We start from the raw sequence: 223,527 nt of genomic DNA, 5'->3' as shown, positions 1-223,527 counted from the left end.
AACGACTTTTCGAATTTTGTTGCATCAATTTCGAATTCCGTTGAACCAATTTCTAATGTGAATGACTTTTCGAATTTGGTGGAAATGTTTTCGAATTGAATATGAATTACTGAAACGAATCTTGAAAACGAATCGAACGAATTTACCGAATCCAACTACACAAAATTTGTTAGATTTCTAATCGAAACAAAATGAATTTTTTCCTTTTGCACGTGTCTAGTTGGATCATGCATTAATGTGCATTGTGTTAAGGCAAGACGATCTTAAATGCGCTGCCAACAGTCAATAAAGGATCATAAAATGGACATGCAGCATATATTTCAGTGCACCACAACGCACAAAAGTGTGGGACTGTGCATTGTGGTGGGCTGCAGCGCATGTGTGTCAGGACTGTTACATTAGTCTGTTGGGGTGTCCTTGAAGACGTGTGGCACCGCAGCAAGCTAAAGCACATAACGTGCATTGCAATAACGCATGCACTAATTCAATGCACCCTATCACAAAGGTTTGTTTCAGCCCTTATGGTTTGTGTACGTCCTTTTGCTGACTGTTGCTATATGACATGTTTGGTTGGGTTTTTTTTTTTGTAATTGCTTTTCGGCAACAATGTAAATGAAATGATTTCCCTTTTTAATTAATTTGCTTTTAGCCTGGTTTCACACTTGTGCGGTGCGGCATACCGCATGTGATTCGTACAGGAACCACACCGCATTCCTGTGCATATCACATGCGAATTCTGTGCAGTGCGATTTGAGCCATACATTTGCAGGACCCTTTTTTTGTCTGCACGAGAATCAGATTGCATGGGTATTCACACCTATGCGATTCGATTCTGCACATCACACCGCATTTTACGTACCGCTTTGGGGGTATGGCTAACTTAACATACACATCTGCAGCGGTTTGCATGAATGGGGTGCGATTGTGATGCGGTGCAGAATTCGCACAGAAACCGCTGCGAATTCCATACCACATCAGTGTGAACCCAGGCTAAGCGTCAAATAAAAGGAGATCTATGCTAACTCTGGAGTAGCATCTTACTGTATGAGCTGGAAGTGATACAATAGGATATTATTTATGGCTGAAAAGTCTTTTAAAAGTGTAGATTTTTGTAGTGAAAAGATGTAAATAAATTTTAGTTAAAAAAAAGTGTTGTCTTCTGTTTATTTCTATGATTCAGCTTAACACAACTAGGTTTGGTCAATCAGGCCAACTGAAGAATTTTTACCATATAACCAGTTATTCATCTTTCACTGTGATTTTAATCCCAGACTCACTGAAGTGACCAGCCTGAGGTTATACATCGAGATGAAGAAAATCCTCCTTCATAAGCTGCACCCATTTATCTGCAGCCTTCACTTCTATACATCAGTTCAAAGTGCATAGATCAAAGGATTTTTCTCAGCAGTAGAAGGAAGTGGGCAGAGATCTGACATCACACACACTGTACAGCTATAGCATAGAAGTCACTGAAACCTGGATACTCCCCCTCTACATAGAATCATGGGGAAATATACACAACTGTTGTCAGCTGCTATGTGCTGGGCTGGGGGCAGGCGAGCCCCCCTCGGGTTGCTGTGGATTTGGCGTGGACTATTATCAGTGACATATGCAGATAGCAGAGGGAAGAGACTGCAGAGAGAAATTATTCTTGGTGCTTTAGGATGAGGCTAGTACACACTATAGAAGGATATGCTTTGTTCATGTTTCATGTTAGAAGTTTACAGCCATTTTAAAGTGTACAGTATGGAAACCTGAACAATGAACAGTTCAATGTGGTCAGATGTAGGGGAGGTGAGGTGTCGACAGTGTCTGTCGCAGAGAGTAAAGAGCAACCTGGCCGGTTTGGTCCCAAGAGGTAAGCTCCTATCCAGAATGCGAGTCCCTAACCTTTCCCTCCTTGTCAGGAATCTTCCCCTACTGCTAGTTGCTTTCCCTAACCAGCAAGGTCTCTCTCTGTACACCAGCCACATGCACCAAACACGCTAAAAACTGGGGGCAGAGACTTAATTAGACCCTGCTGACCCATGATGGCCGCCGAGGGTCACCTGGATGCAGCACAGCCAACCAAAACACTGAATCCAGTGACCCAGGTAACCATAGAGAAACAATGTTTCCCTCGGACTTCCTCTCTCCAGACTTTAGTGCCACTCGCTTGAGCGTTATCTGCAGTGGAGAAAACAAACTGCACCTACCTACAAATATACTATTGAACAACTTTTATTATACCTGTTAGAGAACTGCAAAAATGGTTGATTCTGCCAGAAGTCCAGTGTGCTTCTAATTTCATGTGTACACTGGTACAAACTGCCCAGATCACCTGTCTTAACTACAGAACACACCCCATGTTATGGGAGAGGAGGGGAGAGTGAGGTGATACATTGTTCAAATCAGGAACCAACATCCTAGCAAGACAGCTCCACTTACCTATAAACAGAGTACAGTAAATGAGAGGTGTAACAATAGGAAGTTTGGTACTGGCAGGATCACGAGGTGAAAATTAGAAAACAAGCCTGAAAAAAAGATAACACATGCAGCCATCATATCTAAGGACTGGTAAGCTGCAATACATAACAGGGTTTAGATATGCTTTAAGATCATTGATCTCAGTCCCTGCATTTGATGCTCTAAGGTTTGTCTTTTTACCTTTAAAGCGGAGCGCCACCCAAAAGGGGAAGTTCCACTTTAAGGCTTCATACCCCACTCCCTGTTAAGGATTGGCATCTTTGGGGAACAGGGAGGGAGGGGGGTACCTGAATTTGACAGGTACCCGCTCCCACTTCCACTGCGATTGCCTAGGAGATCGGAAGTGGAAGTTGTCCTCCCTCCCCGTAGTCTTCTGGGACATGTGACAGGTCCCAGAAGACTACAGGACCATTCACAAAGCGCAGCGCTTCTCGCACATGCGCAGTGGGCACCCGGCTGTGAAACCGCGAGCTGTAACAGCCGGGTGCCCAAATTGAATGGTCGGTGAACCCGGCTGCTGTGAACACACCGCTTGATTGAGGGGTGGGTGAGTTAAAAGTCAGCAGCTACAGTTTTTGTAGTTGTTGACTTTTATTTTTTTAAAATTTTGACTGGACCTCTGTTTTAAGTCTAATATAGTAACATTTTGTTGTTCACAAATCTAGTCGGTTAGAAATCTAGTTGGTATATCCCCTGTATATTCACCAACCAGTGAAATGATCCCTTAGTCACTTGTACTTCAAGTGTTAGTAAACCCACAGCAGTAACGGGGACACAGGTAGCAATAAAAACCTCATAGGAGTTCCAATGCTTCTCCACTCTATACAAAACTAAAAAAGCATTGCCTTTAGTTATAATTTAACGTGTTACCAAACCCACAACAGTAAAATCAGTCTGTATATGCAGTAAAGCATGCTTGTTATACTCACTGTGGAACCTAAGGGGTTAATCCTCTGCATTGCGTAAAAATTATGTTTGATTCTGTCTTCTCTGATCATCCCCTTCTTCCACAGTCCCCATTTCATCTCCTGATAGAACACAGCCTTGAGGCAAGCTGCACATGCTCAGTTTAGTGTGTATTGCTAGAGAGCTTTTTTCTTTTTCTTGGGTGGGTGCCTGTGATCAGCACAGTGCCATTCAGCACTGTCCAGACAGAGGGTCAGGGGTCCCGCAGCCTCATAGGACAGTGATAGGAGAATGAAAACTTTTCCTACAAGCTGTAACCAGTGCTCTGATGGACACTGATAGAAGTCAGAAGACTGCTTTAACTGCTGATGAGAAAAGGGATTTAGCAGTTTATATTTACTAAAATAATTGCATTTCCATGTTTTGTAGGGTCCTGGGTTTAGTAACACTTTAAAAACTGAGAACCAGGTAAAGGGCAAGGCATACATGATGGGGCACCAAGGAATAATTGTATGCATACCAGGTAATATAAGTAGCCGATGTGCTCTATAAAGCTAGGAAGAAAAGGGAATGAACATTGTATATACCAGTGGACAAAAGGTATAGGTCACACCTGCATGCTTCCTTTGTTTATTCTTACTTCTTTCAGAAATCTGTCATATGCATTCTGTTATAGAATATATTTGATCAAGAAGCTAAACTAGCAATTAGAATGGAACTAAAAAGGAAATAAGCCTCTATACGTATAATATGATTACATAGACTATAAAAAAAACATCACACGGGTGGTCCATGTTCCAGCAGCAGAACTCGAATAGGAAGGACGCTGAGGGGTCCTGCTAGTTTTGTTTTCAGCATCAGAAGCCTGGTCCTGGTATATTGAGGCAAGAGGCTACCAGTACTGATGACCAGTATGAGTGTTTAGCTAGGACTGTCAGATCGACCTGCTCTGTTGTATACAGGGAGTGCTGGAATAAGGAATATTCAGTTCAAGGCTGCCTATACGGAAGCAGGGACCAGAAAGTTAAAGTGGAGTTCCAGCTGAAAAAAAAAAAAGTCAGTAGCTACAAAAACTGTAGCTGCTGACTTTTAAAATACAGCGACTTACCTGTCCCTCGGTCCAGCAGTGTCCTCACCACCGCTGGTTTCACTGGCCGTCTTCTCTCCCTGGCACCAGCATCTTTAGTGTGGGCATCCGGCTGTGACAGCTTGCGGCTTCACAGCCAGGTGCCCACTGCGCATGCGCGAGAAGTGCTGCACTTTGTGAATGGCCCCGTAGTCTTCTGGAACCTGTCACGTGTCCCAGGAGACTACGGGGAGAGAGGGGGGAACAACTTCTGCTTCCGATTGCAGCAGAAGTGGGAGCAGGTACCTGTTAAATTCGAGTACCCGCTTACCCCCGCTCCCCAAAGGTGCCAATCCCCAATGGGGAGTGGGGGACAGGGCATTAAAACGGAACTTCCCCTTTTAGGTGTAGCTCCGCTTTAAGGTGTTGGGACCTTTGCTGCGTTTCCTAAGTACTACTGCTCCCACTGTCCACATTTCATTGGTGAAATGGCAGGAATACAGACCTGGGTGGTCCACTGACTTAAGATTTTCGTTTGAAAATTTTCATTTCAAGAATAATTGTTTCATTTTCTAATCGTTAGTGGGGTCAAATCGATGTTCGTTTTCGACAGCAGTAACAGGAACATTTGAAGGGGCAGGAGTGAAAGCTTTTCTCGATCAAACTAATTTTTGGCGAGTGTATGTGGTTATCATTCAGAAATGACATTCATGTTAAAATCGAATGTTAAAAGCAAAAGACAATTTTTGAACAACATTCGTCCATTCATTGAACGTTTAAAGAATTTTCGTATGACTTTTCTTACAAATATTCTCGTTCAAAAATCTACACGTGTATGGCCAGCTTTAGATTGCTCCAAAACCTACTCATTGGAAGTAATAAAACTTCACAGTCGCATGTAATGCATGTGGCCAACAATAGGATCTAGGTATTGCTTGGATTTTTCTGACAACGACAATTAAAATGTACGCCTACAAAATACAGTGACTACAAAGGGGTCACACTAGGAAATAAAGGGTCGCACGGACAACCAGTGCTATTGGACAAAAACATCACTAACCACCAATATTTAGGGGGAACACACCATTGACAACCAACATTTAAAGGGACATCAACCCTGTTATTGTACACATAGGAAGCTGGGGTGCAACTGGAGCAACTCACTGCTTACAGAGGAGCTGCCGGGAACCAGTCACAGCTCTGGAGGAAGGCTTATAGGTAACAACAGGGGTAGTTAATCCGGGGAATATCCAATTCCCTCCTCAGAAGAATTTTTTTCCTCTACTGGAGCAAATTGGATAATGATTAATTGTTTTTTTTGCTTTCCTCTGGATCAGCTGCGGGTATAGGATTCTGTATATGGAGATTTTCTATTTGTTTGTTCTTTTTTTCTATTGGTTGAACTTGATGGACTTGTTTTAACTCTTTTCAATCTAACTTACTATATGACTATGCTGGAGAAAGTAGTAAGGTAAGTATTATAATCTTAAAGGTCTAATGATTGAAAAGTCACATTGATCTATATAGAGTGAAAAAACATAACAGTGGACCCGATATTACTACGGCAGTGATCTTTGGTAGGTAAAGAGAAAAAGAAGAAAAAAAAGGAAAGCAGAAACAGTTGTTCCTCCAGAGCCTTTGTGGTCCAGCCATTAACCGCTTCCTGATCGCCCTATAGCAGAACTACTACAGGGAGGCGCAAAATCATGTATATATACCTGATTTTGCATTTCTAGGTAGAGGGCGTGTGCACCGCCCTACCCATGTTGCCGTTGGCGGCTACAAATGTCAATTACCGGGTCCCGGATGGAGATTGCACCTGGCGATTGCCAAGTATCACTGATGGGAGAGACGTGTAAGCAACACAGGTCTCTCTCCTGCCAGGAAGAACATGCTGCTTTGTATTTCTCTGCACAGCAGAAAAATACACAGCGATATGTTTTACTAGTACAACACACACAGCACATGATGTAAAACAGCACACAGTTAACTCTTTGATCTCCCCAGATGTTAACCCCTTCCTGCCCAGTGTCATTAGTACAGTGTCAGTGCTTTTTATTAGCACTGATCGCTGTATTAGTGTCATTGGGATGTCAGTGGCAGTTAGTCAGTCCCCCCCACAAATGTCAGAATGCCCGCTGCAGTCCCACAATAAGTCGCTGATCGCCGCCATTACTAGTATTAAAAAGAAATTCCAGTATTTATATCGCCATTTGTAGACGCTATAACCTTCACGTAAACCAATTAATTTACATGTATTGGGATTGTTTTTTAGCAAAGACATAGCAGAATACATTTTGGCCTAAATTTATAATGAAATTTGATTTTTTTTACATTTTTTTACTGGATATGTTTTATAGCAAAAAGTAAAAAATATATTTGTCTGTCTTTTTTTGTTTATAGCGCAAAAAATGAAAAATGCACAGGTGATCCAATGTATTTCCAATGTATTATTACGTTTTTTTCTTACAATCCTAGAGTTCAGCTGTGAAGAAAGCATTATACATTTCCAGGATTGACTGGCTTCAGTGTACCATAAAATAAGGAAAAAAAAACCCTGCGCTTAAAATAGATAATCCCTACCCTAAACTGCTCACACCCTCCTTTAACCACAAAGTAAAAGATAAACTGAAAACAATGGTGTAGCGCTAAATAAACACTAAAACAAATGCATCAATGAAAAATAATGACATATAAAGACATATAGGTGAACTGTCACAATCTATACAAGTGACCCCCCAGAGACATAAATATCCCCAATCAGGGGGACTAAATGAATGTGAGGCAAGTGATTCCCTATTGGGGAACACAACTAATACATAAGTGCAAGTGGCCAACACACATAAATGGTAATTCCAGATGAAAGTCCACTGAATCCAGGTACACAGTGACAGAACTTCTGGTGCACAGTGACGTCGTTTCCAGCACGGTTGCCATATTGGGACACCAGGAACCATGCTATCACACCCATAATATGGGTAAAAGCTGAATATGTTCGTATTACATGTGAGTGGGCAATTTTAATTCGTTTTTCTTTGAATAAAATACTGGTTTACACTATGGAGGATCTCTTCTGTCTTTGCTATGATCCTGTGGTATGAACGGCTGCATTAGAGTACCAGGAGATTGGACAGAGCTTAGGAGGAGTATTGGGTCGGCTGGAATACCCAGGAGGGTCCTCCAAATTGAGAGAAAGTCTCACCAGAATTAGTGTCCCCATTCAAAGATTTCCCCTCTTCCTGTTCTGGTGACAACCCAACATTTGGAATTTTCTTCCACTTTCAGTGATAACAGTAAACAGGATAAATAGAGAGGGTGAATCTCCCTAATGCGGCCACAGGCTCCAATGAATATCTGTTAGGGGGTCTAATCCAACTCTATTCAACACATAAAAGTGAATTTCCCTTTAGTTGTACTTCGCTATAAGTGAGAAGCAGGCAGGCATCTAGTATTGTAGCCAGGTATAGCGCCCCCTATCTCTCTCAGTGCAGGAATCACATGTCCCGTATAGGTAGGGAGTGACGTCACTCGCCGTGCCCTCTGTCACCGTCCACCTTCCCAGCTCACTCATGACAGCCGGAACATGTGACTAGGACGGCTCGGCCCCGCCCTCTCCTCCAAGTTGACAGTTGACGCTGTGCGGGCACGCCTCTTCCTGTTATGGGCGGAGCCCGGGAGAGTCGCTGGAGACATCGCCATTGTAGGCGGGCACCGCTGGGTGACGGGACCGGGAAGGAACCGCAGGCCGCCGCCACCGCCTCACCGGATACTTCTCTCGGGACCGGCTCTGAGGCAGCGTGACCATGGCTATGGACAACAACAAGTTCAACCAGCTGTCCCTTACTCAGCTCAATGAGCTGCTGGAGGATGACGCCAAGCTCGGGCAGATGGCCCAGGAGATGGACGAGGTGGGTGGATGAGGGGAGGGAGGGGGCGGCTGAGGGCACCAATGAGGGGGGATCCAGGGAATGTGGAGCTCTGTATTCTCCATCCTTTCCATTGTATCAGGTGAAGATACAATCACTGGGGGCAATTTATAATATATATGGGGGACACACACCTTGTGATAGGCTGTTCTTGCTGCCCACATTGGGGAGATTCACCCTCTACACAGGTGACAGAGGAAATTGTCCTGAATGTTAGTGTTGTCACCAAAACAGGAAGTGAGGGGAAATCGTCCAATAGAGACACGTGAAGTAAGGGGAAATCGTCCAATGGGGACACGGGAAGGGAGGGGAAATCGTCCAATGGGGACACTGGGAAGGGAGGGGAGATCGTCCAATGGGGACACTGGGAAGGGAGGGGAGATCGTCCAATGGGGACACTGGGAAGGGAGGGGAGATCGTCCAATGGGGACACTGGGAAGGGAGGGGAGATCGTCCAATGGGGACACTGGGAAGGGAGGGGAGATCGTCCAATGGGGACACTGGGAAGGGAGGGGAAATCGTCCAATGGGGACACTGGGAAGGGAGGGGAAATCGTCCAATGGGGACACTGGGAAGGGAGGGGAAATCGTCCAATGGGGAAACGGGAAGGGAGGGGAAATCGTCCAATGGGGACACTGGGAAGGGAGGGGAGATCGTCCAATGGGGACACTGGGAAGGGAGGGGAGATCGTCCAATGGGGACACTGGGAAGGGAGGGGAGATCGTCCAATGGGGACACTGGGAAGGGAGGGGAGATCGTCCAATGGGGACACTGGGAAGGGAGGGGAGATCGTCCAATGGGGACACTGGGAAGGCAGGGGAGATCGTCCAATGGGGACACTGGGAAGGCAGGGGAGATCGTCCAATGGGGACACTGGGAAGCGAGGGGAGATCGTCCAGTGGGGACACCTGTGTGAGGGATTTTGTTTCCAGGGATAGTCCAGACCCACGTGAGCGACACCACCAGGTGTCACCTGTACTGGGCCAATCACAGGTGCCCGAGGCATTCCCCGCCACATACATATTCACGCTCCATGTATACATGTGGCTGTGGGGCGGGGAATGCCTCGAGCGCCTGTGATTGGCCGAGTACAGTAACGGCATCCTGGCGGTCTCGCTCACGTGGGTCTGGACTAGGATCTGAACACACACAAACTTGGGCCTACTTGATTATATGTACAGCTGTCATTGGCTCCCCTCTGAAAAGTAATCGGTGGCAGCTCAGAGGCAATATATTACTACCCATTGCCCAACCATTAAAAGTTTGCCGCACAGCCCCCAAATGCAGTTTCAGTGCGCCCCCACTCCCTTAATGAGCCCCGATTGGTGTTGGTTGTCTGCCAAGCACGGCCTGTTGTCTATGTTTGGCAATGCTGTAGCAGTGTATGCTAGTATGGCTGCTGCCAGGTTAACTTGTGGCTTGGTGATTGTGGGATGATAAAACTGCAGCCCACTACCTGTATTTACCGCCCATGTAAACAAAGCCTAAAGGTGGTCATACACTTATCAATTTGTAATGGATCTAAATAAGCATGAACAGGTGATTCATTGTCAGTAAAAATATCAAGCCATGCAGCACATAGGGTATACATTATTATTATTACTACACAGGGTTTATATAGCACTTTTACGCAGCACTTTACATCATAAGGGCAGAGCGTACAATTATAATACAGGAGGATTCAGAGGGCCCTGATCATCAGAGCTTACAATCTAAGACAATCACAAACCGTTCAGAAAGGATCTGTTGAAAACTATAATTGATCTGTTATGATTGTTTGACACTTATACAGATAGGAATCGATCAGGAACAATTGATAATATCACACAACTTGCCAGCATCAGAATCAATTGAATGGAGAGTGGTCTGTTATTCATCTCACTCATTTTAGTTGCATCCAATTGATCATGTCCATACGTGTGTGGTCCTCTTAAAGACCAAGTTCACCTTTTCACTAACCCCCGATTCACATATGTGCACGAGAACTCATTCATTTGAATGGACTCCCGTGGGACACGCAGGAAAAAAGTCCCTGCACTTCTTCTGAAAACACAGCCCGAACGGGAACTTCAGATGCCAGTATGGTTGTGTGTTCCAGTGCGGGCGGTGTGCCGCTAGAATTAATGGCACTCGCCCGCGGGTCTGCATTTCGCACCACGTTCACATATGTGAACCCAGCCATAAAGTCACACTGGGGTTTTACTAAAGCTGGTTCACTCAGAATCTCGTGCACTCCTATATAGAAGCCAATCAGCTTGCAGGTTTTATTGCTAAAGCCTAGCTGAACAAGAGGAGGTTAGAAGCTGATTGGCTGCCATGCACAGGTGCAGCAGATTCTGAGTGAGCCAGCTTTAGTAAATCAACCCCACTATGCTGTCTATGGGCCCCAGTGTGGGGTAAAGTGTTGAGCAGTTTTGAAACTGTCTTCTTAGTTTTAAAGGATAATTTCACCTTTTTGACAAAAATAATAAATGCAGGTAAAAAATGTGCATTTATTATTTTTGCCTGCAGGAGCATGGAAAGCATTGCACCACTGATCAGTCAATCACTGATGCCATGCAGGTCTCCTGCAGACCTGTCAGAATATCTGCTTGCCTATGGTCAGGCAGATATTCTGACAGGAAGCTTCAATGAACTACCACAGCACTGTGGTAGTCCATTGAAAACTACAAGCCAACAGCCGCAAAGGCTACCAGGACTTGTAGGTACTCATTCATTCACAGTAGTCCATGAATGAATGATGCGGCTGTGTGGGCGGAACCCTGCACTGCCCCACTGTTTTCAAAATTGACAGTACGGGGATACTTCTCCCTGTATTATCTGTCAGAGGGAGGGGGGACGGCTGCAGCTACGGGAACATGTTACCTAAGAACAGGTGGAACATGTAACATCTTCCCAAAGGTGAACTTATCCTTTAAGGCAGGGATGTCAAACTGGCGGCCCTCCAGCTGTTGGAAAACTACAAGTCCCATCATGCCTCTGCCTTTCAGAGTCATGCTTGTAACTATCAATTTTGCAATGCCTCATGGGACTTGTAGTTTGGCAACAGCTGGAGGGCCGCCAGTTTGACACCCGTGCTTTAAGGCCTTACCAGTAGGCCATGGCCGACATCCACAAAGACGCCCAATAAAGTGATCAGTCGTGTCCTGCCTAAGTTCAGGGACGCTTCAGATGTTGGCTCCCAGCATCACAGGAGTGAGCACGTCATGGCGTTCCAAACCTGCACATGCATAGTGTGCTCAGCCGCTACTATAGGGTAGGGAGATTGCGCTGTGCATGCACAGGTTTGGAACACCGAAGAGTGTTTGCTTTGGCAAATTTTCTCTAACTTCCTGTTGTGTCTTTGGTGCAAAAAGTGAAGGAAAATCTCCCAGGTAGTACACACAGCAAAAAAAAAAAATATAACCTGGCGGGTTTTAACCCTTTCTTACACTCAAACAAAATTTTGGCTATATAGAATGTTTACAATTCCTCTAATCCATGTAAATTGTTGTGTCCACAGTTCACAATTGTATTGTACGTTTTGTTCATACAGGGTGTGGACATGTTTTGGATGCATTGGTCACGAAAAATGACATGTTCAAAATGACTGTTGAAATGAATAGAATAGGACATTCTAAGTATTGCGTCCTCCCTCTTGGATACATTTAGTGAAATGAGGCAACACGTGGATTTCACAACATTAAATGTTAAAGCAAAAAAAATCACTGCACTTTAATGTTTTTCTATTTGAGTTTTCTTAACGCTGCCATTAGAGCCTGCTGTTCCTCTCTATTACCTGGTTGATCCTGCCTATGCCCCTCCTCCTGATAGTACACTGACCACGGCAGCTGATCCATGCTAGCGTGGTCAGTTTACATCCTCTGTCATCCCGCACTTAGATACAGGCACAGTGTAGAATTGTGTAGTGTGCCTATATTTTCCGTGGTCAGTGTAAACCTCGTCGCTCTCTGAACTTGACAGACAACTTCCCACCCACCACTACTCCTCTCCTCTTTGTGAATCTGCCTCCCTGACATGTCAGATGTGCATGCCTCGCCCATACGTGCCCACCAGCAGGTCACATGATCCTGAGTGATTCACAGACCTGTTGGTGTATAGAAGGTGGCAAACACATCACAAAGAGGAGAGGAGGAGTGGCAAAAGGGGAAGCCGCTGTCTGCGCTGGATACGCGCCTACTAGCAGGTCCATGAATCGCTTGGGAATCAACAGTGATCACGTGACCTGCTCATTCGAAGCAAAGTTTTATTTATTTATTTTTTTTTTAGATAATCTAAGCATGGATTCACGAAACAGTTATATTTTACATTTTAAGAAATGCTGCTATTATCACTTATGTTTACAACCACTTTAAAGGGTTAGTTCACCTTTACCAAAAAAAACTGTCTATGCAGATAAAGGACGTCTGTAGATAAAAGCAAACTGGGCAGCTCTGACTAAAGTTGAATAATGCCCTTGCTATAGATGGTGGCCATTTACATACCTCCTGAAGCCTGACTGGAATACTCCCAGGACGTTGCCAAGTGAGGCCTAGTCATTACTGCCACCTCCACCATCACAGGAGTGCGCTCTCAGATGCTGAGCTCAGAGCTACTACATCATGGGAGAGAGAGATCATATGTGGGGGGGCTGAATCGGAGAAGAAGCTCTCTCCTGTGATGGTGGAGGTGGCAGTAATGACTAGGCCTCACTTAGCAACGTCCTGGGGAGTATTCCAGTCAGGCTTTATGAGGTATGTAAATGGCCTTCACCCAGTTCTTTGGTGAAGGTGAAGTAACCCTTTAATATTCGTATTCAGTACAGTGATGTTGATAACTCCGTATGTGATAGTGTTATATTATTTATTTATTACAGATACTTATATAGCGCCATCAATTTACACAGCACTTTACATATGTATTGTACATTCACATCAGTCCCTGACCCTCAAGGGGTGTACAATCTAAGGTCCCTAACTCACATTCATACATACACATACTAGGGCCAATTTAGACAGGATCCAATTAACCTACCAGCATGTCTTTGGAGTGTGGGAGGAAACCGGAGTACCCGGAGGAAACCCACGCAGGCACAGGGAGAACATGCAAACTCCAGGCAGGTGGTGCCGAGGCTGGGATTCGAACCAACAACCTTAGTATATAAACTGTTTATTGTTTTATTTGAGAGGGTGAGAGCATTTTGTGTTTTTGTGCTTTAGCCCTGGTTCACACTGATGTGGTATGGAATTCGCAGTGTTTTCTGTGTGAATTGTGCACCACATCACAATCGCACTCTGTTCATGCGAACCGCTGCGGTTGTGTGTTAAGTTAACACCCTGAAAGCGATCCGCAAAACGCGGTGCAATGTGCAGAATCGTATTGTATAGGTGTGAATACCTATGCAATCCGATTCTAGTGCGGACCCATAAAAGGGTCCTGCACCTTTTTGGTGTGGGTGCGATTAGAGCTGTACAAAATGTATGGCTCCAATCGCACCGCACACAAATCGCATGTGATTTGCACAGGAATGCGGTGCGGATCCTATGTGAAATTCCACACCGCAAATATGTGAACCCAGGCCACGTTCAGACCTGTGTTTTGGCATGCCAGGGTGTAGATTTGAGAAAATCAGCGGGATTCTGGCGATTAGCTGCGGGAGGCAGCCCCATTGGAAGCAATGGAGGGCTGTGTGCTCCTGCAGCTAATTGCAGCCACTCACATGTAATCACTATGAGGCGATTACCTGCAGGTGACCGGCCCTAGATGCACAGTCATCAATCAACACATGACCTAGATTATAACCCTTTCCATGGGCCTGTGTACAGAATCAAACGTTGGGCCCCCTTCCCAGGAAAAGAAAATCCAAAGTGACCCCAGTGCACGGTTTCTGAAAACTTACCCAAGTGTCCAGGGTTCCCTGTAACAAGGGTGGGCAGTTTAATTCAGGAGCCAGCTCCATTGACAAGACATAGCTGTACTTAGGGAGCATTGGCTGCCTCGCTCCTGAGATTTGTCCGGTCCTATAGATTACTCATTCTGCCACATAGTACACTCCAGCAGGCTGTAAATAAGCACTCCTATCTCTTAGATTGTAAGCTCTAAGGAGCAGGGCCCTCTGATCCCTCTTATATGAAATTGTATTGTAATTGTGCTCCCTGCCCTCATGTTGTAAAGCACTGCGTAAACTGTTGGCACTATATAAATCCTGTATAATAATAATCACGGGAGGGATTGGGCAGCATAGGACAGTAGTACTTCCGCCTGGCAGTACTTGGGTCGTTGGTTTGAATCCCAACCACGGCACCACCTGCCTGGAGTTTGCATGTTCTCCCTGTGGCTGCGTGGGTTTCCTCCGTGTACTCCGGTTTCCTCCCACACTCCAAAGACATGCTGGTAGGTGAATTGGCTCCTGTCTAAATTGTCCCTAGTATGTGTATGTATGAATGTAAGTTAGGGACCTTAGATTGTACGCCCCTTGAGGGTTAGGGACTGATGTGAATGTACTATATATATGTAAAGCGCAGAGTAAATTTACGGCCCTATATAAGTACCTGAAATAAAATAAAATAATAGTAGGATAGTGAGGTATGGGTCTCTGCCTTGTGCATTGGGTACAGGAGTCTGCTTTGTGAGGATGATGTACCCTGCTTTGTGCCCAATGACAGGTGCTGGTGCAGCTTTCTGAATCAAATCCCCATTGCGTGCACAGTGGGCCCCTCCCCCTTGGGGCACGTGTGTGCTGCATGAACTGTACACATTAGGAATATACCAGTGCCCCCCCATCCAAAACTAAAACAAAAATTTTTTAAAATTAGAATATATATTGTGGCCGGTTCACTCTGGAAAGCACGCATTGCATTGTTTTTCAAATGAATGGACTGCAAAACACAATAGAATAGGGAAACAGTACTGCAATACCATGGTGGTTGCAAACACACTACATTTGCAAGGTGCTTTTGGGGTGCCATTAACAATTCATTGGCACCCACATGCCTTTTGCAAGAGCAACGCATTCACCCAGAGTACGGGAAACATGTATGTAATGCCCCTTTCCTACACTGCATTATGTGTGAATGGGCCCTTATGCTACTGGTTTTTTTTTTTTGCATATAGATGCAGACCACGTTGTCAGGGAAAGTGACAGATTGAGACAGGCTGTAACTACTCAGGGTGCTTACAGTAGTTCCATTCTATTTAGCTGGTTTACATTTTTATTAACTGTTGCTGCAACCCTGGTAGAGTTAGTTGTCCCAACCCCTGTTAACTGCCACTTTCATGAACTGTTATCTCTGCATGCAGATATGGAAAAAATATTAAAAGATAAGCGATACTCAAAGAAGGAAGTAATATAATACTGATTACTATCATTACAACTGTTAACCACTTCCACTGGGGGATGTCTGTTAAGATGGAAGGCTAGACATGAGAAGTTCAGACTGTAAAGCAGGGTATACATGCAATGTGGATGCAGGATCGTCCTGTTGTGCTTTTATATTCTGACAGCGCCCCCCCCAATCCTCATTAGAATACACTGATCAGTGGAGCAGCCATTGGCTGCATGCACTGATTGAATGTTGGTTTTCCAGCAGGACCATTTGACAGAAGCCGGATGTTAGACTGACAAGGGGGTACACACAGCCTGAATTTCAGTATGTGTATTCACAGCTTAACTGGCTGGATTGGATGATTATCATCTTGCTCTTTGATTGTGAGCTGCAGCAATATATCTAATGAAAGTTCATCTCTGCTGAGTGCTTGTTCCTAATTTGTTGATATGAGAACGGGAGGGGGCTGGGGGAATTATCGTTGAATCAAGCTGTTTAGTCTGTTGGCTTCAATGTCGGTGACCACTCTGGATCAGTGTCATATCACAGACAAGCTTTATTCTCTCCTGCAGACTCAACAGATTTTGGTACATTTGTTGTTTTTTTGTTGAGAAACATGGACAGCGCTTTTTTGGCAATACTTCTCTTTTGGGTCCCAGGGATGCACTTCCTTTGCTGTCCTGTGACCCATATTCTGCCGACAGTGGGCTAAAGTTGGCTCTCTGCTGACATCACACAGCCGGTCCAGACTCTTGGAGTATCCTTATAATATTGTTGGGATCCACCCAGCTGCCTTATTGACAGTTGGTTCCAGCTCCCACTGAGATTCGATGCCAGCTGCATCCACCCCCTCTCCATCCCGGTGAGCTGACAATCTGGTATTCGTTCCAAGAAGACTAAGAACTGAGCGATCCGTGGTCATTTGATCGCTCAGTTCTTGGTCTTAGAGCCAGTGGGGTACACCTGCAGTATCACAATGATGCCGTAGCATAGATTTGTTTTTGTTTTTTTTGTTTTGTTTTTTTTTTCAAATATACCTCAAACTTCTCTTAAAACCAGTTTTACCCCATTCCTGTGTTTTTTATTGTGCGTTTTTGTTGCATGTTGATGTGCATTTTAATTTTGTTTTCATGACTTGTGCTTTTTTTTTTTTTTGGCTAATGTCATTCAAATAAAGTATAGGTTGATAAGGGGTGGAGACTTGCTTGTTCCATGTGTTTATCGTGCACTGCCATTGAAATCTTTGGGGAAAGCATTGCACATTGATGCACCAAAAATGCAGCTGTACCCCCTTTTTCTTTTTTTTTTTTTCTCTTCCAAAGCACGTCAGAGCATAGGCGTGAATGGGCTTCACAGGAAAGAATGGCTGCCCTCTTTTCACGCAATGATGCACATTGTGCAACTTGTGTTAAATCACACAAGTGTGGATGGGACCTTATGGTTCTTTTTTTTTTTTTAATTTTTTTTAATTTTTTGCATTTGGAGGGGGTACTTATGTTATGGTGGACCATGCCATGGGTTACTTAAGGAACATTGGCTTTAATTAGTTTGAGAAACATTTTCTTAGATCACATTTCCTCTGGCTCCCAGTCCTTAGAGACTGAAATCTATTGATCTCAGCCAGATAGACTCTACAAGTAGACTTGTTAGTAAGATAAGAGGATCAGCAAGGCACAGAAGAAGACTATACAGGTCTTATGATGCGCCCATCTCTGACTTGAGTGTACCTGTCTTACTGCCTGTCGAGTGCTCTTTGGATATGTTTCATTCATTTATTATAGATGATCTGACTGGAGATGTGTAATGAACTGTCTGTATTGCCCCCAGAGGCCAATCGAGTTCTCAATTCTGTGTTTCTAGGGTAGCTTAGAAAATACAAGTGAGAATCCATTTAGTTGCTATGAGGCACACAGACGTTTCTTTGCTAAATTTACTATAATGAAGCCCAGTGGCAGTTGTAGTAATTCATTGCTGACTGTTGAGAATACAGAAAGTACTTAGAGTAACATTCAAGGTAGATGTAATTCCTCATTGTCAAAGATACATCTAGCTCTTCATTGATGAATGTTGACAGGCTCATGAAGAAATAAAATGCAATTCTAAAATGTTTTGGGCTGGGGATGTTACCCAAGTGGGTAATATTTTATTAGGGTGAAATCCATTCCATTTTATGCTGATATTTGTTGAGGTTAGCTTGTGTTAGAAACCAAATCCAATAAATCGTTTTGTTCAGTGCTGTGAAAGTATTTGCCCTTCCGTGATATATATGAATCTATTTGAAGGCTTTGTCAAAGTGTTCCTCCGCAGATATTTAATGCAAAGCATACATTACAAATATTTTCTGTCTTGGTGTTTATCCTTTGTGGGAGTTCTTCATTTCTTAATGTGTTTGCATGATCACCTAGTGACATGTTTTTGTGCTGCCAAGTATTAGGTGTAAGTGATCCTTCTTCAGTTATGACGATAGACAGGTGAGGCAACCAGTTAACCTGACACGGGTTTCCGTTTCCAGAAAGATCACATGATCCGCCTGACTTGCTTTAAGGCTCCTGCCAGTGCAGACTTGGGCAACCTTCTGTAATTCTCCTTCCCATTACTGGAACAGGCTTGTTCCTGTTCTCCTGTGTTTTTAATGACCTTGTATTGCATTGCTTCCTCATTTTTGCTTTTTCATGGCACGCAATTACTGTTTTTTGTTCTGTAAAAATAAGTGTCGTTGTCCATAGATCCAATAGGATCAGACCACGTTATTTCCAATCTTTCTCACGGGGGGTGATGTGCCTGTTTTCTATAGTAAAGAACCATCAGGTTGCTGCTGTACAATGAAAGTGGATGTGACGCAGGACAGGTTACCTTCTTTTGAGGCTCATGATTCATTAGATCGTACAGAGGGTTAGAGAGAGGCATATAGAGAACTAGTCACCCTAAAGCAGTGGTTCTCAACCTGTGGGTCGCGACCCCTTTGGGGGTCGAACAACCCTTTCACAGGGGTCCCCTAAGACCATCAGAAAACACATATTTCCAATGTGTAAAGAGCAGCTACTGTGTAGAAAGCAGCTACTGTGTAGAAAGCAGCTACTCTGTTAAAAGCAGCTACTCTGTTAAAAGCAGCTACTGTGTTGAAAGCAGCAGTATTGGAGGTAAAACGACACTCATGAATTATAATTACTGGGTAAATCATTTTATGGTTGGGGGTCACCACAACATGAGGAACTGTATTAAAGGGTCACGGCATTAGGAAGGTTGAGAACCACTGCCCTAAAGCATACACATGGGTCAAAATTTGGCTGGTTCAACAGGGTCCGGCTCAGTTTTGATCTGTGTGTAGCCTTTCCTGTAAGGCAGAAGACATTTTTTTAGATCAATGTTTCTCAACCTTTTTTCAGTCAAGGCGCCCTTTAAAATTATGGATAGTCTTCTAAATTATAAAATGGGGTGCCTCAAGACCATCATTTTAAAATGGCACCCCATTCTACAATGTGAAAAACTATTCTAATCGTTTTATATAACGCAGCAACATTATTATTATAATACAGGATTTATATAGCGCCAACAGTTTGCTCAGCACTTTACAATATAACGGGAGACAATACAGCAACAATACAGTTCAATACAAGAGGGTTAGGAGGTCCTGATCCTTGGAGCTTACAATCTAACATCCACACATGTAGGACATCCAACATTGGAGGTGATTTATTCTTCCAAAGCAAATGCATTTTTGCACACTGGTACTGACTATTATTCCATTGTTTCTCTTCTCCCTCAGTTTTTCTCCATCACTGAGCTGATGTGACCCCAGCACTGATGGAGAGGGGCAGGGGAGGGTCAAACTAGGATGCTGTGCAGGCAGCTGACATCCTCCTTATCAACTGATGATGTAATTGGTTGTCAGGATGCCGGCGGCTAGAAGGTCTTAATGGTGCACAATGGAAACCTGTGGCTTTGTGTAACTAAAAGGCAGGCTTCTTCCACTTTCTGGCTTTTTTTGACATTTTGTCAAAGCACCCCTGAAGAAACCTCAAGGCACCTAAGGGTGCGTGGGCACCCTGGTTGAGAAAGGCTGCTTTCGATCAGCTTCTGTAGAATGGGACTGCTGGAAAATCTTGTTTGAGCAGCGGCTTGTAGCCAGTCGGCTGCAGTGGTGATCAGTGTATTCTGACAGCAGAAAGTCCCTGCTGTCCTAATACAATGTCCTGGTAGGGAGGGGGGGGATTCTTGCATCCGTGTGTACCCAGTTTAAAGTTGAACTACACTGCATCTGAATACGAAAAACCAGAAATGCTATATAATTCATTTTTAATATTCAAAACAAACTTTCACCCATCCATGTCTCCATGCTTTATTTTGCTGAGAAATCATTTTGAAAAACGCCTCCTGACTTTTCTGGCAGTGGCCATCTTGAGTAAGGGCAGATGATTTATGTAGTAGTTGATTCCTGGAATCCATCTGTCCTTGTCTCGGGCATTGTCTGACCTTTGAACCCTCCTGAAGACTCCTGGGATGTATGACATCATTTGCCTCTGCATGTAAACCAGGAAGTAACTGAAGGAATGCAAAAATAAGAGGTTAAAACAAGCAAGTATGAGCTACTTTCCTATCTATATACTAATGCTAGCAGCAGAAGGATTAGAAATAGTCCATGTTGATAGAGAGAGTGAGGTTCCGCTTTAAGATTGCCATTGCCCCTTCCCCTGGTTCTGTTAGTTGTGTTAAAACTACAACTTCTGTCATCTCCTCCACCTTTTCTTTTTGCTTTTGTTCTACTGCCTGTGTAATTCTACAAGTCAAATGGTTGACCATTTGTATTTCCCTGTTGTCTCTAGAACTTTCTCTGTGTACCATAGTGTCTCTGTCTGTCTTCACCTACAACACCCAGCCTTTTCCTGTGGTCCCAATATGCCACTTTGGGCTTGTTCTCACATTTGGCAGGCATTGTTGCCCTTCTGACAAGCAATCTGCAGTGAGTCACTTTTCAGAGGGCAGGTGGAGGGGAGGCAATATGTCACAACCTCACCCACTGTTTTGACCCTTAAAAAGCCGAGCCACCATGCTATAACTGCATGCATTGCATGCAGGTAAATAGGTCATGATCGGCGGTGGTACCCCTTGTGAATGCGAGATACCATTTAATATTTGCAGCTGCATGTAAACAGCTCTGAGAAGCTGCATGCCTTTCATTAGGTGGGCATTGCTGCATGCTTTTAGTCCGGTCTTCCCTTGCGAATGAGTCCTGTAGTTAGGCCCCTTTCACATTAGGGATGCACTGAAATTTTGGTGGCTGAAAACACCCCTTTTCGGCCGTTGGCCGAAATGAAAATAAGCACAGATACATGTGCTGAAAAAACCCCGGCCCTCGCCACCGCCCGCCACTACCACTCTGTAGTTCTCAGCCTTACCTAAGAAACCATCGATCCCAGCACTGGGCATAGAGATGAGTGAAGGAAAGATGGCCGCCACTCATCTCTATGCCCTTGGAGGACCGGAGCAATGTCACTTCCTGTTCCGGCAATTTTTTTTTTTTGTTATGTAAAGCACTAGATCAATGCTTTTTTTCATCCAGTGATTTACATTGTAGAGCAGAGATTTGGGGTCTTATTGACCCCATATCTCTCCATAAAGAGGACCTGTCACTAATTGTATCACAAGGGATGCATGCATTTCTTGTGATAAGAATAAAAGTGATTAAAATGTTTTTAAATGGACAGTATAAAAAAAAAAAAAAACCCCCGTGCTCGCATGTAGTGGTGAACTCATACTTAGGCCATGCTCACATATGTAAACGGCGTTTAAACCACACACGTGAGGTATTGCCACGAACGTCGGAGCAAGAGCAATAATTCTCGCACTAGACCTCCTCTGTAACTTTACACTGCTAACCTGTAGAAATGTTTAAAGCATCACCCATGGAGATTTTTAAGTACCGCAGTTTCACGCCATTCCACGAGCATGCGCAATTTTAAAGCGTGACATGTTGGATATCTATTTGCTGTAACATCCTCTTTCATATTTTACAAAAAATTGGGGTGTATATTTTTTTTTTATATCAGTTTATTTTTTTCCAAAAACTCATTTTTAAAAATTGCATTTTGGTTTCGTTTTTGGCCAAGTGCATTTTGAATTTTCGTTTTCGACACTAGAATTTTCATTTTGGTGCACCACTATTTCACATGTGCGGTTGGGTCCACCTGTCTGTTTTTCGGGTGCACCTGATTGAAACCTCCATTCCCCTCTATGGAGTGTCTGATGTAAACAGACTTGTTTACACCTATTTTTCTCCAATCCAATCTTCTAAAAACTAACACGAGGGGATCAGTCCCCCCCCCCCCCCCCCCTCGGTCTCATCGGATCAAAGGGCAGTCGGGTGTAAACGGATAGCCAATCTTGTTCCATCCAACTACCCATAGAGTAGAGCATTGTTTCCCTACTGTCTCTGTAGAATTACATGTCAATTGATTAGTGTTGGTGTGTCTCCTGTGTGTGTAAAACTTGAATCCTAGCTCCTCTTACTAGTGTGTCTCCTGCTTCTGTAGAATGGCATCCCTCGAATGTACACATACCCACTCCCCTCATTGGAGCCTACACTCTGTGGACTGGTGGCCATATCTGTCATCTCACTGTCTGCACTGATGCCATATTAACATTTAAAAACTTGTGTTTGGTGTTTTTTTCCCCCATTTTAAATCAGGATAAATGTTATATTAAAAAATTAATATTTAAAGCCACAAGGTTTTTTTTTTTTTTCTTTAGATGAGAAAAATGTTTATACACAAATCTCCTTTACAGGCCAGATGATTTAAAACTCCTGCTGTGCTTCTGGCCCACGCGGATGTGAGCACTGCAGGTCTCCGAGCCCAGCGCTGGCCGTGTCTCCACCTCTTTCTACTCCTGGTCTTTAGCAAAGTGGAGTTTGGGGGCTGTTTTCTGAATGGACAGGAGGAGAGGGAGGTAGTGACGTGACCGGTGCACTTACAGAAGGAGCTGTACTTTTCCTGCATGTAAAAGAGTTTTAGTGTAATACAGAAGACACTAGGAATAAAGAAGTTCAGGAAAAGGAATGTCCAACTGATTAAAACAGTTTTATTGTGTGTGTTGGACTTTAAAGAGTTTGTAAAGGCAAATTTTTTTTCCATTTAAAATAAAAACAATGGTATACCTACCTCCTCTGTCCAATGGTATTGCACAGAGCAGTCCTAAACCTGCTCTTTTGGAGTCCCCTCCTCCGCTCCTCCTTTCTGTAGGTGCCCTCATAGCAAGCCGTATGCTGAGGGGTGTTCGTCTCCAATCCATGCTGTGTGCGTCCATAGACACAAACAGTGCTGGTAAACCCTGACCCCTCCTACTCCTCAGTGTAGTTTGACTGACCGCCTATGCCTCCCGCTGCTGCCTTTGTCTCCTATGAAAGCAAGAAGAGAGGCTAGCAGCACAAAGTGGCTCTCCTGAGCTGGATCACGTACCTAGTACGTGATCCAGTTCCTTCGGGTAGGGAGCATGTACACCCACCGCCCTGGCTGTGTTGTGAATAGACACCGCTCAAACTGATCAGAGGGTCCCGGCCAATGACAGACGTCTGGGACCTGGTGATCAATGAAGAGGCTGACACGACAGAGCTCTGTGTTTGTAAACCATACAGAGCTCTGCCCTGTCAGCGGGGAAGTGCCTGTTTTTGTTTTACCTGTAAAGCAGGGAATAAAAACCAGCTCATCCCCTAGTAAAAGTACACACACAAAGCACTGTTAGGCATACACTGAACTCTTTGATCGCCCCAAGATGTTAACCCCTTCCCAACCAGTGTCAGTACAGTGTCCGTGTATTCTGGAAATTATTAGCACTGAACTCTGTATTGGTGTCACTGGATCCCACAAAGTGTCAGATTGACCACAGTATTATTACAGTCACGTTAAAAGTTGCTGATCGCCGCCATACTAGTATAAAAAAAAATTAAAAATTAAAGTATATATCCCATAGTTTGTAGGCGCTATAACTTTCGTGCAGACCAATCACTATACACATATTGGGATTTTGTTTAACCAAAAATATATAGCAGAATATATTTTGGCCTAAATTTATTAAGAAGTTTAAAAAAAAAAAAAAAGTTATTGGATTTTTTTTTTAAATAGCAGAAAGTAAACATTTTTATTTTTTTCTTTAAAATCAATGGTCTTTTTTCGTTTATAGCCCAGAAAATATAAACCCCAGTGATGATCAAATACCACCAAAAGAAAGCTGTATTTGTGTGAAAATAAATGATATGAATTTCATGTGGGTACAGTGTTGCATGATCGCGCAATTGCTAGTTAAATCAACGCAGTGTGCTATAGCAAAAAATGGCCTGTGCAGAAAGGAGGTAAAATGTTCTGGAGGGCAAGTGGTGAAAGGATTCCAGTTCAAGCTACATTTTCTAAAATGATTGCTTTTATTTGCGGTTTGTAAGAATGTCCAAGAGTGATCAGCCCACTTTTTAGGGTAGTTGATAAATGTTTTATGTCTTCAGGGTGTGGGAATCTTTATAGATTTATATGTGAATTAAAAGGTTTGTACATGTGAAGGAGGAAGTTGTAACATTTCTAAACTCCCTGGTTACTAAATATGAAGATGTCTCTGCTAGAGCGTAGAAAACCACCATGGCCTGTGCCCATCAAAGCTCGGCTACACTGTGCTTCCTCCTAGAAAGTGTTAAGCCCGGTAAACACATCCTGAGAGCTGACTGGTTCAGCAGGAATTGGCTGACTTTCAGGACATGTGTACTGCTGTCTGTTCATCTGTCTGGTCTAATGACCGGCTTCAGTCCAACAGTCTTGCTGGAAAACCATTTTGTGTATTCTGGCAGGAGGGGGGGAGGGGGAGTCCCACTGTAGAATACAATAGCTTAGCAGGAGAGATCCCTGCATCACACATTGTAGTGTTTATGTGGGAATGTCTTTATTTTCTTTTTCTTTTTTTTTTATTTTTGCATTCAACTCGCTGGTTGAACAAAAACAATACTGAACATGTATACTCAGCTTTAGACATTTCCAGTGTGGTGCGTTGTGTTATGACAGCTCTTTCAAATGGGCCGGCAATGCATCAATATTTACTAGCCTGTCTGTATTGCAGTACCATGCTTTGTGGTGCACTGCAGCATGTGTGTTGGGGTGCTTTTCAAATGATTGGCACACTAAAGCACATAGCCTATGTTAACATGTCCTGCAGTAACGCACTTACTGGTGAGAACCCAGCCCCATTGTATCAGAACGATTCCTGGATTCAGCACTTAAAGTGTTACTAAACCCACAACAGTAAAATCAGTCTGTATATGCAGTAAAGCATGCTTGTTATACTCACTGTGGAACCTAAGGGGTTAATCCTCTGCATTGTGTAAAAACACTGATCCTGACTTCTCTGATTCTACCCTTCTTCCAGTGTCCCCCTCTTATCTCCTGATAAGACCTATCATATCCTAGATTGTAAGCTCGAAAGAGCAGGGCCCTCGATCCCCTCATGTTTTGCATTGTATTGGTATTGTTCTGTCACATGTTCTGTCCCCCTTTGTAATGTACAGCGCTGAGCGAACTATTGGCGCTTTATAAATACTGTATAATAATAATATGGAGACACTCTACACATGCTCAGTTTGGTGTGTATTGCTAGAGGAGTGTTTTTTGTGTGTTTTTTTTTCTTGGGAGAGTGCATGTGATCAGCAGAGGGCCAATCCGCAGTGTCCAGACAGGGGTCAGGGGTTCTGCATCCTCCTAGGGCAAAAGGAAAACTCAGTCTACAAGCTTTAAGATGTGCTTGGCTGGACACTGATAGTCACAAGACTGCTGTAACTGCTGATGAGAAAAGGTATTTAGCAGTTTATATTTACTAAAATAATTGCATTTCAATGTTTTGTGTACTGTGGGAGACCAGATATAGTGAATGCAGGGTCCTGGGTTTAGTAACACTTTAACTGCTTCTGCGCTGACCTGTAGCAGAAATACTGCTACAGGGTGGCACGGGTGCACAAGATCATGTGTGTATATATACATGATTTTGCAGTTTGGGGTAGGGGGCATGCGACGCCATTCGCAGCCTCGGCTGTCGACCACCAGGTAGGGATGTGCAATTTGTATCACCTTATGCCTGGGACATGCAGTACTGGGCAGGTAGGGGTTTTTTTTGCCTTTGGCCCTGCTGCGGCCCTGCGTGCGCACCCGGCCAACCCAGAAATGTAAAATCGTGTGTGTATATACATGATTTTGCGCACCTGTGCCGCCCTGTAGCAGTATTTATGCTATAGGGCAGTTGGGAAGCGGTTAATCAAATAAAACAAATGCAGCCATCACATCCAAGGACGATAAGCTTCTATGTATTACATTTTTGTTCCAGGATTTAGTTATCTTTAACTACTAAATTCTATCAATGAGAGATGATATCACTCCATAGCAATCCCTCTGCTCTCCTGTCATTTTCTTTTATGCATTTGATTGTAAGCTCGAAAGAGCAGGGCCCTCGAACCCCTCGTGTATTGTATTGTTACTGTCTTGTCTCATGTCCTGTCCCCCTTGCTACTGTACAGCGCTGAGCATACCCTTTGGCGCTATATAAATACTGTATAATAATAATAATATGAAGTACAGAGACTTATTTAATAGGGCAAAGAACATCTTCAACCAAAAATGTATTTTTCATGTTTTGGCCGGAATTGATCTTTAGGCCCTATGCACACTGGGCTTTTAGTGAATGTCTGGAACTCAAGAAGTCTGTTTTGGACATTTGTTCCTGAATTCATACAGCATTAGATGTTTGTAATGTTTGCTATCTAATCCAGAGACCGCAGCTGTCAGCCTCTCATAGAGTGTGACAGGCCTCCGGCAGTGGTGCTTGGATGGTGTACCTGTGCCTGTAGATAAAAGCCCCGGGCTAAACACCCAGTGTGCATGGGGCCTTAAGCTCCAGAAGATTTAGCCTCCTTCATAACCAGGCCATTTTTTACTATTCGGCATTGTGCTACTTTAATTTGTAATTGCATGATCATGCAACACTGTACCCAAATAAAAATTTGTAACTTTTTTCACACAAATAGAGATTTCTTTTGGTGTTATTTGATCACCACTGGGTTTTTCAATTTCACCATATAAATGAATAAAGCCTGAACATTTTTGAAAAAAACAATATTTTCTACTTTCTGTTTTATAAAACGTATAAAACAAAAATCAAATTTCTTCATAAATTTAGGCCAGAATGTATTCTGGTACATCGTCTTTGGTAATAACGGTTTGTGTGACAGTTCAAAATATGATGTGTGTGTATGTGTATATATGTATGTATGTGTGTGTATAAATATATGTGTGTGTGTGTATGTGTGTATATGTGTATGTGTGTATATGTGTATATATGTATATATGTATATATATATATATATATATATATATATATATATATATATATATATATTAAAATTTTATATATTTAATTAGATCAGTCCTGCTGTACTGATGGCCGATCTCCTTTTAAAAAGCCCTTACAATGCCAAATGGCTTCTTTTTGGACAGTAGACAGTCTGGGGCATTTAGTGAGAGGCATGGCACACAACGCCAAGTACTAGTTAATTAATGCACAGGCGTGTCAGTTATCCTTTAGCTGCTGCCCGCCCGCATATGTACAGAGCAGTTGGCAACTGGTTAAGGAACTCTTGAGTGACAGCATTTTCATCACAATAAATTCCAGGATGGGTGTTATCTGTATTTGGAAAGATTGCGCTCATTAATGATCCACACATCATTGCATCAAGTATTTTCTTTATTTTTTAAACAAATGTTCGCTTACACACTACTGCTCAACATAAGGCCATACACAGGCCTTGACAAATCCCAGGCGCCAGGTCGCCATGGCGACTAGAAATTAAATCCTGGCACCTGGGTTCTATGTTAACTGTCTGCTGTCAGGCACCGGGATGTTGCTTCACTGATTTCAAATCCCTGGACCAGTGAAGCAGTGTCCTGGTGCCTGACAGTGGGGGATTGTGGGACACTGGTACATTGTAATCGGGGGGGGGGGGGTTTGTCCAGTGGTCCAGTGTACGGTCACGGTGAACTATCTTTTCTTTCCTTCCTTTTTTCTTCCTTCCTTTTTATTATATTCCTTCACAAAAACTGCCCAGAGCCAACTGGAATCTCTTCACCGGCCTCACCCTTCAATGGGATACATGGTCCATGGCACCTCATACTTGTAAATCTCCCTTTTCCTGTTCAGGAACATGGCAGATAGTGCACAAGCTGGACACTGTAACACAAAAACGAGCCATCCTAGGGATGCCACCGCATATGCGCAAGAGATGCAGATGGCTACAGTTTGTATGGCTTCAAGGCTTGACCAATCATCAGCAAGGGGGCCGGCCACCAACCACAAATATTCTGATTAGCTACAAAGCTTATGCCCCCACGCTCTCATTCGGTGTGCCGTCTAGGGTACAGATGGGTGGGCTACAGGTCTGTCTCATACCTTATTTTGGTAAAAAAAAGGAAAACAAAAAAGGTGGTAAAGGCAATGGAGTCTGGGCTGCTCAAACTAAAATGTCACTGCCTATTTTTTGTCCCAGTCTGGGCCTGGCACCAGGCATGACCAATTCCTGTTATCCGACGCCCCGGACATGCAGTTCTGGGCACCAGGCAGCTGATTTAAGAAACTGGCTCCTAACTTTTTTAGCTGGCTCCTAGAGTCAAAGCAGATTTGTCAAGCCCTGACCAAACATATGATGGTGGTCACCGCAGAAAATGGCAGCAATTTGCCACATTGTATGTCACCACATCACGTCGCATAGAGTTGAATATAAAGACTTGTGATATTAAAAAAAAAAGTCAACTGCGCGATTCATTGTAACAATGCATGGCACCACCCTACCCAGCTGGCCCCAGCCGATGTGAATGAGCTTTTATAGTAAAGTAGTGAATGTGACACACTGCACATTCACTGGTGGGTGCAAGTGTTCTAAATTTGTGATTGATTCACCTACAGTGAATATTTGTGTCACATTCACTTCCTTCTAAATATTCTCCTTCATTTGTAAGTTATACAATAGCATTTTGTGTACGCAAGTGTTCATCATTGTGGCATTCTGTAGCCGTTTCTCCACAGAGAATAGTGCATCTAGTTTATATTTTAGAAGGGTCAATGCTCGAGGAAACCTAGTAATGCTGAGAAGCACATTTTTGGAAGTAAAGCTCCTGATTTGTACCACAGCTTGTATGTGGTTTGTTTCTGAAGGACCAATGTAGTAGTTTAGGGGATTCAAACATGCTTGAGGTTGTCAGTTTTTATCCTTGGTCAGCTCACAAGTTAAACCAGAATACTTCCAAAAATGTTGTGGTCTTGAATTCCACTAAAATGACAAAAATGGAGGGGGCAAAAAGCAACGGATTGAAATATTGATTTTTTTTTTATTCTTGTTAAAAAAAAAAAAATATTGATGTGTTGATGTCAAACTTACAGACTTTCTATGTGTTCCAGAGGTACAAGGTAACCCCCTTCCCCATCTTCATACCTACGTTTAGCCTACTGATGGTTGTCCCCAACGTTTTGAGTGTGCTGCATCCGCTCAATGTAGGCATGAAACGTGTTGCACTAGCTACTTTTTTTTTTTTTTTTTTAGTTAAGCATCCAGGATTACTGTTTATTGTAATAATGGCATAATACAATAGCAAAGTAATAAACGCTACAAGGCAGCACAGTGAGTCAGCAGTATCTGAGAACATATAACAGGAGGCAAATCAGTGCAACCTTTCAAATGCCTGAGGCCCCATGTACACAGGACACTTCTGAACGACGGAAACTGACTGCTGGAAAACATAGGTTAAAAAAGGTCTGTTTAGCCGCGTTTGCAGAACGTGTTTATGCGCGTTTATGTTTCTTTACTTTTTTTTTTAAGATAAGCACAGGAGAACCTCCCAAATGCCCAGAAAAGTGGTAAATTATTAACTATTTCAGACTGTTTCAGAGAAATACAGAGAGTAGAAGCAGAAACAGAAGTATGTGTTGAGATTAGTTTAGGTGTAAGTTGCTCATTAACATTTCTTGGGAAAGGTGTCATTAAGGTGGCAGGGGGTCTTCATGAGGAATTTGAGGTGTGAATGGTCATTAAACATATCTTTTGTTTCCAAGGGTGAGAGAGGTCTGAGGTGTGAATTGGTCATTAGAATGTGTGACAAGCTTGGTAGGAACATCCTGTGTTTAGTGTTTTCTCCATCTGAGTACCTTGAAAATGCTTTGCATGCATTTTTCATGATGGAAAAAGTCTGTGGACAGCATCGGGAACTGGAAGAGTTAAAAAAAAATTGCAAACGCTTATAAACGTGATTTGCCGCTTTTGAAACACTGATAAAATCGACTGCTGAACTGAACGACTGTAAACGTATGACTGTAAATGAAGGTGTGTACATGGACACATAGGAAAACATTAGGGAGAGTTCAGGGGCTGCTGAAAAAAAACACTGAACGGCTCCTAAACGTGAGTTTATCAGCTGCAGTGTACATGAGCCCTAAGAAGGAGGGGGACTCCCAGAGAAGATGCCAGGTACACTGTCGAGGTCAATGCAACCAGTTAAAAAAAAAATAACAAGAAAACATGTTCATTGTGCCGTACACGGTTGCCAAACCTGATCATACTTCCCAGGACATCCCCTGCTGATGTATGTCAATTTGTACATGGATAACACTGCATTAATGAGAGCTTCCCACGAGGTCACTGAGGGGTGGGGGGCAGCTCCAATTATGAAGTATCTCCTTTTTTGCATAGTACAATAGGTAAGAAATGAGCAATTTAGTGTAGTGAGGCCTTTTGTTCATCATCCTGTATACCCAACAATGCAAGTTCAGGGGAGAGTGAGAGGGACAGCTGTAGACGGGTTGATGCAAGTAAACCCCTCTGTCCAGAACTCTAGGGCAGGCCCAGAACGTGTAATAAGTGCCTTCACATGCATGACAGCGGGGACAGTCAGCAGATCTTTGTGGGTAGATTCTGTGCAGTCTCCGAGGCGGGTAGTACACTGTATGCAAAAATTTGGCCTGAACCAATTTATTCCAATGTAGAGCTATCCTCAAAACATTCCTCTTAGGACTCCCTATCCAAAGTTGGAATATCCTCCCGCCATCTTCCCCACAGCCTATCCATTTTGGAAGAATCCACACTAAGGAGAGCCAAATAGAGGGAAGACAAAGGTTTTGAGAGGGAATCCTGCGAAAGAAAGTCTCTATTGGATCGGTCTCCAATCTAGGGGGAGTATGAAATTGTGCTTGTGCCACATGATGGCATCTAAAGTACATCCAACCAGGTAATCTGTATTTGGAGGAAAGATCCCTAAGAGGTAGAAGGGTACCTATAGGCATGTCTCTAAGTGTCCTAACACCATAGGGAGCCCACACCTGGGGGTCAGGCAACTGTCTGAAATGAGATAAAGATGGACTACCCCACAATGGCACTAGCTGCATTCTTTTTTTTCCCTACAGATTAAACTATTGATTATAAATACATTTCCAATGGCTCAAGGTTCAAATTCTTCCTTGTTTTGAGGCTTCAATTCAAGTCACACCATGCAAGTGTCGATCCAAAATGACACCGTTCAAGTGCTGCGTTTGCAGTGTGACTTGAGTTGGAGCCTGAGCATTGCAGTGTTTACACTGCCTGTCTCCTGAGAATGATGCTGGGGTGACTGAAACAGGAGAGGTTTGGGTGATGAAGTCAAATGCTGGATGTGAGGGGAAACCCGGATCAACTACTAAGCCGAGAATCAGGGTAATTCTACTATAAGTATACTGCAAATGCACCTTTTACCCTGTAGTCTGAGTTACTTCTGACCTGACCCCTGAACTCTGCAGTTACTCCTGATCCTTGAACTTTGTGCATTACTTTATCCTGACCCCTGCAATTTGAGTCTCTCTGATCCTGACCCCTGATCTCTGGGCCTTACTGTTTTGTCAGGATCCACTGAGCTGCCTGATTTACAGCTGGCCCCGCCTCTCATAGCGGAGAGACCTAGAGCCAGCTGTGCCTGCCCCTTTCTTGCCTGGCATTCCAGTGAGTGCTGTAGGAGCAGAGTGGTGACTGGCAGTCAGTGATCTCTACTCCAAGCAGACTGATCACATGACCGCTGATAGCTCAGTTCTCAGTCTTAGAGCTGACGTGGGACAGCTGCGGCATCAGGCGAAGGTGAATATATGTTTTTTTTTAATAATAAAGATGTGAAAAATATACAAATCACAAATAATTATTATTTGTGATTTGTAAATTTTTCACATCTTTATTATTATTTTGAGTTTTTTAATAATAGCAGCATCCAGTGAGTGTATTTCCTCTCTTTATTACATTGGCGCAATGATGTTGGTATAATAGAAGTGTTGTAATTATTGGAACATTTCTTTGGTAACTAACTTTTTAGTGATTATATGTGTTTTTTGTTTGTTTTTTTTAAACCCCAAACTTCTTCTGCAATCTATACTTTGTTCTCTTGACCCATTGTAGCACATGCTAAGGTTTTATTTACCCAGCTGAAGGTCCAGAGTTCTTTTAAAGTCTGGATCTTTCCCCATCCTGAACTAGCTGAGTGACGTCAGCCAACAGTGGATGTCAGCCCGCTGTCGGGTGAAAACAGGTCACAGGAGTGCAGAACGAACTACACTCCTGTGATCAACCGTAGAAGTACAGCCAATCAAGCATATTTGTATGTGCTGAGAACAGGGGCGGGCTGACAACTCATGGGGCCCCCGGGCAATAGGGGATCATGGGGCCCCTGTGTCCTTGCCCACACTCAAAGCACACCCAAAAAAGCCTATAAAAGGTACCAGGGGCATTTCATGGGGCCCCCTACTGACCCTGGGCCCTCGGGCAGTGCCCGAGTGCTCGAATGGTCAGTCCGCCCTGGCTGAGAATCATCCAGCACCGATGTCTACCAGTGTTCTGATCTCTATACTTGTAAACTCCTTATACAGCCCCAGAGGCTGTGCAAGCAGTATGAGGACAGTGGCTTGCAGTCATCCATCAGCATGGTCACATGACTGCACTGACCAGTTAATCTCTTCATTTGCCAGGACAAAAGAAAAATCTCATTGATCAGTGTGGTCACATGACTGCATTGATCAATACTCGACAGATGAGCTTATCAGTCTGCTGCTTTTACTTTCTTTGGCCAGTCACAGGTGGGGGAGGGACAAGATTATGTTTGCCAGAGCTGTGTAAATCTCAGTACTGGATGGACAGAAATGCAAATTGGTTGGCAGGTAACACAGTTCATTTGTGTACTTATCTGTTTGCTAGGAGTTCTGATTTAAATGATCACAGAGCTGCAAGTGTTTGCTAGTGTGCAGTATTGGGTGAGGGCTGTAGAGGTATACAGGAAGCCACACACTACAGGGTTTCCCCCTACAGTACAGAATCAAACCTTGATTTATGTCATATTGGAGCAGACACTATGGGGTTTATTTACTAAAGCTGAAGAGTGCAAAATCAGACTCCCTTCTGCATAGAAACCAATCAGCTTCTAACCTCAGCTTGTTCAATGAAGCTTTGGCAATGAAACCTGGAAGCTGATTGGTTTCTATGCAGAAGGGAGTCTGACTTCGCACTCTCCAGCTTTAGTAAATAAACCCCCTATGGTTTCAAACACTTTAATGAAACCGCTCTACCTAACGTCACCGGTTTAAATAATTGTTTTGGACTGGGAGGTGTGGAGATGAGGAGTTCCTATTCCGTCTTGTAACTTGACCTAATCCTCATCCAGCAGCGTCAGGGTTCTATATACTTGGAATAGTAGTACTCAGTGAGCAGCATACTATAGAGTGCTGTACAGTCCCTGCTCTATCATAGTACAATGGTCAGATTTAAATATTATGTGAACCCAAACAATGAAATTCTGACTCTCTTGATCTGTTAAATGTTATCAGGAAGTGTTAGGCCTCCTTCACATACAAAACCAAATGTCCCTAGAGGGCCTTGTTTACCTGCACAGGGATTTCATGCAGGCAGTCCTCTTGCTGTCAAGTCGGGCACAACGCCTGTACGGTTATAGATCCTGCTCCCAATCTGTCATCCATGTGGGTGGTCCTGAACACATCCAGGAGGCATTCAGGACTGTGAACGAGGCTTTAGGGCTACAAAACGTCTCCATATTGCAGAGAAGAGGATCGAGGTGTTCTGTAGTCTTAACACACTTTCTACTGTCCCACAGATACAGTACTGTGGGTGGATGTTGTCACCCAGGGACATGTGTGTGTTACTGGCAGAATCACCAGATAAAGAAATAAAGAAAACAAATTCAGCCACCTCATCTGAGGAATGCTTCACACACATGCTTGGGTGTTTGCGTGCATACATCGTCTGTATGGCAGCCTATTCATTTTAATGGAAGATCAGGTGGCGCCAGCTAAGTGCAGTATGTATGTAAGATGGTTTACTAAAAGTGGTTAAAAACACTCACAGAATAGCTAAAATATAAGACTTCTCAGACAGCAGGTCCTCTGCTCACTCCTTTAAGCAGGGTCTGCCGCTGTCATCCAGGCGAGGAGGTGGAGGAATGGGGCCGGGGCGCCCTGTGTACATCAGGAAGTGCATCGGGATCAGTGTGGAATGCATGGGCAGGAATGTCATCAGAAGGAGAAGAGGATCGGGACCCGTGTCAGGCAACCCGCTCGGAGCTGCTTGCTCCTTCTAGAGGCATAGGGGTGCATTACCACTATCATCCTTATATAGAGTGGACAAAAAGTGTGGGGGGGGAGCAGTAGGACTACAAGGACCAGCAGCTCTATACACAATTACAAATTAAAAAGGTATACTTAACCTCATACCTGGAGAATACTATCATGGCTGAAAAAAAAAGAAACAAATGTATACAAACAACATAAATAAGGAACCTAATTCAATCTGGACTTGGATTGAGAGAGGCTTGTGTTACAAACACACTGGGATACCGTCATTACCATGAGACACGTATGAATAAATGATCACATGTGCACACACGTGATCATTTATTCATACATGTCTCATGATCACTATTGTTGAGCACTTGCTGTGCATGTGAGTGTTTCATTACTTTACAGATGGAAGATCTAAAGGTTCAGAGATCAGGTTAGTGGTAGCAGCTCTGAATAAGTGATTACTGTGCTAATGGCGTCATCCCAGGTTATAGTGTATCATACAACTGCTTACACACGACTTCTTATCACCCTACTGTGAAAAGTAAAAATACAATTTTCAACTAAGGCTAAATAAAACAAGAAATCAGATTAGTTTGGGGCAAAAATCCCTTTGCTCCAGTTTTTACAGTATGTGGGAAGAAGATGAGGAGTTGTAGGCACGTGACTCATGTCACTGTATGTATGTGTCATAAAATATTTATGTAGATCTGGTATTTTGTACACACAGTTGTATACTGATGTGTTCTGACATTGAAAGCTGCTCTTCTATCAGTACTTGCTTTCAGGGTCATGGTTGAAATGTGAGGTGTTCTGGATAAGGGGATAAAAAGTGGAGGGGAATCTTCCCAATGGAATCAGACAAAATAAAAACTTAGACATAAACCTCCTCCCACTCCATTCTAAAGAAAACGTTTCGGTTGGAGTCGATCTTTAACTTATTCCTCACTGCCCTGTATGCTGCTACAGGATGGCAGAGCTGGGCAAAATCATGTGTGTATATAATATAATATAATATATATATATATATATATATATATATATATATATATATATATATATATATATATATACGCACGCACGATTTTATGTTTCCGGCTAGGGGGCGCGTCCGCACTGCCTACCCGCGCTGCCATTGGGTGTCAATCACCAGGTCCTGGCCAGAGATTCCCCGCCAGCACTTGCCGATCGCTGAGTATCACTGATGGGGGAGAGGTCTGTATGTAAACAATACAGATCTCTCCCCTGTCAGCTCCAGCATGCTGCTTTGTATTGCTCTGCATAGCACAGCAATACAAAACAGCATGCCTCCTTAGTAAAGCGCACACAGTTAATCCTTTGATCGCCTCAGATGTTAACCCCTTCCTGCCCAGTGTCATTAGTACTGTCAGTGCTTTTTATTAGCACTGCTCACTATAGATGTCAGTGACAGTCAGTCGTCCCCCCCCCCCCCCCCCCCACAGGGTCAGAATGCCCGCAGCAGTCCCACTATAGGTTGGCGACTGCTGCCATTACTAGTAACTTTCACGTAAGCTAACTAATTTACACATACTGCGATTTTTATTTATTTATTTATTTTTAAGCAAAGACATGTAGCAGAATACATTTTAGCCTAAACGTGATGAAATTTAGATTTTTTAAAATCTTTTATAACTGGATGTTTTATAGCAAAAAGTCAAAAATAAATGTATTTATATATATGTATTTATATATATATATATATATATATATATATATATATATATATATATATATATATATATATATATATATATATTAAAATCTGTGCTGACTTGTGTTTAAGGGGAAAAAAAAAATCACTTGCTCCCCTAATCATTGTAAATGGCGTGGAGGAAGGACTCCACACTGACAACTATTGTATTCATATATCTGCAATGCCTGTGGCTGCTTGCATGCCTGAACAGTGATTGCATCTGATTGGAGAATTATTCCACCTAGTTCAATTGATTTACATCTGTTTTTGTTGAGCTGGCTGATGAAGACTAGGCTACCCACGGCTCAAATGTTGGCCATTTCAGAAAGATTCCTAAATGCATTATATATAACTGGATAATAAAGTGTTACTAAACCCAGGACCCGACATTCACTATATCTGGTCTACCACAGTACACACAACATGGAAATTCAATTCGTTTAGTAAATATAAACTGCTAAATACCTTTTCTCATCAGCAGTTAGAGCAGTTTTGTGACTTCTATCAGTGTCCAGCTCAGCACTGGTTAAAGCTTGTAGGAGGAGCTTTCATTCTCCTGTGGTTGTCCTATTAGGCTGCCGGACCCCTCTCCCTCTGTGTGGACAATGCTGTTTGGCTCTGTGCTGTTTATGTGCACTCTCTCAAGAAAAAAAATTCTCAAGCAATACACACAAAACTGAGCATGTGCAACTTTCCCCCAAGGCTCTGTTCTATCAGCAGATGGACTGGGGATAGTAGAAGGGGAGGATCAGGGAAGACCAGATCAAACACGCTTTTTACACAATGCAGAGGATTAACCCTTCAGGTTCCACAGTGAGTATAACAAGCATGCTTTACTGCATTTACAGAATGATTTTACTGCTGTGGGTTTAGTAACACTTTAAGGCTCCATGTACACGAGCCTACCCGGACTGCCCACAGCAGGTAAAAACGCGGTTACCGTGGTTTTGCCGCGTTTTGCATTTTCAAAATGTTCCTATCCTGAACACGATTCTTCCGCGTTCATTAGAGAGAGGTTTAACCTCAGCTAAACGCAGCAGCTCCTAAGCTCTGCTAAAAGCCTACGTGTACATGGACGACACAGGTTTTTATGGAGTTGAGTTTAGGAGCTTTGGCCAAAAAAATGCCAAACGCTCCTAAATTTGAGTTTAGGAGCTGCTCGTGTACATGGCATCTAAAACCTTTTGATTGCATCTTGTGGCATTTACATGTTTGCTATTCATGTGCAGCAACAATATGCCAGGTTTGCCCACTTGTCAGCATATCATGTTCCTATTGATTTCTGCTTGACAGGTGTCTCATAGTTCAGCCAGTCTATTGCTTTTCCAATCTGGCTTGTTTAAAGTGATCCTGTACTGATCCACAGTATATTGGGGTAAACAGTTACAGTTGTTAGCAGTATTTACTAGGGATGCACCGAAACGATTCGGCCGAAAACACCCCTTTCAGCCGTCGGCCGATATGATAAAAAGCAGTGATGCAGGTGCCGAAAAAAACCCCTCCCCACCGCCCGCCTGCCACTGTCACTCGGTGGTTCTCGGCCTTACCTGAGAAACCATCGAATGATCCCAGCGCTAGACATAGAGATTAGGGAAGGAAAGATGGCCTTCTCTCATCTCTATACCCTTGGAGGAGCGGAGCGATGTCACGTCTGATTTTTGGTGCTATATATATATATATATATCTTTTTTTTTTTTTTTTGATCCAGTGCTTTACATTGCAGTGTAGAGATGTGGGGTCTTATTGACCCCATATCTCTCCATAAAGAGGACCTGTCACTAATTATTTCTATCACAAGGAATGCATGCATTTCTTGTGATAAGAAAAGTGATTATATTTTTTTTAAAGGGACAGTGCAATAAAAAAAAAAGTGTAACATGTTTGTTTTTGTTTTTTTTTTAATCAAAGTATATTTTTTTCAAAAAAATATATATTCATTTTTAAAAACTGCACATTTCAGTTTTCGGCCAAGTGCATTTTGAATTTTTGTTTTTCAGCAGCAGAATTTTCATTTCAGTGCACCACTAGTATTTACTTACCTTCCAGATCCTATAGCTATGCAGCCTCTACCAGCTCCTATATCACAGCAGTCAGGCCAGGCAGTCGGCCACCCAGGTACTTGGCACTGCATTGAGGGCACAGACTTGGTTTGCTAAATGTCATCTATCTTTTAAAAAAGGAAATGATTTTGATTACAAGTATGCACTTGATAAAATCCACACGTACCATCAGAATGTCACAGAAGTCCAATGGGATACACAGATTTATTTTAGTGTCCTGTTTGCAGCTGTTTTTGGGTGAATCTTTTCTACAATGCACCTGCACGGGAAATGGCTGTCATGTACAGGAAGCACATTGTACTATTGATTTTCAGATGGCCTTATCGTTTTGTTTATTATTATATAGCCCTAACAGTTTGCATGGCACTTTACAAATTGGAGGGAGACAGTACAGTTACAATACAATTAAATAGAGACATCGGAGGGCCCTGCTCATTATATTATTGTACACCACGAAGATGGATTTGGTGCCAATTACAGTACAGGATTTATCTAGCGTACACCGTTAAGGCAGCACTCTGTGATATGAAGGGAGACTGCTGCATTACAATACAATTCAAGCCCAGAGGGTTAGGAAGGCTTTATTTTTTGGCCAGACAGCCGAACTCAAACCGCCTCTTGTATTTCAGTAATAGGTAATGCTGCTTTTTCTTGCAGAATGTTGAAGCTGGTTGATAGAAACAATTGAGTACTGACGTGATACTTTTTTATGTGCACTAACATACAATTTTGAGGACAAGCTTTTGGGGTATGTCCCCTTCTTCAAGGACCAGGCAGTACTACTTCACAAAGTTTTAGCAGAATGTTAAAAGAGATGTTGAAAGGGGGAGAAACCCCCCCCCCCCAGAAAGAAACACAAATGTACGAAGCTGGTTGATGAGACTAGTAGACAAATGTGTTGTCTACAGCAACCAGTCTGGTGTCCTGTCTCATTGTCTAACCTGCAGACAAAAGAACCATGCCTTTGGAATGTCATTCCTATGGGAAATAGAGCCTCTTTTTTCCGGTCGGTATAATCTGACCCAACAATGAGGGGGAGAAACGCCAGGCTGCTGGCAAGATAACACTCCGTTCACAATAATTCATCTGGCAGTGTTACAAAGGAGCTCAGGGAGAATTTCTAGTAAGAAACTGGGAACTTATTATCAACTAATTTGATTATTCGCACCAAGTGTCCTGATTAGGAAGTCAAGCTACCTACTGCCTGGTGGTGGTAAATGCTCAGATTTTATTTTTACCTACAGGTAAGCTTATAATAAAGCTGATCTGTAATTAAAATGAATCTCCTAAATGCACACCGTTTAGGAGATATTCTAGTGAGCAGCAACCAGTGACGGCATCGGCGCATATGTTCTGAAGGAACTACGTACCTGTGCCGTTCCTTAAGAGCTGTGTGCTGCAGCCAGGACTCCCGCGCATGCACAGGAGTGGAGTCGTCATGGCTCGGCCAATCAAGCGGCTGCAGGCCGGGAACCCAAAAGGAAGACCAGGTGAAGATGGAAGCCTCTGTAGCAGTGGCAGCGTGGTGCCGCAAGAGGACTTTGTTTTAAGGCAAGTCCTTCATAATGTGCTAGTATACGATGCACATTATGCCTTTACCTTGCGGGGGAAAACATTTATTTTTTTAAATCCCCCCCAGAGTTTACTACAACTTTAAAATATATAGAAATATTCTTGGTTATATACTTGGTATTGCTAATACTTTCTATTTATTTGCATTGTGGCATTGGGCAGCACAGTGGTTAAATGGTTAGCACTTCCGCCTGGCAGTACTAGGGTCGTTGGTTCGTATCCCAGCCACGGCACCACCTGCCTGGATTTTGCATCTTCTCCCTGTGCCTGCGTGGGTTTCCTCCGGGTACTCCGGTTTCCTCCCACACTCCAAAGACATGCTGGTAGGTTAATTGGATCCTGTCTAAATTGGCCCTTGTATATGAATGTGAGTTAGGGATTGTACGCCCCTTGAGGGTTAGGGACTGATGTGAATGTACAATATATATGTAAAGCACTGTGTAAATTGACAGCGCTGTATAAGTACCTGAAATAATTCAATTAATTATTAATTATTATTCAAATAATACAATTCAAAATAAGTGCCCTTATTGTAGCACACATTAACGCATGCCACATTGTGTGAACATGTTATGCATTAATGACCTTCAGCCTACCCTCCCTCCATTTTTTTTCTCTATCTCCCCCCTCACTGGGTGGTGGTGTAGGCGCAGTTCAGATACCCACCCAGCCACTGTATCCAGCGTTGTCCCGCTGGCATCCTTCTGTCAACAGACACTGCTCAGTCCTTCCCTGCTATCTTGCTTGTAATGTCATCAAGAGGCCCGCCGGTTCTTCTGGGTTCAGCTGGCGAGATCTCCTGATGATGCTTTGCTTGGCCCGTCCCCCTGCTATTTGCTGAATGTAAGAGTAAAGGCCTCCTGGGATATGTGGTGTGCGTATCCTGGTAAACGCAGCGAGTACTTTGCAGGTCATTCGCCTAGGACAGGGATGAGCAACCTGTGGCTCTCCAGCTGTTGTGGAACTACATTTCCCATGAGGCATTGCAGAGACCAGAAGTTACAAGCATAACTCTACAGGTCCCATGAGACATTGCAAAACTGACAGTTACAGCTATGACTTGCAGAGGCATGATGGAATTTGTAGTCCTGCAACCTGCAACAGCTGGAGAGCCGCAGGTTGCCCACCCCTGGCCTAGAATGACATGCAGCAGAGCAAGGTCGGGATCCCTCCCCTACCAGGCAGAACTGTGCTGTGTGATATAGCTGTGTAAATCCCATGACTAGATGGACAAAAATACAAATCCTTTGGCAGGTTACAACTGCCTCTATATTCTGTGTGCAGAGCTCAAAATTTCCAGTCAGCTGCTTGCAGGTGGCAATAATATGGAGGCGAGTGTGTCCAGGGCTAACACCAGGATAGGAGGGGTAGTAAAATGCACCTTCCCCTGAGAATAATCCTTGCCTTGTTCTTCTAACATGAGGCTGGGGCTTGGTGCTCTTGAGGGTCCCTGATTGTGCACCGGTTGTGTGGCGGCTCCCTGCAAGACAGTGGTGTCACCACAGAGGGGCAATCCCCCACCTGCTAAATTAGGCTGTGGGGCAGACTACAGCAAGTGAAATTGACAGTCGGGGATGATCGATGTGGCAATACGGGCAATTACAAGCACTGATCTCCTTAGATCAGGGATGTGAAATCGTTGGCCCTCCAGGTGTTTCGAAACTACAAATCCCATCATGCCTCTGTCTTTGGGAGTCATGCTTGTAACTGTCAATCTTTCAATGACTCATGGGACTTGTAGTATGACACCCATGCCTTCGAGATCATGGTGGCTGCATTTGTTTCCTTTTTTTTTTTTTTTACACTTTCATGTTCTTGCTTTTCACCTGTCAATTCTGCCAGAATAACATTTCCTGTCCTAGGGTGACAACCATACTGTATCTGGAAGGAGAAGGGTTGTCACCCTAGGAATAAAGGGTGTTTGTACTATAAACACCTCCCCCTCTCCATAACCTAGGGGGAGGTATTTTGTAGTCAATGGAGGTAGCTGGGAACAATGCTGACAGTCTGCAGAGAATGGGACCAGTAGTATGAGTAGAGTTATCTACTTAAAAGATTTCTGGCTAGAAGAACAGAATGCTTTCAGTGGATTATTTAGCAGGCCATGAGGGAGCAAACACGAGACATTTATTGCTAGGGTGTACATACACTTTGTATATTGGAAAGAATTATTGGAACTACTACTATCAGCAATGATCAGCAATAGGTTGACTGCTATAGGTGAAGCATGGTTTGTATTTTTATTTGAAGACAAGAAAAGAAACCGACTGAAATAGTGGGTCAGTCAAGTGAATCCTGTAGTGGGTGATTCTGTAATGTAATGATGGGTTTGCTGAACTAGGATTTGGCTCATACAGAGTCATCCATTTCTGTCACTGTTCTCCAAACTTTCTAAACAAAGGCCCAGTTTACCGTCCTTCAGACTTTAGGAGGGCTGGTGTGGCCAGTGAGAGTAGAAAATGTTCCAGCATCGGTAGGAGTAAAAAAAATGACATAGTGCTTGTAGTCAGTGGAAGGAGGAATAGTGCCCCATCATTGGTATTACTGGGAGGAATTGTGTCCCATCATTGGTGTCAGTGGGATGAATAGTGCCCCATCATTGGTATTACTGGGAGGAATAGTGCCCCATCATTGGTATTACTGGGAGGAATTGTGTCCCATCATTGCTATTTCTGGGAGGAATAGTGTCCCATCATTGGTATTACTGGGAGGAATAGTGTCCCATCATTGGTATTACTGGGAGGAATAGTGTCCCATCATTGGTATTACTGGGAGGAATAGTGTCCCATCATTGGTATTACTGGGAGGAATAGGAATAGTTCCCCATCTCTTGTATTACTGGGAGGATAGTGCCCCATCTTTGGTATTAGTGGGAGGAATAGTGCCCCATCTTTGGTATTAGTGGGAGGAATAGTGCCCCATCTTTGGTATTAGTGGGAGGAATAGTGCCCCATCATTGGTATTACTGGGAGGAATAGTGCCCCATCTTTGGTATTACTGGGAGGAATAGTGCCCCATCTTTGGTATTACTGGGAGGAATAGTGCCCCATCTTTGGTATTACTGTGAGGAATAGTTCCCCATCTCTGGTATTACTGTGAGGAATAGTGCCCCATCTTTGGTATTACTGGGAGGAATAGTTCCCCATCTCTGGTATTACTGTGAGGAATAGTGCCCCATCTTTGGTATTACTGGGAGGAATAGTGCCCCATCTTTGGTATTACTGGGAGGAATAGTGCCCCATCTTTGGTATTACTGGGAGGAATAGTGCCCCATCTTTGGTATTACTGGGAGGAATAGTTCCCCATCTCTGGTATTACTGTGAGGAATAGTGCCCCATCTTTGGTATTACTGGGAGGAATAGTTCCCCATCTCTGGTATTACTGTGAGGAATAGTGCCCCATCTTTGGTATTACTGGGAGGAATAGTGCCCCATCTTTGGTATTACTGGGAGGAATAGTGCCCCATCTTTGGTATTACTGGGAGGAATAGTGCCCCATCTTTGGTATTACTGGGAGGAATAGTGCCCCATCTTTGGTATTACTGGGAGGAATAGTGCCCCATCTTTGGTATTACTGGGAGGAATAGTTCCCCATCTCTGGTATTACTGTGAGGAATAGTGCCCCATCTTTGTTAATAGTGGGAGGAATAGTGCCCCATCATTGGTATTACTGGGAGGAATTGTGTCCCATCATTGGTATTACTGGGAGGAATTGTGTCCCATCATTGGTATTACTGGGACGAATTGTGTCCCATCATTGGTATTACTGGGAGGAATAGTCCCCCATCATTGGTATTACTGGGAGGAATAGTTCCCCATCTTTGGTATTACTGGGAGGAATAGTGCCCCATCTTTGGTATTACTGGGAGGAATAGTGCCCCATCTTTGGTATTAGTGGAAGGAATAGTGCCCCATCTTTGGTATTAGTGGGAGGAATAGTGCCCCATCTTTGGTATTACTGGGAGGAATAGTGCCCCATCTTTGGTATTACTGGGAAGAATAGTGCCCCATCTTTGGTATTAGTGGGGGGAATAGTGTCCCATCATTGGTATTACTGGGAGGAATAGTTCCCCATCTCTGGTATTACTGGGAGGAATAGTTCCCCATCTCTGGTATTACTGGGAGGAATAGTGTCCCATCTTTGGTATTAGTGGGAGAAATAGTGCCCCATCTTTGGTATTACTGGGAAGAATAGTGCCCCATCATTGGTATTAGTGGGAGGAATAGTGCCCCATCTTTGGTATTAGTGGGAGGAATAGTGCCCCATCTTTGGTGTTAGTGGGAGGAATAGTGCCCCATCATTGGTATTACTGGGAGGAATAGTGCCCCATCATTAGTATTACTGGGAGGAATAGTTCCCCATCTTTGGTATTACTGGGAGAAATAGTTCCCCATCCTTGGTATTACTGGGAGGAATAGTGCCCCATCTTTGGTATTACTGGGAGGAATAGTTCCCCATCTTTGGGATTAGTGGGAGGAATATTGCCTCATCATTGGTGTCAGTGGGAGGAATAGTGCTCCATCATTGGTGTCAATGGGATGAAGGGTGCCCCATCTTTGGCATCAGAGGAAGGAATAGTGCCCCATCCTTTGTATTAGCTGGAGGATTAGTACCTAATTCTTTGTATCAGTGGGAGTAGTTTTGCTCCATCATTGGTGTCTGTAGAAGGAAAAATGCCCCATAGTTGGTGCCAGTGGAAGAAATGGTGCTTCTTGTTGATATCAGTGGGAGGAGTAGTTCCCTTAGGGCCGGATAGAATCAAGCACAGGGCCGCAGTTATGAGACCACTGATTTATATCATTGAACGATCCTGCTGTTCTGTGCCAGGAGTATTACCTGTCTGTTTCTGAGAGCCCTTTGACAATGAATTTTGTAGCTGCTATCGAACTCAGATCACCGTATGACATAATGTAACAAGAGTGGCTAGTAAAGCTGTGGATTTTGGTTTGTGTGTGTGTGAGGGGTTCCTCCTTAATAATGGTGTGTGTTCCCTGTTTTGTAGGCTCAGAGTCTTCAGCTGAGTAAAGAAATGACACTTGCTGGCAACCGGAGCTTGGCAGAAGCAAACCTGCTTTACCAGCCTAGGCTGGACAACCTAAAAGCCACTCTGACCCAGAAATACCAGGAGCTGCAGACTGTCATGGAATCCCATCAGCTAAAGAAGACAAAGCTGGGTAAGTTGTCATCATTGGAAAGACACACTGGTGCTGAAATTGAATTATTGCTCTTATCCTCTTCCAATTCCCCCAAATTACTTCTTTTTTGCTGCTGTGATCTGACTTCTATTAGAGGGTGGTTGCAATTGTTCTCCATGGTCACACTGTATGTAAGACACTCTCTTGCTCCCTCCCAAGATTGCCTAGGGACTATGGGATTTGTAGTGTGCATAGAGAAGTGCAGAGGACCACAGTGAACATGCACTGTTCATTCCAGACAAACAGAAGTGGGGGGGGGGGGGGGGGAAGAGGTTCTGGAGCTCACAGAGGACGTTATAAGAAGGCAGAAAAAGATTGCAGAGCCATTAGGTAGTGGGTGTGTATGGATTATTTTATACTTTTTTGATCAGGTTTTTTTGGGGGGAATTTGGTGGAATTTAATAACCACTGTTTGTTTTTGTATTTTTTTTACTATATAAAGGACAAAATGTGCCCAGGGGCAGGTTGTCGTTCATAAACGGCAGCCGCCATTTTGGACTGTGCGCGCTCCCTGGGAGCACGCAGCACCGCAATCTGGTGCGCGCTGTGTCCTTCGAACACAGTGGAACACCGATCATTGTACGGGACCTCTGTACGAGGTCCCAACTATTTTATCGCTGATTGGCCAATCAGTGATCACATGCAGAGTAGTAAGCAAGATGTCATTCTGACACCATTGCTTACTACGTGTGAAATCTGTGAATGATCACAGAGGTCACATGGTACAAGGCTATTCACAACAGCCTTGTACCATGTGACAAGCTGTGACCAATCACAGCTCACACAGTATTTCTCAGTGGCTGCAAGAATGCAGACAGAGAGAAAGAGAAATTATTGCTTTTACAGCCTGCTAAAAAAAATTCATATAGGTACAGTGTTGCATGACCGTGCAATTGTCATTCAAAGTGTGATAGCACTGAAAGCTGAAAATAGGCCTGGCAGGAAGAGGAAAGGGTCCGGACTGGAAGTGGTTAAATGTTTTTACCTTTTTCAAAAAACAAAACAAAAAAACCCTCAATCATCATTGGTGATCTTTGGCACTGTAACTATCCCCACCTCGTCCCAAAAAATCTGTGATTGGTGGACAGTGATTTTAAATCCTGGGGATAAACAATGCTTGAGCCTGTGCATTGCACCCACAGTACACTCATTGAGGTTGCAATGCTCTGAAGTCTTCTGTGTAAAAATATTTATTATATATGAATATATTTATTATTCTGTATGAAAAAGACAAACTCGCATACTCACCTAGGTGGATGCAGCATCGATCCAATGCTGCATCTGTCTCCCCGCTGGCTCTACACTGAGAACTGAGTGATCAAACACCGCTGATTGCTCAGTTCTTGGTTGTCAGTGAGTAGAGAAATGGTGACTCTTGGTCACCGCCTTCTGCCCTACCCCTCCAGCGTTCATTCGAGTGCGTGGTTGTGGGGGGGGAGGTAGGAGCAGCTGGCGTGCTGAGAGGCTCAGTCAGCTGCCAGTCCAGGCATCTGGGTGGATCCTGAAATTAGAGTCTGGATTTCCCCAGAGCCTGGACTGTCTGACATCATCCAGCAGTGGACTTTAGCCTGCTGTCAGCTGACAACGGGTCACAGGAATGCAGATTGAAGTGGATTGTTGTGATCCCCAGAAGAAGTTGGCCAAAATAACTTTACTTCTTTAAAGGCCAGTTCACACTACATGCGTTTTTACTGTGCTTTTTTCTGCATTCAAAACGCACAGAAAGTAGGTTATTTGGTTGTCAATGTCATAGTTCACATCAGTGCTTGCAGTTTCAGTGTGTTCCGGATGCAGAAAAAAAGTAGAACAGGCTGCATTTTTCCTGCACAGAACTATACTGGAACGCGGTAAAACACACATGTCCCTATTTAAATTGAAGAAAAAAGAGGGGAAGAAACACTGGAACGTGTCAAAAATACGTATGCAGAAACGCATCTTGCCTGCATTTCTATAGTGTGAACTGGCCCTTTCTCACAGTTTCTTTGCCCTATCGATCCCAACCACTAAGTAGGTCTGACATTGTCAGAGTACAATGTCCCAGTGGGGGATTCCTCCATTCCATTTGTGCGGATGGAAGAATCTTGGTTTCCTCCAGCTTACGGGAAGCAGAGAACTGCCATCAGGATTTTAAAACTGTTTCCCATTGGGGTAGATTTTATCATCCAGTACATGAAGTGACAGAACACAGGCAGCAATAAAACCTGTTCCATTTTCTTTCTAAGACCCTCTAAAAATTGTCTAGAGTTAAGCTTTAGGACCCACGTACAATGCGTTACATGAACACACACAGAAGGCAGAGCCTGCATACGTACTGATTGTACATCTATTGACCAGATTTATATGAAACTGATCACCTGTACATCGACAAAGAAGTGTATGTTGGAGAGAGTGGAGGATGATTGGACCCTCTTTCCATGTTTTGTATTTCAGTCTTTATTATATCTGGGACAACACTGCCTCTGTTTGTCCTGTTGACCATTGTTACTGTTAGAGTTGTCATGAGAACAAAAACCTTTTCTGTGACAACTCTAAGATGGGAATTCCTCTTACTTTTGGGAGATTCTCTCACATTCTGTTGCGTTCCCAGGGCAGGTAGTGGAGGAAATTCTCCCCAGCTGGATACAGGTATTTTGACAGGTTTAACCCTTCTCTACTCTGCCCAAAAACGAAAAAGAAAACTGATATAAATATACTTTAACCACTTGCCCGCCGTCCCTTAGCAGATGTACTGCTACAGGGTGTTTTCGCTGGGCAAAATCACGTAAATATACATTATTTTTCAGTTCCGGGTAGGGGGCGTGTGCTCCGCCCTACCCGTGTTGCTATTGGCTCCTGAGAATCTCAATCACTGGGTCCCGGGCCAGCGATTTTCGGCTGGGTAGCGGTGATTGTCGGCAAAGCTGAGAGGGGAGAGACCTATGTGTAAATAACAGATCTCTCTCTCCTGTCAGCATGGATGTGCTGCACAGCAGAGAGATAGAAAGCAGCTGATCTGCTTAGTAAAAAACAACACAGTACACAATAAAAACACTCCCTAACACACAGTTAACCCTTTGATTGCCCCAGATGTTAACCCCTTCCTGCCCAGTGTCATTAGTATAGTGTCAGTGCTTTTTATTAGCACTGATCCCTGTATTAGTTTCACTGGGGATATCAATGGCAGTCAGTTCCCCTCCCAGTGTTAGATTGCCCACTGCAGTCCCACTATAAGTCGCTGATTGCTGCCATTGCTAGTATAAAAAAGAAAAAAATTCCACCATATATACCGCCATTTGTAAACGCTATAACTTTCACGTAAACCAATTAATATACATATAAGCTGGCCATACATGTATAGATTTTCCTTCAAGAATTTTAGTTTCAAGAATATTCGTTTTGATTTTCAAATCGTTAATTGGGTCAAATCGATGTTTGTTTTTGACCACAGTTATGGGAAAATTCGAAGGGGCAGGAAGGAAAACGTTTCTCGATCAAACAAATTTTTGGCCAGTATATTATTTAAGGTACTTAGCGCCGTCAATTTACGCAGCGCTTTACATATATATTGTATGTTCACATCAGTCCCTAACCCTCAAGGGGCGTACAATCTAAGGTCCCTAACTCACATTCATACATACACATACTAGGGCCAATTTAGACAGGATCCAATTAACCTATCAGCATGTCTTGGAGTGTGGGAGGAAACCGGAGTACCTGGAGGAAACCCACGCAGGCACAGGGAGAACATGCAAACTCCAGGCAGGTGGTGCTGTGGCTGGGATTCAAACCAGTGACCCTAGTACTGCCAGGCGGAAGTGCTAACCATTTAGCCACTGTGTGTATATGTGGTTATCGTTCATTCATTGCATTCATTTTAAACTTGAATGTGAAAAGCAAAAGACAATTTTCAAACGACATTCGTCCATTCATGAAATGTTCAAAGAATTTTCATATGACGAATATTCTCATCTGAAAATTTACACGTAGACATGTAGCAGAATACATTTTGGCCTAAATTTATGACCACATTTTATTTTTAAAATTTTTCTATTGGATATGTTTTCTAGCAAAAAGTGGGGAAAAAAAATTTTTTTTCCAAATTGTCTGTTTTTTTTTGTTTATTGCGCAAAAAGTAAAAACCACAGAGGTGATCAAATACCGCTGAAAGAAAGCTCTATTTGAGGGAAAAAAAGAACGTACATTTCATTTATGTACAGCGTTGCATAACCGTGCAATTGTCAGTTAAAGTAATGCAGTGCCGAATTGCAAAAACTGGCCTGATCAGGAAGGGGGGGTAAATATTCTGGAGGGCAAGTGGTTACAAGGCTTTGGATTAAAAAGAACATTTGGTGTGAGATGACATTTGCTAAAGTCAGAGATGTGTGTTTGATGTTACAGATCAGCAATCTGTGAATGCTTCGTTGGAAACTTTACTGGCACTTCTGCAGACTGAAGGAGCCAAGATAGAGGAGGAGACCGAGGTAATGCTACACTGCCAGTCTGTGCCTTGCTGTGCTATGTATATGTATTTAAAGGAGGGTCATGGTGTTGGGATTGATTTTTGCTGAGGCTTTCCTGTTGTCTATAATCATTGTAAAGAGATCAAGTATTGGCTCAGTTATGATGGCCATGGCCCGTGTGCAGGTGTCCCTATTGGTACATTTCTCTCCTCTGGATTAGCATTTACAATGTTAATTCTTGCAGTTATAAGTGGCCATGTTTTTGCACCAGAGAGACATCCAGCCTTTTTCAGTCCAATACATGCAGCTCCTGTGGAAGACTATTCCATATATCACCGCTGTGACTGTAAAGCATCCTGACTGTATGAGGAGGTTACACCTCTATTTCCCAAGGCAAAGAGTGACCCCCCCCCCTTGTCTTTTTGTGTTAACCTCCCTGGCGGTATTCACGAGTGTAGCTCGGGGTAAAGTTTCAGTACCACAAGCGGTAACCCCGAGCTACACTCGGGAACACCCTGCAGCGCTCCTCCGGGATCCCTGCTTCACTTACCTTGTCCTTTGCTCCCGCGATGTCCCCCCTGCAGTGTCCCCGGCAATGTCCTCCGGCCAATGCCGGCATCTGTCTTCCGTTCCCTGCAATGTCAGGACATACGGGGGACGGAACAGGCGGGAAAAAGTGACATTCACTAAATACACTAAAATCACATAGTAAAACATTACTGTATCAAACCATTTCACATACATTTTGTCCCGAGTGCTTTGTCCTGTGCCCTGCCTGCATTTTTACTGTGCTTTCTGCCTGGAAACTTGAGAAATGTCCATGGCGTCCAAAAAGCGTCCCTTTAGGTTATAAGTGGTTTTAGACCGGCTAGAGAACAGCGATAGTAAATTAGAACCACTTGCAGAATTGAGTGATAATGATTCGTGGGGGAAATTCATCATCAGACACTGAAAACGATTCTGCGACTTTGCTCAGTGATATGCGAACTTGGCGCTCTATTTCAAATTTCAGTGTTTTTGGTTTGATTATATTATTGAATTAAATTTCTTATATTATTTTTTATGATTATTATATTATAATTTATGATTTTGTGTTTCAAATTTTAACATACCCGGGATGTTTACTAGACTCTTGTTCGGACAGATTTCAGTGAGTTATTCCTAAATACAGGCCTACAATAAATTACATATTTCCATGCAAAAAAAGCACCGTTTTGAGCACTGAAATACTGACATAATCAGACCGCTAGGGAGGTTAATGATAAAATGAACAACTTTCCTCTGCGTTTCCCAAAGAGCATTGTATTTAAACAATGTGAATGCATCACCCTCTAATTAGGATACATAAATTTCCATTTTCTCCATGCCCCTTTTATTTACTTGTTTGTTTTTTTTTGTGCTCCTTGCACTTTGACAACATTCTTTTTGTGAACTGGTGTCCAAAACTAAGCTGCACATTTTAGATGAGGTCTTACTAAGGCATGGATAGGGGCATAGAAGAAACCCAGACAAAAAAGCTGCACATTTTTGACCCACTTACCAACATGTCCCTATCTCTTGTTTAAAGGTCCTTTTTAACATGATCTTTCTGATCCACCTGGTCCAGTTTTTCAGGCGGACTTGATCAGAAGCAGTTTGCGGGTCTATGGGCAGGCTGATGGAAACAGACTTTTGTCTGTTTTCACCTGCCTATCTCTGAGTCTGTCCAGGTCTAGAAAATAAATTGGACTGTCCTTTTTATTTTGTCGGACCTAAATATGGCAACTAAAAGGTAGCTTGATATAGAGACACATCCGGCTTCCTATAGAGCCATGTCTGCTGTGTAAATGCGGGGACAAACTGAATGGGCACCGATCTTAAACTGACATCTGTCCTGTTCATCTCCAATTCAGCAGGCAATCAGCTCAATGATCCCATGCTGAACGGAGTAAACAAAGCCCATGTGATTGGGCCCTAGAAAATAATTTGATTTTGCAGTACCAAGGTACCATAATGGGCGCTCTCTGATTTGTGAATGGAAGTTAGAGGTGGGGTGGCGGGAGCACAGGTTCACTTTTAGTAATGTGATCATTTGTTATAAGCACATGTGTAAACCAGTTCTAACATTTCATTTTCTTCCTGTACAGAACATGGCGGAAAGTTTTCTTGATGGTGGCGTACAGCTGGATTCTTTCATTGATGAATATTTATCAAAACGCAGATTAGCACATTTAAGACGTGTAAAAATTGAGAAACTGCAAGAAATGGTGCTAAAAGGACAGAGACTCCCCCAGGTTTCTGTACTTCCACAGGCGAAGCCATCTGAGAGTATCCAGGCACCTCCAGTGTCCTACCCATCAGGTTTCAGTACCCCGCCAGCCGTCGTTCCAAGAAGAGCTGTCCCACCTCCCCCACCTGCTCAAGCTGTAATGTACCCAACTCCTTTTGCAGTGGCTGCACATCAGCCTGCCCCTGGGCTCCCGTATGCAGTGTCTCCAACTCCCCCAATCCCTCCAAGAGTTGGATATCCACCTATAGCCCAGATGCCACAGCCTGGTTACCCCAACCAATTCGCACCTCAGTATCCTCCGGCTCTCCCTCAAAGACCACCTCAGCGTCTCCCTCCTAACCCTGGCTTCATTTTATAGTAATCTTGTTTCTTTGCGCCTCGTTCAAACATTGGTGCTCCCAGTTTCCCCAGTTCTGTGAGCTGGCTATGTATGAAACATGCACATATTGGACCATGCAGCAATCCGCAGGACAATGGTTTCTTTTCAAAGACTGCGCTCTCATGCTTTTCCCCATTCGAAAGACAGACTTTCTCACTTTTGAATTAGTACTTTGTGGGGTTTGGTTTCAAAGTCTGATTTCATAGGTTTAGGTTGTGAAGCAGATGTGCAAACGGAGTGACACAATTGCTGCACCACTGTGTTGCTTTATTTTTTATCAATGCTGAAGTTATACATGTGAATGCTGCATTGGAATGAATAGTTCTGTTGTGCTGCAGCCATTGGTAATGTTAATCAGCTGGCAGTGCATGAGATTAGATGGCAACAAAAAAATGCACTGGTCCATTGCCAAACTCCTCAGGTTTCCAGCGACCTCCTGTCTCGAGGATCAAGCAGAGTGCTGAACAATGAGGATTGCACTGCATATCTTATACCTGTGATTCTCAGTGTCTCGTACCGTAATCACCCTAACGTTAGGACATTAACAGGATTATTCAGGGATTAGAATGTTACTAAAATCTGTTATGCGCAAATTAAATGCGAAGTGAGTGGATGCAATTTTTTTGTGTGACAGCAATGCATTTTTATAAACTTATGCACGTGGCTTTGATGTGCCTTAGACTAACCGCTTACTCCTGGACTATGAAGAAAAGACTGCATTTATTTTGTTTGAATTGCCCTTTGTTTAGCTTTGATTGCTAGTAAGGGTTTTTTCTGTTGTAAGTTCGCATCTTTTGCTATAATGAAACCTCCAGAAGTGTAAAATAGAATTGGTTCATTTAGCAATGTTCAAAATCTGCCATTTTATTTATGCAACTGTCATAAAGCTTGGCCTTTTCCTTAAATCTGGCCAATCTTAATTTATAGTTAATGTTGGCATTTTATGTATATTTTTTTTTCTTTCCGGTGGCAGCACACTAGGATTAAGTGCCACATTTAGATAGATAGTTTTAAGTAGGGTAAAGCCATATAGTAACAGACAAGACTTTTAAAATGGTTGTGGCAAAAGTGAGCTTTGCTACCAGATGATGTTTTTGTTTTACATTGCACTACCGATGCAGCATAGTCTTCTGTAAAACTGTGCCCACCATAGACTGTTTGTAAATCGGTTCAATTCCAGGTGTTTAAAATAAAAAAAAAAGCCTTTTATACCAGTTTCTATCATTGGGTTTCTTTACCTGCATTGTAGGTTTATATTGCACCAAATCATGTCCATTTCCATCATGTTTCTTTTTCAAAAGTTTGTACAATAGTATTCATGCTTGGAATAGTCCCTGGATAAGAAACCGAATGGGAACTGAATTAAACTAATGCTCGCTGAGCTCACAATTACGATGGGAAGACAGCTGTAATAACTTGGTCATCCAAAGTTTCTTAGAGGCCCCCAGAACCCTTGTCATAGCTAGAGACACAGCCTAGCTGGTTTTTCTTTTTATTTTTTTTATTTGGCATTATGCGTGGCACATCAGTTATACCACATATGCACTACCTACTCCTACTTTAAAACCAAAAAGGGTTGTGGTGTCCACTATAGAGGAGACTTCAAGAGCATGTTTTAGTACTAGAGACTCCAATTACTCCATGCAGACACTACTATAGGACATGTTTATAATGTAAAAAGATTCTGTAAAGGTCTACCTGTTGTCATAACTAATACTACAGTTGTTAATTTACCTTGATATTTTCAATAAATTACAAATTTTGGACTTGGATGTTATTTTTTTTGTTCATCTTAATTAGCTCGGAGGGATGGAAATCGCTTAGTGAGCGCAGGTACAATTATTGACTGTTCTGAGGATTCATAAAGTGATATTTGGGAAACATGCACTTTTCATTGTCCAGGGTCACAAAAACACCATCTGTGATCATTTCCAAGCATATTAGCTGATTGGTTGTTAGCATCAATCCAGCCCTACAGCTCATAAAAATGGAGCCTTTTTCAAATATTTGTGGATATTACAGCATATAATTTTGTGGGTTATATGCATGCTCAAGTGGGGTTATTTTCAGAAAGCAATGTTTCCCTTAACCACCTCCCATCCGGCCCATGTAAATAAACGGCCGGACGGTGGCAGTGCAGGGTCGGGTGGCCGTTTCTAAACAGCCTCCCCGCCCCCTGCTTGTGCGCGCTCCCTGGGAGCGTGCAGCACTGCGATCCGGTGCCTGCTGTGTCCTCCAGACACAGTGGAACACCGATCGTCGGATGGAACCTCTGTGCAAGGTCCCGATCATATGATCACTGATTGGCCAATCGGTGATCACATGCACAGTAGTAAGCAAGATGTCACTTGTGACATCATTGCTTACTACGTGTGAAATCTGTGAATGATCACAGAGGTCACATGGTACAAGGCTATTCACAACAGCCTTGTACCATGTGACAAGCTGTGACCAATCACAGCTCGCACAGTAGTTCTCAATGGCTGCAAGAATGCAGCCAGAGAGGAGAAATGATTTCTTTTACAGCCTTTATGGGTGTAAAAGTAATCGGTGTAAAAGAAAAAAAAAAAAAAAATAATTCATCACCCCCCACAAGTAGTACAGTGTCACTATGGTGACACTACTGCTAGGGTGATAGTATGTGGGGGAAAAAAAACATAAAAAATATAAAAAAGTAAAAATGATAATTTTTGGTTATAAACTAATTTTTGTTTTTTTTTATTTTGTTTTTACTAAAAAGAGAACAGAATACATTTCGGCCAAGATTTATAATGAAATATTTATTTGCAAAATTTTATAAGCAAAACGCTTTTTTTCAAAATTTTTGGACTTTTTCCTTCACATAGCAAAAAAGATATAAAGCTTTATTTTGGTGGTATTTATTCACCACTGGGATTTTTCTGTCTCAAAAAAATGCTAAAAAATTCATATGGGTGCAGTGTTGCATGACTGCGCAATTGTGTGATAGTGCTGAAAGCTGAAAATTGGCCTGGACCGGAAGGGGGTGAAAGTGTTCGGACAGGAAGTGGTTAAAAAACAGCCCTTTGTCCACTACGGTGGCACACTGAACATTTTCTGGTCATGATTTGTGGACACACAAGCTTTTATGTTTAGGCTGCATTCACACTTATTAACCCTATTCACCGCCAGGCCCTGCTCTCCATTTTCTCATCTCGGGTGACCAGACCGTTTTTGCAATTTTCCACTTAACTGTTTTTTCACTTCCTGCTTTCAGGGTTTGTAGACAGATGGTGGTACATCTGCAGTTGGAGAACACACAAGGCACTGCGTGAAGGCACAAAATCCTTCCTGCAGTGTCAAGACAGCAAGAATCAGAGAAGATGGAGAGAGGTGGACACGTGGTAGAGGGGGCAATCACATTTGTTATATATGGCTGTGATCAGTATCTTGTCAACTGCTGATCAGCTATTCATTGTTCAGCAGGCTCTGGGGGACCCTTGTGATGTACGTTCATGGTCACTGAGTCGACCATGAGCTAATAGGATGGAAGGCATACTTAGCTTTGTCCTTGCTTGGGAGGTATTCTATTGGTTATCAGCACAGGACTTGAAAGAACATCTCCCCAATTGGATCCTTTTTTTTTTTAGGAATGGTGATTGATGAGTATTTGTGTTGCTAATGTGTGTGTTTATGGCTTTGCTGAAGTTAGATATTAAATTCCTTCGAAGTACATCTGAAGGTTCTACTGCTTATTGTACTTCAGATCTGCTCATAATGCAAGTCTATACAGTATATGCTATACACCAATTTGCCATAACATTATGACCACTGACAGGAAAAGTGAATAAAAGTGATTATCTTATGACAATGCCATCAGAAAGTGGGTGGGATTTATTAGGCAACAAGTAAACTTGTTATCTCTAAAGTTGAAAGCAGAAAAAAAGTGCAAGTGTAAACATTTTGAGCGATTTATTTATTATTTATTTATTGAGTTTATATAGCGCCAAAGGGTTTGCTCAGCGCTGTACAATAGAGGGGGGGACACTACATGAAACAGTACAGTAACATCAAACAGCACACAAGGGGTAAGAGGGCCCTACTCTTTCGAGCTTACAATCTAGGAGATTGGATTTATGACAAGGACAAGCTTGTAATGACTAGATGACTGGACAGTGCATCTCCAAAACTAGAAGCAAAAAATACTCAAATACAAAACCCCCAGCGCTGTCCATCAGAGATCTCACAAAGGCTGAAAGCCCCCCCCCCCCCCAAACACACACCTGAGCAGCAACAGAGCCTCTTGTTGGATGTTCTTGGTCTGCAGCAGTCAGGACCTTCCGAAAGTTGTCCAAGAAAGGAAAACTGCCAACAGCATCATGGATGGCCAAGGCTTATTGATGCATGAAGGGAGCAAAGGCTGGCCTGTGTAATCTGATCCAACAGAATAACTACTGCAGGTTACATTTCTGAAACCGTTAATACTAGTTCTGATAGGTGTTGGAATGCACAGTACCTTGCAGTTTGTTGCATATGTGGCAGGATAGCCACAAACCAGTCACAGTGACCATGCCTACAATGGTCACATTAACATAAGAACTGGACCACGGGGGCAATGGAAGATGGTGAAGAAGGTCTTGTAAAGCTGACATATCTTGTTGTGAATTTATTGTGCTGCTTGAAATTGTATTTAAGCATAAACAATTTAGAGGTTGGATGAAATTAGTTTAAGTGTAAATAAGTGCTTGAATTAGTTAAACAGAATTGTGAACCAGTTAAACAGAAATGGTCCCATGAGAGAGCCCTTTGGCCTCTCAGTTGAGCTTGCCTGAGTAGGCTGTTGCCTGATGACCCAGCCTTCCAGTTTTGGGGCTGTGAGAACTGCGGTTGTCACTTTGAGAATATAATTGAGGTGATGAGAATTCTCCATTGACAAGTTCTTCCTCAATTTCAAGAACAGGTGGTTCCTCCTACATTGTGGGGTCATTTCCTGGGTCAGATCTCCTATGAAGGACACTGGTGGACTATGTAGAGGTAATTTCATGCTTTCACCATCTTGAAGGAACATGAGATCATGTTGTGATAGTTTGTTTACATCCTGACTTAGATGAAGCTTTGTGTTCCAGGTCTGTCTGGACAGAGGGAAATCCATGCACCAAGATACATTTCAGATCCTGTGTTGCAGGTAGAGATCCCTGGGCTATCTGCATGCAAAAAAAGTGCTTGAACCTTTAGGAGGGTGCAGGGACCATAGATCAAACCTTGAAGTTACCTCTGAATCAATGCCATTACACAACCAATGAGCTTTTCAATTGCCTATTTTCAGGTCAAGATCCCATTTAAGGAGTTTCACCACATTCCATATAGAAACTCTTAAGTCTGAACTCCTGATGAAGGTTGATACTTTGCCCCCTGCAATGGTTACTGGTCGTCGCTAAACTGTTGGGAATAAAGTTGATCATTTGCACACCCAAACTTCAAGTTGAGAGGGTCCTTATTCAGTGGTATTAACCCCCCACCAACATTTCCCCAAGCAGCTATGTTCAAGTTGGAAAGAACTACCATCAACTTGTGTATGTGAAGAAAACCAATTTTGAACTCAGCACCTTAATTTTATCTCAACATTACCTCTGAATTGGCCATTCTCTATATTCTTTCTAGGCAATTCTTGTTCTGGTGCAGGGATGTCTGCCCTGGCAAGTCTCCAACTCATACACCCCTCTTCTCCTTTTGACCTAGGGAGTAGGTGTGCTGACACTTAAAGCCTTCTCTGGTCTTCCCTTACCAAAACATTGGGGTCAGTTCACTAAAGGTTATTGCATGCAATAACACAGGACTCATTAACTCTAATTATCTCATGTGATAATTCGTGCAAATTCATCAAAGTAAAATATCAAATGTGAGTTAAATACTGCACATTTCTTAAAATAGTGATAAATACTGCAAAAAAAAAAAATCAGTCAATTCATTCAAAAACACATTTGTTATTTATCATCTGGTGTTTGCTGGTGGGATTTTAGAAATGTACAAAATAAAAGTTACAGGAACTCTGCACTGGCCAGAAAGTGAAAAGTATACAATGTATCAGTGTAAAAATGTTCTCTGAGCTCAGGAATGAAAATAAATTGTAACATTTCATCAGAGGGAGGTGTTAATGAAAGCACTGCAAATTTAGATTTTTTTGATAGTTTCACATAATTCTGGTGCAGTTAGCCTGTAAAAAAGAAAAATGTGAAAAAACACCAAAAATAACACAAAATGTAAGCGTTACATATCACAAAACAACGCAGTCGATAAATAATGCATTTTTTTTTTAGTGAATTAACTACTTTTTAAATAAATACCGCATGAGTTATTTTAACTCAAAAATTCATGAGGTATTTATCTGTTAGTGAATTGAGCCCATTGTTATCTGTTCCTCTGTGCTATCCCATACCTTGGAGAAGCATTCCTTCTCTGTGTTGCTCATGCTTAGGCTGCGAGTCCTTCCCATCTGTTCCATCTCCTGGTTGGAGCAGGTAGACCTGTTCCACGTTATGGCCTATTTTAGGGATTCTCCCTTTGCTGTGTCTATTCACCAGTGTGAGGATTTTGGTCTTCTCACATGAGCCTTAATTCCTGTTCCATTTCAACCTGGCCATATCTTCTTTACCAGTGTTCAGCCTCATCGGGTCCCAGCTTTGAGAGTTGGACCTGTTAATATTTGTGTGTTACCCACCCCAGCTAAACTGCTTTTGGATGTCAAAACAGCACAGATCCTTGCAGCAGCACTCTTGAGTTAGGTCTGTTGACCTTTGTTATTGTTGGGTCTGTCAGCAGTTTTTTGACTTATTATTGCCACCCTTCTCATTGCTTTGGGGTGTCTGAAAGTTTTTAAATATCCAGCCTGTGTCCTGTACGATTAAGAGAAGGGTAATTTTGACTCGCCTGTAAATTCCATATCTTGGAGTATAGTAAAGGACACCCTCTTTTGCTGCATTACTCTGTATTCCATGCAAAATAAAAAGAAAAAAAAACCTGAATGGGAGTAGGGTTATAGGGACATGCCTGGGAAAGAGAGGGGCTTTGTCCAGCAGAATTGTCAGTATCCAGTCACCTTAAGGTAACAGGTTATAACCCAGGGTCTATGAGTTTCAGCCCGTGTCCTGTACTGTGCATTAAGATATGGGCTTTACAGGCATATAAACAATCCTTTTTTGTACTTACTGTAAAAAAACTTTTCTTGGAGTCTATTGAGCGACACAGATTCTACCTCCTTTGATCATGTTTTTGATACTGCTTTGCTACAAAACTGATGAGACATCCTAGTTAAAGGAGGGGTGTACGCTGGGCTGGCTTTCCATTTTATTTTTGTTTAACTGCGTTCAATGCCAGTTTACATACATACAGATTGGATGCGGTTTGAACTGCATCTAATCTGCATGACATGTGAAATAACATTGCCTCCTATGGTGCCTGTTCACATATGTCCAGTGCACTGGCAGTGCGGATTCAGTACGGATTCAAAGAGTCCTGCCCTATTTCTGAGCAGTACGATCTGGATTACAGGCTATTGACTTCTTTGGGAACCATTTCTAAACTGGACATGTCATCAGTTGTGAACGGGATAAAAACCTGCCCTGAACCTGATGTAAACATGACATGAACTGCTGAACAACTACTACATCAATTAGCTGTGAAGCCTGAGCTTCGATCCACACCACACATGTGTGAATCAGCACTCAATCCTGTAGGTAGCAGTCTAACCTGACAGTATGTGACTTCCTCTGTCCCTCAGTGGACTCTATGAAAGAGATTTTACAGGGTATATGAAAGTCCTATTAGGGTATGGATTTGATAGGTTTTCTGGCCCTAATGTGTATTATTACTGCATACCTTCACAAGGCAAGGATTGTTCAGTGTTAAAGTATTGTTGTGACATGTATTTATACTGGCCAACAGTCCCTTGTGCGTAAATATTAACTACATTCCCACATTGTTCTGTTACTAAAAAAGTGTCACAGCCTCAGGAAAGGACTTGAATATTGTTTACATACCTTTAGCATTCTGATATAAATAAAGCAGACAGAGAGATGAGGTCATCACTGTGCTGCTTCTCCTTTTACTCTACAGTCACAGGCTACAACAGTTCCAGGACCATCTGGGCTCAGATGAAGTGGGGTGAATGATGCTGGCCATCAAAATGGAGGATATCTAGAGTATATAAAGGCAGGGAAGAAAAAAAAAAGAGGAAGTCTCTGGATTCAAAAAGAATACAGAATCAAAAGTTGGTTTTATTTTGTTTGTTTTTTTGGCTGGAGCCCTGCTGTAAGCATGTGAACTGCACCTTTTATGAACGGTACATTTTTTTGAAATGAAAAAGTACAAATCACCTCAAAGATTAACTATACTAAAAGATTGTGAGTTCCATCAGTTTAGCAAATAAGTGTAAAATAGAAATCATGATTTTGGATTTAACTAAAAGAGATATTTGAGCAAGCATTCTCTGCAGGTGAATATTCCAGGTCCATGTGTTTTAAATTAATGATTGATTCACCATCAGAGAATGTTTAGTGAACTGCGAATCACATTCACGGTTTTATACGCTCTGGCAAATTTAGTGAAAGTGATCAGTCGTTTATATTGGTAAAACCCATATGTCCACCATTCTTAATCCTAAAAGCAGAGAGCCCAGCTGATCAGCGTTTAGTTTTTAATCCTGACATAGCTTGTAGGTCACTGTTAAATAGTCATTTCAAATTTCATAATTCGGCACTTATAGGAATTATATTATATTTATGGCAAGCTTGCAAATATTTGTTTTTTTATGATTAATCATAATATTAAAATGTGTGGTTGGCCTTGAACAAGTGATAGTGTTGAATTATTCTGTTATAGCCGAGCCAAAGAAATGTCAGAGTATTTGGAATTAACTAGCTGGAAGCTGAGTATTTAGGACATTTCTGTAGATGGGCATAGCTGGTTAGAGGATCTCTGGTATAGGATATCATGGGAGTCAGAAGTGAACCAAAATAGAATTAGTATGAAATAATATATATTCTAATAGTATCTGTGTGTATTTAATTTGTTTTATAAGTTGCTAATATGTGTTACAGAAGTAGATTTTTGGTTATACAACATTGAGATATTATTATACAGGATTTATATAGCACCAACAGTTTGCTCAGCGCTTTACAATATAACAGGAGACAATACAGCAACAATACAAGAAGGAAAGGAGGGCCCTGCTCCTTGGAGCTTACAATCTAGGAGGGAGGAGCTAGTGGTACAAAAGGTAACTGTGGGGGATGGACTTGTTGGAAGAGTAGAAGATTCCATTATTAGCTGACGGCAGGATAGGCTTCCCTGAAGAGATAGGTTTTCAGAGATCGCCTAAAAGTGAGCAGAGTAGGCGATAGCCTTATAAATTGGGGTAGGGCATTCCAGAGGAGGGGGAAGCTCTGGAGACGAGCATGGGAGGAGGAGACAAGGGAGCTAGAGAGCAGGAGGTCTTGCGAGGAGCGGAGAGTACGGTTTGGGTGATATTTAGAGACAAGATCGTTGATGTAATTTTGGGCCGAGTTATAAATGGCTTTATATGTTATTGTTAATGTTTTGAATTTTATCCTTTGGGCAAGGGGAAGCCAGTGGAGGGATTAGCAGAGAGGGGTGGCTGATACAGAACGGTTAGTAAGGTGGATATGTCTGGCAGCAGCATTCATGACAGACTGAAGAGGGGATAGCCTGCAAGGTGGTAGGCCAATAAGGAGGGAGTTACAATAGCCAAGGCGAGAGATAACCAGGGAGTGAATAAGCTGCTTAGTGGTTTCCGAGGTTAGGAACGGGCGTATCTTGGAGATGTTGCGGTCGTGAAGTCTACAAGATTTAGACAGTGATTGGATTTGCGGGTGAAAGGACAGATGGGAGTCTAGGAGTACACCTATACAAAATAAATAGCACTTCATTCCTCTACCAAAATCCCAAAAGATTGCTTAACATTCCTTCCCCTGAAGTACAAACATAGTAATAATCATAAGCAAACTTATAATAAGTGACTACCCAAAAAAAAAATACAAAAGAATATATCCAAAAAATTATATATATCCAAAATATATATGAAGTCCCATACACCTAAAGTCCAAAATAAAGTTCACGTATCCAAAATCTTTACAAGTGATCTCTCAATTTGTCTTTATCCCCGGATCAGATTGGTGATATATTCCAGAAAATCTTCAAGTGCCTCAAAAGAAAAAACTCAACATAGTGTATTACCCTAAAAAATATATATATATTTTGTGCCACACGTGTAACATGCAAAATGTAAAACTAAAAGTGTCACAGCAATGTGTGGAGACACTTTCATCTGGAGTATGGATTATATGCTGATTTTATCTTTGATGGGGGTAATTATGCACTTCGTTTATTGTGTGCAGTGAAGTTATTAACTCAACTTATACCCTTGAATCACGATTGCTGTGACACTTTTAGTTTTACATTTTGCATGTTACACGTGTGGCACAAAATATATATATATTTTTTAGGGTAATACACTATGTTGAGTTTTTTCTTCTGAGGCACTTGAAGATTTTCTGGAATATATCACCAATCTGATCCAGGGATAAAGACAAATTGAGAGATCACTTGTAAAGATTTTGGATACGTGAACTTTATTTTGGACTTTAGGTGTATGGGACTTCATATATATTTTGGATATATATAATTTTTTGGATATATTCTTTTGTATTTTTTTTTGGGTAGTCACTTATTATAAGTTTGCTTATGATTATTACTAGGAGTACACCTAGTACCCTGGCATGAGGGGAGGGAATGATGATTGTGTTATTGATCTTGATTGAGAAGTCAGGGGAGGGGGCATGGGCTGAGGGGAATACTAAGAGCTCAGTTTTGGAAAGATTGAGTTTGAGGAAGTGGAGTGACATCCATGCCGATATGTCACTTAGTAGGTTAGTAATGCGAGAGGAGTCTGAAGGGGTGAGGGGTAGAAAGATAGATTTGTGTGTCATCAGCATACAGATGGTACTTAAAGCCATGGGAGTTTATCAAGTGACCAAGGGAGGAGGTGTAGATGGAGAAGAGAAGGGGTCCACGGACAGAACCTTGAGGGACCCCTACAGAAAGAGGGAGTGAAGAGGAGGAGGCAGCGTTATAGGTAACGCTGAAGGAGCACTGCGATAGGTAGGAGAACCAGGAGAGAGCAGAGTCTCTGAGGCCAAGAGAGTGGAGTTTTTTTTGAGGAGGAGGGGATGGTCAACCATATCAAAAGCCGCAGAGAGGTCAAGTAGTAAGAGTACAGAGTAGTGGCCATTGGTTTTAGCTGTTAGTAGATCATTAGTGAGTTTTAGTAGGGCAGTTTCAGTGGAGTGTAGTGAGAAAGCCAGACTGTAAAGGGTCAAGAAGGTTGTTGTCGGTGAGGTGGGAGCTCAGGCGATTGTAGACTAAGCGTTCTAGGAGTTTAGAGATAAATAGCAGCAGAGAGATGGGTCTTAAGTTGTCCAGGTTGGTGGGGTCCAGGGTGGGCTTTTTAAGTATGGGAGTGATGTGCGCATGCTTTAGAGGGGAAGGCACCAGTAGAGAGGGAAAGATTGAAGATGTGAGTGAGCATAGGATGGAAGAAGAGGGTGACCGTAGTAGTAGTAGGACAGGATCCAGGGGGCAGGTAGCGAGATGGGCTTCTGAGAAAACCTTAGTGACTTCTTTGGTAGTAGCAAGGTCAAAAGAGGAAAGTGTTGAGGGAGGTTTAGTATAAGGTATGCTAAGTGGGATGGATGTCTGTACAGTGGCGACGCCCCTATGAATTGCGTCAATCTTGCTTTTGAAATGATTTGCAATCTCGTGAGTGAGGTACTGGGTGGAGGTGGAGAAAGTAGAGAGTTAAAAGTAGAGAAGAGACGAAGAGGACTGGATGACAAGGTATTAATAAGAGGGACAAAGTAGGCTTGTTTGGCAGCATGGAGGAATTGTATGTTAAGAAAGCAGATTTATATAGGGTGAATGCTTGCTGGGATTTGGTTTTACGCCACAAATTGCTCCAGCGCACAACTATGTCATTTAAGATTTCTGGTGTCGTCAGTCTGCCAAGGTTGTAATGGTCGGGGCCTGATGCTTCATGTTGTTAGAAGAGCAAGTGAGTCTAATGTGGATGAAAGTGAACTGTTGTAGACAGCAGTGGCCAGGTCAGGGCAGGCAGGGGAGAGATTCTGTCATAGAGTTGGTCAGTTGCAGAGTGGAAAGGAGCAGGGTTCAAGTTGTGAAGGTTTCTGCGGGTAATTGGTTGCTGCTTGCAGGGATAGGTGTTTGAAGACGAGGACACTGTGAAGGTGATGAGATTGTGATCAGAGAGAGGAAAGGGGGCGTTTTTGAGGTTGTAAGGAGTGCAAAGATGGGAAAAAACAAGGTCTAATGTATTCCCATCAGAGTGAGTGGAGGACTGTATACATTGTGCTAATGCAAAAGATGGTTATGTTGAAGAGTTGGGATGTAGCCGGGTTGTTGACATTAATAGGGATGTTAAAATCTCCGAGAATGATAGTGGGTAGTTCAGAGGAGAGAAAATAGGGTAGCCAGGCGGAGAAATCATCAAGAAAGTGGGATAGTAGTCCAGGAGGCCGATAGATCACTGCAATCCTCAGAGAAATGGGAGAAAGCAGCCGGATGCAGTGAGTCTCGAAAGAAGAGAAGGATAGAGAGGGAGGGTTAGGGAGGACTTGAAAGGTGCTCAGTGGGGATAGAAGCAAACCAACCCCACCACCTTTCCGACCACTGGGTGAGTGGGTCCAGAGAAGGCCTCCATAGGAAAGTTCTGCGGGAGAAGCAGGTTTCTGTACTTGCTAGTGGGTTAAGGGAGCGGGAGACAAAAAGGTCATGGACAGAGGTGAGTTTATTACAGAGCGGGCATTCCAGAGTGCACATGAAAAAGGGAGGGTGGTTTTTTGGGAGCACGGGGACCGATATTAAATTGAGGGGATTGTGGCTATTCCCAGAAGAAAGAGGATGCCTGATGTGGGGGTGAAATATTGGAGGACCAGGGTTTTGGGAGATATCCCCAGTGGTTAGGAGAAGTAGAAGGGTGAGGAAAGTAACAAGGAAGCGGGATGTACACGAGTGTACATGCCTTCCAGTCCTGGTGTTTGGGTCAGCAGGAGGTGATGAGAGCAGTAGTAGGGAGATTGTAGCAGTGAGGGTGAGATGTACAAGTTTTGGGGTGGAGCAGATGGGTAAAGAAGTGAGATTTTGGGAACGCAGGAAAGTAATATGAAAAGGAGGAGAAGAGGAGACATATTAAAAAGTACACGGAGTGGGACTTAGACTTGTAAGAGATGTTTTCCAGGGTGTTTGCTTGCAGTCTGTCCAGCATGCAGTGAAGTTTCTTGTTGTATCTTCCTGCTGCTGAGTTATCCTGCTTTATTTAAACTGCTGTGTTTAACTGTGTCTTAGCACTCCATCAAAGCAGCACTCGTGCAAAAGCAGCACCCCATCTGTGACTGTCCCCCAATGAGCTGATATAAATTTATAGGGAGATGGTCAAATGAGCATTCTTCTCCAACCCAATTAGGAACCGATAAGGATCACATGAATAGGGGGGATGTTTCTCAAACACAGACCAGACACAGGCCACAGTCATAAAAAAAAGTGCAACTCGAGGTGAGAAATAATCAACAGACAAAAATATATATACACTATTTGTTCTGAAATTAACAGGAGTCTATGCGTTGTTGTAGTTTAGAGTGGAGAGGAGATAGACTCCTGCTTTCTCTGGGTAAATGCTGCTAATTTTTATTATGTTGTAAAGATAGATTCTTTAGTTATACTGTCCTTCAAACAAAGAAACTGGTCACATGAGTAGGCTGATGCAACATTGTCAACTTATGAAGCCACATTTTAGATCAAGAATAGTGTTACATATGGGCTTGTCAATCAAAAGACCATATATTTAGTATCCCCTCCCTTCAATAAAATTGTTCTACTAAGCAGAATTGTTTGCCATACAAGATTCTGAGTTATGAGAATTATGACATCTACATGTAACATAAAAAGACATCATAAGAGATGCGAAGGACACACAACACATACAGATACACGTCAGTCCATTCACACACATACTGACGCCGGGACACTCACAAGCAAGGCATGGAGACACAATGGTTATTGACATACTGACAAGCTGACAAACAGATGCCTTCTCTTAGAGACCTAAGATCACATCACTTCCTTCTTCTTGCTCATACTCATGCTGCATTGAACAGACAAGAAGCACATGGCAGGACAGTCACGACTCTAAACTGCATCTTTATAACTACTGTGTTCATATTTAATTTTACCTACACTGAACTGCTATCCATGATACGTTTTACATTATTATACGTTATTTTAAGCCATTGTGTGATACAATAAAATCACACTATTTTTATTTTGCCAACTCTTTAAATATCTGAAATTGCGTAAAGACACTAAAAATTATTATATGTGTCCCAGAAAATTCTAAAGTCACCATGGTAATCTGGTGATATGGGAGCCCCTCTTTTTTTACCTGGTTGGTAAAGCAGCAGAGGTATTCCCAAACATGTCCACAACAGGCTCCTTGCTATCTCTGTTGCTAAATGTTCAGAATACAAAAATACACATTTATAATTGCCAAAAGATTAGCAATTTTGTTAATTTTCACCTTAAAGCTGAACTATACTCGCCTAAACTCCAGCGATGCAGAGTCCCAGATTTTCCTGGGTGGCCAGCTTCCGGGTCTCAATTGTCAGCCACTGTCTGTACAAATTTGGCAAGGCCAAATCTGACTGAACTGTGATCTGAGCATGTCGAAGATAAAGCACGTTTCTTCTGCATTCAAATTACTGCCTGTTTATGCTTTTTTCTTTTTTTGAACCAAAATTTCCACTTTTAGATGTCTATACCTTTGCAGTTAGGAACATCCAAGTTTAACTCCTGATTTACCATTAGCACATCCAGAGTCTCCTCCCTGCAGAGTTCTACATGACTGGTGCAAATCTGTAATTCAAGAGTAGGATAAACCACTAACATACAATTCTACCACTCACCAGGTTCTTTTGCTCATTTCTAGTCTTCACAACATAAGGGCGTGGGATCAACATCCAGTCTGCTCCCCTTTGTGTGTTCAAAATAACTGAAGCAACACATGTACTTTCACACAAAGCACAAGAGGTACTTTATATGCAACAAAAATAAGAACCACTTAAGGATATTTACATAATTTTATTGCTTTAACATTTACAAAGATACAAAACCCAAGATATATGCAACATAGAAGAACAAAGCTGATGTATGAAAACTAACATGATAAACCTATGTCCTGGTAGGCAATTAAAAAGGCAATACTTCAAAAGACCAAAATGAACCACTAAAATACATTCTGCTCCCCGTCTGTATACCTAAAAAAAGTAAAAAGAACTTGTCTGGTGAGACTGATAGCCACGAAGATGTGCTCTTGTGTGATTCTCTATGTAGCATAAAAAGTTATATAAAAAGATCACATGCATTGAAATCTTAGAGAATGAAATCACTGTCTCTCGGATTGAATAAAAGTAGAAACAAGCGAACCCAGTTCAGAATAGAAAACATCTAGGTAAATAAATAAAATGTGAGTATTACACTCTCCCGTTTTCAAAGCTGCAAAAAGAGAAGATTACAAACAACAAAAAGGCAAAACAAAACATATAGATCAAACATCTCATATTAGAAATATGTTATCCTCACAATTACAGCCATCAGAAGTGATTGCAATGCATTCTAGAAGCAGTGGAAGACTAAGAACTGGAAACTGTTATATGGTGGTGGAGTTGCCAACTCCTGATAGTATTTGCATTGCTCTCTTCATCTCCTACCACCACTCATAATGCAAATTAAAAACAAATTAAAAGTATGATTTTTTTTCTTTTTATATACAATCGATTTTAAACATCTGCACATAATAGTAGTCTTTATTTTTTTAACTTTACAGCTCACATTAGGATTCTCTGTCGATTCACAACAGAGGTTGTTGTTTAATAGGTTTTGGCGTGTATCCCATCCTATTGCCAGATATTGGAACTTTCGGTTTGTCAAATGGCTGGGCCAAGCTTGATACATTAAATGGAAAAATGATGGCTTACACTGCTGTCCTAAAGCTGGCCAAGCACCAGCTATAATTTCCTAAATTTGATCTGCTAGATAAGCAAAACCTAACAATTATGAGGACTCAGGGCAACCCTACCGGATATAAAACTGAAAAGACTGTTTAGGAAAGCCTTGTGTTACCCAGATATTGGTTAAAAATGCTGCTCTAACAAATCAGAACCAAGGAAGCTCTAGGTGACATATGGCCAGCTTATAAAAGAGAACCACTCACAGCTAGACTTAAATAAAAATCTGACTATTCAGTTTTTAGCTATAATAACAGCATATAAATATTCATGAATGATTTATATTTACCTCCTTATTTAAGCTTTACTTACTTTAACTCTGATAATTCTGCTTGAGAGCCTGAGGTGAGAGGTCATGTGAAGTTTGGCTGTTGCTTTTCTATCAGCCTCGTGACCTGACACACAGGATGTTGGAGCTTCCAAACAACAAAAGGATATCAGATAGCTGACGGGCAGGAACTGACAACCTTTAAGGCCTTGTTCACATCATACATGCAGAAAAACTGATGGAAACTGATGCACAGATTTCACTTGCAGAGACATCAGTTTTCATCCGTGCTAAAATTAGTTTAATATACATTGCAGATTCCTGTGCAGAAAAAAATCTGCATGTGTCACTAGTGTTGTTGTGTGAACAGGGCACACAGAACAATTGGATTTTGTTATGCCCTTGCAGAATGGGTGCAGAAAAACAAATTTATCTGCACCATGGTGTGACTGAGCCCTGACCCCCTGATGTAAGCTAAAAAGTGGGACAAAATAGGATCATGTAAATAAGGGGGCAAGTATAATTCTTGCACGATAATTATTTAGGGCTGAATCGAAATTCTCTCTTAAGCCCTCTTGACTGGCTCTCTTTAAGAACTAAAACACTACAATAAAATAAACCTAAATAAAACATCTGCTCTTTTTTCTAATATAAATAAGTAGCTGAGTGGGGAAAAAGCAAACTTGACCACCCAGAGCGACTATCTGTATAGAACACAGATGTAATGGCTAGAAAGTGCCAGCAGTACAGTATTTCCTGCACATTCTAGGGATCATGTGATGATGTTCACACTGCATGGTGACAGAAAATGCACATCCGGTCTTCACACAGTACCCAGTAACAGGCTAGAAGTTTATGAGATTTGCTTGATAGACACCATCATCTTTATCAATCTAGAAAATTAAAAAAAAATTGCAAAAATCAAGATCACAGCTGATATATTTGTTTCATCACAGCCAAACAATTTAGCAGCTTAAAGCACAATAGAATGTTCTTGCTGCCTAATCCAGCTATGGGCCCTGAGTGAGTTACTACATGGATTTCATAAAACTAACATAGAACCTACTCCAAGCTTTGTAACCAGTAAAATCTAACTTGCAACTTAGGTCCCAGAAACCTTCTATAATTAGTTACAGGTGTCTGCAGTTATTGCAGGTTTCTGTGACTCGTGTTGCAAGTACTCATCATAATTTATTACATATATTATAATTGATATTTTTTGCTTATCTATTTGCTTCTTTTTTGGAATAAAAATAAATAATTGAACTTTCCAAAACATACTGAAGTCAATCTGCTCTACAAGACACTGCAATAGAGTTAGAATAAAAACAATTATCCGTTACTGCTTTATACAGTGAAAATATCTGCCAGAAATTGAATGATGTGAATGTAATCATGAAAGGGAGTTTCTGATGCAGAGGCAACATAGTGGCAGTGAGTGTAACTTCAGAAATACAGCCTACTATTGTGGCAAACCATACCTTGTAATCTCCCTTGGGCGGAATGTTTGGTTTCTGTGGCAGCTGAGGCTTCTTCAGAATTCCAGGTTTCTGTGTTGGTTTTACAGCTTCATCTGTTTCATCGTACACTCCTGCCAGGGCATAGTGTTTCTTCCTCAACTCCCCAAGTCGTATCCTTTCATTCTGAAGCATGTTTTCAAACTCAAGGACTTTAACCTGGGGTAATAATAAAAGAAAAAACAAGACAGTATTTTAAACACCAAAATCTGTCCTTATATCATTCACAGCTGAAAGGGTCCCCACACAGGCCAATTAAAGTACTGTACTTTGTAGCACCACTTGCAGTGACCCCAACAACCTAGATGGTTAAGCTGACCATACAGTGATGAAACCATAGGTGCATAGGTTAGTATGGAAAGGAACATCAGGCAAAATGAGTATCTGAAGCACGCTTCCTTCCTTGTTACAGGAAATAGCAGAAAAAAAAGTAAAATCTCTCAGGAAATATTACCATTTACACTACATTGTGTAGAAAATATTCTATCCTGAAGCATATGGATGTTTTCAATTTTATTTTCCCAATTTCAGGTTATGCAGATAAAATTTGAGAAAGGTCTGGCCAGTCTTTCACAGAAGTGATAAAGAGATAGACTAGTTTTACCTGAGTTTCCATCTCTTCTTTCTTTAGTTTAATTAGAGACATTCCAGAGAAGTCCATGGTATCTGCAGGAAACATGTTATTACTCAGCTTTTAATTGCTGGGAGCACTACATTAGGTCATATTCCAGTAAACAAACCTTTATCTTCAATCTGTTCTTGGCCTGACTTTGTGGAGGCAACTACTTTGGCTGCCATCTCATTCACGTGGCGGGAGCACTGCTGCAGTTTAGGCAAGTTCTTGCTGTTTCTGTCTGCCTTCACCTATATTCATACAATACATACACAAATGTAAAAGCAACTACAAAAAACGTAAGCTGAATCATTCCAGATAAAACAGGGTGATTTAAATCACAAATACTAAAACCAGCTTGTAAGTTATGACTGCAATACTAGAGAATTTTCACTTACCCGTAAAGTCTATATCTTGGAGTACAGTACAAGACACAGACCTGATATTCAAAGACCCTGGATGATAGGCTGGTACCTTCGGGTTGTTGGACACTGGAAAGCATTTGAGGACACCCCCCCTAAGCATACCCCTACAACCCTACTCCACTCCATGAGTCCTCCATTTTTATTTTTTTCTAACAAGTAATGCAGAGTAACACAAACACAGACAGGTGGCTGGCTTGTGTCCTGTACTATACTCCAAGATATGAAATTAAAAGGCAAGTCAAAATTGCTTTTATCTTACTTGTACAGTACAGGACACAAACTTGATATTCATAGTACCTTAAGGTGAATGGACACTGACAAAGCTTTAATAATATGCCTTCTGGGTATTCCCCTACAACCCTGCGCCATTCTGAAAGTTCCCAGTTTTTAAGCAAGCAATGCAGAGTAACACAGGAACAGAAGGGAGGGTGGCCAGTGTCCTATACTGTAGTCCAAGTTATGGAATTTACAGGTAAGTAGAAACAGAGGAATTTTGACTTACCAGGTATTAATAACGGAATCAGAGACCCCTCTGTCTTAAATCTCTATCTCACACCTGGGCTTTAACAGTCCTGCTGCTAAAACCAGAGACTGATAAGCAGAATGAAATGAAAGGTCCAGAGACAGCACATCTGGCCTGCTGGCATGAGGGTCCTCTGCTACAAGTCTGAGAATGTCTGTGTTCCAGGATCTTCTGGGCCACTTTCAGAGGAAGAAGGTCATTCTCCTTGCACCAATCTATTTTTTGAGCAGAGGTGGTATAGATTAGTCTGAGATTAGTCTAAACTAAGACCAGGGAACTATCAAGGCATCTCAACCTAATGCTAGATGATCCTTGATTCTGGCCACAAATAGAGGTAGTTTGGATGTAGACTTCCTAACCTTCAGATTAAAAAAAAAAAAAAAAAATCTCACATTTCTGACATAATAGATTGAAGATATCTGGGTGAAGGAACCAATTCTCTTTATCCAGGCAGTGGCTGTAGTTCGTTTTCCAGTTGTCCACTTTTGGGATGTGCACCACAGATATCACAGTACAGTGAGTTTCTGTCCATGAGATTATGTGGCTGACTTCCTTCAAGGTTAAATAACCTCTGGTGTCCCCTTGATGGCTGATGTATACCACAGCCACACTCATTGGATGTCCATGTAGAATCCAGTGTTGCAGAGCCATTTGTATTGCTCTGAGCTACAGGATGTTGATAGGAAGCTTGGCTTACAACAGTGAGCATGTTCCTGGACTGCAAGGAACTGGAACACTCCTCCCTAGCCTGAACGACTAGCATCTGTACTTATTAAAGCAGTAGTTAACAGAGCAAAAAAATATAAAAAAATAAAAACTGGTTCCCCTGCAGTTTAATGACAGAATCGTGACACTTGTGCATTCCATTCAGAACACAGTGTGCATGCGCTGGTGATGTCAATGGCTGCAATACATGTGAAGATCTCCTAAACGATGCACATTTAGGAGATATTCACTGTACCTACAGGTAAGTCTTATTGGCACACCTGTAGGTACAAGTTAAAAAGCAGAGAGTTTACTACCGCTTTAGGAAGATGAGGAAGAAAACACTTCTGGACAGGAGCATGGGTAGGTCTAGAAAATGAGTATACTTGTTCCAGGTAAACAAGATGTTGTGATGGAGAGGTCTTGAATGAAATTGTGTAAGTGGTACAGCCTTGAAGGAGGCAATGATCAGGCCTAGAACTCTCATGGACAATCCAATTGTAGGATGTTTCTTTGCTCTCAATCTTGGGCGTGGGCTTTGAGAGAAAGAATTTTCATTTCTAGAAAGAAAACGTTTGCTTGGTAAGTTTCCAGGGCCAAACCCAAGTATTCCATGCAAAGAGAAAACTGGAGAGAAAAATTTTGTAAACTGATCACTCAAAACAAAGGCCTGAGCAGCTGAATTGTCCTGTGGACATCTGCAGGCGGCTGTAGGGGAGATAAATCAGGGGTTCATCTAGATAACCTGTGACCAGAAAGTTATGAGAACAAGAAGAGGTGCTAGGACCTTTGTGAATACTTAAGGGCAGTCTGAAAAACTGGAAATGGCTGTCTACAACTGCAAAGCAAAGAAAGCACTGATTAGGTGAATAAATGGGAATATACAGATAAGCGTCTATGTCCAAGGATGCTAGGCATTCCCAATGTCTCATTAAGGTGAATACTGACCTAGCACATTTCATGTGAAATTTTTGAATTTGAAGGAACTTTAGGTTCAGAATACGAACAACATGCCCATTGGGGTTTAGTACCATGAACATGTTTGGATAGAATCCTTTGAACCTGTCTTGTGGGGATACTGGCACAACTATTCCCTGACCAAAACACCAATTCAGGGCATTATGCAATTCTGTTGCGGTTGATTTGTGTGAAGAAAGCAGTAAGGAGGTAGAGTCTTGAACTAACTTTTACCCTTTTTAAACCACTGATTGAACTCACAAGTTTGGGAAGTCTGTAACCCATAGAGAGGCCAACAAAAAGACTTCACCCCCCCCTCCCCACTATTAGGAGTGAGGGTGCCCCTTCATTAGGAAAAGGGCTTTGTGGGCCAAGTCTTACGCCAAAAGGATAGGCTGAACTTATGTTCGGAAGCTGAAGCCTGAACACAGTGGTTAGTGCACTGTGTTTTGAGGAGGTAGAGGCTCCTGAGGAGGAGGTTTTGAAATCTATTACTGTGAAAGTAAAAACTTCCCTCCTGTGACATCTGATGAATCAGTCAAGTGCCTAACCAAAAAAGAGGTTTGCCCTTTTTGCGGGCAGCTTCAGCTAACTAGGCTTTGACCACAAAATTCTGTACATGTGAATGGAGTTTAGAGCCATTTTAGAAATTTATCTCACAGCATGTCCTAGACCTAGGGCATCCTCACAAAAGAGCAGAGCAGAAGGTAATTGCTCCATTAAAGTGCCATCCTGGAATACAGGATCATTTTAGTTGTTTACTGCCCTTGCCTTAGCTGCAGTTTGACATACTGAAATTGCAGCAATAGCTGGTTGCAGGACTGGGCTTGCCAGTGTAAAAAGAGCCTTTAGAAATGTCAAACGTTCTATCTGTCGTATCTTTGAATGTAGAAGCATTTTCAATTGACACAATGAGATGTTTATGACTGAAAGGGCAGGGTCAACTACAGGAACAGACCAAAAATCTTTGCTGAACTCTATCCAGGGGAAAAAGTTCGCTAAAAAGTGGAGGAATGAAAATTTTCTGCCGTGATCCAATCATCATAGTTTGACAATTCTATTCGTGCATGAATGGGGAATGTCTTAACAGGCTTTGCAGGTCTCTTTGTACCCAAATGGGCAATAGATGGCTCAGAGCATTCTGCAGATCTGATTGTCCTTGAGTAGATTTTTGTTGGTTTGAAAGAAGAAAATGGTGAGGGGTTAGACTTTGAAACCACTCATTGAACCCACAGGTCTGAGACTGTCTGGAACCCAGAGAATGGCAAACTCTACCAGACAACCCCCCAGACTTAGGAGTGAGGGTGCACCTTTATTAGGAAGAGGACTTTGAGGTAGACATGGTGGAATTTGTATTCAAAGTCTGGCGCCAAAAGGAAGGCCTGAATTTTGGCATAGAAGTTGAAACCTGGGCACAGCACTGAGGTGTTCATTTTGAAAAGGTAGTAGCCCCCAAGGAGGGGGATTTTAGAACCCTCTGTTGTGAAAGGATCTTTCCTTCTGTGACATCTTTGAAGGAGGACATCTCATTGGCGAGGCACCTGACAAAGCCAACAAGGGGCATATGTGCAAGACGTCTTTTACAGGCAGCTTTAGCGGTATAGACTTTAAACCGCAAGATTCTGGCAATAGGAACAGAAATCAGAACCATTCCGGAGATTTGTGTAATGTTCTATGGCATAAACACAAAAGAGCAAAGCAGGGGGTAATGTTTGTGAGTGCTTTGCCAAAATAATGTTAGACAGGGGTGGGCAGCCTGCAGCTCTCCAGCTGTTGTGGAACTACATTTCCCATGATGCATTGCAAAGACCGGAAGTTACAAGCATGACTCTACAAGTCCCATGAGACATTGAAAAACTGACAGTTACAGCTATGACTTGCAGAGGCATGATGGAACTTGTAATCCTGCAACAGCTGGACAGTCGCAGGTTGCCCACCCCTGCCCAGTCCAATTTGCTGTGACTTGAAGAGCAAAAACTGCAGCAAAAGCTGGTGCCAAACTTTTGGTCAGCAGAATCTTTGAATAAGGAACATCTTCAATGGGTACAGCAGGATGTTTAAGACTGAAACGGCAAAATCGATTACCAGAACAATCCATTTTTTTGTAAACTTTTTCCACTGGTTGAGCTCAGCAATGATTCTAAGAAAGGTGAAACTTTTTTCAGGACTGACTCAATCATTATAAATTGTCCATTCTATCTGTTCGTGAATGAATAATGTCTTTTTAGACTTTGCAGGTCTCTTACTAGAGGAGAATCAAAAGCGAAAATGCCGAAGGTTTTGCACATAACAGAAGTGAGGAAATCAACATTGGCAGGCATGCTGCGCGAAGCTGACACATTAGGTGTATAGGAGCCTGAGTTTGAAAAATCTTCCACAGCTCCCTCTAATACTACCTAAGTGGAAAATGGTTCAAGTATGTCAGTGAAGGAGTATGCAGCAACATTGGTGTCGACCGTTCTGTAGCAAAGTTCTTGTAGCAAAGTCCCTTACAAAAAGCTTTAGGCAGAAGAGGCAGTAAACTTTGCAGCCTGTGGTGTGATGTTAACACCTAGTGATCAACCCGAGACTAAGCTCCTAATCATGGAATTTTAGCACCAAGTTTAACACTGTGTTGGTGGATTAGTTTCAACAGCATTCCCCGTTTCCCGTTAGTTTTAACGTATAAATGAATACTATTCAGGATACACAAAGCATACAGCAAGTAGCAGAGATATATGTGAATTTTACGGTATCCCTTAAATAATTCAATACAATAAGGCTATAAATAGCATAAAGATACACTTTCCCCCAAAAAGTGTAAAAAACTGAATATAAATATGCTAATACCAATATTCCCAAAAGTATATATCACACAAATGTATTAAAAAAAAAAAAAAAAAAAAGTCCAAAAATAGATAAGAAATAAGATTAAAATAAATATAATATAAAAAGGTCACTCTGTGCCAACTTCAATCCTCAATCTTCATATTCAGCCTTTCAATGGCTCACAAAGAAACCTCAACATAAAAAGAAAAATCACATAGTGCATTATCTTAAATAAAATATAAATGGAACAGATGTGATAAACGCAAACAACCCTGCGTGATCACAAATAGTGAAAAAAGTGAAAGTGTCAAAACAGTGGCAGTGAATCAATGGAGTGAAAAATATACATCCAAAAACAGCCTGTGAAACACTGTGTCCACATCTATGGTGTAAGGAGTGAGTACCCTTACCAAAAATATGTAAATAATATGCCTTTACACCTCCTGGCCAGGGTATTATCACAAATTCTGCTTCAACCAAAGGATCATCACAGCCTCATGGATCAGATCAAGATGTCATCCAGAGATGGCACCTTTCAAGTATAACCATCAATCTCCACCAATCCACCGATGCCCACCATATATAGAATAAATCATAGTGTAAACCCGCATAAACAATTTAAATACTTTATTGAATATGCTTACATCATGATTCCTCTTTAATCCCTTGCCTACAGGGCACTTATACCCCCTTCCTGCCCAGGCCAATTTCCAGCTCTCAGCGCTGTCACACTCTGAATGACAATTGCGCGGTCATGCAACACTGTACCCATATGAAATTGTTATTTTTTTTGTGACAGATAGAGCTTTATTTTGGTGGTATTTAATCACCTCTGGGTTTTTTATTTTTTCTTAAACCAAAAACCACTGAAAATTTTGAAAAAAAAAAAGTTTTTTCTTAGTTTTCGTTATAAAATTTTGTAAATAAGTGATTTTTCTCCTTCACTGATGTACGCTAATGAGGCTGTAGTGATGGGCACTGATAAGATGTACTGATGGACACTGATAGGTGGCACTGATGAGGAGGCACTGGTAGGTGGCACTGATGGGCATTGACAGGCAGCACTGATAGGCGGCACTGACTGGCACTGTTAGGTGGCACTGACTGGCACTGATAAGTGGCACTGACTGGCAGCACTGATAGGTGGCACTGATAGGCATTGATAGGTGGCACTGACTGGCACTGATGGGCGACACTGAAGGGCAGCTCAGATGGGCACTGATTTGTGGCATTGATGTGCACTGGTATGCACGGATATGTGGCACTGATGGGCACTGGCACGTGGCACTGTTCAGCTGGCACTGATGGACTCTGACAGGTGGCACTTCTGTGCCCTGATGATCAGTGTACATGTCCCCTCCGCGGAAAGCTGATTACCGGCTCTCCTCTCCTCACGAGCTGTCAGCATGACAGCTCGAGAGGAGAGAAATGCCGATAACCGGCATTTCCCTGTTTACATGTGATTGGACACAGCTGATCACATGACTGAGCCGAGATCTTCGGCTCTTTCCGTGATCGATGATCCCGTGTCCGGGGGACACAGAGCACCGCCGATCGCCACACTGCGCGCTCCCTGAGCCGCGCATGCGCGGTGAGAATGGCAGGACGTCATATGACGTCCTATCAGAACGAGAGAACCACCTTGCGCCCGTCATTGGACTATATGGCGGGCGGGAGGTGGTTAAAATAGCCTTTATCAAAATATCTAAACCTCTCAGAGTTCCCTGGTTCCTCCATGTGAACTTCTATAAGGTTTTTCCAGATTCTAAAATGGCCGCCGGATCACTTCCGGTTCCTCTATGTGTCTGACATCACTTCCCTTGACATGTTTCCTCACCTGACAATCATAAGGATTAGGCTCAATATGAAGATTGAGGATTGAAGTTGGCACAGAGTAACTTTTTATATTATATTTATTTTAATCTTATTTCTTATCTATTTTTGGACTTTTTTTTTTTAATACATTTGTGTGATATATACTTTTGGGAATACAAGTAGCAGAGATAGTACATCTCTTACTTGCTCTGAGGCTACAGCAACAGTTCAAAAAACAGGGTGACCTTGTCTTACTTGATCATGCCACTTGTTCCTATATAGGTGGGCAGAGTCTGAGTTCCATAGGGATGGACGGCAGCCCTGGAACTGTGCCAGGGCAAACGCCAAGGCTGGATGCAGGAGAAACATTACAGGCCAGGTGGGATCCAGGTATAGCTCCCAAGGTTTTACCGAAGTAAAGAGAAGAGGTCCATCACCTTAAGAAACTAGCAAAAATCAGAGGACTCATGGGGAGGGGCAGGGTGATAGGGGGATGCCCTGGGGATGAGTCCTCTAAAGCTTTGCTAGTGTCTATTCACTTGAAGATAGCAGTCCATAACCCAAAGTCTACGAATATAAAGCAAATGTCCTGTACTGTACGACTGACATAATGGGATTTTTGTACTTATTATAAAATCCATTTCTTGAAGTTCATTGAGGGACACAGATATTCAGATAATCTGGTTATATTGCTTCCTACAGGAGGATTGCAAGCCTCCTATAGTATAACTCCTCCTACCCAGCATGCATCAATTTTTTGGTAAAGCAGTACTAAAGTCATGAACAAAAACCAGAGGGGCAGGTCCTGTGTCCCCCAATCGACTCCATGAATATGGCTTTTAGGGTAAGTGCAAAAATTATATTTTATTTTATAAACTGAGACATAGGAATTCAGATACCATTATCCAAAAGCAGTCCTACTAAGGGGTAGGCAACAGAGCAAAAAATAAATAACAAAAAACACTTACAGGCCTTACTAGAAGGATTAGGGACCACCTAGAGCCCAGGTCTGGGTAACAAAGACCAGCCGATTCAATATGGAAAGGCTTGGGATCTAACAACCCTAACACCTTAAGGTTAAGGGGATAAAACTTTGTGAGTAAAAGGTCATCTAGAGAGGCAACCAGCCTCGCTAAACATGGTACACCAGAGAAGGTATTAGTACAACCCAATAGCCCACAAGGGTGTAAAGAGATCCCTGAAACCACAAGAGAACTCAAAGGGTTCAATCCCATGAAGTCAACATGACAGAAGGAAAATGGTGCAAGGAAGCCACAAATATAGGCAAGAATGAGAATAAGACCTCAGCCCCAGACTGGTGAGGTGGGGACCACCATTATATACAGAGGAAAAAAAAATGGAAAAAACACCCTCTCTGACCTGGAAATCTTGCTACAGTTAACTTTTAACCAGTATACTCAGGTTTCGAAAATGCCACAGTACAGAGCCAGGCGGGATAAAAAGCCGACTAATGGCTGCTACATGGAGATAAGAATTAATGTAGCGAGAAATCTTGATTACAGTCAATGAAAGAAGAGTAAGTGAACTAGGAAATGCTGACAAAAACACTGGACAGACCTTTCTCAGCACAGCTAGAGTAAATATGTAGATACTCTAATGACATTAACAAAAAAAATGAGGCATGCTGGGTAGAGAAGGGGATTATACTCAGTAGGACTGCTTTTGAACAACCCAACAGTATCTGAATTCCTGTGTTTCAATGTATAAGAGAAAATGGGAGTTTTGCATTTACCCTAAAATCCTTATTCTTGGGAGTCCATTGAGGGGCACATGTTCTGCCCCTCTGTGAGTTTTGTTGATGCCTTTAGTATTGCTTTACAAAAAAACGGAAACATGCTGGGTAGAGGTGGTGTTATACTGTGGGCTGGCTTACAATTTTTCTATTTGCCATTGTTCAATCCTCATGTAGGCAGCAGCACAACCCGATGGTATCTGAATCCCTGTTTCCCTCAGTGGACAAGAAAGAAAAGATGGCAATAAGATGATGCAGTGTGTCTGCTGATTTCAGAATCAGTAGGCTAAATATTACCTTGGATGCAGCCACCAGCTGTGCTGTACTGGCAGCAATTTCGTGGGATCCAACAATAAGTTCTTCATATTTGCCTTTGTGAAGAACAACATTGTCTGCGGATTCCCTAAAATGACAAATATATATTAGATAGTGAATTGTCACTTAACCCTGTGTATCCCCCATAGCATTCAAACACAGAAATGAAGTGTTAATAATGTCACAGAATATTACACTAGCTGGGTAGCTCCCCATCCCACAGCCTTTGATGCAGATATTAATCCTTCCGTCCAGCGCGAGTTCTTCGCATAAAACTCTTGTGTTGTTGCTGCTCCCTGGTTAGTGGATATGAAAATGACAGTAAGCACTGGGAACCAAAGTCAGTGATCTTTCAATTTTTTCACAATTCTGTGCACATATAGTAATTCATCAATACTAAACAAAATCTAAAACATATATAGAATTAGTTTCAAAACAACAATGCCCTCTACAAATCACAGTTTTAGATAGTAGACATAATGTAATCCCTCACACCGCAACTACAATGTAATATGTATGCACTCCATGGCTTTATTCTAGTTACACACTGTATGCATTAGATATATTTATTCATCACTATTTTGAAAATTACTTTAGGTGAAAATTAAGATGGCAGAATGTTATAATAATGCATAAAGCCAGACAGCCCACTGACCAAGTGGTTAACACTCTTGCCTTGCAACACTGGGTCTGAATGTTAGGTAGGAAAGTACACTATATTGCCAAAAGAATTGGGACGCCTGCCTTTACACGCACATAAACTTTAATGGCATCTCAGTCTTCGTCTGTAGGGTTCAATATGGAGTTGGCCCACCCTTTGCAGCTATAACAGCTTCAACTCTTCTGGGAAGGCTGTCCACAAGGTTTAGGAGGGTGTCTATGGGAATGTTTGACTATTCTTCCAGAAGCACATTTGTGAGGTCAGGCATTGATGTCGGACGAGAAGGCCTAGCTCACAGTCTCTGCTCTAATTCATCACAAAGGTGTTCTATCAGGGTGAGGTCAGGACTCTGTGCAGGCCAGTCAAGTTTATGGACCTTGCTTTGTGCACTGGTGCGCAGTCATGTTGGAACAGGAAGGGGCCATCCCCAAACTGTTCCCACAAAGCTGGGAGCATGAAATTGTCCAAAATGTCTTGGTATGCTGATGCCTTAAGAGTTCTCTTCAATGGAACAAATGGGCCAAGCCCAACCTCTGAAAAACAACATTACACCATAATCCCAACTCCACCAAAGTTTACACAATGCAGTCAGGCAAGTACCATTCTTCTGGCAACCCCCAAACCCATGTCCAGCAGATTGCCAGACAGAGAAGCATGATTCGTCACTCCAGAGATCATGTCTCTACTGCTCTAGAGTCCAGTGGTGGCGTGCTTTACATCACTGCATCCGACGCTTTGCATTGCACTTGGTGACATAAGGCTTGGATGCAACTGCTTGGCCTTTGAAACTCATTCCATGAAGCTCTCTGCTCACTGTTGTTGTGCTAATTTGAAGGCCACACCAAGTTAAGTTTGGAGGTCTTTAGCTATTGACTCTCAAACAGCTGACGACATCTGCGCACTGAGCTCTTCAGCATGCGCTGAACCCGTTCTATCATTTTACATAACCTACCACTTCGTGGCTGAGTTGCTGTTGCTCCCAGCTGCTTCCACTTTGTTATAATACCACTAACGGTTGACAGTGGAATGTTTAATAGCAAGGAAATGTCATGGATGGACTTATTGCACAGGTGGCTACCTATCACGGTACCACGCTTGAATTCACTGAGCTCCTGAGAGTGACCCATTCTTTCACAAATGTTTGTAGAAGCAGTCTGCATGCCTAGGTGCTTGATACACCTGTGGCCATGGAGGTGATTGGAACACCTAAATCCAATGATTTGGAGGGATGTCCCAATACTTTTGGCAATATAGTGTATGTGTACTGAGTTTGAGGTGTAGTTGGCCTTTAACCCCTTCATGACAGAATATAAAAGAAATCTTAACGCCCAAACCCAGTTTTGCAACTGTGGCATTTCTTACTAAAACTGTACATATCATTGTGACTACATAAAAAAAAGTATGGACTTTAAACAAAACAAAAAAAAAAAAAAGATTTATACTCACCAAGGTGGAAGCAGCATCGTTCCAATGCTGCATCTGCTCCCTGCTGGCTCTGCAGTGAGAACAGAAAGCTCAAACACAGCTGATCACTCAGTTCTCCGCTCTGAGCAGAGAGCTGTGACTGTCAGTCTCTGGCTCTCTGCTCTGCCCCTTCAGTACTGGAACACTGGGCTGTGGAGGGGGTGAGAACAGCTGTCTCAGGCCCTTTGCAGATCGCTGAGAGGCTGAGCCAGGTGCCGGTCCAGGCTTCCGGGTGGATCCCGACCATATGGTTGGGATCTTTTCAGAGCCTGGACTGGATGAGTGACATCAGCCAACAGCAGACTGTCACTCCTGTGACAGAAATGTTACAGGAGTGCAGAACGAACTGCACAGTTGTGACCTACAGGAGAAGTATAGCCAAGCTTCTATTATTTTTATTACCAAAAGGAAAGAAGGGTCTTGCTTTTTTGGCAAGTGTCTTTCTTTCCATTAACATGATCCATCAAAAAAAAAAAAAAAAGTCAGGAGTAGAATTTATTTTCCGATTTTCATGGCAATCCCACATATACAGTATATATGCATTATTTATTGTTCGTGCCCATAGCAGGGACCAGGCACAATAGTGCTCATTGTGCTTTTTTTTTTCCTACCAACACTGGCAGAGACACTGGAGCTTACACAAACACGAAATAGAAACCCTTTTTTTTTTATTTCTCCAATTCTACCCAAAACATATTGACGTTTCCAACAGACAAAATAGTTAGAACAGGGCTTGATCTGTGTTATTATCTTTTTTTAGGTTTCTTCCGTTTTACCACAGAATTCTTTGGATTACTAATTACTTCTCCTAGATTGTAAGCTCCAAGGAGCAGGGCCCTCCTTTCCCTCTTGTATTTAACTGTATTGTTGTTGTATTGTCTCCCGTTATATTGTAAAATGCTGAGCAAACTGTTGGCGCTATATAAATCCTGTATAATAATAATACTAATGACTACTAATCACTGTAATAGTCAAGCACACAATCAGGAGCTGACTTTCCAAGCTCCTGACCAAAAGTATGAGACCCAGAGCTGACTTCATATTGAGACACACTGTGGAGCACAAACACAGGTGTGCATGTATGAAGTGCCATGAAGGAAGGCCCACTTTTGTGACTCTGCATATATGTGCGACATCAGGGCCAAAGGGTTAACATGCCTGCACTATATAAAACACAGTAAAATTAAACATACCCTTCCACTCTCCACAATCTCCTTTTGCAGATTGGTAGAGGTGATCACCAGCTGTCGAATGGCCTGTAACAGAAAGAAGCCAATATCTCCATTTATACAGAATTTTAATGCAATAACATTTTAACATACCCTGCTAATATGGGTGATGACAGTTCTGAGGCTTTTCTACAGTGACACCTAAGGGTGTATTTGTAAAGAAATAGTGACATTCATGCTGCATGTATATTTGTTCTGTGCAAAAGCAGGCAAAATTGAATGATACAAGGCTCTTTTCACTCCACATCTGATGCTCTTCATTCATATGAATCAGAAGAATGCCACATCATGGCCAATAGATGAAGTCAATGATCACAGTAAATAGGTATTTCCTAAAATCACATTTCCCTGATTTGCATTATTATGAATAAAGAACATCTTATTTCTACAGAGAACAGCCTGGTTTTGCCAGCATTTGCACATAACAATTGTACATGCAGTTTCACAGGACGAGCGGCTCTGCTTTCTTTTTAGTATTCAATATACAACAAACATTAGTATTTTGGTCCTTTCTGCTGTTGGTAATGATTATACACCTCAAATATTATTTTTTTGTCCCGACTAGTAAATCTTCATGGAGTTAAAGTTATGCTGCCTCCTAAAGCAGGATTGGACACTGAAACAGAAGAATCATAAGCCAGCCCCTGTAAAACCCCTCCTCTATTCACCATGCATCAGTTTGCAGCAAGAGGTGCCAAGAGCATTAATCTAAATATAGAGGGGTGGGTGCCATGTCCCCAGTGGACTCCAAGAAAAGGATTTTTTTGTAAGTACAAAGACTTTATTTTCTTCCTTGTCCACTGAAGGACAGGAATTCTGATACAGTCGACATGCAAAAGCAGTCCAACTGTGGAACAGGGAAACACAGCAACAACCGCTAATAGGGCCAAGAAAAACTGGGGACAGTGTGCAGTTCAGAAGCCACCTGAAAGAGGAATGCCCAAATCTGAACTGGTGAGGCACAGCTTCCTACCAGATATGGGAGCCGCCAATACAAACAGAAGCAGGGCAAGGAGAATCACCATGAAGCTCAATATCTAGATAGATCACCACCAGGGGTGGCTATTCCACATGGAAGTGACCACCAAATCTTAAACTGAGAAGGTGAATTAAAAAAAAAATAAATAAAAAAAAACAAAAAAAAACAAAACAATCAAACAAAAAAAAATCCTATGAAGGGAATAAAGGACCCATAATATGTGGTCAATAGAAGGCTGGAGACAACCCTTAAAAGGAACAGGTCTCAAGAAAGAACTAGGGCAAAACATGTCCAAGTAAGAAAGACTAGTTGGTCTACATGAGAATGCCCAAGGCTTTTAAACCCCTAGCCCTTAAGGTCAAGGGGATGGAAACTGACTAAAGAGGTTGTCTGGCCAGACAAGATCGCCAGACAACCCAGGTATTTAATCACAGGAAGTCAATGGGACCAAAGAGGTATAAGGCATGGGAGGAACCCCTACAAGAGTGGTCAGGAAACGAAGTTAGATCTCCACCCTGACTTCTGAGGTAGGAACCACCAGGTAGAACTGAATATGAGGCTTATACATCCTCTCTGGCATACAAGGCGTTGTTGGGACCCTTTCGAAGGATCCTGCTGAATCTGCCTATCCCTGACCACACATTATCGGTCTAAGAAAACACTTGATCCATCATATCCAGCATAGTGTCAACAGCTGATGGTTCATTTTCAGGATTTCTGGAGACCGAGGTAGCAGAACTGGCTTAGGTAAAGCTTACTAATGCAATGGGCACTGATGGTATTCATCTCAGAGTTCTAAGAGAACTTCAGAATATAGTTGTTGAACCATAAATGGATCTTTTCAAACAAACTCTTCCAAGAGGAGTACTTTCCATGGCCGGCAGACAACTAATATTGTACCAATCCACAAGAACAGTACCAAGGTAAAAGATGGCAATTACAAACCAGTGAGTTTAGCATCTGTTGTACTCAAGTTAACAGAATCAATCCTAAACAGAAGGATCATTGAAAAACACACAACTTACTGGATCCAAAGCAATATGGCTTTACTGAGGGCAGGCCATGTCACACTAATCTGATTTAACTATATCACTAATGTTTTTGAGCAAGGTGGTGCTGTGGACATTTTCTTGATCTTGATTTCAGCAAAGTATTTGATACAGTTCCACATAATGATCTAACAATGTTATACAACCTACGGTTTAACTCCTGGGGGGTTCAGAGGTTACGGTTGGCTAAAGGATGGATAGCAGAGTGTGGTTGTAAATAGGGTTCATCTGAAACAGAGACCAATCACTACTGGTGTACCACAACAAGGCTCAGTACTAGTTCATGTTCTATTTAAACTATATGTAAGTGATATACAGTACTGTGCAAAAGTTTTAGGCATGTGTAAAAAATGCTGTAAAATTAAGAATGCTTTCAGAAATAGTAGTGTTCATAGCTTATTTTTAACAATTAACAAAATGGAAAGTAAATGAACAGAAGAGAAATCAAAATCAAATCAATATTTGGTGTGACCACCCTTTGCCTTCAAAAGCAGCATCAATTCTTCTAGGTACACTTGCACACAGTTTTTGAAGAAAATCTACAGGTAGGTTATTCCAAACATCTTGGAGAACTAACCAGAAATCCAGGCAGCTGGTGCGGATTACAGACCGTTGGCTGGAAGTGACCTGGTTACTTAGTGGGGAGTAGGAAAAGACTGAGGTTGTGTGGTTCTACTTGGAGCAGTGGCAGGATGGTGCTTTTCCTACGCTGAATGGCAGGAAAGAAAAAAAAGTGTGCAGGATATTCCACCCAACAGTAGATGTCGTTCTTAATCCCTCAACATTAACCTATTTCACAGCAAAAACGGTGGCAGCAGGAAAATTGAAAGGTGCCCAGCAGTGCAAATGGTGGGGTAGCTTCCACTGCTTTAGCCCGATAGAACTTACACTTGGAGTGAGTCTGTAGACGCAGGATCAAGTGCTGAGACAATCTACACCAGGGTTAGGCAACCTTAAAGAGGTGGAGATCTGCCTGCACAACATGGGAGACGTCAAAGATCACCGGGCACAGTGTCTCCTCCTCACACCTGATTTAAACCTCTAATTGCTGTGTCTACTGAGTTGCAATCATGTGCATTGCACAGCAATCATGAGTTTAAATCGGGTGGTAAGGAGGGACTATATCGCCTCCTCGCCACCTGTCAAACATACCGCTATCGCTTTTCAGAGGAGCAGCGGCTCCTGCTGTACTTGGGAATGAGCCCTTAGTTGCATTTGGCAGCGGCATCCTTAGGGCTCATTCACACGTAAAGTTGGGGGTGGTAAAGCCCTTTGGTTGAGTTGCGCTTTTGCCATCCCCAATCCCTACCCCCTTCAGGTGTATACCTTTCGCAGCAGGAATTAAGCCTCCTGTTGCTTTTGTTGGGTGCTACCGCCTGCCAACTGTAACCTATTCAAGTAAATGGGGCAACTCTGCAAGCGCCCCACAAATGCATGCTTCTGTGGGGTCCAAGGGGTTAAAGCAAATGGTGAGAAAGCAACACAATGCTGCTTCCTTTAACCCCTTGTTTGCTATACTGCACAAAGATGCAGGGCACTTGCAGAGCAGCCTCATTCATGCTTGGCAGGTGCTACACCCACCAACCATGACAGGGTGTAAAACACTGCGGCTGCGACACCTGTATTCCCCTGGCCACTGCTACTAAAGGGGGTGAGATTGGGGTAAGGGGAGGTAAAAACACATCTTACCTATGGGGTTTTACCACCCCCCAAACTGCAAATGTAAATGAACCCTTACTGTTCTGAGCCCCCATGAGGCTGCTTTCATACTGATGGGCTGAGGTTTACCTGCACCGTGGGTACAGTACAGTGCATCTGCGACTTTCCTGGGATAGCTACGCTTTGCCATAGACTTCTATTATATCCTGCAGGTGTGATGCACTTTCTGAAAGAGCACCAAAATGCCTGCATGCAGGATTATTGGTGCACTTTCAGAAAGCGCACCAAACATATAGGATATAATAGAAGGCTATGACTAAGCACAGCAAACCCGCAGGAAAGCTGCAGGTACACTGCACTGCACCCATGGTGTGGGTAAACTGCAGCACATAAGTGTGAAAGAAGCCCTATACTATTATGCCCAGTGTATTGCTTCATACTGACCTGAAAAATCTCTTCTTTCTGGCTGCTGGCACCACTCTGGAGGCCGCCAGGCGGGATAAGAGGTGGAGTGCAGTTGGTATCGTTCTGCACGGGACAGGAGTCGGCACTACAGAGGAGGCATCGGCTTTTGTGGCTCTTGCCCCAGCGTCAACTTTACAAGTAGTCCCTTTGCATTGCACGGTTTGATTCTCTGGGATGGCGTGTCAGCAAGCCCAGACTGCGATCTACCAGTCACCTGGCTGAGATCTACTGGTAAATCGTGATCTACTGGTTGCTGACCCCCAATCTATACAAAGGTCTGAAAAGACTTTGTAAAGACTGATCTGGATATCTGCTTTGTAGGGACTAGCTCAAGCAGTGAGGAATCTTGACTCAAAACGATGGAAGAAAGTTACAAAGGACAAAATAAAAGTGAAGTAAAAAGTCTATCAAAGAACGGTTAGGCTATTCTCAGCAGAGACGAAAAAAAAGATGTCCATCCTCCCAAGATACTAGCAAAAAAATGAGGCATACTGGGTAGAGAAGCGGTATTCTGAACTGTGACCCTCAGTGGATGAGCAAAAAATGGGTTAGTATGGTTGAGTCTCAGAAGGGTTGACAATTAAATAATAAACATGGTCTTGTCAAGATACAGGCAAAGAAAAACACCCATCTCAGTTCTTGCTGTTGCACTTAAATATTTAACGTAAATCAAAATACTTCCACAGCCCTATCTGCGGGGCTCAACAAATCCCAGACCCTGTTAGTTAAACATTTCACCGTATTTCAGAAGTCTGTCAAAGCTATATATCTATAGGGATGTGCAATTCCTATAGCCCGATGCCCAGGACATGCAGTTCCAGGCACCGGTCAAGAGGTTTTTCTTTACATTTAGCCCTGCTGCGGGCAAGCAGCAGGAATTACATCCAACGGTCAGCTCTCTTGTAAAAGAGATCCAAGAAGCTAACTCGCCCCAGGACACCCGATCGACCATCTGGCGCTTCCGCCGGCTGATCAGACCGGAACTGCTCTGTTCGCCTCTATGGTATAAGAAGCAGGAAGTGATGAGCAGACATCACTTCTGATTTCCCCAGATGTAAATGGCACAATTTTTAAAAATGGAAAGCATTTGATCACACCGATCTTGTGTGATCAAATGCTTTTAAGGGCAGAGGAGGGATATGGAGTCTTATTGACCTCAGATCTCTTGAAAAAGAGCTCTGTCACTGCCAATTGCTGCCACAAAGGATGTTTACATTTCTTGTGAGAGCAATAAAAGTGATAAAAAAAAAAAAAAAATAAAGTGTTAAAGTAATTAAAATTGTTTTTAAAGCACCCCCATCCCCGCGCAAAGGCGAAAGCATGCGTCAGTCCTGCACACATGCAAACAGCAATCGGCATCACCGAGAATGTCAGATCATGGGCAGCAACTAACACTAGACCTCTTGGTAAATCTAAGGTGGTAACTTGTAAAGGGTCGCCTATGGATAGCAAAATTTACGTTGTTTGTTGCTGCTGCAAGGGCATGTACAATTTTAAAGTGCAACATGTTTGGTATCTATTTACTCAGCGTAGCATCCTTTATATTTTCTCTAAAAATGTGGCTTAGTATTGTGGTTTTTTCATTAGAAAACAAAAAAGGTGTATTTTTTTCCAAACAAATTGCATTTCAGAAACTGCTGCGTAAATACCGTGTTACATTAAAAAAAAAATCTCAAAACCCCCCAATTTATTCTCTAGAGCCTCTGCTATATATAATGTTTGGGGGGTTCTAAATTTTCTAGCCATTTAAGTTGCCATAAAGCCTCTTTCGTTTTTAAAATCCCCAGACATTCCTAAAAGCACCTCTGCCTAACAAAAAACATCAACCCTTCATATATTTTCCAACCTTGCAAAAATTGTTTTTGTTTTATCAGGACAAGTAGATTGTCATGAGGGCCAAGTAGATTGGAACCCTGATTTAGTCCTTGGACAAGTAGTTTTTTTTTTTTAAATTTCCACACTCCTAATCTATGAGAAATTAGAGGAAAACTCACACCTGGACCATAGCTGCAGAATAGTGACTCTAAATGTATTCAACTGTGAGTCATGTCAATGTGCTGGACTGAAAACGAATAGTGCAAAAATACTGTTAGCACAACTATATATAGTATTCTCCCTCACAAGCAGCCAGCACTTAAAAAAAGGATTCACACTGATACAATAACAGTGTGTTTCATGTATTCCTTGTGATAAACACTGTGCAATCCAAACTACAAATGTTGCATTGTTCCTGGCTCCTCGGGCCTGACTAATATTACAAAAAAAATGTAAATGTGAAAATCCACCAAACAAGTGCTACACCACCTAGTGTCACACCAACTGCTCACCTTGAAAACAGACCCCCTAAGCCACGGGTGTCAAACTGGCGGCCCTCCAGCTGTTGCCAAACTACAAATCCCACAAGGCATTGCAAGATTGTCAGTTACAAGCATGACTCCCAAAGGCAGAGGCATGATGGGACTTGTAGTTTCACAAAAGCTGGAGGGCCGCCAGTTTGACACCCCTGTTTAAGCTATAGGAGGTCGGCAAGTGCTTGATAGGTATATAGTTTTAATCCATCCACAGTAAAGCCCTGTTGGAGACAGGCTCAGACAATGTAAAGGGTTTAACTGCTAATCTTTATTAAAAATGCCACAGCACAAATCAAAACACTCACATAAAAGTCTTCCCTGAGGAAGTCCAATAAGGACACATCATGTTAGGTTGAGCAGACCGGATGACATCGTCACACTGATGTAGGAAGCAACCATTGTTACTTTCAAGGCAATGCCAAGCCTCTCAATCATTCTATTGGGCCAAGTACACTGACATTTGCCTACGTAAGATCTTTACATTGTTGGTGCTGCTTTTATTGGCTTTTAGGTGAATGTTTTGATTGTGTTGGTGTTTTTAATTAAAATTAATAGTGAGTACTGTTTTTTTTTCTCTTCCCTGAGCTTGAGTCATAAATGAAGAGAAGTCTGTGTTTTATCCCTTTACATCTTTTGAGCTTGTTTCCGAGCATGACTGTGGCTGGATTTAAAATATATATACCTATTAAGCGCTTACAGACGTCCTATAACTTATTGTCTGGTCTTAAGGGTCTGTTTTCAAGGGGAGCAGTTAGTGTGGCACTGAAGGGACGAGGAAGAACACGTCTGTTGGATTTTAGAGGACATTTATATTTTTGCACTTGTAAAATTACAGTGGGGCCCGAGAGGCCAGGAACATTGCATTGTTTGCATGTGAACCGTTTATCACAGGGATTGCATGGAACACACTTGGCTTCACTGTTTTCTTTATGTGAGATATCAGGTTTTGATTTGTCAATCATCTATGAACACAAAAGATTATTTATTTTGCGTGCACACTGAGGTTACTGGAGGAACATACTGTATGAAGCATTGCATGTTTTATTTTTTTATTTTTTTTAATTGTGCTGAACTGACCTGCTGATGACAGATTTTAAATTGAGAGATATAAAATTTTGACAGCCAGTGCATTACAGAGTTAACAGCATATTTCACATTCTGAATGCTAATTAAAACAATTTGTTGAAATGGTATAGTGAGAGTGAAATAACATTTGTGAGAATGAGCCTTCTGTCACAAAGATCTGGAAGGCAGTGCAATGCACATAACAGTAAAATTACCACTTTATTATTTCAAAAGATTCTTCAACTGTAAAAACAAAAAGAAATCTCTTAAATCTCACCTTCATTAGGTCTGTACACGAGTTGAGGATCCTGTCCAAAGACAGTAAACAAAATGAACATTAAAAAAAAAAAGGTTAATTGTATTCCATTTTAAAGTAAACATTTTCAAATCATGGATGGCTCAAACATGAACATATGAGGAAAATTCACAATCATATGTCACTTTCCATGAAAGCCATGTGTAAAAAAGATTAGCGGATCCAAAGATGCAGGAAATTGCAGGCAAATCCATCTAAAAAGTGGAGTTTGGTCCTACTGTCTTCCTGGCCTCCTTTTTTTGGATGTAGACTTGATAACAAAATATGCCTATACAAGTTAAGTCGATTTCTGGCTACTGATTGTTTGACATGTCATTTTAACTGAATGTAAACACTACTCATGTATGTTTATCACATGCTGATGTAAGCTGTGCAGGTTTTTTGGCATTTACCTTAATCATAAAGAGACACACACTGCATGAGAAGTCACTGTGCTGAAACACTTGTGGGTCAGCGTCTCCACCTATTGGAGCCAGGTTCTGTGATCCTATACCACTTACAGCATTCAGGTTAAAAGAGACATCAGAGCATGTGCAATTAAACATGTGTATCTGCTGCATCTCTGCAAACAGGAACTTTATTATAGAGAAAAGACCTTGAGAGTTTAACCACAGATGCAGCTACAAATGTACAAACACTGCCATCTATTGGTTGAAGAACATCTCCTTCTAACCTTAAAGGGTGATTGTAGCCGTGTTAGTGCATTTGCGACAGAAACAATTGAGTACTGTCTGTGATACTTTTTTTATTTGCACTAACATACAATTTTGAGGACAAGCTTTCGGGGAGTGTCCTTTTCTTCAAGGTCCAAGCAGAACTATACAAATCACAAAGTTTTAGAAGAATTTTAGAAGAGATGGAAAAAAAAAAAGAAAAAAAAAAAAAGAAGAGGCTAGAGATAAGACACAGCAAAAGCAAAGGGGGGGGGGAGACAACACTCACACAGAGGCAGTCATGCTTGAGCTGATAGTCATAAAACTGTTGGATAATGATTGAGGAATCCCATGTCCAAATTCAGGCCGTTATCTCTTGTGTCAAATAGAATTATCATTCTTAGTTCAAAAGTTTTTCTTTCCTGAATGGATTTCAAATTTCCTTTAAGAACTAAAACATTGAGGTCTCCCATTGTGTGGTCTGGTTGTGCGAAATGGTGTCCTACAGGTGTGCAGAAGTCATCTTCTTTATGTTCCTTGACGGTATGTCTGTGCAAATTCATCCTTGTTTGCAAGTTCTGTCCTGTTTCGCCAACATAAGGTCCTTTGCTGCATTTTCTGCACTGGATAAGGTACAAAACATTACTAGAAGTGCATCTGTATGATCTGGAAATATTGAAGATCCCTTTTGAGTGTCTGACACTTTTTGATGGATTGATTTGGTTGCACAGTTTGCAGCATTTTTTATTGCAGAGTTTGCTTCCATTATTTGTGACATCTTGATCAGAAGGAAGTTTCCTACTGATTAGTTTATTTCTGAGGTTGGGGGGTTGTCTGAAGGCCAGTGCAGAAAATTCAGCAAAGGCTCTAATGTTGGCAAAACAGGACAGAAGTTGCAAAGAAGGATGAATTTGCACAGACATACCATCAAGGAACATAAAGAAGATGACTTCTGCACATCTGTGGGACACCATTTCGCACAACCAGACCACACAATGGGAGACCTCAATATTTTAGTTCTTAAAGGAGATTTCGAATCCATTGAGGAAAGAAAAACTTTTGAACTAAGAATGATAATTCTATTTGACACAAGAGATAACGGCCTGAATTTGGACATGGGATTCCTCACTCATTATCCAACAGTTTTATGACTATCAGCTCAAGATGGACTTCCTCTGTGTGAGTTAGTCTTGGCATGGCAGCCAGTAGGCTCCAACTGAGAAATAGAGATGGTCCTGAGTTCGATTAAAGAGATTGTACAAATTAAGTTTGAATATTCTCCCTGTAGTTACATACATTTTCTCTGAATGCTATAGGTTTCCTCCTGCAATTAAAAGGTGCCTTCCATCTAAATTGCCCTGATGTGTGTCACGTATATAGGATTTAGTCTGTGCGCTCCTTTGGGGATATGAATGCTTCACTGCTCCCCATAAAATATGCGGCACTTTATAAAAGAGTAATATAACTCAAATATGGTAGCATCCACCAGATGTTTGCTGTGAAGGGCAGCAGACTATATCTGCCCAGTTACTGTATTTTTTTATTCTGTATGTTTTCTCACTGTGCAAAAATCTACAAAAAAATAAAGCAGCCAAATCAATGAGAACTTACAATACATACGTAAACTAGGTGATTACATCTCAATAAGCTTTAAAGAGATTGTAAACTTCAGTCATGAAATTTGAACAAATCACATATATCTGTAATGTTTACTTGTCTCTCTCCAAAGCGCTAAATGTCATTTCTCTCTGGTGCCTGTTATCAGCATGTGTCACGCGACAAGTTGTCTGGACACCAGAGATAAAATGGCAATGGGAGAGGAGAGCTCAGTGCACAGCTTGCTGTTAACACAGCTCTGCATGGTTCCTTAGTTCCTGTGCCATGTGTGAAGGGGGGTCCTTTTCCTTGAATCAGCTCTCACACACTGTACAAGAGTTCTAACTGCAGCTCCCTGCCCCCTCCTCTGTGTTACTGACAGATGCAGAAGGATTTGATCTCAATTTAGCACTTTTGAAGGGATGTAGAAAAGAGAAGACTGCAGATAAACAAGTAAAACATAAGGAGGATTTGTTTCATCCCTGTGTATCATCTGCACCTATTCACTTCACTGGGTATATGAGAGGTTTTACAACCACTTTATGTAAACCTGTACTTTTCCTATACTAGGCAAAAGAACTCAGAGGCTGCAAAGGAAGAACCATAAGGGGCTGTTAGGTGCTTACTCTTACTTTCAGTGAACCCCTACCACCCTTATTAACTAATCACATCTCTACTGAAAATCCTCGGTGACTATAAAGTGTTACTAATCCCACAACAGTAAAATCAGCCTGTATAAGCAGTAAATCATGCTGGTTATACTCACTGTAGAACCTAAAGGGTTAGTCCTCTGCATTGTGTAAAAAGGCTATTTGATCCTGATTGCTCTGCTCTTCCCCTTGTTTAAGCAATCACCTCTTATCTCTTGATAAGACAGACTGAACCATAGGCATTTTGCACATGCTCAGTTTGGTGTGTATTGCTAGAGAGGGTTTTTTTTTTTTTCTTGAGAGAGTGCATGTGATCAGCACAGGGCCAATCAGCACTGGTCAAACAGAGGTCAGGAATTTTGCATCCTCCTAGAGCAGAAGAAAAACTCCAAGTTTTAGCTAGTGCTTGGCTGAACACTGACAGAAGCCACAAGACTGCTTTAACTGCTGATGAGAAAAGGTATTGAGCACTAACACTTTAACTTTCTGAAATTCAAAAATTTCACATGACTAACCATGCCCTCACCCCTCTTAACGTGACAAGTGCTTGGACCTGGCACTGAGCTGTGGAAGGCAGTGTCCATGTGTGCCCTGTAACTAGAAATACTGAGAAGTAATTTTTGGTGTCCTACATGCAGAATACTTGGTGCTTTTCTTAGTGTAGTCAGAGCTCAGGTTCACTTTAAGCATAATAGAAGAGTCTGCATCCAAAAAGCCCTGTATAGTAAACAAGAGTTGAGACTAAGCAGATAGTAGTTCATCTTAGACAATTGTAAAATATATTATGTCAAGCTAAAGCACAACATTGAAATAATAAAATGCATAAGAATGGGATAGATTTGCAACCCACTAACAGTACACAGTATCCTCCACATTTTTTTAAAATTAAAGTACATCTAAGGCGGTTTTAGCTTTGGATAAAGTGGAGACACTTTTTTTTATCTCTGCCAGGTTTTAAAATGCTGATTGTGTCTCTGCTGGGGAGATTTACACTATTGTCTCCAAGACCAAAAATGAGGGAAAATCCCAAATTTTGAGATGTTACAAAAAAGAACAAATCTTCCTCTCATTCTCTGTTGTGTGTCTCAGAAGCAATAGAAAATCTCACCTGGATAAACAGCAAGTAAAAAAAAAATATGACATGGGTTTTAACAATTCCCCAATCTGAAATGAAAGGAAATGTAATTGTTGTACTTACTGTAAAATCCATTTCTTCAAATCCATTAAGCGACACAGAACTTCAGATACAGTTTGTACTGCTGCCTACAGGAAGACTGAACACTGGCAAACAGACAAATTTTTAAGGGCAGCCTCCAATATAACCCCCTCCTCTACCAAGCATACATCCTCTACTAATGCAGGCCATAGATGGGTCGTTTATCGGCCGAATTTTCGTCTGCACGAAAAATCATCTGATATTCACGCCGTTAGTGGGGCCACCCTGTCGGCCGTTTTTTGCGGATCTTCACATTTATTTTTATTGGTCATGCTGGAAAATCCACGAAAAAACGGACGTTTTTTGTGGACATTGGTGGCAGCATCGGCAACGGGGCCGACCGATTTTTCATTTATTGGCCGAATTAAACGGCCCGTCTATGGCTTGCCTAAGGATACCTCTGTTTGATAAAGCAGTAGTAAAGGCATTAAAAAAAACCCAGATAAGGTTGGAAAAGGTCACCTATAGAGGGAGATGACTCATGAAAGGAAAGCAAACCGAACCAGTGAGAAGCTAAACAAAGAGAACCCTCCAAAAAGAGGTGGACCAATAAACTCCAAATGTGGAAGAAGGGACCAACAGCCTACTGTGGTTCACAGAACCAACACTGGGGATAATCCCCAGGCAGGAAAAACTTCAAAGAAACTTAATAGAAAAGACAAGTCCAGGTAAAGTTCTATCCAGTCCACATAGGAAAGCCTAAAGGTCTGTCATCTCTACCTCTTAACCGCTTGCCGCCCTGCCACTGTGTATATACGTGTGCAGGGCTGCAGTGGAGCGCAAAACCACGTTTAAAAACGGGTTCCGCGCTCCCGACACATTCGCCGGCAGGGGGCGCGCGCTCCCGCCGACCCGCGGGTGACACGATTTGATCCAGGAGGGATCAATCATTAGATTTCAGCCAGTGATTTCGGGCTGAAATCACATGATCGGTCCCTGTCCTATCCTGTCCTGTGTTGACATACACACAGGGCAGGTTATGATGTCATTCTTCTCTGCCTGGACACATTCCGTTCCAGACAGAGAAGAAGACATCCAAAAAGTGAGTACACAAGCACTACACTACAGTTAGAACACTCTAGGACACATTTAACCCTCTGATCGCCCCCCCCCCCAGTTAACCCCTTCACTGCCCTGTCACCAGTGTCACTGATCAGTGAAGCGATTTTTACTGATCAGTGTCGCTGGCGACTTCCGATATAGTTAGCGCCCCTCCCAGATAGCGCCAGATTGCCCGCCAGTACACCAGTAATCCTGTTTAACCCCTTGATCGCCCCCCCCTCCTCCAGTTAACCCCTTCACTGCCCTGTCACCAGTGTCACTGATCAGTGAACCAATTTTTACTGATCACTGTATCAGTGTCGCTGGCGACTTCCGATAGAGTTAGCGCCCCTCCCAGATAGAGCCAGATTGCCCGCCAGTACACCAGTAATCCCGTTTAACCCCTTGATCGCCCCCTCCAGTTAAACCCTTCACTGCCCTGTCACCCAGTGTCACTGATCATTGAACCAATTTTTACTGATCACTGTATCAGTGTCGCTGGCGACTTCCGATAGAGTTAGCGCCCCTCCCAGATAGCGCCAGATTGCCCGCCAGTACACCAGTAATCCCGTTTAACCCCTTGATCGCCCCCCCCCCCCAGTTAACCCCTTCACTGCCCTGTCACCAGTGTCACTGATCAGTGAACCAATTTTTACTGATCACTGTATCAGTGTCGCTGGCGACTTCCGATAGTGTTAGCGCCCCTCCCAGATAGCGCCAGTTTGCCCGCTAGTGCACCAGAAATCCCATTTAACCCCTTGATCGCCCCCCTCCCCCCCCCAGTTAACCCCTTCACTGCCCTGTCACCAGTGTCATTGATTACAGTGAACAGATTGTTACTGATCACTGTATTAGTGTCACTGGTGACTTCCGATAGTGTTAGCGCCCCTCTTGATAGCGCCAGTTTGCCCGCTAATGCACGGGATTTTTTTTTTACAAAAACATGTAGCAGAATACATTTTGGCTTAAATTTATGACTAACTTTGAGTTTACGATATATTTTTTATAGCTGAAAGTAGAAATATTGTTTTTTTTCAAAATTTGTGTGGTTTTTTTGTTTATAGAGCAAAAAATAAAAAGCGCACAGGTGATCAAATACCACCAAAAGAAAGCTCTATTTGTGTGAAAAAAAGGACGTAATTTTCGTTTGGGTGCAGCATTGCATGACCGCGCAATTATCATTTGAGTTAGTGCAGCGCTGTATAGCAAAAAAAGGCATAAATTACAGTATCTATACCATAGTTTGTAGACGCTATAACTTTTACACAAAGCAATCAATATGCACTTATTGGGATTTTTTTTACCAAAAACATGTAGCAGAATACATTTTGGCTTAAATTTATGACTAACTTTGAGTTTACGATATATTTTTTATAGCTGAAAGTAGAAAATATTGTTTTTTTTCAAAATTTTCGTGGTTTTTTTGTTTATAGCGCAAAAAATAAAAAGCGCACAGGTGATCAAATACCACCAAAAGAAAGCTCTATTTGTGTGAAAAAAAGGACGTAAATTTTGTTTGGGTACAGCATTGCATGACCGCGCAATTATCATTTGAATTAGTGCAGCGCCAAACAGCAAAAAAAGGCCTGGTCATTAAGGGGGGTAAATCCTCTGGGGCTCAAGTGGTTAAAGCAAAGATCATAAAACTCTGACTGAAGGATGTTGTTTAGCCATACAACCAAGCTCACAGAGAGGTAAACCAAAGCGACGGTAATCTATATAAGGGTACACATAGACGTCCGGCGGTTATGACAGCACCCCTTATGAGGACGTATTCGTGTACGAAATGCGTCAAGGAGGAGCCCATACACGCCGTGACGTCACGCCGCGGCATCGTGGAGGTCCGGCAGCCATATTCACACTCCAGCTGGTCAGTGTATATACTACAATATTATTACTACTTCATCTTATCCACACAATACCTAGGACTTATCCACCTATTTGATTGTATGTGCATTTACCATTGTGATTTTATCTCATCATTTAATAAATACCATTAAATACTACACTATGGGAATCCATTTTCTTTGCTCCATGCCGAGCAATTGAATCCACCCAGGACCCCAGGTGCACTACCAGAATTAGAGGAGGGAACCAGTATCCAGACCCCACCACATTTACAAGTTCCAGGCCGTTCAGGAGGGATATCTCCAACACCCACATTATGATGTTACCACCCCCATGCTTCACAGTAGGGATGGTGTTCTTGGGATGCAACTCATCCTTTTTCCTCCAAACACAACGAGTGAAGTTTAGACCAAAAAGTTCTACTTTGGTCTCATCTGACCACATGACTTTCTCCGATGCCTCCTATGGATCATCCAGATGGTCACTGGCAAACTTCGGACGTGCCTGGACATGTGATGACTTGAGCAGGGGAACCTTCCGTGCAATGCATGATTTGAAACCATGACGGCCTTTGAAACTCTGCTCCCAGTTCTCTTCATGTCATTGACCAGCTCCTCTCTTGTAGTTCTGGGCTGATTCCTCACCTTTCTTATCATCAGTGATACCCCACGAAATGAGATCTTGCATGGAGCCCCAGTCCGAGGGAGACTGATAGTCTTCTTTAGCCTCTTCCATTTTCTAATAATTGCTCCAACAGTTGATCTATTTTCACCAAGCTGCTTGGCAATTGCCCCGTAGCCCTTTCCAGCCTGAGGTCCACAATTTTGTTTCTGGTGTCTTTTAACAGCTCTTTGGTCTTGCCCATGGTAGTAGTTGGCGTCTGACTGTGGGGTGGACAGGTGTCTTTAAAGAGCTCAGACAGGTGCTACTAAGTTAGATTAATGAGTGGAGTAGAGGTGGACTTTTTAAATGCACAGTAACAGGTCTTTGAGAGCCAGAATTCTTGCTTTTTCTTAGGTGTTCAAATACTTATGTTCAGCAGTGCAAGACAAATAAATTCTTAAAAAATCATACAATGTGATTTCCTGATTTTTTTTTTTAATTCTCTCTCTCAGAGTGGGAATGCACCTACAATGTGAATTTCAGACCCCTCCAAGATTTCTAAGTGGGAGAACTTGCAAAATCGCAGGGTGTTCAAATACTTCTGTTCCTCACCGTAATAAAGAAAAGGCTATTACCAAAAAATGGAGATGTTCTCAGAAGCACTAAAGGAGAAAATGTGTCTTCCAAGGACACTAGCAAAAAAACAGATATGCTGGGTATTGGAGGGATTATACTGTGGGATTGCATAGGACTGTTCTGTTTGTCAGTGGCCAATCCTCCTGTAGGTGTCAGTGTAACCAGACTGTATGTGAATACCTGTGTCCCCCAATGAACGAGAAAGAAAATCGACTTTGCTCTTGAGACTATTGCAAAGCAGAGTGATGCTATAACTGACCTTTCATTTACTTCTAGCTTGACTCCAGAGCTGTCTTTCCGAGCCTGGTTCATCATTTCCTGTCAGGGAACACCACATCAGTTTTGGCAAAAAAACAAACAAACATTTATTTACTGCAAAGCATTTTATTTACACCAGCAAAATGAAAGGGCAAATACTATCAAGATGGAATAAATCTAACAGATATAAATGGTTAGGTTTGTAAACATTACTATACTGTACAAAAAAGTAGTTAATAAAAATAATAGAAACCTGGTAATCTTACCCATCTTCCCTTGGGTTGAGCATGTTATTGGAAACTCATTTATATGGCTAAAGTGACTGAAAAATCTAATGAGAGAAATGCATTGCAAGACCAGCCACACCTTGTGGTGCTGTAATAACAAGGTGGTTATACAATACAAAGAAGCCTGATGAAGGACAGGTTGTCTAGCAGCAGACATGTAGAACCAGAAAGGGCGGTCTGACTATTGACAAACTTTAACCAAGATGTACTTAAGTCTTTTATTCTCATAGTCTGATAAGCAGCAACCAGAATGACTATTTCTATAGCCAGATTTAGTAAAAAAAATATGAAAGGCATTTTTCTACTTTTAAAACATTATGGAAAAATTCCCTTAATATGCAGATTTATTGCCTACATCATCTGTGGACATAGTGTCAGCCATTCTATTACCAAGGTAAATGGGGGTACAAAAAAAAAGTGCAAAGCATTTACCTGTAAACAGAATGCAGTTAGGTAGAGACCTACTGTATATAGTACTATACTAATAAAGGACATAATATAGTGCTTGTGACACACAAACCTGACAACAGCAGCAAAATTAATCATATGCCCCGTCAGCCTAACTCTTCATATAAATAGTCTTCACAGACTATTGTCATTGTTGAACCTAAAATGTATTTAGGTTCAGCAATAACAATAAATGCAGGCAAAAGTTTTGGACAATAAGCCCTTCATTAAGCCAAAAAAAAAGGGAACTGTTTTTTGGCCTGGTGAAGCGCTTTTTGCCCAAAACTGCTGACAACATGTAATGTCATTGTTAAACCTAAATACGTTTGTATACACTGCATACTTTTTGGACTTTCTGCTACATATTGAGCCTGAAGGGCAGGGCTCTGGCATGATGCCGTTCACCTTTCCTTCTACTAATAAATCATATATATATACATATATATATACATATACATATATATATATATATATATATATATATATACACACACACACATATATATACATATATATATATATGAAACACACAGCTGGCTTACCTCAATTCTTCGAACGGCGTCTTCAATAGCAGCAGAGGTAGATGCCATCTCCTTTTCCACCATGTTACCCAGCTCTTCCTGCCTGATATCCAAACTCTTGGGCCTCAATTCCTAAGAAACAAAAAGCTTCATGCAACTAAGAGGCTTCAAAATGATACTACTAGGACAACACTGGGGTTCGACTCTTGTAAAGTAAATTGCTAGTGAAATGAGGTTATGATTGCAACTGCTGAAGATAATAATTTAAACAAGCACAGAAAAGATGGAAAGTCTGCTGCAGTGCCCTCTAGAGAACTCAGGCTGAAGACTCAAAGCATGACTTGACTGTGCAAGATTTTTTGGGGGATCAGCAGGTTTGATTCTAGTTGGTGGCTGTGACACATCTAGCTTACTGTGGGTGACAGACTACAAGGAGCCTGCAATTGGGATGTTTTAGAATATTTTTGTCTGAATCACAATCAGGTGTTCTCACAGCATAAATCACAATAGGCAGTGGGGGGAATTGGTGCATTACATTAAAGCATAGATGAAAACCTAAACTACTAAGGAGATGGACTGCACTCCAGTAATAATCATTTTTAGTCAGGCAGAGAAAGTAAGCAGTGCATCCAGTAAATGTAATGTTTACGCTCGATTTGAATGCATCTTTACTATACTATGGGATTTATGATCATTACAGATCAAACTAATACAATTACAATGGCAGCGCTTCAGTCACAAATCTGTGTACATGAAAGATTCCATTATGCTAATGATCTTTTTTACATGAAAAAAATACAAGAAAAGTGTACCTCTCCCAGTCCAAGTATAGTCTGTAAGGTCCTTCTAACTTCTCCCAGTTCTGCTTCTTTTAAGGACTGTTTGTCTTTCAATTCCTTCAGATACTGTAAACTCTGATTTCCACACTCCCGACAGCTGTCATTCAGGCCTAACACAAAAATATGCCTAATATGTATGAAATAATAAGCAACATTATGAAAAGACACCACAGGAAGGAGATATGAACTTACGGTCTCCATGGTCTGGTGGAGCCAAGTGAGAGGTAGCACCGCCGTTTACAATGGTGTCTGCAGTTAAATGTGCAAATTGTGCAAGAGCTCCAACTAAATCTGAGGCATCTGAAGGAGGCAATCACAGTGCTATATTAAAAACAAACATTAGACAAAACACAAAAACAGCTACAGAGCTATCAAGACCACTGTCTGCATATCTATCATGTTGAATGCTCTACATATAAGATAGGACTTGTACAATGCAGATGCATATATCAAACACACAACTGACTACAAGGGTTAGACAAAAAATGGCACTACATGATTTGAAGGTGTGAAAGTCACATGTTTTGCGTTGACATTGGAAGTAATGTAACATTCATTGACTTTTGCTGTGTGATGAGACACCTAGTTAACAGGTGGGAAGTCTCACTTTTGTCATTCATTTCGTGCTCTGCTAGTAATACGGAGTCATGTCAGAGCTTACTGAGCTTCAAATAGGGCAAAAACTGTGGGTGTCCGCTTAGCTGGTGCCTCTGTGACTGAAGTTGCCAATTTATTTGTGGTGTTGCGAAGTACGGTATCAAAGGTTATGATGGCATATACAGTTTCTGGGAAACATCTGATAAGCATAAGCGCAGTCGACACAGTCAACTGTACGAAAGACAAAAAGGACACTGCGCAGGAGTTTGACCCGGAATATGAAAACAACTGCTGCAAAAGTGAATTGTAAACAAAACAGAATTCCATGAGGCGCCCCCCCCCCCCCCCAAAAGGAGAAAAAAGGGGAAGAAGGCAGTCACAGAACCTAAGGGGACTTTTAAGGTGCTCTATCCACCATGCAAGATTCCAAAATTTGATATAAAAGCAATATTTATTAATACAAGTAAAATAAATAAATAAATCCATCACGGAGCAAGTATCAAGCACCCAAACAATGGACTGTATCTACTCCAATATGCAATATTGTTTAGGTGCTTGATATCTGTCCCGTAATGGATTTATTATTTTTCTTTTTATTGCACATTTCAGGGCATAATTTGGGATGGATTCTTCCCTTGTGGGCCCTAGTCTATGGGTCCCCGTGCTCACTATTGGGATGGATACTTGTTCTTGGCATGTAGCATGAGGGTAAGTTGTCTTACTTCGGTGGTTTTTACATTTATGATGCATCATTTGGGTCCTTGTTTGGCATCTTGAGGATTATTGATCCTCATAGTTTATACTTTCAGGCATGTTTGTGCTTAAAGGTGATGTCATTCCTGCGCGCGTGTGTGTTTTTCCTTATTTTGATGACGATACTTGTAAAGTTGCTCACATAGTGGTATATCTTTTTTCCTTTAATGGTTGGCATTCACATTTTCACGGCACCGGCTTGATCTTCTAATCTGGGTAAGTTGGTCTCCATGTTTAGGCCATGGGGTTTGGTTGTATAGTTTGTTTTCTCTGTGTGGCCCAGTCTGTCTAGCCGTCCCCCCAAGCCAACTATATGGGGTTATGCACTGTATCAAAATATTTTGGGGGGGGGGGGATGTCATGCTGATCCAATACGTGGTCTATCCTATTTTGTATAGGTGTTGTTTGTGCATATTTTCATTACTATTATGATTTTTTTTTTTTTCGTTATATGAATTTTATACTAAAATGTTAATTATGTCACTTAGCTATAAAATTACTATAATTTATAGAATGCAGTGGATCCTGAAGAAGTTCATATTTGGGTGAAGTGCATCGATTCTTCATTCTTTCAATGACTCAAAATCTGTGGATTTGTGTTAATACACTTGTAGCTGATGGACTGCTTGTATACAATTTAGAGATCTTAATTTCACCTGTATTCAATAATATTGCTTTTATATTATATTTTTGGAGTCTTATGTGGTGGATAGTGCACCTTAAATGTCCCTTTTGTTCCGTGATCACCGTCCCCTCTTTTATCCTTTTTGGGGGGTGGGGGGCTCATGGAATTCTCTATTGTTTACAGTTCTGTTTTTGGGGATGGTGCTTATTTAATCTATTATGGCAAGTCCTCCCACCCAATGCTTGCTGCAAAAGTGACTGCTCAGCTCAATCTTCAAGGACAAGGTCCAAAACACATGGAAAAACGTTTTTGAAAACTCCAAGCTTTCATGTGTTTTGCACTGAGGAGAAGATTCCGTCTAGCCACTATGCCATGAATCCCAGATCGGTGGAGGGCTGTAGTGATGGTTGTCCTTCTGGAACTTTGTACCATTTCCACACAGGATCTCTGGAGTTTAATCAGTGTGGCCAATGGGTTTTTGGTCACCTCTCTTACTAAGGCCCTTCTCCCCTGACTGCTCAATTTGGCTGGGCAACCAACTCTTGGAAGAGTCCTGGTTATGCCAAACTTCTTTGATTAAAGAATTATGGAGACCACTATGCTCTTAAAAATATTCAGTGCAGCAGAATTTTTTTTTGTTGCCTTCCTCAAATCTGTGCCTTGCAATAATTGTGTCTGAGCTCTGGAGGCAGTTCCATTGACCTCATGGCTTTTGCTCTGATACAGTATGCATTGCCAACTGTGAGGCCTTTTCAAATCTATTTAATTTACCACAGCTGGACTTCAATAAATGTGTAGAAACATCTCAGCAATGATTAAGAGAAACTGGAGGCACCTGAGCTAAATTTCAAGTGTTGTTGCAAAGGGTATGAATACTTATGCCGATGTATTATTTTGTTTTTTTTTTTATTTCTAATAAATTCACAGACATTTCTAAAATTCTGTTTTCACTCTGTCATTATGGGGTACTGAGTGTAGATTAATTGGAAAAAAATGCATTTAAACAACTGTAGTATCAGCCTGCAACAAAACAAAATTGAAAAAAACGAAGGGGGTCTGAATACTTTCTGAATGCACTGTAGCTGCTCGATGCAATGGTTTTGAACAGAGAAGTCCAGAACCTCCTCTTCTGGGGACCCCCGCAGGCATTCTCAGGAACCTCCTCCCTTCCAAGTGCTCTCATGGCAAGTTGCTTGCAATGGGGATGCTCGTACAGGCTCTATCCCAGGCTGGGCTGTGTTTGTCTACTGAAACATACAGTTCAGCTGGGCCCCTCCCCTGCTCTCTCCTCAGAGGATTTGATTGAGCGTGAGAGTCTGAGCCTGTGAGGAGGGGGGGGTGGAGGAGGGGGGGGTGGAGGAGGGGGGGTGGAGGGGGGGCTGGTGGGAGAGCAGAACATGGAATGCTTTATACCTTAATGCATAGAAAGCATTAAAGATAAAAAAACCTCTAGTCTTTAGAACCACTTTAACCACTTGCCCGCCAGAGGATTTACCCCCCTCCCTGACCAGGCCAATTTTTGCGATATGGAGCTGTGTTACTTTAACTGACAATTGCGCGGTCATGCAACGCTGTACATAAATTAATGTCCTTTTTTCCCCACAAATAGAGCTTTCTTTCAGGGGTATTTGATCACCTGTGCAGATTTTATTTTTTGTGCTATAAACAAAAAAAGAGAATTTTGAATAAAAAAAACAAAAAATATTTTCAACTTTTTGCTATAAAACATATTCAGAAAAAAAAAAAATCAAATTTCATCTTCAATTTCGGCCAAAATGTATTCTGCTACGTCCTTGCTAAAAAAAAAAAAAAAAAAAAAAAAAATCAAAATAAGTGTAAATTAATTGGTTTACGTGAAAGTTATAGTGTCTACAAATGACGGTATATGTACTGGAATTTTTATTTTTTTTATACTAGTAATGGCGGCGATCAGCAATTTATAGCGAGACTGCCGTGGACTGACATTGGGTGGGAACTGCCACTGACATCCCAAAGACAAAAATACAGTGATCAGTGCTAATAAAAAGCACAGACACTCTACTGACACTGGGCAGGAAGGGATTTAACATCTGTGGTGATCAAAGGGTTAACTGTGTGCTATTTTACTGTGTGCGCTGTGTGTTCTACTAGGGAAACATGCTGCTGTGTATTTCTCTGCACAGCAGAGAAATACACAGCAGTATGTTACTGCTGTTTACACACGTCTCTTCCCTGTCAGTGTTACTCAGCTATCGCTGGGTGACAGCAGGGAATCTGCAGCTGGGACCTGGTGATCGACATCTGTAGCTGCCAATGGTGGTGCAGGTAGGGTGGCACGCACACCCCCTACCCAGAAATGCAAATCACATATATATACACATGTGATTTTGCGCAGCTCTGCCAACTTGTAACAGTATCTCTGCAATAGGGCGGCGGGGAAGCAGTTAAGGACCTAGGATATACATCCTATTGTTGCTATGTGCTGAGCTGAGACCTGCTCTGCTCACATGTGTGATAAAAAGCAATTACAGCACTAAACTTATTTTATCTTAAAAAAAAAATGGGACTAAAATAACTCCTGAAACATAACATGACCATAAACAATATAACCCTCACTTATATATTGATATTAAAATTTTTAAGTAATAAATTGATCACTAAAATAACAGGGCTGTGTGTGGCCAGCTTTAGCCACAAATGACAAGAGTCCGCATAAGAGAGATAACTGAACATAGCAGCCCACCTGTCATATTGTGTACATATTTAGCATGCCCGTTTTCCAAGGAAGATAATGATTCTAGAGCAGCTTGGGATCTGTTCACAAGGTAATCTGTGAAGGAAAAAAAGATATAATTTAGTAGATTTTAAATTACAATATGAGAATACAGAAAGATATTATCAAGATAAAGGTATATTTGGTTTTTCTTTTCTAATACCAGATGTATTCTTCAGGCTGTGTTTTATCCCTAGATTTATGCAAAGGCAACACAATCTCCCGCCTAGAACTGGCAGACTTGCCTGTTTTCAAAAGCATAAAACCAAATAAATCACCATTTCCACACACTCCACAAATTATGTTGGGCGTGTTACGAAACAAATGTTTTCTAGCAAAGTTACTGCCAAGTAGCTTACAGGCTGCGCAGCTAAAATCTGCCTCTGCCTACATTCACAAAAACAGCATGTCTAATAAATACTGAAGGCTGGACTCTCCTCAGTCTAGATGGTAAATCTATCCATCATGTCTCAAACACAAATCCTCTGCACAACTGTTGTCCAACTCTTCCTGCTTGCTTTTTAAACTATGTCATGTAACAACAGATGGGAATGAACCCTTGTATTAGGAGAAACACAGAGGTGGGGATTATGATGGTTAGATCTCAACATTCAAATAGACAAGAAATGAAAAGATGCCAGGGACAAATTCCACCAATATTGCACCATCAATTTTGAGTGTCTTGTCTTTATTTTGAAAGCAAATAATAAAAACGGGTTGGACAAAAAAAAGAAAAAAGAAAAAAGGAAACACTACATGATTTTCAGGTGTGAAAGTGATGACATGTTTCGCGTTGAAAGCAGAAGCGATGCAACACTCCTTTACTTCTGCTGTGTGATGAGACTCCTAGCTAACAGACAGGAAGCCTCACTTTCGTCATGAGCTGCTAGTAAGTTACATCACTTTCGCTTTCAATGTGAAGCATATCGCCACTTTCACACAGTGTTTCCTTTTTTTTTTTGTTTAACCTCCGTATGCATTATAAACAAATATATTAGTCATTCATACCCGGTACGCATGATGAGAATATCAGATGAATGATGGTCCTTTTTTTTTGCATGCTAGTCTTATATCAAAAACTAAATAGGTGACTAGAGTTATAAAAATTCTCGTTAGACAGAATACAACTTGTAATGTATTGCATTCTTTTGTTTACGAGCATGCACGGTCTTGGTCACTCACTTTCTGCAGACGAATACTGTACTGGCAAATCATTGTGTTGTCTACTAACAATCAGATTATTAGATGATTGCTCCGAAAACATATTTTCATGTGCACCAGGCTTTAGACCTTGTTCACAAGGGCAGACTTAGGCCTCATGTACACCGGAAATAAAAAAAGAAAAAAAGAAAAAAAAAAAACACCCCATAAAACTTACAGGTGTACATTTTTTTTTCATGCCTTAAATGCAGTTCTATGTAAGCCTATGTGGCTATACACATTAGGTGTTTAGATAAGAGTAGCATTTAGAGGCATCAAAAAAACACCAAAAGCTGCACTTGGAGAAGAGTTATGAGCATAATATATGCACAGCCGCAACACGCATAAACATGCACATATGCACAAACATTTATTTCAGCGGATGCAATAAATTAATTTTCTGGCCAGTATTATTATATTAGTATTATTAATGCTATATTCTTGTAAACATGCATAAACGCATGCACCAAAACAAGCTATTTTTAATGCTTCGTTTTTCTGTCATCTCCTGACAGAAAGATCCAGTGTAGATAGGAGTGTTTTAATATGTCCGTGTGCTTGAGAACTTAAGTGTACACCTGTGTGAGGGTCATGTTTTGCCAGCAGGGGATGTACAGGTATTCTATGTATCCATGTGCAAGCAGTCCCATTCATGTCAATTGGGACACAGCACAGACACAGCAGCTGCTCCCAATTTGACATCTATATGGGTGTGTGTTCCCAAATGCAGACAGTGTGCATAGGGGAACCCACACAGATGTCAAATTGGGAGCAGTGGCTTCGTCAGTGCAGCCACTGCATCCCGATTGACATGAATGGGACTGTCTACATGCGGATATATGGAACACTTGTGCATCCTGTGTATGCAAAACTAGGCCCTCACAAAACAATGCAATAGACGTCTCTACTGTACCTGGTGAACTGGTGCAGCGGATATGAAGAGGGTCATCAAGCTTAGCAACAGCATCTTGAATAATGTTCTCAGCCTCTTTTACTGTTCCCTGAATTATTTTGAACTGGTCTTCCAACATTTTCTGGTACAGTTTCTGCTCATCAACAGTCTAGAAAACACACAAGACTAGTGTAAATATAAGATTGTTTAACCATCTCCGCTCTCCTCCACAAGAAGTATGATGTGCATTCTTCTAGTTAATATACATTCCAGCAGTATGAACTCCTATAGGTCCCATGGTGGCCTTATATCATGATACTTACTGTACAAGTAAAGAACCGAAACACATTTATAATAGTACTTTCGTTTTTTTCGTAGGCATATAATAGACTTTTGTTAGATTTTCAAATAACTTCCAGCTCTTGTCAGAGACTATACTTGTGTCCCTGGAGACAAACATTTAAGTAAAAGCACAGATATCCATGTTTATGGAGTCTGGAGTGCAAGGTCAGGGCTTTATTTACAAGATTAACCCATGCCTACTTTTATGTATTCTGAAATAAATGTTATCTGAAGAAATGGCACAGTTCTTCTAGTTATTGATTTCGAGCATTTAAATGTGATTTATTCACCACCATTGAACAAAGGGAAAAAAAAAACAAAAAAAAAAACAGCACTTTTGGGTTTTCTGGAAAATGCATATTAACCACTTGCCTACCAGGCACTTATACCCCCTTATTTACCAGGCCAATTTTCAGCTTTCAGCGCTGCCGCACTTTGATTGACAATTGCGCGGTCATGCAACATTGTACCCATATGAAATTTTGATCATTTTTTTCTCACAAATAGAGCTTTCTTTTGGTGGTATTTAATCGCCACTGGGCGCTTTACTTTTTGCGCTATAAATAAAAAAAGTGCAAAAAATTTGAAGGAAAAAAAAGTTTCTTTGTTTCTATTATAAAATTTTTCAAACAGGTAATTTTTCTCCTTCACTGATGTGTGTTGATGAGGCAGCACTAAAGGGCACTGATAGGCAGCACGAAAGGGCACTGATAGGCAGTACTAATGAGGTGGCACGGATAGGCAGCACTGATAGACAGCACGAATGAGGTGTCACAGATAGGCGGCACTAATATGCAGCACTGATAGGCGGCACTGATAGGTGACACTGATGATGGTTACTGATAGATGGCACTGACTGGCATCACTGCTGGGCACTGACTGGCGGCACTGACTGGCACAACCGCTGGGCACTGACTGGCGGCACTGACTGGCACAACCGCTGGGCACTGACTGGTGGCACTGACTGGCTGCACTGGTGGGCGGCACTGGTGGGTGGGCACAGGTGGGTGGCACTGCTGGGCACAGGTGGGTGGCACTGCTGGGCACAGGTGGGTGGCACTGCTGGGCACAGGTAGGTGGCACTGCAGAGGGGCACAGGTAGGTGGCACTGCAGAGGGGCACAGGTAGGTGGCACTGCAGAGGGGCACAGGTAGGTGGCACTGCTGGGCACAGGTGGGTGATCTGCTGGGCACAGGTGGGCGGAGCTAGTGGGCGCACTGCTGGGCACAGGTGGGCGGAACTTGCGGGTGGCACTGCTGGGCACCGATCATCAGGGCACTGATCATCAGTGCCCTGATGATCGGTGCCGATCCTCGCTCTGACAACTGCCGGTTCTCGACAGTACTTTCCTCACGATCTGACAGCGTGAGGAAAGTGCAGCCGAGAACCGGCACTTGCATTTCCCTCTGATCAGCGTGTCATTGGACACTGCTGATCACGTGGTAAAAGGCCGCTGTGATTGGCCTTTTACCACATCACGTGATCAGCTGTGTCCGTAGGACACAGCGATCACGGAGATCGCCGGGTGCGCGCCCCCTGGGGCGCGCAGGAGAGCGCGTTCTGGGAGGACGTCATATGACGTCCACTCAGAACTGGCCGGCCACAGTGCAGCCGTCATTCGGCTATCTGCGGTCGGCAACTAGTTAATAGATGCGAACACACAAAAGCCAGCCATGCATGGATCAAAATTCAGCTTGTTCAGCAGAGACCAGCCGAGGTTTGATCCATGCATTGGCAGGCTGATGGTACTCAAGTCGATCCATAGATCGACTTGGGCACAACCTGCCTGCCAGACTTTTTAACATACGATTAGTGCCAAATGCTATAGTCACTAGCTATAGCCAGAAGAACACAATAGTACTGCAGGATATTCCAGAGGGCTGCAAGAGCAGGGTGATATTCTCACTTAGGTGAGAATACAGGCAGGATGAACCCTGAACAAATAAAAAAAAATATTTAAAAATATGGTACACACACACTTTTTTTTTTCTTAAGATTAAGAAGGTACAAGGATTAGAATTATGTAAAGTGCCATTTTGCGGTTAAGGTCAGCTTTATTGATGAGGGTGGCATGTTGCTGTTAAAATAAAAGGCCACATGAGGTCTATTTAATGGTGGTGTAAACAGCCTGCTTTTATATCTACATCATACCTTTAGTGATTTTTATAGTACAAGATGTCAAACAACTTAACTGTCATTGTCAAAGTTTATAGTGGGACCACAGTACGGCAGGCCATACATTATACAATTTCCTTTCCTTCAACCATGGGTTGAAATAAAAAAAATTGTTTGATTCTCCCATCAGCACAGACAGTGTTGACGGGGGAATCCCTCCTGCTGCACCATTGTATTCTGACACTGGGATGTTTCCCAGCCATCAGAATACAATGATCATTTCTGGCGATCAAATATAACCAGCCTGCCCACAGATGGATCGAAATTTGTTTGGTTCCTGCTGAACTAGCCAAATTTAGATCTGCCTGAGGCTGGTGTAAGGAAAAGAGCCACTGTTGAAAGCCTAATCTTACCGTTGTAAGGTTACGTTACCTTTTTGTCAAGTTTTTCATGCAAGTCTCTGATTTCACTTGCTCTTTTCTCCTGCTCTTGATTGAATAAAGACTCTGTCTCCTGAGCCACATTCTTGACTGATAGCAGTTCAGACTCTTTAGATGTCAGAAGACTCTGCAATGCATCTTTCTCAGCTTCAAGGCCTGCCAATTTTGATGTCAAGTGAGATTCAGACTAAAATTTAAAGAAAGTACGGGTATTAACAGAACTCCAAAGACTGCACACAAATATTGCATTTCAGTAGTAAAACACAGCAATGCAAGCAGAAGATATACAATGGTATTATATCATAATGTGGGAGCAAAGTTGTATTCAAAACAAAAATTAATTTCTACTGCTACTAGCAACACCTAGGAATGTGACACATTTCTATAGTTCAATTAAAAACAGAGACTCTGCTTGTGCAGATATGACAGCTTAAATAGACTAAACATTTTTACAACATGAATATGCTAATTATATAGAAATCTATCTTTCATGTGAGAGGCTGGAAGCAGAATGCAGTGATTTATTTTTTAGAAAGTGTATTCCAGAAGGAATAACCAGCAAAAGTGATAGCTAGTGCTGTATAGTCATGTCTGGATGAAAAAGAAATACAAAGGCAAGTGCTCCCTACATGTTTTCAAGACTTCAAGTTCTTCTAAAGAAAATAAAAAAAAAATTCACTAGTTACTCTAATGCCCCCCCCCCCCACCTTACCCCCATATACTTACCACAGTCCAGTATTGATCCAGCGCGGTGCCCTCTGCAGCATCAATGGTTTCTAATCCTGGTCTCACAGAAACAACTGATAGAGGTAGCCATATGGACAACCACGAACAGCACCACCAGCTATAGCCAGCAGCACTCATCATTGTATTCTGACTGTAGGTTGAAAAAAAAAAAAATATGGTGATGTATGGGCTGGGAATCAACACTTCTGGTAGCAAAGGTTCCCAACTGATTTTAATGCTTTAAAGTGGAACATCACTCAAAAAGTAAAGTACTGCTGTCTGCTTCTCCCCCCCCAGCCTGTAAGTCAGTTACAGGTTTGTTTTTGGGCAAGGTGTGGGAGCAAGTACCGATTTTATTTTGGTACTCGCTACCACTTGTGTAATTCTCACCTAGGCAAGGATGACAATGCATGCCCTGCCCACCCATAGCCTTCTGGAACATGTTACATGTAATAGGAGGTGCTAGGACCATGCACAAAGTGCAAAGGGAGCCCGCACATGCGGAGTAGGGGGCCGACTCCTATATTTAAGATGGAAATGCCAGGTCCCACAGAGGTAAGAAGTACCGGATGGGGGAAGACAGCGCTGGACTTGAGGCACTGCTGACAAAAAAAAAAAAAACAAAAACCTGAAGTTCCTCTTTAAATCTGCATGTACAGCAACTGTATGCAGCCACTTTGCTCAGCAAATGACAATTATGAACTCCAGGTATTATCTCAAATGCATATTTACATTGGTCCAGCTAGGTCAGTGTGCAGTGGGGCAGCTGCTCAGCCCAGAACCCAAAGTAACAGCAATCCACAAGGCAGAATGTATCCATATGTAGCATAAGTCCATGTAGACCCAGAACCCTTTGGGCAAAAATAGAACCTTATCCTTGTTTAACTTTAGGAAAAGTTCAGTGGGCGAAAAAGCCTGCAGCTCTGATACTAGCCTAAGAGAAGTGATAGCAACAAGAAAAAACACCTTACAAGTACCTCTGAGAAGATTCTAGATAGTTTCAAAGGGAGGGTTTTGAAGAGATGACAACGCCAGCCTGAGGTTCCATGGTGTCACTCTAGAACATCTACGAGGAGCTTAGTGAGTGACCCCCTGTACAAAAGCTTTCACCAGGATTTGAAAGGAAAAAGGATACTTGAGGAGAATCCAAGCTGAAATTTGTCCCCAGAGGGTACTCCAGTCCAGATGCTGATCTAGGTCTGACTGGAGAAAAGCAAGGATACATCTCACAGGTAATCGTCTAGGATGAAACTTTCTCTTCTTGCATCATGCAAAAGTAATCCTTCCAGTTGCAATTGAATGACCATTAATTCAGCTTTGTGGAGCAGTCATGGAAGGAGCAAAATCAATACCACGGATTCACTGGAGTATCTACAGCGAAAGATCCCTGGACCTGGAATTCCCCATCTCTGACATAGATCCTGAAACACTTCCAAGTGAAAGGACTACTCACTTCCCACATCTCAAAAATTTACTGTGATCAGGGACAGAAAATTACGCTTCGTCCAAGTCAGACTTCATTCCACTTGTCTTGGTGCTTGACTTCTTTATGCCTAACTGAATGTTCATGTAGGCCCCAGCCATGGCATTGTCTGACTAAACACATGTTGGAAGTCATTGAAATTGAGACATCCAGTGCTGAAGGGACAGTCAAATGGCTCTGGGTTCCAGAACTTTTATAGGCTGTTTTGATTCCCCCTCTGACTAAGTGCTTTGAACCATCAACAGACCGGTGACTTCCTTATTAATGGAGTCCAGATGTCCAAAAAGACATCACTCTGCAAAGGGCATGCACTCCAATCACTTTTTAGACACTCGATCAGCAGATTCAAGCCAGACAATTCAATGCATCTGAACGCACAGAAGGCCGAACACGAACATCTGCTGGATAGAATTCCCAAGTCCATTCATGCAATACTGTGAGGTATTTGGAAGAAGTTCCAAGTGCTGGAGAACAGAAGGGTCCATGGGAATAGAAACACAGTCATGAGCAATGTGCTTGGATCAGACCACGAGGGTCTTACAGATTTCCATGGAAGAAAAAGACTGCATGGCAAGACCTATCAGTGCAAAAGAAGATTTAAAAAGTAATTCAAGTTGAACATCCTCAATTGGAACTGTCAGGAACCTGTTAAGGATGGCGGAAAGAGCAGAATCCACAGAAGGAACTGCCCATTTAAAATTTTCCAAGGGGTTGTTGTTGAGAAAATAACTTGGAGGTACAAAAAACATCTCAGGATGTGGCCAGTCACCACATGAAGCTTCCTGAACCACAGGGTGTATAAACAAGGTCTTAGGCAGCTTGAGAGCTTTTTTAGAACCCTTGCATGTAACTGTAGGTTCCGAAGGCTCCAGTTTTAAATAGGAGTGCATCTCCTCCAAATTACTGGATTCAGGTGTTCCAATCACCTCCATGGCCACAGGTGTATAAAATCAAGCACCAAGGCTTGCAGACTGCTTCTACAAACATTTATGAAAGAATGGGTCGCTCTCAGCTCAGTGAATTCAAGTGTGGTACCATGATAGGTTGCCACCTGTGCAATAAGTCCATCAGTGAATTTCCTTGCTACTAAATATGCCACGGTCAACTGTTAGCGGTATATAACAAAGTGGAAGCAACTGGAAACAACAGCAACACAGCCATTATGTGGTAGGCCACGTAAAATGACAGAGTGCGTTCAGCGCATGCTGAAGCGCACAAGTCGCCAACTGTCTGCAGAGTCAGTGGCTAAAGACCTTCAAACTTCGTGTGGGCTTCCGATTAGCATAACCATCGTGAGTAGTGAGCTTCATGGAATGGGTTTCCATGGCCGAGCAGCTGCATCCATGCCTTACATCACCAAGTGCAATGCAAAACATCAGATGCAGTGGTGTAAAGCACGCCGCCACTGGACTCTAGAGCAGTGGAGACATGTTCTCTGGAGTGACGAATCATGCTTCTCTGTCTGGCAATCCGGTGGACATGTCTGGGTTTGGCAGTTGCCAGGAGAACGGTACTAGCCTGACTGTATTGTGCCAAGTGTAACATTTTTTTGGATGGGGCATTATGGTGTGAGGTTGCTTTTCAGGGGTTGAGCTTGGCCCCTTAGTTCCAGTGAAGGGAACTCTTAAGGCATCAGCATACCAAGACATTTTGGACAATTTCATGCTCCCAACTTTGTGGGAACAGTCTGGGGATGGCCCCTTCCTGTTCCAACATGACTGTCCACCAGTGCACAAAGCAAGGTCCATAAAGAAAAAGAGGAGTGAGTTTGGGGTGGAGGAAATTGATTGGCTTGCGCAGAGTCCTGATCTCAACCTGATAGAACACCTTTGGGATGAATTAAAGCAGAGACTGTGAGCCAGGCTCTCTCATCCGACATCAGTGCCTGGTCTCACAAATGTGCTTCTGGAAAAATAGTCAAACATTCCCATAGACACACTCCTAATCCTTGTGGACAGCCTTCCCAGAAGAGTTGAAGCTGTTATAGCTGCAAAGGGTGGACCAACTCAATATTGAACCCTACGGACTAAGAATGGGATTCCGTTAAAGTTCATGTGCAGGTAAAGGCAGGAGTCCAATACTTTTGGCAATATAGTGTATCATGACCCTGAGTTTAAGAGAAAGAATGTCCAAAGAGGCCTCCTGTAACGAAGAATCCTCTGACTCAGAAGAAAAAAGGCCTTTCTAGTCATTAAATATCTTCCTCCTCCCTATCCTTTATTAAGACTGGAGCCAAATCAGAACCTGGGATAGAACAAGGAGAAACCAAAGTGTGCTACAGTTGAGTTCAAAATAATAGTAGTCAGACATCACTAACCTGATCAATCACTGTTTTTGGTAGAAATGATATTTCTACATGGCAAATAATTTACTAACAGGTGTAGTAGAGTAATAGAAATCCAACAGACCCAACAGTCATGACATGCATGCTGCTGATTCTGTGTAATTGAATCACTAATTGAAAGGGGCATGTTCAAAATAATAGCAGTGTGGAGTTCTATTAGTGAGGTCATTCATTCTTTGAAAAACAGGTGGCAATTATTGCCATTATTTAAGGAAGGAAGGCAGAAAATGTTGTACATGCTGGTTACAGTGCATTTCTCTCTGAAATTCTGAGGAAAATGGGCCGTTCCAGGCATTGTTCAGAAGAACAGCGTACCTTGATTAAAAAGTTGATTGGAGAGGGGAAAACATATAAAGAAGTGCAGAAAATGATAGGCTGCTCAGCTAAAATGATCACAAATGCTTTAAAATGGCAACCAAAACCTGAAAGATGTGGAAGAAAGCAAAAAACTACCATTCGAATGGATAGAATAGCCAAAATGGCAAGGACTCAGCCAACAATCAGCTCCAGGAAGATCAAAGAAGGTCTAAAGTTCCCTGTGAGTACTGTTACAATTAGAAGACGCCTATGTGAAGCCAAGCTATCTGCAAGAAGCCCCCGCAAAGTCCCACTGTTGAAAAAAAGACATGTGCTGAAGAGGTTACAATTTGCCAAAGAGCACATTGACTGGCCTAAAGAGAAATGGCGCAACATTTTGTGGACTGATGAAAGTAAGATTGTTCTTTTTGGGTCTAGTGGCTGGAGACAGTTTGTCAGACGACCCCCAAACACTGAATTCAAGCCACAGTACACTGTGAAGACAGTGAAGCATGGTTGTGCAAGCATCATATGGGGATGTTTCTCATACTACGGTGTTGGGCCTATTTATCGCATACCAGGGATCATGGATCAGTTTGAATACATCAGAATACTTGAAGAGGTCATGCTGCCTTATGCTGAAGAGGAAATGCCCTTGAAATGGGTGTTCCAAGACAATGACCCCAAACACACCAGTAAACGTGCAACATCTTGGTTCCAGACCAACAAGATTGACGTTATGGAGTGGCCAGCCCAATCCCCGGATCTTAATCCAATAGAAAACTTGTGGGGTGACATCAAAATGCAGTTTCTGAGCCAAAACCAAGAAATACAGAAGAACTGTGGAACGTAATCCAATCATCCTGGGCTGGAATACCTGTTCACAGGTGCCAGAAGTTGGTTGACTCCATGCAACACAGATGTACAGCAGTTCTCAGAAACAGTGCTTATACAACTAAATATTAAGTGATGCAAAGGAAAGCAAAATCTTCAAACATTTTCAGTTTATATAGTGAATGTTTGAGTTTGTAAAGAAGAATACAAACACTGATATTTTTTTTGAACAGTCTAATATTCACTTTTCTTCATTTTTTTTTAGAGGAACAACACAAATTTGATATATTTTTCTTCATGTTTTGATTTGGAATGGAATGTGTAGTGTTCCCAATGCATTTGTGTGTATGGAAATAAAAGCTATTAGAAGGATTTTGAGCTTTATTCACTTTTTTCAACACACTATTATTTTGAACACAAGTATATATACAGCCTTGAAGGTTAGAGCAGTGTTTTTCAACCTTTTTTCAGTCAAGGCACCCTTTAAAATTATGGACAGTCTTGAGGCACCCCATTCTAAAATGTGAAAAACTACTCTAATAGTTTTATATAATGCAGCAACATCCACACATGTAGGACACCCAACATTAGAGGTGATTTATTCTTCCAAAGCAAATACATTTTTGAACACTGGTACTGACTAGTATTCCAGTGTTTCTCTTCTTCTTCAGTCTTTCTCCATCACTGAGCTAATGTGACCCCAGCACTGATGGAGAGGGGCAGGGGAGGGTCAAACTAGGATGCTGTGCAGGCAGCTGACATCCTCCTTATCAACTGATTATGTCATTGGTTGTCAGGACGCTGGCGGCTAGAAGGTCGGAATGGTGCACAATGGAAACCTGTGGCTTTGTGTAACTAAAAGGCAGGCTTGTCCACCCACTGGCTTGCATACACGTTTTGGGCAATTTTCTGAGATTTTGCCAAGGCACCCCTGAAGAAACCTCAAGGCACCCCAGAGTGCCTGAGCACCCTGGTTGAGAAAGGCTGGGTTAGAGGCCTGCCAAAGGGCAATGATCTTTTCCTCCTTGCAAACAAAGAATGGGAAACGCTGTCATAGTTCAGTGACAGAGAATGGCAGCACAGCTTCTTTGATTTACACCTCTTTTTTAGCTATACAATTACTTTTTTTTTGTAAAGGACAAAAAACACACCAGCTCCCACAACAGAGGAAAAAAAACACATAGCCAGGTCCCAAAGACCATTTAAAATAGGAAAGGGATGGCCAAGGAACTTGAAGTGGCAGATTTAAATAGAAAAAAACCCCAATGGCTGCAATATTTGAGGGGGAATACGGCTCCCCCGATTCACTCACTCTGTAGGATCATACCCCCCCAAAGGGGCCCTCAGGTACTGGGTCATACTAGTATGGATTGGCACTGCCCTGGACCTGTAAAGCACCCTGCAGCTAACTCCTTGCTCTGCACAATGTGTCAAAGTAAGAGATCTAACACAGGATCCAGTGCCTGAAATAACTTTACAAACTCGGATCAGCATCTTCCCATCTTTTAAGCAGGGTCTGGAGCAGAAATCGAGATAGAAAAAGAACAAAAAAAACCAAAAAAAAAAAAATCAAAATTTCCCCTCAATTAGAAGATCACATTCATCGCTAGAAATAAACTGAGGATTGCTATTGAATGTGTTAAACAGAGTCATACCAGTTCTGTTTGCCAGTGTCCAATCACCTAACGGTAGCAGCGTATAACCCAGTCATCTATGACCAAGCCTATGCCCTGTACAGGACGAATAAGAAAGGTTTTTTTTTTTTCTTTTTTTAATGTAGGTCTCTTAGTCTTATGTATGTGTGTTTTTCTTCTGCATTTATACATTGACAGAACAAGCTCCTGTAACTCAATGCCAATTTACTCCCCAAAGGCACATGCCTCAGCAGTTAGGCCCCATTCACACATGAGCATTTTGTAGCTTGAAGTTCCAAAACACTTGAGGAGCAAAAATCAATTCTTCTCAATGAAGATGGTTCACATCTCCACTCCAAGTCGCCTGAAGCTCAAACAAGTTCTGGAGCTTTTTTTTATTGCACAAATTGGGCAGATTTGCGCATTTTTGTTCCCATAGAAATTAATGGAAACTCGCAATTTGCGCATTGTCACGCGATTTTGCGAGATTTTCTGCCCAAATTAAATTTTTTTCTTAAAATATAGTAATATATCAATAAATGTAAACCACACAAATAAATATCATAAATGAAAAAAAATGTGATAATTAACCCCTAACCTTAACCCCCTAACCCTAAAACAAAAAAAAATTTAAATAACCCAAACAAAAATACATTATTATTATTATTATTATTATTATTATTATTATTAATAATAAAATTTTATGTTAGGGTGCTTATTATTATATTATTTTTTTAAGGGTTAGGGGTTCATTATTATTTATAGTATTTTTTTTTTTATTTGTGTATTTATTTTACATTTATTTATTCATTTATGATTATTGTTAGTAGTGGTAGTAGTATTATTAACACCTTAACAAAAAAAAGAATAAATAATAAGACAAAATATTAACCCTAACCTTAACCCCAAACCCTAATCCTAACCTAACCTTAACTCTAACACCTTCCCTAACAAAAAAAAAAGAATAATAATAATAATAATAATAATAAAGAAAATAAATAAAAGCTGATCAAAAAGCTAAAAAAGCAACAAACAGATGATATTTTCCTCTATTGGTGGATTTAAAAAAAACGCCAAAGCTCAAAAATGCCGAAAAAACATGTAACATTGTGTGCATAATCGCGCACAAAAATGCATGAAAAATGTTCAGATTCGCTGTGCTCAAGTTTGAATGCAGCCTTAGTGACTGCACCAGCAAGTATGTTCCCACTGACATTTTGGAGTTTTGAAAGTAGAGATTAAAATGATTTACCAATAGCGTTGCCATGTTTTCTACATCTTTATAACTTATGGCACATAACTAGCTGTCCATACCTTAATTGCCATAAACATCTGTGTGTGTATAAACAGCAATATATTGAAAGCATGATATTTGCTTGCTACAGCTCCTTACACACATAGCTGATACAAAACACTAACTGTAGACAAGAAGACAGCACAGACCAGAACTACCAAATAATTATGTGTGATGAGTAATGTACCTGCTGACTATTTCCCAGAGACATCTGTAATCTTGTCAGTTCCTCCTTTCGTGATTCAACCTCTGTTTTCAGCTGTTCAATCTGAAAAGTCTGTTCTTCCAACTGCAAAAATGTGAAGAAAAGCATACATGCAAGCAGAATATGTTTTGGTTTGTCCATAAAACTGTAGCAAAATAAATTAGAATTGCGCAATATATATATATATATATATATATGTGGAGAGAAAGATAGTGATAGTTGTGCTCAAAAGTTTGCATATCCTGGCAGAAATTGTGAAATATTGGCATTGATATTGAAAATATGACTAATCATGCCTAAAAATTCTCTTTTATTGAAGGATGATGATCATATGAAGCCATTTATTGTCAAATAGTTGTTTGGCTCCTTTTTAATTCATAGTAAAAGAAATCACCCAAATGGCCCTGATCAAAAGTTTACATACCCTGGAATGTTTGGCCTTGGTACAGACACACAAGGTGACACACACACGGGTTAAATGCCAATTAGAGGTTAATGTCCCACATCCATGGCTTTTTAAATTGCATTTAGTGTCAGTGTATAAATAGTCAATGAGTTTGTTAGCTCTGACGTGGAAGCACTGACTAGGCAAGATACTGAGCCATGGGGATCAGAAAAGAACTGTCAAAAGTCCTGCTTAACAAGGTAATGGAACTTTATAAAGATGGAAAAGGACATGAAAAGATGTCCAAAGCCTTGAATATGCCAATCAGTACTGTTAAATCACCTATTAAGAAGTGGAAAGTTCAGGGAGCTCTTGATACCAAGCCAAGGTCAGGTAGACCAAGAAGACTGCAGCATTGGCACAGCCGCATATATGTGAACCAGGGTTTAACCACCATCTGAAATCACTCTAGCAATGAATTTGAAGTAGTATGCATGTGGGAATAAGCACCAAATGATTTAAAAATGAAAGTTCTTTTAGTTAACCTTTATTTCAGATTCTCGCTTTACTTGATCCATCTGAAATGCCAGCTCTTCTTTGATACGTGCCACCTCCTCCTGGTTTTGCTGTGATACTGTTAACTGCTTGGCAGTGTCAGCATTCTGTATAAAACAAGATAACATCGTGATATATATTTTTTATAAAATGAGGTCACCAACCTAAAGCAATACATGTAAAAACACAGGAAAATCAAGTGTGTCACATGTTTACTTGCAGTGTTCTTACATTCAATAAATTATTATTTTTTTACTAAAATGTATGTATGTATAGCCATGAAAGGAAATGTTAACCCCCATTGTTTTGGGAAGGGGGGGGGGGAATTACCTTCAGGAGATTGGACACTAGTAAAAAAATCATAGCCACTCCTACTGTAGAAAGCAGTAATATGAGCGGACTAAAACGGCAGAGGGATGGGACCTGTGTTCCAGAATGAACCATGTCCCAGGATCTTACCGCAAGTCAAAAATCCTGTTTTCCTAATTGTTCATTTGGGGACACAGGATGATATTCAGAGACATAGGGATGTCTCAAAGCAACTCAACTCGGGGTGGGTGACAGTACACCAACTGATAACAAGCCTGAAATAACCAACATTGTGGATTGAGCAGCAGGAACATGACATTCTGCAAAAAACAGAATCTGCTTAGCCTCTTTTAGAGTTTAAAAGACTTCTGGGGATGTAATAGCGTTCGGTATTGGCGCTCTTGGACCCCTGCTCTTTTTTTTTTTTTCCCATTCTCTCTTTCTCTGTTTGTTTTTGGTGTGACAGTGGACAGCTGCCTTTAGTTGTTATAGTCAGAGTCACATTAATGTTATTGTAACTTATGTGCCATTGATAGCCCCTGCATGGGCGTACCTTTTCCCTTGTTGGCGTTAGAGCACTGTTTTTTCTATTTTGCTTTTTTTATCGGTGCAATTGATAGCCCCTGCGTGGGCGTGTTTTGTTGCCTCTATTTTATACTGTTTAAAATTAATAAAAACCATTGAAATACAAAAAAAAAAAAAAAAAAAGACTTCTGGTTCCTCACTGGTGACTGATGTAGACCACAGTCATGACTGTCTGAATCCTGATTGGGTGACCCCACAGTCAAAAGGTTCATTGCTGAAGAGACGAATAAATGGCCCATAGTTCCATAATGTTGGACTGGGAGACAACATTCCCCTGGTGACCTAGTCTCCTGTACAGTAAGGACCCCCAGGGTGGCATCTGTCGAGAGGACTTTCTCGAGAAAAGAGGAAAGAACGGATTTTACCCAACTCAAGGGTAAAATGCCTGTAAAGTGCACTGTGGGTGCACCAGGTGTTTGGAGTGTGCCTTAAACAAAACCCAACACCAAAAAAGTCATGTTACAGGGCATCTTCAGACAATCATTGACGCTCAGTTGAGTATACTCGCTAACAGGAAAGGAGACTTTAGAGAGTGGTTTAACCAGATGGGTGCAACGTGTCCCTAAACCATTAAAGCACTCTGTGCCTGCAATTCTCAGTACACCAGGTACCAGGAGTTCCCAGTGCCCGAGGGTCAAATTACAGGCCATCCCTACGTTGTCAGGGTATGGCTTCCAAGCTCTAGCTGATTTAGAAATCTGCAATGGCAAGCAATAATCTCTGCAGATGTTAATTAAACTTGCCTGAGGAAAAGATGGACTTCCATTATGCTAGGACACTAGCAAAAAAAAAACTGAGCTATGCTAAAAGTAGGATGGGATATGGTATGGTGTTCCACAGCTCTGATTGGTTCCCACTGTGCAATCTCCTGAAGGTAGATGTGTCTTAGATAATAGAACCCATCAGAAGATTTTCCCTCAACTTCTGTTTAGGGGACTGTAAAATTTAGGATCACTTATTTTGTGATTCAGTGACAACAGCCAACAGGACAAAAAAAAAAAAGAAAGAGATGATTAATTTCCCCTGTGGGGACACAGAAAGCAATAAAAACTTCATACTCTACCCAAAACTAAAAATAAAGTTGTGGCTATACATACACTTTAAACGTAAAATGTTCCTTTGGACTTGCTAGATAATTTAAAGGATAAGTTCACTATTTTAGAAATAATAAATGCACATATTTCTGCATTAAAAAAAATGAATTCATTATTTTTTTCTGCAGGAGCCTTGAAAGCATCCAGGATGCAATGTCAGGCTTCTGCAGACAAACACTTCAGCTTGCAACCCGTATCTCCATACAGACTGTCAGTTTGAAAGCTGCAGGGCTTGTTGAAATTAATAGTCTGGCGAAAGGTTCCTTAACATACAGGGAGCCTATTACTGAGATCATAGAGGAGCTTTTAACAGCATTTAGCTATGAACAGAAGAGAGAAAGGCAAGAATCTCTGTCAAGGTTATTTTTTTTTGGCTCAAAACTAGGGGCACAGGCATCAAGAGGCAGGAAGACACTGTTGACAAAACATCCTGGGAAAGATTTTACCCCTTCCTGGTAGAAAAAGTAGTTTTCGTTACTGTCAGTCCCATCACTTCCAGAGCCACAGACACTATCTAAAAGAATAGCCTGAAGAAATCTCAAAAATAGAGAGCAATAAAAACTTGCCAGAGGTTCTAACCTTTCACAATACTCTACTCAAAACTTAAGGGAGTTAAGCCTTAAGCAATTACTCCAAAAACACACACAACAAAAAAAACAAAAAAACAATATGGTTCTACAGAGTTTAAGAGCAAAGCTTCCTTTAGTCTCTGGTGAAACAAACTTGGTGCCAAAAGGTGTGTAGCTGCTAAGAATGTGCTTTGAAAGGATTAACATGACACAAAAATATAACAGAATGCACTGCTACCTTTCTCAGGAGTCCGGCATGAACATTAATGAGCTCGTTGTGCTTTTCCTTTAATTTGTTGTAGCGTACTTCTGTTGCTTGAACCTTCTCTGTAAACAAAATAGAGAGTAAATAAATAAGAGAAAAGCAAATACTGAAGACATGCATCTAAAAATGACATAGGGGAGGCGCCTATCTGGGCTTATTATCTGTCTAATAACATACATAACCACTACAAAAAAAAAGTTGCATAAACATTGCATAAATTGGTTGTAAAGTCTTAAGGTTTAAGAATGCATTAAGGCAGGCATGTCCAAAGTCCGGCCCGCGGGCCGTTTACGGCCCGGGGGTCGGTTTAATACGGCCCTCCAACAGCCCTCCCTGCTCTGTGTAATGTGGCCCTCCCACGGCCCTCCCTTCTATGGCAGACAGTCTTCTGCTTGAGAGCAGAGGGCAGTGCGCATGCCTGACTGCGTCGCGTTCTCCCTGGCCTGTGTAAATGCGGCTGTCGCACGGCCCTCCCTTCTGTGGCAGACAGTCTTCTGCTTGAGAGCAGTGCGCATGCGTGACTGCGCCGCGCTGGGAGCGACAGAGGGTGGTGACCGGGCTTCCAGCGTGAAGTGTGTTTCTCTTCCCCTCCCGGCTGCCGAGCAGAGACTTCAGCTCCAGCTACCTTTTTCACCCTTCACATTAGTGCAGGTAAGTTTTTTTAAATTTATTTTCAATACATTGTGAAAACTCAGCTGTCAGTTGATCTTAATGTTATGAAATGAAAAGTATGTCGTTTGCAATTAACTTGGCATAAAATAATTTATTTGCATTTAATTGTAATGGTTCAAATAATGTTCGGAAAAACGTTCGGCCCTCCACCATGTTCACTTCATCCAATCTGGCCCTTTTTGAAAAAAGTTTGGACACCCCTGCATTAAGGTAACCCCCCCCCCCCCTTGTACTTACCTGAACTCTGTCGCAATCCAGTGCTGTGCATGTGCTTTAACAAAACAAGGCAATGACATTCTCACAAAGAAACCTCTAGGAATGGATACTCATGATATAAAAAAAAAAACAAATGCGGTTTTGTGCTCACTGTAAAATCCTTTTCTCTGCTTTTATTGAAGGTTAAGAGAGGTTAAGATAAGTATGGCCAAAGCTTTTTTGGCCATACTTCTCTTTTGGGTCTCTTGTGCTCTCCTGGGACCCAGATGCTGACATCACAGATCCATTCCAGGCTTTGGAAGGATTATGGCAATAATGTCTGAATCCACTTACTGCGGTGCTGAGAGCCAAAGCCAACTGCTCCCGCCCACTCCCCAGCTCACAGCGGATCAAGCACTGACTGACCAGAGGTCATGTGATCACTTAGTTCTTGGGCTTCGAGTAAGCAGGGAGCAACTGCAGCATCAGACTGACACTGCAGCAAAAAGGGGCGTATAAAGGGTTTTTAGTATTCCCACACTTCTCTTAAGATTAGTAACTTTTGACCTCTGGGTTATAGTATCATCTGCAAGAGTAAAATGCTAGAAACAACACAAAAAGACAGCCTAGGAGCAGCCCCTGTGGGTGGACAACCACCATCTGCAAACACAGCCTAAGTTAGGAGCAAGCAGTAGAAGCCAAACACAGAACCTGCACTTTTGCTTGTTAGCTGCTGCAGTTACTTTGTGCATCCTTCAATGAATGTAGAAATAAGAATTTTATAAGGAAAGTACAAATTTCACTTCTGTTCCTCAATGGGCACAATGAAGAACTGGAAGATTTTGACCACTTGGACATCCCAAAGCAGCATTAAAAGAAGGACAGGCAAACAGAAGAACAACCCAGCAAAGATCACACCACTGCCTGCAAATCTTTGCACCCAAAAGTGGCAAAGGAAGCAAAAACATCAGCCTTATAACATTTGGTAAAGGTATGAACAGAGCACCAAGTGTCTCTTTGCAAACTTGAGATCTTAAAGCCAGGTGCTGAAAGGCACAGGATGCACGCCTTGCTCTAGTGGAATGGGCAGTGACAGAACCTGGGTGATGCATACCCAGAAAGTATAAGCCTAAACAAAAATCCATCAAATCAATCTGTAAATCAGCACTGAAGGTTGACCCATGCAAGCGTCACCTGGGAGGAAAAAAAAAAGAGCAACTCTGTTTTACTAAAGGATGCCGTAGCATCCAGAATGTCTTAAAAGCCCAGACTAAATCTAGATTGCAGAGAGTCCACTCCTTGTGATGAACAAATTTGGGTTAGAGTTCAAAGGGCTGGGATAACCTTGGGAAGAAAATAAGGACTAGGATGGAGACCCTCAGCAAGACCAAAAAGGCACCTACAAGGCCATCAATTCCCAAACCCGCCAATCCAAGGTGATGGCCACAAAAAGTCCATCTCCTGAGATAGCATCAATGAAGGAAATTTGCAAATATGCTCACACGTTTTGTAAGCCTTTTGTAAGGCCTAAATACTAAGATGATATATTTTACAAAAAGCAGCCTTCTATGCCTTGAGCATAGTTGAAATCAAAGACCCTGATATACTTCTGTCCTTCAGTACTTCAAAAGCTAGGCTGTTAAAACCAGGTACCATAAAAGCTGGGCAGAAGAAAGGTTCTTGGGGCAGAGAAAGAAGCAGGCACCAGGGGCATCTGTGTCCAGACAAACCATATCTGCGTACCAAGGCCAGTGGGGTTAAATCCAGGGCTACCATAAAGACTGATTATCACTTCTGCTTCGATCCTGCAAAGAAGTCAAGGTAGGAGCTTCAGGAGTAGAAATGCACAGATCAGACTGTACGTCATTATCAGGGAATCTGTTGCATCTTGACCACAAACTGATCAACCTTGCAAATGAATCGAGACACTAGAGGATCCACATCCAGCATCCCCCAAACGAAGACAGTGAAGATGAAAAACCTCTGGGTAAAGGGATCACTTGATAGATGACTTGTCCGCCTGCTGGTTGACCACCACCTGAAATGTAGATTACAGAAAGAGCCAGAACATACCTCTCTGCCCAATGTAGTATGCCAGAGATTGCCTTGGAGGACGCTGCTTTTTAGCACCACTATGACTGACATATGTCATGGCTACGGTGGTGTTGAAATTAATCCTGACAAGCGACCTGTCAAACAATTGGCTTAGTGCAGAAGAAACAGATGATTGCCCAGAGTTCTATCATATTAATCAGTATTAGCGACTCCAAAAAAAAAGGCTGGCATTCGTTGTCTCCACTATCAGGCAAAGCAGAATGAATGATTTTTCAGAGAGAAGTATGGGGGATCTCAGCCACCATACTAACAAAGTCCTTGCCATTCAACTCAAATGAATCTCCTTGTCCAGAGACAATTGGGACATGTTTATGTATTTTGGAGAGAAGTTCCCATGGAAGGATTTGCATATGGCACTGTGCAAATGGAACCGTTTTGAAGGAAACCAACATCAGACTCAGGATTTGCATGCATGAGAGTGCAAAAGATGACATGAGAGCGGAGCGTCCAAGATTTCTCCAGCAGAAGAAACACCCAGGCAGGACAGATATCCAGAAAAAATAAGGAAGGGTTGTAACAGCGCAAACACTGCAAAGTCCTGGGAAATGGTAGTATGGGGTGATCGTGGTATTCGTGGCTACTGTATGAAGAGCGTAGGATTCCGTGTGGCACTGAGGGCAAGGCTTCCAAATAAGCTGTAGCAACTTCTGTAGATGAGAAAAGGAGAAAAGCGCCTCTAAGTGCAATAAGTCTTTTTATTCAAGTCTAAATGTAGAAACACTCACATGTGTGAAGTAATCATAAGCTTAAAAAACGTGGTTAACAATAGTTAACGGTGGGATGGTAACCCAGGTGAAGAGCCGTCATCTTACTGCGATGTCGGGAGGTCAGCTCTCGGCTGGAACAGCGTGGTGGCTGGAGGGGAACAGCGGTGAGGCCGGCCGGCGTGCACGTCCTCCCACAGAGCCGGATGGAACGCACGCTGGAACGTAGCGGCGGCGTGGCCGTGATGACGTCAGATCCTAGGGTGCACTGCGACGCGGAGCATGCACTGGCCGTGGAAAGCGGAAGTGCGCTCCTTTTTCAAGCAGCTTTTCTCAGGACAGATATCCAGAACTAAACCCACACAGTCCAGGCAGAAGGGATCAGTGAGGACTTCTTCAAGTTCAGGATTTAGCTGAATTCCCAAATAGTGCTGAGTTATAGATAGGTTGGTCTCCAAATAGAGTGTGGACCCCACTCGCTGAAGCAGATCGTCAAAGTCCCACAAAGTCCTAATGACCCCCCTGCAGACACAAGATCTGAGCTGTGCCTTCTAAGTTATGCTATGTAAATTGGAGCATTTAACAAATATAAAGTAGGTGTTATCCAAGCTTGGCTGCAAAAGTGAAAATACACTAAGTTTTGTTCCTCATTCAAAATATAACCAAAGTAAGAAAACAGACTAGGAAAAAAAAACTGTGAAAAAATATATTATGGAATCTACTAACAAAGATGACCAAGCATCAGTTTATCATGTTATAGTTTTCTTCTTCTTGGTGTTTATATAAATCACTAAAAAATATGGCATCCTCATGCCCTTTTATTGAAAGAAAAAAAAAATGAATATAAAAAGAAGCACATTAAAGATTAAAAAAGGAGGCAAACAATACAAAGAACATACACTATAGTTACTGCATACTCCTACAAGTCAAACAAGATATAAAATATTTAAATACAAAGGAAACCATCAAAAAAAGGAAAAAAAACTCTGTTGTAACTAAGGAGTGGTTACTCTGCAACAAGGGAAAAATATAACAGTGCTCTTTAAAATTATATGACATTAAAGTATATGTGAACCCTCACCTTGTAAAACAACCCATTCAGTTTAAAATAGAAATGCAAGGCAGGACGTTTGTGTATATATTTAAAAAAAAAAACAAACATTTTAAATAACGTTTTTCTTTAAGTGATCACATGACCTCTGTTCTCAGCTGCATAAAGGGCCTAGAAAGGTGGAGACCACAGAGGGGCAAGTCAGCTGGAGGCAGAGGGACAACAGTACACTGCTTTTCTAAGCGAGTAGCTATGCAGGGGGGCCCGTCAGCACAAGTCCACTAGAACAAAGACAGGCTCTGCTCCCAAGTAGACAGCAAAGAAGAAAACTGACCATGCTGAGATGGATGTGCTGCCATGCCCTGAAGTGGTCAGTCTGAAATAGGAAAGCAGGGGGACTAGCAGGAAAACCAGGTATTTCACACAAAGGAAGCAATGCAAAGAAAACAGGATACTAATTAATACAAGTACATGGTAGCACAGACCCACATCAAAAATATGAAATACTGGGGTAACATACACTTTAAAAAGTAAGCTTTATACAACTACAGTGGCTGGAAATTCTACCATACAATCAGAGATTCAATAAAGCTTTCTTGAAAAAGCAAATGTTAAGCATAAACTTTACTTCTTGGACAGAATGTGGAGAGGTTATATTGCCGTATGTGTCTTTATTTGAGAGAGTTGCCCTTACTAATGCTTCTTATGACAACGTTCTCTGGTATAGAAAGTGGGGGGCAGGGGCGGACTATTTGGAAACTTGGGCACTGCCCGAGGGTCAGTAGGGGGTCCCATGAGATGCCTCTGGTACCTGTTTCATAGGCTTTTTTGAGTTTGGGAAAGGAAACAGGGGCCCCATGATCCCCTATTGCCCGGGAGCCCCATGAGTTGTCAGTCCGCCCCTGGTGGGGGGAAATAAAAAATCCGAGCAGTCACAAAAACAGAATGTGTTTCAATCATCCAATGGCTAAACCTATTCAGCTAAAAACTGTCTAAGTGTTATCAGCTCACTTTGGAGAAGATCTCTCCTTACTTCCTGTTGTGTCTCTGGGACAAAACGTAAAAAGAAATATCTATGACAGAACACACACAGAAAAAAAGTCAATAGTGCAAACTAGTCCCTACATTATCATTTACATTCAATTTAATCTTCAAAATTAAAACAAATCTTCAGTGCAAGTTAAAAAAAATTAATTAAAATGATGATCTACATACTGGCTAAGATGGTCTTTGTTTGCCCTTTTTGTTCACGATGTTTTGGACAAATAAAGAAATTACAGAAAAAAAAAAATGGATGAGCGACTGAAAAATATGCAAAACGTTAGCATGTTTGTCTATTTTGTTTTTATTTTTAATGAAAGTCTAAGACCTCTGACACCCTTGCATACTACATAATGTTCATGGCAGAGCTTATTCAGAATAAAGCTGGACATAGATAAGTAGTTTTTTTCTTCTTACAGCCATTGAACGAATAAAAAAAAAACAAACAGATTCCTTCATTCAGGCAAAGGAGGTGAATGGTGTAATTTCCCCGCCAGAGTATTGTGTTCTGAGGGCAGGATTCAGCACTGTCAGAACACACTAATCAGCAGCTGCAGCCGCTGGTCAACAACAGTTTTCCACACGGGGCCACACACACATCAAAATTTGGGCAGTCCCTTCTAACCTGGCTGAGTTTCGATCCATCTATGGCATCGTAAGCCAACAAAAAACACCATTTTTTTGGCATGGCCCAGCCAAAAAAAAATATTTTTTTTTCATTAGAAAAAATTGCTAAATGAGTGTGTGTATCTTTATTCTCAGTAACAGAAAATATGCACACTGTTGTAGAGCATACAATTCTACTTCTATTTACACATAATGAAATGGCTACTTAATCTTGACAATTTGTTTTCCATGCCCAGGCATTAAGTAAAGTTTAATCATGTTGCTGATTTCAGCCTGCTGGCAGATGTTCGTGAAATCTCAATGGTATAATTAAGCCTCTGCATTTATAGAAGCTTTTCAGGAAATGGCTAAGGCAGGTCATAGGCAGCACACACTAAACAAATTGCCATGTATTGCACTGCATGGATTAAACACTCATCACTGTTTCTGATATACTGCTAATTTGTAAAGACCTACTTTCCATTTCTGCAGACAGTCCCTGAGCTTTATCGCTCTCTTGCTTCTGTTTCCGCAGCCTCTCCAGCTCATCCCGCAGCTGCTCATTGTCCACTAAGGCTTTCTGCTTTTGCTTCCGCTGCTCTTCCACCTCAGCTTCCAAAGTGTTTATCTGACCTTTCAGCTGCATAATGTATTTCTGGGCCTGTGACAGACAATTTATGGAAATTTAATTTATTGCCATCAATGTAAACAGCTAAATTATTGCTCCTTGACTCAAATACTGTCTTCTTGGAACATCAATTCCTGAAGTTAAATGGACTTCTCATGGAATTAATCTTACACTCCAATATCCAAATTAGACACCTTCAACAAAAACATCACTATTACAGAGTAACAGATTTCAGAATTCATAGTGGAAATCAAAGAGTAAGATAGAGACCCAAATATCTCTCATTGCTCTTACCCCGATATGATAACCCCGTCACTCCAAATTAATTTTGGCATTCTGCAGACACAAAAGGTGCATAGATAAGTTTTGAGATACAGTGGATATAAAAAGTCTACACACCCCTGTTAAAATGTCAGGTTTCTGTGATGTAAAAAAATGAGACAAAGATAAATAATTTCAGAAATTTTTCCACCTTTCGTGTAACCTATGAACTGTACAACAAACTGAAATCTTTTAGGTGGAGAGAAGTAAAAATAAAAAGCTAAAATAATATGGTTGCATAAGTGTGCACACCCTTAATCTAATACTTTGTTGAAGCAACTTTTGATATTATTCCAGGACTCAGTCTTTTTGGGTATGAGTCTATCAGCATGGCACATCTTGACTTGGCACTATTTGCCCACTCTTCCTTGCAAAAACACTCCAAATCTGTCAGATTGCAAGGGCATCTCCTGTACACAGCCTTCAGATCACCCCGCAGATTTTCAATTGGATTCAGATCTGGATCTGGCTGGCCATTCCAAAACTTTAATCTTCTGGTGAAGCCATTCCTTTGTCGATTTGGATGTATGGTTTGGGTCGTTGTAATGCTGAAAGATGAAGTTCCTCTTCATGTTCAACTTTTTAGCAGAAGCCTGAAGTTTTTGTGCCAATATTGACTGGCATTTGTAACTGTTCATAATTCCCTCTACCTTGACTAAGGCCCCAGTTCCAGCTGAAGAAAAACAGCCCCTAAGCATGATGCTGCCACCACCATGCTTCACTGTGGGTATGGTGTTCTTTTGCTCATGTGCAGTGTTGTTTTTGCGCCAAACATATCTTTTGGAATTATGGCCAAAAAGTTCAACCTTTGTTTCATCAGACCAGAACACATTTTCATACATGCTTCTGGGAGACTTCAGATGTGTTTTTGTAAAATTTAGCCGGGCTTGGATGTTTTTCTTCATAAGAAAAGGCTTCCGTCTTGCCACTCTACCCCATAGCCCAGACATATGAAGAATACAGGAGATTGTTGTCACATGTACCACACAGCCAGTACTTGCCAGATATTCCTGCAGCTCGTTTAATGTTGCTGTAGGCCTCTTGGCAGCCTCCCAGACCAGTTTTCTTCTTGTCTTTTCACCAATTTTGGAGGGACGTTCCAGTTCTTGGTAATGTCACTCCTGTACCATATTTTCTCTCACTGTCTTTACTGTGTTCCATGGTATATCTAATGCCTTGGAAATTCTTTTGTACCCTTCTCTCGACTGATGCCTTTTAACAATGAGATCCCTCTGATGCACGTTAAATGATGCCAGGTGTGTACTGACTTCTATTTAACATGATTTTTAAAGTAATCGCTTAATTCTGAACACAGCTACATCCCAAGTTATAAGAGGGTGTGCACACTTATGCAATCACACTTTTAAGATTGTTTTTAAACTGAGTTGTACATTTTGTAGATCTCATTAAAAGGTGGAAAAAGTTCTGAAATTATTTAATCTTTGTCTAATTTTTTTTACATCACAGAAACCTGACATTTTAACAGGGGTGTGTAGACTTTTTATATCTACTGTAGAAACCCTCCAGTTGCTTTCTTGCTCTTATATTCCAGAACACAAACTTCAACCAGCCAACAGTAAAGCCAGGGACTGACTATGACCATGTTGCGAGGTCACAACTGATAAAACTACATTGGAGCACATAATCATACAGTTTTACATTTGCTTATTCTAACACTCTTCTTATATAATAAAACTTGAATCTTATATTATTGTATGAATTATATCTATGTTTAATAAACACAAAGTAAAGGAAATGCTGACCTAAACACTAAGGCTGACTTCACACACAATCTTAAAAGAATAAGTAAACCTTTCAAAAAATAAAAATAATAAATGCACATTTTTTTGCAGGTAAAAAGTGCACTTTTTTTTTTTTTTAGAAGCCTGCAAAGCATTGCACCAGCATTCAGCAGATCACTGTCAGGCAGTTCCACAATGACAGGAAGAATCAATGAACTACCACAGTGCTGTGGTAGTTCACTGGGAACTACAAGCTGACATCTACAAGCAACTCTGTGAATGAATGATGCAGCCGTGTGGGCAGAGCCCTGCACGGCCATGCTCTTTTCAAAAAGTGACAGCTGGTACAGAGAACTTCTCCCGGTACTGATGTCACAAAGAGGGCTTTGATCGCCAAGCCACTGCAGGAGGGTGCCCAAAGCATCATCATAATCTCTTAGATGGTAAAAGCACTTTATAGACTCTTCTGAAAATTAAGCATGAGTTTCTCTATTTTTTTTTTTTTTTTTTTTAAATCATAAAGCAAAAACACTTAAGTTATCCCTTCATGTCAAATGACCACCACAGGAGGATAAACAACTTGAAGAGAATACAGTTTAAAGTAGAACTAAACTCTCAAGCAGCATTAACTATTTTAATCGCTATGTTACCAGCATTTATAAATAAATAGGAAGGTATATTATGTTTACCTGCACAAAACCTTTTCTTTTTTTTTTTTATAGACAAATCTTCTGTTGCTTCCAGGTTTTGGTCTAGGCCAAAATTATGTTATACATCCAGGAATCTTCCTGGCATTTGTTTTTTTCTGTCAACTGTCGGAAGGATTTCCTCAGCTAAGCAAACCCAACTGCCTGCTTGCCTGAGCTAAGGAGAGACGGATTCAAGGAAGTAAGTGGTACAAGAATCATCTTCCCATTGATGGTCTCAATGCCCAGATGGCTGTGGCTAGAAATGGTATGGAGTGTTTTTCAAAGTGATTTCAAAACAGTGTAAAGCAAAGAACATGGATGGATTGGTGAATTTCTTTTTAACTACTTAGCACCCAGGTCAATTCTGGCATTTCTCTTTTACATGCAAAAATCATAATTTGCTTAAAAAAAAAAATTACTCAGAGCCTTTTATATATATATATATATATATATATATATATATATATATATATATATATATATATATTAACCCCCCTGGTGGTATTCCCGAGTGTAGCTCGGGGTAAGGTTTCAGTACCACAAGCGGTAACCCCGAGCTACACTCGGGAATACCATGCGGCGCTGCTCCGGGATCCCTCGATCCCTTACCTTGTTCTGCGCTCCCACGATGTCCCTCCTGCAGTGTCCCGAGCAATGTCCTCCTGCGGATGCCGGCATCTGTCTTCTGGTTTCCATCCCCTGCGAGTTTCGGGACGTACGGGGGACGGAACGGTGGGAAATTTGAAAATGTCAAAAAGTGACATTCACTAAATACACTAAAATCCCATAGTATAACATTACTGTATCAAACCATTTCACATACACTTTGTCTCTAGTGCTTTGTCCTGTGCCCTGCCTGCATTTTTACTGTTTTTTCTGCCTGGAAACTGAGAAATGTCCATGGCGTCCAAAAAAGCGTCCCTTTAGGTCAAAAGCGGTTTTATATCAGCTAGAGAACAGCGATAGTAAATCAGAACCACTTGCAGAATTGAGTGATGATTCGTGGGGAAATTCATCATCAGACACTGAAAACGATTTTGCGACTTTGCTCAGTGATGTGCGAACTTGGCGCTATATTTCAAATTTCAGTGTTTTTGGTTTGATTATATTATTGAATTAAATTTCATATTAGATTATTTTTTGTGATTACTTATTAAATTATAATTTATGATTTCGTGTTTCAAATTGTAACATACCCGGGATGTTTACTAGACTCTTGTTCGGACAGACTTCAGTGAGTTATTCCTAAAAATTACAGGCCTTCAATAAAAAAAAATACATATTTCCATGCAAAAAAATTTACCGCTTTGAGCACAGAAATACTGACATAATCAGACCGCTGGGGAGGTTAATGAATAAGAAAAAAAACCCACAATATATAACCCAAACTACTACTTTTTTTGTACAGGGTTTAGGGTTACAGAGGAGGTCTAGCACCAGAATTATTGCTCTCGCTAGAACATTCGCGGCGATACCTCATGTGTGATTCGAACGCTGTTTACATATGCGAGCGCAACCTATGTATATGTGTTCGCTTCTGTGTGCAAGCACGAAAGGACATGGCGCTTTCAATTTTTTTTATTATTATTTTATTTTTACACTATTTTTTATCACTTTTATTCCTATTAAAAGAAATTTAAATATCCCTTGTAATAGGAATAAAGCATGACAGGTCCTCTTTATGGAGAGATCTGGGGTCCCATACATCTCTCCTCTGCTAGAAAGCATGAGATAAAAAAAAAAAAAAAAATTATCTCAAACTTTGCAGCGGCAAAAAAAAATTGCAATGTTTACATCTGCCAGTGCCGAAAGTGATTACATGACGTCTCCTTCTGCCGCCTGTAAAAGCAATCCAGCAACTAAGGAGCCGTTAGGATGACTTTTACATTGCAGGGCATTGCCGTCTGGAAAAACAAAGAAAATGATATCTGCATGATGCTTGTAGCTGCAAGCATCATCCAGTTATCCACAAAGTTCACAACATCATATGACATCATGTGAGCAGGAAGTGGTTAATACTAAAACATTAATTAAATAGCATTTTCTGTTTGTGGTGCTCAGATACTCTTTAGTTCTGCTTTAAGAATGTTAAAATTACACAAAATGTTGCTATTCCAAAACATCTACTTAAAGACTGTGTGAACAACGGTATTTACCATTTGTACTCTACTTTAACCACTTGTCTGCAGGGCACTTATACCCCCTTCCTGCCCAGGCCAGTTTTCAGCAGCTCAGATGGGCACTGATATGTGGCACTGATGGGCACTGGCAGCTGGCATTGATGGGCACTGACAGGTGACATTGCTGGGGTTACACTGATCATCAGGGCACACTGGTCATCACACATGACGTACGTATCTCCTCTCAGGAACGCCGATTACCGGTTCTCCTCTCGAGCTGTCAGCGTGACAGGTTGTGAGGAGAGAACTGCCGATAACTGGCATTTCCCTATTTATATGCGATCAGCTGTGATTGGACACAGCTGATCACATGACCGAGCCGACTTCTTCGGCTCTTTTCGCTGATCCGCTGTGTCCAAGGGACACAGCGCACCACCGATCGCCGCGCATGCGCGGTTAGAGTGGAAGGACGTCATATGACCCAGAACGAGAGAACCGCCTTACGCCCATCATTACTTTATGTGGCAGGCGGGAGGCGGCTAAACTATTACTAAACCCACAACAGTAAAATCAGTCTGCATATGCAGTAAAGCATGCTTGTTATGCGCACTGTGGACAATAAGGGATTACCCTCTGAACTGTGTAAAAATGAGGTTTGATCCTGACTTCTGTGATCCTCCCCTTCTTCCAGTATTTCCCTCATCTCCTGATAAGACTTATTGTGTTGAGACACTGCACATGCTCAATTTGGTGTATATTGCTAGAGAGTTTTTTTTTTTTTCTTAGGAGAGTGCATGTGATGTGCAAAGGGCCAATCAAGCACTGCCCAGACAGAGGTTAGAGGTTCTACATCCTTTAACCAGTGGCTCTGCTGAACACTGATAGAAGTCACAAGACTGCTCTAACTGCTGATGAGAAAAGGTATTTAGCAGTTTATATTTACTAAAATAATTTAAATTTCCATGTTCTGTGTACTGTGGGAGACCAGATATAGTAAATGCAGGGTCCAGGGTTTAATAACACGAACATCCTGAAGGCCAAGACTAGAAGTTATAGCTGTGGGCAGTAATCGAATGCTAAACATCCGACAGGCTTGGGTACAATCAGCCTACCCATAGATGGGTCGAACTTATGGTCCCTGCTGAACTGGCCTAGATTCGATCCATAAATGGCTGCTTTACAGAAAAGACATACAAATGCTCATGCAGTGTACTGCCAGCTTTGCCCGCAGCACACATGCACTTTGAAAACCTGTTCTGTTAGAGACTCAGAGAACACCTAAACAAGTTATACAATAAGGGTTTACTTGTTTGAGGTATCAATTTTTAACATTAACTTCAAGGCTGCGTGTTTTCATTTAAAAAAAAAAGAAGGCATTATGGATCACTAATCTTGATACACTTGCCTATCGCCATCTTGATGAATAAAATACAAATTCTTTGCATGTTCATTGCTTTGTAGATACTAGGCACCCATCTTCTACAAATTGTTATTTAGCACTAAAGAAACATTATAAGAAATAACATCTAAAGTGTAAAGCTAGTGTAAAAACACTTCAGATATAACTGTTCTTACCTCCAGCTTCATTTTTTCCAACTCTGAACGAAGCAGTTCAATTTCTTTTTTAAGATTTTCTATCTGAAGATCCCTTAGACGGAAAGGCGAGCATAAGAAATTACACTGGTAAGCAGCAGACAAGCAACAATATAGGTCAATAAGCTCCAACAGACAAGAGGTTAACATATAATCAGTACCTGTCATCTACCACAAGACCATTTGGAGGCCCAAAAGTTTGTTGAAAGATGTCTTCTACGACCTAAAAATAAAACTAACATGGTCAAAAATACTTAATGAATCAATTTAAGGCAGTTATATTTAAGTGTCGGTTCACATATATGCGGATTGGATGCGGTTTGAACCGCATCCCATGGTGCTTGTTCACATATGTCCGGTGCACGGGTGGTGCAGATTTAGTGCGGTTTGAAAAAGAGTCATGTACGATTTCTGAGCAGTGCAGTCCGGTTCAGGTTACAGACTATTGACTTATTCGGGAAGGCACAGTCTAAGAATACAACTGCTGTGTCCTGTACGGTATGATTAGGAAAAGCATCATGTGCATTTTCTGGTCCATTGCAGTGTATTGCCAGACCATTCATAATGAATGGACCACCTTAATGCAACACACATTAAAACCACCAAAACAAGCCCCACGTAAGTCTAAATAGGCTCACTTCCAAATCTCTGCTGCCAATAAGGCATTCAACACACATTCTTATCTGTTGTTCAATCTCACCACTGCTGCAGACTTTTCATCTGAATGATAGGACTGCCAACAAAGCCACCAATTTCTCTGGACTATCAACAATCTAGGGACATATAATCAAAATTGCAGAAGTACAAGTGGAAAACTCAAAATAAAAGTGTATTCACCTGCTGTTCCACTGGCTGGGCATTGCTGATCTCAATCAGAGATTCGGTTTGCGGCGGCTCTTCCTCCTCTGGAGCTTCATTGGCCATTACTACCACAGGCTTCACATGCTCTTCAAGTGCTGAGGCTCTCAAAAAGTTGGGTGGGTTCTATTACATATATAATTAACAACTTTTAAGTATCAACGATACACTGGATATTACTGCAAGCATAAAAGTAATGTTCTATCCACACTAGGAGCTTAAAAAAAGCAACAGAAAAATGCTGCAAAAATACAACAAGCGATGACGCCTCAGCTGTCAGTGGGATTCCCTGCTGACAGCTGAATGCAAACAAAAGAATCCCAACATTCAAAAATAAAAAAAAAAAGTCCTGAACGATACAAGGCCACATGCCAACATGGGGGAGGGGGTGTAATGGGGCAGGGGACATTGACAAGGCATGCTGAGTTGATGATGTGACAATGGGGCGGGTGGCCCCACCCTCAGTTTATTTATGGGCTGGTATGGATTGGGGGGGACCCCACGCAGTTTTTTATAAAAAAAATTAATGCTGACTTTCTTTTGTTTTGTTTTTTTTTGTTTTAACCTCTTCCATGCTGCCCTACAGCCGAAATACTGCTACAGGGAAGCACAGGTGCGCAAAATCACGTATATATCTAATTTTGCAGTTCTGCGTAGGAGGCGGGCGTGCCCTACCCGTGCTGCCCTTGGCGGCCACGGCTGTCAATCACCAGGTGCTGGCTGGCGATTCCCCGCCGGCACCAGGCGATCTCCGAGTATTACCCGTATGTAAAAAAATATATAGATCTCTCCCATCAGCTCCTGCACACTGCTTTGTATGACTCTGCATAGCCATACAAAGCAGTGTGCTTACAGTGAAACACACGGACCACATAGTAAAACAACACACAGTTAACCCTTGATCGCCCCACATGTTAACCCCTTCCTACCCAGTGCCATTAGTACAGCATCATTGCTTTTTATTAGCACTGATCACTGTATTGGTGTCACTGGGAATGTCAGTGACACTAAGTCAGTTCCCCCCAGTGTCAGAATGCCTGCCACAGTCCCGCTATAAGTCGCTGATTGCCACCATTACTAGATAAAAAAAACCTGCCATTTGTAAACGCTATAACTTTCATGTAAACCAATTCAGTTACAAGTATTAGGTTTTTGTTTTTTTTTATTAGTAAAGACATGTAGCAGAATACATTTTGGCCTAAATTTATGACAAATTTGTATTTTTTACATTTTTTTTACTGGATATGTTTAATAGCAAAAAGTAAAAAATACAGGGTTTATATATGCTAAAAAGGTACACATTTTTACAGATTGCTTTGTAAAAAGTGCACTAGTAAATTCTTGTTATACATGTAATATAGAAAGTTTGGGTGCTTGCTTTAACTGCAGGGCAGAAGAATGAAATCAGGGATGTTGTTATGCTGCCTGGCAGGTTAAAGATGGTCAAAATCACAACGATGACCTGTAGCGACTCCGGAAGCAACATCATTTATGCCACTCTATTGCAGTGACAACACTGCAGCCTGCAGAACCAGTTCCCAGTTTGGTAATAAATTGTATTTCCCAATACATCAAGAATGCTATGACTAACAGCAGAGCAGTTCTATAAGGTATTGCATGTTCTTTAGGGGTAAAATTTCCTACAGATGATGTTGGCTTCGACTTCAACTTTGAGCCCTGGTTCACATTGATGCAGTGCGGAATTCGCAGCATTTTCTGTGCGAAATCCGCACTGCATCAGAATCGCACCCCATTCATGCGAACCGATACGGGTGTGTATTTTAAGTTAACAACACTCTGAAATTGGTCCACAAAACACGGTGCAATAGCAGAATCGGATCGCATAGGTGTGAATACCCATGCGATCCGATTATAGTGCGGACCCAAAAAAAAAAGGGTCCCGCTCCTTTTTGGTGCGGGTGCGGTGTGATTTGAGCAACCCATAATGTATGGCTCCGATCGCACCGCACACAAATCGCATGTGATTTGCACAGGAATGCGGTGCGGATCCTGTGCGAATCACATGCGATATACAGAGCTGCACAAGTGTGAACCCAAGCTAAAAGTAAAACCCAGCCATCTCGCTAACAACCTACAAGCAATAATGTGATCCTCACATGCTGAACAGGTTCACAGAAGTAAATACTAGGTCAACCAGTCCAGCAAAAACCACAAATACAATTAATGTGAAACAGTTGCTCATTAGACTTACATCAGGAAGGCGTGGTATCTGAATAAGCCGTTTGAAGTATAACATGTCAGCTGCTCGTTTGAAGAAGTTTTTCAAGCTGTGGGAAAAGGAGAAATCGTAATATTGTGTAAATAATGCCTTTCCATATATTGAAGACATAGAAATGATTTCAACCAGTGAGCTGAAGAAAGTCATTTTAAACTGTCAGTCCAGCCAACAGTCATGGCAATGTTTTAGTATTATGTGGAGCCTAGCAGGCTAATTCAGCCACTGGCTTCTTACATGTCTTTCATGGTCACAGATTTCCATGCCATTATTTCTCTGTTCCTGTCCACCTGAGGGTTTTGGGTATGCCCACCCTCTCTGCATGATCCGCACCCTCCAGTAGCATTGTATCTTCACAAGTAAAAATTCCAAGAGTGAATACCCAGAATCTGAAGTACAGAGCTCTCTCTCTCTCTCACACAATAAAGCAAAAAGATAAACTGCTAGCTAGTTTAACTTGATGGCATCCACCAAAAACTCAAATATCTATAAGAACCCTATAGAAGGTGGAAGTGCGTAATAGTAATTATTTAAAGTGATACAAAAGACAAACTTTTGTTTTATTTAAAATAAAAGAGCGATTATTCCTTATGTTATGATATTGCACAGAGCGGTCTCTGTTTTGGAAGTCCCCTGCTGGTGCTATCCACCCCTACCTTATGAGTGCCCCCTCAGCAAGCCATGTGCTGAGGGGACATGCTCCTGAGCTGGGCTGTGTGCATCTATAGACACACCCAACATGGCTCGGCCATGCCCCCCCACTCCTACCTCACAGGATTTGACTGACAGCAGCAGCGGCCTCTGGCTCCCGCTGCTGACTGTAGCTCCTGTGAGACCAGGAAGTTAATGGAGCGGTGCTGCAGACAGGGACAGCACTGGATCATGAAAGGAGGCAGGTAAGTGTTTAGTGGTTAAGGTGGGGAGATTAAGGAGAGCTAGTGGAACGTGCATTACGGAAAAAACATGGTCCTTATTACAAATATCACCAGCTTAAGTATTAATGTAATAAAAGCATATTTACTATATTTATTAATATAGAACACTCGCAAAAAACTTGGCCAATTATTATCAAATAGGTACTATCAGTAGAATGGGAACAGTCATACCCACCTGTGGAATTGCTCATGAAATCTGTCTCTATGCCCCTGTAATGTATCTGGAGGCAGACCTAGCATTGAATAAGAACAAAAAGTGCATATATAAGATGTTCTCTACAGCTCTGGCAAAACATGTCAAAATCAAAAGGTAACTGATTTAACCACTACCTGCCTGCCCAACCGCAATGTACTATGGCTGGGCAGCAGCTACAGGTAAAGCGACATACGCGTATGTGGCTCTGGCTATGCCAACACAAGGGGGCGCACAGCACTCCCCAACCACGACTGCTGTGTGTCTGGCGGACACAGCAGAATGAAGATCCCAGTGAACGGGACCAGGTGATCATGTGATCGCTATGCGATCACATGATCATAATGTAAGCAGGGCTGTTATGAATCAATCTCATTCATAACAGCTTTGCTTCTCTTCCTAGTGAGCTGTGATTGGCCCACAGCTGTACCATGTGACCAGCTCCAGCCAATCACAGAACACTATCGAGCTGTCAAAAATGTAACTCATTGATCACCCTTCCTGAATGAGTTAGATGCAGGACAGCAAGCTTTGCATTGCAGGAGAAATGATCTTTATTTCTCCTGCAAAGTATAGAAAAAAAAAAAAAAAAATCCCTGATCCCCCCCGATTCATCATATGCCCGTGTTCTCTGCTGTTACATATATGTCCAAAATGGACAAGCAATGTACTGGTATGCCGCTGGACTTTGAGGGGTTATACCGGGATGATACCTGCAGCTACAGGCATCATCCTGGTATTGTTTTTTTTTCTTCTGGCGGTCGGCTTTCATTTAAAAACAATCCTACTGGCCAATTAGCTGCTGAATTGTTTTTACAAGCAGCAGGAAGGGACATTACCCCCTCCTGCTGCCTTCCACAGTTTGTAGACGCTATAACTTTTACACAAACCAATATACAAGTATTGAGATTTTTGTTACCAAAGACATGTAGCAGAATACATTTTGGCCTAAATTTACAGTGGGGCAAAAAAGTATTTAGTCAGCCACCAATTGTGCAAGTTCTCCCACTTAAAAAGATGAGAGAGGCCTGTAATTGGCATCATAGGTAGACCTCAACTATGAGAGACAAAATGAGAAAACAAATCCAGACAATCACATTGGCTGATCTGTTAAGAATTTATTTGCAAATTATGGTGGAAAATAAGTATTTGGTCACCTACAAACAAGCAAGATTTCTGGCTCTCACAGACCTGTACCTTCTTCTTTAAGAGGCTCCTCTGTCCTGCACTCATTACCTGTATCAATGGCACCTGTTTGAACTTGTTATCAGTATAAAAGACACCTGTCCACAACCTCAAACAGTCACACTCCAAGCTCCACTATGGTGAAGACCAAAGAGCTGTAGAAGGACACCAGAAACAAAATTGTAGACCTGCACCAGGCTGGGAAGACTGAATCTGCAATAGGCAAGCAGCTTGGTGTGAACAAATCAACTGTGGGAGCAATAATTAGAAAATGGAAGACATACAAGACCACTGATAATCCCCCTCGATCTGGGGATCCACGCAAGATCTCACCCCGTGGGGTCAAAATGATCACAAGAACGGTGAGCAAAAATCCCAGGACCACACGGGGGGACCTAGTGAATGACCTGCAGAGAGCTGGGACTAACGTAACAAAGGCTACCATCAGTAACACACTACACCACCAGGGACTCAGATCCTGCAGCGCCAGACGTGTCACCCTGCTTAAGCCAGTACATGTCCGGGCCCGTCTGAAGTTTGCTAGAGAGCATTTGGATGATCCAGAAGAGGATTGGGAGAATGTCATATGGTCAGATGAAACCAAAATAGAACTGTTTGGTAGAAACACAACTCATCGTGTTTGAAGGAGAGAAAATGCTGAGTTGCATTCAAAGAACACCATACCTACTGTGAAGCATGGGGGTGGCAACATCATGCTTTTGGGGCTGTTTCTCCACAAAGGGACCAGGACGACTCATCCATGTACAGGACAGAATGACTGGGGCCATGTTTCGTGAGATTTTGAGTGCAAACCTCCTTCCATCAGCAAGGGCATTGAAGATGAAACGTGGCTGGGTCTTCCAACATGACAATGATCCCAAACATACCGCCCGGGCAATGAAGGAGTGGCTTCGTAAGAAGCATTTCAAGGTCCTGGAGTGGCCTAGCCAGTCTCCAGATCTCAACCCCATGGAAAACCTTTGGAGTTGAAAGTCCATGTTGCCCAGCGACAGCCCCAAAACATCACTGCTCTAGAGGAGATCTGCATGGAGGAATGGGCCAGCATACCAGCAACAGTGTGTGCCAACCTTGTGAAGACTTACAGGAAACTTGCAAATAAATTCTTTCCAAATCAGCCAATGTGATTGTCTGGATTTTTTTTTCTCATTTTGTCTCTCATAGTTGAGGTCTACCTATGATGCCAATTACAGGCCTCTCATCTTTTTAAGTGGGAGAACTTGCACAATTGGTGGCTGACTAAATACTTTTTTGCCCCACTGAATAACTGAGTTTATTGGATATTTTTTTATAACCAAAAGTAAAAAAATATCAGGGTTTTTTCACAATTTTTTGTCTTTTTGTGTTTATAGCACAAAAAGTAAAAACCACAGCGGTGATCAAATACCACCAAAAAAAAGCTCCATTTGTGTGAAAAAAAGGACATAAATTCTGTTTGGGTACAGCATTGCACAACCGCACAATTACCAGTTGAAATTGCGCAGTGCCGAACAGCAAAAAATGGCCTGGTCATGAAGGGGGAAATTCTCAGGAGCACAAGTGATTAAGCTCCACAGCTGCAAATATTTGCTCAGTGTTATACACAAAACTCACTTGCACATATCAGGTGTCCTGATACCGGAGTTATACCGATTATCCTTCCTCAGTGACCCACCAAGTAGTGAAGGGCTCAAATTTAGGTCCTGGAGCTTGCATCATCACGAGCGAGTGAAATCCCATTTACCTGTTCTGACTGGTTGCTTTTAAAAACCATGTATGAAATGTAAATGAATCAACATGCACCAAGTCATGCATCTGGTGAATGTAGCCTAAAATCCAGTACAATCTTTGGAAACATACCAGTATGGAGGGGGAATGGCTGATGTAATCTACCAGATCTTGCTGTAAATTTCTTTGTCAAACTCACAAGAGAAATGATAGGAACATTTATTACAGGGAGTAAAAGACATCAGATCCACTTACATGAGTGCAACTTGAACATCAACTTGACTGTGTAGTGATAGAGATGACTGCAATCCTGAATCACCTGTATAAGAGGGGCCAGCTTACATTGTCCGGCTGACATCTGAGAGACCGCTATGGCACTGTTCAGCTGCCTGATAACTGATCATGGAAGACTCTGTTACTTCATGCAGCATCAATTATATACAGTACTCACACTGGAATACACTAAGCCCATGCAGTAAAAATTCAGTCTCCTATACCCTGTTGAGCACCACATGATTATTACAGGTACTTCTATAGTGCTGTCAATTTGAACAGCAATTTACATATATATTGTACATTCACATCAGTCTCTGCTCTCAAACAGCTTACAATCTAAGGTCCCTAACTCACATTCATACATATACTAGGGCCAATTTTAGCCAGGTGCCAATTAACTTACCAGTATGTCTTTAGAGGGTGGGAGGAAACCAGAGTACCCGGAGGAAACCCACTCAGGCACAGGGAGAACACGCAAACCCAGTAGGTTGAACTGACGACCCTAGTGCTTCCAGGCGGAAGTGCTAACCACTTAGCCACTGGGCAGCCCTACACTGACAAGTGCGGCCTTTGCAAGCCTACTAGGCCACAATAAAAGCTAATCACATTTTAGAAAAACTTCAGACAAATAAAAATGTGCTCTGTAACAAATAGTTATGTCTGATGAGGAGCTTTCGCTAAATGTGCTGCGGCTCTCAAACAAAAGCCATTCGGTTGTTTATCCTCCCCCTTCCTCACTCACAGAACATTTTTGTATTTTCAGAATGGTACAAGGGGACAGGAGGGTAAGAAAATCTACAGAACGGATTCTGTGTAGTGATAGCACCAGACGTTTAGCTAAAGCTATACTATTCAGAACAAGGGCAGCAATCCTGGCAGTAGAATACATCCTATCAGCCTATTTTTTACAGAACAAATTAAAGTAAAATCCTGGAGTTCTCCATTAGATAACATTTAAAGCAGTATTATACCCAAAAACAAAAACGTTTGTCAATCATTAGATGTGATAACCGCATTAGGTTTTTTTTCCCCCGTTTTCACCTGGTGATCAGGCCAATAACACACCTCCTGTATTAGAGTGCCCCTGCTCTGGATGAAGGAGCACAGAGCAACTTTTGGACAGCAGCATTTTCAGTCTGGCGGGAGAGCAGTGTTAGTTGGACTAGCAAGTTTAGATACACTAACAAATGAAAGGCAAAGGTCAGCTAACACTGCAGGTACACAGGAAGTTAAAAATGAAAACAAATGCAGCCATCACATCTAAGAATAGGTAAGCTGCAATAGAAAATAAACATTTGCTTTTGGGTTTAATACCATTTTAATGAAATTAGCCAAAGCTACTAAAAAGCAAAGTACACATTTTAACTCAGTTGTAAAGTAGTATAAAACTGCACTGCTTTGTCTACAAAAATGTTAATTTCATTGCAAATGCTTCAAGGAAAGGAGACACAGCCAATATATTACTGTCAAAGGGAAAACATCAAAAAGGAGAATTTGAAAATAACACTTTACTGTGTTACGCCCAGTTCCTGACTCGAGTCATGATTCTTTTATCGTTTCCTCCAATATGTAACTACAGACAACTTGCAGTTTCTATCTTTCAATGCATTAAATAATGTTAGTGCTAATACTGCAATGTTATGTATGGTGACCTATGTTTATTACAACATGTAGAACATATACATTCAATTCTTGCAGTAATTACATCTTTCTCAGGAAAGATTACAACAATGCAAAACATCTAAGTTATTTGATTAGCAGACCTGCAGATTTTATCTTGGGATTAAAGGATATACGTATGCCTGCTGTACCATGTACTTGTATGACAACGTCTCCTGTTCTCTTTGTATTGCTTTCTTTGTGGTAAATCCCTGGTGTTCCTGCTAGTCTATTTGCTTTCCTTTTAACAACTGGCCACACTAGATATGAGATCACAGCATGGTCCGTTATCTGGCTGTGCTGAGAAACTCTCCTCCCATGATCAGACTTATCCTGACACTGCACTGTCTTTCACTGGGAAGTTCAGTGTTCTGCCGTTTCTCCTCCCCCAACTCTATTGCAGCAGGGAACAGAGGGAATGAGATCACTTATTAAACAAAGGGGGAAAAGGTATTTATAGTTTTTTTTATATGTATACACAAATATTTTGCCTTTCATTTCTATTTTAAACGGATGTGTTGTTTTACAAGGTGAAGGATTACAATGAAGTTACCAGGAGAGGGGGGGACAGACACAGGATACCCCGTGGGAGGAGGGGGGACAGACACGGGATACCCCGCGGGAGGAGGGGGGACAGACACGGGATACCCCGCGGGAGGGGGGGTGGTGGGACACGGGATACCCCGCGGGAGGGGGGGGTGGTGGGACACGGGATACCCCGCGGGAGGGGGGGGTGGTGGGACACGGGATACCCCGTGGGAGGGGGGGGGGGTGGTGGGACACGGGATACCCCGTGGGAGGGGGGGGGGGTGGTGGGACACGGGATACCCCGTGGGAGGGGGGGGGGTGGTGGGACACGGGATACCCCGTGGGAGGGGGGGGGTGGTGGGACACGGGATACCCCGTGGGAGGGGGGGGGGTGGTGGGACACGGGATACCCCGTGGGAGGGGGGGGTGGTGGGACACGGGATACCCCGTGGGAGGGGGGGTGGTGGGACACGGGATACCCCGTGGGAGGGGGGGGTGGTGGGACACGGGATACCCCGTGGGAGGGGGGACGACGGGACACGGGATACCCCGTGGGAGGGGGGACGACGACACGGGATACCCCGTGGGAGGGGGGACGACGACACGGGATACCCCGTGGGAGGGGGGACGACGACACGGGATACCCCGTGGGAGGGGGGACGACGACACGGGATACCCCGTGGGAGGGGGGACGACGACACGGGATACCCCGTGGGAGGGGGGACGACGACACGGGATACCCCCGTGGGAGGGGGGGCGACGACACCACGGGATACCCCGTGGGAGGGGGGGCGACGACACCACGGGATACCCCGTGGGAGGGGGGGGGACGACACGGGACACCCCGTGGGGGGGGACACGGGATACCCCGTGGGAGGGGGGGGACACGGAACACCCCGTGGGAGGGGGGGGGACACGGAACACCCCGTGGGAGGGGGGGGGACACGGAACACCCCGTGGGAGGGGGGGGACACGGAACACCCCGTGGGAGGGGGGGGACACGGAACACCCCGTGGGAGGGGGGGGACACGGAACACCCCGTGGGAGGGGGGGGACACGGAACACCCCGTGGGAGGGGGGGGACACGGAACACCCCGTGGGAGGGGGGGACACGGAACACCCCGTGGGAGGGGGGGACACGGGATAGCCCGTGGGAGGGGGGGGGGGGGGGAAAAACACAGGAGACACCATGGGAAGGGGGGGGGGAACACAGGAGACACCATGGGAAGGGGGGGGGGAACACAGGAGACACCATGGGAAGGGGGGGGGAAAACACAGGAGACACCATGGGAAGGGGGGGGGAACACAGGAGACACCATGGGAAGGGGGGGGGGAAACACAGGAGACACCATGGGAAGGGGGGGGGGGGAAACACAGGAGACACCATGGGAAGGGGGGGGGGGGGAAACACAGGAGACACCATGGGAAGGGGGGGGGGGGGGAAACACAGGAGACACCATGGGAAAGGGGGGGGGGCACAGGAGACACCATGGGAAAGGGGGGGGACGACACAGGAGACACCATGGGAAAGGGGGACGACGACACAGGAGACACCATGGGAAAAGGGGGACGACGACACAGGAGACACCATGGGAAAAGGGGGGGGGGGAACACAGGAGACACCATGGGAAAGGGGGGGGAGGGACAACACAGGAGACACCACGGAGGGGGAGGGACAACACAGGAGACACCACGGAGGGGGAGGGACAACACAGGAGACACCACGGAGGGGGAGGGACAACACAGGAGACACCACGGAGGGGGAGGGACAACACAGGAGACACCACAGATGGGGAGGGACAACACAGGAGACACCACGGAGGGGGAGGGACAACACAGGAGACACCACGGAGGGGGAGGGACAACACAGGAGACACCACGGAGGGGGAGGGACAACACAGGAGACACCACGGAGGGGGAGGGACAACACAGGAGACACCACGGAGGGGGAGGGACAACACAGGAGACACCACGGAGGGGGAGGGACAACACAGGAGACACCACGGAGGGGGAGGGACAACACAGGAGACACCACGGAGGGGGAGGGACAACACAGGAGACACCACGGAGGGGGAGGGACAACACAGGAGACACCACGGAGGGGGAGGGACAACACAGGAGACACCACGGAGGGGGAGGGACAACACAGGAGACACCACGGAGGGGGAGGGACAACACAGGAGACACCACGGAGGGGGAGGGACAACACAGGAGACACCACGGAGGGGGAGGGACAACACAGGAGACACCACGGAGGGGGAGGGACAACACAGGAGACACCACGGAGGGGGAGGGACAACACAGGAGACACCACGGAGGGGGAGGGACAACACAGGAGACACCACGGAGGGGGAGGGACAACACAGGAGACACCACGGAGGGGGAGGGACAACACAGGAGACACCACGGAGGGGGAGGGACAACACAGGAGACACCACGGAGGGGGAGGGACAACACAGGAGACACCACGGAGGGGGAGGGACAACACAGGAGACACCACGGAGGGGGAGGGACAACACAGGAGACACCACGGAGGGGGAACACAGGAGACACCACGGAGGGGGAACACAGGAGACACCACGGAGGGGGAACACAGGAGACACCACGGAGGGGGAGGACAACACAGGAGACACCACGGAGGGGGAGGGACAACACAGGAGACACCACGGAGGGGGAGGGACAACACAGGAGACACCACGGAGGGGGAGGGACACAGGAGACACCACGGAGGGGGAGGGACACAGGAGACACCACGGAGGGGGAGGGACACAGGAGACACCACGGAGGGGGAGGGACACAGGAGACACCACGGAGGGGGAGGGACACAGGAGACACCACGGAGGGGGAGGGACACAGGAGACACCACGGAGGGGGAGGGACACAGGAGACACCACGGAGGGGGAGGGACACAGGAGACACCGTGGGGGGGAGGGGGGGGAACACGAGAGACACCGTGGGGGGGAGGGGGGGGAACACGAGAGACACCGTGGGGGGGAGGGGGGGAACACGAGAGACACCGTGGGGGGGAGGGGGGGAACACGAGAGACACCGTGGGGGGGAGGGGGGAACACGAGAGACACCGTGGGGGGGGGGGGGAACACGAGAGACACCGTGGGGGGGAGGGGGGGAACACGAGAGACACCGTGGGGGGAGGGGGGGAACACGAGAGACACCGTGGGGGGAGGGGGGGAACACGAGAGACACCGTGGGGGGGAGGGGGGGAACACGAGAGACACCGTGGGGGGGAGGGGGGCAGAGGACACTGGTTTGGGGGTACAGAAACTAATGGGGGGGGGAGGGGAATGTGGTGTGAAGCAGGGCAGAGGACACTATAGTGGGGGGGGGGGGTGATGTGAAGGGGGCAGAGGACACAGAATTTGGGGTACAGGACACTACAGTGGGGGGTAATGTAAAGGGGGGCAGAGGACACTACTTTGGGGGGGGGGGGGTAATATATTTTTTTTCAATCCATTATGACTGACAACTTTTGCCCTGTGCAGTATTCCAAGAAATTGATTTTACAGGTACATAAGAAATCCAATTTGAAATGGTTGCCTCCTGCTCTCCTTCAGTTGTCTGTGCTGGCATAGCTGAGTTACAACACAGAAGGCAAAGAAAAGTAACTGTAGCAGACTAAACCCGCTTCAACACAGCATGTACCAGCAATTTTTGGAGCAGATCTGCACCACTGTTAACTTTTACGTCATATTTTGATTTCGTTTTGTCACAATCTTTTGACTAAAATGCCATTTTAGTTTTAGTCGTATTTTAGTCATCTGAATTGTAACTGAATTTTTATTTTATTTTCATCATAGTTTTCGTCAGCTGCATGTTTCCAATGACAAACTATTTTCGGTAACAAAATGAACAGCGCTTTGCACCAGAGCTGGGGTTTCTGGAGTTTCCTGGATCTTCAAGGTCCAGAGTTGTTGAGGCTCTGAAATAAGGCTCAATTGTTGAGTCACTCTGGAGTAAGAGATGGAAAACATGAACTCTGACAGTACCAATCTGCAAGTCCTCTCAATGAACAGGCTGATACATGTAGCATGAATGTGTTCAGTGTAAAGTTCTATTGCAGACTAGACCATAATAGATTTTGCGGTATTTGCTGAAAATCTACTTACCAGCCTCAGCAAGTTTAAGCTCACAGTCCATGTAATCAAACATTTCTACGGTTAGTTGGAATCTGTTAAAAACACAGCAATTGTTAAATGACAGACATAATTAACTTAAAGCGATTCTAAAATGTTAGTTTTTTTTTTAAATAACAAACATGTCTATATTTACCTGCTGTGTTGCAGTGCTTTTGCACAAAGCAGCCTCGATCCTCCCCTTCTCGGGTCCCCCGCAGGCTCTCCTAGCTACTCCTGTCTGTTGGGTGCCCCACAGCAAGCAGCTTGCTATGGGGGCACATGCTGCTCCGTGTGTCCATTTACACACTGACTGGTGGCTTGTCCCAGCCCCCCCTCTCCTCACTGGCTGACTGGCTGTGGATTGACAGCAGTAGGAGCCAATGGCTCCCGCTTGCTGTCTCAGCCAATGAGGAGGCCCAGGACAGCCGAGGCTGTCATTCACATCAATGGATCGCGATGAAGCTCAGGTAAGTATGGAGGGGGCTGGGGGAGCTGCTGCACGCAGAAGGTTTTTTATCTTCTTGCATAGAATGCATGAAGGTAAAAAAACCCTTCATCTTTTACAACCACTTTAACGTCCTCGGCGGTATGATTCTTTCCAATTTTTTGTGCTGAAAGCGGGTACCATTTTTTTGCATGGAAATATGTAGTTTTTTTATTGTAGGCTGTAATTTTTAGGAATAACTCACTGAAATCTGTCTGAACAAGAGTCTATTAAAAATCCCGGGTATGATAAAATTTGAAACACGAAATCATAAATTATAATTTAATAAATAATCATAAAAAATAATATAATAAATTTAATTCAATAATATAATCAAACCAAAAACACTGAAATTTGAAATACAGAGGCAAATTCGCACATCGCTGAGCAAAGTCGCAAAATCGTTTTTAGTGTCTGATGCAAATTTCCCCACAAATCATTATCACTCAATTCTGCAAGTGGTTCTAATTTACTATCGCTGTTCTCTAGCTGGTCTAAAAACGCTTTTGACGTAAAGGGATGCTTTTTGGACGCCATGGACTTTTCTAAGTTTCCAGGCAGAAAGAACAGTCAAAATGCAGGCAGGGCACAGGACAAAGCACTAGGGACAAAATGTATGTGAAATGCATTGAAACAGCAATGTTTTACTATGTAATAATCATTTAAAAAAAAAATGACATTTTTAAAAAATTTCAAATTTGCCGCCGGACCCGGCGCCCGTACGTCCTGACGTCACAGGGAACGGTACACGAAAGCCAGAATCGGCCAGAGGAAATGGCCAGGGACGCTGCAGGGGACACATCGTGGGAGCGAAGGACAAGGTAAGTGCTGCAGGGACTCCCTATGCAACGCTGCATGGTAAGCCCGAGTGTAGCTCGGGGTTACCGCTTTTGGTACTGACATTTTACCCCGAGCTACACTCGGGAATACCGCTAAGGAGGTTAATGTAGAACTAAAAGGCAAAAGTTTATTTTCCCCCATTTTGGATACAGTAAAGGAGGGCTATATCCCGTCATCAGCGCTCCAAAGGTCACCCAATGCTCAATGTGACGGAACACAATCCTACTATATCTAATTTCTTTATTCTGCAATATCAGATTCCTTAACCTAGGATACTCACTCTAGTTATTTATATCAGGGAAAACATGAAAAGGATGGGCATATATAGAGCCTGTGTTGGTGGCATCAGTTTGAGATGTTTCTGAGATGATTCAGAATTGACAGGTGCAATTGACCTTCTTCAGGCAAATTTCCTATACTTATACACTTGTATTCAAACACAAAACCCACCTTTGATTTAAAAAAAAAAAAATGCTTTTTTAAAATACTTTTGCAGGTAAAAAAAAAAAAGTGTTTTTAAACACAGGAGCCTGCAAGGTATCACGATCAGTGAATGTCATGCTCTTTCAGACACTTTCTACAGCTTTCTTCCTGTACCTCTCATAGTCCACTCAGAACTACAAGTCTGTTTGCCATGGTGGCAGACAAGGCATGTAGTTTATTCATTCACAGATCATTGTGATCACTGTTAGTATGTTGTGAAAGGTGAATCTATCCTTTAAAGCAAACAAAAAGGTGGTCAACATAGGCCCATAAACTAATTTATGTAAAGCAAAGTAGCCATTTAACCACTTGCCCTGAAGAGGATTTACCCCCCTTCCTGACCAGGCCATTTTTTGCATTATGGCTCTGCGTTACTTTAACTGACAATTGTGTGGTCCTGCAACGCCACACCCAGATGAAATTTGCGTTGGTATTTGATCGACTGTGCATTTTTAATTTTTTGCTCTAGGTGTCCATTTACACACAAAGCCGTGTCTTGGTCCTGCCCCCCTCTCTCTTTGTTGGCTGACTGGCTGTGATTGACAGCAGTAGGAGCCAATGGCTCCTGCTTACTGTCTCAGCCAATGAGGAGGTTAAGACCCAGGACAGCGGAGACACATCGATGGATCGCGATGAGGCTCAAGTAAGTATTAAGGGGGCTGGGGGAGCTGCTGCATACAGGTTTTTTATCTTCATGCATAGAAAAAACCTTCATCTGTAGAACTGAAGGCAAAAGCTTTCCCCCCCCCATTTTGGATACAGTAAAGGAGGGCTTTATCCCCTGTCATTTTTTCCACCTTAGTCTATTGAGGAGATTTCCCCCAATTTTCTGCTGCATAGCAGGAAGTGAGAAAAAAAAATCTATCCAAAGTGAGTGAAATCCCTGGAAGTCACCAGGATCACCATGATTGGTGTCCCCATTGGAAGATTCCCCTCCATTCCTGTTCTGGTGACCTTTCAAAATTTGGGAATTTCTTTCATTCTTGGTAATAATGGTCACCAAAACAAAAAGAGGATGAACTTCCCTAACGGGGACACAGACAGTAGTAGAAACCTGACTGGTGTTATAATCCCTCTGCAGTCCATCTAAAAACTACATTAAAAACAAAAAAACAAATAACTGTTGATTTCAGTTATACTTTAACCATTCACATTGTACAAATGGCGGTATAGATACTGGGATTTTTTTTTTTCTACTAGTAATGGCGGCGATCAGTGTCTTTTAGCGGGACTGCGGTGGGCATTCTGACACGGGGGGGGGGGGGGGGGGGGGAACTAACTTGGTGTCACTGACATCCAGTGACTGTGTGTAGGGAGTGTTTTACTACGAGGCAGGGGCTGTGTGCTTCACTGTAAGCACACTGATCGGGATGGCTGTACAGCCATCCCGAGCAGTTTGCCCGAGCAGACAGGGAGGAAGACTGTTTATAAGCAAAAGAGTCTTCCTCCCCATCGGTGGTTGTCGGTAATCACTGGGCGCTGGAAACCGGTGACTGACATCTGCGGCCGCGAATGGCAGCACAGGTAGGGAGCACGCTATCTACCTGGAAATGCAAAATCACGTATATATACACACATGTGATTTTGCACACCCATGCCACCATGTAGCAGTATATCTGCTATACAGTGGCGGGTAAGCGGTTAAACATACACAGGAAGATTAAGCACTACCTGAGAGTATAAGCAACCTACATGTTGTTGACATCTGTGCCAGCTGCTTTTTCAAGAACGTCATCTGTCACTTCCAGGTTTGGAGGGAACTCTGGATGCTGAAGAACGAAAAAAAAAAATCCAGAATTCAAGCAGTCAGTTAATAAAAATTCAAAGGTATTACAAAAAAAAGTGCTGTTGTACCTTTGTGTGGAAGCTAATCTTATAAAGCAGCATTTTTGTATAAAGAATTACAAGTTGTCCATATCGATCATGTAAATGTCCCTGGTGAAAAATGATAAAATTACTATAAAACCACAATTTCACAAAAGAAAAAAAAATATATATCATTAGCATAAAAAAACTGCATAGGATAGTGATAATAATATGGTCTGGAAGCTAGTATCAGCCAGCACTAATGTATACCCTTAAGCTGGGTATAGAAAAAAAAAAAAAAAAATTGTCAACACAATGATGTGTGATGCATGGACTTCTCCCACTGAGCTGACTACTACAACCCCCCCCCCCCCTTAAGAATACGCTTGCAGCCATTGGTTGCACACTTTGATCAGTGGTTTTGCAGACAGAAACTAGACGTTAGACCAGCTTCTGTTGAACAGACTGTGGCACACATGTACCAGAAGTCAGCCGGTTCCTGCTCTGTGTACCAGGCTTTAAAGGAAGACAATCAACTACATCCCCCATCATTCCCCTGATAGAACAAATTAAAGTTGGCCATACATGGTTAGCGTTTCTTTTCCTGCAGCCAGCAGAGTGACACACACCAAGCATAGGGATGAATCCCCTGCTAGGACATTGTATCTTGACAGTGGCACGTGCTGATTTGCTGAAGTCACTGGTCAATGGAAAATTTTCCAGTACGTCCCATGCCTTTTTCTCCCTAAATAAAGCACAACTCACCCATAACTCTCCAATCTCTCTGATATTACTGCGATATCGCTGACAGTCTGCTAGAACCTACAAAATAAAACATTTGGTAAAGTTACCATGTTAGTGAGGGCAGCCAAAACATAGGTCAAACACACAAAACAAAGTATATCTATCAAGCAATGGGCTGATTTGTTGTGTGGTTTCTATTCTTATTATGAAAGTCAAATATTTTCAAAGCAACAACTGTTGTAATGGCAAAGGCCCATATCTGCTACTGGAAACCTATTCTGCAGAGTTATTTATATCGACTCATCTGTAACCATTTTTTAAACAAAGCAGAATTCAACCACGTCTTTAAAAATGACACCCCCCCCTGAGCTTGATGTCATAATGTGCTAATATGCACAGTGGATTAGAACATTATAGCAGACTTACCCACCAAATAATCCCTCCACTACAATGTCAGCACTCTTGGTTGTCACAGGTCTTTTTCCCCAGTTCAGACTCTTTGGCTGCTTGAGAGCCCAGGCTGCAATGTCACCAGCCACCAAAAATGTACATGACCAGCCACCAAAAATGTACGTGGCCTGCAAATGCGTGACTCAGTGTACATTAATGTTGACAGAGAGGGAGAAGCGGTTATAACAGAAAAGACCAGTGCTATTCGTTTGTTCAGCAAAGTCTGCGGCACAGTCCTGCTATATGTCATTGGTCACTGAAGTGTTCAAGAGCTTATAGAAAGAGGAATGTCAGGTCCATATGATTACAGAGCTGGCCATCTGGAAGCAGTGCTGTAGGTTGTATGGACCTGGCAGCCAAAGGGTTAAAAGCTGACTGTCACAGAGCTGGTCCTTCCTTCCCCATCCTCCAGGTTTGCCGGCTGCCACCCTTCTGTCCCATCCATGCTGGGACTTCTAGTCCTCTTTGTCCCTGACACAGGCAGACCTCAGCAGCCCCTCACCCCCCTGGCTTTCAGCTTGGCCTCTTGCTGAAGGAATACACAAACAGGCCATCTCCTCCCTTCCCCCTCATGCATGAATTCCTGGGCAGGTCTGGAGACCTGAGAGACAGGGCCCGTTGCCATGGTAACCCGATAGGAAGTATCCGGTTACCAGCTCTATTCTTAAGGGTGAGCAGGAAAACCTCATTGTGTTCTTCTGGCTGTGTGTGTGTGAGGGAAGGCTGGCTGAGGGCCAGCTCCTCTCATCCCCCGTCCTCCTCCTCATCTCCTGGACTGTCTGTGCTGCCTCGAATCCCTACACTGTGGAGGGATCTTCTGTTGTCCCCGTGAACCTGCCTGGATCTATCACCTACCTGGACTTAACCCCTCGTTCTCCGTGAACCTGCCTGGACTTAACCCCTCGTTCTCCGTGAACCTACCTGGATTTAACCCTTTGTTCTCCGTGAACCTGCCTGGACTTAACCCATCCCTGCCTGGAGCCTCCTGTGTGGACTAACCCTGTGGATTACAATACCCCTGTTGTTCCATATTGCCTTCCAGAGAACTGTACTGTGTTGCTGTGTCTGGTGTGGATCTGTGGACTAAAGGAACTGTTGTCTGTGCCCCAAAAACCTCCCCAATAAAAGCACGTTGGGTTCCGTGCAATCTGTCTCTGTGTGCTCTCTGGTTCTCTTGACACTGACGTTCAGGTATGTATATTTTTGCACAGTTACCTTGGTCTAGTTTGGACCAATGTAACTCTGTGTGTCATACCTGGAAGATTTCAGAAGAAGCTGGAAATCACTGCAGTAGGCACTGCTACTACAGCAATCCCCGCTAGCTTCCTGTGCCTACTCTGATGCTTAGTGCACACTCTCGCTCGGCACGGGCGCAATTCACAGAACATTTTGCATTTTATCAATGAATGCAAATTGGACAAGGAGGAGATTGCGACTTCACTGCATTGCCTCACCATCTCATCCAAGCAGAGAATGCTTTGCATTCATTGATAAAATGCAAAGTAGTCTCTGAATGGTGCACATGCTGAGTGAGCTACCTCCTTCACTCACTAAGCAGCAAGGCAACTGCTCGTAGCGGGACCCAGAAGCTAGCGGTGGATTACTGTAGCAGTGGTGGTTACTACAGTGATTTCTAGCTTCCAAGATGGACCGATGTAACTATGCAAAAAAAAAACTAAACACAAGCTTTAAGCTAATGATCCTAATATGTACAGTATGCAAAAAAAGATCTGCTAGATATTGCAAAAGCAAATGGTATTCTTGACAAGGATATTTGTCATGCTATAGGAGTTTTTGGAAGCCTTGGTAGAAAAAGGAAAAGGAGGGAAGGGGTTCAGGCTGGGAAGGGAATATGCTTCTGACTATATATGGAGTACATTTAGATTTGCTATTGTACATAATAAGTTCTCATATATGTAAAGTTGTTTAAATAAAAGAATGTGAACAGCCTTGACTGCATGCCCAGGTTCAGGCAGGCGGCAAATCCCACGCCAGTTTTACTGACCCCTAGCCACACATGCAAACGAAGCTTTAAGGAATCCTAGAAGACACAGTCCAGTGATTATCATGCCATAAATGCCCTGGTCGCTGAAAAGAAAAACACCTGTCTCAAGTCTTGCATTTGGGGCATCTCTCTGCAGATTTATTTCGTAAAGTATTGGATAGAGTAGGAGAAGTTAAACTTTGTCTTTTTTTTTGCTGCCCATGTTCCACTGGGGAGATTTTTCTTCACATCCTGATTAAGAGTACAAAAGAAGACAGATCTCTCCAAAGTAAGGGAAATTCTCCTAGTTGTATCCCTATTGGAAGATTTCCCCTTTACTCAGGTTCCAATGACAACATAAAATTATAGATTCTGAATCACCTTCAGACTCAATGACAATGATCACCAGGACAAATCTCCAAAGTGGGAAAACAAACAGCAATACAAAAGAGACCTTTACCTTTTCTACTTCATTCAAAATTAAAAAGAAAAAATACTTCACATACAATTTAATGTACTATTGACCTGAGGCAAGCCCTGTGTAGAAAAGATTGATTAGTGGTATGTAAAGCTTCCTCCTAAACCCATCTCCTAGGTGAACATCAGGGTTCATCATTATCAATGAATTCAAACAAATCCTAACTCTAAAATCCCCCACACATTTATGCTGTTAAATATTGTCAAGTCAAATAGAAAGTTCACAGGAATAGCTCACATTTTGATGACCATCTCGAAGCACTTTATGAAGAACATGACAGAACTTCCAGCTCAGGATAGAGCTACTTGGCAATGGCAAGCCAATTGCATATGACCAGAAAGTGAAGGCCCCTTTCTCATGGTGGGTTCCCAGAATAATTCCTAAATTGTCGTTAAGAAAAACATCCTACGCGGAAAAAAACAATGGGAAATTCCTGAAAGTCCCTCAAGAAAATTTCTACTGAGTGACTATGCAGGCTGCCAATGCTTTCCAAAAATACCAGTTTTCTGGCTGTCGTACTGATCCATAGCCTCCCTATTTTCCGAGTCACTGATCCAATACAAGCATACACATCTGGAGATTTGACTTTTTTTGCTGCATGCTTATTCTGGGTCAATAACTCAGAAATCATTGAAGACCATGGTGGCAAGACAGATTCCACAGGTTTAAAAAAAACCTTAAAGGGTTAGTTCAGCTTTACAAAAAAAAAACTGCCTATGTTTAAAATAACTTTAAAGGGTTAGCACAAGTCTGATCATTGGAGGGGAGCAGGCTGAGTTCTTTAGAGAGCTGGCCATGCTTTGCTCTCATGCTTAGTGTGGCCAGTTTTTAAAAGGAAAGCAGAGGGATTTGCAGGAATGCCAGGTATTTCACACAAAATAAGCAATACAAAGAGAACAGGTTACTTTCATACAAGTACACAGTACAGCAGGTACATATCAGGAATATGAAATGTTGGGTTTCCATATTCTTTAGTAAACAGAAAAAACATATTACACAGATAAAATCAGTAAGCGCTCAATTGTAACAGTTTTTCTATACTGTAACACACCAATAACTTTGCAATAGTAAGCTTTACATATTTGGGAAAACTAACTATAAGGCTCCATGTACACTGGAATGTCTTTCTACTGGCAGCAGAAAAACGGTAAACGTGGCAAAAACACATCTTAACGCGGTACCATGTTTAGTGCTTGGATGTTAATTCATTTCAACGGCAAGTACTCTGGCCAATGAAATGAATAAATGCCAAAGCGCTAAATGTGGTTAACGCTTAGGCATGTTTTTGATGCGTTTAGCATTTTTTGCCCAAATGTTCCTCTCATAAATACGATTATTCTGCTTTCAGGAGCTGGATGTTTAGCTGCCCCTAAACTCTGCTGCTGCTAAAGTCTGATAAAAGCCAATGTGTATGGAAAATCAGGCTTTTATTGAGTTGAGTTCAGGGGCTTTGGCAAAAAAAAAACACCAAAAGCTCCTGAACTCAGTCAAGAACTTTAGGAGCAGCCATGTGAATGAGGCTTAAATGTCAGTCCCTACTCATAGCTGCAAACTAACGCCAACGCTTGGTTCATTAGGTTTGCAGGAACAAACTACTGTATATGCGTTAAACTCGGTTTCATGGTAGCAGCACAATATATTTCTGTTTTTTATCAACAGGTATTTTTCTGTACTTGCAGCATGTTTAAAGGGGAACAACATAGGGAAATGTGCATGTATTCCAGAAATGTACTAAACGTTTTTTTTTTTTTCTTGACATACCCTTTTAAGGATTAAAATGGTTGCCAGATTCACTTTTTTTTAGTAAATCTACCTTTGCTTCAAATGGCACAACCATAAATAACTGCATAACTTCGAGGAGGAAAGAGACATGGGAGACAGAAAATTAATTTGGACAGACAGCCCAGTGCATGCAGTGTTTTCAATGGCTCTTGCTGATTTTCTAAATTGGGGAACTCCACTCACCAAACTTTTCTGGTCTTCTCTCACTTAGGTATTGAACACACATGATCAAGGTTTCATAAACCATGGGAATTTTGAGGGGTAAAAAAGCCCATAAGCCATATGTATTCAGGTGTTCTTACCAAAAAGCATAGGTATTTCCCCACTGCCAATAAATCAGACTTTCAAGGAAAGTCCAATACCTAGCGGTGGCAGTAGAAAACTAACTCCAGTTCTTGGTAAGAACACACATGTAAGGGCTCAAAACTTCACACCCCTACTACTCGCTTCACAGAGGCACAGCAGTTTAGAACAATCCGCACACAGTAATTGTAGTGTCACTTGGAAAATGTGTGTGTGTTATAGTGCTATACATGCCAACTAAAAAAAACAACAAAAACGAATTCAACTTCAGTCAATTTCAAGTACGGAAGAAGGATAAAAACATTATATATAAAGGATACGCCGGGCATGTTTCTCTTTTACTGGAGCTTCCTGAGCATTGATAGCCTTGCTGATGCTGACAGCCTGTAAAAGGTGAAGGAAAGAAAACATGTTTATAAATTCTTTCAATAACAGGGGCTTTCAATATTAGGTAGAACTTTTTTCTGTAATAAAACAATGATTCCACATCAAAACCTTTATAGAGGAAGCAAATAAAAACTACACCAAATGGATGAAACTGCTATGGGCACAACTGCACAAAAGACCTATTCTTTAGGCTTTCTTCCATCCATAGAAAAACATACTATAAAGCAATGAGTGGCTTATTTAATGGAATACATGCTCACACATCAATACAGTGCAATAAAGGAGAAAACCCAAAACCGACATTCAGCAGCTAAAATCAGTGCTACTAAAAGGCAACTTTCATTAGTGTTTACAAAAATCAATTAAAATAAAAACTGAACATGAAACTTACCAGTCACCCACAGTCACAGACACTAAAGACATCAGGATCTCTACCATATACATAGGTTAAATCATAGAGCCAAGGATAGAAAAATACAGAAGACGTTTTACAACATTGGGGCTTTGGTGCTTCCTATCTTTTGTGGATCTTGGCTTTATACTCAGCCCCTTCGGCTATGGCTTGCTATTCAGACTATTCTAGTTGTTGCAATGTTCAACGAGCCACACATCAGAGTAGTCCATTTTCTCCAATCCTTTTTATCTTAGCCATGGAATGAGTGGCAATTACAATTAGAGTCAACCCCGATATTACTGGACTCCAGAACGCAGGTCTCCATTACAAATTAGACCTCTTATGCTCTCCTTTTCCCTGACCCTCACATGACACTTCCGAACCCTCAACACACCCTCACCCAGTTTGCAGACCTCTCAGTCCTCCAGGAAAAACCCTACTGAGATGATCACCCTAAATATTTTGCTCCCTCCGGAGTCACACAAATACAGTCCAGTTTTCCTTACCACTGGGCATCCATGTCATTAGATAACTTGGAGGTAAACTGACCCCACATTACAATTCTCTATTCATGACTAATTATTATCCCCTGCTGTGTATTCTCATTTCATGATAGGTTAAAACTTCTCATCTCTCTCCTGGATAGGCTTAATCAAGGCAATAAAAATGACTGTTCTTCCAAAGACCCTTAATTACTTGCGAACTCGCCAATCCACATACCAGCTATAGCTTTGCCTACTACAGAAATGAATCTTATCCTTAATTTGGGCACATAAATGCCCGAGAGTCCCTCACCACACTCTTTATACCCGTAGAGTTCAAGGGGATCTGGAAATCCCTAGCATTGAAAGTTACTACAAAGTTGTACAAGTATCGTTACATCCCCTTGCCACATCGAACTTCCCCTTGTGGATATTCCTTGAACTACCAAACTGTGACCAGATTCCAATTAAGGCCTTACTATGGCTTCCGTCTAAAGCTTGTCTGACCCACTTGATTCCTTTAGTAATGCATAACCTGAAAATCTGGGACTCAATTCATTGAATGAATGTCTCCTTTTCTGCACTTAATGTCCATCACCAAAATCCCCTTTTCCTTTCGGCTTACGCCTACCCAAATATTTTGACTAGTGGATCATCCAAGGCTTTACACATGTTCACCACTTCTTGACCTCCCAAGCCTTTCCATCCTGGGCCTTCTTTCAAGAATATCATAGCTTGCCTAACTTGGAACACTTTTGTTATTTGGAAGTGTGGCACTGGATTTCAGTCCTATGGGAGACTTAAAGTGTAAGTAAACGCCTTTTTTCATATTTTACCTACGGTAAGTCTTTGATAAGGCTTACCTGTAGGTACTGTAAATATCTCCTAAACGTGCACCATTTAGGAGTTATTTACTCTAGAAGCACCAGTGATGTCACCAGAGCATGCGCACTCATTGGATGGCATCACATCGAGAGAGCCATGCTGCGGCCGAAACTCCCTTCACACATGCGCGGGAGTGATGATATTGCGGCACGGCCAATCAGATGGCTGCAACTCACGAACCCGAAAGGAAGACTGGGTGAAGATGGAAGCCTTGGGGAGCCAGGACAACACTCCACTGGAGGGCTTCGTTTTCAGGAAAGTCATTCATAATGTACTAGTATGTGATGCATACTAACACATTATGCTCTTAGATCGCAGGGAAAGGAATTTTTAGAATTTTGTTTCGCGGTTTACTACCACTTTAACTTTCCATACACTAAAACATAATTTGAACACATCGGTCTACACTCCCCAGGGTCTCCCAAGCATAGAATGATTCTATAGTCTACCTTGAATACTAGGGGCCCCCTAACACTCTCTCCTACATCACAGGTTGGGATCAAAATCTCACAGCCCCCATGGAGCTTGAACACTAGAGCAAATCATGGCTGAGTGTTGTCAGCATTTACCAGCTCCATCTTAGAAACAGCTTATAAAGTCCTCTTTTGGTGGTATTGGGTCCCTGTCCGGATACCCCGAGCCAAACCCAACTACTCTGATATATGCTTCAGGGACTGTGGTTTACATAGAGACGCAATCCACGTATGGCAGTCTTGCCCTAGATTCTCAGCCTTCTGGTCCAGAATTTTTAAGCTTCTCCACACTCTATTCCACCTAACTGTTCCCAGGGATGCACGGACAGCCCATCTCCAAAGACCAACGCTGTGTCTTTTCTCTTGCCAATAGAAACCAGCTACTTACCTGTTCCTTTCAGCAAAACAAACAATAGCCATGGCATGGAAAAAGCTCTCAGTCCCTTTCCAGGAGGTTAAATCTCACAAGAACTTGATGCTGGCGAACTAAAAGATGTCCAGTATACAGTGAGGAACAGAAGTATTTGAACACTCTGCGATTTTGCAAGTTCTCCCACTTAGAAATCATGGAGGGGTCTGAAATTCACATTGTAGGTGCATTCCCACTCAGAGACAGAATTTAAAAAAAAATTCAGGAAATCACATTGTATGATTTTTAAAGAATTTATTTGTCTTGCACTGCTGAACATAAGTATTTGAACACCTGAGAAAATCAGTGTTAATATTTGGTACAGAAGCCTTTGTTTGCAATTATAGAAGTCAAACGTTTCCTGTAGTTCTTGACCAGGTTTGCCTACTCCTTCACACAGATCGGTCTTGCCCATGGTAGTAGTTGGCGTCTGATTGACTGTGGGGTGGACAGGTGTCTTTAAAGAGCTCAGACAGGTGCTACTAAGTTAGATTAATGAGTGGAGTAGAGGTGGACTTTTTAAAGACACAGTAACAGGTCTTTGAGAGCCAGAATTCTTGCTGTTTCTTAGGTGTTCAAATACTTATGTTCAGCAGTGCAAGACAAATACATTCTTTAAAAATCATACAATGTGATTTTCTGAATTTTTTTTTAAATTCTGTCTCTCAGAGTGGGAATGCACCTACAATGTGAATTTCAGACCCCTCCATGATTTCTAAGTGGGAGAACTTGCAAAATCGCAGGGTGTTCATTGGATGTGGTAGCTGCATAAGTTTTCATTTCTTCAGTTTTCTTCCCTCATTTTCACCTGGTAAGCTGGCCAGTAACACACCTCCTGTATTAGCAAGACACAGCTTTGGATGAAGGAGCTCAGAAGGCAAAGCAGACAGCAGCATTGCCAGTCCGGGGAGGAGGGGAGTGTTAAATGTAGTAGCAGATTTATATACACTAAACAAATTGAAGCCAGCTCATACTTTATAAGCAGTTACAGCAAACATGTTTTTCCTTTTGGGATAAGGTTTTGCATGAATAAATTAAAGCTGATCATTTTAAATCACCCCTGCCAGTGATAAGTGGTTTGTCACAACCATGTTAACTGACATTCTGCTGGAGAGCTTGAGTTTTTGAAAAACATCTGGATCACCAGATGAAAATAGAGAAAGTAGAACAAAGCCTAAAAAAGGAAACGTATGCAGCCATCATATGTAGTAATCGGTAAGCTGCAACATAATAAATTATTTTGTGTTTAATATCGCTTTAACAACTCTAAATTTCTCCTTGTCCTTCCCTCTCCTCTAATTTGTTAATTCTTGATGGTTTTCTTCCCAACACTTTCACCGTTTTGCATCGCTGAGTCTCCTCTATAAACTAGCCTTAAAAGAAGAACAGCCAAAGCTCATTTGGTTGTACTTCTCCTGTGGATCACAGGAGTGCAGCTTGTTGTGCACTCCTGTGACCCGTTTTCAGCTGACAGTGGGCTGAAATCCACTGTTGGCTGATGTCACTCAGCTGACCCAGGCTGGGGAAAGATCCTGACTTTAAAGTTGGGATCCACCCAAGAGTTTGAAGTGGCACCTGGCTCAACCTCTCAGCAAGCCCCTGAGAGTCTGGACAGAGCAGACAGCGCTCTCTGCTCACAGCGGCAGTGAAATCTCAGGAATCAGCAGTCATGTGATCACTGAATTCTCACACTTAGAGCTAGCGGGGCACAGATGCAGCATCGGACTATAATTTGGGAATAAAACCGAAAGCCATAAGTCTCTTTTAAAATGGTTGTAAGCCCCAGACATGAAATATGAACAAAGCATATCCCTCTATAGTGTGTACTTGTCTCAATTAGGAGCATTAAGAGGGTTATTTACTAAAACTGGAGTGTGCAAAATCTGGTGCAGCTCTGCACAGAAACCAATCAGCTTCCAGGTTTTACTGGCAAAGCTTAATTGAACAAGCTGAAGTTAGAAGTGGTTTGGCTACCATGCACACCTACACCAGACTGAGTGCTCCAGTATTCGTCATTTTACCCCTAAGTGTCATTTCTGTCTGCTGCTTCTGTTCAACAGGAATGCTGGAAATAAGAATCCAACCAAAAGCGGCAGCCAATAGCTAGTACTTTTTTTTTTTTTTAACTTTATTCCTGTAATTTAACAGAATGGTAGGGGAGCAAAGAAAAAGGTATGTTTCGCTGAGGTGGTGGGATTAAAATAAATCCGCCGCTTTGCTCTGCATGGCACCCCAATCCACAAGTACAGTAGGCAATAACAGATTCAAAGAATATTCTGTGGGTTGTGATATGCTGGCTTAGGTTAAACAGTGCTGGTCTGGTTATTGCTCCATTGCCAGCCCATTCTAAATAGATAGGCAGCCTTAACTAAACAAATGGAGACTAACCAGGTGTGAAGGGACCCTTGAGGGTCAGATTTAGTGACAGTTGTTAATTTCAAGGGTATAAGCAGGATTAAACCAAAAAATGTAAAATATTGCAGCTTAGTAGTCTTTAAATGTTGTGGATGCTTTAGTTATCCAGTTTTAGGCTTTTTCCCACCTTTATTTTTACCGAATGCCCTGTCCAGTAACACACTTGTCTTAAGATTTCCCCACTCTGGATGGAGGAGCAACGAAGAGACCTTTGAACAGCAGCATTAATCTGACAATCTGGGGAGAGGGCAGTGATCTGTACAGTAGCACAGATTTAGCCTGCGTTCACATTTTGTGTTTTACAAACAAGTGCATAATGCTTGGGTTTTGCACAATTTTGCACCACACGTATAAGGCAGCTCATAACTTGGCCTGCCCTATACACAGCAAAATAGCTCATGCACCTGTTTTGAGCATCAAGCTGCGCACGAATGCAAGCTTGGAGCTGAACTTCACCAAACACTTAAGCAGTTGCAGCAATCGTTTTTTTTTTCTTCCATTTGGGATAAACATTTTACAATGTGGTGGTAAATGGTTTGTCTCAACTAACTGCCACTTTTTGCTGGACAGCTTGGTCTCTTGAAAAATAACAGACTTGCTGATAGATCAACCACACTGATCTAAGAACTGATAAGCAGCAATATAATATTTTTTGGTCTCAATGCTGCCTTAGGGCAGGGGTGGGCAAACTGCGGCTCTCCAGCTGTTGCAGGACTACAAGTTCCATCATGCCTCTGCAAGTCATAGCTGTAACTGGTCTTTGCAATGCCTCATGGGAAATGTAGTTCCACAACAGCTGGAGAGCCGTAGATTGCCCACCCCTGCCTTAGGGTTAATACCACTTTACCACATTGTGCAGGTAGGATCCCGGAGAGATCCTAATTGCAGAGATGCCTTCCCTCTTCTTGTCTGTGAACTTCTGGCACTGCATTGGTTAACAGCTTCAGGTTTTCAGGCAGAACAGCAATACAGATGGTCTGATGAGGTCACACCCCTACACTGCTTGTAACATGAACTGTGAATGGGGGAGAGTTTACAGGAAGAGGACTGGGCATCCCTGCAGTGACTATTTCTCCAGAAATCAGCTACCTGCACAATATGGGAAAAGCAGGTACAGGTAAATGATGTGACTAAGGGCTCATTCACACTTGACTTATTTCTAACTCTTGCCAAATGCCCCTATAGCGTTTGATAGGCATTAGACAGGCGTTTAGGAAGCATTTTTAGCGCTCCTCAAACACCCTATGCGTGGTTTTGAGGCGATTGCCAAGCGTTAAAACCACACCACAAACGCCTATAATGAAGTTAAATGGTATTAACGCCTTGCAAACGCCCCGCAAATGTCTGCCAGGCACCATAGACTTGAATGGGAGGCTTCAACTCCTCTTGACTGGACATGCCTTGCCATGACGCTAACGCTGCAGTGTGAACAGCACTGTGTGCTGCCATGTGCAGAATTTTCATAGGCGTTTGAGAAGCGTTAAAAATGCTTCCCAAACGCCTGTCTGACAAAGCTAGTGTGAACGGAGCCGAAAACTGTAGGAAATAAGTTTCTCTCTTTGTTTAGCTAAACGTCAAGTTATAGGCATTAAATGATAATATTAGATGATGGGACATAATTAAGTGCAGTAAAGTTAAGCTTTAGGCATTAATATTTTGGCACCTGCGCTTAAATGTAGTGCTCAGGGCTTAAAATCATAATGTGGTTCACACGGAACCACCCAGTCTGGTTTTATTGGCACTGGAGGAATGTGACTAATGGCAGTTCAAGTCACACCTGACGTTATTTTTAGAGGCGTAAAACTGGTTATGCATTGAAGCATTTCAAGAAAAATCATTTAAAACCAGTTCAAAGCTTAGGGCCTATACCCTCCCTGTCAACTAGTCACACAGAAATCCACACCACAATCTGTACCAGATACACAGGAAAAAGTCATGTCCTGATTTGGACTGTATGATGGCAAAATGAAGCTTTTGTGCATCGCTTCATTTTTTTTATCATAATACATCCATCCTATAAAGAGATCAATACTATGAGAGGGAAAAAAAGTTTGGGCCGGTATTGAACTTAAACTGGTAGAGTGTGGAAAGAGCTTAAACTCATGTAAGGTTTTTATTTTTTACCAGTGACACCCTTTACTCTCATTTCTTACACTGGTGTCATTGGAACAGGAAGTCAATCTCTCCAAAGAGGTTACAGCCCACAATAATACAGAAGTTATAACTTTTCTTCATTCCAACCAAAATTAAGAGTTCTGAATGAATTACCAGGGCGCTGTTGAGCATTCTAGGTAGTTTATTGAGCTTCCTATCAGAATGTAACTGTCTGCCCATATCAGAGGTACAGGGCAGACAGATACAGACAGTCTGCAGGACCATGGCATTACACCCACGACCTACTGATTGTGGATGCAATGCTTTAAAAGTCCCTACAAAAAAATGAATACATACTTTTTTTACCTGCAAAAAAATGTGCATTTATTTTTTGTAAAAGTGAACTTATCCTTTAAAACCTACCCCATCCAGGGTTGTAAAACGACAGTAGGAATGAACACACTGTACCAATATATAGCTGGTCACAGAGCTACTAATGCTGCTCGGCACTAAATGACCTCTGAATAATACGTTTTCAGACAGGAGATCCATTAACTACACAACACATTATTCAGCAATCCTGTAAGTTTGATAACAAGTAAAAAAAATAAAATACCATCTCATGAGGATGGGAGATGTCACTCTGTCACTTAGATACCATGAGGACAAATTTAAAGACATGTTTTTATAGCACCAATTCATGATCTCCGTAATATACAAAGATGCCATAGCCAATCATATCCACAATAGTGGGGCAGATAATTTATCTTGATCCAACTATTAAAACTCCTACTCATTCCTCTTCCTCTGCTTCTTCTACCTGCTCCTCCTTTGGCAAAACTCCCCCCTTTTACCACCCCCACCCTATCTTCTTTGTGCAATAGCAGATATTAAAATTAAAAACGAGGGTACTCTACAAAAGGCCCGATACATACTACCACTATCTCCCGACATGGGGTATACACAATCGCTTGATGAGCTACTGTTTGTTATATACTGGCTCACTGTTCAGTGTCACCGTTGTCTATGTCTTGTTTTACATATACTCGGTTTCTGTAATGGAAGAACATTCTTGCTATTACCATGTATAACTACCGGCTCAGATATGTACTTTAAAGAATTTAGGGGGGAAAAAAGATAACTAAACAACTTCAACTTCCAAAAACTCAGCAGGGAGAGGATCTCTACAAAGACCAGCGTGCCTGACCTCATTTTCAACAGACTGTTTTTGTGACATCCACTCATTAACATTCAGGCAACAAAACTGGTTTAAAACAGCCTGTAAAGCTTAAAGGTGAACTCCAGGCAAAAAAAACCATTCTTTAGGCAGCCCACTGATGATTCGATTTTCTTTCATTCCACCACCAGCAGAGGGAAAGAGAATCGGTCAATTCCCCCATAAACACAGTCAGTATTGATGGCGGAATCCCTCCTGCAGCACTATTGCGTTCTGCCGGCGGGGTGGCTCAGGAGCGCACACACATGGACGAGGACCAGACAGCACCAGCATGGGACTCTGGAAGAGGAAGAGACCGCTCTATGCAATACCATTGCACAGAGCAGGTAAGTAGAAATCTCTTTATTAAAAAAAAATGACTTTACAACCACTTTAAGTTAATTCTAGCTGTATTTAACGTATTATAAATGGTTTATCAGCCCTGTCTCAGCTCGTGAAACCTGAATTAGGTTTCCGGCAGATCAATAAAAACAGGAGAAACAAAAATCAATTTGGTTTCAACAGCTTTTCCAAGTAATGTATTAAGGCTGCAACAAAAGATTATTTTCATAATTGATTAGTTGGCCGATTAATCGGATAAAAAGCTCAAAAAAAGTGTGGTGTATAATTTAGTTAATATGTAAAGTTTAAAAAAAACACAATTTATTCTTGAATATCTATATATAGTAGTGAATATAAATAAACAGCTCTATGGTTAGGGAGAAAAATATCTAACCCACTGAGAATAACAGACAGAAGAGATATATATGGTTATATAAGGTTGAATCTGGCACACGTCATCAGACTCAAACAAATGTATTTAAAGAAAAAATAAAAATGAAAACGCAGTTTTGCAGATCTTCAGACAAGATTTTTTTTGATATTATACATGACAGACTCTCCTGCCATAGGCAGGTAGCTTGATAAAAGCTACCTGCATCTGCTGTCACTTATGCTGGCCATACACCAACAAATTTTTTTGTTCTAAAATATTCATTTTTAAGAACGTTCAGTTGATTTTGTAATCATTTGCAGGGTCAAATTAACGTTAGTTGTAGTCCACAGTGACGGGAAAATTTGAAGGAACAGATTGGCAAACCTTTCTTGACCAAACTAATTTTTGGACAGTATATGAGGTTTGCATTCAGAAATTGTAATCATTTTAAAACCAAATGTTAAAAGCAAGTGAAATTTTTGAACAGTATTCATCCATTCAAATGTACAAAGAATTATCGTACAAATATTCTTGTCCAAAAATTACTACATGAATGGCCAGCATAATACATTTAGTATTTTTTTTTTTTTTTTTAAAGGAGCAATGCTTTTTTTTTAATCACCTGTCATGATGGGGTTAAGAAACAAAGAAATTGTCATTTTATAGTACACAAACAGCAGATAATACTATATGAGGTAATTTATACCAGTAATGATGATAATAATAAAGTATTAAAGCTATATTCTATATTCTGATGTCATAATATGCAATGCAGTCCTGTATTTTAAGTGAGAAAGCCGAGAGCCTGTCTACAAGCTGGAGCATCGTAGAAAAGAGGAGGCTTAAAGAGTATCTTACACATAAACAAGAATTTCACCACAGGGACTGTCCTATTGCATGGACAGTTTGGGATTTTCAGTCAGTTCACCATTTAACAAAAAAATAAAATGGACATTTTTTTTGCAGTTAAAAAAAAAAAAAAAAAAAAAAAATCAGCATTTACTAGATTTTGCTTCAGGAATCTGGAAAGAATTGCACCAGCGATCAGCAGATCACTGGTGCCATGCAGGACTCCTGCAGATTTGTCAGTGTATCTGTGTGTACATACCACATATGGGCAAGCAGATACACACTGACAGGAAAAATCAATGAACTACCACAGCGCTCAACATCACCGTGGTAGTTCATTGAGAGCTACAAGCCGACAGCTGCATAGGCTGTAAGAGCTTGTAGTTTTCCCATTCACAGAATACTGTGAATGAGTGATGCAGCACGCCGGGCGGCACCCCACATGACCACTTTTTTTTTTTTTTTTTTAATTGTGACAGCTAGCAAGGGAGAAGATCCCCCGATAGCGGTCACAACGAGGGAGCAGGGGCCGGTCTTTTTGTAACATGTTACAATCTGCATATGGGTATACCATGTTAAGAAATGTGAACTTATCTTTTAAAAAAAAAAAAAAGCCTTTAACTGAATAAAATGCTTGTTTTCATGTTTTTCGTTTAGTTTTCGTTCACACCGAATCCGAATTCATCACTTCACTTGAATTCTCACGAACTCGGATGTCAGTCTGACTTCAGGTGCGACTTGGAAGACATCTGTGTGACTTCATGCATAGATGCCTATGCGAGTCGCACCTGAAATTGCAAAAAGTACTACCTGAAGTACTTTCAAAATTAGTGCTACCTACGACAGAGTCAGGATTGCTCCGTTATGACCATTTCAATTGCAGAAACTATCAAATCGCCTGACAAGTCGCACTGGCGTGACCAGGGACTGAATGCACATCACATTTCTATTTTACATGGAAGCTCTCCAGCAACAGATTTATGCATTTTTAATGTTGGGTTTCTCAATAGTGATGACTGTGGACCATGTCTGTGTAAAGTGTGTCAAAACAGCCACCATGCAGGTGCCTGTTCCTGATTGCATACTGTCTGTCTCTAGGACACGCACCCGCATGACTGTCAAATTGGGGCCAGTGGCTGTGCCCTTGCCACCGCCGGGTCCCAACAGACATGAATGGGATTGCCAGTAGAAAACCTGTGCATCTCGTGGGGTAAACACAGCCCTTGGCACAGATGTACACTTAGATACACCCCTGTGAATGAGGACTTGGTCTCCACTGAAAGCTTGTGAGACAGGCGGACAACACAGGGGCACAGATGGCATCATCACCCTATAACAGGGGTGGGCAACTGTGGCACTCCACCTGTTGTAGAACTACAAGTCCCATGAGGCATTGCAAAACTGACAGTTACAAGCATGATTCCCAAAAGCAGAGGCATGATGGGACTTGTAGTTCACCAACAGCTGGAGGGCCCCAGTTACCCACCCCTGCCCTATAACATAAAATTAATGAACAAGGACCTTTCTGGCAAATCACCTGATCTTAACTAAAAGCTGCAGAATAAAATTGTAAGAAATCTGAAATTCCTTTAGCTTATGTGCTAAAGCTTATAAGCTTTAGGCTTTAAATGTACTTTAAAAAGGCAACAATTATAAAATCATACTTAAACTAGCCAAGTAAAGCTTTCCAAGATGACCTTACAGACGCAAAGCTGTAGAATCATTCACAACGTTTGTAGACAGACATCTACTGTATTTCAGGAAAAGGATACCTGATAAAAGGAAGGCACAGCACACAAAGAACACATCTGTGGACAAAAGAATAACTGAGGCTTCTGTACACATTTGAGTGTCAAGGGGGCCCAATCTGAAAAGGTCAAAGTATCAGGAGAATAGAGCCAAACAGTAGTATACATTTACAAGGAATCATTTCAATGAGGTTGTTTAAAGGCTTCGAGCCCAGCCAAGAACAGGGAAACAGGGCAGTTTTGTGCTCGTCACATTACTGGTAGGTAGCCTGTGCAGAGGCAATGAATGCTCTTTACCGTGCAGGCTCACCATTAGGCTGACGATATATACATGTACTACAAAAGGATCATTCATGCAGAATGTACAGCACCATTCACTTTCCTAGGAAAGTGAAGTATTTCACAGATCCTATTTAGATTCAGAAAAGGAAACCTTTTTTAAAATGCACACCTATTGCTGAAACCTAAGAAGATATTTAAAAAAAAAACAAAAAAAACAAATATACTCAGGTATTCATCAGAAAATGAATGTAATGAGTTTTAAAAGGCAACTATCAAAAATCCTGGATCTCTCTCTCTCCTCAATGGCTGAGACACAGCAGCCCAAGCCATTGGCTCCCACTGCTGTCAATAACAGCAAGTGAGCTAATGAGGAGAGAGCGGGGAGGGGGAGCAGTGCCAAGCAACAGCTCTATGTGTCTTATGGACACAGAGCGGGGCTCAGGAGTGAGCATGCACCTGTGCCCCCCATAGCGAGCCACTTGCTATGGGGGGGGGGGGACTGGTCAGGGGGAGGAGCCAAGAGCACCAGTGGGTGACCCCAAAAGATGATAGGGGCTGCTCTGTGCAAAACCATTGCTGAGAGTGGGTATGTAGAACATTTTTTTTTCGTTTAATAAAACCTTTAATATCATTTTAAAGGAAACCGTTGATTTAATAACTAAATAAAATGTGGATAATGTCAGAAGTAGCATTTTTACAATATTGGTCTTCAGGATAACATTTATTAAGCCATGGGGGCAGTAAAAGAGCAAAAAAGGAAAGACGATTCACGGTTTTCCATTTATCTAGGGAAACTATTATGCCATTATTCATATTTATACACCTCATTTTTTATCCAGATTTGTCACTTGCTAAAATACTGTAGTATACCAGAGCAACCTCTTACCAAATACTCCAACAGAAACAAGATTTTGTATGCATTTGGATCATATAGCTAGTGACACAATCCAGCATCTGATTAGACCCATTATTGCCTGGGAACACCTTCAGGGTGTGAAATGTTGGTACCTTCTGCTCCAGAAGTGATCACAGGCCCTAGATATGCTCCCAAGAACGGAGGATAAAATTCTGAAACTTTAAGGGTGAAATGATGGACTGCACTACTGAGGTTTGTGACCTTTTACCTTAATTTTTAATAAAACTGTGCAGTATTTATTTCAGGTACTTCTATAGCGCCGTCAATTTAAATAGTGCAGTAAAATTCTGCCACTGAAAAATACTACTGGTCCTTGGTTTATATGCAAAATGCATCTTATTCACAACTTATCAGATGAAATGCAGTTCTGTGCAGTGCAATTTCAGCCAATTCATTTTGAATGGGCAGAAATCGCACCACACCAAAAGTAGTGGATGAACTACTTTTGTTTTACAAAAGGTTTTATTAGGTTTTCCAAAAATAAAAACAGTGCAAAGAGCAGTATACAAGTGATGCACAATGACAAAGTGCAATGAATACATTGAACTGAGACATGGAAGGGTGGAAATACTGGATGACAAACCTGACAGCTTTGTGTTCAGTTTTAAACATATCACATATTTTGCATTTTGCACTAAATGCAATGTTAAAGGGTCAACTCACCTTCATGGACTTGTGCCAAAACCAACGCCAACCATTACAGTATCCTCAGTACACTAGCATGCATGTAAAAGAATGCTTACTTTTTCAGATTATTATTTAAAGTAGAGTTCCACCCAAAATTGGAAGCTCTGCTTATCTGACTCTGCCCCCCCCCCCTCCTCTGCCACATTTGGCACCTTTTGGGGGTGAGGGTACCCGGTTTTGACAGTTCACAGTGGCAGGACTATGCAATAGAGCACAGCATGTCACTGAGGATGCTGAATTGATTGGGAATGTTTTTTCACAGAGATCAGTAAAGATACACTAACTCTTCAAAAACAAATGTATTTGAACTGAACAGCACAGGCAATAGACAGACATTGAGAATAGGACTTACAAGATCCTATTCAGTTGTTACGCAGAAAAAAAAAAAAAAAACACTTTTAAAAAGAGAAGTATAACCATAGCTTTTATTGGCAAACCTATTTATTGCAGGCACTTCTATAGCACTGTCAATTTACGCAGTATTGTACATTCACATCAGTCCCTAACCCTCAAGGGGTGTACAATCTAAGGTCCCTAACTCATATTCATACATATACATACTAGGGACAATTTAGACAGGAGCCAATTAACCTACCAGCATGTCTTTGGAATGTGGGAGGAAACCGGAGTACCCGGAGGAAACCCACGCAGACACAGGGAGAACATGCAAACTCCAGGCAGGTGGTGTCGTGGTTGGGATTCGAACTAATGACCCGAGTACTGCCAGGCAGAAGTGCTAACCATTTAGCCACTGTGCTGCCCATATTTCTCTTCTGGGTCACAGTAGTGCACTTACTTTTGCACACCTGTGACCCAGAAACAGATGACAGTGTGCAAAAGCCCGCTGTCAGTTGATATCACAGAGCAGCTCCAGGCTCTGGAAGGATCCCAACCTTATTGTCGGGCTCCACCAAGATGTCTAAACAGCAGCTGGCTCAACCCTTCAGTCAGCTGTCGATCCTTAAATGATTGCCTGCTGTCCTAGGGCTTGTTTACTCATGTGGCAGCCCATCTGAAAAGCGATCTGCAGTAGGGTTAGCTAGACACATTTAGATTTCTCAGCCCCACAGTGTGGATGAAGGAAACTCCCTGGCTGGTGGTTGTATTTAGACAGTCTCAGCATTTGCCCACAGGGCCACCCACAGTATAGATTTCAGCCTATTCAGACAAAATTTGAGCCATGGCTAGCTTAAGTTCACAACATATCGGATTTTTGGCAGATCAACAGGTGGTTTTCTACATTGGCAGTGTTTTGGGAAAAAAACATCGTGGAATGTAATGTATTTTAGAGTTGTAGTAATGTGGGGTTTTTTTGCCTAGACAGACTTTATGTTTTCAAGACACTCAGTGATGCTTAACAAGAAAAATAAACGTCTTCCCCTTATTGGCTTTCTGTATTCTATGACCTACGCCACCATTTAAGACACACCTCCTGTCATTGTATCTGTGAATCTATAGCATGGTGAATCACCATGCTTCACTGTGGGTATGGTGTTCTTTTGGTGATGTGCAGTGTTGTTTTTGCGCCAAACATATCTTTTGGAATTATGGCCAAAAAGTTCAACCTTGGTTTCATCAGACCATAACACGTGTTTTTGTAAAATGTATCCGGGCTTGGATGTTTTTATTCGTAAGAAAAGGCTTCCGTCTTGATACTCTACCCCAAAGCCCAGACATATGAAGAATACGGGAGATTATTGTCACATGTACCACACAGCCAGTACTTGCCAGATATTCCTGCAGCTCCTTTAATGTTACTGTAGGCCTCTTGGCAGCCTCCCAGACCAGTTTTCTCCTTTTTGGAGGGACGTCCAGTTCTTGATAATGTCACTGTTGCGCCATATTATCTCCACTTGAAGACTGCCTTCACTGTGTTCCATGGTATATCTAATGGCTTGGAAATTCTTTTGTACTCTTCTCCTGACTAATACCTTTAAACAATGTGATCCCTCTGATGCTTTGGAAGCTATCTGCGGACCATGGCTTTTGCTGTAGGATGCGACTAAGAAAATGTCACGAAAAACCTACTAGAACAGCTGAACTTTATTTGGGGTTAATCACAGGCACTTTAAATGATGGCAGGTGTGTACTGACTCCTATTTAACATGATTTTGAACGTGATTACTTAATTCTGAACACAGCTACATCCACAGTTATCAGAGGGTGTGCACATTTATGCAACCATATTATTTTAGTTTTTTATGTTTACTTCCCTCCACCTAAAAGATTTCAGTTTGTTGCTCAACTGAGTTGTACAATACAGGTGGAAAAAGATCTGAAATGATTTATCTTTGTGTAATTTTTTTTACATCACAGAAACCTGACATTTTATATCATGTGTATATATATATATATATATATATATTTTTTTTTTATTTTTTTTTTTATTATTACTTATTGCTATAAAGCACATGAAGAAAAAAAAAAAAAAAAAAAATTTTCTTCATAAATTTAGGCCAAAATGTATTGTGCTACATGTCTTTAGTAAAAAAAAAATCCCAATAAGTGTATATTAATTGGTTTGCATGGAAATTATAGTGCCTACAAACAATCCTATATGTACTGGAATTATTTGCTTTTTATTATACTAGTAATGGCGGCAATCAGCGACTTATAGTAGGATTGTGATAGTATGGCGGGCATTCTGACACTGGGTGGGAACTGACTAAGGGCTTGTTCACACTTAACTTTTTCCCCAAACGCCCTTATAGCCTTCGACAGGTGTTAGGCATTTGGGGAGCATTTTTAACGCACCCCAAACGCCCTATGTGCGTTTTTTCGGTATTTCATTGGCATTTTCTGAACATTAAAACCTCACCACAAACGCCTATAATGAAGTTAATGGTATTAACGCCCCGTAAATGCCTACCAGGCATTTGAGGAGCGTCACCATAGACTTGAAAGGGAGGAGTTGAAAGGCTTCAACTCCTCCTGACTAGACACGAGGCGTCAATTTTGCCACAACGCTAACGCTTTAGTGAGAACAGCACTGTGTGCTGCCATGAGTATAATTTTCGTTAAAAACACCCCTCAAATGCCTGCTTACAAAGCTAGTGTGAACGGAACCTAACTGCCACAAGCATCTCTAGTGACACTAGTACAGTGATAAGTGCCAAAAAAAATAAAACAAAAAAGCACTGTCACTGTACTAATGACACTGGGCGGGAAGGGGTTAACATCTGGGGCAATCAAAGGGCTGTGTGTTAGGGAGAACTGTACTGTGTGGTGTATGTGCACATCCCCGCTGACAGAAGAGATCTGTGTTGTTAACTAAGACGAGTACTCAGAAGAAGATGGAACTATTGGACAGGTGAATATTAAAGGAGAAGTACAGCCAAAGCGTTTTTGGCTGTACTTCTGTGTATCACAGGAATGCAGTTAGTTTTTGCTGATGGTCTTGTAGCCCATTCCAGCCTTGTGCAGGTCAACAATCTTGTCCCTGACGTCCTTTGACAGCTCTTTGATCTTGCCCATGGTGGTGCCCAAGAAAGAGATTCTGTGGACAGCTATCTTTTATACAGATAACGAGCTGTCATTAGGAGCACCTTCTTAAACTGACAGGACTAATCTGTGCATCACATGAGAAAATAGCCAGTCTGTGGGAGCCAGAATTATTGTTGGTTGGTAGGAGATCAAATACTTACTTTATACACTGAACTGCAACTCAATTTGTAGCATTTGTATCGTGTTTTTTTTCTGGATTTTTGGTGAATATTCTGTCTCTATCATTTAATATACACCTATGATAAAAATGATAGACTCTTCATTTCTTTGTAAGTGGGGAAACCTACAAAATCTGCAGGGGATCAAATAATTATTTTCCCCACTGAATCCAATTGGTTAGTCAACTCCATCTACACCTACTACCCTCTCCCCATACTGACAATGCTGCTGTTCAAGGGTGATTTCATTGCTCCTCCACCCATAGCGGAGACACAAAGAAACAGAAAATGGGTTACTGGCCAGATCACCAGGTGAAAATAAAGGTGGAAAAAAGCCTAAAAAAGAAAAATAATTTTTTAAAAAAAGGAATGTCAGGCAAAATATAGATTTTACAGGAATTTTAGACATAATTAACATGTCAACATGTTCCCTAAAATATAGCGAATCACAATTTTTTAAAGTTCAGTTCCACACCCTAAAATTCTTTAAATAAAAAAAAAAAAAAAAACCACACACAACACTACTGATCCTCCTTCTTCAGGCTTCTGTGGCAAATAAATACAAACCATTACATCAATGGATGAAACAAATGCATTATTTCCACTGCTTGGTCTGCCTTAGGCCAGTGGGTCTCAAAAGTTGCTAAAATTTCAAAACTAGGTGCATGCTTCAAACTGAAGTCAGTAAAAGAGGGTTTTGGCCTTTAGGGGACAATGTTCATTCTGCAGCTTAGGGCATCCATTGGAATGCAATGAACAAATAAACATTGTTCTGGTCTGGGCCCTAACAACAGATTTCCTATGCATGGGTATTGAGTTATATTTAGTATTTTGCTGCATAGGAGGTGGGAAAGAGCAATGATAATTTGTTTGAAAATGTTTCCCTTTCAATCAAGGGGTCATATTATAAAGTGGTGCCAAGGTTGATGTTGTCACCCCTTTGTTGGGTCCCAACTTTCTTTAAACATGCCCTGAAGTTGTATTTACCCCAAAGTGCTTCAGAGCAGCAGCAGGCTTGTGTGTACATATACCTGCAAAGTTCAAAGTAACTTCCTTCTAGTGAAAGCAGCATGAGTGCCTTACAAACTTCTTACATTGCCAATTTGGTCAAACAAGCTCAATGCATGTCAAAGCTGCTTTTGAATTGTTAATTTCCACATGTTTACAGCCAATAGACAAATCAAATTGCTTAGTACAACAGGCATTGGCTAACTGCCACACTATTCTACAACAGAGGACAATGATGTAAGTGGTAGGAAGTGGCACACAAAGAAAATCAAAAGCAGCTTTAAACAAAAGTGTGAATCAACTACAGATTTGTTCAGGTATTCCGTAGGAAATAGTGCCTGTGGTAGATAAGAACAGACCTCAGAAGTGTGTAACATTTTATTGTAGAATTAAAGCTTAGGTGTCAGTTAGAAATACTCAATGATCAATGAAACTGTTTAAAGACAACTATGCTTAACCCATTCATAGCAAGAGGTCTTAAAAATTATTTTAAAACCACAATACACTCCGACTGGCGCTATAAGGGCTTTTCCTAAACCAGGGGTCTCCAAACTTTGCTGTCTACTTTACTGTTTACTGTCATTCAGACTTTAGGGAGGACAGATGCTCATGTCAGTGCGAGGAATAGTAACCCATCACTGGTATCAGAAGGAAGAATAGTGCCCCATCATTGGTGTCAGTGGGAAGAAGAATACCCCATTATTGGTGTCAGAAGGAAGAATAGTGCCCCATCATTGGTGTCAGTGGGAAGAAGAATACCCCATTATTGGTGTCAGAAGGAAGAGTAGTGCTACGGCATTGGTGTCAGTTGGAGGAATAATGTTTTGCATCAATAGGGGGTGCAGTGCCACAATAGCCAGATAAAAGTAAGCAAAGGATCACACGCATGCACCCACCCCCAGGCCACAGCCACTAATGATCTTGGAATTCTATGCAGCCTTCCAGGACCCCACAGCATGAGCCCAGCCATGGGAATTTGATTTGGGTCCTATTGATATGAACTAAGAACTGTTACAGCGTTAGGAAAAAGGAAAGCCAGTAATTGGCAAATGTATTAAAAAAATTCAGAGGCAGTCAACTGTAGCCTCCAGCCCCAACAGTGTCCATCAGTGCAGTCCCAACAGTGCCCATCAGCGCCACCAGTCAGTGCCTTGTCGTCAGTACCCATCAGTGCCTCCTCATCAGTGCAGCCTCATCAATGCACATCAGTGAAGTATAAATTTTGCAAGCAGGTAATTTTTCTCCTTCACTGATGAGGCTGCACTGATGGGCAATGAGGAGGCACTGATGATGCACTAATAGGCAGCAATGATGGGCAGTATTGATAGGCAGCACTGACTGATAGCACACACTGATGGGCGACACTGCTGGGCAGGACTGATAGGCACCACTCCCTGTTTAGTGCAGATCTCCCGTCTTATATTCTGATTTTCGGCAATACTTTTCTCACGCTGTGACATCGTGAGGAAAGTGCAGCTGATAGCCGGCAACTGCATTTACATTGTGATCTGCTGTGTCATTGGACACAGCTGATCACGTGGTAAAAGGCCGTTGTGATTGGCCTTTAACCTTATGTGATCAGCTGTGTCCGTAGGACACAGCGATCACTGACAGCGCTGGGTGCACACCGCTGAGGGCGTGTTCTGGGAGGACGTCCATGGACGCCCTCCCAGAACTGGACAACCACGCTGTAGAGATCTTTCAGCTATAGCGCGGTTGGGAAGCGGTTAATATAGTTTTATTTATTTATTGTCCAACGCAAGTGTTTCTCAACCTTTTTTTTAGGCAAAGCACCCTTTAAAATTATGGACAATTTTAAGGCACCCTCTAAAATTATGGACAGTCTTGAGACACCCCATTCTAAAATGCAAAAAACTATTCTAAGATTTTTATATTATGCAGCAACATCCACATGTAGGACACCCAACGTAAGAGGTGATTTATTCTTCCAAAGCAAATACACTTTTGCACACTGGTACTGACTAGTATTCCCATGTTTCTCTTCTCCCTCAGTTTTTCTCCATCACTGAGCTGATGTGACCCCAGCACTGACAGAGAGGCAAGAGAGGGTCAAACAAGGATGCTGTGCAGGCAACCGATATCCTCCTTATCAACTGATGTCATTGGTTGTCAGGACTCCGGTGGCTAGAAGGTCATAATGATGCACAAAGAAAACCTGTGGCTTTGTGGAACTAAAAGGCAGGCTTTTTTCACCCCCTGGATGGTATACAAGTTTTGGGCAGTTTTCAGGCACACCTGAAGGAACTTCAAGGCACCCCAGGGTACATGGGCATCCTGATTGAAAAAGGCTAGTCTAACGAATTTGAAAATTAATCAACCAATCCGAATACTGTGTAAAGAATAGCTAGCTGCTAGGGAGCAGGCCAGCAGCCGTGTCCTTAACAGCATCCGGCGAAGGCTTCTGCCTTGGTCAATGACATCACAAGGGGAAGGGGTCACCCCCGTGCACTTATTTGCGCACCTTTTTGCATAAGGCGCAGAGTGTAGATGCTAGCTGGGATACCTACCTTACAACGATGGAAAGTGAAGGTTAATAAAGTGCTATATAACAAACCAATCTATGATGACAGAGGTTGCCCAACAGCAATAGGATTGTTTTATCAATTCCATTGACTGAATATGTACAATATAGGAACATGTCCTTGTCAGCATTGATGTTACTTTATGATCATTTCAATTCTAAGAAGAAAAAAAAAAATCTGTACACTGGCTGCAGAAATGACCATAAATTGTATAGCAAACACAGTTGTCAGTTCATTGAAGAACTATCTAGGGACAACTAGAGAATATACTGTATGTACCTGAGTTGCATGGTGTATACAATACATGCAAGCTAAGCTGGTGGAATTGAAAGAATGGTTAGGCCTCGTGCACATGTTCACACATTGAGCACAGGTGTTGCATTCTTGGGCCACCGGGCCCATAGCTATCTATTGGGATGCAGCGGCTGCACAGACAGTGTCTCTGCTCCCAATGTCACAAGCGTGCGGATATACAGCCCCCAACACATCCAGGGTGAGTTTGGGGACATGTACCTGCACCCACACAGATGTCATATTGGGACACAGATGTCATATTGGGACACAGTGTCTGCGCAGCTGCTGTGTCCCCATAGACATGAATGGGACTTCCAGCATGTTCATGCAGGCAACACCTATGCATCCCTGTGCCAGTAAAATACGGCCCTGCAAGGGACACGTATGTGATCGCCCCAAGTGAGCAAGGCCTTACAAGAAATATATCTACAAACACGTCAAACACATTCTGCCCTAAACCAAATGTGCAAATACATTTACCTAAACTGTTAATACTAGTGTCTAAACTTTACTAAAACAAAAGTAAAACAAAACCAACATAGCTCTGTTGTATATGCAGGGAGTTATGAAATTTGAAATGTAAAAGCATTGCCATTTCACATTAGGCAAGCTACTGAATTATTCATGTTGACATTTTTTGCACTTTAAATCGTACATACTTCTTACAGGATACAAACAATTGACACGAATGGTCTGTACATCTAAACAGTGAGTCTACACAGAACATGGCAACGAATCCAAATGGCGTCTAGAAAAATGCAATTCGACAACCATGTCTGGTGTGGTTTAAAAATACTCTGCAAACAGCTGTGTTATTTGAACACTTAATCACCCATTGCGACAATACACAAGGACTTTTTGTATATCCAGTGCCACCTTATTTTTGGTTAAAAGCAAAATAAAACAAAACATTCCAATGTAATGACGCACCTAAAATGATTACGTAAAAAAATTTTTTTTTTTCATTGGCTTCACACAAAATTGGGTATTCAATGCGATTACAGATTTAATTTATTTATCAAAGGGAAAATGTAGTTTTCAAAGTGAACATTTGAAAGAAGGATTGGAAAATCCCAAGAGTTAGGAAGCTAACATACCTCAACTATGTAGTTACTGAAATCTATAGACAATTCATCGACCACCTGAGCATCCCCTGAACGCAAGGACAAAAATGTCATATGTTGCAGCTTACCAGTGCTTAGATGTTGAGGTTGCATCAGTTTTCATTTTGTCAGCCAGGAACTTTTTTTTTTTCTTTTTAGGGCTCATGTACACTGCAGCTGATAAACTCACGTTTAGGAGCTTTTCTGCGTTTTTTTCAGCAGCCCCTGAACTCTCCCTAATGTTTTCCTATGTGTCCATGTGCACTATGTCATTTACAGGCAGTTGAGTTTACAGTTGGTTTTTTTTAATGCACCAAACTTGCGTTCAGGAGTCGGTTTTATCAGCGTTGTAAATGCAGCTAACCGCGTTTACGTTTAGAAGTCTTTTTTACTGTTCCATATCCAAATGCTGTCCAGAGCCTTTTTTTCATCATCAGAAATGCATGCAAAGCGTTTTCCATGTATTCAAATGGACCTAGTACACCAATGCAGTCAGTTCCAGGTTTTTTATGAAGGACAAAATGGTAGAACGTGCTGTATTATGCTCATGATGGGATCCATAGTGAATACAACCAGAAAAGACAGGTCATCTCAACACATACTACTTTCTTTGCTCCTCTCAAAATGATGGAAATAGTTAATTTTTTACTGTTTTTCAGTGCATTCTGGGAATTTTGGAAGGTCTCCTGAGGTTATCTTAAAAATTGCTTCTAAACGCAAATGCTCATAAACGCGGTATGCAAAGGTGGCTAAGCAGACATTTTTTAACCTACGTTTCAGCAGTTTCCATTGTTCAGAAGAATTTTCCAAATGTCGTGTGTACATGGCGCCTTAGCAAGCATAGAAAATATCTACTGCTGATGCTGAAACTGAAAGCAAAATGTTATTTTCCTTCTGTAAATTACTAAATTCCCACTCCCATGTTGTGCAATTGACAACAGCTCCCTTCAGATACAACGAAGGAGTGAGTGTAGCCAAACAAGGCCTGCAAATGCTTTATTTTCAGGATTACTAGATAAAAAGAAAAACAAAAATCACTACTGCAGTCACCACATCTAAAGACAGGAAAGCTGTACCTTTTTTGGTTTTTGGGGTTTAGCCACTTAAGGCCTGCCCACAACCTTTATTTTGTGGCTAGACGAGCCCCGTTGCGCTGGATCACATACATGTACGTGATCCAGAATTACCAGGTAGAGGGCTCGCATGGCCGCCACCCGATCTGTGCTGTCATTTGGTACAGCACAAGTCGGTCAGCAGGTCTGGGGAAATGACTTATGGACAGGACCTGCTGACTGGCTTAGTGAATCACAGTAAAGAGCCCTGTGTTTACTAACACAGGGCTTTGCACAGAGAGCAGCAATGGGGGGGGGGGGGGTGTTTCCTCCCTCAATCCACTTCAATTAATAATTGTACAGTATTAGTACTGATCACTGTATTGGTGTCACTGGTCAGTCAATCAGTTCTCACCGTGTGTCAGATTGCCTTGTGTCAGATTCTGCACTGTCACCGTGTGTCAGATTCTGCACTATCACCGTCCCACTATAAGTCACTGATCACCATCATTACTAGAATAAAGAAAAATTCCAGTGTGTGTGTGTATATATATATATATATATATATATATATATATATATATATATATATATATATATATATATATATATATATATATCTATATCTATAGCTATCTATCCATCTCTATAGCTATCTATCTATCTCTCTCTATCTCAGTTTGCAGATGCTATAACTTTTGCACAAACCAATTAATATACACTTACTGGGATTTATTTTTTCGTTTACCAAAGACATTTTGTATATTTATGAAGAAAATTGATTTTATTATTGGATAGGTTTTATAACAAAGTATAAAATAGTTTTTTTTTTTCAAAATTTTCAGTCTATTTCTTTATATAATAAAAAACCCAGTGGTGATCAAATACCACGAAAAGAAAGCTATAGTTGTGTGAAAAACATTATATAAATTTCATTTGAGTACAGTGTTGCATGACCATGCAATTGCCAGTTAAAGTAGCACAGTGCCAAACAGCAAACAAATGCCCTGGTCATGAAGAGGGTAAAACCTTTCAGAGCTTAAGTGGTTAAATATGCAAGGTCAGTGGCAGCTTAGTGGCTGGCACAGTTACTTTTTACAATGTTGGTGACCAGATTCCAGCATGAAACTTGAATGTCTCCCCTTGCTTACAATTCCTTCAGAAATATTGCTTTTTTTTCCCCTCTAATACAGCTGGATTTGGCTCAAGTAGGCCCTAGTGCAGGAGTGGGCAAACTTTTTGACTTGAGGGCCGCAATGGGTTCATATGGGTTATATATGACCCGGGGGCCGGACCAAGAGTAGATGAATGATGTGTGTGTGTCATCCATAGTAAGTATAGTAATATTCCCCCATAGTAAGCATAGTAATTCACCCCCCATAGTAATTCATCCCCCATAGTAATTCATCCCCCACATAGTAATTCATCCCCAACATAGTAATTCATCCCCCACATAGTAATTCATCCCCCACATAGTAATTCATCCCCCACAGTAATTCATCCCCCATATAGTAATTCATCCCCCATATAGTAATTCATCCCCCATATAGTAATTCATCCCCCATAGTAATTCATTCCCCAAGTCCCCCCTGTGTCAATTCACTTACCTTTCCTCTCGCCGTGTCCCGCGCCGTTCCGGTGTAGCATGAAAATCTGTCTCCTATGAGGATCTGTCCCCCTCGACGTATCTGCGCATGTGCCAGTTTCAGGCTTTAGCAGCCGATCGGCGATCTCCGGCACATGCGCAGATACGTCGAGGGGGACAGATCCTCATAGGAGACAGATTTTCATGCTACACCGGTCTTCAGGGCGGACTGTGAGAGGAGCCTAGCTCCGCGGGCCGGATTAAAAGGTCCGCCGGGCCGTAGTTTGCCCATTGCTGCCCTAGTGTGTTTTTCTACTATGGCATTTGACTTGTATTGTAAGCTTCTTTAGAAGTAGGGTCCTGTAAAATCAACCTTTACTTTACAGCACTTAAAAATGCTGGTGGCAAAAAAAATATTGTAAAGGTAAAATTACATTACAATGTAACAGCTCATTTGTTAATTCTAAACACTTTGACAAACTAGTAATCAACATTATTTAAAAAAATAAATAAATAATAATGCTGCATCTTGGTAGCAGGTATCATAATATATCAGTTCTCTCTCCTTATCACCCTGAGTCAGTATTTGTGTATACAGTAGTTTGTAAAGGCAAAACTCATTACAGGGAGATTTCATCTTACTTCCAAGCTGCATCTCCAAGAAATCTTCCTAGGACAGACTGCAAAAAAATAATCTGATACTACTCTACTATCCAAACAAAAAAAAAACATTTTAGCTATAAATACATAATATTAAGAATGCACTCCCAACCCTGGTGACAAAGTGACTGGATTCTCTGGAATACAGCAGTGCACTGTGGAAAGCAGGATCAGTATCACAATTGATCAACGAACCAGCAAACACAAATGCTCCTGCGCTTGGGGATGGACTCGATGCAGGCTGCAACCACATTAAGAATGTCCTGGAACATGCACACCTTGCTGCCCTCAAATGGACCGGGGAAATCCAAATATACTGAATGGGGAAAGAACAAAGAGAGGGCGCACGGGCCTAGTGCATTACCATAAAAAATGTTTAATAAAAAATAAAGTAGGTGTTGTACTCACAAACGACCATATAGTCAAGGCACATCATAAAGAACAGCTGGGTCAACACCGCGCTGAGTAACAGTCCGCAATAGGGAGTATAGACATCCAAAAGGCTGACGCGTTTCGAGGACTTGCCTCTTCCTCAGAGCCTCTCAGAGCCTTGTCGTTTGTGAGTACAACACATACTTTATTTTTTATTAAACATTTTTTATGGTAATGCACTAGGCCTGTGCGCCCTCTGTTTTTTCTTTCCTCATTCACAATTGATCAACACCTGAAAGCACCAGCAGAGGAGAGCATAGTAAGAGAATGCACCGTATGTAACTAAAGCTGGCCACAGACAGATCAAAGTTCCTGCAGGCCAAATTTTGGTAAGTGCGTGCCTGTCCCCGATCAACAGAAATCAATCACTGGATCAACCTCTGTCGGACAAGTTGGGGAACATTTCTCGATCAGCAGCTGAAGCCGCTCACCAGCATCTACTGTCAACGTCCTGGCTGGGGGGATGCCTCCATCCACCTAGTTTGTGCAGATAGAGGAACCTGTTAGTGATTTTTGTTCAGCCTTTTGGCTGAATAAAAGACAAATACCGTATGGCTAGTGTTACATTAATTATTGCTTTAATTCATTTTGCCCCAATACATAGTCACTATAAGCCTTGAAATGCACACATGAAAAGTTTACCTTGGCACAAGTTCTGCCTGTCATTTAGCAGTAATGCATGCAGGGCACCAGACTACCCTGCACTTAACACACCCTAAGGCTAGGTTCACACCTATCCAGTTTGTGTTTGACCCATTTCTGCATTGCGTTTTTGCCGTGTTTTGCGTTTTTGTTTTGTTTTTTTCTTGTAGCTAGGCAGATTTAAAATGCAAAACATAAAAAAGGCGACAAAAACACAGCAAAAACACACTACATGATTTTCTGCAGCTTTTCCACTGAAGTCTACAGAACCAAAAACGCAGCTTTTTGCAGTCAAAAAATTCCCTGACCCTTTCCAAAAAATGCACCGAGTGAAAATGCGGAGATGTGAACGTGTCCCATAGGAAATCATGTTAAATGGATTGTAGTGCTTTTCTTCAAAACACTGCGGAAAACGCTTAGGTGTGAACCTGGGGTTAGTTCCTGGTAATATGATTGAAGTTCATCCGTGCACAAAGGAAAAGCCCACTGTTGCAACCCTTATACCATTTACAGTCCACTCTTTTGCTTGTTTGCAAAGCAGCCGTAAAGTCCTGTCTCAAATGAATTTAATCACACATATAAAACTACAGTTCAGGACACAGTAATACGGGTAGAATGATGAAAGACTGACTATGGCATTCCTAACGTGCATGTTTATTTCTTTATTACAGGTACTTATATAGTTCCATCAATTTACATGTATAGATCTATATTGTACATTCACATCATTCTCCAACCCTCAAGGAGCGTACAATCTAAAGTCCCCAACTCACATTTATACATACTAGGGCCAATTTAAACAGGAACCAATTAACCTACCAGCATGTCTTTGGAATGTGGGAGGAAACTGGAGTACCAGGAGGAAACCCACACAGGCACAGGGAGAACATGCAAACTCCACACAGGTGGTGCTATGGTTGGGATTTGAACCAACGATCCCAGTACTACCAGGCGAAGTGCTAACCATTTAGCCAATGTGCTACCCACTGTGCTACCCACTGTTAACGTTTCCCCTTTCTGTATAGGACTGTTCACCTAAAGATGTGACTATACCAAGTACCACAAAGAACTTGCACTAATATTTATGATGAAATTAACTTCATAAACGCAATGGAAAGCTGAGTGTAAAATCAACTTCTACAGTTACATAAGCAGCAGGTAGCTTGCAGCATAAACTGTCTACACAAAAATAATCAGGCAATAATGACAAAAAAAAAACTTTTTGCAAGTTCAGTCTGTAACAGTTCTCAGGTTACATTACATAAAAGAGCACTGACAAACGTGATATGACCACCCTCTGACATGTCTATCAGTCGGCTCTTCCATAAACATATATGCTCTGAACAGCCATGCTGACATGTTTATGTCATACACTACCAACACTTGCTCCCACGGAACAGAAGGCAGCTGACAGCAATCAGATTCTCTCCAAACTTTCTAATTGATCGTTCTTCCCACAAATGACATCTCCTTGACCCATCTAAATCAGATTATTACCAATCAAGCTGTAAAGAAGCTGCACTGGGTGACGGTCATCTCACATCAATAAGCTCCCCAACTGGTTTAGTCACAAGATCTAAGTGCAAGCAGCTGTTATAGACTTTTTCAGGCAAAGCTAATGCAGGCCATAGATGGGGAGAAAAACGGCAGATTTTTCTTTTAAAAAACGAAAATTCGGTCGTTCAAGCGGCCGACGTTACCATCAATGGTAAAAAAAAAAAAAAATCGGCCGATTTTCATCCCTTCTATAGCCGGCAAAAAGTGTCCCTGCAGAGAGCTCCGCTATTTCTGACAGTTCCTTCACATTTACAGCGGTTGAAACATTGTATCTATTTAGGATACAGATGTTTTTATTCAGAAACAAATCCTCCTCCTCCTCCTCCTCCTCCTCCTCCTCCTCCTCCTCCTCCTCCTCCTCCTCCTCCTCCTCCTCCTCCTCCTCCTCCTCCTCCTCCTCCTCCTCCTCCTCCTCCTCCTCCTCCTCCTCCTCCTCCTCCTCCTCCTCCTCCTCCTCCTCCTCCTCCTCCTCCTCCTCCTCCTCCTCCTCCTCCTCCTCCTCCTCCTCCTCCTCCTCCTCCTCCTCCTCCTCCTCCTCCTCCTCCTCCTCCTCCTCCTCCTCCTCCTCCTCCTCCTCCTCCTCCTCCTCCTCCTCCTCCTCCTCCTCCTCCTCCTCCTCCTCCTCCTCCTCCTCCTCCTCCTCCTCCTCCTCCTCCTCCTCCTCCTCCTCCTCCTCCTCCTCCTCCTCCTCCTCCTCCTCCTCCTCCTCCTCCTCCTCCTCCTCCTCCTCCTCCTCCTCCTCCTCCTCCTCCTCCTCCTCCTCCTCCTCCTCCTCCTCCTCCTCCTCCTCCTCCTCCTCCTCCTCCTCCTCCTCCTCCTCCTCCTCCTCCTCCTCCTCCTCCTCCTCCTCCTCCTCCTCCTCCTCCTCCTCCTCCTCCTCCTCCTCCTCCTCCTCCTCCTCCTCCTCCTCCTCCTCCTCCTCCTCCTCCTCCTCCTCCTCCTCCTCCTCCTCCTCCTCCTCCTCCTCCTCCTCCTCCTCCTCCTCCTCCATTTTTTTTATCGGCAAAAAATCGGCCGATTTGCCCACTAATTGCCACGAAAATCGGCCGATTTTTTTCCAACTTTACAGAAAAAAAAATGGCCAAAATACCGAAAAACGGCCGACCAAATAGCCCACTAATGATCCGAAAATTGGCCAATTTTATTTTCGGCCGAAAAATCGTCCGATTTTCGACCCATCTATGGCCTGCATTAGGCTGGCTCTCTACTGGATATTTATTTTAGAATAGGGAGGATGTAGCAAGAAAAGTGAAATTCTCTGCTTCAAGAGGCAAACCCAAGAACTATGGTGGGAACATCCTACAACAAAGTATTGGGCACAAGTCTGTGTGAATGAAAGTTCCACAAGCATCCACCATCCATTGTAGGTTAATGGAACTTTTCATGTCAATTTGAAGTTGTAGGAGTTGAATTATTTGGGTTTTCACCTGTCACAATAAAACTGCTCTGTATATTTATGTCCATAAAATTTACAATTTCCAGTTCAAGGGAGGCCTTTTCCTGCCTGGCTTATCAGCTCTACTTTCAAGTTAATAATTTAATTCTCCTTCTGCCAGCTGCAATAAACTTTCAGTTAAACAGTCTACTAATAATGTGTTTGCCTTTTGCCAACTAGTAAAACTATAAAATCTATAGGTCTTAGAAAAGACGAGTTTTGTGACCCAAGGGGGAAAAAAAAAAAAAAATCAATCAGCTGACAACTAACCGCAACTGATATCCCGACCACAAATCCTACGGTATTCAAGTAAGTACATTAAAAAGGAGAAATACAGCCAAAGCTCTTTTGGCTGTACATCCCCTATGGATCACAAGAGTGAGGTTTTTTTGCACTCCTGTGGCCTGTGTTCAGCTGACATCAGGCGGAAGGCCACTGTTGGCTGATGTCACTCAGCCGGTCCGGGGGGGGGGGGGTAGAACTGTTTGTAAACATTACAGTTCTCTCCCCTGTCAGCTCCTGCGCACTGCTTTGCATGGCTGTGCATCCCTGGGGATGTCAGTGACACCAAGTCAGTTCCCCCCCAGTGTCAGAATGCCCACAGTCGCACTATAGGTTGATGATCGCCGTCATTACTAGTAAAAATTAAAAAACAAAATCACAGTATACAGTGGGGCAAAAAAGTATTTAGTTAGCCACCAATTGTGCAAGTTCTACTTAAAAAGATGAGAGAGGCCTGTAATTGGCATCATAGGTAGACCTCAACTATGAGAGACAAAATGAGAAAAAAAGTCCAGACAATCACATTGGCTGATTTGGAAAGAATTTATTTGCAAATTATGGTGGAAAATAAGTATTTGGTCAATACCAAAAGTTCATCTAAATACTTTGTTATATATCCTTTGTTGGCAATGACAGAGATCAAACGTTTCCTGTAAGTCTTCACAAGGTTGGCACACACTGTTGTTGGTATGTTGGCCCATTCCTCCATGCAGATCTCCTCTAGAGCAGTGATGTTTTGGGGCTGTCACTGGGCAACACGGACTTTCAACTCCCTCCAAAGGTTTTCTATGGTGTTGAGATCTGGAGACTGGCTAGGCCACTCCAGGACCTTGAAATGCTTCTTACGAAGCCACTCCTTCGGTATGTTTGGGATCATTGTCATGTTGGAAGACCCAGCCACGTTTCATCTTCAATGCCCTTGCTGACGGAAGGAGGTTTGCACTAAAAATCTCATGATACATGGCCCCATTCATTCTGTCCTATACATGGATCAGTCGTCCTGGTCCCTTTGTGGAGGAACAGCCCCAAAGCATGATGTTGCCACCCCCATGCTTCACAGTAGGTATGGTGTTCTTTGGATGCAGCTCAGCATTCGCTTTCCTCCAAACACGACGAGTTGTGTTTCTACCAAACAGTTCTATTTTGGTTTCATCTGACCATATGACATTCTCCCAATCCTCTTCTGGATCATCCAAATGCTCTCTAGCAAACTTCAGACGGGCCCGGACATTTACTGGCTTAAGCAGGGTGACACGTCTGGCGCTGCAGGATCTGAGTCCCTGGCGGCGTAGTGTGTTACTGATGGTAGCCTTTGTTACGTTGGTCCCAGCTCTCTGCAGGTCATTCACTAGGTCCCCCCGTGTAGTCCTGGGATTTTTGCTCACCATTCTTGTGATCATTTTGACCCCATGGGGTGAGATCTTGCGTGGAGCCCCAGATCGAGGGAGATTATCAGGGAGATTATCAGTGGTCTTGTATGTCTTCCATTTTCTATTGCTCCCACAGTTGATGTGTTCACACCAAGCTGCTTGCCTATTGCAGATTCAGTCTTCCCAGCCTGGTGCAGGTCTACAATTTTGTTTCTGATGTCCTTCGACAGCTCTTTGGTCTTCACCATAGTGGAGCTTGGAGTGTGAATGTTTGAGGTTGTGGACAGGTGTCTTTTATACTGATAACAAGTTCAAACAGGTGCCATTGATACAGGTAATGAGTGCAGGACAGAGGAGCCTCTTAAAGAAGAAGGTACAGGTCTGTGAGAGCCAGAAATCTTGCTTGTTTGTAGGTGACCAAATACTTATTTTCCACCATAATTTGCAAATAAATTCTTTCCAAATCAGCCAATGTTATTGTCTGGATTTGTGTTCTCATTTTGTCTCTCATAGTTGAGGTCTACCTATGATGCCGATTACAGGCCTCTCTCATCTTTTTAAGTGGGAGAACTTGTACAATTGGTGGCTGACTAAATACTTTTTTGCCTCACTGTATATACCGCCATTTGTAAATGCTATAACTTTCATGTAAATCAATTAATTTACACGTATTGGGATTTTTTTTTCAGTAAAAGACATGTAGCAGAATACATTTTGCTCTAAATAGATGACGAAATTTGATTTTTTTTATTTTTTTACTGGAAATGTTTAATAGCAAAAAGTCAAAAATATTATTTTTTTTTATAGCACAAAAACTAAAAACCGCACAGGCGATCAAATACCACCAAAATAAATCTCTATATGTGGGAAAAAAAAATGTAAATTTCATTTGGGTGCAGCATTGTCAGTTAGATTGACACAGCGACAACGCAAATAACGGCCTGGTCAGGAAGGGGGGTAAATCCTCTGGAGGGCAAGTGGTTAAAGAATATGTAAGCCCAACATTTCATACTTCTGATATGTGCCTGCTGTACCATGTACTTTTATGAAAAAGTATCCTATCCTCTTTGCATTGCTTCCTTTGTGTGAAATCCTTGATGTTCCAGCCAGTCCCTCTGCTTTCCTATTTAAAAACTGACCACGCTAAGCAGGAGAGCACAGTGTGTTCAGTTCTCTGGCTGTGCTCTCCTCCAATGATCAGGCTTGTCCCGACACCCCCACCTCCGCACAGCCTTTCACTAGGAAGATCAGTGTCTACTTTTTCTCCTCCCCTAGCTCTTATGCAGCTGAAAACAGAGGGAATGTGATCACTTATTAAAAAAAAAATTGGAAAAAAAAGGGTATTTATAATGTTTTTCTATCTATACACAAATGTTTTACCGTTCATTACTGAATGAATTGTTTTACAAGGTGAGGGTTTACAATTGCTTTAATGTGCTGAATAACATCTTACCAACATAAGACATCTCCAGATAGGATGTATGAAATTTTCCGGGGTCTGTCCACATATAGCACACTTATGAATACCCAAAGGCCTGCTCTGTAAAGTGGACAGCGAGTTCAGTGTGTCTTTATAAACGATAAATAACTGAATAACTCAAAGGTCAATACTGAGACAGTAGGAATCATCCTCATTATCTCTGACCAATCATCTTCGCCTATGTCCCAAGACATGCTTTTTGCATTTCATGGGATATTTCACTGTGTATTTGTGCAATATTATATACAGAAGAATCTAAACTCTGCCTTTCAAAAAAAAAACAATTTAAAAAGAACATTTTTTAAAGCTCCCCCACCTCCTTAGTACACGCCGGGTGTGGCTACACATGAATACCACAATTTCACTACATGATTTCTATTGCTAGAGTGAGAGCAATAATTCTAGGGCCATTATTCACAGTTAGCTCTAAATGGATAACATGTACGTGCTTTTAAAGTGTCGCCTAAGGACAATCTTGGGTACTGAAGCTTGTCATTTAATAGGCGTGCACAGTTTTAGAGCTTGACATGTTTGGTACTGGGCACAACCTTATCCTTTATAATTTACCAAAGAATTGGGTAACAAATTGGACTTGTGTGCACCAAAATGAACTTTAGTGTATTTTTGACTGGTTAAACGCCCCGCACTGTACATGTCCATTCCAAGACTGACCACAGGAAGGAGCTTTGGGGAGAAGAGTGCAGTGATAGAAAATACAGAGTGTTCCTGCACCTCCGAAACAAAACAAGAATTTAACCCCTGTAGTGAGGAGGGGGCACTGCAAGGGTAGATTTTTACGAATTCCTGGAGTTGGGCCTTAATGTGTTCAAAAAGGTTTCAGCCATGCTCCCCCCGTCCCTACTTTCCTCAGCACTGCACATACTAAGTTTATGAATTTTGTCCTAGGTCTTATCCTGGATATATTGTAAATGTAGTATTGTTATTTGTAATATTTGAAGCACAATTTTAGTGGAAGCTGCTTTCAAAATAAGAGCATGTAACAGGTAGGAATAGCAGTGCAGAGGCTCTATTATTGTTATTAAAGCACTTTCTCAATCAACATGGACTATTTTTAATCCACATGTTGCTAGCATTAGAAAATAGATAGGAAAGTATATCATAATTACTTCTTGGTTTCCATGCCTAGGCAAATGATGTCATACATCCCAGGAGTCTTCAGGAGAGGAGGGTTCTCAGCTCAGCCTATACCTGAGCTAAGGATTCCAGGAAGTAAATGATACATGAATCATCTGCCCTTACGCAATATGGCCACAGCCAGAAATGCTAGGGGGTGTTTTTCAAAATTATTTCTCTGCAAAATCAAGCACGGAGACATGGATTTTGCTTTGAATATTAAAGCTGAATTAAATAGCATTTTTTGGTTTGTGATGCTCAGAGGCAGTGCAGTTATTATACAGGATTTATATAGCGCCAATAGTTTGCTCAGCGCTTTACAATATAACTGGAGACAATACAGCAACAATACAGTTCAATACAAGAGGGATAGGAGGGCCTGATCCTTGGAGCTTACAATCTAGGAGATCCACTTTAAGGTTGTAATAACACACCATAAAAAACAGTGGCTTTGTGCAAGTTACAAAAAAAAAAAAAGGTAGGCTGAATCCACCCGCTGGCCTGCTGACAGTTTTTTTTGGCAATTTTTTAGGAATTTTGTCAAGGCATCCCTGAGAAACCCAGAAGGCACCCTGGCTGAAAAAGGCTGCTTCAGCAAACTGTATCCACTGAACCCAAGAGCTTAGTCCTACTTTGTACAATGTTTTTATGAAATCGATTTGTGTGCAAATACTTTACTAAAATCAAGCTATAGCACAGTGGCTAAATGGTTAGCACTTCCACCTGGCAGTACTAGGGTTGTTGGTTTAATCCCAACCAGAGCACCACCTGCCTGGAGTTTGCATGTTCTCCCTGTGCGGGTTTCCTCCGGGTACTCCGGTTTCCTCCCACACCCCAAAGACATGCTGGTAGGTGAATTGGCTCCTGTCTAAATTGGCCCTAGTAAGTGTATGTATGAATGGGAGTTAGGGACCTTAGATTATACGTCCCTTGAGGGTTAGGGACTGATGTGAATGTACAATATATTTATGTAAATCGCTGCGTAAATTGGGGCGCAATAGAGGTACCTGAAAAAAATAAAACACTCACAGCATCACTCTCACCCTTTTGACTGTGATAGTCAGAAAATTCAATCAGATTAGCCTACCATGTTCGGCCCTCAATGAGCCCATGTTGTTTTGAGTCCAGCAAGCTGTGTTTTTAAATGATCACTGATTCTCCTTAGACACAAATTTCATTAATTTTACAGTAATTAAACTGGCATGTGGCTGCCCCTTGATACCCTTTAATAATAAATAGGTTCAATTAGCTGTCTCCCATTATGGGAGATGAGAACCTAGATGATTTAAAAGATCAGTTAATGGTCCACCAATTCTACTTTGAAGTTAATCTTGCTGACCACTAAAAAAAAAAAACCTGGCTCCTAACTGTTTTAGCTGGCTCCTAGATTCACAGCAAATTTTTCAAGCCCTGCACTACAGAGATCATTACGGGATCTTGTCAAAAGATCCTGGGCAACCCAGGCTTTAGGGGATAAACTGCAGAATACATAGCAGATGAGAGCCAGGATGCCAAAATGCACAGAAGTCAGAAGCCTGATTATTAAATATCAAGGACAAGTCTGAGGAACACTCGCTATATGTGCCGACTGAGTCCTCACAAAGCAAGTAGCTGAGTGGGAGCCATCACACGTCTGGTTATGTCATCAGGGCACACACCAATTTATTCTTTACTAATCATATTATCTTCATAAATCAAACAAGTGCACCAAACAATGATTTTGCTAAAATGCTGCCTTGCATGCTCACAGCAAATGGAAAACTTACATTCTGTACATTCCTGAAGATTAAAATTGCAGGGTGCTTTTGTGTTTGGTATTTGGAGTCAAACCGCTGTGTATGTCTGATGTCTTACAAAGACTACAAAGTCAGTGCAGTAACATGAAATCAGGCAGTACGCTTTATGGACCTTAATTATAAACAATGCTGCTACAGAAAGCAATCTACACAGGCCATGGAGAATTCATTAGATCTTAATGGGTGTTTATTACAAAAGATTGGGTTACTCCATCTGACAATATTAATTCTTTTTCCTAAGTTGGTCTCTTCCATCATTGTTGGGATCTTTCTATGTCCATATCCACTTCTGGGATAAATATGGTGGTCCAGAAATGACAACAGAAACCACACCTGCTGCACAATTGTGTTTACATTCCTGACAGGTACATATCTCCCACAGATGAGCCTTCTACTACTCTATTATTCACATATTACATTTTAAATCCACAGCTTTTATCAAAATAACACTGGGTGACCCTGCCATGACAATCTTAAATCGGCCATAAGTGGATCAATATTTGGCAAGTTCAGAAGGGATAGGCTAAATTTCGATCCACCTATGAGCAGGCTCCTTGTACACCAGTCTCTCTCTCTCAACTGACTTCTGTACAACCAGACTGTTGGAAACTTTTCGCTTGATCATCTATAGCTGGTGGTGCTGATGAACGTCTTCTAATGATGGGGAAGCCTCCCTGCTGACAGAATACAATCGTCCAAAGGGATGGATTACCCTTTCCGCCTCAAATAAATAGATGGGGGAGTTGATTATTTTCTTTTGTTCAACCTGTTAACTAAACAAAAGAAAATGAATTATGTATGGCCTGCCTTAGTGTAGGTAATTCCTGCTGTAGGGTGACAACAGTCTGTCCCTGTCTCATTTTTGTATGTCTATACAGTGATGAGTAAATCCTGTAAAATTCAATTCACTCAGTGTTTAGTGAATCATACAAAATGGTGGATGAATATTTAATAGGTGTTAAACCCCAAAACAAACATTATACATTACATTGCAGCTTACCAATTCTTAGATGTAGTAGCTGCATTCGTTTTTTCACATTTTGATCTTGCCACTTTCTTTAACAGACCAAGCAAAAGGAGCAGTTAGAGGGTTCAGACATACCATTGAGACAAGGGTTACTTACAATGGTCAGAGATCATTTATATAAAACCTATATCCCAAAAGAACGAAAAAAAAATTGCAGTAACTGCGTAAAAAGTGTTAACAGGGGCTTGGACTTAATTTGTTCGTTCCACGTAAGAATCTGCCAGTGCATCTAACATTCCCCTCTCCCCAGATGGACAATGCTGCTGTCCAAAGGTATCTCTGTTGCTTCTCCATCCAGAGTGGAGACACCCTAAGACAAGAAGTGTGTAAGGGACTTTTTCCAACTCTTACCAAACACCCCTATAGCATTTGACAAGCATTGGTCCGGCGTTTGCGGAGCGTTTTTAATGCTCCGCAAATGCCACATGGTTGCTAGGCGTTTGACAAGCGTTAAAAACGCCCCACAAATGCCTAGAATGAAGTTTGAATGGTGTTACCGCACCGCAAACGCCTCGCAACCGCACACGCCAGCCGGGCGTTTGCAGAGCGGCAACATAGACTTGAATAGGAGGCTTCAACTCCTCCTGACTCGACCAGAGGCGTCCGTTTTGCCGCGACGCTAACGCTCCCGTTTGAATAGCACTATGTGCTGCAATGTGCAGAATTTTCCCAGGCGTTAGGGAAATGGTAAAAACACTTCCCAAACGCCTGTCTGCCGCTTGCAAACAAGGCTAGTGTGAACGTAGTCTTACTGCCCGGACTGCCATTTGAATGGTGCTTTAAGCGAACTGTGCCTGGGACAGTTTGGAAGAGGTGGTCTGGGGTCTGGAGTCCGATACGGTTCACTTCAGTGTCAGCATACACCATGCCTGAGCACTGAACTCTCCATAGATCAATAAGCCCGGATCATTTTGTTCTGACTAGTGGAGGTGACAACATAACGTGCTCCTTTCAAGAGCAATATGAACGCAGATCAGAGGGGGGGGGGGACAATTGTAATCGGGCACAGCTCCAACAAACAGAGCCCAGTCTGAGTACACCCTTAATTAGAAAAGCTTACAAAGATACAAATATTTACCTTTAAACAAAAATCAAAGCAGAAAATTATCAAGAAATAAAAAGTCATTGGAAGGTCAGCAAGGCACCAAGCGAGCGTTAGCCCTCACACGTATAAACAATGAGGCTCCATGAACGCGGGGCGTTTTAATAACACTGGTAACGTTAGCTGTGTAAAGTCACATTAAAAATGTGAGTTCTTCAGCGCTTTAGTATTAGCGGTTACCGGCGTTTTGCCGCGCTTTTTCGCGTTTGCTTTCTTTAGTGTTTTTCTTTTACCAAAAAGCTAAAAAAAAAAAAGTCCAAAAATGCCGGTTTGCCGCAATTTACCAAGTTTTTTCAGCTAAAAAAACTCTACAAACCCACTAGTTCTGTTTTTTTTTTTGCCAGTATGCATGGACACATAGGATAACATGCTGGGGAGTTTACTGGCTGTAGAAAAAAAGGTCAAAAGACAAAAACAGCCGCTGTAAAAACATCCAGTGTGCATGAGGACTTAGTTCTTAACTCAAAACTGTCACTGTCCATATGGGCTTCATTATATTTAGAAAAAAACACATTTAAAATTTAATAAAATAGGAATAAAAGATTTAGCAATTCATTAGCCAACTACAGCAGACACCAAGTACAAAGGTGGACTGGCGAAGCACTAACATCGATCTGTGTTCGTTTCATCACTGCTGCAGCAGTAAGCGTAGTCCATTTTATTTTGTACCGAGATATATCCGAAACACAAAAAATATACACAAATTTGATTCGCTTATTTCAGGTTTGATGGTGGTTTATTGTTCAAGTGCTGGCAGGTAGGGTCATACAGGGTGCAGAAGCTTTGTCTTTTGCAACAAGGCACCCTCTTTTGTACAGAACTGACAAAGCATTAGCAGTTCATTGATGCCAGTTTAATGATCTGCAAACACTAGGAGCCCAGTCACACCACTGTTTCTAAAGCACTTGCATTTCCATTGAAATCAATACAAACACATGAAAATGTAAATGCCCAGTTCAATGGAAAATGAACAGCAATGTCTGATTTCATGAGTTAAATGCCTAAAAAGATACGTGTGAATGCAGCCCTAATAAATTCAGTGAGCATTACTGCTTGATCAGGCCTGGATAATATTCCCAAAATGTACAAGTTCTCATACCCAACAGCAGCAGTGTATACGGTCATATACATCTTACAGCTGCCTTATATACAGTTCCAGCCATCCTCCACTAAAACTAGAGGATGGCTGGACCAAGTAGGGATGTGACAAAAAAGGTAAATGGAATTTGCAGGACGACCAGGTGATTGCCAAATTTACCCCAAACCTCTCATCCCCTTCTAGATCATGTGCAAGGCTTAATTTATTTCCCCTCTTACCTTGTTCCTATAATGAAACACTGCAACTACTGGGCCCTCTATATGTGTAGGCACCCCTCAGGACTACACTTCCAAAAGCCCATTCCTACACAGTCAGAGCAGCAGCACTGCCTTCCTGTTCCTCCTGCTGTCCTCCACATCACTACAGTGAGCTGTAACGACACTGAAGTCAGCAGGACATCTGTGGAGGGACCAAAGAGTTCGACACTACCAGAATGGTTAGTTTCCCAGCAAACTTTGGTGACCATTCCTTTAGAAGATTGGTATTAAGGGGCACAAGCGACAGGAAAGGCAAGTATTTACACTCTTCCTTTACAGGGTATACGTTTTGAAAGATCTAAAAACTAAATGAAAGATTTGCTTTAGAACAGTGGTCTCCAAACTGCGGCCCGGGGGGCCGGATGTGGCCCTTTGCTTACATTTATCCAACCCTTGGGGCACTATTCCTCTAATTGATACAAGACACTATTCCTCCCACTGACACCAACAAGGAATAATTCCTAACATAGACCCCAACAATGGGGAGCTACTCCTCCCACTTGACACCAGTGACGGGGCACTCTTCTTCCAACTTGACACCAGTGACGGGGCACTCTTCTTCCAACTTGACACCAGTGACGGGGCACTCTTCTTCCAACTTGACACCAGTGACGGGGCACTCTTCTTCCAACTTGACACCAGTGACGGGGCACTCTTCTTCCAACTTGACACCAGTGACGGGGCACTCTTCTTCCAACTTGACACCAGTGACGGGGCACTCTTCTTCCAACTTGACACCAGTGACGGGGCACTCTTCTTCCAACTTGACACCAGTGACGGGGCACTATACCTTCCCCTGATATCAACAATGGGGCACCATTGGCTCCCGCTACAGTCAATCACAGCCATTGAGGAGAGAGCAGGGACGGGGCAAGCTGTGCACTGTGTGTGAATGAACACGCGTGCCTGCACAGGTGCCCCAATTTTGGAGGTGGTGTGCTGTTGATATACTATAAACTTTAAAAAAAGGCAGCGCTCAAATGAATAGGTTTCTTATAAGATCATACATTAAACATATATAAAACACAAATAAATAGCGTTTATATAAAAGCATGTGAGATGAGCTAATGCTCGGTCCAGTATAAAAACCAATGTAAATAATTTAGATTTTAAGAAGTGTCACACAAGGGCGCAAAATTGCATTGGAAGGCGCAACAAGGTGTATCAGTGACAATCAAAAACTCCAAAATAATGCAGATCCGTGCGTCAAGTGCATGTGGAAAAGAGGGTAAGTTGCACTAACCAGACAGAACAAATTATAGTGCTTTTGAGTAATCAAGACCACTCCTGGTCATCATCCTGGAATAAACGGGGTACATCTGGTAAACACGTCCGCCCACAGCCTCTTCTCCACTAACACTCTCCGGATCACAGGGAAGATTCCATTTCACTCTTACGCACCCAATGATAAGCACTTAAAAGGGATCCACCTTAGTGGCTCAAAATAAATGAGCCAGAGAAGAAAGTGCTATATAGTGAAGTTTATTAAATCAGCAGCAGAATCATAAAAATGAACATAGTAAACTCACATCTGGCCCATAGGAATACAGCTATGGTATACAGGAATGTGAACACAAATTCCAAGATGGCCGCCGGCCTCCCTCATGGCTCAGGCAGTCTAGTATCACCGGCTTGGTTACTCCCTAATGCATTTCGTGCACCTGCACGTTTTCAAAGGCAGCTTGGGAGCGAGCCTGTACAGGTGCCCCAATTTTGGAGGTGGTGTGCTGTTGATATACATTGAAATAGAAGTGGATGGCCAATGCGTTCTCTCTACAACATACCAAAATAGAACACATGCATGGGTCATCTGGGAACAGATTCATTCTAGATCAACCAGGTATGCCATTTTTATTTCCCCATGCATGGTCAGTTTTATTTTCTTTAGGACAGTTTACACTCAATGAAACAACTAAGAGTGGCACAGTGTAACAAATAAAATAAAAAACAGGTTCCACAGGTCTATGGAAAACTTGATGAGACATAGGTATGGCATAAATATCGACTTTCAATCAGAAGGGTGTGTTACACATCTGTAAGCTGAGCTAGTCTAAATCTAAACATAGAACGATTACCGATTTCTTGCATGTTCTGCATTGTCCTCCAACTATGGGCAGCAAAGTAGTACAGCTAAGGCACACGTATGCAGATGTGTCAAGTCCCTGCATAGTTAATGAGAACAGAATAACCTGTCCTTGAGCTATTTGTCAATTCATAACCCCAGAGTGAGATAAAGTCCTATCTTAACACCAAGAAAATTGATTTCAGAGTGTGCAAATAAATGTAGTTGACATTGTAGACAAAGGTGTTATTTTCTGATCTGGTCTGAAGCCCATGCCAAATCTGAACATGCAATAATGGCAATCACTGTAAAGGTTACAGATGTTATTCCCATGCTATAAGTGAGGTGTCAAAAAACGCACATCCATACTCAGCTACATGCTGCAGCTGTCCCACGTTGACTCTGAGAACTGAGTGATCACATGACACCCGATTGCTAAATTCTCAGTCTGCTCTGAGTAGAGAGCAGTGACTGACAGTCCTTGCTCTCTGCTCCTCCAGTACTCACTGTAACCTTTAGGCTCTGTTCACACTGCCGCAACTTGGGATCTTTCATAGAGATATGAAAGTGGAATTTTGGTCAGAAAATTAAGTCCTGCTAAATCATGACAGGCTGCCCTCTTTTGCAGGTATAGCGATGTAAAACATTAAAAATAAGTGCCTATACTATTTAAAACCCAGTAATACACTGTCTCACCCTGCTCTGCACATGCTCGATTGCTCTCTATTTTTAGGCATGGAGCCGAATTTGTGGAGGCCGTTCTGCTGACAGCATAAAGATTTACTGCTGTTCAGGGGCTCTGGGCTTCAGCAAAATGGCAGAAACAGGAGCAATTATGAAGGCAATTTACAGCACACACTAATTTTGGCAGCATACTTATTCAAGTGGAATGTATGTTCCTTGCTAAAGAACATTATTTTTTCTCACGTTGTCATGGGAAAAGTTTTGCTTGAAACCCTCCTTGTAAAAGTGTGTGTGTGTGTGTGTGTGTGTGTGTGTGTGTGTGTGTGTGTGTGTGTATTTTCATACCTCAAGAGCTGGTGTTGCTGCTGCTCTCTGTTTCTATCAAACTATCAAAACTGCATCCCACTGATTACCGCCTAGAGAATAACTTTGTGTCCTTACGGGAATTCCCTGAAGCACCCTCATGTGCGCACTCCTGGCTGGGACTGTGCCCTGACAAACAGGGGCACCACTGGAGCATCCAGATGCCAAATGTGAACAGGCACACATACATAAAGGGGCTGGCCAGAAGGAATTATGGGATATGTGGTCCTGATGTAGACCCCTTGACAATTGTAACATATGAGCAGTGCATGCTCTCTGATGAGGAAGTGCGGAAAGGAGACGCAGGATTGAGATACAGGAATGAAAGTCTTTGGTGCAAAATAAAAGTAAAGGAACTGGCAATAATTCATAGTAATGTGCTGTCAAAGGGAAAAAGGATTTTTTTCCACCTATTGTCGAACACTAATTTAAGGAGATTTCTATGTGTCAAAAGTTTTTGTTTTTAGAACCTGTCAGGTTTTTTTTTGTACATATGTATCCACCCCGAGCTGTGTGTAGGCAGCCTATGGAAGTGGATGCAGTCGCAGGGGCTGCGCAGACACAGCCATAATGTCAAAATCCAACAGGTGTGCAAGAGAAGGTGTTTCAATGCAAACGCATTACTTTGCTACTTGTAAGGTTACCAACACCACATAGTGCAGTCAGATTGAAATCAAAAACCGCTTGTCCACGACAACAAATGTTAAACATAACGGCCTGGTTCACACTAGTGCGATTTCTGATTGATCGGAGTTGAGCAGAATCACATGACAATGGAAATAGCATTGTTTTCAATGGTGGCTGTTCACAACACAACTGGGGGAAGCCAGCTAACAGACTTGTGTTTTTGATGTAGTAGTAAATAAAACCCACGCCATAAAATTTGCATCTGAAAACGGACAGCATCAAAAATCGCAAAGCACCTGCACAATCGCACCTCTAATCGCATTCAAAATGCATTACACTAGCGTGAACCAGGCCTAAATCATAAATGGAAATAAAAGAAAAAATTGATATAATTGCTGGATGCCAAAAAAAACATTATCAATAGGATTCACAGCAGTAGCCAAACTCAACTTGAGCCCCCGTTCACACCAATGCGATTTGTCATATGGTTTGACACTTCAAAATCGTATGACGCACCCCACTTGTGCCCATGGAACTGTTCAAATAGGTGCAACTCTGACTTGCACGGATTTTGAAATATATTTTTGGCAATTTCATGATTGACTTGCATGGACATCTGTGCATGAAGTTGCACAGAAATCGCACTTACTGGCAGCTTTGAAATCAGTACATAGCACGATTTCAAAGCCGTATTTGGTGTGAACCAGGGCTCAAAGACAACGCATTAAAAAAACTACAAAGGTTGCATTCTTTAGGACAGTGTTTCTCAACCTTTTTTCAGTCAAGGCACCCTTTAAAATTATGGACAGTCCTGAGTCACCCCTTAAAAATACGGAGTCTTGAGGCACCCCATTCTAAAATGGGTGCCTCTAGACTACATCATTTTAATAAGGCACCCCATTCTAAAATGTGAAAAACTATTCTAATAGTTTTACATAACGCAGCAGCATGCACACACGTCGGACACCCAACATTAGAGGTGATTTCTTCTGCTAAAGCAAAATACACTTTTGCACACTGGTACTGACTAGTATTCCATTGTTTCTCTTCTCCATCACTGAGCTAATGTGACTCCAGTCCTGATGTAGAGGGGCAGGAGAGGGTCAAACAAAGATGCTGTGCAGGCAGCTGACAACCACCTTATGATGTCATTGGTTGTCAGGATGCTGGCAGCTAGAAGGTCGCAATGGTACTCAATCAAAACCCCTGTAGAAACTTCAAGGCACCCTGGTTGAGAAAGCCTGCTTTAGGATATATTCAGTCCTGCACATGCAGAACACTAGTAATTATAATCCACGATGGCAATTTAGCAAATGTAGATACTCTGATGTATTCTTGTAAACAAACATGGCATATTGCAGAATGTTGTAAACAATGTTTCCTATATACAGTAAACATGGCTGACATACAGCAACACATTTTACTGAAATCAAAACATTACAGTGATTAATGCCATTTAAACCAGACACCAGAGAAAATGAACCATTTGTGGGAGAAAGCTGATGCACAATAGCGAGCTTTATATACTACATAGCGTGACAGGATTACACGTCTGAACTGTGAATGAGGCACTGCTCATGTTTCTTCGGTTGTCAGTTCAGAGCCTGTCCCTAGAGATCGCCTTTATCTGGTAATGTTTACTGCATGATGCTATTCTGAAAGTAAAAGCTTTTGTTGAGCACCTAACAGAAAAGCCTGTGCTGTCAGGGGAGACACTACTGTACACGGCACGGCAATCTTTATAGCGTGTTACAATTCGTTACATATTGATATGGTTTCATTTCTCTGAGTTACATTTGACTATTGGTCATAAAACGGTTAGCACTTCCGCCTGGTAGTACTCGGGTCGTTGGTTCGTATCCCAGCCACGGCACCTCCTGCCTGGAGTTTGCATGTTCTCTCTGTGCCTGTGTGGGTTTCCTCCGGTTACTCCGGTTTCCTCCAACACTCCAAAGACATGCTGGTAGGTGAATTGGCTCCTGTCTAGTTTGGCCCTAGTATGTGTATGTATGTATGTGAGTTAGGGACCTTAGATTGTACACCCCTTGAGGGTTATGGACTGATGTGAATGTACAATATATATGTAAAGTGCTGCGTAAATTGACGGCACTATATAAGTACCTGAAATAAATAAATAATAATAATAAAACCATCTTAAGTCCCCAGTCACACTGGGTGAGACTTAACATGCAATTTGCATTTGGCTCTGAGGAAGAGGTTGTGTCCTCGAAACGCGTTAGGCAGTTGGTCATCCAGGGTTCCATCGTATGGACTCAGATGTTGTTTGGATCATACATCTTGTTCAGTTTGACATGCCTGTGTTATTATGTCCATTGTGAGTATGATACCTATTTTGTTTCTTCAATTAAATTATTTTAAAACGATAATGCACTAGGTCGGTGCGCCCTTTTTCTGTTTCTCTATTTGTATCCAATGCAATTTGCATGTCATACAACTTGCAAATCGCATGGCAAGTCACACCCTGTTGTCTGCAATTACAGCGGTCATATCGGTGCGGTTCCAACTTGGTCGGAGCCGCACCGATTTCTAAAGTAGTGCACGCTTACTTTTGGTGAGATTTGCATAGACATCTGTGTCCGTTGTCTTGCAAATCGTACCTCAAATCGGCATGTCATCCGACTTTGAAATCGTGCGCACGATTTCAAAGTTGGGATCGGTGTGACCGGCGTGTTATGCAGGCCATACAAGGTTCGAATTCCAAACAATTTTTCATCCAAAAATCGAAACGTCGTTCGTTCTCTAATCCGATGGTGCCACCAATGATTTCAAAAATCGGTCGTTTTTCACAAATTTTCCAGCATGCCCAATAAACGAAATGGGGAGGAACCACGAAAATCAGCCGATGCCATTGCCCCACTAACAGAGCAAAAATCAGCCGATTATTCTTAGGTCTGATTTTCGTATGAAAATAGTTCTGAATTCGAACCATGTATGGCCTGCAACAGTCTCAGTTCACACTTGTGCCAGTGGTTGCCGCTGCAGGACCACATACTGTTCCCACAGCAGCAACCAACTGCACAGAAACATGCGTTGCCACTCCGGAGATGCATGGCACCCCCACGCACCGGAAACCACAGCACAGTTTCATGCACTATGAGGTTTCCCTGCAGCATCGTTTTTTAGAAAGGTGAAGAAACCTTTTCCCTGCTTTTTCAGCGGCTACAGCAGCCCATTCAAATGAATGCAAATACAGCAAAGTGGCTAAATGGTTAGCACTTCTGCCTGGCAGTACTAGGGTCGTTGGCTCAAATCCCAACCACAGCACCACCTGCCGGGAGTTTGTATGTTCTCCCTGTGAATGTGTGGGTTTCCTCCGGGTACTCTGGTTTCCTCCCACACTCCAAACACATGCTGGTAGGTTAATTGGATCTTGTCTAAATTGGCCCTAGTATGCGTATGTATGAGTGTGAGTTAGGGACCTTAGATTGTACGCCCCTTGAGGGTTAGGGACTGATGTGAATGTACAATATATATATATATATATATATATATATGTGTGTGTGTAAAGCGCTGCATAAATTGACGGCGCTCTAGAAGTACCTGAAATAAATATGTGAACCAGGACTTATATGGATTTCTAGACTACTGAGTGCGAGCAATGGACTGATACAGGATAATTTCCCCATGTGACAGAATGTGCGTATTGCACACGCATCTAGGTACATCAAGCACTTGAGCATTAATGGATTCCATTGGCCGGAATATTATTTCTGACCACTGGAATGCATTACAACTCAAAGAGGTCTAAACGTATCTAGTGTTTAGACACATTGCGTGTTTTTGTCTGCTCTTGTATCCTGGGTGGCAGCTTTAAAGTCACAATTCTATCTGCTAATTTAAAATATAGGACTCACCATTAAGCCCCTTGCACACGGGCGACACAATTTACCGATTTTTACTTAGGAGCTCATGACGCCTATGTGCAAGGGGCCAAAAACTGTGAAGACCTGAGTAATGTTGAGTATAGGAGAGTAAAGGTGTGTAAACGTATAGACGAGTAAAATTCCTCTTCATTGAGAGTATTGTGGCCCCTTGCACATCGGTGTCACAAGTTCCTGAGTAAACGTCAGTAAATTATGACGTCTGTGTGAAAGGGGCCTAAACGAGTAAATTACTGCACTCCAATGAAAACTTTTCTATTCTTGTTTTACAGCTTTGATTACTGATCTTTACTCAGCTGTGTGCAATGTCCCATCGACAACCATGCATCTCATTTCAGATCGGTAAAAAACTCAGCATTTTATTTTACTCCTGAGTAAAACAGACCTTATGGAAATGTTTCCCCTACAAAGCCACACACAGCAGTAAGATCAAATAATGTACATGTATATGGATATATTACTTTGAGTACAAGCTAAAGGATCAGTCCACCAAACTGATGTTCAAGGAACCTAAAAACATAAGAAGCCATTGGATGTTTGAACATATATGCCATATACAGTACCTTAAGCTACAATACCAGTATTTGGTGGACTTCGGGCCAATTCAAACCGACTTGTGCTAAAATGTATGAAAAATGCATGTATAGTACATTTCCATTCATTTTAGTCTCATTCTAACATGCGCTGATGTCCATTGACATACGATTTGACATCCATTGACATTTATGCAGTGTTATGGTGTGACTAGGATACATTGGAAATGACTGTTTTTCAGACGTCCTTTCCGTTGATCTGCGTTTTAGTTCAGCTGTAAAACGCAGATCAACGCACTGGTGGGATTTGGCCTTGACTCTTTATAGTTGATCTAGTCCCTGACTGCATAACATTTAGTTTGTGTGATATAAAAATAGTATGTATCAAACAAGTGCCATGTGTTTTTGTTTTTTGTAAATACTGTTTTACCTGTTTCACCCTTTTATGTGTCTCAGTTATGACTTTATCATATTAGACATAACATGCAATTATAGTGATTGGGATAACACACAAAGCCAGAAATTCGCTGCTGTTTTTTGGTGGTTTTTATTGAGCAATTCTTGAAGGGTGTTCCCGCTCATTATCTGCATTACCATACCATTTAGGCATGTGCTTGTATCCATATTCATCATTATAAGTGGCTTACTATGCAATGCAAAGCTGCTTCATGGATGCAACCCTAGGCAAAGCAGTGCTACGTCACGTCGTATGACAAAGACAGCAAACAATGTTGCCCAGGGATAAAGACATGTCTGACATGGAAAGAACAAAGCTAAATGGACAAATCCTTACATTATGTAAAATAATCATATAACCTGTTGCAATATTTTCATCTTACATTTTAAGGCGCCATGCACACTAGCGTTTTTTTAAGCAAACACTGGATAAAAATAGCGTTTTTAGCAGCGTTTTAGTAGCATTCAGAAGCATTTTGGAGCAGTTGCATTTTTACAGTGCATGTAGAGGAAAACAAGTCGCTAGAAAAAAAAACTATTGAGTGTTTTAGCAGCATTCACAGCTTTTCTCTGCTGGAAAAATGCTACAAAAACATTTTTTTTTCTTCTCCTACACGCTGAAGCTCACAAAATGCTAATAGCCTAAAGTAGTGTGCACAGACACATAGAACAACACTATTGAGCTTCTAGAAGCAGAAAAAAAAATACTAACAGCAGCTTCTAGAAGCTTAAAAAAACGCTTACATGCATGGAGCCTAAGGGTCCTTTCACACGGGCGTTCCGTATGGCCCTTTTTCATCTGTCTGGATGAAAAACAGACACCCATGTATTTCTATGGACTAGCGGATGTAAATGGATGATCTGTTTACATCTGTTAATGTCTGCACCCGTTTTTTTTGAACGGAAGAACACCCTATTTTTCTTCCGTAAAAAAAACACCACCAGACAAAAAATGGATATGAAAAATGGAGGTAAAAAGTAAATTCTCAATCTGTTTATTATTATTACATCGAGTTTATATAGCGCCACAGGGTTTGCTCAGCGCTGTTTAGCTCAGATTTTGAAAGGAAAAAAAAAGGCAACTGAACTGATGAAGAAAAGGGACCGCCCGTGTGAAAGGACCCCAAGGAGAATCTGTTGTAAAGCTAAACACCTAGGTGAAAACTGTGATGGCAGGTGACATTCTCTGACCTGGGGTACATACTGCTTCCAGGATGGTGAATGAAGTCTTACTACCTCTACCAATGCTATACATGTAACAATAGGCGAATGATTTATCACAGATTCATCAATTTCAAATGTGCTTAAAGACAAAAGAAATAGCCAATTTGGAGGAATGTGAGAATGTGAGAATGTGAATCTGCAGATCCAGCCAGCCAACAGGTACAAAATAAGCCCTTTTGTATTCCACCAGCATGATCCTCTGTATATAGACACACCCCTGGAGGCACCATTATATCTGAAAAGCAAGAGACGGCAAGGGGCATTTCAATCCACCCTTCAAAGGCAGGAAAACGCGCCATTTCTTTGTCAAGCAGACACTTAGACCTTAGTTTTTGCTATGAGTGGGCTCAGATCTACAATCATACTAATAGACCCCAACGTATTTGTAAGGCAATATTTAAATGAATTGCGTCTCATAGGAGTGCATGAAATGTTCTACCTTTGGATAGGAATTTCCAGTGGTGGACTTTTAATAAAAGTCCTATTGCTTATTACAGGTGTTTATGTAGCACCAGAACATACACACCGCTTATACATATATTGTATGTTCACATCAGCTCCTGCACCCAAGGAGCTTACAATCTCACCCTCACATGCATAAACATACAAAGGCCGATTTAGACAGGATCAAATGCCTTTGGAGGAGAAAAAAAACTCACATGCATGCAAACTCCATGCAGGAAGTTCTTTAGTTGGGAATCAAACCAATGACCCTACTGCTACAAGGCTGATGTACCAACCACTAATACACTGTGCTGCTCCACATACATGGATATTTTTGCTCCCAATAGCTGTATCACTTGGCCTCTTGTTTTATGTGCATCCATGATCCAGAAAGTACATGGCTACTTACTGTCATGTGACAGGGGTGATAGGACTAACAGTCCCAGCAGGCATTCCCATCAGCTGAGGTGAGCTTGCACAATATGAGTGAGAGGCCGCTGTGCTCTACTGCATCCTGCTGTGTACCTAAAGGCAGGACATGCAGGCAAGGAGAGCGCAGGCATATTTATTCTTGTGGTTTGTGGGAACAAGTCCCCCTGGGTGACCCCTCTGCTCCTATTAATGATCAGCAACAGGAAGAGGGGACGGGCCTTCTGCAGAATGAGAGAAGAGGTGGTGTGGGTGCAGAGAACACCACTGACAGATTGCAGGGGTACCAGTCTGAAGACAACACGGAAGGCAACAATTTCTTGAATTAATAAATAGTGTTTATATTGATCCAAAATGAATAGGATACAGACGGCAAAGCCGACATTTCCAAGGATTGTATTTATTTCAAGCTCAAAAATATTTTTGCCCAAAGCAAGACAGATTAGAGACTCTTGAGTTCCTTCACACCCTACAAATCCAAATTCCTTCACCCGATCTCCCATCTGTACAGTCTAGAACAGAGCCCTCCATAGTACTCCGCTATCCTGCCCTCATCTGTCTGCTCTCCTGTACAGCCCAGAACAGAGAACTTTCTGTTATGTGGCTATCCTGCCTTAACCCCTTCTAACCAGTGTACAGCCAAGAACAGAGCCCAACTATCCTGCATTCCTTCCTGGACAGCCCAGCACACAGGCCTCACTGATGTCCGGCTATCCTGCCATCACCTGTTCTCCCCCCTGTACAGTCCAGAACAGAGCCCTCCATCATGGATCTGGCAGATACCCTTTCTTCATTCTGTGCAGTACAGCATAGAGCTCTCCAGGACACCCAGATATCCTGACTTGACCTTCCTGTAATCCCTCCCATACACCCCTCCATAGTGTCTGGCTACTCTGCCCTCACCTGTTCTCCTTCCTATAAAGCCCGGCTATCCTACCTTCAAAAGTCCCCCATGGTGTCCGGCTATCCTACCTTCAAAAGTCCTCCATGGTGTCCGGCTAGCCTGCTTTCACAGAGCCCCCATGGTGTCCGGCTAGCCTGCTTTCACAGAGCCCCCATGGTGTCCGGCTAGCCTGCTTTCACAGAGCCCCCATGGTGTCCGGCTAGCGTGCTTTCACAGAGGCCCCATGGTGTCCGGCTATCCTACCTTCAAAAGTCCTCCATGGTGTCCGGCTAGCCTGCTTTCACAGAGCCCCCATGGTGTCCGGCTAGCCTGCTTTCACAGAGCCCCCATGGTGTCCGGCTAGCCTGCTTTCACAGAGCCCCCATGGTGTCCGGCTAGCCTGCTTTCACAGAGCCCCCATGGTGTCCGGCTAGCCTGCTTTCACAGAGCCCCCATGGTGTCCGGCTAGCCTGCTTTCACAGAGCCCCCATGGTGTCCGGCTAGCCTGCTTTCTCAGAGCCCCCATGGTGTCCGGCTAGCCTGCTTTCTCAGAGCCCCCATGGTGTCCGGCTAGCCTGCTTTCACAGAGCCCCCATGGTGTCCGGCTATACTGCCCCCACCTGCCACGGCTATCCTGCCCTCACCTGCCCTCCACGGTCCCCGGTTATCCTGCCCTCACCTCCCCTCCGTGGTCCCCTGCCCTCACCTCCCCTCCGTGGTCCCCTGCCCTCACCTCTCCGGTCCCCGGCTATCCCGCCCTCCAGTCCCGGAATCTCTCCCGCACTCACACCGGAGCAGAGAAGCCAGTGCAGACCTATGACGTGCTCGGTCGGCTCTCACACCCATCTGTCACCTCCGTGTCACTCTCTCACCTGGTTCCTGTCAAACTGCTCCCTCTCCGCCTCCAAGCCGTGTCCGCTGCGCCGGCTCAGCACCCGGGACGGAACGTTCTTGATGCTGTTCATGGTGTAGTCCCGGCACACTCAGGCCGGAGCGGCCTCCCTCAGCTCACCTGCACAGCGCCGTAACACTTCTCCGCTCCCCCCAGCAATGCACCGCGATCTACCTGGCAGCCAGCCGCTCCCGCGGAATTCTGGGTAATGTCTCTCAGCGAAAGGAGCAGCCAGGGGGGCGGGGACAGGCCAGCGTCCAGAGGAGGAGCTCCAGCGTCACGACGCAGCGGGGGTGGCTGGTGTCACCTGGACAAATATTGACATAGAGCCGTGCTGTGATGGTGTCACGGTGCAGAGGCCGGTGGCCGGGGGGGTGGTGTGTTGGTGGGGGACGTGTCTCACACGCTGTACGGATCCTATGGCTCGCCTGCAGTAATGGGACTACGGATAGACATTTCAACTCGCCCTAATCTTCAGGGAGTCACACTGCATAGTGTGCAAATCTGCCTGTATTACTGTCCTGGGACCTGGCCAGGGTCCCTGTATAGGGGACGTGTATCAATAATGTCTCAGGAGACGTGTGTAACAAAACCATTATACCTGTATGCTGCGGCTGGCTCTAAGCCACATGACCATTGATCACTCAGTTCTCTGCCTTCTTCCAGTGGCGAGCGGTGATTGGCAGTCACTACTCTCCGCTCTGCTCCTTCAGTGTGCACTGGAGGGGTGGGAGCAGCTTCTTCAGGCTCTCAGCCGCATACTCAATCCGGAGCCAGCTGGCAATCAGACATGTAGGTGGATCCCTACAATATTGTCAAGACCCTTCCAGAGCATGGAGCAGCTAGGAGATGTCTTCCAACAGCAAGCTTTAGCCCGCTGCCACCTGATTCTGGGACTCAGGATTGCACAACTAGCTTACATTTGCACTCCTGCGACCCAGAAGAGAAGTATGACAAAAAACTGCGGAGGGGATTCTGACACTTGGGGGGGAAATGACTAACTGCCACTGACATCCCCAGTGACACCAATACAGTGATCAGTGCTAATAAAAAGCACTGACACTGTACTAATGGCACTGGGCAGGAAGGGGTTAACTGGGGCAATCAAAGGGTGTGCTGGAGTGGTTTACTATGTAGACAAGCTGCTTTGTATTGCTCTGCTGTGCAGAACAATACAAAGCAGTCTGCGTTGATAGATATCTGTATTGTCTCCTCTTCCCTGTCAGCTCCGCCAATGATCACCGACTCCCAACGAGAATCTGTGGCTGGGACCTAGTGATTGACATGCCGAGGATCCAATAGCGGTGCAGAGCTGGAAATACAAAATCAAGTATATATATGTGATTTTTGCATCCCTGGCACCCTGTTGCAGTACTTATGGAATAGGGAGGTCGGGAAGCGGTTAAAGTAAAACTAAAAGCATTTTTTTTAGTTTTGGATAGAGTGAAGAGGGATTTTTATTGCTGCCTGTGCCCCCATTAGGGAGATTCAGCCTCTCCATTTGTCCTGTTTACCATTATCATTGAAAGTGAAAGTAAATGAAAATACTACATTTGGGGTTTTGGGTTCATCTTCCAATAGGTACGCTAGTTCTGGTGACTTGGGGGCCCCTCAAGGAATTTCCTTAATTTGCAGGGATTTCCTCTCACTTCCTGTTTTGGCTATGAGACAGGAAGTGAAGGTAAATCTCCCGAATGGGACACAAATCACCAAAAATATACTGACGGGTTATAACCATCCCTTATGCAGGCCATAGATGGGTCGAAAATCGGCCGATTTTTCGGCCAAAAATAAAATCGGCCGATTTTCGGATCGTTAGTGGGCGATTTGGTCGGCCGTTTTTCGGTATTTTGGCCGTTTTTTTTTTCGATAAAGTTGGAAAAAAATCGGCCGATTTTGCCGATCGGCCGATTTTCGCGGCAATTAGTGGGCAAATCGGCCGATTTTTTACCGATAAAAAATCTGCGCATGAGCAGTGACCTGCAAGAGGAAGACAAAAAGAAGAAAAAGAAGAAGAGGAAGACGATGAAGAAGAGGAAGACGATGAAGAAGAGGATGAAGAAGAGGAAGAAGAAGAGGATGAAGAGGATGAGGATGATGAAGAAGAAGAGGATGAGGATGAAGAAGAGGATGAGGATGAAGAAGAGGATGAGGATGATGATGAAGAAGAGGATGAGGAAGAAGAAGAGGAAGAGGATGAAGAAGAAGAAGAGGATGAAGAAGATGAGGATGATGAAGAGGATGAGGATGAAGAAGAGGATGAGGATGAAGAAGAGGAGGATGAAGAAGTAGAGGATGATGATGAAGAAGATGAGGATGATGATGAAGAAGAAGAATAGGATGAGGATGCAGAAGAAGAAGAGGATGATGATGAAGAAGAGGATGATGAAGAATAAGAAGAGGATGAGGATGAAGAAGAGGATGAGGATGAAGAAGAGGATGAAGAAGAAGAGGATGAGGATGAAGAAGAAGAGGATGAAGAGGATGAGGATGAAGAAGAAGAGAATGAGGATGAAGAAGAAGAAGTAGGATAAAAATAAGAAGAATTCCAGTCCAGCCAAAAGTGTCTCTGCAGAGAGCTCCGCTATTTCTGACAGTTCTCTGACAGTTCCTTGACATTTACAGCGGTTGAAACATTGTATCTATTTGTTTCCGAATAAAAACATCTGTATCCTAAATGGAAACAAATAGATACATTGTTGCAACTTCTATAAATGTCAAGGAACTGTCAGAGAACTGTCAAAGAAATAGCAGAGCTCTCTGCAGGGACACTTTTTGCCGGCTCTAGACGGGTAGAAAATCGGCCGATTTTTTTTTACCATTGATGGTAACGTCGGCCACTTGAACAACCGATTTTTCGTTTTTTAAAATAAAAATCTGCAGTTTTTCTCCCCATCTATGGCCTGCATTACTCTATCCAAAATGGAAAACAAAAGTTTTGTCTATAGTGCTACATTAAAATGTGCTCCTTTGCTCTGCAATATACTATGTGAGGTTTCCACCCACCCACAGTAGATCTACATTGAGCAGGTGCACAGCCAGGCACTGCGACGTACCTGTACATTACGGTGAACCTCCTGGTTTACGGGTGTGCGTATGTGCACCCCCTGCTTTCCTGTGCTGTGATTGGACACAGCACGATTTTGTCACTAGCGTTCAGCCAATGATCTTGGCTGAAACCTGATGATCGGCTGTGGCCAATCACAACCAAGAGTTTTGTGTTTACAAACACACAGAACAGAGTTCTGGTTGTTTCTTCTCCCTTAAAAAGCACAGAAAAAAAGCAGCTAGAGCTGTGAGTAAAAGCAGCACACGTTACACTTCTTAGGTACACAGGTAACCCCTTCATTGCCCTTTGATGGTAACCCCTTCCCAGCCAGTATCATCAGTACAGTGTACAGTATTATCACTGTATTAGTGGTACTAGTGACATCAATGTAAGTCAGTCAGTTTGCACCAGATTGCCCGCCACACTATCACATTCACACTAGTAGCTGTTCACCACCATTACTAGTGTAGTGTCTGTACATATCTTGATTACGATCGGAACTATACTAGTGTCCTCATAAATGCAGTTTGGTTTTTACCAAAGATACAGTTAGGCCCTTATATATTTGGACATAGGCACAATTTAAGTTTTTTTCAGATATTTACCAAAACATATTCAAGCTATAGTTATATAATGGATATGGGCTGAAAGTGCACACTTTCAGGTTTAATTTGAGGGTATGTACATCCACATTAGAGGAACTGTTTAGGAAATACAGCTCTTAAGAGTAGCCATCCCCCCCTTTTTCAAGGGACCAAAAGTAATTGGACAATTGAATCAAAAGCTATTTCATGGCCAGGTGTGGGCTACTACTTCGTTATTTCTTCATCAATTAAGCAAGTAAAAGGTCTGGAGCAGGGGCGGACTGACAACTCATGGGGCCCCCGGGCAATAGGGGATCATGGAGCCCCTGTGGCTTCGTTCACACTCAAACCACACCCAAAAAAGCCGATGAAAGGTACCAGGGGCATCTCATGGGGTAGTGCCCGAGTTCCCAAATGGTCAGTCCGCCCCTGGTCTGGAGTTCATTCTAAGTGTATTTGCATTTGGAATCTATCACTGTGAACCTACATAATGCGTTCAAAGGAGCTGTCCATGCAAGAAAAACAGGCCATTGCATGAAACAAATCCATCAGAGAGATAGCAGCAACATTAGAAGTGGCCAAATCAACAGTTTGGTACATTCTGAGGAACGAAGAGCGCACTGGTGAACTCAGCAACATAAAAAGGCATGGACGTCCACTGATGACAATAGAGGTGGATGATCGCAGGATCCTCTCTGTGGTAAAGAGAAACCCATTCACAACATCCAGACAAGTGAAGGACACTCTCCAGGAGGTGGGCGTATCATTGTCAAAGTCTACAATCAAGAGAAGACTTCACAAGAGCAAATACAGAGGGTTCACCACAAGGTGCAAACCATTCATAAGCCTGAAGAATAGAAAAGCCAGATTAGACTTTGCCAAAAAACATCTAAAAAAGCCAGACCAGTTCTGGAAAAGCGTTCTTTGGATGGATGAAACGAAGATTAATTTGTATGAGAAAACAAAAAAGTATGGAGACGGCTTGGAACAGCTCATGATCCAAAGCACACAACATTATCTGTAAAACATGGTGGAGGCAGTGTGATGGCATGGGCATGCATGGCTTCCAGTGGCACTGGGTCATTGGTGTTTATTGATGATGTGACAGAAGCAGCCAGATGAATTCTGCAGTGTTTAGAGATATACTTTCAGCCCAGATTCAGCCAAATGCAGCAAAGTTGATTGGACGGCACTTCACAGTACAGATGGACAATTATCCAAAACACACTGCAAAAGCAACCCAGGAGCTTTTGAAGGAAAAGAAGTGGAATATTCTGCAATGGTCGAGTTAATCACCTGATCACAACCCAATTGAGCATGCATTTCACTTGCTGAAGGCAAAACTAAAGGCAGAAAGTCCCACAAAGAACAACTGAAGACAGCTGCAGTTAGAGCCTGGCAAAGCATCAGAAAGGAGGAAACCCAGTCTTTGGTAATGTCCATGGGTTCCAGACTTCAGGCAGTCATTGCCAGCAAAGAATTCTCAACAAAATATTAAAAAAATGAACATTTTATTTATGATTATATTCATTTGTCCAATTACATTTGAGCCCCTAAAAATGGAGGGACTGTATAAAAATGGTTGCAGTTCCTAAAATTTGTAATTGATATTTATGTTCAACTCCTTGAATTAAAGTTGAAAGTCTGCACTTCAAATTCATTTGGATTGTTTCCTTTTAATTTATTCTGGTGGCATACAGGGCCAAAAGTATGAAAAGTGTGCCTGTGTCCGAATATACAGTCAGGTCCATAAATATTGGGACATCGACACAATTCTAACATTTTTGGCTCTATACACCACCACAATGGATTTGAAATGAAACAAACAAGATGTGCTTTAACTGCAGACTGTCAACTTTATTTTGAGGATATTTACATCCAAATCAGGTGAACGGTGTAGGAATTACAACAGTTTGCATATGTGCCTCCCACTTGTTAAGGGACCAAAAGTAATGGGACCATTGGCTTTTCAGCTGTTCCATGGCCAGGTGTGTGTTATTCCCTCATTATCCCAATTACAATGAGCAGATAAAAGGTCCAGAGTTCATTTCAAGTGTGCTATTTGCATTTGGAATCTGTTGCTGTCAACTCTCAAGATGAAATCCAAAGAGCTGTCACTATCGGTGAAGCAAGCCATCATTAGGCTGAAAAAACAAAACAAACCCATCTGAGAGATAGCAAAAACATTAGGCGTGGCCAAAACAACTGTTTGGAACATTCTTAAAAAGAAGGAACGCTCCGGTGAGCTCAGCAACACCAAAAGACCCGGAAGACCACGGAAGACAACTGTGGTGGATGACCAAAGAATTCTTTCCCTGGTGAAGAAAACACCCTTCACAACAGTTGGCCAGATCAAGAACACTCTCCAGGAGGTAGGTGTATGTGTGTCAAAGTCAACAATCAAGAGAAGACTTCACCAGAGGGTTCACCACAAGATGTAAACCATTGGTGAGCCTCAAAAACAGGAAGGCCAAATTAGAGTTTGCCAAACAACATCTAAAAAAGCCTTCACAGTTCTGGAACAACATCCTATGGACAGATGAGACCGAGATCAACTTGTACCAGAGTGATGGGAAGAGAAGAGTATGGAGAAGGAAAGGAACTGCTCATGATCCTAAGCATACCACCTCATCAGTGAAGCATGGTGGTGGTAGTGTCATGGCGTGGGCATGTATGGCTGCCAATGGAACTGCTTCTCTTGTATTTATTGATGATGTGACTGCTGACAAAAGCAGCAGGATGAATTCTGAAGTGTTTCAGGCAATATTATCTGCTCATATTCAGCCAAATGCTTCAGAACTCATTGGACGCCACTTCACAGTGCAGATGAACAATGACCCAAAGCATACTGCAAAAGCAACCAAAGAGTTTTTTAAGGGAAAGAAGTGGAATGTTATGCAATGGCCAAGTCAATCACCTGACCTGAATCCGATTGAGCATGCATTTCACTTGCTGAAGAAAAAACTGAAGGGAAAATGCCCCAAGAACAAGCAGGAACTGAAGACAGTTGCAGTAGAGGCCTGGCAGAGCATCACCAGGGATGAAACCCAACGTCTGGTGATGTCTATGCGTTCCAGACTTCAGGCTGTAATTGACTGCAAAGGATTTGCAACCAAGTATTAAAAAGTGAAAGTTTGATTTATGATTATTATTCTGTCCCATTACTTTTGGTCCCTTAACGAGTGGGAGGCACATATGCAAACTGTTGTAATTCCTACACAGTTCACCTGATTTGGATGTAAATACCCTCAAATTAAAGCTGACAGTCTGCAGTTAAAGCACATCTTGTTCGTTTCATTTCAAGTCCATTGTGGTGGTGTATATAGCCAAAAATGTTAGAATTGTATCCATGTCCCAATATTTATGGACCTGACTGTATATGGACCTAACTGTAGCAGAATACATTTTGGGCTACATTTTCAAAGATATTTTAATATATCAGATATGTTTTATAACAAAAAGTAGAAATTACTGTTTGGGTTTTTTTTCAAAATCTTTGGTTTTATTTTTGCTTAAAAAAATAAAAAAACTCAGAGGTGATCAAATATCACCAAAGAAAAGCTTTATTTGTGTGAAAAAAAATATATACATTTCATTTGCGTACAGTGTTGCATGACCCAATTGGCAAGTGCCCAATTGCCAGTTAAAGTAGCACAGTACTAAATAGCATTAAATGCCCAGGTCATGAACTTGATAAAATCTTCCAGAAATGAGGTGGTAGAGGTTGTAAAGGATTTTTTTTTTTTTTTAAATAATAAACATATTATACTTACCTGCTCTGTGCAGTGGTATTGCACAGAGCAGGTTATGTATTGAATAGAGCAGCCCCAATCCTCCTCTCCTAGGGTTCCCCTCTAGGGCTTTCATCTCCTCTTCTGGGTGTGCACCCATAGTAAGCTGTGTGCTATGGGGGCAGACATTCGGGCTCAATCCCAAGCCAGGCTATCTGTGTCTATCAAAACACACAGTGCGGCTCAGCCCTGTCTACCCCGCTTGCTCAGGCTGTGAGTGACAGCAGCAGGAGCCAATGACTCCTGCTGCTGCCTCCATGCCCAGTGAGGAGAGATAGAGGAGAGAGCACAGTGTTAAGTAGGCACCATTACCACACTGATCTCCACTTCTGCGTCCAGTACTGTGCGGCTGCCCTGCTACATTCTGAATATAGGAGGTCAGCCACTCAGCATGGGTGCCATTCAGGGATCGTTTTGCATTTTCTCAGTGAATGCAAAGCTTTCCTTGATTTGGAGGGGAGGTCAATCTATTTTGCTGTCAGTAAAACTCCTGTAAGCAGGGGTGTGGCTTACCAGCACTGTGTGTGTCTATGAACGCACACAGCCCAGACGGGAGCACACATGCATGGATGCTTCTTTGGCACCTGGATTGCTACAGGAGGCCCCTGAAGGCAAGAACTGTGAGAAGAGGAAGAAAGCGACCTGTGCATAGGGACGGTAAGTTTTGCCTGTTTATTGATTTATTTATTTAAAATTTGTGTTTAATATCACTTTAACACAATGCTTCTGTCTAGCTCATCCAATCAGAGAACGCTTTGCATTCACTAAGAAAAATGCAAGGTGTTCTCCAAATGGTGACCAAAAAGGGATTCGTGAGAAGAGATTCACAAGAAAGCGGCTACATTATGAACAGAATGCGATACTCAGAAAAATTTCCAAAAATGATGCTTTATTACACATTAATGATTGACACACGGGCAATAGCCCTGGTTTACCATCACCTCAGTATGAGACAATACACACAGACCTAAAACCATTAAAATCACACCAAGACCGGTCTGGATATATGTGCTGCAAAGGCTATGACCACCATAGTCTAAAGCATTTGCAGTACTTGCACATTGGTTACACTCCCTGTAGGAGGTGTATTCAAAAAATTATACCATAGGTATGTAATATCACATGCTATATATATAGGCATATATTGTTACCATATAGGTTACACTCCCTGAAGGAGATTTTTCCAAAAATTGTACCATTGGTATATAATATCACATGCAAGCAAAAAAGACAGATACAGTTACCATCTGGAGAGAAGCATAACCCTAAGCCTATATAAGGCAATGTGGGTAAAACATTGAATGAAAAGAGGGAAATAACCCCAATGATATAGTAATGGATTCATGCAGTACAACCCTATAAAGGCACAAGTGGTTGGGGCCCATTTATCTGTAATATACGTGAATAGTTGCAAGGATTCTTATAGGTGAAAGAGTCCCTGTTGTTGTCTTGATGGAGAAATAGATGCAAATAACAGAGGCCTGCTTTATATGGTTTCTTCACCACAACATGTGGACTGCAAACCACTTTGATATTTGAAACAAGATAAGGCCCAGTAGGTCTTCCGCCTGTTGCAATATATGTAGTATGCCTTGTTTCTATATAAAGCACCATAATGTCCCCATCCTGTAATAAGACAAACGATATAAGAATAGTCACTCACTCTATTGTATATATAATATAAATCGCAAGGAGCCTTTTTCGTTAGTCCTGTAACAGTCCACTCACCACCTGTGCAATGGGTAGTAGAAAAAGGAGATATCCTTCATAAGTACTGCCGTGTTGATCCAGGGTACTACCGCTTACATCAGCCGACATTTCGCGGGTTCCAACCTCTCCATGGCGCCTGTACAGCTTTTGCATGACTCATGGCATGTGAAAATGGCTGCCTCCTTGTAGGTCGGCGTGCATATCGCCAGTGCGCATGACCGGAAGTGACGTATCTGACGTATGACGTCAACGCGTTTCGCCGATGGGCGTATCTCACTCAGCTTCGCCAGGACCAATGAGACTCCTGCATTTCAGCTTCCTATTTATAGTGGGTTTGAACCCACCCACTCATGCAAATTATTAACTTGCAGCTATTCTCAATGGGAAAAAAAAGGGCTAATTACTTAGCACAGCAGCTGGTCATTACTTAAATTTAAAAGAACAGGCTACTGGATATATCAAAGAGAGGAAAGGCTTAGCAGTTTTTTGGCTACTGGATGGAAGCCATATATTGGGTGATACAGCAATTTATATTTGAACCTCTAAAATTTATCTTTTACTAACTGTTCTCCAAATGGTGCCTGTGCCTGGGGCCGTGGATAAGGGGGTACCACCAGTCCATCTGTATGGCCAGCAGGGGAGCCCAGGCAGCTGGGCGAATCAGATGTGGGCAGGGAGGATGATCGGCATGGTGGAGGGGCAATTACTGGAACTGATCCCCCCCGTATGGCAAGTTGCAAGAATCTGCAAGTTGGATTCTTCTCCTCTCCCTCTCTGCTGGTTTTAAGCTGCAGCATAGAGAGACATACAGGGGATCGGTTCCAGTAATTGCCCCCCCTCCCGCCCACTATGCCAATCACCCTCCCTGTGCACATCTGATTCACTCAGCTGCCTGGGCCCCCACAGTGCCAGCTTCCTTCCTCTCCTCCCCACCAGTAGCTGAAAACACTCAATAAGATCCTTCAGGATGGAGAGTGGGGGAAGGGTCAGATAATTTTGTCACAATAACCTGATCCTTCCTTTCCTGAATGAACACAATGAGTGATCGGTACCGATCACTCATTGTGTTCATTCATAACTGAAACCTAGTAAACTGTTTGGTTTTGTTTTTTTTAAGGGGGCCCTTTCAGGTTGGGTTATGGGGCCCCGTGGTTTCAAACAGCAGCCCTGCCTGTGCCAAGCGGCTAACCACCTGTGTTAATAATTCAGCAGGCTAGCCACTCATCTCAGGACCCAGAAGCTAGCAGAAATTACTGGAGTCTTGGTGTGGTATATACCAGGGTCGATGTGATTTAAATCACTAGTCAGTAAGGCTTGATTTAAATCAGTTTTCTACATAGACTAATTCTTGCTGGTATAACTTTAATATGCAAGTAGATGAAGATTTTTAGAATAACAACTTTTCATATTAGTTTTTTTATCCCAGTTTAATAGGTTAATCATTCATATTTGTACAACTTTTTGTACTTAGGAAGGAGAAAAATAATCTTTACCTTAATAATAACAATTTAAATAGATTTATTCAACTGAAACAATAACATTACAGCATATGTGATTTGCTTAAACAAACATCCAACTAATTTGGCTAAACAGAATATATATATTTTAAGAAACTTAGACTGTCAGCCCCTTCCTCCTCACACTTAGTTTCACTTTCTTCTTGTGCAGATCTATTCCACTCCAAAAAATCAGAAAAATATTGTTTCTATTCTTTTCACTGAACTTCTTGAAACTTAGCACTGAAGGGGTTGATTCTGTATTCATAGGTTTGTAGAAGTTAGGATTAAGGTCTTTTTCTTAACTCTGTTCATGTTATAACATTTTTGCTGTGAAGAAGAGGCATGTGATCTCCGCTGAGTCAAATTCAGTTTTGAGAACTGCAAAAGTAAACCAAGCATCTGTGATAATATCTTGTAGGCAGAGAAACTGCCCAATAATCTTACAAAAACCTCTGGAAGAGCATGACATTGTGAATGGATTAATGGAATTTATTTA

At 42.3% G+C, this 223,527-nt stretch overlaps 2 protein-coding genes across 2 annotated transcripts; one reads left to right on the top strand and one right to left on the bottom strand.

Moving 5' to 3' along the window:
* The first annotated feature begins 8,088 nt into the window (after positions 1 to 8,088).
* VPS37B (VPS37B subunit of ESCRT-I) lies at positions 8,089 to 53,701 on the top strand. The gene is made up of 4 exons (XM_089661983.1): positions 8,089 to 8,346; positions 44,656 to 44,827; positions 49,226 to 49,308; positions 51,414 to 53,701. The coding sequence occupies exons 1-4, from the start codon at positions 8,242 to 8,244 to the stop codon at positions 51,912 to 51,914; spliced, it is 861 nt and encodes a 286-aa protein (XP_089518109.1). The 5' UTR covers positions 8,089 to 8,241; the 3' UTR covers positions 51,915 to 53,701.
* A 13,399-nt stretch (positions 53,702 to 67,100) lies between these two features.
* On the bottom strand, positions 67,101 to 212,616 carry HIP1R (huntingtin interacting protein 1 related). The gene is made up of 32 exons (XM_089661982.1): positions 212,379 to 212,616; positions 160,748 to 160,811; positions 158,580 to 158,722; positions 155,452 to 155,508; positions 154,735 to 154,815; positions 154,573 to 154,649; positions 151,065 to 151,126; positions 144,733 to 144,873; positions 141,550 to 141,607; positions 140,416 to 140,491; positions 138,183 to 138,329; positions 137,507 to 137,568; positions 137,328 to 137,400; positions 130,730 to 130,913; positions 123,842 to 123,930; positions 121,037 to 121,153; positions 120,089 to 120,190; positions 111,282 to 111,476; positions 108,414 to 108,561; positions 106,271 to 106,357; positions 101,766 to 101,873; positions 101,547 to 101,683; positions 100,756 to 100,866; positions 99,481 to 99,539; positions 90,940 to 90,970; positions 83,059 to 83,121; positions 79,936 to 80,036; positions 79,723 to 79,828; positions 70,567 to 70,690; positions 70,431 to 70,492; positions 69,791 to 69,985; positions 67,101 to 69,202 (listed from the first exon to the last, which is right to left on the bottom strand). Exons 1-32 carry the CDS (start codon positions 212,469 to 212,471, stop codon positions 69,155 to 69,157), a joined length of 3,201 nt encoding a protein of 1,066 aa, XP_089518108.1. The 5' UTR covers positions 212,472 to 212,616; the 3' UTR covers positions 67,101 to 69,154.
* Between the last annotated feature and the right edge of the window lie 10,911 nt (positions 212,617 to 223,527).

Source organism: Staurois parvus, unplaced genomic scaffold, assembly GCF_062004578.1.
Source record: "Staurois parvus isolate SC_StPar_1 unplaced genomic scaffold, SC_StPar_1.0 ptg001418l, whole genome shotgun sequence".
NCBI lineage: Eukaryota > Metazoa > Chordata > Amphibia > Anura > Ranidae > Staurois > Staurois parvus.
This window is presented reverse-complemented; position numbering and strand designations above follow the sequence as displayed.

What these genes read in the sequence shown, in the direction of transcription:
- VPS37B (XM_089661983.1), top strand. Translation starts at nt 8,242, where the DNA reads ATGGCTATGGACAACAACAAGTTCAACCAGCTGTCCCTTACTCAGCTC. An exon ending in TGGCCCAGGAGATGGACGAG is followed by an intron (nt 8,347 to 44,655) that starts GTGGGTGGATGA and finishes CCTGTTTTGTAG; the next exon opens with GCTCAGAGTCTTCAGCTGAG. An exon ending in GCTAAAGAAGACAAAGCTGG is followed by an intron (nt 44,828 to 49,225) that starts GTAAGTTGTCAT and finishes TTGATGTTACAG; the next exon opens with ATCAGCAATCTGTGAATGCT.
- HIP1R (XM_089661982.1), bottom strand. Translation starts at nt 212,471, where the DNA reads ATGAACAGCATCAAGAACGTTCCGTCCCGGGTGCTGAGCCGGCGCAGC. An exon ending in CCCAGCCAGTGGAACAGCAG is followed by an intron (nt 137,569 to 138,182) that starts GTGAATACACTT and finishes TTTTATTTTTAG; the next exon opens with GTCGTAGAAGACATCTTTCA. An exon ending in AAGCTAGAAGTAAATGAAAG is followed by an intron (nt 90,971 to 99,480) that starts GTCAGTTATAGC and finishes GTCTTTGGACAG; the next exon opens with GATCCTCAACTCGTGTACAG.